The 284,258-nt window shown below is 37.5% G+C and overlaps 13 protein-coding genes and 1 long non-coding RNA gene across 25 annotated transcripts; 10 read left to right on the top strand and 4 right to left on the bottom strand.

Annotated features, from left to right (window-relative positions):
- Positions 1-3,048: 3,048 nt before the first annotated feature.
- LOC107222784 lies at positions 3,049-16,927 on the top strand. Its single transcript, XM_015662290.2, has 14 exons — positions 3,049-3,069; positions 5,705-6,152; positions 7,150-7,438; positions 7,526-7,625; positions 7,720-7,830; positions 7,904-8,059; positions 8,136-8,182; positions 13,184-13,256; positions 13,486-13,930; positions 14,570-14,855; positions 14,964-15,063; positions 15,974-16,084; positions 16,180-16,335; positions 16,451-16,927. The coding sequence occupies exons 1-14, from the start codon at positions 3,064-3,066 to the stop codon at positions 16,499-16,501; spliced, it is 2,379 nt and encodes a 792-aa protein (XP_015517776.2). The 5' UTR covers positions 3,049-3,063; the 3' UTR covers positions 16,502-16,927.
- A 5,645-nt stretch (positions 16,928-22,572) lies between these two features.
- Positions 22,573-27,799, top strand: LOC124293509 (odorant receptor 49a-like). The gene is made up of 7 exons (XM_046734549.1): positions 22,573-22,662; positions 22,888-23,332; positions 24,332-24,449; positions 24,576-24,675; positions 24,778-24,888; positions 25,024-25,179; positions 27,483-27,799. The coding sequence occupies exons 2-7, from the start codon at positions 22,888-22,890 to the stop codon at positions 27,531-27,533; spliced, it is 981 nt and encodes a 326-aa protein (XP_046590505.1). The 5' UTR covers positions 22,573-22,662; the 3' UTR covers positions 27,534-27,799.
- A 12,848-nt stretch (positions 27,800-40,647) lies between these two features.
- Positions 40,648-41,457, bottom strand: LOC124293452 (growth factor receptor-bound protein 10-like). The gene is made up of 3 exons (XM_046734316.1): positions 41,229-41,457; positions 41,164-41,185; positions 40,648-41,014 (listed from the first exon to the last, which is right to left on the bottom strand). Exons 1-3 carry the CDS (start codon positions 41,455-41,457, stop codon positions 40,648-40,650), a joined length of 618 nt encoding a protein of 205 aa, XP_046590272.1.
- Positions 41,458-41,945: 488 nt separating this feature from the next.
- Positions 41,946-42,755, top strand: LOC124293451 (growth factor receptor-bound protein 10-like). The gene is made up of 3 exons (XM_046734315.1): positions 41,946-42,174; positions 42,218-42,239; positions 42,389-42,755. The coding sequence occupies exons 1-3, from the start codon at positions 41,946-41,948 to the stop codon at positions 42,753-42,755; spliced, it is 618 nt and encodes a 205-aa protein (XP_046590271.1).
- A 4,193-nt stretch (positions 42,756-46,948) lies between these two features.
- LOC124293506 (odorant receptor 4-like) lies at positions 46,949-50,482 on the top strand. Its single transcript, XM_046734541.1, has 7 exons — positions 46,949-46,970; positions 47,189-47,633; positions 47,871-48,156; positions 48,283-48,382; positions 48,485-48,595; positions 48,731-48,886; positions 50,149-50,482. The coding sequence occupies exons 2-7, from the start codon at positions 47,189-47,191 to the stop codon at positions 50,197-50,199; spliced, it is 1,149 nt and encodes a 382-aa protein (XP_046590497.1). The 5' UTR covers positions 46,949-46,970; the 3' UTR covers positions 50,200-50,482.
- Positions 50,483-54,586: 4,104 nt separating this feature from the next.
- On the top strand, positions 54,587-64,537 carry LOC107222786 (odorant receptor 4-like). 2 transcript variants are annotated; one of them, XM_046734539.1, is made up of 7 exons: positions 54,591-54,824; positions 57,457-57,901; positions 58,664-58,949; positions 59,556-59,655; positions 61,125-61,235; positions 63,518-63,673; positions 64,355-64,537. In XM_046734539.1, the coding sequence occupies exons 1-7, from the start codon at positions 54,798-54,800 to the stop codon at positions 64,403-64,405; spliced, it is 1,176 nt and encodes a 391-aa protein (XP_046590495.1). In that variant the 5' UTR covers positions 54,591-54,797; the 3' UTR covers positions 64,406-64,537. The 2 variants fall into 2 exon arrangements, with proteins under 2 accessions (XP_046590496.1, XP_046590495.1); XM_046734540.1 differs by lacking the exon at positions 61,125-61,235 and having other exon boundaries at positions 54,587-54,824.
- A 12,601-nt stretch (positions 64,538-77,138) lies between these two features.
- LOC107225582 (S-phase kinase-associated protein 1-like) lies at positions 77,139-77,492 on the bottom strand (the record flags this gene model as incomplete). Its single annotated transcript, XM_046734543.1, has 1 exon — positions 77,139-77,492. A coding segment is annotated over one exon (354 nt), but the record flags the coding sequence as incomplete, so codon positions are not given.
- Positions 77,493-78,466: 974 nt separating this feature from the next.
- On the top strand, positions 78,467-88,462 carry LOC124293507 (odorant receptor 4-like). Its single transcript, XM_046734542.1, has 8 exons — positions 78,467-78,505; positions 79,899-80,039; positions 80,853-81,138; positions 81,256-81,355; positions 82,598-82,708; positions 84,197-84,352; positions 87,561-87,638; positions 87,800-88,462. Exons 2-7 carry the CDS (start codon positions 79,946-79,948, stop codon positions 87,609-87,611), a joined length of 798 nt encoding a protein of 265 aa, XP_046590498.1. The 5' UTR covers positions 78,467-78,505; positions 79,899-79,945; the 3' UTR covers positions 87,612-87,638; positions 87,800-88,462.
- A 2,853-nt stretch (positions 88,463-91,315) lies between these two features.
- LOC107225581 (protein expanded-like) lies at positions 91,316-233,821 on the bottom strand. 3 transcript variants are annotated; one of them, XM_046733780.1, is made up of 13 exons: positions 233,193-233,821; positions 187,349-187,402; positions 159,342-159,498; positions 147,249-147,348; positions 121,732-121,811; positions 108,417-108,496; positions 104,727-104,967; positions 103,060-103,335; positions 101,355-101,520; positions 100,320-100,619; positions 99,907-100,188; positions 97,673-99,498; positions 91,316-96,253 (listed from the first exon to the last, which is right to left on the bottom strand). In XM_046733780.1, the coding sequence occupies exons 3-13, from the start codon at positions 159,453-159,455 to the stop codon at positions 95,777-95,779; spliced, it is 3,942 nt and encodes a 1,313-aa protein (XP_046589736.1). In that variant the 5' UTR covers positions 159,456-159,498; positions 187,349-187,402; positions 233,193-233,821; the 3' UTR covers positions 91,316-95,776. The 3 variants fall into 3 exon arrangements, with proteins under 3 accessions (XP_046589736.1, XP_046589738.1, XP_046589739.1); XM_046733782.1 differs by lacking the exon at positions 233,193-233,821 and adding an exon at positions 188,172-188,578; XM_046733783.1 differs by lacking the exons at positions 159,342-159,498; positions 187,349-187,402 and having other exon boundaries at positions 233,193-233,531.
- Positions 104,885-172,199, top strand: LOC107223743 (putative sodium-dependent multivitamin transporter). Of its 9 annotated transcripts, none has more exons than XM_046733786.1 (10): positions 104,885-105,062; positions 105,450-105,602; positions 105,850-105,913; positions 132,751-133,090; positions 168,924-169,145; positions 169,241-169,581; positions 169,705-169,824; positions 169,912-170,226; positions 170,292-170,648; positions 170,830-172,199. In XM_046733786.1, exons 3-10 carry the CDS (start codon positions 105,897-105,899, stop codon positions 171,077-171,079), a joined length of 1,962 nt encoding a protein of 653 aa, XP_046589742.1. In that variant the 5' UTR covers positions 104,885-105,062; positions 105,450-105,602; positions 105,850-105,896; the 3' UTR covers positions 171,080-172,199. The 9 variants fall into 9 exon arrangements, with proteins under 9 accessions (XP_046589742.1, XP_046589740.1, XP_046589741.1 ...); XM_046733784.1 differs by having other exon boundaries at positions 104,885-105,094; XM_046733785.1 differs by having other exon boundaries at positions 104,885-105,222.
- Positions 180,500-200,096, bottom strand: LOC124293327. The gene is made up of 3 exons (XR_006903259.1): positions 200,041-200,096; positions 186,596-186,602; positions 180,500-180,521 (listed from the first exon to the last, which is right to left on the bottom strand). It is a non-coding gene; the product is annotated as an uncharacterized LOC124293327 (long non-coding RNA).
- Positions 233,822-240,859: 7,038 nt separating the features above from the next.
- Positions 240,860-255,257, top strand: LOC107218399 (WD repeat-containing protein 26). The gene is made up of 11 exons (XM_046733560.1): positions 240,860-241,289; positions 242,178-242,414; positions 244,849-245,008; positions 245,111-245,281; positions 245,386-245,559; positions 245,821-246,006; positions 248,662-248,928; positions 249,105-249,250; positions 249,501-249,709; positions 249,997-250,191; positions 251,408-255,257. Exons 1-11 carry the CDS (start codon positions 241,276-241,278, stop codon positions 251,461-251,463), a joined length of 1,815 nt encoding a protein of 604 aa, XP_046589516.1. The 5' UTR covers positions 240,860-241,275; the 3' UTR covers positions 251,464-255,257.
- A 9,599-nt stretch (positions 255,258-264,856) lies between these two features.
- Positions 264,857-268,826, top strand: LOC107218420 (tubulin-specific chaperone C). The gene is made up of 3 exons (XM_015656292.2): positions 264,857-265,132; positions 266,267-266,518; positions 267,470-268,826. The coding sequence occupies exon 3, from the start codon at positions 267,645-267,647 to the stop codon at positions 268,671-268,673; it is 1,029 nt and encodes a 342-aa protein (XP_015511778.1). The 5' UTR covers positions 264,857-265,132; positions 266,267-266,518; positions 267,470-267,644; the 3' UTR covers positions 268,674-268,826.
- A 772-nt stretch (positions 268,827-269,598) lies between these two features.
- LOC107218391 (ATP synthase subunit g, mitochondrial) lies at positions 269,599-270,953 on the top strand. The gene is made up of 2 exons (XM_015656249.2): positions 269,599-269,749; positions 270,599-270,953. The coding sequence occupies exons 1-2, from the start codon at positions 269,707-269,709 to the stop codon at positions 270,856-270,858; spliced, it is 303 nt and encodes a 100-aa protein (XP_015511735.1). The 5' UTR covers positions 269,599-269,706; the 3' UTR covers positions 270,859-270,953.
- The last annotated feature ends 13,305 nt before the right edge of the window (positions 270,954-284,258 follow it).

Here is a 284,258-nt window from a genome sequence, read left to right as displayed (position 1 = left end):
CAACACTACTCCACACACATCATGCGTCTATTTATTCAAATAACTTCGTACTCCATTATTTTTAGAATTTATTGTTATATTATATTGTTAGATTTGAAAACTACTTTATAATACGGATATACAAAGCAAATTTTCAACTTCCGTATGCTGTGTGTTAATATTACCGAAGATTTGTGTATTGATTTTACTACTTATGAAAAATTAAATATAGTTTACAGGCTTATTAATTTCAACAAACTTAATTCGACCAAAGTTGCCTATGTTTGCCTCTGAATAAATATATACTATCTACAATGTGTCTATTTTCTTTTTTACCCGATTGGTTACCACAAAATTGAACACCGGCGTTATTAGACATGAAAAAATTTGAAAGCTGATCTGAGCACGATATTAATTAGGCACAACCCGACTGAATACCGCAGTGACTTATCTGCACTGACGATATTTGGAATTGGTAAAAATTTGAAAAGTAGGTTTTCATAAAATAAAAGGTTTCTTAGAAGAAGTATGCAACCCAGCCAACAAATAAAGTTCTCCAATATCAAATAAACTTCCTAATAAAATCATAGGAATAACAAAAAGTTTTATAGTAGTTACAGGGAAATTGTTTAGAAGTGCACGGAGCTTTATTATTACTTCATGCCCAACGTTCCCCGACATGAAGATTCGATAAATCTAGAGTTTGTACACCTGTTGTATCGTGTCGGTAATACATCTGATTAACATATCCATTATATTGTACAAACATCGAAATGTTAAAAGTATAGTGACAGTACTGTGTGACGTCAATTGTATTTGAAAATTGTACACTTCTGGATGCATAACACTGCGGTCTGTGCTTTACGCAATGGTTACATCGAACTCGTGTAAAGCCGAAAGACAGTGCGTGACGTCAATTTCACGTATCAATTGTGGCCCCTTAATTACATAACGCCGTGATATCTGTGTTATATTTTTATAGCTACAATCGGTATAGATTTGTGCATGTCAAGTGATGTTACAATGTTCCAGAAGAACTATAACGCTAGTATGATAACCCTTTCAGTCGCGCAATTCAGTTTGTTTTTTTTTTTGACCCGGAAGTGCAATTACAAGTTACCTATGTATTTTTCGACACTGAATGCGAATCTGATGTCAGCATTTTCATGAAACTAAAAATAATCCCTAAAATAGGGTGAAAACGGGCCGTATTGTCAATATTGTTCTAGACAGATTTCTCGAATGAGATTTATATGAATATTTATTTTGAGACTGTGCGATTTTAGGCGGAGAATATGTGCAACCCCCAATACTATCTAGACGTACTCCTAAGGAAGGTGAAAACTGCTCCTTTGCATTCAATTTTTTAAATCTAACGGGCATTATGAGATCTCTGTTTGTCAACCGATGAATTCCAAGCATTTTTCGTGTGCGTTTATTATCAAAGAACCCCGCAATAATCTTGTGGGAATTGAGTTTCAGTGAAATCATCTGGATTTTATGTGTGTTGTGGTTAGTGGTATTCTGAAAAAAAGGCTTCATGGGTACGATCCTCCGCTATGAATAGTTTGGGCGCTAAAAACATTTTCGTCCTGTATCCAGTATTCCTTGATGCAAGAAAAACTAAAAAAAAAGTTATTATTTCCACTAAATAAAACACAGGCAGGTAACGGAATATGGCCACTTTAAGTTTATAGACTCACCTCCTCTTCCAACCTCAATGATCTTACCTGTAGATAACGATACCTGGTGGTACTTGGTGCAAATACATATTTTTAGTTCTTCGATGGAAAAATGGACATGAGGAAGTATAAAAAACGTCACCGAGTTTCAAATAAAACATTCGTCAATTTATTTGTAACGCGGTAACGTTTCTTTTTGTACATATTCATTTATAACAACTATAAACAGTTATGGATTCAGAAAAAACTCCTAATCATTCCAAAGTTTAAGTATTTTTTTACCTGAAAATGCAAAAAATTCAGGATTTTGTATGGAATATATAAAAAAAAAAAAAAAAAAAAAAATGACCAAAATAAGAAAAGAAAAAAGGGCCTTCTGTGACCGAAAGAGTTAAGAAACCAGTGAACTGCCAGTGCTGCAAAGAAGTCGCACGAAAGTTGAAATGTACTATAGTGATGTCACAGTATGATGTCACAGTCGTACAAATGTGTCAAGAATGTTTACTGGGGAGTACGAAAAAAGTGAAGTTTCAAGCACTAGATTTGTACAAAAAATTTACGAAAAACAATAAAAATTTTTCAAAAGCTAAGAGTATTGTGCGTTTAATGATTCATTGTTTGTTACCGATCTTTTTTTTACCAGTCGTAGTTGACCTTCAAGATATTTTTCCTCTATTATTTCTGCTCACGTATCGCTTCCATGAAACTTTACGCTGTAAAAAATCCTACATTTGCAATCTTGGCCAATCCCAAAAATCCACAAACCCGAATACCTGACTAATGATGAAAATTAACCAATCAGCGAGGTTCAAAACTCCTGTCTTTCAAATTTCGTTCTATCTATCAAATTCGGCAATTGACAAAAAATCAGTCTACCGTATCGTTTTAAAATCGAAATGTCAACTGGCCCCTCAAGCAAAAAACTCAAACTAAATTAATTCGTGAACTTTGAATATTCTCCCCAACAAAACTGAAGGTATCTGTTCTAAGACTCTTTGAATTCGACATCATATTTGAATTGAACCCTATCGCGAATCCAAAACATTAAAATCATTCTATAGAAAAACTTGTACCTAGTATTTAGTGATGTTAGAATATAGAGGGTAGTTTCATTGAATGTTCTCAAAGAAGTGCAGATAATTTGTTTTTAAAAATAATTTCGCTCGAACTATAGTCACATAAAGACGGTGCCCATGTGTGTGACGCTACGTATGATATGGAGGGTTTAATGTCCTCATGAATTCGAAAAAAGACGAATCGGATTGTCTTCGTGTGCTCTATGATTGGGTTGCTTTCTGTGCCAATCGCCAATCAGAATAGAGAGAGACAACTGTTCTCGGTTTCGCAACGTTTCAACTTGCAGTTCATCAAGAACCTTCGACTGCGACAAATCGACTCTACCATGCTGGTGAGGGATCGAGTTTCACTTTTTCAACACACGATTATTAGTTGAAAATAGTCTCATTATTTCGCCGTGAATAAAAAATAGAACATAAAAATTATTCATTTCTTTATTATACGCATTACATAAAAGAGTATGTAAATAATATCTAGTTTGTTCCACGTAAATAAAAAAATCATTTAAACATCAGGTGTCTGTGAAAATATACACGGTCTTTGTGTATTTAAATTTTTCTGATGTGCAGTTTTTAATTATCAAATGATCACGAAGTATTAACATGTACTCGGTGAAGTTTAACTCGTTCTTTTTTTCGACTGAATCGCAATACGCTTAATCAATTACGGTTTTTAACCATCTTGCGCAAAAGACCCTAAAGTATTGTGAAGAAATAATCGAGTCCGCACATCAGTTGCTCAATTTCCTGTGAAATAAAGAACGTCGTTTATCAAATCATTACCCTATGGGCACGTAATATCAGCAAAAATATTTATATATTCAGCGTATAGCCTACTGCTTTTTTTGGAAGGAAACTTTGGTATTTTGTAATGTGTGCAATTTGACGGTCGCCGCGTTTATTTTGAGATGGCTCAGTCAATCGTTTACTAGGGGAAGATCACCGGTTGTGGCCATAGTTTGCCTTTTCAGCCATAACTTTTGACCAAAGAATATTTATGCAGACATATATGTATACATCAATGGAAAGCTAGAGACCTTAGGTAACTTCTGGTGAGAGAAGATATTTGATTTTTCCAAAAACAAAATAGTTATTTAAATTTTTGTCAAGTAGTCATTTTCGACCATCGAAAATTTTTTCACCCGCTGTGGCCACCCCTGGAAAATATCCTAAAAATGGAAAAAATATGAAATGAAACTCCACTAAATTTCAAGAAAAGGAAATTTTATTCATTTTCAAAGCTTTCAGTTGCAAAAAATAATAACAAGAAGTAGCGATTAAGCCGTCATAAAATAATAACATAAAAAAAAAAAAAAAAAAGAAAATGTAGGAATATGAAAATGGCAAATAAATGGAAATTAAATTATTCATCTTCCACATCGGTTTCGCAATGTTTGCAGGTGTAATAGCCGGCATGCATGTCAGCGCCTGCAATCGCACGAGGCTTAAGAACGTGTGAAGTGATTTTTCAATACCGTGCTTTATTTAATGAAGCCGTTAAAGTGAATTTAAAGTCGCCAAATCGAATGAATTTTTTTTTTCGTTCTTCTGACGGTTTAAATTTTTTTACAATTACGTGCGGACAATTGGCCAACTTCATTTTTTAGAATTCAGGTTATTCAAAAAACAGCATGAACAAAAATTTTACAAAATTGTTCTCCCCTCCCTCCCCCCGGTTGAGGTTCAGCTCCCTTACATACATACATATATACATACATCGAGATAACCTCCCCGATACCCTCATGGGGGTTATGTTAACATAAATAACGATATTAAACAGTTTTTTAGACAAATACGTCCCTTGAAGTGATGAAAAAGTGGGTGGCTACAACCGGTGACATTTTTGTGGCTACTACTGGAAAAAGCGGGGCTGTCGAAAAAAAAAAACCAGCATATTTTCTGGTGCGAACTTTTTGCTTCAACCGATACACAATTACGTAATATATTGTTTTCCATTTCCAAACACGATGTTACTTACCTGTTTGCAGTGACCGAGTGTAATTTGTCGCACTCTTAACACGATAAATATTTACATCAGCGTTGACTGACACGCACGAAACAATGTTACTGACCATAGCTAACTTATCGTACGGATGTTTTGACTTCGGTGTCAGCACGAAATCATCGTGCTTACATTGGGCACAAACGACAATTGTCATATCGACTGTATCTGCACCCTGTCGAAAATTATCCAAAGGTGGCAACCAGTGATCTTCCCCTGTTGAATTAAACTGACGAATCGTATGGCATTAACTATATTGAATGAAAAAAAAATTCGATTTGGTAAGTGTGTAAAAAATGTTATTTTGAACAAATTCATTCATTGAGTCATCGTTGAGTGAAATCCAATAAATGAATGAGATTTGTTGTCATTTTGAATGGATTGGATGCAAAAGATAGATATCCAAGCTGTTGTTCGTAATTATTGTATTAATTGTTTTTATTATTCTCACGGCAATTATCGTGGCTTATGAAAAATACAGTGGAACTTCATTTATATCTTTGGGACTTGAACGTTTTTTTTTGTTTGCCATACCATTCGGAAATATATAATTCATGTTTTACTGTAAATTAACTTGATCAATACTCAATGTGCAATTGACTCGCGATAAAACTAATAATGAGTACGAGCGGGTAGATTTGATTGTCGATTAGGGTGATGGAAAGTTTTGATTTTTGGTGGTTGAATTTGTGTTAACAAAGCAACTGTTAAAATCCAAGATATTGATCTGTCTTTCATTTCATGCAAATCTATTGATAGGACTGATTCAAGATGCTCAGACTCAAGTGCAGATCAGTCAAGTTGAAATGAACTGCTCAACCTTATCCGAAGTACAAAACTTGAGAAATTTGTTAATTGTGGTTGAAAGTTTCGACGTTTGAAAAATTTGACACCGCTTTGAAAATTATTTCTAACGTCGATCGTGTGTAGATATTACCGTCACTTCCACCACCTTTTTCCAACAGGGGCATGAATTCACAGAAACAACCGATTTGCGAGCCGTTACCGAGCGCCTCTTGACCATGGTCGGCATTTGGCCGAAGAGTAAAACTAACTTTCGGTTTATTCTCAGTCTCGCTTACATGTTTATTCACGTGGCTATGCAGTGGGCATACTTTGTAAGTCACATGGACGACCTTCAAGAAGTTACGGACATGTTGGCTGACGCCATTGTTTGCACGATGGTTGTCATAAAGCTACTGGTTTTTCACAAAAATCGAATATTGAGTGAGATGATCGATGCGATGAGCGAAGACTGTGAAAATAACAAGACTCGCTTAAGTCCAAGCGAGCAAAAAATATACGAATCGTGCAATTCGAAGGCAAAAACGTTTGTCAAAATTTTGGCATATGTGATCGGTTTCGGGGTTGTTGCTTGGTACGTCAGACCACTTCCGACAATGGCATTTGCAGGTAAGATTACCTTGCCGCGCTCAAGGGAAAATAATAATTTATTGTTTCATTTCGGACAAAACTAGCTGCACGGAGTGATTTGATGAATTTTATAAATCACATCGTTTCAAAATATTTCGTTATCTGATGAGCATTTGATGTGGACACTCGGTATCCCCGAGATATTGCACTTTTTCAACATTGATGTACATATTATTGTTGTTTGAAAATACAACTGAACAATTGAAATCAGTGTTGAGGAAACGGGGTGGCTAAAATCGATACCTTCACCGATATTGTTACAAGAGTGTCGTAGATTGAGTGTTAATCAAATTATTATCTTAGTGACTTGAGAAGATCTCTTCGATAATTCCGAAATAAGACGTAATGGGTTGATTGAAAAGAAATATAAATCTCGAAGCTGTATTTCAAACCGCAAACTTTCTAAACGTTTGAAAAGCTAGTAAATTCGTTCAATTTCACATTCAATTTCACCGCACAATGACTTATTGCAATCAGAAAACTATTTCTTACAATTTTCCTGGAATTCTTTTCTCTGCGATGCTGGCACATAAAACGTTTAATTTTACAACATTGCACCGATATTGATTATTATTGTTATCCACAAATGGCAATATTGAATGTGACTACTGGGCAAAAAGAAAATCTGATTCAGTGACTTTTCGGAAAATGGTTTTGTGAATGGACTAAACCACTGCAGGGTGAAATCGGACTAATCTTTTAGAGTTTCAACCATTTTGTTACGATTTGTAATTAACCATTTATATCTAAGTTTTTGTTGATAATTCCAGCATTTTCTAATTTTGTATATTTAGACAGATCTTCGTAGCTTACGAATACAATAATTTGATAAGTACCTAATGTACGACAAATCAGGAATAAAATTAATAAAACCGTCCATTTTTGCCAGCTAACCACCGCGAGAAATAAATTTCTAAGATATCGATTCCGATCAAGAAATACGCACATTCAAAGGTAAAGAATGTCTCTCTTTCAGGGAATAGAAACGGTTCTACATCCCTGCTGTTACCGTTTCGTAATTATTTTTCTTTTGAAAGAACGGAAGTCTACATGTACGCTTTCGCGTATGTGTATCAAGTAGGGGCATCATGCCAGATATTTATTGGATTCGTGGGAACCCACGCGTTGCTTGTGTGTCTGATCATGCACATATGCGGGGAACTATCGGTTTTATCAGACAAAATAATGAATCTGAAAAAGGACATGGAAAATGACCACGATCGTCGAATTCGAAAGATAATGATGCGACATGTACGTTTGATGTGGTAAGTTGGGATGATTCCATCATTATTCGAGTAAAGGAGGTGGTTATGGTCGATCGTGACTGTATGATCATGAGGCAAAAATTTCAGGATGGCAAAGGAAATGGACACCTCGTTCAGCTTTGTTTTTTTAACTCAAGTGTTATGCTCTTCCATAATGATAGCTATCGCTGGATTCAACGTGATTATGGTAAGTTGAAGGCGCTGGTTGTTTTTTACTTCAAACGAGAAGTAATTTTTTTAAGTACGTGGCAAATGACGACGGGATCTCATTTTTTCTGCAGAATTCCGAAAGCAATCAAAAGACCGCTTTGGCAACTTTTGTTTTCTTCGAGGCTTCGGTACTGGTTGATTTGTACGGTTATTGCTTCGTCGGCGAATTTTTGATAATTGAGGTGAGGCTACTTGAGCTTTCATCGAAAGAAATCTGAATTGAATAAATGCCGGTAACAAGGAATTCATTTCTAGAGCGAACGCGTTTCCGGTGCCGTTTATCATTGTGGTTGGTACGAGCTGCCGCCATCCCAGGCGAGAGACTTGATCTTAGTCATGGCCAGAGCTCAAAAGCCACTTCATCTCACCGTCGGGAAGTTTTTTGTCTTCTCTTCAGCAAACTTTGCCGAAGTAAGTGGATTGTATGTTCAAGCACATGATGTTCCACATGTAACCCATGATTGTCAACGTGACGAATGCCTTGCAGATAGTCAAGACATCAATGGCATATTTATCATTGCTCCGAGCCCTAGCGTGAGCGAGTTTCTTCAATGAATCACAGAATAACCAGTTCACGTTTGAATTTGTCTTCAACACTTGACGCATGAACTCGTTTGATCGCGTTCCGTTGGAAGTGGAACTTTCATTGGGATCGAGCACGGAGAGTATGCCAGTAATAAGGATCACTCGCTTATGTCACTATACTGTATCTTATTTTAATTACAAGCGATATTGATTCGATGTAATGAAACCAAATGATTCGTCACAATTTGTAACTTGACAAGCGATGTATTGATATCTTCCGCAGTACCATAAATTACACTATAATTAAATCTTGACAATCGTGTGTTCTTTGTCATAATACCTACTCTGTATGAGGGTGTTCCGTTTAGTAGCAACATTTTTCCCCGTCACTGAAAAACTTGTTGCATGTACCAAGAATAGAATCATCCAATTTTAAACGGTCGCTCTTGGATCTCGAAGTTTTCCCATTCGATTAACACGAGGAAGATTTTGTTACGGGCTGGATTGACGCTAACTATTATTTATTTAAGACAAAACCAACTCGCCATAATATCTTGAGGCTCGTACTAAGACAAAGTTCTTGGACACGGTTTACCTTGGATGAATGCGGAGTTTTCCTCTTTAGCTCGTATCGAGAGCAGATGAGCTTGTGAAATAAAAGTTGTCGCTTACCTTCAGTCGATTTTGATTATTCGGGCTGTGGGCGGATCTGCGTGCTCGACGATGACCGTTTATGATATGAATTAACACTGTTTATGTACGATTACTTTAGTTACGGCAGCTCAAGGTTTTTGTGAAAGTGTTTTCAAGAGAAAGAAGGATATTTTACCAATGCCAAACGGGCGCCGGTGAATATATTAAAATGGATATGGAGATAGTTTAATAGATTTGCCAGGTAGATCTACGCACGTTGAAAGGTTGTTAATTAAATTGAGTTACAATTAAACGCAATTATTAGGCCAAACTCAGTTTTGACTAAATTGAAACTATAACGTCTGAATGTCGTTATGAAAATAATACTGTTCAATCGTATTAGATAATTGTTATGGAAAAATAATATTACTCAATGGTATTCGAAGCACGGAATTTGTTTAGAGTTTTCAATTCGTCAAGATCTTGGAATTTCCGTCAACTACTCTGATCGAAAGTCGAAGAAGAACTTTTTCGTTCAAGAGATGATTTCGAACTATCTTGTTAAGAGATTTTTTATGAACTGCTCTATTCAGAAGATTTTTTGTTAAACTGTTCTAGTTTTTGTTTATATCGCACTTCCTGATTGATTTCTTTCATTTTTACGGAAGTTAGGCCAATGAGAAGGTTTCAAGTATACAATGTATGGATAATACTTTTCTCCTTCATTATTATTAAAATTATTTTGTTCTGTAAGAGAAAAGATAAAAGAAGACCAGCCGCGCAAGCGGTTGAAGAAAATGAAACAAAATCGCGTAATATCAAGAATAGGTATGAAATAATTTGGAATGCACCTAATATCTAGGGACAGAGAGCATCGAGGATGTGATAATGTCAGTCTTTTTAAATTGTCACGACACATCGTCACCGAAATTAAATTTTTTATGAATACCTCGTTTGAGTTTTTGTTGCGAAGTCAATAGTCGACCAACTGCAAAATTTTCAGTTAAAGAACGAGAGATTCGTAATACGTAGATACCTGTCTTAGATGGTTTTACGTAGAATTTTTTCTCACATGAAATGATTGTCATTAATATAGGCACATAGGAAATCAAATTCATGTTTCTTTAAATTTTGCACCCTTATGAAATTTCTATAATGGATTTTTTTTCTACAAATACCAGACCGACACAGCTGAGGATATTAAGGTGAAGAAAATCTAGATACGAAATCAAAAACATTCATGTAGAGATAAATGCTCGTAGCAGCAAGACAGCAAGTGGCGATCGATCATCATACTCCTATGGATATTATTTTACCATATGATCAAGGGTGGTACCTCGACGTAATTTAGCAATTTACTATGCACCCTAATACGCGGCGAAGGTATCATGCTCATAACGAATTTGTTCATTAATTCGATAGTAAAATCGAGCAAACTTTCCGTCATTCGATTGCTTCACATTCCGTATCGGTTGATAATTCCAACATGCCGAATCGAGGTGCAAGATATCCAATTTGAGGTAACGCACTATTGCGTATGAAATTACTGCTATCAAGGGTGGTAAAAACAATTCGACCCATCGTGCGACAAACGCCGGATGTCGACGTCGTTTTATACACGTGACTCGTGACACATTATTTTGCAAATTGAAATATCGAGATTGTGCAAAACGTTCATAAAATGCAATACAATACGCTTGGAAATTCTTTTGAAATTTATTTCGCACGCGCATTTCAAGTGTTTCTTCTACTTAATTTGAGCTTCGGAACTAAAACTTATTGGATCAGACGCGGACTGCTTATTTTACGAACAATATTATAACGCAATAAATACTTTAGAAAAATAACGATTTTCTTTTTAACGCTTTGAATTCACCGTTGCTCTACAAAGTTCCATTGAGATTCTGTGAAGTCTGAATTCGGTGAAATCTTTCAGAGTATTTTAGAGAATTCGCGAGTTTCACAGGGTATTGCAAATTAAATTCCAGTTGTTCTCATCGTATTCCAGCAAAAAATGTAGACCCTCAGGCAACGAAAGTGGGAACCACGAACAAAAATTTACTCTGCAATTTAGAAACCAAAAAAATGACAATGTATTTTCGAGTAAGTACCAGCAACAATATCCTTGCAAAAAAAAAAAAAAAAAAAACACTGAAATAAAAATCCTTACTGCTTAGTATATATTTTTTTCGCTAAAATAAGCTTATCTTATTGCCAAATTTTCTTTCGTATAAAACATAAATCATAAATTTTTTATACGCACGTTTCAGAGCGCGTTCCAATGCTTTATTATTGATTATCACGATTATTTCAACAGTGTAGAACTTCATAACCTGAAAATGGAAGCATCGTTGTTAAAAAAATTTTTACACCGCGAGATTTATGCATCGCAGATGAAAATTCATGTGAATTATGTTGAGCGATTAATGATAATTTCTTACTTTTAAAAAATATTCAACACAGGCTGTAATTTTCTTCCCGTCCGTTCATTCGTATCACGTATCACGCAGCTGACGAATTATTTACGAATTTCAATCATATGCATACCCATAAAATTATGGCGCCCTCTGTGTACCGTGCTGACACCGTTACAAAAGAAATAGATGAATATAAATAATGTTTATTTATGCCTCAATCTGATCCCAAGTCTTGAGGCAAGAGAGAGAGAGAGAGATAGAGAAGAATAGTTAGGGTCGTTCCCTCTCATTCAAATACCCTAATTATATTCCGCTCTAATGTCATAAAAGTCATACCCCGGTTGCCTTGATCGGCATGATCGGCGACCGCATGACCACGTTATCGATCAAATATAGGAAGGATCGACGTGCGTTTTGGTTCCTGTCTCCGTAAACTTCTTACCGTTCTATAATACAGAACGGTGCCTCTCTGTGTTATCTTTATAGTCGTACAACTTTCGAGCGTATGTTATCCATCTAATCTCAAAGCCAGACGAGACTCACATTTTAAATAAGACTCTGGGATGTTGCAGTTAATCGAGAAAGGGAAGGGCTTCTCTTCGTGGTAAAGAGACTGCATCAGCTCACGTGTAATATTTTTTATTCATCTTCTTTTCTCAATATCCTTGGTGCGAGACTAACCGCGTCTCTCAATTTCTAATCCTTAAAAACCTTCTTGAACACCTAGATTTATACCTGGGCATTCAGCAGTTTTAATGAAACTTTGTTGGTAAGTTCGGGGTACTTCTTGGCAAATCTTTAACTGCACTATTCTTCGTCAACTCTTGGCTTTTAGATCGTGTTAACGCAACACTAATCATATTGACCAACTGATTCAAGGAAGAACGAGAACCATGCCTTACTTAGCGATCTTTAAAGGCTGGTATACCTTCTGATGTCCTCTCACAATCCGTAGAATTGTAATCCACGTCCGGTTATCGTATCGTATTATTTTATTGCAATTTAATTGGTACCGATGGTCAAGTTCTCTTGTACTAGAACCAAATTATACCCAGCCGCTCCCTATCGTTAATACGACCTTACCAGTGATCATCTGGGGTTTGGTAAACGCGACACACTGACAACAAGAGATCTTTGAGATTACAATCGGCAACCACACCGTTACAATTCAGAGAGATTGTTTGTTCGATTTGACATCTCAGATTTGAACACGGTACAGAACTTGATAATTGGCATCGTCGATACCTCACCAGTGATCCACGGGACATTGTTACTACAATAACAACTAATTCCAAAACGCACGCGAATCTTGATGCAAGGGGTGTCCGTTTTTGATTGGTCAGTATTTCGTGTGATTCCGCGTATAATTTCATACAATTTGGTTTAAAATCAGAAACTTATTCTTACTGATAATTGAAAATCATCCACATTTTTTTCAAATTTATCGCTTCCCGTATGGATGTAGTCTTTGTTTTTCTCCGTTCGAGAAAAATTCATGCAATCTTCAGTTGTTTGCAGTAGAACTTTAACGAACTCGTATGGATTTGAAAATACATTTGGAAATATCCAATTGAATTACTACGTGCTTACTGTTGGATCTCTTGTATCTAAAGTATGCAAGCTCTTCGAGTTATCTTTGAGACTATAAGATTTTTGATATTCTTCAATGGTGTTCTTAAACCAATTCGACAAAAGTTTTTCTCCCTGGAATATCAAGATACGAGTGTAAAGGCAAATGCAAAAACGCGTACCAGTTTTTTTAGCCGTGAATTAATTATACGTTGATCACAACGGATGGTCAAACAGACCATGGTAATAAGTATGCACACTGGATGGTCGAGGTATCGTAAGCATCTGTAATATGTCCATTAATTTGAAAATACCGTATCGATTAAAACTTTCCATTGTGATTGGCTCACGCCGGCCAATCAGAGCATTGCCAATGTTTACTACGGAGCAGAAGGCACTCCCTTCATCAGTTCATTGTGAGTCTTGGACCGTACATCATGGATCCAGCTACCTCGATGAATCAGGTTAAAACCGATTATTAGAACTTTGAAATTATACGTGAATCGTGAAAGATTCGATCAAAACGTTCCATTGATGTGTACTGTGGATGAACTTCCAATTTCTTCCAGAATCTTGTATACGGTTGCATAAAATTTGAAGTATCTGAAAAAGTTTTGGTCAATCTTGACGGACACAATTTCCTCCTGTCGTGAATCTTTCGGAGATTACTGTTTTCTTTTCATCCATTTCTAGGTGGGAATAGCAAAAGCTGTTCAACTCCTTGACTGGAACAACAGAATCTTAACGCTACTAGGGATCTGGCCTAGCGATCCAAACAACCTAAGATTTACCCTGAGTTTCGGTTATATGGCAATCCAGTTGGCTTTGGAATACGCGGATCTTTTCCAATCCACCAACACGTTTGAGCATATCGTTGCGAATCTCACGCAAAACATTACGTTCACAACAATTGTGTTCCAAGTAATGTTACTACGTTTGAACTGTCGACAACTCAAAGAAGTGATCGTTACGGTGCGCGAGGACTTTCACGAGGAAAATTATGAAAGTTGCGAAGAAAGAAAAGTATTCTTAGCTTACTACAAACAGTCCAGGATATTTTTTCTAACAGCAGTCCCAATGGTACTTTCTACCGCCATCACTACGTACTTGGCACCACTCGCTAGTGTACCGGGCATGAGTAAGTTTTGTTAAATGTATTTCTCACCGATCCATGATCGACAAATACTCGTGATCCACATTTTCTTTTCTTTTCTTTTTTTTATCAAGAGTACAAAATTCAACGGTAGAGCGATTTCCAGAGTTCCTTATAAAAATAATTCTCTTCGTTAACCTCATTCATAAATGTTCAAGACAATATTTTCGTGCTAATGTATCAGAGGTGACATGAGATGTTTATTGCAAACGTTACAGCAATTTGATGCAACGACTTCTGATCAATCAGTACGCAACGAAGAGTAAAACTCGTCGTAAAAAATTGTCGAACATCATCATTTTTCGTAGTAATTCGTACTCTTCGACGATAATTATCCGAGTTTAAATTCGATATTTTTGGGTAGATAATTACAGATAACTAGAATTTTGCCATATATTTATTAGAACAACGATATCCTACGAAAGAGATCGATTTTTCAAATGCTTTTCTAGTTTACCGTTTATTCGTGGTATTATTATTGATAGGAGTCTGACAGTGAAAAAAATTTCAACTTACCGTTCAGAATTTGTTCGAACCTTCTGAAAATCCGTTCGGTTCGAAAAGTTTTATAAAACGTGTAATTACTTTCCGTTCATGTTATCTAGAATAACAATTGTTTCACAGAGAATAGAAACGAGACCGTGAAATGGAATTTGCCGTATCACATGCGGATGTTTCACGACGTGTCGCAACTTCACTCTTACGCACTGACGTACGCCGCTCAGCTTCCATTTGTTTTCATCGCGTCCTTTGGGCACACTGGTCCCGATTGTTTAATCGTAACCTTGATGCTTCACGTTTGTGGCCAATTGGCAGTCCTGGGGGAACGCATCGGCAACATGAGCACTGATTATCAAGAATGCGGCCTAGCGATTGAAAAGTGCGTCCGGAAGCACGTCAGACTGATACGGTGAGTATTTTCAACGCCATTCGCGACGGAATATCAACTCAGTTTGGAAATTCAATTTGTCTCTGATAAAGATTGTCCGAGAAATATTTTACAAATAATGATATTCAGGATGGCGAAAGATTTGGAGGAGTCCTACAACGTTATCTTGTTGGTACAACTCATCGGAGGAACGGTTCTCATTTGCATCCTGACTTACAATGTCTTGGCGGTAAAGTATCTGGGGCATTCCACGCCAAATCGACCACTTTTCAAAGTTTCTTTTTTTTTATCCTTTTCTAGCCTATGAAAAACATTTTTCAGAATTTTTTCAAATTCTTTTTTACCCAACCAAAGGAAAGTCGTGATTTTTTGAAAAAAATGGCTTGTTTTTTTAAATAGCTAAAACTTTTTCAAAATTTGACTTATCGGGACGTTTGTTTTTTGAAAATTTTTGTTTTTCGATGTACTTCTTGAAAAAAAAAAAAAAATACAAAAAATACAAAAAAATTATTCAAACCCATCTTCATCGTTTTTTGTCAGATTTTTTGAAAATATCTAAAATTTCTCGATGAATTCCATTTTTGATTTTTATTTTCTTTTTGAAAAAAAAACGGAAAATATGCACATCGTGAAAATGACATATTTTATGGGAAAAACTCTCAGCTTTTAGAAAAAATATAAAATTTGAAGTAACACGCGCCGCACAGTGAGAAAGATCAGTTTTTTCACTTTAATTGGATTTTGAAGGGTCTTCTGTTGCGTACGCCAAAAAATCAACATTCCCATTGAAAAGCTGAGAACTTTTCCTACAAAGAACTATCTTCTTTCAATTTTGATAAAAAAGTTTTCTGCGTCATAAAATTTAATAAAAAAGTGGGTAAATTTTTTTTTTCTTCAAAAATTCAAATAATCACAACATCAAAATGGCTGCATAATAAGCGTCTAAGCTTTCGGAAAATTTTTTTTACACCGTAGAGAATATATTTTCGAAGTTCGAAAAAATTCCGCGGCGGTCGCCCCGCAAAAATGATTTTATTTGGCGGAGTGACACATACGCGTTACGTGTTCGTGTTGAAATCTGCGGCTTCAAGATATGACGGAAGTAAAATTTAAACCCTGTAAAAATATTTTTTACACAGAATACTGGAAGAGGACAAAAAGCTCACTTCCTTACTTTCTCGTTGTACGTCCTCAGCGTCTTGCTTTTGATCTACGTCTACTGTTTCGTCGGCGAGAGCCTTATTCAAGAGGTGAGTCTAACCATACTTGGAAAAAACACTTGGTACAATAACAATTCATATATACGCCGATCGGCGAGTTTGATTTAATTTAACGCTACTTTCAGAGTACGAAAGTACATCGTGCCCTCACTCAGTGTGCTTGGCACGAGATGCCACTGAAATATGAGAAAATGATCATCATTTGCATGGGGAGAGCTCAGCAGCCGCTCATACTGACGGCTGGAAAATTCTACATATTTTCTATGAAGAACTTTACCGCTGTGAGTTTACATGATTACTTTTTAGCTGTTGCATAATCTACAGCAGATTATGCTATCGAAAATATAAATGGTAATTTCTTGGACGAATTACATTTTTTTTTTTTTTTATTTACAGATATTAAGAACTTCCATGGCTTACCTTTCGGTGTTGAGAAGTCTTTTGTGATCACTAATGAGCGTATACCCGACGATTCGAAGTGACTCCAGCTTAGGATATAACGCTTGGTTTGAGAAACGCAATGGAACCGAGGAAATATCTATTGAACAATGATTACCGATATCTAGAATTTTTTAACGATAGACTGAATTGAGAATCGGATGAAAGATCACTTTGGACGACTCACTAGTTCGAATCTAACGCGGTGCTGCGACGCAAAATTTCGTTTACAAGACGTGCTCGCAATGTTTAAACTATTATTACAACAAAGCTGGGCATCCGTTTTAGCAAAATTGATTAGTAAATCACGAAGTATTTTACAGAATACTGATAATGCGCGCACAGAATCTTGTGAATAATAATTATAGGTCTGTATTAGGAAACTTCAAATAAATTACATGTTAGATGGAAGATACTGAGAAAAAAAAATAAATAGAACTGTACTTCTACGCGATTTTGATGTTTCTGATCCTATTCCCTCGTTTATACGTGCGCGATAAAAGGACTTTCTAAACGGATGTTTAAAACGCAAATCGGTGAGATTGTCACGTCCTCGGCGGCCTCTTCCCGTAGATATCAAGCATTCTAGATCATTTCATGTATTTTTTTTATCATGCAATTTTATTCTATTTCCATCAACCGCTTGCGCGGTTCGTTCTTTTCTTTCCTCTTTCTGTTGTGAAACCCAGAATGTTTTCTCTGTTTGAACCCTCAGTGTTACATTTTAAATTCCTACATTAAACCAAGTTCTTTAATTGACCTTTTGTTATCGTGGATTTAGTTCAAACGCATTCATTCAATAAACGTTACTCATCGATGCGTTTACCTTAATCCGACTGGATAAATAATTCGTCCAACCAACTATAAAACCCTAATAAATAAATAAGCAAAAGACAACGAAAGGTAAGTGACACCTTTTCGCTTCTAAACTTACAATTAGCTTTCCCCACAGATAATCGTCTAACATATTATTCTCTATCCAATAAATCTATGTGCTGAGTTTAGGCTTTCGTGCGTAATTAACGGTCAGACTGAATCCGTCCTATAACACTGGTAACAGCGTTGTTGATCGAATTTAGCTAAAAAGTGGAATTTTTTATTTTTTTTTTATTAATATACTATCGATTGCGATTTCAACTTTTCCTTTTTCATTTTATGAGTGTTAAAACTCATTGGTGACGGCAAGCCTATCACGCGAAAGAGAAAAGACAATGAACACGGAAAGGTTACTCCTCTTAAAGAGGCAGAATTGTTAACATATGCAGGGAAATTAAATAAAGCAAAACAGTTACCAGATTTGGAAGGCGAACAAATAGCAAAAATATCAAGACAATTCAATGAAACGGAAGCTGCATACGCCGATCAAATTACCGCCCTGCAAAATAGGGTACGAAAAGCTGAAGCAGTAGACTCACGGTAGGCAGAATTAGCTGAAAAACAGGAAGACCAAATTGGGAAACGAGAAAAATTAGAACAAGAATTTTTATCTAAACAAGTAGAAATGCAACAACAGTTAGAAAAAGAATCGGAGGACCGTGTTGAAACACAAAAACAGTTAAAAGAATCGCAGGAAGATGAAAAAATTACTAGAAAAACAAACAGAATCGGAAATTAGGGTAGAAATAGGTACGTCTGAACAGACTGAAGAATTGGTGACACATATTACTGATACTACGTTAACGCAAAATACCGAACGAAGTAAAGAAACAATGAATACGCGAGTAGAATCAGGTGTGAACCCAAGTTCTAGCGGTTTCATTCAATATTCGGAAACACTTGAAGATCCTCAAATATTATTAGAAGAATGCGAAAAAGAATTCTTAAAAGAACAGGCTGAAATTCGAAAACAGATGGAAGAACTTGAAAATAGGAAATCGAAAAGAAAAACTACAGACCCTCAAATGTTGTCATTAGCAGAACGGGAAAAAGAATCAATCGAAAGAAAATGTGTGGATCTACATTCGTGACCGTACGAAATACAAGAAACATAAGAAAAACATATTGTCAAAGTTCAGGTTGGAAATAAAATAAAAATAATTGACACGAACAGATCGAAAATCTTAAAGGAATAACTGCTGATTATATTCATCTATAACTAGATAAGGACGATTGTAATCAAGCAGGCCATTTTATTCAATCGTGTTGATTTCAAAGTAGAACTAAAATCCTAGTGAAACCATCGATAAATCTAAATCAGTCAAATATAAATGCATTGTTCTAGAATGAAGATGTCACCTGTACACCCGCCCATCCAGGTATCATTTGCAGCAATCCCAAGGATAGGTGATTTTGAGATGAAGATCAGCGAAAACGCAGAAGAAAAAATCGTGGTAAAGCTTCAATTCGGAAAAGCTTCGGAAAAGCTTCAATTGTCGAATCAATCTGGGAAAGAATGTTAATATCTAGAACCTATTATATGGTATTATATTTCGAAGCATCCGTTACGGAAGTAATTAAGACTCACTTGTGATCCATTGTGAAAATGACTATCTTCACGAAAATCATCACGGATTAGGGAGTGTGTTCTGTCCCGTTCTCTTATTATTTAAGCGGTACGGGAATCGGAAAGTGACGAATAAATGTTTGGTATTATTGAACTGTCAACCTTTATTGGAGCTGGTCAAGACAATACTGGCTCTGTGCCGCCTGAGTAGTGTTGCATTGAATGTATGTATCGTGTGTGTATTTACCTACTCGTAGCATATACAACAGAGGGTAAAAGGCGCATTGTGTACTCGAACGTAACCAAACTTTAACCGGAGTCACGATAGATTCTGATACGGAGGCAGAAAGATAAAATGCATGTATATTTGACATCTTCTGAATCAATAATTTACTTTTTCTTGTCAAATTACCAGCGGAGCACTCTGTTCCAGAGAAGGGGACGAATAATGAGTGAAATCAGTCCATCGTCAATTGTGTTATGGATGCCCGGCTTAACTTGGGCCTTGGCGTGTTACGACTGTGGAGGAACTCGAAGGAATACCTCATCGTCAGGCATTGACGCCGCTGGCATCGGGAAACGAAACCGCGAATATTCCGCCAACTTCTAAAACTTTCCATTTTTGCAGTCACTGTGGGTGGAGTTACCGTGTGTAAGTGGTAAGGAAAAGGTCAGTCATTGGTAGGCATTGTCTGTAGGGTTGGGTCTTCAGGCACTGATCAGTCTGTATAAGCTGCGACGTTGAGAATTTGCTGATTGTGGTTCGAAGCTCACTTTGTGAAAGTCGTTTCAAGTTTTAAAGAAGAAGAAAGACGCAAATTATGTCTCTAACCATCCGGGACCTTAGGGTAAGAGTTAGATATTTCTCTGTTCGTCGTCGTTACGCGTACATGGATAATTCCTACCAATGTTTAAAAATTTATACGCCAGTTTCTCGTTCCAATTTTGATGATATTGTTTTCCACGGTGTTTATCAATCGGTTTTTGAGTGTATAATCTCAGTTAAAATTCCGTCTTTGTTCCGCAGGAACTTATTTTCCCCAAAGACAAAATTTATGTCGGGCAGGGAGACGAAGGGATTGATTTTTTTGGAATCAGGTGGCTACTTGAAGGAAGATGGGACTAGGAGTCCCCTGTCCAGGATTGGTCCCACCCCGCGTGGCACTCTCCAAGGGGGCTGTGGGAGGTTTACGAAGAGGGGTATATTAATCTGTAACCCCGTTCAACGGAAAACGAAAATAAATCATCGTTCTCCGTTCAATTGTACCTTGTTTCGTGCGTTAGAATTCATTTTCCTTCCCATAAAGTAGTCTGTAAGTTAGTTTCTAAGTTATTCTCAGGTTTTGGTACCAATTTAGTAGTATCCTCTGTCGATCGAGCTACTTGGTTTTGCTGAAGTTTGTTCCGCAGTCCCGTCTACGTTCTGTGCTTCGTGATTTTTCTGAGAGTGTGCGAATAACGTTTCGATTTTCATAGATTAGTTAGTAAGTATATAAGTATAAGTATATGGGACATTTCGCAAAGAAACTACCAAGTCAAACCGATGGGGTAGGAAATTTGAGTAATATCTTTTTTTTTTCTAAAAGGTTCTGAGTTTGGAAATATACTTCTAAAGGGATTTTTTAATTGCCGCCTTCGTTTGGACAGGATCACTCTCGGTCAATTTGAAAAATTTCATATTCAAGGCTAATTGTAAGTTTCTGATGGAAGAAATGGATATTTCAGAAAAACATTAGGAGCAAAAAGGTATTGATTTTGAACGTAGTTTCAAGGGAAAATTATGCCGTATCATAAAAACCAGCAGAAACGAAAATAATATATTTTCGCCTCATGAAAATACGCCATCTTTTATTTGGAAAAATCAAATCTTAAATCAATGTTTGTCAAATTATGAACGTTTCAAGCCATCGTACACCATGGAATAACTATTTTCCAATTTTTTACCTAATATTTGAGAAAAAAAAAAAAATCTGAAAAAGTATTGCTACGAAAAAAATTTTTACTGACCATGTTTTTCATGATTAATGCGTCAGAATGTACAATCATGAATATGTAATAAATAAAAAATTAATTATAATAAAAATATATGAAGAAAAATAAAAGTTTTTTCGTAGTAATATTTTTTCAGATTTTTGTTTTCTCAAATGGTGTGTAAAAAATTGGAAAATCGCTATTACATGGTGTAGATCAATTTAAGATTTGCTTTTTCTGAAGAAAAATGGCGTATTTTCAAGAGGCGAAAAAATGTTGTTTATTTTCGTTTCTGCTGGCTTTTATCATACTGCATATTTTCTCCTTGAATTGGCTTATCGGCATTTCAAAGTTATTCTATTTCCTGCGATTTGCCTAGTCTTTTGGAAAATACGTGCGTATTTAATCGATTTCACCGCAAAAAACTGAGAAGAACCCACCATAATATGTAAGTGTGTATCTACTTGTCAAATTTATGTTTTATCGCTACCCAGGACGACAAAAATTTTATACCCTCAAATCGGACCTAATTTATTGTTATTGAAATACCGTGTCTGACGTTACGTAGGTAAGTTTTGATTTTGAAGCTGCCGCCGTTAATTGACGTTGAATCCGATGTAAGTTCAATACAGTTAAGAATGCGATACGCGATAAAAAGCCGTAGCTGGATGATACATGACTTAGCTGTCCAAACTTATATTTTCTTCGTTTTTTTAGGATATATTATACCGAATGATAAAATATAACTCCACAAATCCCAACCATTGTTGTTTGCTAGTTTTTGAGTGAAAATTTCTTTTTAAAAATGCAAATAAAATGTATACTTTTCGATTTCCTGAACGGATCAACTTGATTTTTTCACATTGTGATATCCAGCCGATATTGTGCTTCAGCACAAACGATACCAGGAAACATGATCGATGACCCGACGCACGGCTTGACAAACAGAAACAGCTAATTGGACAGGGAAAAAATTGAATAGGAGTTTCATTCAATCTTTCATTAATTTAAATTCGTTCACTAGAAGGACAATCAGCTCACAGTAGCGCGGCTGCCGGAGCCAAGGCTCTGAAAAAACCGTGAACGTAACAACACGTGTGAGAAAAACTTCATTTGTTAAAGAAACTAGAAAAATTCAGTAAAACAGGTATCGTTAGAGAAACTGTTCGAATATTGTTGGAATTACGATAAACTAGGTACGCGTAACCATTTTGCACTATGGTCGATCCTTTTTTGGTAATCACAACGCAAAATCAGTTTGTAACGACTCATCTCATAAAAAATATTTGGCTGTTTTACGCCACGAGATTGCAGCGTTCGTGCTCGCAAAATTGCTAAAGTTATTACGCGGCTTGAGGTGTGTATTACAATGTGACAGATTTGCAATTTTTTCGACGAGATGAGTCAGTTATTGAGCATGTCTAGGCGTAAATGCAGATGCCAACAAATACAAAAGCTGCTCGAGTTCTTGCAGCCATGAATTAAATATGGGCTATTTCCGAGGGTGAGCGAATGAAAGCGGTACAATAGCTATGTACGAAACTTGCTGTGCACGTAGTCAAGGCATCACGCGCATCTATGATACGTTCATTAATTCGGAAATGCCGTATCGATTAGAATCTCACTGTTTGATTCGCTCGCATCGACCTATCAGGGCTTTGCAATTGTTTACCTCTGAGGCGCAGCGTACTTGTTTTGTCAGTTCATTGCTGTTCTCAGAGGAGTAACAATAAATCAAGCCGATTCTGTGATTAAGGTAAGCATTCGATTAACGCAACACGCATTAGACGATCCTCGGATAGTTGTGGTGCTTTATTTTTTTGGAAATCAAAGATTTTAATTTAATTCTAGGCACAGGCGTAAAAACAATGGTACAAGATTTTTTTCAGTTTCATTGTAACGAAGGATGTTTTTTTTTGAGAAATTGACGAGTGTCATTTTTCACGTTTCTTTTGTCGATGGCTCTCTCTTTTCTCTCTAGATGGAAATGTCGTCTGCGGTTCAACTTCTAGAATGGAACGAAAAACTTCTATCCTTGCTGGGTATTTGGCCACTCAGTAATAACGACACGCGGTTTACCCTCGGCCTAATTTGTTTACTGATTCATGTGACTTTAGAATACGTAGACCTTTACAAACTCGGCAAAAATTTTGAACACGTCGTGGCGAATCTATCCGAAAATATAACGTACACGACGATCCTGATTCAAGTGATTCTTCTACGTGTTAACAGCCGGCAACTAGGACAAGTAATCCGGGCGGTTAACGAAGATTTTGTCGAGATAAATTATAAAACAACTCTGGAAAAAAAAGTCCTTCTAGACAACTATAAGAAGGTCCGGATTTTCGTTGCAGTAGCAGTAGCGATGACACTCTCTACGGCAGTTAGTTATTACCTGGCACCTCTCGTTGGTCTGCTAGGAACCAGTAAGTCACTTTCTCAACGCATCTTTCTCTGAGAAAAATTTCATTTGTTATAGTAACTAGAAAAATTCAGTAGAACACGTATCGTTAGAAAAACTGTTTGAATATTGTTGAAATTACGAAAAACGAGGTACGCCTAACCATTTTGCGCTATTGTCGATCCTTTCTTGGTAATCACAACGCAAAATCAGTTTGTTCGGTTTACTCTAGTTTTTCAGCTAAGCAAGGCTTTAACGTCAGTTTATTGTTGCACAAGCATTAAATTTTCGCAACAGTTGCAAGAAAATATAGTAACAGTGATCGTAATGAGAAAGAATAGTAACGGATACTAGACTTTCCGGTAACAGCTGGATAACTAATTTTTATTTTGTACCTAGAACTATATTTTTCGATTGTGGTAAAAAATGAAAATAGTTAAGGACTGAGCGGTAACCGGAACTAAACATTTCTCTCAGTGTGTAACTTATATTGGCATAGACACGTCAAAATCCTTGGATAGTCGTGATCAAAATGAATAAGAGAACAACTTTAACTATTTCGATAGATATACGCGTGTTACATAGAGAATTTCGAGCTAAAGTTTGGGTACAGTTTTTGACAATAAAGTTCGAATCCCCGTACCGGTATGGAGGAAAGGAGTTTTCGCAGCGGCAGGGATAAATTAGTGGTCAAAGCAGTCGTCCGGAAAGCGAAAGGTCCCGGGTTCGAATCCCGGTCAAGTCCGTGCCGTGAAACATTTTTCCCAGACCCGCCGGAAATGCACGTCACAGCACATTTCTCTGAATTATGCCCTAGATTTATACCGCAGAGGGTAAAATGCAATTGCTGTCTCAGTGAAAGGAAATTCAACAATGGAGTTAAAATTGCCATACCACACGTATATATTCTATGACGTGTCAAACATTGAATCTTACGCACTGACATACGCCGCTCAGCTTCCGTTCGTCTTTTTCGCGTCTTTCGGATACGTTGGCCCCAATTGTCTTATCGTCACTTTGACAGTCCACGTGTTTGGACAACTGTCCGTCCTTGCGGAACGAATCAACGATATAAATACCAATGGTCAAGAGTGTGGTCTGGCAATAAAAACGCTTGTCAAAAACCACGTGCGACTGATACGGTGAGTTCTTGGACCGTGAATCCAAAATATTAGTCACATAATTTTAATTACTAATAATAATGATAAAACTGTTGACAAGCCTACAGATAAAACTAAGTACGTAAATAAACAATTAATAAACTCTAGGATGACACAGACTCTGGAGGAGGTGTACAATGTTATTTTAATGGGTCAACTTCTTGGAGGAATGATTCTCATATGTATCCTGTCCTACTACGTTTTAGCGGTAATACGGTGCTCATCTACTGGGTTTCTGTTCAAGCATTAAAGCTTGATACAAATTTATTTAAAAAAATGTGCCACATCATATGTCTAATTTGATTTATAGCACGCTGAGGGAGAACAAAATTCAGATTTCTTCAGCGTTACCTTGTACATCCTAAGTGTGATACTTAACATCTTCGTTTATTGCTTCGTAGGTGAACGTCTTGTCCAAGAGGTATTCGAAAAATATTAAGTAGTCAACTATAAAGCATCGAGTGGATACGTTGAAATGCACTTGTTCAATTTACGTTAATTTAATCATGGAAACGTTATTTACTGGCAAATGTTATTCGATTATTGTTGATTCTAGAGTACTAAAGTACATGACGCATTAAGCGCATGTCGATGGTACGACATGTCATCGGTTCACGCCAAAATGCTCATCGTATGCATGGCCAGGTCTCAGAAGCCGCTCGTACTGACGGCTGGAAAATTCTACATATTTTCTATGGGCAGTTTTGCAAATGTGAGTTCGCTGGATGTTTTTAATTCTTGACGTATGGTCTGTGCGATTTAGTAGTAAGACTTTATTTCATATAAAGCTCACGATCGGATAATTGTTTGCCTCGATACATAACTTTCTAGCGTAACTGAATGCGCTTCTCATCAATTGCTGCTCTGATAAACTGAATCCTGGTTAATTTTATAGCGACGATTCGCAAATTTCAACTGGTAGACTTTTGGAATCAGAATCTATTGTATATTGTGAAACGTATTTGAAATGTCCAAACGAGTTCTTAAGCTAGTCAGTCTAGTCGGTTGCTTATACTGATAACACATTACCAATTCGACACACTACCAAACGATCTAGTCAAAAACGACGCTGACCAATAATTACTAAATAGATAAGACTGGATTTAAACTATTTAGGTGTAAATACAAGAAGTAGACCCGGGTACATCGAATAAAATTAGCAAATTGGATTAAGAAAGCGTGAGAAAGCAGCGTAATATAAAATAAGCCGAGATTATTGAGAGAGCTAAATTTGCGCAAACGATCAGAAAAAAAAAATTACAGATACTGGCACATTCGGAGCTAAAATAGCATGCGACAAAGAAAGGGACGCCGCTTAGCAAGTATAAATGAACGCCGGTGCTTCAACCAAGATCGTTAATTCCACGTTCTTCTTCAGAAGCGTTAATCCGGTCGTACCAAACAATCGGCTAAGTCTTATTAGCTGATTCGGTTTCGCAGCTATTCAAATTCTCGTATTCGAATATTTATGAGCCTTTGCAAAATAATTTTTCCAACGATATCTCTGACAGCCTGACTTGCACGACAAATCTCTAGAAACATTATTCACTCGTGAACTCATTAAATCATTCAAGTAAAACCCAATTAACGAATATCTGAATTAAATCACTCCGACAGTTGGCGCCGACATTAGGCCATCGCATTTTATTTTATTTTTCTTCATAATTAGGATCGTTATATTCTCAACCCTTGTTTAAATTATTTATTTTTTCATATTTTTGCAGAACATTTTCCTTCGAATTGTGATGTGCACTCTTTAAGCGGCCTAGCATCGCAGACAAATGTTTTTTGTTATTATTTGTTTAAAAAAAACGAGCATTACTAAGGAATACACTCACCAACAACCAGGATTGCTGAGCGTGTCGGCTGGTGCATTTATGCAATGGCGATTGTTTTCACCCAAGATCATATCACCTCAGATAATGCTCAGGCGCTTACACGCACGCACACACACGCACACACACTCAATTTGACTAGATTCAGTCTTATTATAAACTTTTGGAAGCCTTCGTTCCAACACGTTCAATCGTTTACTAAATTATGTCCTATACGTAATTCGAGTTACATGTGATTGAGCAGGATGCAAATAAAACTAGCCGACAAGAATGATCTTTCTGAAGAATGATTCACATTTAACCGAAACGGTAATATCGATGTTATTTTAACGTTAATTAGTGTAGCAGTTTTTTTTTTTTTTTTACGTTTTGAGTTGATATGTAGTGGCTAGTAAATAAACAAATAGGTTATCGATTATTGATACTGCAAAATATGATCCGTTCGTTCGGTTGTTGATGAATTGATTTTCAATTTTCCAATTAATTCGGCTTTTTCTTAACTTTAAGGACAATTTTTGGTGGTACGAACTCGATTACGATTCATGGTTTCTTTGTGGTCCGTTCAATAAGAACTAATTCGATTAATAATACATGTTTTGTATATTTAACCATAATATCAGGGGCAAAGTCACTTTTGCGAAGTTATGTATGGGGTTATCCTCACAGATGTCAGGTTAGCGAATCATATGGTAAAACGGTGACATGTATTTTTTTACATCCTGTACATCAACGCGAAAGGATTTATTTATAATGTATAGTCTATAGATGGACTTTACTGGACATGGCGGTCAAATTTCGAGGAAATATTTTATTCATGCAAAGAAATATCATTCGGTACAACTAAAAATGGTTACAACAACAATTTGTGTTATATTTGAGTATATTTATTTGAATTTCATTCATAAGAAGTTCAACAGTTGATTGCACTATTTGTGTTTACTGTACCTAAATTTGACAGATACTATAATTTCTGACCCATAAAAGCAGTCTCATCCCTGCCCTATATACTAAAACGAAGCATCAAGCGTGTCGAATATTTGCTAAATATTAAAATACCATAAACGAAGGTATAGTGTTAACGGTAAATTGACATTCTTTCGTTCTCCATTATACTACATGTTATAGTTTAAGCTGACAATTTTATTATCGTGCCGAACCGACAATTTGTTTGTTCTTACAGGTAATGAAAACCTCGATGGCGTACCTGTCGGTGTTGAGAAGTCTCCTTTAATGCAACTAATACGAAATGGTCTCAATTTTGAAATCCTCATGAGATACATGAATTAATATAGGTAATGATGTACAGGAACGAGTACAATTATAGATTCAAAAATTTGGTAGGAATATTGAAAGTACGAAAAGCAGCATACACTGAACGATTTTTCCAATGTTTTCCTGATGAGCACAAGATACGTGCATTAATTCTTGTAGCATATTTTCCCCAAATATTGATCACTGATGAATTATTTTCATGCAATATCACGTATGTTTCCTCAGTCAAGGTTTTACATTTAAAAAAAATTGCTATTTATATAAGTATTGAAAAAATAAAGATTACTTTCACTCAAGAATCTTTCTTCATTTATCGTCAGTATCAAGTATATTTTGATGACAAACAATAATCCTTATGAGTCAGAAATTTTATCGAGTTTAGAATGCAAATGGTACTCGCTACTCAAAACCAGACAAGATACCGAAGTTGGATTATTTATTTTTATTTTTTTTTTTTATATCACAATCTACCCGAAATTGAAGCGAACCTATTTTTCGAAATTTCAATTTCAATTTGCACTTCGATGAGAAATTTAAAAAATATATCCCATTACAATTTTTGAAATACATACAAGTCGAGAAGGAAATCAGATATTGATTAAATTCAAAACAAGCTTCTTTGTCGTGTCCCGTCCTCCAGACCTCAGATTCTTTTCCCCATATCTATTACAATCAATTAATTATATAATGAAACATTCAACCCTCCCCATTTCCCGCATTCAGAGTAGTGGCACGTGAGTGCATAATTGACGTGTACAAAATGAATCGACTAACAAGAGACTTTGGTCAAATACATATTAACCCTTGGAATCACGGATTTTGCGAAACTGAACGAAGTATCACGGTTGGAGACGTTTCATCCTTTGAAGAAGCTTGCAGATCTTGAAGCCTACTTTGATGATAGAGTAAGCGGAATTCGTCGAGTTAAGACGAAGTTTGGGGATAAAATCGTGACGGATCTGGAGGACACGCTTACGGTTTTCATCCCGAATCGATTAGTGAAAGCCTGACAAGAAGACGATGAGTTGTCCAAGAGGACGGTGACGACTAGCAACGTCAGTCGGTTGCACCTGCGCTATCCGGGTGGACCAAACAATTAAGTTGAATTCGTTTGCGTGTGAAAAAATTTGGAAAACCCTTAGCAAAGACGAAGGTTGTCAAGCTGCGTTTGAACCTCGTAATTGTAACGTGAACTCTACGATGACTCATAAGGGGTCCCCCAAACATGCTAATAACGGATTTTAATGGGTGTCAGGTAATTGAAAGGAGGAGCCTTCCGAATACTAGGGTCATGGCATTTTATCCACTGATTGTGAGCCTTAGTTTAGGTGAAAATTGCCTCGGTAGATCCTTTCCCGCACGTTCGTTATGTACGTCCGGTCATAAAGGACCCTAGAGAATAAAGACATATCGAACAATGACTAAATAAGCGAAGAGTCAGTAATACGAGACTTTCAGCGTCGGTTTATTACTTCCTAATTACCCCGGGTCTGACCCATTTACAACACTCAATTGGCTGCCTGGACTTTAGGTACGATAAGGTGCGGAAGCGTCACGTATTGTTCAATTAAGTTGACATACCTGCGTGCTCCCACTTTCCTCCTACATAAAAGATTTCCACTCCCATAGCCAACACTTCGGGTAAAAGTTCTTGACCAATCCAAAATTTCCACGCCCCAAAATAATTGACCAATACGAAAAATCAGCCAATCAACAAGCTCCTGCCCCCTTCACATTTCCGTAAATCTTCCAAATACCTTCTTCGATCATTACCTGAGAAGTCAGTTGCCGTTGAGACGTCAAACTGTACAGTCAGTACGTGTCAAGTCCTCAAGTCAATTACTTGTTAATCCGTCTAACAGACAACTATTTAGATCTCTGACAAATTCAACATATCAACATCACTGCAATAACGATTTAAATGTAAAAACTACTACGAATAATACAACTTGTGATCTTGTAACCAAATATTTTGTATTCAACGTGTAAAGAAATAGTTTGGTTTTACAAAAATCGTTTCAACGAATAATCCCCGATTAAAATCCTTACTCCACTAAAGTGTCGTGCCGAAAAATACGTTGTGGTCCTTCGAGCCGGATAAAATCCGAACTCTAGTATCAATTAACGAAATCAATTCAGTGAAAAAGTGTCAATTAATGCACAAGTGTTAAATCAATTAAGTTCTGTGAAGTTGTACATCAAGATCAGCACAACAATCAAGGTGATCAAGGCAACGAAAGTGACGAGAAACGAGGAGTGTGAGACGTCTCTTCAAAGAAGGCATCTGAACGGTAAGCTCGTGTTGTTAATCGCCAATTCCTTTCATACTTCCCTTCCATTTCGTTCCAAAACAAATAATCTACCATGCCGAAAGACACCTTGGTCACTCGTAAACGCAAACGTGCAGATAGTAAGAAGCGAGTCACGCGTCGCAAAACGGTCATCGTAGAACAGGTAAATTCGTCAGAGTTGAATCGGCTTCAAGTACAGGCCGAAACCCGTTGTGAGCAGTACAAAAGAATCAACGAAATACATGTGCAGTCGATGGAAAGGGATTTATACGAACTGCACGCACTATCCGACGATGTAAAAGCCTTGAGGGAACGTCATTGCACTGTCATAGCAGAAATGCGTCAATTGATTCGAGAAATGGAAGAGTGTCTGGCAGCAAGCTGAAATTGAAATGTTGTCCGTTCTGTCACGCCGGCTTCCGACTCTCATCAGGCTGCGTCAACGACGCCGTAAATTTTACGGGAATATTCAAAAAAGACACAGTCAAAATCAATTAATCACACTTGGAGTAATGAAATTTCATCAACGCCAGCGGCTACTTCTTCGGTAACGCCATTTGTCAGGATCTATCCGTGTCCGATGTGTCGGGAAATGCATTCGGTGTACGAACGTAAGACTTTTCTCTCGGCAACAATGGAACAGCGGTGTCAATTGGCTAATATAGTATCCCTATGTGGAAACTGTCTCGGCAAGGATCACTTACCGAAGGATTGCAAGGGAGGTACCTGCCGGATCTGTGGTCAGAAACATCACTCGTTCCTTCACTGACGATGTCATTCCTGTTGCTCTACTCTACATACAAAATCGAAACAAATCGAACGTTCCCTGTCGTGCGATCATCGACACAGGTTCCACAGCAAACTTCGTCACTGAAGCACTTGCAAAGGTATTAGGGCTACCGAGAAGAGGTTGCCATATTCCAATCGGGGCTCTGAACGAACTTACAACGGTAGCCAAGCATTGGATTACCGCAAATATCAAATCTACTAACAACTCCAATCAAAAAACTATCAACATTCTCATCGTCCCAAGGATTACATCAATCCCTCCAGATCAATAAATCATCCGTCAATCACTGACTGTTTTATCGAATATTCGACTAGCCGGCCCAGAATTTCAAAAGCCAGCGCCTATGTGGGTACTATTAGGCGCGGGAATGCTTCTGTCCATTTTCTGTGTCGGTCAAATCAAATTATCAACCGTACAACAATCCAGCCTATACTTGCATAAGACAGTCATCGGTTGGGTAATCGGCGGAAACATATCTCCATTGCCAAATAAAAAGAATATGAAACGTTATCTCACAAGTCGGAATAATGACACCAGCAGATTATGGGATATTGAAGAAACCAATGTCACAAAACACTTATCAAACGAAGAGGCCGCGTGTCAAGATCACTTCAAGAAACATGTAACACATGGTCAAAGTCAACGGGGAATCGACAGACGGACTCTATTTACCTCATCACGCCGCGCCGTCATAAATGAATCTAATCTCACCGGACGCGTTCGGGTTCAGCTGTTTTGTGCAAAATCAAGGGTTGCACCAATAAAAACCCGGCAAACAATTCTACGGTTAGAGTTGTGCGCAGCGGTGCTTCTGGCTGATCTATGTTCAACGGTAAAATCAACCATAAGTGTCGAAATAGATCGAACAATTTTTTGGTCGAATTCTACGATCACCTTGCATTGGGTCAATACATCTCTTCGTCTCCTTGAGACCTTTGTTACCAGTTTGGCACTTCATCCCTCCTAGGTTGCCACACGTCGGTGGTTTCTGGGAAGCAGCGGTGAAATCATTTAAACATCATCTAAAACGAGTAGTCGGCTCAGAGCTGTTTACCTTTGAACAATTGGATACTCTAGTCGTTGAAATGAAGGCGATTCTAAATCCAAGACCGTTGACTCCACTATCATCCGAACCCAATAACCTAACTGCACTCGCTTCCTCTCATTACCTAATTGGCGATTCACTTGCGAGTTTACCTAATCAGGACCGTCCAGCTACTACGAATAATCGTTTGTTTACGTGGCAAACATATCCAGAAGGTCAAACAAGACTTTCGCACCAGGTGGCACAAGGAGTAGGACTGTGCGGGTCAAGACATCAACTGGTCGACTAGACAAAAATGTCAAGAGACTAGCTCTGCTACTCATAGATAGTGAACAGTGTAACGTTTCGACTACACCCGCTAAATGGTCAAAACAAGGGCTGATGAGAGTTCGACCCACGGAGTTGGACACGTGGTGTGTTTCTTCACCGGTTTCATCTATCTTCATAAGAAGCGGGTCTCTCGGTCAACAATTCTCTTGGAGAAACAAGGTAACGAGTTTATAATCTCTCAGTGACGGAACATCAGATACCGAGGATCGTCACTAACGCGTTATTGGAAGTAAAGTTACCATCGAGATAGACATTTCAAACCCAGAAAATGAAAACTCCAAAAACGACATCAAAATTAAAGAGAGACTATTTAAAAGGAAAAACCAAAATAAATGAACTTAAATCCGAGAGTCAAGAGTATCGATGAAAAGACAATTATTTACAATTTTAACAATGCGCCGCTCTGTTCAAAGAATTTACACCTCGAATGAATGAATGATGGAATGGATGAACGAATGAATCTTAAACTTATGGACGGCTCGGTTCTTATATTTATATACAAAGACAAGAAAAAAAGAAATCGTGTTACGTTTGGCATACCTCATAAAATAGGTACATAGTTCACTCGCAATTTAATAAAATAAATTCGAAAAATTCTTATAATTTTCCGTCCAACGCGAAGGCTCTAAAGCTAGCAAAAGTGTGAATGATTAGAGATGTAGGTAGAATTAAGTATTTTAAATTAAATCAAATTGATCGACAAGAATTGGCTAATCAATAAGAAGAAGGAAGGTTAGTAGGAAGATTGATAAACCACCTGCAATCATTTCAAATAGAGATAAAAGTACCTAAATTTTCTGGAGAAGATAAGACGAATCCTAGAGAATTTTTAAATGACTTAGAAAGATATTTTGATCTAAAACATGTACCAGATGAATAAAAAATATTAGTTATTCACGACGCATTGAATGGTAGAGCTAAAATTTGGTTTGATGAAAATAAAAGTAGGTTGAACGATTACGAATGTTTTAAAACAGAATTTTTGAAAGAATTTTATTCCGTAGCTGTAAGAATCAGGGCAAAGAATAGTTGGTCTGTGCGTAAATTCAAATGGAGTGAAAATAATTTGCAAATTTATTTTTTACAACAAACTAAAGAAGCTCAGTATTTTGAACCCAAGTTATCGGACTACGAAATAAATTATAGTATTGTTCAACAAATGCCGATTAAATTGAGGGAATCGTTAGTTGCAATTGATTTTTCGGATAATAATAAGGTTGGAACCCTGTTCGCTCAGTTAAATTTAACCTGTGAAGAGAGAGAACGTGAAAAATCTCGAAATTCCCAGTCTTATAGCAACAATTCGTACAATGTCAGCGAAATCAATAAACAAGGTCATATTAACGACTAATCGAAATATTAACAGATCAGTCTATACAACGGGGTATTTAAAAATGCAAATTTTCAAAGTACTGTACCAACAGCTGTTAATGTTTCTTTGCCAAACACAAATTTTCCGCCACCTAAGTACTTTGGACAAATTCAAAGGTCTAATGGCTATAATTAACAAACAACGAATCATAATAATAATAATAATAATTAACGACAAAAATTAAACTGACTATCGGCGCGTTCAATCAAGGTCCAATAACGTGTCGTGACATTTTTGGTTATATTAAGGAAAAACTTTCAATCATAAATACGAATCACAATCTTATTCATGATCTGACTTTGGATCAAACTTTGACCAGAGATTTCAAGAATATAAAGAAATTACAAGAGGAAAATATCTAAAACACTAAATAATATGTCAAAAGATTTGCTGATGAACATTTGAAACTTCACAATGAAATATTATTTCAACATCACGTCGAAAATAACCAATGGCGAATAGTAGTACCGTGTTTTTTTAATTACAAAACTAATCCAACATACTCACGCTAAAATGGGTCATCCCGGTTAATATCAGACTTTTCAATATCTAAAACAAAATTATTTATTGGAAAGGTATGTTAAAAGATATCAAGAAATGTGTAAACACGTGCGATTTGTGTCAGAGAGTTAAAGTTTTATCGAAAACCATGGAAGGAGAATGTGAAATGATTAAATCTGATAGACGAGGAGAATCAGTAACTATCGATTATTATGGACCATTACCGCAATCTGTAGGAGGCGTGCAGTTTAGATAATTTCTGAAAATACATATCCGAATTTATATGCAGTGACAAAAGCTACAACTCGTATTAGTTTAAAGAAAATTTTAGAATCATACGTACCGAAAATTTGAAGACGTATACGAATTCTGTCAAACTATGGGACACAATTCACTTCACACAGTTGGAAAAAAACTTTAAACGACGCAGGTATACGAACGTGTTTTCAAAGTATCAGACATCCTGAATCTAATCCAACGGAAAAAGTTATGAGAGAATTAGGGAGGCTTTTTGGAACCTTATGTTCAGAACAACATACTAAATGGGCAAACTACATCTCAAACATCTACGATTTGTTAAACATAACGACCCATTCGAGTACGGGATATAGCCCTTCAGAACTTCATTTTGGTAAAACAACCTGTTCATAAAATTCAAAAGATTACATCATTTCCAAACAATATTGAGGCGAATCATGAACCTAAAATTATCATAGCTATGGATAGGTTGTTAAAGAACTTTCGTAATCGACAAAAGCAACAAAAAGCGAAAGCAAAGGTTATACTCTTGATATGAATGATCTAGTTTTATTAAAGGCACCACTACCATCTAATGCAGCTGATAGAGTAACTCGTAAGTTTTTCCACATACATCAAGGACCATATAAAATTACAAAGGTGGTTGGAAAAAATGCATTCGTCTTATGTGATCCAGAAAATTTAAATGGTATCAAAAGTACATATAGTAGTTTACATTTACGCAGGTATCAAATTTCCTAGTCTCCTGAATCAATTTCAACTGCAATTTATATAAATTATATTATATTTGTGAGAAAAAAAAAAACAGGACAAACAAAAAAAAAAAAAAAACGAATAAACAAACAAAAAAAAAAACAAATAAACAAACAAAAAAAAAAACAAATAAACAAACAAAAAAAAGTACATTCAACTAGTACTACTCAATGAAATTCACCTTATCATCTACTTTGAACTCGACGTAGAACGTAATGACAAGCATATTTTGTCATACTTTGTGAATTGGATTTAATATTTTTATTAAGTTGACAAAATTGTTATAATCAAAATAACGGATAACCAAAGGATTGTTAACTAGTTTATACGAATGGATGTATGAGTATGGAAGGATGGGTGTGACAAACTTTCTGGTGCTAATAATTCAAAAGGGTGATGAAATTTAAAGTATGTGCAGCAAACAATGGCTATGGAATAGCTTTCGATAATTAATTATACGACCATTAATTATACGAGAACCTCAACTCATCCCATAGATGTATCCGAAAGAGAGCGATACGTTAGACGGTTACCTGAGTTGAACGCTAAATTTAAATGGAACGTTACTTACCTTACGATGGTTTTGGTTGTTTGGGCTGTGAGCGGCTCTGCGTGCTCAGCGGGAGATTGAATAGTGTCTTTTGTTTACTAATTTATAAGGTTTTAGTGGTTTATTGAATGAATTTTATTCAAGCCAGATTTAAGGTAGCACAAAAAATGAAAAAAATAATGCTTATTAAATGGACGTGATTAGTTTATATGAACGATAACAAAAGTTAAAATCGGAGAATTCATTTAAATGTAAGTTTACCATGTATGCAAAATGACAAAAGATAAATCAAAGAATTTAGTTAATTGTAAGTTTCGAAAATTTATAAACAAGGACGAGAGACGTTCATGGAATTGAACCAGTCAAGGCAAAACTGAAATGTACCATGTAAACGCAAAACTTGAAGTGGTCTCGTTGAATTCAAGATCTGAAGTTTTGTCTTGTTGAACGTAAGACCTAAAGTTGTAATCTGTTGAACGGGGTTCTCTGCCAGAATTTAGAAACTAACCGGAAGAAACCCCTGATTGGTTCCCTAGTAGTTCAGAAGGACATGTAACAATGGCATGTTCTATTTTCCTTACAGTTACCACGACAGGAACGCACTTGGTGAGTCGAATCGTTTCTCATGCACGAACAACCATGTAACCCGGTCCCTACATAACATTAAAAGCAAATTCGTCCGGCGTGTGAATGGCGAGTGTGAGAGTAATTCGTAGTACCTGTTCTTCCAGCGCACATTTCTGTTTCACGATGTCGTTCAGCAGCAATCTTACCGTGTTCTTTGATTGGACTAGCAGATTCTATTTCGACGATGAAATGTTCAGGATGTTCCGTACGAATAATTCTGTATCCACAAATTTTAAATTCCTTTGTTTTCGTTAGAGCGAAGGTGGTTTTTTCACTAGAGTAGGTGTAAATGTCTGATGCAAATCCATCTTCTTGGGGTTCTTTAATTTTCAATGTTGGTCCAGTGTAAAGAACGTCATAACGGTCTAATTTGCAGTCATCCGTTGGTGAATTTACCCGAAAAGCATATGACCCATCCTTGAGTAATAATTCCTTTTTATCAAATTTAACCACAGCAGCGGGAATCCATAATATAATTGTTAATAGAGTGATTTAACTCATTATTCCCCTTTTCTGGAACAAATTGTTCAATTTATAATTTGGGAAGAAAATAAAATTATTGATTTAAATTGCCGATTTTAATAGGTGTTAAATATATATGCATTCATCGGTCTGCCTCCATACCAGAATCGATCGGGACTCTAATTATAGTTCGGTTGCTTTCAAGTACATGATGTGTCTTGTACACTCTCCAATCTGTAATGATTTTTTGATTTTTGTGCAAATGAAGTTTTTTCACAGTGGATCATGAGAAGTGAGTTTTATGAATTTTCGATTGTTTCGAATAAAGGAACTACTTCTGTAACGTCAATTTCGAAATAGAATATCACGCGATAGAGCCGAGAGATTGAAATTCCTTGTCGGACCAATTCGACATTTAAATGGTCCTCTAAAGTGCCGACTGGGTAGGGGGCTTTCACTATTTTTTCCTCTGCATTTCCACTACTTTTCATCGTTAAGTCGTCTATCATTGGGTTTACTGCAAACGAAACTTCAGAGGGCGGGTGTACAGGCGGTATCCTCATTCTAGAACAAAGCGCATATATTTGGCTGGTTTATATTCTGCAATTGTTCCATCAGGATCTTAGTTCTATTTGAAAACTAATATAATTAAATCGAATGGCCTGCTTAAATACAATTATCGTTACCTGATTATAAATAACTGCAACGGTCAATTATCCCTTTAAAATTTTCAATCTGTCCATATAAGTGTGGTCTGAAGTAGTTTACCGTATAAACTATAGCCAATAATTCCTTTTCGATTGTTGAATAATTTCTTTCTGCCTTCTTTAGTAATCTAGACGTCATATGCTATTGGCCAATCATTTCCTACTGTACCCTGATTTAATACACCTCCTATGGGGATTCCTGATGCATCTGTTGTTACAATAAAGTGTTTGGTAAAATCAGGATGTTGAAGTATTGGATTTTCGAACAGTTTATCTCGTAATTGGCTAAATGCGTCTTCTTGTGCGTCTTTCCAAAGGAATTTTACATCTTTTTTCAATAGTTCTGACAAAGGTTTTGCTATTTTGAAGAAATTTGGTATGAAGCGTCGATAATTACCGATTAAACCTAAAAATTGTTTTATGTTATTCTTATTCTTTACTTGGCTCAGCTAAACAAAAACTACAGAGCTCAACATTACGCGAAACTCAACTAAACAAATTCTTAAACGCAATCATAATCCAGACGCAACCAAAACTCAATAACACGAACTTCTCATTTCAATCTCTACCAAAATAGACACAACGAAAACGCAACCTCAACTATAGGCAATCTCAACTAAACACAATTTCAATTTAACACAAACTTAACCAAACGCAATCTCAACTAAACCTAGACTCAACTAACCGCAATCTCAACGCATTTGAACTCGAAACTTTCTCAAAGTCCTCAAAAACGATATTCGCTAATTCGAGTACTCCATTTCGGCAATTCGCGACTCGACACTGTACAGCGGAATTCGGTACTGCACGTAAATTGAAAAACGAGAAAGACTCGACTCAAAACCGTGACTCCACTCAACATTCTCAACTACTCAAGATTTACTCAACTCCATAACGGGAAACTCAGGCTACGGTCTGCGGTCACCAGGCAAAAGAATCGGCAAACGAATTTCGAGTACATGTTCGACAACGCAGATTCAAAATGGCTATCCGTTACTCGGCAAGACTTTACTCAATTTTTCTCAAAATTCTGTCGCGAGGATATTAGAAACACTTACCGTTCCATATCCACGCCACGAATTCTCCAACCCCCTCGTGATTTTTCGGTGGTGCTATTTTTCGCAAGACTACAAAAAGCGAACTCGTTAACGAAACTTTATGATTTCGCGATTATCTCGCACGATCGCCAGAACTAGAGTGATTTCAAAATCGAAGACCGGCCGCAACACCGATCTCGGTACGGTATGCCGTACGTGACGTCATACCCACAAGAATACCCAATAATCGATCCGTCATCGATTTCGTAGATTGCGCAACTCGACGCGCACCTGTCGGAGCATCGCGCCGCAGAACTTGACGTTAGATCGCAGTTTCGCCCTTTGCGTAGCTTCGAGATGCTTCGTTGTGAGCGGTGTGGTGCTCCCCACTGAATTATAAGTATACTGGAAGGGGCACTGGACTCTCGGTTCTGTGCGAGAGAGAAAGAAATTCGTGAGGCCACCTGTCCTTGTCATACGGTCTGATCAAAAACTTACGTAAAATCGCTCAGTGGAATAATAACATTCCCTGAAACAACGATTGCGCACCATTTTCACTCTATAAATTCACACAAGTGTAATAAAAAAATTTCATCGATTCTCCTCAAGTCCCGCGATTGATTTTGAAAAGTTATCATTTCACAATTTATCATTTTATTCGCAATAAGTCCTGGACAAAATCACAAAAAGTCACGCCAAACACTCAGGGCAGAGAGGACTAACTATTGAGTTAGGTTATCTACCGCATGGTTTAATCGGCAGAGCGCATGCGCAGAGAAATAAAAAGGGACAGGTGGCCTCACGTCAGCAGTCTATCTCACAAATACGTCCGGGTGTATATAATTCATTCGCAAATTGATTAGGAAAATTTTTAAAATTCTTATAACAGAACAATTAAAATGACAAAACGAGACTATCAGGAGTGACATGATACATACATCATTAGTATTACACGTAGCTTTAGACTCTATCTATATTTGTGTTTCATATTAAGATATCTCTAGTTCTTACTCATCTATAAATTAGGATAAAACAAATTTCTTTCGTTACTTGTTGATCGCACGTCTCTCAACCGGAGGAGTATTTTGTGTATCGACACAATTTCTTCAATATAAATAGTATCAACTTAATCTATATATCCTTTTTCGGTTGGTACTTCCACGGAAGGTAAATCACAAGTTAGCTGGTCAAGCCATTTAGAAAAGGCAAAAGTCACACATCTCGCAAGGTAATGCTGCGCTAAAGGAACTACGACCTTGAACATTCGACGACCAAATAGTCTTGTTGGTCCGCACGTGCACGTAATCTGTTAATATTCGTACTGCCGATAATATTATTTAATTATAAAGTTAAGATAAAAAAAAATAGCTGTTCCTAGAAACGATTCGAAGATGAAAGAAACCGTATGCGTGCAATGCATACGGAAATTTGAAGTAAAATAAAAGAATGACTTGAAACGAAATTATAAAGGTTACAAGTACGCGAAAAGAATATATCCATCCATGGAATTGAATAGGTGATGTAAAATAAAGCTAATATTCAGGGGCGTTGGACATCAAAGATGCGACACCATATTTGGCAAGGTAATGCTACGCTGAAGGAACTACTACCCTAGACAATGAAGAATTATCGAAAAATGACTAAACAATCGAAGAGTCAGTCGTACGAGACTTCCAGCGTAGGTCTTTCACTTCTCAATTATCCACGGGTTTTACTTATTTACAACTCTCAGTTGGCTGTCAGATGTGGACGCTGGCCTGCCTGAAACTTAAGTACGTAAAGGTGCGAAAGAGTCGCGTATTGTTCAAGTATAAGACATGTTTTCAGTTCACTCCTACGTAAAAGATTTCCAATCCTATAACCAACACTTTCGGTACAATTTCTTGACCAATCCAAAATTCCCACCACGCACAATCATCGACCAATACGAAAAAATCAACCACCCAACAAGCTCCTGCACCCTTCACATATCCGAAAATCTTCCAGATTCCTTCTTCGATCATCGCCTAAAAAGTCAGTTCCCGTCAAGACCTGAAAACAAAAAGTTAATACACGCGGAGTACTCAAGTCAACACAAACCACCTAACAATTTCAAGTCTTGACCGAATATCTCAACCTAACTAACCATCAAGTCAACTACTTATTAATCCGTCTAACAAACAACTATTTCGATCTCCGGCAAATTCAACGGATCAACCAATAGATAATATTAACATCATTGCAATAACGATTTAAATTTATAAACTACTGCGAATAATACAACTTGCAATCTTGTAACCAAATATCGTAGCTTCGACGTGTAAATAAATAGTTAGGTTTCACAAAAATCGATTCAACGAATAATCCCCAATTAAATAGCCTCGCTCCACCAAAGTGTCGCGAGGGACAATAAATTATAGTTGTATTTCTTGGAACTGACCGTCGGCTCGCATTGTTTGTTTTTGAACGCCCTGTAGTTCTCCCTCAGCTGCTTGCGGTACTTGGCGAAACGCATGGCTATGATCCAGCAGACGCGCGTCTTCTCGTTATCAAAAGCGATGCACCGGAAGTCATTCCCGGCCGTTTCTTCAGTCTCCGCGTTGGCGGTCGGTCTCAAACAGATGCCCAACTCGGTAGGGGCACAAAATTGTTTCTTGGCGTTCAGGGTCCAGTAGACGTGGTAGTCCGTAAGATGGGCCAACACCTCGAGCTGTTCCAGACTGGATGCGAGGGAACGTCTGGGAGTTCCGCCGGAACCGTATCAGAGGGAACGTTTGGGAGTTGCGCCAGCACCGAATGACCGGAAGCGCTTGGTAGTTGAGGTGGAACTCCCTGACGGAGAATCTGCATGTCGCCATTGTCGTATCACACGGCTGACTAAATGTACCTTCGGCGAGCAGTAAGGCTTGCTGTAACGAAGCACCATGTAAATCTTGGTCCACACGTTCTTACCTGCACCTCGAATCCAGGCCGTGCTGAATATGGAAGGACACTTCCAAGTAGTAGTAAGCAGGTTCAGCATCACCGCGTGCCTATTCGCAGAAGGTCCTCCGAACTCGCGACTTTCGAAGTGAACCATATCGTCGGGAAAGAATTGCTTAGGATCGTGGTAGAATTCATACTTCCGGGTATCCTGTCGGAATAGAAATCGGTTTAGGGTATTCGGAGCGTAGATTTCCATGTCTCCGTGAACGCTGAGGACATCTTCGTGATCTTCCAAACTCCTTTCCAATCCAAGTTCAAACCAGGCTCACAAGTCGTACGATTTTATCAGAGATGTGCGATCAACAAGTAAAGAAAGAAATTTGTTTCATCCTAGTTTATAGATGAGTAAGACCTAGAGATATCTTAAGTAGACGCAGATATAGATAGAGTCTAAATCTATGTGTAATACTAATGATGTATGTATCATGTAACTCCTGATAGTGTCGTTTTGTTATGTTAATTGTTCCGTTATAAGAATTTTTTGAATTTGCTTAATTCATTTGCGAATGAACTATACACCTATTTCATAAGAAATGACGAACATAGCACGTTTTCTTTTATGCTTGTCTTCATATACGTATATGTATGTAACAAATTCAACAGATCAACTTGTAATCCTGGTGTGACCTTGGATTGGAGAGGAGTTTGGAAGATCACGAAGATGTCCTCAACGTTCACGGAGACATGGAAATCTACGCTCCGAATACCCTAAACCAATTTCTATTCCGACAGGATACCCGGAAGTATGAATTCTACCACGATCCTAAGCAATTCTTTCCCGACGATATGGTTCACTTCGAAAGTCGCGAGTTCGGAGGACCTTCTGCGAATAGGCACGCGGTGATGCTGAACCTGCTTACTACTACTTGGAAGTGTCCTTCCATATTCAGCACGGCCTGGATTCGAGATGCAGGTAAGAACGTGTGGACCAAGATTTACATGTCGCTTCGTTACAGCAAGCCTCACTGCTCGCCGAAGGTACATTTAGTCAGCCGTGTGATACGACAATGGCGACATGCAGATTCTTCGTCAGGGAGTTCCACCTCAACTACCAAGCGCTTCCGGTCATCCGGTGCTGGCGCAACTCCCAAACGTTCCCTCTGATACGGTTCCGGCGGAACTCCCAGATGTTCCCTCGCATCCAGTCTGGAACAGCTCGAGGTGTTGGCCCATCTTACGGACTACCACGTCTACTGGACCTTGAACGCCAAGAAACAATTTTGCGCCCCTACCGAGTTGGGCATCTGTTTGAGACCGACCGCCAACGCGGAGACTGAAGAAACGGCCGGGAATGACTTCCGGTGCATCGCTTTTGATAACGAGAAGACGCGCGTCTGCTGGATCATAGCCATGCGTCTCGCCAAGTACCGCAAGCAGCTGAGGGAGAACTACAGGGTGTTCAAAAACAAACAATGCGAGCCGACGGTCAGTCCCAAGAAATACAACTATAATTTATTGTCCCTCGCGACACTTTGGTGGAGCGAGGCTATTTAATTGGGGATTATTCGTTGAATCGATTTTTGTGAAACCTAACTATTTATTTACACGTCGAAGCTACGATATTTAGTTACAAGATTGCAAGTTGTATTATTCGCAGTAGTTTATAAATTTAAATCGTTATTGCAATGACGTTAATATTATCTATTGGTTGATCCGTTGAATTTGCCGGAGATCGAAATAGTTGTTTGTTAGACGGATTAATAAGTAGTTGACTTGATGGTTAGTTAGGTTGAGATATTCGGTCAAGACTTGAAATTGTTAGGTGGTTCGTGTTGACTTGAGTACTCCGCGTGTATTAACTTTTTGTTTTCAGGTCTTGACGGGAACTGACTTTTTAGGTGACGACCGAAGAAGGAATCTGGAAGATTTTCGGATATGTGAAGGGTGCAGGAGCTTGTTGGGTGGTTGATTTTTCGTATTGGTCGATGATTGTGCGTGATGGGAATTTCGGATTGGTCAAGAACTTGTACCGAAAGTGTTGGTTATAGGATTGGAAATCTTTTACGTAGGAGTGAACTGAAAACATGCAGGTAGGTATGTCTTATACTTGAACAATACGCGACTCTTTCGCACCTTTACGTACTTAAATTTCAGGCAGGCCAGCGTCCACATCTGACAGCCAACTGAGAGTTGTAAATGAGTAAAACCCGTGGATAATTGAGAAGTGAAAGACCTACGCTGGAAGTCTCGTACGACTGACTCTTCGATTGTTTAGTTATTTTTCGATAATTCTTCATTGTCTAGGGTAGTAGTTCCTTCAGCGTAGCATTACCTTGCTAAATATGGTGTCGCATCTTTGATGCCCAACGCCCCTGAATATCAACTTCGTCTTACATCACCTATTCAATTCCATGGATTGATATATTATTTTCGCATACTTGTAACCTTTATAATTTCGTTCTAAGTCATTCTTATATTTTACTTCAAATTTCCGTATGCATTGCATGCATACGGTTTCTTTTATCTTCGAATCGTTTATGGAAATAGTTATTTTTGTTTATGTTAACCTTATAGTCAAATAATATTAACGGCAGTCCGAATCCAAACAGACGCCGTGCACGTGCGTACCAAAAGGACCACACCAGAGAACGAGTGGCATCCTTTAAATATCACAAGCTAACGGTCAAAGCATTTTCTCTTTTACAATGGCTTTTATGGCTTCGATTATTCATCTCATCAACACTTCAGCAAAACGTGTTCAGCGCCAAACAACAGTTTGTTAGGACAAACCAGATGCCCGAAAATCACCTTTACGATATTTTCGGACATGCAGGAACCGGCGTGCACGCGCAGCGTAATGAAGCCTTTTTCAAGTGGTGTCTGTTTGGAAAATGACGACCGAAGGCCAGAATAAGTTATCTTTGTATGTCTGATGCAAGTACGGAAATTCTTACCTGCACCCGTGGGAATGGCCGGAGTGGGTGTAACTAACCCACTACGCTGGACCCAGAGGTTAGGGGTAGTTAGGGCGAATAAAAAGGCCCAAAATATCATCTCAGCGTACGTAAGTCTTCCGTATTGATCTTCTTCCCATAAAAATGGAAGCAACCAATTAGGAAGCACGTTAGAAAACTGCACGCTAAGGAATAAGAGCGTGCAATATGCAGAATCAGCGCAGTTGAACCATGTTCTTTTGATAGAGTAGTTCTAAAATGTTATCCATCTAGAGCAGTTCTTCAAATTCCTTTAATCGAGGCGATTTGACTAAATGCTTTTCTTAACGAGTATACTTTTTCGTGAACCTATAGTCAGAATAGTTAATAAAATCTTTTAGAATTAAGGCTAGAAAATTAATTCTAACGAAATTCCGTGCTTGTCGTCTTATTTGAATAACATCGTTTTCATTGTAATAATCAATCATTGTAATTTCGACTCAACTAAAATTGAATAAATCTTGTCATCGTGTTGAATCTATATTGTGAGTTGACAAAATTTATTACCTTTAATGTGACTAAGTCAAACTGGCAAATTTACTCAACTATCTCCGTACCCATTTTAGTATATCCACCGGCGCCCTATTTGGCCTTGATGAATTATCCTTTTCTCATTTGAAAAAGCTTGCAAAAAATCCCACTATAGATGCCAAAAAGGAAGATTTCTAAACAGCTAAGAAAAGGAAGTAGTGCAGGCAGAAGGGTTAAATTTCGTAAACTCTGAGCAATTGAATGGGAAGCTCATTTTAGAGAATTTTATTCTGCAGGAACAGAATCCATTCAAGTCAAAGTCAAAACAGAACGCAATAAGGTACAAGAACCATTCAAAAGTGCGGAGAATGATGACCTATTCCGAAGGGCTGGTAAACAATCAATAGAAAACATTTGATTCAATCAGCCAGAGACGATAATTCAGTTGCCACCGCCAGAGCAATCGTGCGCGAATAGTGTCACGCAATTTTTAAACTGCGTGCTTTTAGAAAAGAGAGAAACAATTTCGCAAATTATCCCTGATCCAGTCTCCGCTGGATACGCAAAGCCGCCCACACAGTCCGAGACGATGCAGATCGACTTAAGGTAAGTGACAAGTTTTATTTGAAAAGCTCAACCAAGAGAAGAAAAGTCTGTGTTCATAGAAGGTAAATCGTGTTTAGGAATTCTGTCCGTGTACGAGCGTTGATTCATTGTGGCGAATTTTGGTTTTCCGTGAACAAATAATAACTAATCAAAATATTTTCCTACCGCATCAGCGAAATGCTCCCTCTACTCCTGAACTGCAACTAGCCAGTCCCAAGACTCACTCTCAAATCATGTTTCATTTGGCCATTATCTAAATTCACCTCTCTCCCCTTTTGCTTCCTCCACATCTTCTCACCGTATTCTTCACATCTTTGACAATAAATCGTTTACATGCTTGAACATTCAACTCCGAGTCAGAGCAGATCTGTTTGTACTTGGGTTATTCAGATTGTTTCTTTATACCCTTTTTGCAGTTAGACAGCGCTTGTAATACGATAGTTCTCAAGCCTGTTTTATTCTGTAAGAAGTGTTTATTTCCGAGCACTTTAGGGTGTACCTAGGTCTCCCTATCTGTCTCCTTCAATCAAGTGTATATGTAGCGATATTTCCAAAATATATCGGGTTCGTAAATGAACAGAGAATTATTAGCCAAGAAGGAAATAGGATTTTGATTTCGTTAATCGCAGGCAGATAAATAATAAACATCTAATCAACCTCAATACAAAAGGAAATTGAGGGTTTAATTATATTATCTTTTTATTTACAAGAGCCCTGAATTCTACATAATATTAAATATCCCACAGTTCTGCAATTTCGCCTGTGTTTCGTCTTAGACAAATGTTCTGCATAATATCAGCCCTGTAAAACTGGTTTTTGTAGAATCAATCCTCCTTCTCCGAAACAAATCTAGAGAAACGAATTTGTCGGATCCCCGTTTGAACGAACAAACTTGTAGAACTGTTAACTTATAGGACTGATTCATATAGAAATGGTCCTCCCATAGTTTTTCTAATAAAAAACATGTTCACAAGAATATAGCCACTATCGTATTTCATACCAACTGTTCATAACATATCCTATGAATTTATAAAAATGATTTCTAAAAAAAAAAACCGTCATTCTCTGTGAAAACGCGACTTTTCAATCATGAGGCCTCGTTTCACGAGTCTGCGTATTTCAAGTATTTTTTATCGTACAGCGCGTTCTGATAGGAAAAGTTCGACATTTCAACTTTGACGGTCCGATTTGATGTTTACAAGATGTACCTTCGTGTAGTTGAGTCAACATACTATACCCGATCAGGGGTCATGTAACAGGCTCGTAATTTTCTCTGTCCTCTTCTTCTTTATTCTGTTCTCTTATCTTTTTCCTTCCTGTATTGTTGACGATCGAGCGTAGATTGTATTGAGCTTGTTACGCAGGCTTATGCGGTATGCCAGCATATGAAAAAATCGTATTCCAGTTTTTGCAATCGTGAATTAAATATGGGCCAATTCCGAAGCTTATTGTTGGCGAATGAGGTTGGTATGATAAGTCTGCATACAGATTTGCTTCACCGGTGGTTATGGTATCATGCGCATCTACGATTCGTTCAATTATTCGGAAATGCCGTACGACTGGATTCTCAGTTTCATTGGCTCGCATCAACCAATCGGATCTTTGCAATTGTTTACCTTGTGGCGAAGAGTACTTGTTAGGCCAGTTCATTGCTGCTCTCAGACGAGGCACAACAAATCTTGCGACTTCTCTGATTAAGGTAAGCATTGGGTTAATCTAAAAGACATCAGATGATCCTGGAACAGTTATGTTCCTTTATTTTTTTGGAAATTAAACATTTCAATTTAATTTTAGGCATTAGCGCAAAAACAACAATACAGGATTATTTTCGATTCATTGAAATGAAAGACGTTTGTGTCCACCCTCAATCAATCGGACATGTATCAATTTTATTCCTCGCGTTATTTTTGTTTTTAGATGGAAGTGTCATCTACGGTTAAACTTCTAGAATGGAACGAAATTCTCCTGTCCTTGGTGGGTCTTTGGCCACTCAGTCATAACGATACGCGGTTTACCCTCGGTCTAAGTTGTTTACTGATTCATGTAACTTTAGAACACGTAGACCTTTACAAAAACGGCAAAAATTTTGAACACGTCGTGGCGAATCTATCGGAAAACATAATGTTCACGACGATCCTGATTGAAGTGACTCTTCTACGTGTTAACAGCCGGAAACTGGGGAAAATAATCCGGGCGGTTTACGAGGATTTTGTCGAGGAGAATTATAAAACATCTACGGAAAAAAAAATTCTTTTAGACAACTTTGAGAAGACCCGGATATTCGTTGTATCATCTGTAATGCTGATACTTCCTGCGGCAGTTAGTTATTACCTAACTCCTTTCATTAATCTGCTCAGAACCAGTAAGTCGCTTTCTGAATGCATCATGTAACTTAAAGTCAAAATCCGTGGGCAGTCGTGATCAAAATGAACGAGAGAATAACTTGCAACTATTTCTATGAATATATTCGTTTTATATGGAGCATTTCGAGCTAAAGTCCGGGTATAATGTTTGGCAATAAAGTTCGAAATCTTGTACCGCATAATTACATTACCCTAGAAATTATACTCCAGATGATAAAATGCAATTTTTGTCTCAGTGAACGGAAATTCAACAGTGCAGTTAGAATTGCCATACCACACGTATATATTCTATGACGTGTCAAAAATTTCATCTTACGCAATGACATACGCCGCTCAGCTTCCGTTCGTCTTTTTCTCGGCTTTTGGATCCATCGCCTCCATTTGTTTAGTCATCAGTTTGACGCTCCACGTGTGTGGACAACTGTCCGTCCTTGCGGAACGAATCAACGATGTAAATACCGATGGTCAAGAGTGTGGTCTGGCAATAAAAACGTTTGTCAAAAACCACGTGCGACTGATACGGTGAGTTCTTTGACCGTGAATCCAAAATATTAGTCTCATCATTTTAATTACTAATAATAATGATAAAACTGTTGACAAGCCTACAGATAAAACTAAGTACGTAAATAAACAATTAATAAACTCTAGAATGACACAGACTCTGGAGGAGGTGTACAATGTTATGTTATTGGGTCAACTCCTTGGAGGAATGATTCTCATATGTATCCTGTCCTACTACGTTTTAGCGGTAATACGGTGCTCGTCTACCGAGTTTCTGTTCGACGATTAAAGCTTGATCCGAATTTGATAGAAAGAATGCGATACGGCTTGTGTCTAATTTGTTTTACAGAACACTGAGGGAGAACAGAACACTGATTTCGTCAGTTTCACGTTGTACGTCCTTAGCGTGATACATCACATCTTCGTTTACTGTTACGTGGGTGAACGTCTTGTTCAAGAGGTATTAAAAAAATGTCAAGTAATCAACTATAAAGCATCCAGTGGATACGTTGAAATGCACTTGTTCAATTTACTTTAATTTAATCATGGAAACGTTATTTACTGGCAAATGTTATTCGATTATTGTTGATTCTAGAGTACTAAAGTACATGACGCATTGAGCGCATGTCGATGGTACGACATGTCATCGGTTCACGCCAAAATGCTCGTCGTATGCATGGCCAGGTCTCAGAAGCCGCTCGTACTGACGGCTGGAAAATTCTGCACATTCTCTATGGGCAGTTTTGCAAATGTGAGTTCGCTGGATGTTTTTAATTCTTGTCGTACGGTCTGCGCGATTCAATAGTAAGACTTTATTTCACCTAAGATTGACAACCAGATAATTGTCTTCCTGTAAGCCACATCATTTTCTGGCGTAACTGAACGTTCCTCTTATAAATTGCTGCTGTAATACGCCGACTTTTCCCCACATACTCACATACGGCAAGATACCGCCTATGTACACGGTGTTGTAACAGCCCACTCGCCGGTTAGATCATACTATAATTTTGTTGCGAGGAACCGTACTTTATTTCTGAGGCCTCCAGGTACTGACGATTCGCAAGCTTCAATTGTTAGACTTTGGGAATCAGTGTGTAAAGTTTTCTTGCGTTTGGGGGTTAGTTATTTTGATTAGTACCGATAGCCTACGAATCACCGCTACAGTCATATTAAAAATTACATTTAACGATACATCCTGAACGCAATAAAAAAGACATCAGTTGACTAGGAATACTGCAGTGTGAGATTTGTCGAGAAGTATCCTCAGATGACCAGCAGCGTTGCATTTACGCCAATAAATGACCAGATATAAATCAAGCGTTCATGATGCAGCTATCAATACTATTGACCTTGCAACGGAATGACGTAGTAACTAGCCGTATTAAAAGGATAGTTTTGATTTTATCAAAACAAGTCTATTATCATAAAGAATTGCGATTCACTCATTGTTATTCCGCAATGTATTTGAAATGTCCAAATGTGTAACAAGTTCTGGGGGTACTCTAGTCGATTTCGACGTTCACGTATGTATTTCCAAGTATTGAAGTCCACGTATCTCAAACGCAAAAAATGGCTCAACAGCCCCATTCTATACGCAATTCTGACCAGTAATACTCTAATGAATTTTCACTTACCGGAGAAAGAAAGAAATTGCAAGGATTCTACGAAGTCGCAACAATAAATTCGTAGAACTCACGCCATTTCTTTATGTTTGCGTCAAATGAAAATATATTTCAAGTATTTTTGTCCAGAAGTGCGTATAAAATTGGTCTGTCAAGCCCTTTTTCGCATTTGAGATACGTGGACTTTCATATTTGTAGATTTACACGTCGACGTCGAAATTGACCAAGTCACCTAGCGTTTCGATCAGTTGCTAAATATTAAAATACCATAATCGAAGGTATAATATCGACGGTAAATTGACATTCTTTCCTTCTCCATTATACTACATGTTATGGTCTAAGCTGAGAATTTTATAATCGCGCCGAATCGACAATTTGTTTGTTCTTACAGGTAATGAAAACCTCGATGGCGTACCTGTCGGTGTTGAAAAGTCTCCTTTAATGCAACTAATTCGAAATGGTCTCAATTTTGAAATCGTCATGAGATACGTGAATTAATATAGGTAATGATATACAGGAACAAGTACAATTAGAGATCCAAAAATTTGGTAGGAATATTGAAAGTATGAAAAGCAGTACTGAACCTTTTTTCCAATGTCGTCCTGCTTAGCACAAGATACGTGCATTAATTCTTGTAGCATTTTTTCCCCAAATATTGATCACTGATGAATTAGTTTCATGCAATATCACGTATGTTTCTTCAGTCAAAGCTTAAGATTTAGAAAAAATTGCAAATTATATAAGTATTGAAAGAATAAAAATTATTTTCACTGAAAAATCTTTTTTCATTTATCGCAAGTACCCAAGTATATTTTAATGACAAACATTGATCCGTATGAGTCGGAAATTTTTTTTAAGTTTCTTTACTTCTTGAAATCCGACAAGATACTGAAGTTGGATTTATTATTTGAATTTTTTTTCATTACAATCTACCCGTCAAACGAAGCGCTCCTGTTTTTTCAACATTCGACTTCCATGTGAAAATATCCTGAAAAATATTTTTCATGAATTTTGAGCCAAGTACCGTTATGGGCCGACCACCCTTTATATTTTTATTATTGACTTTATTTTCATTTCGTTGAATCACTTTCAAACAGGTTTATTTTTCATCTAATTACGAATTAATTACTTATGTTAAAGTTAGTAACGTTAACGTAAGAAAATATTGAGAAGAAAATCAATATTTTATAATTTCAAAACGACTTGTAGCTCAGGTTTTCAAAATATAGACGATTTCCTTAGTTACAGTTAACTGAATTTGAAAGAATCACGAGTCGCGAAATTATGACATTTCCAAAACATGCTTCATCACAGTAACATTACTAACTTTAATCTTTTATTAATTTCAGGGAATTTGTAGATCATACTGTCCGAGACAACTTTGTTTCTCAAATGAAAAATTAATTTGTGCCGTGACTCGGTCAACTACGACTTTTCATGGCACGAATTTACAATTCGGCAGTAACCAAACCTTGTTTGAAAGAAACTTGACGGAATTAATATTTGATATAATAATAATGTAACAAGTGGTCAACCCATAATGATACTTGGCTCAAACTTAAAGAAAAAAAAAAAAAAATGTTCAGGATATTTTTTACAATAAAATAAAACGTGACCATCAAGTCGTAGTCCGAATGACTTTGTCTAAAATTTAAAAAGTTAGTGATTTTCAGGAGAATAATTTCTTTCAATTCTTTCTGTGAATCTATGATTCAAAACTAAAAAATCTGTCCAGTATTTGGTCAGTATATCTTTCCGTTCTTCAATTATATCCATTTGGGAAAGTTGAAACAGGAATTTTCTTGCAAAATTTGTCATTCATGTAGAAATTGAAACAAGAGTTTTAAAATCAATTAGAAGGTTCCTCATCGATTAATCGAATAGTACTAGCTGTATGTAAAGTACCTGTCGTCGGGAGTCTGAGAACATCTTCCGAATCCGTCTCTTCTACGTTCGGTTCTCGTAGCGTTACGACATATTTTCGACAGGCCGAACCTTTATCTTTCCGCCGTTGGCGCACTGAAATAATTTTTTTATTTTTAATATCGTCTGGCAAGAGTGTCGTTACATCTTTGATCAGGGTGTCTAGAGCCAATGACATATCAAATTCCCTGACAATTACCGGTTTTTCAGATTATACCATGCGTTCCCTTTTTGAATTCCGAATTATCGAGTCCAGTTACTATGCTGCAATAAGATAAAACGTGCATTTTATTCGTGAAGAGTTAATCCTTGTCGTATTATTGCTAATGTTAACTGTTGCCTACGTGTGGTTTCTATGAATTTCCTTGCTTAGCTTTGATCTTTTTTTTTTATTGTATTGAGTCGCTTGATTGAATCAATGTGAAATATGTGATTCGTTGTTAAAATTCGCGCCTTTAATCGTTGTACTAGTGTCTTGAAATGTTTTATCAAAATATCGTTGCAAATTTTCAATTTAAATTGTCCAAGGTTTGAATACACGAGTTAATACCTACTGAAGAAAATAATGTGTTGTCTAATTCTGTGGTAAACCTCGCCACTCTGTCATAACGTATCGTCACTCTGTTAACCGAAGCCAACCGTCATGAATTTTCTGGGATGGCCTTTTTTCTTTTCACTTTGTATCATTGACGAATACTGCATCTGGCACCCAAAAATTCAGCAGCTTACCTTACGAAAAATTCAGTTCTCCGGAACTAGTGTCGCGAGGCAACGCAAAAGTACTCTTATCGTTAGCTACTCTGATCATGTTCCTAGCATTATTTGTTTCGAAGTACTTTCGAAAGGGTTCAGATTTCGTGCGTCGCATAATTGCTGTCTGGAATAAAATGGTGTTGCGCTTAAAGACTTTAGAGAATCAGAAATTCTTCAACGAAATCTGCGTAACTTTCTCGAGCACTTTCGATCGTCACCATGTCTAGAGCTCGACTGAAAATCTGAAACCGAATGCGCTCCGTTTCTGCCCGATTGCAGCGCCCGAATCTAATGGCTAATCCAAAAAACTTTTGACTGACAATACAGGGTCCGTTACTCTTACACACCTCCCACATAATTCAACTCAAATCTCTATCTATAGGTACCGTAATGAAAATATTTGTATTTTCTGATTTTAACCAAACACCTCCTCCTCTGTATTGACATGAACGTAAACATGAATTTTTATATTTTTCTTGTCCCTAATGAGGTTGTACTTTAATTGGTTGGTCAAGTGATCGCGTCCGCTGTGTTGAACAAATGCGTCTACGTTCAGGCTAGACTGCCACATTTTGAATTTACCCGAGACTTGCTTCCCATTACAGGTGTTACAAAAATCAAAGAATCATGTGCAATAAGGAGGCAACGGTATTTTCGCCTCACGTAAAATTTTAAGTTATAATATAATAATTAAACTTAAGATCGGTTTGAAAAAATCGAGTTTGCCTCCGTGTTACACAATACACTATTTAACGACTAACCTTATTTGCACAAGACACACGTATAAATTCTTTTTGCGTTTATTCACAAATTTTGGATAAATGATGGATTATTTTCGTGTAATAACACATGCTTTTCTTCAATAGATACACGTAATATTACCGTACCTGATTTCCGCAGTAAATTTCCGCAATAAATTTCCGACACAACCATGAGTTGCGCGTATTATAATGACTTTTTGTTGAAGAGTTATAAAAATCATAAAAGAAAAGACATCTATCTTAAAATGATCAAACTTTAACCTTCAATAACTTCTGAACAGTGAGGTATACAAAAAAATTGTAACAGACCTTTTTGTAGAGAATTCAATTTCCTACAAAAATATGATACGAGTTTTTTTTTATAAATAGTAGATACCGAGATATGTGTTTTTCTTTCTCACCATAAGAAAAAAATAGAAAACTGCGAGGCGGAGGCCCTTCTTATTAAAATTAAGTGCTCATACTTGGAGAGAATGTTTTTGAGGTCTCTACCAACCAAGTTTTCGGAGTATAAAGTGTAAAAATAAATAGTCGATTTTTGTAGTCCACCCTAATATACATGGCCAGATTTTAGAAGCCGCTAGTCCCGAAAGCTTGAAAATTTTACACATATTATATGGCCAGTAACTTTGCAATCATGCAACCCTCCCTCTCTGGTTCCTCCTTCCTTTCCATCCCTATATGAACCGTTCGTGTTATAGAGCTATAATATTTTTTATTTTTTCTTCCAGGTTTGCGTTCTGAAAAATTCAACTGATCGTTCCCAAGACTTTTTGTTTTTTTTGAAATTGAATGACGTAAGAGAATCGTATACGATCCTCACGGTTGTTTTTGTGAAATAGAATTTCTAACAGCAAGAATTGAGTATTTTTAATTTATTTTTCCGTATCTTGCATTTGCATGATTCTTCCCAGAAATATTCATAATTTTCATTTGAAGCGAACTTAGTAATTTTACAATTTTCTGAAATCTTTAAATCCAACCGTCATGGATCGTATCTTAAATCAATAAAATGCTGAAGGTCTGAATTAAAAAAAAGTGCGATCACATTCATGACGCATGAAACTTCGGTAATTGTTTGGTAATAATTCCCAAATTTCTTCTGCTCGGAGGCCAAATTAATTGAAAAAAGTCTCCAGGATAAGCGTCCAGAGACACGTGTTGTAGATGATCCATTTTCTGCATCTAACGATGGCTTCATCCTACTTTTTAATTCTCTAATATTTTTTAATTATTATTTTTTCATTTCTTGACAACAGGAGACAGCGGTGTGAAGATTATTCAACTCTTGAAACATCGGCATAAAAGAAATTGTGGAATCGTTATTCGTTTTCCTGGAAGTATGTGAATTAAATATATGCCTCGACTCCGAGGAAATAGCAAACGTCGTCGGCATAATAATTGTGAATACTGATATTAGCCTTAGACGCGGTCAGGGAATCACGAGAATGTATATTATTTGCATTCATTTGAAAAAGCTGTATCGATTAGGAGACTGAATCTCGATTGGTCCGTGTCGTCCAACCAGAGCTCTACAAATGTGCACCTTGAGGCGGAAGACGTTTTGTTTCCCCAGTTTGTTGCAGCTCTTGGTCTGAGCACAATGGATCAAGTTACCTCACCGGCAAAGGTAAAGATTCATCATTTCTTTGAAAGCTTAGAACAGAAGGACTTGCATCGTGTTTCTCAAATTGTAAATCGTGCTTAGGAATTGAGATTCTACGAGTTTCCTCTTTTAATTTTTAGGGAAGAATTATTTGAAAGTTTTCTGGCCATATCTCCATTTTTTTTTAAACCTCTGTTTCTTGCGATCATACGTATTTTTGATTTCTCGTTACAACTTGTAAAAGTTTCGCCATTCATGGGTATTTTTTAAACTTAATTAATTATCATGGAGAAATAAATGTATATCAGCATATTCACAAACAATTGTCGTTCTTCTTTGCTGTCTTTATTTTGTGAACTCAACATTACTCTGCAGTTCTGTGCTCACTAAATCACATTTGATACTTGGAAGTATAGAATTAAATCGTATATATCGTACGAATGAAAATTTCATCCACGCATTGCGAAACTCGACTTTATTTGTATTTCGGGAAAAAGTGAAAAAAGAAAATCATTTTCCAAGCTGAGAAGAATACAATGTGTGAGTCGCACATTTTTTGGTACTGTTATTATAATAAAAAGTAAGAGAAACAGACGGATCAGACAGATAATAAAAACGGATCATAGTTGAGACAAGAAATTTGCATAAAATTGTTGTAATCAAGAGAAAAAAAAAAAAACAATTCAGACGCAAGATGATGAACAAATATTAAAGTCTGACTGAACATTAATTTTACTCGGAACTAAATCAATGTCTAAGAGCTGTAATATACACAACAATTCAAAGATTAATAGGCTTGAATCAATGATTATGAAGAGAGAAAAAACCGTTAAAAATGAACTTTAGTGTCACTTGCGCCAATGATAGTGACGGCGAATAAAACAATATCCTTCCTTACTAGGCAATGTGAATGAATCCGATAAACTTCGAACATCATAAGCTAAGATATTCAGGCTTACCAGAAACAGTTTTATAATTAGAAGGTTAAAAACTCTGAAACTCTAGCATTTTTTATGCAACCCCAATGTTTTGCGCTATTTTCATTAGCTGACTAGATCCCCGTAAGCTGCCTGAAAAACAGTCAAAAAAACCTACATTATAAAGTGTAACGTGTAATCGTTGAACATTTGCAGTATCGTACTTATAATAGTTTTCATCCACTCTGAATATAACTATTTGTAACAATGTTTTCGGGCAATATCTGGAGATCTCTATGGTGAACAAAATAAGATGTTAATGTCGAAAGAAAAACTCCGGGTTTTAATCATTTCAATCGTTTTAATTTGGAAACCTGTTCTTGTATTATTGATATTTTTTTATCGCATTATTGGAATATTGTTTAATTCCTCTTCACCATTAATCGTGCAAATAAAATTGCTGGAGTTTTTTTGAATTGTATTATAGCTTCTTCTCTTGCTCAAACATTTACTATGTAACAGTTACAGACGTAAAATGATCGCTGTACTCAATCGAACCAATTAAGATTTTATCAACTTGACATATTCAATAACTATTGTGTTCCAACGGGCCTCCCGAAATTCATTCCATTTCTCGTTCTCAATCACATCGTGTCCAATATAAGTTGTTTGATTAGCCTTCCAAGTCCGACGTCCACTTAAATTGAAGCTCAAATTTTGTTTCACTAGAAAAATATTTCGCTGCATCGAACATACGGTAAGTGAGAGTTTTGAAAAAATCAATTCCTCAATTTTCGTAGCTGATTAAATGAACTCAATAACAAATTTATGGTTTCAAAAGTTTCTTCACCATCCCCAAGAGCATTTCAAAATTTTCGATTCGACTCAAACTGATAACTTGAAACTGATCATTCAAAATGTTATAGAGGGCACAAAATGAGAGCAATCCCAAGAATATTATAAGCATGTTTTGTCCCATTTTGATAAGCATTATTTGTCTTTGGTACTGTAAAAAATGAATATATAATCACGGAAACGTAAAATCGTTTCCGAAAAATTAAATTATCGACATCAACAACAGTTTAAATTTGACAACTTTTTATCATTTCCTATTTTTATATGTACATACATGCCGTATAAGATACGGTTGAATAACAAGAAACCGTAACTTGTTTTTTGAAGAAATGAATCTTCACCTTTCGGAAACTGCATCTATAATAACGATAATAATACCAAATGAATATCATTTTAACAGCTTTGAATGATTGAATATTATGTATTATATTTTCTTTTAACTAAAAATTGTAATAATAATGTGGCACATTGAAGCGATAAATTTTTATGTCTGAAAATGACATAAATCATTCAACAACACATGCTTATGAATCCTGCGACCCCTCAAAACGAACCGACTTCAATGAAACCTCATGGAATCGCTCTCATTCTGCAGCGTAATCTATAAGATATTGAATGAGCAGTTTTGAATTCGACAACTAGAATTTTTTTGCACAGTCTAATTAGCATATTTAAAAAACTCGCCGTTCCTTCAACGTGCAAAATATGCCACACCGGATGATAAAGGCTTACAATTGTTAGACAATTTTGCACCCGGCATTGCTTGCATCCAGTTAACTACCGTGAAATCGATCCATTCTCATCTATTCCAGACGTTGTTCAAACACGATGTGAAAAAAATTTTCAACGCGCAGAACTTGAATGAAAATATTTTCATCACTTAGATGGAAGCGTCCCGAGCCGTTCAACTTCTCGGCTGGATGAAAACTATACTGTCAGTGGTGGGCCTTTGGCCGCTTGAAATCAACGATAGGCGGTTTGCCTTCAGCATGATCTGCATGGTTGTTCACATAAGTTCGGAATACGCCGACTTGTTCCATTTCATCGGCAGCCTTGAACACGTCGTTTCGAACCTCACGGAGACGATAACATACATGGTGGCCACGTCTCAACTGGCACTTCTACGTATAAACAGTCGGCAATTCAGAGAAGTGATTTACGAGGTTCAAGACAACTTTCAGAGGGAGAGTCACCTGACCTCTGAAGAGAGAAGAATTTTTTCGAAATACTACAGTAAGACTAGGCTGATCATTCAGCTGACGGTACTGGGGGAACTTACAACCGCTTTCATCTACTACTTCGCACCCATCACTAACATTTTGGTCACAAGTAAGTCACACTTTTAATATGCAGTTGTCAAAGATTCTACGTATCGACAGAAAAAAAAGTATCTTGCGATTACGTCTAACTGCACATTTTTAAATATCTATCGGGAGTAAGGTGTATGCGGAAGAAAAGAGTGCGCAAAAATGACAAAACGAAATGATAAACTTGTTCGAGAGTTACATAATTAAGGAGGTTATTTTACCAAGGATCGATACTTTTTACTAAATTCATTAAGAAATTGTCGTATAACGTTGAACATTTATTTTATTATTATATTCGTAAGCTATGAAGATCTCGTCAAAGATACAAAAAGTTCAGTTAGCGATTCATCGTTTAAGATCATTAATATTCTTTAAATTCTACACCGAAAAATTACAGTTGGATTTACTACTTTGCTGGCAAAATGAGAGGCTGACGAATTTTTTTGTTGAAATTACTTATACTTCTCTGTTTAAGTTACTGCAGAAATGATCCGAGTTGCCAGATCGACAGTCCTATTTACCAGGAAGAAAAATTGTAGTGCCAAAAATTTTAGCGACGTCAGCAACAAAAGTGCGCCAACTACCAAAGTAGTAAATGCAACGGTAATTTTTTTATAATGATAATAAATTTGGTCATTTCAATTGACGGTAGCTCGTTGTAAACAGAACATTTTGCTAAAAAATGAATGTTCAACGACGCCAACGTGATGAAACAAGCCATAAAAATAGTATGTTTCGAGATGCTTTTCATCAATTCACAAACCAACTCAACGGTATCGCACAGTAAATAGGAATGGTACAACGGAATTGGACCTGCCGTATCACTCGCGTACATTCTACGACCTGTCGAACATCCATTTATACGTGTTGACGTATGCTGCTCAGCTTCCCTTCACCGTTGTCATGTCTGTGGGGCTGATCGGTCCCGACTGTCTGATCGTATTCCTGACGCTCCATGTCTGCGCCCGCTTGTCAAGCTTGGTGGAACGCATCAACAACATTCGTACGAACCGTCAAGTATGTTGTCAGGAAATAAAGGAGTTTGTCAGGGGGCACATTCGACTGATATGGTAAGTCCCGGGCTAAAATATGAAAGTCCTATATGTAAGACAAGAATAAAAGTTGATTATTCCCTTGGTACGTAATGTGCTATCATTTTCTCCGCATTAAATTAACTTGTTACATCTTCCTTTAGTTGCATATGGTGCTACGATCTTTTATATCGTCGTTTTCGTTTCGGTTTGCTATCGTTCCACTGATTTGAAAACAAATTAATAGAATGGATAAAGAAGCAAAAAGGTACCACCGTATCGAAATTCCTGAAATTTACTACATTTTCCCAAGTTGACAAGACCTGTGAAAATGTATAAAACGCAAACAATGAAAGTTTCAAAGTTTCGTACTACTTTCAATTCTTCCGGCACGTCGTTTACGTAATTTAATATTCAACTCAATTGATTTAGGCTGTTCATCGTTTCGAAAACAAAAGCTCACGTACTGAGTTACACGAAAATTCATTAGAAATCGTAATAATTATATAAAATTCCGGAAAACAGAATATTCCTGCAATTTTTTGACAAAAGAAGTCAACGTTACCGTTCTAGCTCATTTTTAAAAGTTTAAAACACACGGAATTACGATGTATAGTATGAATATTTATCATTTATGGAATGCAGGATGGCGAAGACTTTGGGGAAGGCCTCCAGCGTTCTCTTATTGACACAACTCTTCGGAGGAATGCTTCTCATATGTATCCTGTCCTACCACGTTTTATTGGTAACAGCACTAGTTACATGCATGACTGTCTCAAATTAAGGCAATACATGTATGGGGCATTCCACGCTAAACCAACGGGTCATCGGCCCGACCCCCTGGGATTCTGATGCCCATGAATTTTTTGGTTTGTTTCAGTCAAAAATGATATCTCTAGTTTTTGAAATTTTTTCCGCTATTTTGTAAAAGTGTGGTGACCTGAAATATCCTTGGCATGAAGATAGATATTTTTAAAATCGATGAAGCACTTATGTAAAATCAGCTACTCGAAAACAAATCTTTTCGTCATGATTTGAAAATGGGATGGAAATGCTGAATTTTTTTTTTTCGAAGTTTTCTTTTGGTCTCGGAATTTATTTTCAATGATGATTTCTTGTAGTAAAAAATAGAACAAGTAGAAACTTCAATTTAGTACAATTCTATTTTCTTTTCAATTCAAGAATGAAATGAAGAAATTGAATTTTTTTTTTAATTAAACATCGTTTCCTTCGTTTCGCTCTTAAAAAAAAGTAAATCGAGGTGAAGAAAATCATGTTCAAAAGTAAATAGAATTTAACCATAACAGAGTTTTGTTTTTTATTTTGTTTTATACCGCAAGATACCATCGTTAAAAATAAAATCGATAAAAAAAAATTTCCAAAAAATATATACCTATGACATTTTCATCCCATTTTCGAATCATGTCGAAAAGATGTGTTTTCGAGTCCCCGATTTTACCAAAAAGCTTCATCTATTTTAAAAATGTCCATCTTCATCATATCAAGGATATTTCGGGTCGACGCGCTTCTACAAAATGGCAGAGAAATTTCGAAAAATGAAAGATATAATTATTGACCGAGAAAACCAAATAATCCATCGGACATCAGAATCCTACGCGATCAGGTCGATGTCCCATTGGTTTGACGTCGAACGCCCCATATACATGTTTTTTACCGAAACGATGTCTAAACACTAATTTATGCCGTAGAAAAAATTTTCCCGAGTTATAGAATTTTTAACTCAAATCGGAGAGTTACATTTAAATAAAATGGAAAGAACATTCGGATTTCAGATTCTTGGCGGATTTTTCCATAATAATAATCAATACGACCTAAACCTAAATAAAATATTGTAGGTGGTAAAATTGTTTTAAAAAATGATGATAACTTTTCTTTTGACATTGGATCGTGAAGCCAGTCTGAAAATCGGAAAATGCGATACCATTATTTTGTGAATTCCAGGCAGCAACTGTAATGTGGATAGTTTTTTACAGTTTCATTAAAATCGAAAAAGGTCACATCGAATGTCGCATCTCTCAGAGTTAAGCTAAAAATCCTATAGTTCGAAAGGACATTCAGATCATTTATTACACTAACATAAAAAATTATAATAAAATGAATACAATTCAGCCTAATTTACGTATTGGATCATACTGATCATAATCGAGAATTCTTGAAACGGAATATGCACCAAATAATCACAAATTTACGCAGAGTGCCGAGGAAGGACAAAAATCAAATTTTGTCACTTTTACGCTGTACGTAGTGAGTGTGACTTTCTTCATATTGATCAACTGCTACGTCGGCGAGAGTCTTATTCAAGAGGTAATTGTGATGTACATTTGGACCATCACTAAATTGTATAGAAACAATAAGGTTAAGGATATAAGGATAAGGATAATAATGATAAGGATGTTGAGGATAAGAATAACAATAATAACTACGACCTAGCTCACTTATAAAATCATATCTATTTTTAGAAGTTTTTTTTTTCGAAGAAACTGCAAATACTTAAACCAATTTGAGTTTGAGGGCTTTATTATTTATAGTTTCGAGAACATTTCAGAATTTTTTCATTCGAATTAATAACAACATGACGCATGTAAGTAGAGAACGATTCCGAACTTTTGCGGTGGGCTTTTACGGTGGCGCATCTCCTGACATTATTATCCAACTTGTAACATAGAAAAACTGTTTAGAGTTAAAAACAATTTTTCGGGTTAGAACTCGTAGCCCAAATGTTGAGGAAATTTTTTTTTCAATTATATACGAATAGGAACAAAAAATGTAATTTTCGACCAAAAAATTGTTAAAAAAACCTGGATAAAAAATTGTTGGAATTGAAATTCAAAAATGTAGCCACAAGCTCTAATCGACAAACAAGTTTTAAAGATTGTGTCATAATTTCCGGTTGATCGTATGCAAATTGACCTAGGAATCTGTATGCTACTTGTATGCACCATGCGGCTATTTTGTTATTAATTTCAATAAAAAATTTCTAAAAGTTCTTGAAACTATAAATAATAAAGCCCTGAAACTCAAATTGCTCTAAGTATGTTCATTTTCTTTAAAAAAAAAAACTCCTCAAAATAGGTATGCTTTTAGACCGTTGTGGCGACGCATACCAATACATAGACAGAAAACAACAGCTGAAACTAGTGCTTTATGACCTATAATTTCGTAATCGGCCATTGCCACAGACCATTATTGCCCCGTGTGATTATTGAGTTATAATCCGATATTTAACGCGATCTCAACCTGAGAATGTGTAAAAAATTAAGAAGTGTACTCAATAGCACTACAGTTTGGACGATCATTATTCGAAACCATATGTAATAACAGAGAGGTATGATAAGGCGAGGGGGTGAACGACCGCTATAGATCAGCTAGAGATTAGTAAAGGGACAGAATGTATTATAATACTACGGTGATGTGTGAATGAATCCAAGTACGCTAATCTCACGCACACTGCGGCGAGTGGTCAACAAGACAATACAGTCCAAAGTTCTCAAAATCCCCGCGAGAGCGAGCGAGAGGAGAATACGGAGAAGAATCCAAAACCAGATCAGTATTAGTCGAAACTCGGAAGAGAAAACACGTGAGTCTTGCTGACAGTAGCTCGTTATGTGTGCGAGAGTGATACAGTGAACTGTGTGAACGCGGGGATATCAACTCGACGAATCGGGGCTCGTAATGATCGATTTGATTATTAAATGACGTTGGATCGTGTTTCTAATGTACCAGTGATCGAGTAATTAGATGCGAGAGCAGAACTGGGTAGAGCCGGTTGGGGATTCTCGTGCCGGCCTTCCCGGGGCCTCATGATTGAGGTTTCGACCCAGGGTGGTTGACACGTTGGAAAACCAACGTGATTGTTACAGTTCGCGGATCAAGAACGTTTGAAAATAAATAACAAATCACACAAAATTGGTGGAGCCGCGTGGGCTGGCCTTGCCGGAGTAGCTAACAATAAGCTAAGCTACCCCGGGGTGGTTTCCGTGTCGGGAAACCAGCGCGATTTGCACGGTTAAAATAGTACAGGTACTGACCGATGATTTCGGGTGAGATGGTACCTGTACTCGTCATCCTGGGGCCTACTCCGGTTCTGCTCGCGACGAGACACGTGTTCAACGGATAACCGCTAGAAAGTTACCCAAGTTGACACAAGCGTTGAATAATTACTGATTGAATGAATGTAAAGCGCGTCCAATAAGTCCTGAAGTACAGTTTCATACCTGGTGGCCATATTATTAATCGTTAAATTCACCCCGAACCCATCATTATTGTTTTGAGTCTATCGAGACGGGTGACTGTCAAACCTATAGCTAGTACAAATGGAAATTTGGGTTCGTGTAGTATCCGGCTGTGAGGTCTGTCACTAACACGTATGAAATGCATGTTCACATGAGAAGACGCGTATAAGTTTCTTTTTTGAAAAGTAATTTTGTTTTTCAAGGTAAACTAGAAACTCCTTGACATACACGTTAAAAATACATCATTTATTTCATCCACAATAAAGCCAATTTGTTTCAATTCTATTCCTTGGTTGTAATCTTTGGTAACGTGATTTGTTGTCACATATCATTTAACGAGAAATTTTCCTCCAGAGTGACAGAGTACATGAATCGCTCAGCGAGTGTCGATGGTACGAAATGTCAACCGAGCATGCCAAATGGATGGTAATATGCATGGCCAGAGCACAGCAGCCACTTGTAATGACAGCTGGGAAATTTTACACATTCTCTTTGGGCAGTTTTACCGAAGTAAGTTAACGAATAATACTGCGTGATAGAAAAAAGTAAAATGAATTTTTTAGAACGCTTCACTTCGGTAATTTTTCACAAAATGTTATCATATTATCCATTGTTCTTACTTGTTTATTTTTGATTTGCGGTTGAAATAAAACATCACAGTAACTTTTGCTATTTCGGATACTATTTAAATGTTTAAAAACAAATCGTTAACTGATTTTAAAAGTAATCACCCTATGGAAAAAGACGATGTAATGAATCGTAAAATATTTTGAAAGCAATAAGCGTGTAATATATCATACGATTCATCTTGTAAATTCGATAACATATATGTATATCAACTCATATCATAAATTACAAAAATACGAATCATCAGATATGCTAGATCAAAAGTCATATAGTCAACTATACAGTTTATATTGTGATTTTTGATCTAATATATTTTATGATTCGTGTTGTTGCAATATATGATCCGAATATATTATGTGGGTGTTGATATATTTTATCGGATGTACAAGATAAATCATGTGATAAGGTACACGCTGAATTCTTTCAAAACATATTTTTCAGTAGGGTCACCTGTCTTGTGGTATAGAATCATACAAGTATCACGAGGTGTGTTGGTAGTCTATTACCATACCAAATGTTATACTAATTGAACTAATTTCTGTCTTGTATGTTTTTTTCTTGTAGATAATCAAAACATCAATGGCATATCTGTCAGTGTTGAGGAATCTCATCTGATGTCACTCAGTCGACACATTGTTGACTTTTATGTTATATAATTGTTGTAGTACAGGGATATACCGATGATTGACAATATAGAAACAGTAATCAGCTGTTGATTTTTTAAATACGATGTCTAAATTATTACATAAAACATACATAAAATAAATTAAATTAAAACGAAACTATGTTGATTTTTTAAATACAAAAAGATGGATGGTTGAGATCCTAAAAACCCGTATTCAATACACCGAGAGTAAACGGTGAAACTTGATAGGCTCAGTGATCGACTGCGCATGCGCAAACCAATTGAACTCTGTTGGTCGGTAAGGTCGGATCGTGGCAATATTTTCGATTACAAGACGGGGAAGCCGACTGACTCGGAATGGGATATGAGATGTCAAACTCTCCCACGTCAAGCGGTGAACTGAAGATATGTTGTTACCACGATTCGTAGCAGCTGTCATCAGTTAGTCAATAATATAAAGTTTGCCATACTGACTCGATCACTGTAAGCATCAACTATGCGAGACCTGCTAAAAGCATAAACTTAGGTCTTAAGGTGTTTTGAATGTGCTATCCGAACTCGTAAAAACGTTTGAACGACTCGGCTCCGAACTATAGTTGCTGACATCAGTGGTGGAGTACTCAACCTCCTGAAAATATTTCGAATGTTTGCAGAAAATGGTGGCGTCAGCGTAAGTGTTAAATGTTCTCCAAAATGCTTCGGTTACTGCTGAAATTCTCTATATAATTTCGGTAATTTACAGAAAATGATATAAAACTCGTAGAAAAGTCATTTTTGTAGAATAATAAATTCCAATGCCCCGCCATTTGGGCGGCACTGGTGCTTTAGCGTAATTTGTAAAGTTTAGTAGCGTTGATGACGAGCGAAAAAATTGGCAACTACGACCATACGACCATGCTTGCATATGTTTATGCCAAGGCGATTACGTGAGGGAGACGTTTGGAAATTTAAGCAGATCGTCAGTGACTCGGAATAAATGCAGATCATCGATAACGTCGGGTTATACACTGCGGTGGTTTCGCACGGAGGGTAAATTGTATGGAAAATTTGGAAAATGATGTTATTGTCGCTCGCGTCTGTGTGCCACCAACGTGTTAGCAGGGTTGCAAATTTTTTAATGAAAAAGTGATGCATTAACCATTACTTTTTCAATTCATAATGGAAATAATTTAATGTTTTGATGGGAATAATTTCCATTAAAAAATTAAATTTAATGATTTAATGGAAATAATTTCCATTGAAACATTAACTTTAATCTTTTAACGAAAACACTAATGCAATTATAAGAGTTAATGCATTATTTGCAACCTTGCGATGCATACGAAATGATAAAAAAAATGTCCTCTTCACATACAAATTAATTGTTGTAAATCAATATGAAGTTTTCGTGTACTGAATTACAAATTATAAATTTCCAAAAAAATTATTCTATTTGACAATTGTAAGGAAAAGAAAAACATTCGTAGCGGTTTCACACTAAAGGAATATCACGATTTCAAAATTTTACTATTCAGTTCAATCGACTGAAAAGAATATCTTATTTTTCTCATTTGACCTTAGAAGCTTTCGTTTTTAAGGCCACGTGTTTGTTTCTTTTTTCTTCGCTTCGAAAACGAGTCAAGAATTTTTCATTCCTCATACAAAAGAGCCGATTCGAATTCAACTTGGCACTGCTGGAAAAGCTTTATCGAAGTAAATAGCTCTTACATGGCAACAAAAAAAAAACAACATCTTGGTAAAATGCCCTCGCAGTTTCCTTCAACATTTCCCCTCTTTTTTCTTCCTTTTATTTCTATGTTATTAATTTAATGGAAATATTTTCCATTAAATATAATGATGTAGTTGTAATGATTCAAATATAACCGCGCAATGAACACGGCACAAGTGGATTAGGTTAGACCCAGGGAGTGGGGAACCTGGTTACAAATTTAAGAAGGAGGTGGCTTGGTCTACGTCTCTCCAGGAGGAAGGAGGAAGGAGGTGTTCCTCTCTGAAAAGAACTCGTAATCGATCCAAAATCGACCATTTAAAAATAATAAAGTAAATCTAAACTACGAGAACATACCTATTAAATTAAAAATTAAACATTCCAAACCCAAGCCCAAATTTAAAAACAGACGATATAGAACGAGAAATAATAAAAGTGCAATAAACAAATATGGTGCCTTGACGAAAAACGGTTATTGACAATTATTTATAATTTCAAGCATATCCACCAGTTTTAACCATATACACTGTTTTAAACCATGATGCACCTGGAATGAATGAATTGTGAAATGGATGAATGAATGAATTTTAAACCTAATGACGGCTCATGTGTGGATATATTTATAAATGAATTAAAATTTTCACTCTACTACTTATAGTTTGTAAAAGATTTTTAATATTGATTTCGAATAATTTTTAATTTTCAAATAATCTTATATCGTGGATAAAATTTCCATTAAAACATTAAATCTAATAATTGAATGGAAACAATTTCCATTAAACCATTAAATTTATTGATTCAATGGAAATAATTTAATTTAATTAAAACATTGAATTTAATGTTTTAATGAAAACACTATTGCAATTAAAAAAGTAATGCATTATTTGCAACCCTGCATGTTAGTTACGGCAGGATTCTGCAAATTTGTATAAATAAATTTAGCATCAATTAAATATGCACGCTTTAGTTTTTTAGACACGAAAGCATTGTATAGAATGATTAAAGACAAAATTACAGAGCAACGCGAAAATAATCTCTGATTTCATAGAGACGTCGTCTTCCGACTAACAATAATAGTCCAGGAGCCAACCGCACCATATCTTTCCTCATCGTACATACGGCCAAAATGCATATGAATCGATGGGGAATATAGTGCTCAATAGCGTGCCAGACTTTATAGAGAATGGATCCTGTCCGGAGTGTCAAAAAAAATGTCACTTTCGGTCAGTTTTTTCAAGGTTATCTTCCCTCATCGAACATACGATTGAAACTAGTACCAATCGATAGGGGAGGTCGAGTACTTGAAGAAAAAACCGGGGTGCCAACCCCCACCCTGTCCGGGGGGGCGGCAGCCACCCCTAAGTGTAGTCGTAAGTAAAGTCGTTCGACTTTTGGGGGTGGCTGCCACCCCCCCGGACAGGGTGGGTGTTGGCAGCCCAGTTTTTTCTTCAAGTATTCGACCTCCCCTATCGGTTGGTACTAGTTTCAATCATATGTTCGATGAGGGAAGATAACCTCGAAACAACTGACCGGAAGTGACATTCTGGCACCCGATTGACCACCATATTCCCCATCGACTCATATGCATTTTGGCCGTATGTTCGATGAGGGAAGATATGGTGCGGTCGGTCCCCCGACTATAAATATTATTGGTGATCGAGAGACAAGCAGCGCTGCACGGTCGGTAAAATAGGCACCGTGCTCGAAACTGAAGGAAAAAAATTCGCTTCACCTACATAACCTGTATCGGCCGTGTTCCACTACTGAAGCACGGAGCAACATGTATGGCGGACCTGCATCCACATGAGAAACCGCCATTTGAGGCGGAAATGTGCGGCTACCAGGGTTTTCTACACAGTTCTGGGCACTCCGTCTCTGAAACCGTGACGGAAGTGACGCCGACATTGTGAACTTTTGCCGCTACCGCTAGTGAGGAGGAGGCCATTGAACTTGCAGTGGTCGGCGTTCTTATTATTACGTGAACTTGCAGTAATCGGCGCCCTACAGTGGGTCTAGACCACGGTGTAAGAATAAGAGGTGCTCCGACTGCCCTATACTCCCTGTGTTAAACTCTGTGATTATTATGTCTTAGTACGACGGAAATCTGCCAAGGACCTCATGCGTCGGCTAGGTTGAGGTAAACAATAATGGCGGCGATCTGGCAGACAGTATTCACGAGAGTTTGACGTTTGCATGTGGAAAATCGTATCTGCTGCTGAAGATTAAATGGGTACATTAATGTTTCGACAAAAGAAAATAATTGTACGATGAATGTATGTGACTATAGCGACAATATATTAATAAAAATGCAATGCATGATGAATCGAAAAACCAAAGATTAAATAAAATTCCATCGGCACGCTTTTTGATAAAAAGAAAACGGTAATCACACTGAATCAATTATGCAAATACAATAATAAATATGTGGGGTAATAATAAAATATTTACGCATTATATATAATATTATTATTATTATATTAAAATATATTTCAAAAATTTAACGTTACTTTTTTTATGTACAGTATAGTTTGGCTTGCTTCTTTTTTACCCTACTAGTCTTTACCATTTCCCGACTTTTTGTTTTAGTTGACTGACGCATTCTTATAACTGTAGAGTAATGTAGACAGTATACAATGAGTTCTTCCTTATGCAAATCACATGGAAACAAGAACTTACAATTTATTAGAGCATCATCGACTGTCACCTGATATAAATTAGGCACGCCACTTTCGCCAAAACTGCAGAGGGGTTAGCCTTACTTTTTCTTCATTTTTCGACCGAAAACTTGTGGACTTAGATTCGGTTTGTATGACCCCATCCTGACTGATTGGACCCCCAGGAACTCGGAAAACGCAGCGAAAGAGCGTGGGATCAACAGGGGAGAAGATACGAAGGGAAAAGCACTTTCTGAAAAATGTGGAAAACAAAGGTTTTCGTTTTCTGGCTGTAACTTCAGACGCGTTGATCGCAGCATATTGGGACCACGCCCAATCGATTTCTCTCGTAAAACTACGTCGAAATAGCGCTACAATTAATTAATTCAAGCTCTTTTCAGAATCGCGAAAATTTCGCCAAAAATGCAAAGGAGTTAGCCTTACTTTTTCATCATTTTTCCACCGAAAATTTTTAGTCTCAGAATCGGTTTGTATGACTCTATTCTGACTAATTGGACCCCCGGGAACGCAGAAAACGCAGCGAAATAAGCGTGGGATCAACAGGAGAGAAGAAACGAAGAAAAAAGTACCTGCTGAGAAATGTGGAAAACACCGGTACTGGTTTTCTGGCTGTAACTTCAGATGCGTTGATCGCAGCATATTGTGACTGCGCCCGATCGATTTCTCTCGCCAAATTACGTCAGAATAGTGCGTCAAAGAATTTTTTCCAGCACTTTCGAAAATCGCGAAAATTTCGCCAAAAATGCAAAGGGGTTAACCTTACTTTTTTTTCATTTTCGGGGCAAAAAATTTTTCGTCTCAGATTCGATTTGTATGACCCTTTCCTGACTAATTGGACCGTCAGTAACTCAGAAAATGCAGCGAAAAGAGCGTAGGATCAACAAGAGAAAAGATACGAAGGAAAAAGCACTTTCTGAAAAATGTGAAAAACACAGGTTTTCGTTTTCTGGCTGCAACTTCAGATGCGTTGATCGCAGCGTATTATGACTGCGCCCAATCGATTTCTCTCGCGAAATTACGTCTGAATAGTACATGAACGAAGTTATTCCAGCACTTTTCAAAATTGCGAAAATTTTCGACAAAAATGCGAAGGGGTTAGCCTTACTTTTTCTTCATTTTTTGAGCAGGAAATTTTCGGTGTCGGATTCGATTTAAACGACACTTACCTGACTAATTGAACCCTCAGGAACTCAGAAATCGCAGCGAAAAGAGCGTGGGACCAACAGGGGAGATATGGTGAGCAAGAAAGCACCCGCTGAAAAATGGCGAAAACTCGGGTTCTCGCTTTTTGGCTGTAACTTTTGATTCTTCAATGGCAGCGTATTGGGACTGCGCCCAATCGATTTCTCTCGCAAAATTACGTCGGAATAGTGCCACAAATGATTCATTCAAGCACTTTTCAGAATCGCAAAAATTTCGCGAAAAATTCAAATTGAACGGAAAATTTTTTGTTTCGGATTCGATTCAAATGACCCGTACCTGACTAATTGGACCCTTAGGAACTCAGAAAATGCAGCGAAAACAGCGTAGTGGTTTGAAGACCTAAAGAGGTGGTACAGAGAGAAAGAACGAAGCCTCTTAAAACTTCTAGTACATTTTAACACACATTTAAGAAGTACGAGCAAAATTTTTTATCATCCAATTGTTGCAGAACGGCAGCCTTATCAGTTGACCGTTAACTGAAGAATATATCTTTAGTTAACATCTGACTATCGAAGGGCCTGGCCGCTTGAGTCTGGAATCGACAGCAAAGATGAAGTTCGTATTTCTTGTATGTAATGTGAGATCTGCAATCATTATACATCATGTATCATTGTACATCATACATCATACATCATACATCATCATACATAGTATCAAAGTTCGAATCCATAGTTTGGATGTCGGATGTTCAGAAAGTGACGTCACCAATTCAAAATCAGCTAGCCGAATTCCTCAGTCTGGAAACAACCGCGCAGTAGAGCGGACGGATGAGACTCGCGCTCCGCAAATTTCGAGTACCGAGTTCTCAACCTCACGCATCCCGCGCTTCGGTCCGCTACGTATTTCAAGTACCGGGTTCTCAACCTCCCGGATCCCGCGCTTCGGGTCCGCTACGCGGTGACACTCGACGTCCAGGATAAGCGCTCCGTGGTTCCTGGTTCATGTTTACAATAAATTATTTCAATTCGTTTTTCGCGCAACCCCAAATTCGGTAGCTGTCAGTCCGCTAATAAAATTTCTCGACTTCCAGGATAAGCGCTCCGTGGTTCCTGGTTCATGTTTACAATAAATTATTTCAATTCGTTTTTCGCGCAACCCCAAATTCGGTAGCTGTCAGTCCGCTAATAAAATTTCTCGACTTTCAGGATAAGCGCTCCGTGGTTCCTGGTTCATGTTTACAATAAATTATTTCAATTCGTTTTTCGCGCAACCCCAAATTCGGTAGCTGTCAGTCCGCTAATAAAATTTCTCGACTTCCAGGATAAGCGCTCCGTGGTTCCTGGTTCATGTTTACAATAAATTATTTCAATTCGTTTTTCGCGCAACCCCAAATTCGGTAGCTGTCGGTCCGCTAATAAAATTTCTCGACTTCCAGGATAAGCGCTCCGTGGTTCCTGGTTCATGTTTACAATAAATTATTTCAATTCGTTTTTCGCGCAACCCCAAATTCGGTAGCTGTCAGTCCGCTAATAAAATTTCTCGACTTCCAGGATAAGCGCTCCGTGGTTCCTGGTTCATGTTTACAATAAATTATTTCAATTCGTTTTTCGCGCAATCCCAAATTCAGTAGCTGTCGGTGCGCTAATAAAATTTCTATAACTTTACAATCTTCTCATAATCTTTTTGGTAAAATATGTCGATGAAAAAATTATATCAAACCTTACACATTATTTTTGATTTGTTCTCACGCTGAAAATATTTATTAGTATTCGAGGTATAACTCGAGATGGTTGGCGGTTTTCGTTGGAGGTGGTTAGGGGTGGTTGCGGGTAATCTCGGTGATTCAGGAGGAGGGGGACGAGGATTTGTGCTCGGTGAGTAAAACACTTTTATAATATTTGATGGCAATTATAATTATATTTTATCTAAAATATTTCAAACTAGTCATGTTTACATTAAATTATTTCAATTCATTTTTCGCGCAAGCACATATTCAGTAGCTATGAGTAAGCTTATACAATTTATTATATTATTAATTAATTAATTAATCAATTACTCAATTATATTAAACCTTACACAATATTTTCGATGTCTTCTTATACTGAAAATATTTATTACTATTCAAGGTGTAACCTGAGGTGGTTATCGATGGTTGTTCGAGGTGGTTGAAGGTGGTCGGAGGTGGACGAGGAGGAGGACGAGGAGGACGAGGATTTGTGCTGGGTGAGTAAAACACTTTTATAATATTTGATGGCAATTGTAATTATATTTCATCTGAAATATTACAAACTTGTCGCGTTTACAATAAATTATTTCAATTCACTTTCGTTCAAGCACATATTCAGTAGCTATGAATAATATTATACAATTTATTATATTATTAATTAATTAATTAATATTCTTATAATATTTGATGGCAATTGTAATTATATTTCACCTGAAATATTACAAACTTGTCACGTTTACAATAAATTATTTCAATTCATTTTTTGTGCAAGCACATATTCAGTAGCTATGAATAATCTTATACAATTTATTATACTATTGATTAATTAATTAACATTCTTATAATATTTGATGGCAATTGCAATTATATTTCATCTGAAATATTACAAACTTGTCACGTTTACGATAAATTATTTCAATTCATTTTTCGTGCAAGCACATATTCAGTAGCTATGAATGATCTTGTACAATTTATTATATTATTAATTAATTGATTAATTACAATAATCCTTACACAATATTTTTAATGTGTTCCTATACTAAAAATATTCATTACTATTCCAGGTATTACCCGAGGTGGTCGGAGGTGGACGAGGAGGAGGACGAGCTGGACGAGGAGGAGGACCAGGTGGACGAGGAGGTGGACGAGGAGGAGGTGGACGAGGAGGCGGCGGGGTGGGTCGCGGGAGGGAAGGGGGTGGGGGAGGGGCAGGGAAGGGGGAGAGGTGGGCGGGGTGGGGGAAGGGATGGGAAGGGAAGGGGCGGGGGAGGGGGCGGGGACGGGGAGGGGTAGGAGGGCGGGAGGGTGGGAGGGAGGGAGGGAGCGGGAAGGGGTGGGCGGGCGGGCGTGTGGGGGGGGGGGGGGTGTTCTGCTCTATTGACTCTAACAGGCTCGTATCAACATCCGTCCTCCACTCTCTCCCTCCCTCCCTCCCTCCCGCCCGCCCTCCCTCCCTCCCTCCCTCCCTTCCTCCCGCCCGCCCGCCCGCCCGCCCGCCCGTCCCACCCCCCCAAACCCTCCCCTCACTCCCTCCCCCTCTCCACCCCGCCCCTCCACTTCCCCCTCCCCGCCCACCTCTCCCCCTTCCCTGCCCCCCCCCCTTCCCTCCCACGACCAACCCCGCCTCCTCCTCGTCCACCTCGTCCTCCTCCTCGTCCAGCTCGTCCTCCTCCTCGTCCACCTCCGACCACCTCGGGTAATACCTGGAATAGTAATGAATATTTTTAGTATAGGAACACATTAAAAATATTGTGTAAGGATTATTGTAATTAATCAATTAATTAATAATATAATAAATTGTACAAGATCATTCATAGCTACTGAATATGTGCTTGCACGAAAAATGAATTGAAATAATTTATCGTAAACGTGACAAGTTTGTAATATTTCAGATGAAATATAATTACAATTGCCATCAAATATTATAAGAATGTTAATTAATTAATCAATAGTATAATAAATTGTATAAGATTATTCATAGCTACTGAATATGTGCTTGCACAAAAAATGAATTGAAATAATTTATTGTAAACGTGACAAGTTTGTAATATTTCAGGTGAAATATAATTACAATTGCCATCAAATATTATAAGAATGTTAATTAATTAATCAATAGTATAATAAATTGTATAAGATTATTCATAGCTACTGAATATGTGCTTGAACGAAAGTGAATTGAAATAATTTATTGTAAACGCGACAAGTTTGTAATATTTCAGATGAAATATAATTACAATTGCCATCAAATATTATAAAAGTGTTTTACTCACCCAGCACAAATCCTCGTCCTCCTCGTCCTCCTCCTCGTCCACCTCCGACCACCTTCAACCACCTCGAACAACCATCGATAACCACCTCAGGTTACACCTTGAATAGTAATAAATATTTTCAGTATAAGAAGACATCGAAAATATTGTGTAAGGTTTAATATAATTGAGTAATTGATTAATTAATTAATTAATAATATAATAAATTGTATAAGCTTACTCATAGCTACTGAATATGTGCTTGCGCGAAAAATGAATTGAAATAATTTAATGTAAACATGACTAGTTTGAAATATTTTAGATAAAATATAATTATAATTGCCATCAAATATTATAAAAGTGTTTTACTCACCGAGCACAAATCCTCGTCCCCCTCCTCCTGAATCACCGAGATTACCCGCAACCACCCCTAACCACCTCCAACGAAAACCGCCAACCATCTCGAGTTATACCTCGAATACTAATAAATATTTTCAGCGTGAGAACAAATCAAAAATAATGTGTAAGGTTTGATATAATTTTTTCATCGACATATTTTACCAAAAAGATTATGAGAAGATTGTAAAGTTATAGAAATTTTATTAGCGCACCGACAGCTACTGAATTTGGGATTGCGCGAAAAACGAATTGAAATAATTTATTGTAAACATGAACCAGGAACCACGGAGCGCTTATCCTGGAAGTCGAGAAATTTTATTAGCGGACTGACAGCTACCGAATTTGGGGTTGCGCGAAAAACGAATTGAAATAATTTATTGTAAACATGAACCAGGAACCACGGAGCGCTTATCCTGGAAGTCGAGAAATTTTATTAGCGGACCGACAGCTACCGAATTTGGGGTTGCGCGAAAAACGAATTGAAATAATTTATTGTAAACATGAACCAGGAACCACGGAGCGCTTATCCTGGAAGTCGAGAAATTTTATTAGCGGACTGACAGCTACCGAATTTGGGGTTGCGCGAAAAACGAATTGAAATAATTTATTGTAAACATGAACCAGGAACCACGGAGCGCTTATCCTGAAAGTCGAGAAATTTTATTAGCGGACTGACAGCTACCGAATTTGGGGTTGCGCGAAAAACGAATTGAAATAATTTATTGTAAACATGAACCAGGAACCACGGAGCGCTTATCCTGGAAGTCGAGAAATTTTATTAGCGGACTGACAGCTACCGAATTTGGGGTTGCGCGAAAAACGAATTGAAATAATTTATTGTAAACATGAACCAGGAACCACGGAGCGCTTATCCTGGACGTCGAGTGTCACCGCGTAGCGGACCCGAAGCGCGGGATCCGGGAGGTTGAGAACCCGGTACTTGAAATACGTAGCGGACCGAAGCGCGGGATGCGTGAGGTTGAGAACCCGGTACTCGAAATTTGCGGAGCGCGAGTCTCATCCGTCCGCTCTACTGCGCGGTTGTTTCCAGACTGAGGAATTCGGCTAGCTGATTTTGAATTGGTGACGTCACTTTCTGAACATCCGACATCCAAACTATGGATTCGAACTTTGATACTATGTATGATGATGTATGATGTATGATGTATGATGTACAATGATACATGATGTATAATGATTGCAGATCTCACATTACATACAAGAAATACGAACTTCATCTTTGCTGTCGATTCCAGACTCAAGCGGCCAGGCCCTTCGATAGTCAGATGTTAACTAAAGATATATTCTTCAGTTAACGGTCAACTGATAAGGCTGCCGTTCTGCAACAATTGGATGATAAAAAATTTTGCTCGTACTTCTTAAATGTGTATTAAAATGTACTAGAAGTTTTAAGAGGCTTCGTTCTTTTTTCTCCCTATGAAAAAAAGAAAACAATCGTCGACACACACTTTTTAGGCTTCTAATCAGGACACTGCGTTAAATACCGTCTCATATACGAAGCATCCATTTCATCATGATCAAAATCAGCGCATCCGTGATGTATTACACTTACCCTGAATTTTTTGCCATACGAACACTTTTCGAAAAACAACTCTGCTTCTCTACCCAACGTAGATACTTCACTAGCGACTAGCTAAAACCGCGTTTCGATTCTATGCCTAGGAAAATTTAAGATCGAGAGAGCAAATGAAAAGTTGTGAGAATAATCATGAATATTAATGTTACAGAATACATAACGGAGCAGGGGGACGAAAAGGACGAAGGTGGTCGGAGGTGATCGGAGATGGTAGGAGGTGGCAGGACCTGATAAGTGGTGGTTTGAGGTGGTACGGGGTTTTGGGAGACGGCAGGAGGTGACAAGGGGTGGTAGGAGTTGTACGGAAATGATAGGAGGTGGTAGCAGGTGGTAGGGACTGGTAGGAGGTGGCAGGAGGTGTTTGGTGGTGGTTGGAGGGGGTAGGAAGTGTTTGTCGGCGGTTGGAAGTCATCGGCGGTGGTCGAGGAGGACGAGGACAACGAGGGGATGGAGGAGGACGAATGTGGCCGGAAGTGGGAGGAGGTGGTTGCTGGTGATTAGAGGTGCTCGGTGGTTGTTGCGACGGTTGGCGGTGGACGCGGTTACGCGTCTTCTCACGGGGATGATTGGGCTGATCAACATTTCGAAGTCACAGTCGACAAGTAGTCTTACGTAATCACTTTGTACCGACTCAATCTCAAGCTTTCATACCGACACTACTTTGGCTGCTACGAATTTCGGTGCGTGCTCTTTATGTAGAGTCGATAAAGCAGAACTCTCCTACGCTCCAAGGCCCACCTGGGCCCACTTGCCCGCTGAAAACTGGTCACAAAAATTTACCCAGGGGTATCCGTGCTTATATCCTTCAGTCAACGGCTCTACGTTTCGGCGGAATGAATTCCTTACCATATGAAACCATCTTTATGCGAATGTTTCTTAATAAACCTTTTAAAAATTAATCCAGAGCCTCATTTTTATACACTTCAGTGTAAAATTTTATTAAATACATAATAAATATTGAATAACGGGTATACATATTGTGAATTTTATTGAAAAATTTCCAGTGACTATGTACAGTAAACTGTAGATAGACGTACAGAAATTAAGTTGTGTACAATTATGATATAAAATGTAAACTATAAATATGCGATTACTTACATATATAAAAACTTGTTTATATATAAATCTCAATTATAAAAAATATTGTAAAATAGTCGACACAGTGCCATTGAATACATGTTGATTAAAAATAAATTAATTTAAAAAGAAATACTAAAAGAAAATTTCTTCTATTTCTTTATTTCATCTGGTGTTTTTCCCTTTATCATGTTTACCACAGTCATGCACGATACATCTAGAAGTTTTTTGATGTCCAAGTAATGTGCTGTCGAAATCAGTTCGAACAAGGTTCCTTGATGAACCTTCAAAAAATCAGCATTCCAAGAGCTGATGTCGTCAGTTCGCTTCTCCTTGTTTTCATCATCTTCAGGTGGTGGAGGATCATCTTTGTGATGCGTGACCCATTGAATGACCTTTCTCAGGATAGCAGAGTTAACATTTGGTAGGGGAACAATTGCATCCTCATCTTCATCCAATCCCAACTCCTCCAGCATGGTTTTTATCGTGACTGAACAGTTCGCAATTTCAAGTACCAAAAAAGAATCGACAATAGCGCAAAATGGTTACGTGTTCCTCGTTTTTCGTAATTCCAACAATATTCAAACAGTTTTTTCAACGATACCTGTTCAACTGAATTTTTCTAGTTACTATAACATGTGAAATTTTTCTCAGTGTACATAATATACTATTTTGACACTCTGCGAACGATGTAACCATTTGTCCAACATATCAAAAGAAAAAAAAAATCAACCAATACAACTTATTTGTCTTTTCAGAGAAATGTTGTTACATTCGATTATTTACGTTTCTGCAGAAAAATTTTGTTGACAAAGAACTAAAGATTGTAAATGCAATGTGGAAAAAGAACCTGCGAGTTGATCGTCTCTCTCTCCATCGCAAAAAATAATTTTTTTAACAAGCAGGAGATAATAATTTCAAAAGAAAACTGACATTACAGAATGATTCTAGAAATCAATTCCAGTATTTATTATTTCTATATTTTTACTGCAGCTTGTGCAAAATATTCATCGAATTTATAAAATACGAGAAGATGGACGGAAAGGCGAAGCTTCTTCGACCCCTTATTCAATACTATATGAGACATACACGATACGTATCAGATATTCACAATTTCCAGGACTTCAGGAACGTAAATACCTACCGGAGTGTTCTTGCAGTGCAATGAATAATTTGTCCACGATGTCACGTACGCCAATTTAAGCTTTCAAGTTATATTCAATAATATATAACTATGCATCCGTTTGGCAAACATTTCCTATGCTGTACGCTTCAGCCCAGATTGCAGTGATGTGATCTACATAAGTAATTCACGTCGCACATGCGATATCTGAGAATCTAGAACTCGAACGGTCGAGAAATCTTACGCGCATGTCCAATACGTTTATCAATTTGGAAATAAAATCGATGCAATTATTGATAGAGCAAAAGATACCAGTTCTTCTCTCAGGAGGCGCGAATTTTTGCAGTTCGCGTCAGTCTTTCGACGGGAAGACTTGCGTTTCCTTCTACAATGCACGTAAGAATTTTTCATGCCTATTTCACAGTAACTGTCTAGTTTAGTCATTATTGTGCCGAAATCGAAAAATCCTCACCGTTCGTGGAAGATTTTAGCATAGAGAAACATTTTAGATCTAACAAAATGCGATGCACACGAAAATTGGAAAAATGGTAGAAGAATTTGGGAACAAAATAGCATTCCATCCCAGTGGGGAATTATGCGGTTGTCGAAGACATTGAAAAATCTGTATAGAAATAGATATGGGGCATTCCATATCAATTCGACTAGGGTTTGACCCGCTTGGATTTGGTTCGCGAGTTTTTAAATTGTTGTTCCGACTCTGTATAGTGTTCTAAATTTGTTTTCACAATTATCCTACCCTCCCCGGCGCGCCCAACTCCTTCAATGATGATGTTTAGACAATGACTGCGACATTTTAAAAAATGATGACAAAAATTACATAAATTCTGTGACCAAAATTCAAAACATTTCAACTGAAATTAGAATGGATTGCCAAAATGGTAAATTTAAATTAATTACTTGACTAATTAAAATTTTTTTTCAATCATTTCGATTTCTTTTCTGCAGATTAAGGGTTCAACAAAAATCTGTAATGATTTCAATTAAATTTTTAAAAATTCAAATTTGTATGTATTTTTTGTAGTTATTTCGATTTTTCAATTTCGATTTATGTAACAACTTCCAAATTGTTGTATTAGCAAAGATAAGTTCAATAAAATATTAATAAAAAATTATCGTTGCCCATTTCAATTTTGGTTGCAATATTTGTGGTTTTGGTCCCAAAATTAATACAAGTTCTTTCATATATTTCAAGAATTTTGTAATCATTGTCAAAATATTATCATCCAAGCTATGTGGACACCAGCGAAGGTATGACGGGGTAAGAAAAATCTGAAAAAAATGGGAATGATTTTCAGAGTTGGAACAATAGTATAATAAATCGTAGATCAAATCCAAGAAGACGAAGGCCAGACCGTGGTCGAATTGACGTGGAATGCCACGTATATAATCCTGTAATTATAAACAGTCTAACGTACAAGCTGTCCAGAGTTTTCCGACAGTAGAATTTTCTGTCAATTGCAGTTGAATCTCGCCTCAGCAGTGGACGTGATCAGCTGGAATCGGCGAGTACTTGGTATTCTGGGTACTTGGCCGGATGAGAATTCAAAAAGCCTTCGCTTCTCGCTTTTCATAAGCTATCTATTGATCCACATTACTCTCGAGTACACGTACCTTTTTTATAACATTCGCAAGTTGGAAACCGTGGTAGTTAGTATGACAGAAATTATCCCCTTCACGGTGGTAATGCTTAAGGCAATCATGATGCGTAAGAATAACAAAATTCTGTGTAACATCGTCAACAATGTAAAAGAAAATTTCTCTCTCCAAGATTACGGAAATCAGGAAGAGATCGAGATTTTTCTCAGGTACAACGCAATGGCAAAGAACTTCATTCGCGTTGCTGTACCTCTTGTCTTTTCCTCATCACTCGTGTACTTCGCAAAGCCTCTGTGCGTCCACTTGACATCAAGTAAGAAAATCCGAAAATATTTTCCTCGAAACTCGAATGACACGATAACTTAGATGTCATCGTATTATATACTCAAGAATAACCCCAACTGATGAAAAAAGAATTGAAGAAAGAAATAGAAATTAGTGATAAACATACGCGTTACAGAAATATAGAAAAAAGAATTATTACGAGTTACGTGTAGAATCAATTGTACGAGTAAAGTGAGAAGGAAATATTTCAACTTCACAACTCCTTGTGAAATTGCACGAAAAAGAGATATTGCACAAATAAATTTAAACTGTTATATGTATAGAATGTAATGATGAATATTGAGGAAACTTTTCTGCTACTTTTGAATTCTTCAAAATCGGTTCTTCTTATTCATTTGGGACTAACTGTGATGCGGATAATTTGAATAATTTCCTTAACAGAGTTTAGACAAAATATGTGCGTGTCAAATTGACAGCCTCTTGCTAACAATTAATAAGTAGTGATGTCGTCTGTAACTCAGTTCTGAAGACTTCGTAAAAACCTTTGTTAAGATTTGAAACCACACTCAGAGCAAAGCTTACTTGAGTTCAATAAAATTTCGTAAAATTTACCAAATTTTCTGTGTTACCATACAATTGAACAGATTCTTATTTAATTTCCTAGAATCAAACTAGATATCGATTGCTTTGAACACAATTTAACTTCAGATTAGAGGGATGAATTTGAAAAAATATTATGCTGCAACAAATTTCTTCTCCAAGTGTACCCGAGTAAATCACACAAGTTCGATTCCCACGAATCCCAAAGATGTACATAAAATTCTGACATCTGCTTTTCAAGTTCAAGAAAATGACACGATTATTTTCAACCTGCCCTACCGAGTTCACTTGTTCCACAACATCTCGAACGTAGCCGTCTACTCACTGATCTACACTCTTCAAGCTCCATTAGTCTTGATTGCCACCTTTGGCTACACGGGCTCCGATTGCCTTATGGTGACGCTTACGCTTCATGTTTGTGGCGAACTATCCGTTCTTGCCAATCGGGTGGAAAACTTGAACTGCGATACTCAAGGATGTAAGGAAAACATAAGAGCTGTTGTCAGCAAGCACGTTCACTTAATTAGGTATGTAAACTTGACTGACTCAATCATTCTTACAATAATTATCAGTAGCTGTGGAAGTTCGATGAATATTCGGCTTGATCGCGCGATGAAATTTTTTTGTATTGGTCACTTTAACAGGATGGCAAGGTCGCTGGAAGACGCCTTCAATACCGTTCTTCTAGGGCAACTGTTTGGTGGCACCTTTCTGATATGCTTTCTTGGATACAGCGTACTCGCGGTAACAATTTCAATCATCTCAACTTTGTCTCCACCAATATCACTTGATAAGCTATTCATAGCGAGGAACGAACGGTACTGATTTTTAATTTTTCGATTGTTTTTGAACGAAGTTGGCCGGTCGAAAATCGACACTTTTCATTCATTTTATTACGAGATAGTTGTAAATTGAGTATTTGCCAAATTATTATGTTCGTAGTCTGCGAAGATCTCTTTGAAATTGCGAAAATATTAAATACTTGAATTATAAACAAAATCTTGGATATCGATGCTTCCTTCAAAATCGCTTGACAATGGTGAATAATATAATCGATCAGATCGATTTTATTCTACGATATTTGAGAAAATTTTGACTTTTTTTGCATCGAAAACACTTTCAGATCGTGTACCTCTTATAACGTGGCATAACATTTGAATATGGAAGATATATTGAGAATTTTATTCGGGATTGCTGAATGACAAGTGGTGGATTAAACTACTTATTTTCACGCGATATATTACTTAAATATCTGGATTTTCGTATGAAAAAGAATAATACCAATTTCAGTGGATTTGACAAATTAGCATCGAAAAAGTGTGATTCTTTTTGTGGGATGAGCGATTTACGGATCAAACATCAGACCATTCCGGCGGGTTTTTAAAAATACCTTGAGAATATCGGAAAATGTGGATAATTTTAATATTTACGTAAATTGAAAGATTCGCTAATTTGGTCGTTATAAGAGAATGTCAGGGCGGTTAGGGGAATAGGATTCCAAAAAATTCGTTGCCGGAGCGTTCTCTCTGTGAACGTGTTTAATCAGTAGAATGGTAGAACCTATAAAACTCGCTCAAGCAGAATGAAGGGGAAATTCTCTTGTAACGAGATTGTACTGTAATTCCCAACTCAGAGTTGTGCAAGAAACGTTATCCCAAAGGTAAGCTTCGTCATTAAGTTCATCACAAATTTATTGAGCAGTTGATCACGTGCAGTCGTATGGTTACAATAAAAATGCAGAGTTTTGTTTGAAGTACTATGTACGACCAAAATCGATATAATAGAAGGGTCATACATAACAGCCCGAGTACTGCCGACGTGCAGTACAAAACACAATCTCCGTCTTACACAACACCGAGGAAATGATAATTATGTCTCAAGAGCTAATTGCAACAGTGGTAAAATGTTATACCTGTACCAGCATCACTGGTACGGAAAAATAGTCTTAAGCCCCGGTATAGAAACTCTACGTTAACCTATTTTCAGAACACAACCGAAGGCCAGGAGACGGACTTACTTAATTTTTCACTTTACGGCTTCTCGGTGGTCGTATTACTCTTCGTTTATTGTTACATCGGCGATTGTCTCACGAACGAGGTGAGTCGGGAGTGTGTAAAATACACGGGCCTGCGAAATAAAACTTTTAATTTTTGTGAAAAAAATATCCAACGAATACAAAACTGAATGCTTATGTATAAAATGAACGGCATTAGTTTTAAACAAGACTTAAAAGAAGTAGACAAATCGAAAAGACTTACGATATCTTTTTCTAATTTTTTCAAAACTTCTGTTCAATCTTTTTTCTCTTTTACTTGCGTTGCTCTAAATATGCTTAAAATCACCCCAAACAACTACTACAATAGTGAGGGTACATGGATATGGGGCAGTCCATACGAAACCGACCAACCCGTGAACCCGACCATTAAGAGCACTGTCAGGCAATGAAACTTGATTTGACAAACCGTTTCACAACAATGCTAGGCCGATTCCAGCAATACGAAAAATTCACTTCGCCATCCCTTAAAATAACGACAATGTAGAAATAAAAAGGTACTCTAGTGCAAACGATTCAAATATCCCCAACGTATTACATAAAAAAAATTCTAAGCTTCAAATCAGTAAAATATGAACCGGAAACGAACACTAATATTCACGCAAAAATGTAAATGTGTACAAACCACTTCAATAAATTGAAAAAGAATAATATGGAATCAAATCATTCTATTTGCAATGTTAATTAAAGAAGGAAACATGATTCCTTGGTTCACACGCGGTAGAAAATAGTAAAAAGTACAAGTTATGAATATCACAAGCTACGAATTTTTCAGTACTTGTAAAAATATCTCGTGAAAAGTGGTCAATTTTTACAAAAAATCAAAATGGTCCAAGTTCAAAAAATATATATATATATATTATGGGTCTGGAGGTGAAAGAAACGTATGAAAATGAATTTCAATTTCTTTTCGTACTTACTTTACGGAACTACAGTTCAAAACGAGAAAAAAAAAACATAGCATTTGATATTGATATATGTTTTTGAAAAAGCTATGAGCAATTAAAAAAAATTTATTGTGTCTAGACGGGTTGAAACAAAAATCTAAAAAAAACTCCGAAAGACTGCTTTCAGTAAGGAAAAAAAATTACAAATTCTCAACAAAATCAAAAATGGTCGGGGTCACGGTTTTGTATGGTCTACGCCATATTTAAATATCAACAGTACCATTAATACATATGTGCAACACAGAAATTGAGAAGTTAACTCTAGGAGTACTAAGAATACAGAACAATAAATTCTCAGAAAATTTACGTGACAGAATTTTTTCAATATTTATTTTATAGATTCGTACCCAATACCTACCGAAATTACTACTCAGTTTTGTAGGAGAAAACCATCGCAGGCCTGCTTAATCTATTATTAAATAATTTCCAAGATTTACCGCCGACACAAACATACGATACCATTATCTATGATTATTGACATACTCCGTTTATCGCCACTTTGCCGTTCTCCAGTCGTTGAGTAAATTTGCAAAGTCATTTATCAAATTACCCGACGTTATTTTTACACCTGATTCTCATTTTCAGAACGTTAAATTACGGAATGCATTTTTCAACTGCCGGTGGTACAACCTACCGACAAAAGAGTCGATGATGTTTGTTACATGCATCATTCAGTCCCAAAAGCCGCTCCACCTAACCGCTGGAAAATTCTACGTGTTTTCCTTGTCAAGATTTTCCGACGTACGTGTAAATTTTGTCAAATTATCGTAACATCGTAGCACAATTTGCTAGATTCTCTTTTTCCGAAACACTGAAGATTTCATCGAAATGTGTAACCTACGCTTTGAAACTAAAATGCTTGAAAAACTTGACGAAAACTTGACCTCGAAATAATGAAAATACATTCAAATTTGTGAGGCAGGTACACGTGCAGAGAGAAAGGAAGATTATACGTTTGTATAGGTATTTAAGCACTATCATGTGCACAATTTTATACACATGTCCGTATATTATATATCATATAGAGAGTGGTTTTTTTTATTTACCGTTGATATCAGCAATTACTGGACCAATTTTCATCAAATTTTGACAAAAGTGACCGTACAATTTTTAAAGTGGCATAAGAAGACATAAACTACAGTTGTCTTAATCAGGTGTTTTTAGTGCTAGGTCACGTGTCCAATTACAGAGTATTTACGACAATTCATTCCATTTTTTCATAAAATATCGGTTTTTTAATAACTTGAAATCTTTTATGGTGTAGTCGCTTTTATGTTGGGAAATGAGCTCTGGTCAGTTAGAACCGATGAATTATCATATGGACGGATGATCGAATAATTTGCAAAATATAACCACAAAACTCGTCTCGGAGTGAAATAAATGGATCAAAAATCTATACGATATTTATTTAGCACTAAGCGCACTTTCTGACAATATTAAAAACATTTTACGGAAAACTCCAAATCGAATCCAAGTTTTGGTACAAAATTATCCCGATTCGCGTAAATAACCTTACACAGGTCACGTGACAACCATGCTCAAAGGGTTTCGGGGAGTCGAGAAAAAAGAGATTAAAGTAATTTCCAATGACGTAGGAACGATGACGGCGTTTGTTGACGCAGAAAGAAATATTTCTATGCTGGTAACGTAAGTCAGCGCGAGTGTCAACAGGGTTTAAATTATAGCTACCGTTTATCCATTCAATTGTTTACCGTCTTGCAAGACTATTCACTTCCTACATCTATGTATGTACATGACATTAATTTTAGAAGTCGAGACTATTTACCTCAAATATTTTGTATGACAAGACAATTTCAGAAATATTGTTTCATAAATTGCCAAGCAATAAATCGACCCTAAACTCGCGATAGGAAAGGAGAGTAGTTTTGCAAAATGAACAGGATATATATAAAATATGTTGAGTAAATATTGAAAGCCACAACAGGCGTAAGAGAGTTTGATGTAGCACTTACATGTATGATTGACGTTATGTCGACTACCGTATAATTAAGGATATACCGCGATTAACATTCTAAACAAAGATTGTTTAAAAAAAAAAAATTATGCAATGGAGATTCGGAAGCTGTAGCTAAAGTTTATTAAGGTGGATTTGATTTAAAGAATCATTCTTCTCAATGACAAAATTTGTAATATATCCTATGTAAATTTTAACGAAAGGAGTCTAATTCTTTAAAATCATTTTAGACCAGTTGGATTCTTTTATTATTGTGTAATCATTTTTAGCGCTGAAAACCAGCCTGTTGTTGTATTTTAATGAATTATAGCTTATTTTGCTTGGGAATGAATTTGGTACAAGTCACCTAAGATTAAATGTATTGTAACGTTCTTAGACATATAAATATGGATCCGTGAGTTTGATTATCAAGCCAAAATCAAAGGCGTAAATAAAATGTCGTGAAAAAGCTTTAATTTCAAGATATGTGTTTCTCGTTTTAAGTCTGAAACAAGATTGTTTTTACAATAATGTTGGTTGACGCAGCAACCTTATTCTTTTTGAAGACACAAGAGGTTTATAAACGTCTTTTATCTATGATGACTACTAGATCATTAAAAGGGGGCAAAACGGGTGATTTCACCCTTTGTAACAGTATTTCTCAACGCATGAGTTAATCCGAAAATTCTTCTCGGAGTTAAACAAATGGCTCAAAAATCAAAATACGGTAAAATCATCCACAGTTGTACTAAATATGCAGATGCGTTATGGAAAAATATGTTGAATTTTCGGCTTCTGATTTTTTTCATCTCGACGAAGAGAGCGTATTTGGAGTCAATAGTTGACTGCATGACTTGTGGTTATCAAGAAATAGTCAGGCGAAACTTAAAAATCTTCAGATTCACCAAATTTTCAAATGCTATTACATTCGCCGTAGAGTCGAAAAACTTTCCAACATGGAAGGCTTCCGTGATTCTATAGTAAAAAAATAACGATCGGAGGATGAGATTTGGGCCGAAATAAAGTAATCAAAACACTCGATTGAGCCAAGAAAATTATTGCAATTTATTGACTCGCAGGGGAAAAGCCGCTGAGGCAAAAAAATCCCTTATTATATGGTAAATAAAGTCGTGTCAGGAGTGTATGAGGTGTGATTTGTACTATCAATGGTTTTGTCTCGCATGCGGAGAGCCGCCGTGAGATTCAGAGGCCTGAAGGCGTGAACTTTTACTTGGAGAGGAGATGAACAGAGACTCAATTGAGAGGATGGGAAAATGAGAATACCTAAGACGATCCGCGGCAATGTTATCGTTACCGTAGACTCGATCAGACTGAGACTCCGAGTCTCAATTCCCGGTTATTTATGGCTATTCATCCAGCGATCAGCGCCATCTTTCGCGATCAAATGACGACTAAACTTGCCGCGGCTTGCTGGTAGCGTTAGAGTTTCCGGGTATCAGACGGGGTAGAAAGCGCGCGCGGAAATGAGAAAGGAAAGGATAAGTTCGGTCTAACATTTGCTATGGCGAGTTCTATGCCATATCTTACTTTTGTTTTAGCTTTGTCTTTATTTTTACATTTTTCAGGACATTCGTTCACACATGGTTAGCACACCTGTGATTTTCAGCTTATTGATAGTCATTACCAAATCCGAAACTAAAACTAGATGTTTTGCAGAATTTCTGACACCTCTGAGTCAAGTTTTTCATCTGCCGTCAGTTTGATGGCTTTAATTTGTCAAATGATATACGATTGGTGGACTTTAATGTAATAATATCGTAAACAAAATAAGTTACACTGCTATAGTTTGCGGCGTATGAAAAGTAAATTATTTTAAGCTTCGATAAATCTTTCGTCACATCCCCAATCTATTCTTCATTAACCATAAAATCGAGTCCCTGAAAATTGACTACAGCAGCCAGGCGATTCCGGCGACTAAATGACTCCTACGCCGTATCATCGTGCATATTTCAAAATGAATGTACATATTTACAGGTAATAAGAAGTTCGGTGGCTTACCTGTCGGTGTTACGGAATCTCATGTGAGCTTACTCAGCCAACGATTGTAGCTACGTGAGTAAATATTGATAAGCTGTACGGTGTTTGCGAACTTTGGTATAATGCACTCTGTAAATACACGGTACTGTTTGTCCTTGTATGTTATCCGCATAAGCTCATATTTAATCAAAATCACCACTGATGAGCTTCATCTTACGAAACATGTCAAAATATAGTGCAACACTTCACCAGCAACGAGGATATACTGATTAGCTATCTAAAATACGTGTGTCATCCCTTCAACGAAGACTAGATAAACGTATCGCACACTGAGGAAAAAAATGCAATATCTACAACAAAACGTGACAGCCAGATTACTTTTTCTGGAGAAAATAGAAGATACAAAATACCGATAACACAAGTCTGCAACAAAATCCTCCTTCAAATGAAATATTACAGATATAAAGGTTTTAATTTGCCGAATCTATATGTGTTTTCCATTTTTTTGCTGTGACGTATAAATTACGTTATATGATTTTTTTATTGTACGAAATGCAGAATTCGTTGTGTTTTGTTTTTGCATTTACACTGCATTCACCTATTTAAATAGTGTCTGTATGTAAGTGCATGCAAAACCATGATAGAAATAGAAAGAAAGATATCGTCTTAACGCTGTTTTCACACCTCTGAAATGTATGTAGAGCCAATGTATGCGATTGCGCAGTTCTGGTTGTGACTTCGTGAAAAGAAAAAAAACTACGTAATAACTAGAATTAGACTAGTAGATATATTTTCTGACGATTTTAATGTTTAAACTTTTCAACTTCACAACTTTTTTTTTCATAAATATCGTTGCTATCATTAGTGTTTTATTATACTTTGTGAGCAAATATAGCATTTTGTTGCAAAAAACATTACGTTAAAAGTATACGTCGTACATATTTTTTATTACTATATTTCGATACAAGAGCATCAAATTTATTATAATTATATACAATAATAATAAGGAGAATCAGAAGTTTTTTTTTTTTTTTTTTTGTAGACCAGTGTAACATCTCCGAATCGAATACAAACTTAGTTGACAGTGATTCAACTGAATTATTTCCTTCGTAATCGAATATTGCAATGATTTTACCATAACTTATATATAGCTACCTACTTCCAGTCTATCAAACGATTTTTGGCAATATAATTTGCAACATTGCACTTCATCAATGCATGTTAAGAACCGCCACGATGAAAAGTCAAGGCTCGCAATATGGTTGAATTTAGATTTTTAAAGAATGTTTTTTACTTTGTTATTTTGTATTTCTCCTACGTCCCGTTCAACCTAATTTTCCCACGAGCGATCTGCGAAAAGACAGCGTCGAGAAAGAAAATGAGAGGTTAAGACGCTGATGCTGCCTGGATAATACAATTCTACCTCTGCATCAATATTGAGCTCACTAAGATGATGCACAACAGTCATCGTCATCGTCATCACATTCCTGGCAGGTGCTTTAACACTGTTCAACAATTTAGCGGGAATACTTGTGGCACCCGGCAGGAAAGAGTTTTGACCATGAAAAAATGTTGGTAAAAGTTTTATTATTTCAAACGCTTCATTTCGATATAATTAACAAGATTCCAAGTGTTCCCCCTCAGCCTGTGATAGGGGAAAGGTACAAAATCATTCTATAATTTACATACGGATCACCAGTGTTTTGGATAAAGTGTGAAGCATTTCTTAAGATATATCTGCAGATACTTGTCGCAATGATTGTATATTGCAAATACTGCAAGCATATTGTTGAGTATTTTAATCAGTCTAGGTATTAGTTTATAATTCATTTTTCGTCACAGTAGGCGTAAAGCGGGATTTTACGCACACTTTTATTCGCACGACCTGCCCGCGAGTAAGACAGAGTTCGTGGGTGGGTGAGGAGCGAGTCAGCGATACGAAAATGTCGAGTTGGTAGTGTCTTTATTAGGGGAGAGCTTCCTTGTGCGCAGTACAAAGTGTGAACCAAAACTGAGCTGACATTGCCGCTGCTGCTGCTGGCCTCAGGCTTCTTCCCCCTCTTCTTTCTCCCGGTCGCTCGCCCATCGTCGGCGCATGCGCTCTGCTGTCCTCGGCGCATGCGTTTAGTTGTCTGGTCCCGCTACTATCCAAACGTTTGCCAAGCGAGCCCACCTTTACAATCCGCCTCATGCCACGGGGCTATGCCACCGCCTCTGCAACAGTTTATTATCTTCCTCATGTGCTTACGTGGCGGACGACCCTTAAGTCCCCAATGTCAGTCGCTTGCCACCACTCTACGCGGTGGATGCTCTCCTCAAGGGACCTTTGTATAAACAAAACTAGTTTTCTGACCATTAACTAATAATCAAAACAAGGCGTCTCTATATGGACGTAAACAACGACTAAAATCGTCCTCGAGCTGGTTTTGTCCGTAACACACACGAAACGAACCGGTAAATACCGTTTACGCCTACATGAGACGAAAAATATTGTTCGCACCACGGGCGTAATACTTTACGCCCTAGGTAAGAAAATGACTATTGTTGGAATTATTCAACTTTATGTCAGATTTTAAGTATGATTATTTGATAACTCCTAATCCATTAAAACTTGAAGAATCCATGATAATGAGTACGCCTCTAATTTTGAACCGGGCCGACAAGGGAAAAAAAAGTTTGCATAATGGGCTAGTTCGGAGGGTGAGCTGGTGAGTAAAGGGTAAGTAGAGGGTGGGTAGATCGAAAGTCGCAGAAGGATGTTGATCAAAACTGTCTTGCTAAATGCCTCTTGGCATATATTACACGTCAATTCTACAACAGACACATAATTTAAATAAATTTTTCTTAACTTTCGCAAGGATAGCTGAATGGATGGGCCCCCCCACCCTCCTGGGGCTTACATGCGTATTGCACAGGACATTGAATTAATAGAAAAAACACTTAATTGAAAGGCCAAATAATCGGGAAATGCTTATTAAATGGAAATGCTTCAATTCAGTTAATTGAAAATTAATCGGTACTCCTGAGTAATCGATTGATAGGAAAAATGTGTGGTCGATTAATAACTGTCTACGATTAGACAAAATTTCGATTTTTTAGTTTAGGAGGTTGGTGAGGAAAATTAGAATGTAGTCTCGCGATTCAAGTTTTTGCATAATATCGAAGAATAAAAAATGTAGGAATCTCAATGAAAAACTATGTAAATGGTAAAAAGTATGAAGTATGATCTTTGTCTGTATCGTTTTCGAATAACAGTAAAAAATACTAAGTGTTTTGCACGATTTTTTACCCATAATCATCGAGCGAATGCTCATAAAATACTTTTCCGGAATTATATGATATAATAGCGAAATACAATTCAGTTGATTTGGCAAAAGTGATGAAATGACAGACGATGCATACCGCATTAGTAAGCTGCCAAAAACCTTTACTTTGAAGTTTTTTTTTTTTAATTTTATTAGTTGAGAACGACGTTGAGGACCATCGGTTGGGCCTGTGTATAAGAATAGGCTTACCCCTCTCACCGCCTTCCCCTGAGAAGTGCTCACCAATCTCCTTAATCTCGATCCTTTCCTAATATTATATCTTGTAAGTGTATGCAGAATCTGGTTAATTTTTCCGTTTCATCTCTCTCAAGAAGTAACTTTCTTAATTTGTCACTGACAATGAGAATAGGATGTAATACTTCATACCAAATAAAACTCCGAATAGTTTTCAACTCTGATTCACTGGAATTTATTACTATTTACCGATGTGTAATCCTTCCATTGCAAAAGCGTCATAAACATTCATTAACGTCAGACAAACCAGCAAATACATGTATTCAAATAATGAAATAATTATGTACGACGAATTGCTAAATCAGGTGAAAAATATGCGAATGGACTATAGCGATAAACGTTGAAAATAGAGAATTGGGTTTTATTAAAAAAAATTTATTATTCATAGGTGAGGTGGCGTGTGGTACATAAGGTTTTCATCTGTAGCAAGTCCAATGGATTTACGTATTCTATGTACAAGAATGGATTGTATGCTATTATTTTTAATATTCAATATTAATTAATAAATGTAATTATACATATAATTACCGTTATACAGTATTGTAACATACGTACTAGAATTACAAATAAGTATTACTTCGTAATTCATAAACTAATAATATAAGATTATCTTGCAAGCCTGTAATCTTACAGGTGGAATAGCCCGATACTATATGTCGTATAGTATCTGCTAGATTAAATTTGCAGATCTACTTTGTAGTATATTTTTTAGGATCAGGTAAATTTTGTGCATATCCGAAATACTTGCAAAAATATTACGCGCAAAAGTTTATTATTTATATTTATTGTGAATAATCGAAACAGCTGGCATTTGAATTTTCGGCAGACCCTGACACTATGACAAAAAATTGTAAATCTAGTTAGAACACAGCTGTTTATTTTATTTAACGAGATACCACAGAGCAGATGCGTATAATGAACGAAAGTAAAACAAATTTCAAAAATAAATATTACATTCAACATGTTTGTATAGTAACACTAAATTTGTCTAAATTAACAGTATATCACTATACCTAAACGTAATTCTTAGGGCCTCACGCTAAGTTGTGAGTTACAAGTAGCTATAAGTATGTATTTATCTCTACAACTGTGTATAATAAGACTTATATATATAATTTTCTGCCACACGTTATGAATTAACACAATTGAGCAAACAATAAAATACGTAAATTGTAGTAAGAATGTGGAAAGTAGTAAAAAAAAAAAAAAAAATACATTCATTTTTATATTGTATCTGATTCTATTTCGGCAAACAATAGAGAGCAGCCTAATCTCGGGGTTTTGAACCTCACTATTTTCAATTTTGGATGAAAATTTCACTTGTAAGAGGAGAACCTACGTTTTATTTATTTATTTATTTTTCTTTAATTCAATCGTCTCTGAGTTGTGAAAGTTGCAGCTTTTATCTGGGTCGTCTATTTTTGAACCTCTTGAAAGATTCTAAAAATTCGAATTTTTTATAGTGATCATTTGGAATCACTATGAAGGGTTCAATTTTTATTTCATCGTTTTGATTTTTTAAAACTTTTTATCGCAATTCACAAATTAAAAAAAATTAAACGCTTGAAGAATCTCAGTGTTTGCAAACATGAGAAAGTAACCGACTCCACCATGAGGTCGACCTTAAAATAAGCATAGGACTGGTCTTGCAGATGAAATCGATATCAAAAATACAATGTTTTATAATTTTCTGAAAATTACAAAAACGGTCCAAGTATGCAATGAAAAGTTTTTAATATTCATAACTGGAATACGATTGCCTGAAAAGATGCAGAGAAAATGGAACGTAGTCTGAAAAAGTTTTAACCAAATTAGTAATAGTGGGATTAAAATCTCGGCGATTTGGCATGGAATGCCCCATTTCTATTCGAAATGTTAGATGCGTTTCAATGAATAATTTCATTTGATGGGATGAAGAAGAATGAAGTAAAATAATCGAATCAACTGGTGCACGAAAATGTTACGACGTGTTGACTGACCAGAGCGCTTTCAAAAGAGAAATTTTAGTGCATAAATAATCAATGCGAAAATTATGTCTTCCAATTCAAACCTTAACGGAAGAGAAAATTTCAATTTATTGCATTTTAAAACATTATTATATACGGTATTTTGCAAATAAAAAGTACAGTACATATTTTACTAGAGGATTATTATACATTGTATGTTTACCTACTATATTCATGCTGTATAACATACTTTGAGATATACTGAACCAATCAGAATAAAAGAATTTGTGAATATAATCACCAATGAACCCCTGACATTCACATTGCTTGTGACAAGCCTTGTACCATAATACGCAATGAAGCCTTCAGGTATATTTACGGTTCTCACAATACATTGAAAGTCGTGATGAAATTAAAAAATTATACAATGAAAAATGGCACCCTGAGATGAAGAAGCACGGACTATGAAAATTATTTGAAATTACATATTTGATCAATAGTATAATTGACTAAATAGCTAGGTATTTCATTCAACGTCCGCTCTCTATCAAATGTATTAAAATGATTTCTGGCAATCATTTTCATTACTATAAATCGTATCTCAATAATTTCTCATTGTCATCGTGATAGAGATATAGACAAAAAAAAGTCATTATTTTGGCACTGTAATCCTTCGAAACGTGCTTAAAGCGCCGCTGAACTGGCTTCTCATATTTCGAGACGGCATAAGCGCTATGACAGTTTGTATGGACATTCAACGTGGAACTAAAAGAGTCGACACCGAGTGATTTAGTTGGTCAGATCTACCGGAATAGGCCAATAAAATGACTTAGTATCGTGCTGTACCAGAAAATTGACGTAAAAGGAAAGCGAAAATCATGAACGAGCTCCTGTTACCTGAAAATTTCCTCGTTCAAGTGAGCCATATTTACGGAAAGCTAACTAAATTTTCGGCATGCACTTTAACGAAGAAGTTTCCCCGCTTATAACATCACGAAATATTATATATATGACAAGCCAGTTCAGCGGCATCTTAACAAGAGAAAGCCGTTAACGAAATTACAAAATTTAGCAGTTTGTTTCGCGGGTTTAACCAACTAAGCTCTATAATTGTGTAAAAATGTTGAGCATGCAGGATCATCCTCATCCTGAAATGGATGAACATGAATGCGATTCCCAAAGAAAAATAAAAAAAAAAATAAAAAAAAAAAATACTTATTCTATTGAACGAATCCTCTACAATAAACAATTTTTACCTCGCAACGAATTCTTCATTGGTGTGCAATGCTTCGGAAATACATTCAATTAAATGTTAGATAATTCTGTAACGTAGCTCTCTTTTTCAATAATCTTTAATGTGTTCAATCGAAAAACTGAATTATTAATGTCACGGACTTTGCATGGCATGCTCTTTACAAGTTTCATTTATTGTTTAAAAAAAAAAACATTTATTTCATTGATTGCATAATATGCAATATACATTAAAAATATTGTGTACAATTATATAATAATTACAAAGATTGAGAATAAAAAAGCTACTTGCTTACATTTTTCATATGTTCATCTCACTAGTGACATAAACTGATATGTATAGATGCGTAGTATGTATAGGTATACCAGTGAATGACGTTAAGACGTGACATGTAGAGAAATATGTATGTGTTCGCTCTGTTTCAATTTTAAGCAACGTTGAAGCTACAACTTATCTCTCAGTTTGAAAAACGTTTGAAACAGAATATTTGAAATCTTTCATAAATATTTCAATTCTGAAAGGACGTATCAGTTGAAATCTTTCAAGTGGAAAATATTTAATTTGAATTGTTTCTGAAGAATTCGGTGCTCAAGTGGGGAACTTATTACTCCGATCGGTGACGAAATAACAACATTCTCGCTAAAATTATAGACTAAATACGATGATTTGCATTCAATTAAAGCTTTGACATCACTGAATTGATTCGAGTGTAATTTCAATTGATAAATTCATCAAACGCATTTTCAGGATACTAATTATTTTCGAATGCAGCTCAAAGTATTCAAAGTCTGCAATACTGTTGAATAATGTTTTTTTCAGCAAGTAAACAGTTCAGACATTCAAATAGAATGTTCTCAGGCCTTATTTACACACTTTCACGTTGATCTATTCACATACAACTTCTTTGATTAAGAATAGGGAAATAACCCTGATGGATAAATATTCCCATTTGTTCCGAAAAAAAAATAAAAATAAATTAATTAATGCTGGAAGAACCAAATTCTGAAAAAGTCTCACAAACTCTGAATTTTTTTATAAAATATTTGTCAACCGTTATTATCATGTATCAAAATTGTCAGTTGATTTTTAAAAATCTCGAATGAAAAAATTTCAATTTCCATTGTCACCACAAAATGTACTTAAAATCACGAACTTTGAAGACATCTAAAAACTATTTATCAAATATAATGCGGCACAAAAGTAGTTCAGAAATTTTTGTGTCGAGAGCAAAGATCGGCAACCAGCACATTTGCTGCACTTGTTGCATTGGCCAGGTCTGTAAGTCCAATGGGTCGTTCTATCCGAGTTACTATAACAGGTGATTCTAATCCAAACACTCGCCACTGAGTCTTACCTCTGGCAGTTCGTAGCCTTAATCAGCGGCCAGATAAGAACAGTCAAATTTCTGCAGATCTCAAACCATGTTCTATAGATAGAAATCACTGCTTTGCTGAACTATGAATGCGACGCTCTTGTGGGATCCTTTTTGGCCGGCGATGGCCCAGAAGCGGCCAGTAATCTATGAGCATTTCCTTTAGCTTCTCCGGGATGCCTGTGAGTACTTGTGGAGGGTTTCCTAGGGGGCTTGGAAATTTGTGTTGTGGATAAACCGCTCACTGGGTACTTGTTTCTACTCGAAGTCCCGCTACTGCTCCTCGAGCTCGATTTCGAAGATGAAACAACGTTGCCTTCGGTAGGGTGCTTGGGTAGGACAAAGGCGTTCGTTTGTTTCAGAAGGTACCGATCATTGCAGAGCGCCGATATTAGTGGCAAGTCTAAATTTCGACTTTTTTCACGTAAAGTTCGTATGTCCAACATCCCGTCATCCTTACCATCGTCCCTTTCCGGCATTCCCATGGACGAACTATTCAACTTTGTCGTATTTATCGACGATGAGGAGGTCGATGGAAGAGGTTGACTCTTTTCCAAAGTCTGTAACAAATACGCCAATTCGTTCAGTTACATTTCATCAGACTAAGAGTTATATTTCTCCTTGTTGAAGTCATTTATAATTTAACTGAAAGAGTTAGTACAATTTAAGTACAACATCAAGAACAAGAACGAATGTGATAAATGACCCAGCAATCGGAAAAGAATAGAAACGGAACGATTAGCAGAATTATGAATCCCATCTCTTTAAGTTTCCGAATTAAGCATGAGTTATTCCAATGAGACACTATTCGTTTTAATTCTTAAATGTTTATTCGTTACTATTCGATTTTGCCTGTTCTTTCCTATCCCTTCATATTCGCGACAATGCTACTTCTGATAGCTTGTTCGTTTCAATTATTTATTTAGAATAAGGGATGGCAATTATCAATCCGATTCAATTCTTTCTATCCGAATTAATTCTTTTCAAAGAATACGAAACATCCATTTGGATAAAGAAATCGGAATAGATCGTATTGAAATTCTCAATCCGTTTCTATTCTTTTCCGATCGTTGGGGAAGAACCTACGAAAGACTGACGAATCTGAAATCGTATAGAATATTTATACTTTTTTCTGCTCTAAAATTCATCCAGCAGACATCCATTTCCTTGTTCAACTAGAGATACTTTTCTTCAATTCGCGTCGCTCTAAATAATACGACTACGTTCGAACGATAATGTTATCTTTTCAAGCTCCATGAAAATCAAACACCACATATATACATACTATATGTATGTACAGAATGATTTGCTAACCATTGCATGGTCCGTCATCTGTTGAAATTTATTGCGCACGCGCTACAATCCAAGAGCGGTCATTTGCCAAGGCAACCAACCGTATCTAACCTCAAAATTTTTGACAGTCAAGAATTGAGCACAATTACCAACGACAACTGTAAAATTTTTGAGGTTGCATTGGTTACATCCATCGCGGTGAACTGTCGTCTAAATTTAAAATGGTTGGTCGCCCTGATAAACAACTCCCCTCGGATCGTAGCGCGTGCGCATTCAATTTCAGCAGACAACAAACCATGCAATCGTTAGGAATTCACTCTGTATACAAGAAGATGGCAGAAAAAAAAGACGAATTTTGGGAATGCACATTTTGACTGCCAACTATGAATTTCAATTGGGGTTTAATTCATGGAAAATGATATAGATCGAGGTACATTTGCATATTTTTCATTAAAATCTATCAATAGAAATCATTATTATTGACAATAACATCTAGCATTTCGTTTGGTGACGTTTTGCAGTTTCTACGATATTTCTAACACGGCCGAACCGATTTGGAGACAGTATTCTTGAAGACATGCTCTTCAGACGTTAAAATATGGAGCTGTATTCAAATATCGGTTAAATATCATTTTGAGAAGCAAATATTTTATGTCAAGATCCAATCTAATTAAATCTGATCTTACCTGAATCTTATAAGGAGGTGGGGGTGGCGGCGGTGGTAACCGTCGATGTTTCGGCTGCAACAAAGACGAAACCCTAGTGTTGAGCGACAAGTCAAAACTTTTAAGTATATTGTCGTCGCTTTTAGTCCTTGAAAATCCATGTAGAGTATGAGGATGCGTAGGAGCAGGTGGTTCTCTTCGAAGACTATGGCTTCCTCCAGATGAGCAGGTTGCTCCGCTGTACAAAGAGCTCGTGCTCGCCGCGTAGTGGCTGCTTACATTGCTTTGCGGCAAGTAATTACCACCTGAAGAATCGCCGGCGATACTCAAGTTTTGGTTAGAAGCGTATTTGGACGGTGAAGAGAACGAAGAACCCGGCAGATAAGGCGTGCTGCGATAAACGACCGACGATTTATTGTTAAAAGTAGGGTAAGGCGGTGGAGGGTAAGCCGCCATTGCTGCAATCAGCGATCCTTGTTTAGCGTCGATGTACTCCTGCTTAGAAACGGCCGGATCCTTCAGTGGGAACATGACGAAGTCGACGTCGGAGTACAATTGTTGCTTGTACTGTTCGATCTGCGATCTCGCTACCTGACTTGTGTAGACGGTAGCTAAGCTGGGTGGCGGCGGAGGCGGTTGTCTGGAATGCGTCGTAGGCGGAGGAGCCGGTGAGAGGTAAGGAAGAAGCAGCGATCCACCCCGCGAAGCGTGGACGTCCAAATAGTTATTAGGCCCAACGACGAGTGCGGCGACTGGAGCGTGAACCGGAGTGGGTTTCATTTTGTCCCCAGGATAGGTCGGCGGTTGAATTCTAGGCGGTGGTTTCGGTGCTGCGGTCTGAACTACGTTCGTTACGATCCCCGAAGAGAAATTTGACGAAGATGTCGAAACAGCGTTGCTTCTATTCAGACTGCCGTAGGACTTACCAGCCGTAACTTTGGCACCATTTTCCTCATCGCCCTTATCGTACAGCGTCGAAACCGCCTCCTGATGATCTGGAATTTCAGGGTACGGCGGCGGTGGTGGAGGCTCCCTTGGAGTGACTGCGTCGTTCCTCGGAGGGGTCGGCGGAGGGATCTGAATCCTTTCTCTCGGTGCCGTGTAGGGGGGAGGCGGCGGAGGATCGGACCTTCGTGGAGGCAGAGGAACGAAATCCCCTCGAACAGCGTTGTATGGAGGCGGTGGCGGTGGTTCCCGTTCGATGGAAGCTTCGCTCATGGGCGATTTAATCGTCGCGTAATCTCCGCTCACTGGATACGGTGGCGGAAGAGGGAGCTGCCTTTCACTGTCAGTTCTAGGAGGTGGTGGCGGAGGCGGAAGGCTTACGTAGTCGCAGTCCGAGTCCATGGAATTGCTGATCGTCTTGCGAGGCGGATATCTCCCAACGATTAAATCGGAGAGTTCGTCTGCGGAGAGAAGAGGTCCTACGTCCGATGGGTCACTCCCATCTCCCCTGAAACTGCCAGCGCTCAAAATGCTGTTGCTTCTCGACCTCGAGTCTTCGAGCTCCTGTTCAAGAAGCGCTTCGTCCATTCCCGAATTCCTGTTTTCAACCTGATCACCGTCTTTGCAAATACTATATATCGGCTCCTGATCTTCTGTGTTTACGTCTTCGGTGTAGACACCACTAGTCTCTGATCTCAGGCCGCTGTGAATTGTGTAGAAGCCGGAAGTCACTGAGGCTTCGTCTGTTGTTGAGGGAACCGAACTCATAGCGCAAACGTCACTCGCAGCTGAAGATGCATTCGCGATTCCTGTTGGTGAGTACACATCTGTGTTACGTTCGTCTTGCATTTCACTACTCCTCAGAGTATAAACGCCACTTGTTTCACTAGCGATGTCAGTGCCTGAAAAAAATGCAGAAAGGATATTTCGTTAATTTATCAAATGGTTTTCGTATCTTCATTTGATGCGATAGATGGAATTATTAATTGGTATCGCAGCTGCATACTTATACCATAAAATTTGTGTTTCGAAACACGTTTCTATTATGCTTAGTTAAAAGAAACATCAATTAATTACCACATTACCTTATTCAAAAGAAGTTAAATTCTCGTTCAGCACGTAAAGAATATCGTTTTGACAAGTTAATTACAAATTTATACTACCTATCGGCATTATATAAAAGCACAGTTGAAATTTTATACCTTGGAAATAATTCCTAAAATTTTCGGAGCCTCGAGTTTTCGCAATCTTTGCATATCAAGGAAACTCGCATTTGCAGAATATAAAGACGAATGTAACCTGGAACTCACCGGCATATTTTCCAGTTTTTCTACACCTATCGTAAATCGCACCAGGAAAACTCGCAGTCTCTGAAGAAACAGCTGAATTTTGGGCCGTATGCGAGTAGCCTAATTCGAGACTTGACGTTGCAGATGCTCTTCGTATTTGTGGAGGAGGACCATCGGGAACATTAACAATAACCACTGTACTGCAATTACTGCTGCACTGCGAGCCTTCCGCTGTTACCCCTGCGGTCGAGACGAGGCGTTGCTGTGCTACAGATGACGGCGCAGCTTCGATGTTGTCAACTTCTGTACAGAAGTTGTTACAAGTGTTGAAAGAAAATCCATTTCCATCAAATTTCAGCACACAAATAGAGCAAGTTTATTTTTTTAAAAAAGGTAAGTTGGAAGGATGTGATTCTTAATTTTTTTATTCTCACCATCCACCGTAGAAGCAGGAGACGACGGCCTGGAATGCTCGTCACCGTTAGTGCCGTTGACGATTTGCGATGGCTGCGTGTGGTTTGGATACTCTGTGAGCCGAGGTAGACACTCTGTTGAAGCTGGTGCAGTATCAGGTTCATCTTCACTGTGAACTCGATCGCTCACTATGCCCGACGTTGTGTTGGAAGAAGTACTTGAAATAACAGAGATGCGTTGGTCACTCCGAGCGCCTCGTGCAGCTAAGCTTAATTTGCACCTCGCTGGGTACATGTAGCAGTCTCGCAGCACCTTCCGCTCTGCAAAAACGAATTATACAGTGTGATGTGGTTCTTTTCATCAACCGCGTAGATTTGCTGTGTGGGTTGAACGTAACTTAGCTTATCCCAGGTTTATAATTGGATTATGAGATAAATTGTATTAGTTTGGTTTATTACTTGCAATGTCCTAATTAACATGTCATATAGCAAGGAATTGACCACCCTTCAAATCTTATGTATACATGCGGAAGTGGATTCTGAAACGGAAACTGTGTCTAGGGTACTGATTCAGGTTGGTATCGCAATACGGACCAGTAGGGGATTGCAGGCAGAGGGCGCTATTGGTTCTTACAGCGATACCAACTTAAATCAGTATCCTAGTTACTGGTTCCATTTCATCATCAACCTACGCCGATGTACACTACTGACGCACAATCCTACATAACGACATGTGAAACAATCCCAAATATCTCAAATCTTAGAAATGAAATTGAATTTTTAAGATCCTACGGACACTTTCAAAATTTTCCGAAATTCTGTTAAACCTTGTCTAATCATCTGAAATCTTTGAGATGACATATAATCACTAAAACTATGAAGTTTCTTGAAATTCTTGGAGATCGTCTGAAATCTTTCAAATCTATCAAATCAGATGTACTGCTTTAAATCCTTTGAAATTCCAAAAAAATCTGCGAAATCATATGAAATGCAAACACAAACTGATAAGTGGTTAAACGCTCGGCATATATCTATTAACGTAATAATATATCTCACCTTCTTCTTCGCGACGTCTCGCCTCGCTCAGTCGTGGTGCTATAGCCATGGAAAATTGATGGGTGTCTCGACAGAGTCCCAACAATAATTTACTTTTGTCATCGCACCCACTGTACAAGGTGAGTTTGTCCGGTTGGTCAACTGCCCGAATTTCAAACTTTTTACGCTGCAAATTAAAGACAGAAAATCAGAATCACTTAGAATTTTGAAAATTTAATGTAATTTCAGATTAAGAGTCAAATATATCCGATTTTTTTTTTTTTTTTTTGGGCATTGCAATTGAATGGTATTTATTAAATACTTAAGGGGGCGTAGAGAGCTGTCGATTTATTTTCGAGCTATGTTTCTCTATAGAAATAACTACCTGAAACGGGAATTCAATTCGGTCATTTTTAGGCTGATTGCAAAATGTTATTTTTGAAAAAATGCCGATATCAAAAATGCAGTATGATTAATTGTTCCAAACCGTCTTCTGAACAGGTGAAAAAATCGGTGTCTCTTAATCTTCAAAATTGTGGGAAGGGATGAATTGGGAGGAAATTTTGATATTGAAAAAGCTGTTATAATTATGGGTTGCATAACTGTGTCGTTAATTTAAGACACTTTTACTTTACGTTAAACTAAGACACATGCAGCTTCAGAAAAATGTGAAATAAATACAAATTGCTATAGACGAAATTTCACGTGATCTATACACACGGGGGCAGTGATTCAAACACGACTAATTTTTCGGCCATGCTGATTACGTTGGCAACGCAAAATCAACGCGTAATCAACTCACAGCGCCACCACCGGCCGACCGCGAAACAAACGCAGTTTTCCTAAACCACGGTCTTGTATGTAAGACCGTGTCCTAAACACAACCGAAACCAACAACATAAAATTCAAACGGGTTTACGGCTGGCCGCTGATGGCGCTGTCGGTTGATTCTGCGTTGCCAACATAATCGACTTGGCCAAAAAATTATCCGTTCACGAATCACTCTGCCCCTGTGTGTAAGCCGAGAACTGTGAATACTGTGATAGAATGAATGATGTTTAACTGTATCATGCGCGCTTCCAGCTTGTGCGAAATACTATATTTCAGTCTTTCAGCGTGAGCGTTAAATAACGCAATAATCGTTGAGAGTTAGACTGTTGATATTGTATATTTTTGAAGTCAGGTAACCTGTGTAACGTCGATATATAATAAAAAAGTAAAATAATAACAGTTGATAGAGAAAAAATTTCTTGAAAAAGTTCATCTCCTCTCACAATTTTCAAGATTAAGAGTTGCCGATGTTTTCACGTGTTCAGAAAACGGTTTTGAATAATGAATCGTATTGCACTTTCGATATCTTTACTTTTTTTTTAAATAAACATTTTACAAACAGCTTAAAAATAATTGAATTAATTTTCCGTTCAAGATGATTATTTCGATCAAGAAACGGAGTCAAAAAACGAATCTGCAGCTCTCTACGTTCAATATCAGGCAGGGTCAATTTTAATTAAAGTGCATCCCCCCCCCCCCCCCCCCCCCCGTAGGAAAAATTATTTCTTCAGTAAAATTATGTAGCGTTAAGTGTATCCGACAATTTTAGATTCGCATTATGGGGGTTATTCACGACGAATATAATTGTACGTATGTGCAAATGTATGTATTGCAAGAATAAACGGGTACGCGATTATCTCTTGAAGAGTTCCGCAGATTGAGCGAAAGTACTTACATCAAAGCAGAGTTTGCCGATGTTGTTCCAGGCAAATACTCGAGGCGTCTCTTCCTCGGCGTATACGCGGACTCCACGAGCGCAAATCGCGAGAAGGATCCGTCCAGGGCCGGCTTCATTTTTGCTCCTACGAAGCCGGTAGAGGTGCGCGTTGAGCGGCGCTTCCAGGAGCACCGCCTCCCGGATATATTGGAGCTCCGCTTCCTCTCGTGACAATCCGCGATTATCTCGATGCTGGGCGCTAAGAATACTAAGTATATTCTTTTCGATACACATCTGGGAAATGTGCACAAAAAAAAAAAAAAGAAAAGTGTAAATTAGATTTTTATTGCCACATACGAGGGTATTTCACGTCAATGTCTCATAGGCTTTAATCTCATGGGGTTAAGCTATCTGCATTTATATGCAATTTATATTAAATTCCCCCTGAAGTCCACCTGCATTTATTCAATCCAGTATACGCTTCACCGGAATCCATCTGCATTTATGTAATTCAGCGTAAAATTTTTGCCTGCACTTATGCATTTCAGAGTAGGTTAGTAAAAACCGCCCTGCATTTATATAATTTAAAGTACATTTTAGTCGATTCATATTTGTATTATGGTCTTCTGCTTTGGACGAACCCCCCAAAATATGTAGGCAAAATAAATTTTTTCCTTTAATATTGAGATATTGGAGGTTCGTTTAATAGGTGTTGAATTGAAGTATGCAACATTCCTTTGAGACACAGCTATTTTAAAAACTATATTTGAGATAAAGGCCATTTGCTCCGGAGTATACATTTTTTTTGTCATACATATTGATAGATAATATAATCAATGATTTATTCAATACAAATAGAATTAAAGGATACAGTTATTTAGAAGAAAAAAAAATGTGTCGAATTTTTTGAGAGGGCTCGCGGCCCGGAGTTTTGCTGTTTTTTTTTGTTTTCACTCATCGAAAAATACCGATGAACCTGTTCGAGATACATCGAAACAACTTGTAGCCGGTGCTCAAGAACCACAAAAAATAATTAGCGGTTTAAGGGGTCCGTCGTGCCTCCGTCTCTTCTACTACCATCCGGAGTTTAAAAACGTTAGAATGAAATCAAAAATACCACAATTCAATAATTTTGAATGTTTCAATTATAGAATCATTACTCGAATATTTCTAATATTTTTGTTTCTACCACAATTCATTGACGTAAATAACAGTGTTGGAATATTTTACAACTGGTTTTACTTTTTGACTAATTTTTGTTTCACGGATAAAGCCCACATTCACCCTTAAACAAAGCTGTGAAAACTGAACTTGTCCAAACCACGAAGTAATAGTAAAAGATGTTTCACACTTGTGTACTCAGAGGGCAGCACCTGCCGGTCGTTACTCATTGTCAGTTATCTTCTCCACAGAGTCGGTAACTTTCGCAGCTGATTCACCGACTGAGCCAACCGTTGTAACTCGTTGTCCGGCTGTACACCTCATTCATTACAGTCGACGTAGTGCGGAAAATAGAATAAAAACGCGAGCTTTTTTTTATTCAACACGCGTGCGTGTCACAAACATGCGATAAACATAATCATCACACGATTCCCAAAAGTGAGCAATAACTTTTCAACCCTTCACCATCACCCCCATTAGGAAATATCCCGTGGTTGATGGAAATCGTAAGAGTAATGACTCACGTGGGGTGGAAGGTAGTCGGTAGACTTGCAGTAACCGACCGAACCGGCGTGAGGTCGATGACGCTCCTCGGAATAGTCGCCGAGGTCGGCCTGAAGAGCGAGCCCTGCAAGCGCGAGCAAGGGCGCAACCACCCCCGGTTTGTGCAAGGGGTGGTGGGGGTGGAGGCTTTCCACCCCGCCGCCATGTCGGACGACGTTGTCGCGCAGCTGGAGATAGTAATGGTGCCGGGTCGTCTCATCGCTGGAAAGTAAAGAAACGGTTTTATGAGGCTGAGGCGAGAAAAGATTGACGGTGAAAATTTTTGAAAACGGTGGAATTTCAGGCCGAATCACGAGGTCCGAATTATCAGGGCGAGATCGACCTTCTTGTAATATTTCAAAAAACTACGCATATAGTGAATATCGTTGTGACCCATTTAAATGGACCAGTAAAACTGATCGATTCAGATTGTTACTTGGGATGATTAATCGCAGCAAGAAAAATTATCATCGCAAAGTAACTAGCGTCGATGCGTTCAAGTTTTCAATTTATGGAGATCTTTTTAGTAATTGATCGTTTTCGGCTGATGATGATGCCGCGATTGCATTTATCTTCGTTGTCTTCTTCATCATCTTGTTGTAAATTGTGTTCGACGAGTCTATGTATCTACTCACGTTGGCAAATTTTACATCATAAACTTAATTTGTGTTTCCGAAAACTTATGCAATTTAAATTGTTTTCAGGTGGAGTCGAAAATGTTCAAAGTTGAAACCGCGACCAAAATATTCACGAAGAATATTAAAGTAAGAAACGCTCGATAGTTGATACGAATTTTCATTTCCTTGTGTTCACCAGTTAAAGAGAGATTTGGTATTAATGCTTTCTACTTACGAAAGGTGAGTTAATAAAATTTCAACTGGCATAACGCGTATACTCTATTTTCATTTCGTAAAATAATGGAACGGTGCTATTTCTGTACTGATTTTAATGAAACACAAATAGTTGTCACGTACATATAGTACGTAAGATATAATGTTATAATTAAACTCTTGAAACAATTTGCCATCTCCAAGTATAATGAGATTTTTGAAAAATATAAATGAACGATGAAAGATCAGTTTCATTGAGAATTTTTGATTACAGTTATGTGCAAAATGGAAGTGAATTGCTAAGTGAGAGAGCCAGACAACATGCAACAACGATTGAGGTAATGTAAAATGGTCAATGGTTAACTCAGTAATAAATCGATTTAGAAAGAGAATATAAAACAGGTAATTGTAATTTATAAAAAAGTGAAACAATATTCAATCGAGAATTTTTCAGCACCTGAAATGATAAAGTTTAGCTATTGTGGAGCTTCAGTTCCGAAAATTATATCGTTAAAAACCTCTAAAAGCTTCGTTGCAAACCTACTACCGTACCTACGTCAAAAATTGACCCAGTATCATTGTCATAAAAATAGCTCGTATTTTAATTCTAACAGACATGCATTTTTATGATTTACAAAAAAGAAAAAATGAATTTGCAAAAACCGCAATGCAATTCGAGGTGTGTACGTATGTATTACAGAGCACATGCCGTTGCTTAATAGCGGTAATTGAATCGCGAATGAAGATAGATGAATTGTGCAATGAAAAACAATGTCTGCAGGACACATTTATAATCTAATAATTTATTTATTGATTTGATAAAAAAAAGTTCCAACTACCGGAATACTTTCCAACATACGATTTTCGTCGTTCATGTGTTCATGTTTATATATTCAAGTAACTTTTTCGGTGTAAATAAGTAAAAAAAGATACGACCTCCGTATAACCACCGCAATATTTATCAATAGGATATGTGATTTTCTGTAAATCCAAAACCAATAACAATGATTCCATTAAATTTCCACGGAAAATAATTTACTTCAATGACCAGCAAATGTTCTGTACTCTTCAATTGACAGATCAATTTCTTAAAAAACTGCCGATTTTGCAATTGAAACGATTTTTACGTCCAGCTACGAATTTTTTAAAACATATCGTACCAGGAATTTGAGTAAACAGCTTACGATTTAAAATAACACGAAGAGAAAAGAAAGCGAGTTCTTCTTAATGCCAAAGGGAATTTTATGCAACAATACAGTTCCATTAAACACCAAAGAATATGTTTTGAACATAAATTACTGGCCAGTGTAGATAAAAATATTTTGTCATATCTTCGATAAGATTCCGGCTCATGCGATGATCTTAAATTACGAGAAGTGCAGTCGACAAAGACCGTTGTTTCCTTATTGCACACGATTCTTCATATATCAAAAGTTTACAAGAGTACGTTACGCGTTTTTTCACGAATCACGAAATTGAGGTTAGGGTCGCGTAATGTCAGATTTGTTTGCGAGAGCGCATGCGCGCAGTAAAGAGACGACCATTTTCAACTCTTAGGACTCAAAAGTGGTCTTTACAGTACTCTGCGCAGGCGCATTCGCAGACTCACTCGACCGTCATAGAAAAAGGCCCTTTGTGTATGGAAAACACGCATGGAGAAACACGTAAAACATGCTCGCGTTGTATAAAATGTATTTCCAAAAGCAGCAGACCAATTTTCTTCGTTAAATTCGAATCTATGCAAATGTCATTAAAGTTTGTGTCAACCGATATGAAGTCTAGAAAAATTTGACTTCTTTCCAACAGTATTTCAACACATTTATAATTGAGAATATCCGAACACTTTCAACGTCGTATAACCGTCAAAACGCATTACGTAGGTATTCAGAAAAATTCAGAAACTGAAATCACAGTCTATGTTTTTGTCCGTCGGTAATCCTAAAACGATTTTTAATTACCGAGCAGAATAGTTTATTATTTAGCGCAGACAGAGGACTATTTATCACAGAGCAGGTAATAATTTCTAATTATCAGAGCATCGGTCAAACACTTGTACACGTTGTTCGGCTACTGGAGTGGCATGGTGGAAAATAAACGCCGGTATCTCTGGACTACCGGCTGCTACTTCTAATCGGTACATGCCGCTCTCTTTGTGGGATAAAAAAGAACGACAGCGACGAAAAAGAGACGAAGAAAATTCAAACTGAGAAAAAGAACAGCGTGTTTATAGCTGTAAATAAAGCAGGGGTTTCGTAAGGTAACAAATCGCCCACAGTGGCACCGAGGAGTATTTCAACCGGCAATTGATTGGTTCAATTAACCAAACGGTCCAAGATGCCGTAGGGATCCAGGTACCACGATACCAAACCAAGCATTCGTTGCAACAGAGAGAAGGAGACGACTAAAAAAAAAAAAAACGAGGAAGAAAGAAAGGCTATTGAAATTTCTGCCTAGCGCCACGCCAAAGAGCGATAACGCGGCGGGTTCATCCTTTTTAGAGTGAAAATTTCGATCGGTTTCCAATTTGACTGCAGTTATTATTACAATAATAATGTTACAGCGTAAACTATGATGCGAAAATCTTCCAATTGCTAAGCCAAACAGTAAAGTGTTTATGAGGAACACGTTGAACAATTTTATCTCCTTTTCGAATTGAAACTTTGCCTTAGAGATGTGATGAATGCAAAATTCATTTTCGCGTCGATCCTCAGTAATAGAATGCTACTTACCCGTGGACTAACTAACCAAATAAATAAATTAAAACAGAATAAATATTTTGGCTGCAATATCCGGTTCATGGTGACACGAAATGAATCTAAATCGAGTGGAAAAAGTACTTACCTCAAGAGTAACGGGGTGTCCACGTAGTACTGAACCCGGAAATAGAGCACAAATGCTGGTCTTCCGCTGCTATCAAGACCCTGAAATCGAAAGAATGAACAATGTGAGAATGAGTCCGTGAAATAAGATAAGTTGAATTATGCTTCATTTAACACAATTTTTCAGATATTGAATACATCGTATCATTTTTCCCACTCTTATTTCAGAGATCAAAATTCATGAACATAAGAAATGAAAATGTAGACAACTTCATTAAAATTGAATTTTAATCGTGTTCGGATAAAAATGGGAAAAACGTCCAGATCAATGTTTTTTTTTTTTTTTATTTTTTTTTTTCGAGTAATCTATAATATAATTCTTGATGAGGTGATTCGTTCTGGTTTCATTTTTAAAAATTTGGGTGGAAAACAATGAATGTAACATTTCTTTGCATGATTATAAGTACTCACATAACAAAATATCAATTTTGCGAATCTAATCAATGACTGGAACAAAATAGACTTGATGGTTTACGCAAACAAATCTCTGTTCAACGTGAATATGAAGGAATATTATTTTTCCAAGTAATCTATAGATTTGAAACGATAACAAAATTAGTTTTATATAATGCAGTTGTGCAATTGATCGTAACTAGCGTTGACAATACCTTTAATTGCTGGTTAATGTTAACATTAATATAAAGTTGACGACGTGAAAAGTTCTTACTTCATATTTTCTGTCGATTGAACCATTCCATTTATTGCATTCAATAATACATCAATTTGATCTTATTAATTTACTCATAGACAAAAACGCGTGATGATGTAACAAAATGTATGAAGGACTCGGTGGTTTTTTGTCAGCTTAGTTGAACATCGTAGTTAATTGTAACAACTATTTTCGTCGCCAAAATTGTTGACTTTTACTACTGTAGCCACGCTGCTTATTCCACTTCGTTGTTACTTCACTAAAATACCGGATGCTTAACACAAATGAAATTAAGAACAGGTTGGTCGGCCAAGGATTTATACTTTGTATTAATTTTATTAAGAGATAGTTGTGCATTGAGTCACTATTAATTTCTCATATTTGCAAGCTATTGAGATTTATTTGCAAAGACAAAAATAAAAAACACTACAATCATCAAGAGAAATCTTGAACATCAATATTTTTATTCAAATGTTTTCAAAATGGTTGAAAATCTAATAGATTCGTTCGATTTAACTTTGCAATGACTCATTTTGATCAGGAGATAAAGTCACTGAAATAGGTTTTTTTTTTTTTTTATTTTCTCAGTAGTCAATTCGGTATTGTCATTTGTTATTTATAACAGACATTCCCGCAATGTTGTAAAATTATATATTTAAAGATACCAAAATGATTTTGAAAATAACTGTTTCAGTGAATTTGTTCAAGCTTTATTCCACTGCATAAAATGAAATGACTCGTAAAGTAGCATCAAACAAATATACTATAGACTTTCAAGGATTTTCATAACATCTAAGCTTCTGTTTATAATTCTATTATCTTCCGGTAAGTATATTTTTAAATAAATCTTCATAGCTTGCGAATACGTATAATAATTTGACAAATACTCAATGTATCACTCTCTTGTAGTAAAATTGATAAACGGTATCGATTGTTTGTTAACTAACATCATTAACAAATCCGTTCCGTCCCCCGTGCGTCGACTCGAAGACGGATCGATCCGAAGGAAGGAATGATAATTTTGCAGAAACAGCATGACGCCCAGAGAAGCTTCAACGGCGAAAGAAGAGCCATTACCTACCTTCACCGTAAGAAGGCTACCTGAAGCCTACCTTGGCGATATGCCGCCTGCACAAAGTGTCGGACTCGTTTAATTACACGGTGGATCGTTTCACGTACACACATGGAATATCACTCCGAAACAGCTTCCAACCTCACTCCCTCCATCCCGAGCTGGTCATGCCTCTCGCCATTTTTAATTAAATTTAGAATAATCACGTGCTACAGTGTTTTGGATGAAAAATCTCTGCCAATTGTTAGATCAACGAAATTATTGTTCCTCAATTTTAATGAAATATTCACAGCGCATTAGGTGAATGTCCTAATGGTCGGACACCATGTCGTTGCTCACTATTAAACCAATAGTTTAACACAGTTATTTTATCGCAAAAATTAATGACTTGATCGTTCGTTGAAATGGTAATTTCGTCATCGCCATGAAAAGGAAAGAGTCTGTCGGTCTCCGTCCGACAAACTTTCGTGATGATCTCGCAAACGGACGAATGACAAATCTGAAATTAATCGGACTTAGCAACCGAATGAAAAAGTTTTGAAAGAAGAATTAGGAGAAAAACAATTTAAGCCGAGAAAAACATAATCGTTTATTTGAATGAATTATATGTTTGTCGGTATAACGTTGAAAATCGATTTATTTCCGGTAAACCCGGAAGTTCGAATTGAACGGGACATGGCAATTTATCGTCACCGTCTTGTGAGTGTAAAATCCTGGAAGTTTCAAATTTTTTCATCGTGCCGTTTCCGAGATTATAGCGGGAATTTGTCGGACAGACCGACAGACCGAAATCCAAACCACCATTTTTGTAAAAACCTGTTTATTCAGGTTTGAGAGGTTCGAAAACGCGAAGATTCGTAGAAATTAGAAAAAGTGATTTTCACATCACAAAAGGTGAGGAGAAGTAAACAATTACTCATAAAGGTGATGAATTTGGATGAAATGTAAAACTTTCCGGATAATTAGCGAGTTTCATGTTTGCAAAAGTGTACGCTAAATTTCAATAGGAGGTAAAAAAAAGCAGCCGATCACCCTTCTTCGTGTAAAACCACAATTTTTATTTCAGAGTAAAGATTGCCTTTAACTTGCCCGTAATTTGGGAGATACAAATAAATTAGCTTTAAAAAATGACACAAATTCGATTCATTAAGGCGAGAGGGTAATCAAAGGTCAGCAGAGGTTAAGGAGTTAAACGGTCAGCAAAAGAAGAAAAAACACCAGCGTAGAACTTGAAATTCATGTTCAAATCCCGATCGTGTATTTCTTCCTGCTAATCTTTTTGTTTCTTTTCTGATTCTTAGTGTTTAGTATTTTTAATCACTTGTTCATACATATTCCGAACTCAATGTACCCCCCATTCTAGCTCCGGGCGCCACATTTTTTTTTTTCACAAAAAATGTAGGTTTATATCAAAATTGAGTGTGGCTATAAGAGTGATTTCGAAAATTGACGGTATTTCAGTACACAAAAAATATGACAAAAAAATCAATGTTATGATTTCAAGATTTCGCGCGCGTTCAGTGATTTCTTGAAATTTCAGCAGTCGTAATGCCACACGGAAAAAAATCATTTCATGAAATTTCAAATATTCTGTGAGATATTGCAAGATTTCGTGTTTATTAGAGGAATTTTACGACATTCCGCAAGATGTTGTCAACCCCTCGGTATTCATTTTGCTTCAAATATCCACAGCTTTGAAAGCAAACTCGGTAGTATTGTTGAAAAAATTTAAACCGAAAGAATTTCGAACGAACGACTTCAAGTCTACAAGCATGTAGATCTGCTGTTTAAGTAATTGTAATTTCGGGTCAGCTGTAAGAATTATAAAATATAAATTCTATACGTTGAAGCGTTGAAAATCACGCTACGAAGTTAAATTAAGCTCTTGAGCTGTGTAAAATAATCGACTAATGCTGTCGAGGGACTCGGATCGTTTGGAATTTTATTCTTATTTTCACCTTCCTCGTTCTTCGTTTCGTTTATTTATTTTTTTATTTTTCTTCCTTTACCCCTCGATCCCTCGATTTCCCAACCGATTCCGGGTAACCAATTTCCATTAATCCCCCCCATCCATTCGGTGATCCAAGCGCGTTAGTATTTAAGCCCATTTGAATAATGGCCCTCAATATGTATACCGCAGGAGTATTACGGTGGATAGAAATTGCTGGCTAAGTCTTTCGAGACATTCTTTCAGGCTCCGCAGCTCCGTGAAGAGCTTGCGCTGCGCGTTCCGACGAAATTAATTGCCGCATAAAAAATGCATCCCCGGTAACTTTGGTACGATTAACCAATTACATTCGCTCTATTCTCAAGTTACAAGCCTCGTTGTCAATCATTCGGTGTCAATATTAAATCTCTGTGTCGAAATCGCTACGAATTAAAAAAAATGATTCCAAGTTTCGTTTGCTGTTTTATCTGCTTTTAAAGATTTTATTTTCAACCATAGGATATATTCAAACAATTATTTTCAATTATAACTTTGACTTTATTCAAATTGAGTTTTTGTTCAACACACTATTCGGTCGTCGAAATAGATCGTAAAACGAGTCATCATTAAAATAAAACTAAATGAACTAAGTGTATCAGTTACTGACTCTGTCCAAATTATTAACTTTTTTTTCGTTTGATTGTTCGTTCTAACATTTACCGAAAAATAAGTTTGTAGTGTCTAACCGTCTAGCAATTGGTTTTAGTCATCGTGAAATTTACAATTTCTGACACCAATTTATATTTTTGGAAAATAGAAGGGTCAATAATTGGTTCTAAGCGTGTAAACTTACCTCATTCCGGGCAATTCGTGATTGAATTCACGTTTTTTACTTTTCATTTTTTTTTTCATTCATACTACGTTTTTCACATATATACACATACACCTACATAATTTTCTTTCAAGAAATATTAAATTCGAGGGACTTGACGCGTCGAGATTCGAAAAAAAAATTCTTGACATGATCACGTTTTTAAGCAAACGATAAATTAATCGCTTGGTAATAATAATAAAATACCGCGCCAACTTGTTTTACATTTTATGACCACGGTTTACGGATGCGATGACCGTCTTTGAGGAATCTAGATAGTTTCACATTTGTAAAACGTAATTATCTTCCAATTGTCTCCTTCGACAAGGTTTCATCTTCAAACTTGATTTGAAATTGTTTTTTGTACACGCGTGTTGAAAACTTTTTTGGTTCATTTACATGGCGGATGTTGTTTTCACCGCGTTTTTATGAACTGTGCATAATTTGCTTCTAAATATACACACTTTAATTTATATAGTCAAAATTATTTTCAATCAAGTTTTCGACCGAACTTTTGCGGATAGTCTGAGAGTGAGTGAGTAATCCCATAGATAAGTTTAAACGATTTTGGAAATTTTACGTTGAGTGCGAATACCTGATGCAAAACTAAGCAGAAACTTTCCTTCTTCTGTTTTGAAAATTTTTTTTTTTTTTTTTACTGTTATATCTACTGGCTCACGTGTAATATAGAATTTATATAAATAGGTGGAAAAAGAAACAGAGTTCGAGATAAAAATAAAAACCAGTTTGATTTATAAACTTAAGTTTACCCTTTCAGTGCCGTAACAGCGCGAGATTCTCAATTTCAGCTGGCTATGTATAAGAATTTACGTCAACGTTTTACGTTAATACCGCATAATCCTTGGAGAATTATCACGCGCTCATCTAGTCGTTAATGATTTGAAATTACTTTTTCACAACATACAAAACATCCCGCATGAACTCAACATTTTTTTTCCATCCTTATCGATGCTTGCGATAATTGGCCAGATGGTAATACTACGTAATAGAGCTTTCCGCAATTCTCTTGGAAATTTTAGATCCACACAATTCGAAGTTGTATTTTTTTTTCTCAATATCTATAGAACTAAACGGACTTAGGCTGCGCAATTAAAAATTTACTCAAAACAGTTTTACGTTTGCGAAGCCTTAAGTAGAACAGGGCAACCTAAATGTCGATTTCAGTGAAAAAGAAAACTAAATTGATAATTTTCGTTTAAGGTCATACAACAGTCCTACCTTTACCGACCGAGCAAATTCACCGTATGTTAAATAAACAAATGAATGGAAAGGGTTAAAATGTCGACGGTGCATCCATCTTTTCTAGCAAAATTCAAGAAAGTTACTGAAATCCGGAAAATCGTCAAAAAAAATGGGTGGTTTTATTTGACACGTGTTACCGTTTCCACATTTCCCGCACTTTGGATCCAAAAAGTGCATAGTTGAGATACTTTTCGCAATTCCGCAAAAAATTTGGAGTAAAATAATCCTTTGTGAGATTATTTTCATGCAGTATTGAGGTCGCTGAACGAAAACTAGGAATTACAATAATTTCGGTATAAGTAAGTTCCTGAAATCCACTACGAAAGAACGATGCACCGTCGGAATTTGAACCTTTTCCCTTCATTTGTATATTTAATAGACGAAGAAAAAGTGTGAGTTTACTCGGTCGGTAAGGGTAGGAATGCTACATAACCTTAATACGGATCGTTTTGTTTTTCTGTAAATCTTACATAATATAAAGACACGTGTATGAGGCCTATGAAAAAACTTTGATACTTTAGTAATGAAACGCTTCACACGAGGAATCGAATTCAGTTGAAATATATTCAAACGTCAATGTATAACAGTATTATTGATATATTGCGCAAAGATAATATGCTTTCAAAAACATTATATTATACTTGAATAAAAGTAATTAATATAAAAAATATTTCAGTCAAGTGAGATTTCATATAAAATAATCTTCATAAAAGGTAAGAAAACTTTTTTACGAAGCAATTTTTTTTTTTAGTTTACTCCTTAAGAAACGATTTGAGGTATAGGGCCCGGTACGGAAATTATATGAGGAGTAAAATCAAGTGTAACACGAAAACTTGAGGCGTTATAGAAAGAGACAAACACATATATTGAAGATGCAAAAGAATGAGATGGAATACATTACACAGCGTATCCTGTACTCGGGGTCTCCTCTTTGTGCGGTGCTTCGTAGTCTCACTGTATAGTTCACTACCTCCGGTCTGAGAGTTGAATGTGTAAGTATGTTTGTACGTGTGTGTTGTGTGCCTGCGTATGAATTTATAAGACGTGACGTTATCACGTCAAAATATTTGAAAATATGGAAGAAATTGATTTAGATTATAATGAAGAAGAATTCGAAAAACAAATGGTTGCGGTTGATTGATAAGCTTATCGTTTACATTTATGAATAATATACATTTCAATTACGAACAGCTAGATCTTTTATTTAGTGTTTTTATTATTTTTGATTAATTTATTTAATATATTTTATATTTATATAATATTTTATATTACTTATATTAACCCTTAGCGGGCACACATTTTTCCTTACTTGCTATCGACTTGAATTTTGTATTCGAGGGTTTTTGGGGTCGCTGATTACGAATCTGCACTCAAAATTTGAAAATTCAAGATGGCGGACCAAACGTGCAAAAACTCGTTTGACGAGAGCGAAAGTTGGTACTCGGGGGTTTTCGGGGTCGCTAATTACGAATCCGCACTCAAAAGTTAAAAATTAAATATGGCGGATCCAATATGGCGGACCGAAAATGTAAAAAATCGTTTGACGGGAACAAAAGTTGGTACTCAGGGGTTTTTGCGGTTACTCATTACGGATATGCACTCAAAATTTGGAAATTTTTGAAGTAATATAAATAATTCGAATAATTACAGATATGTCTTTGTTTCTCTTATCATTTTGGAAGATGCGTTTATTTACCCTCTTTTTCTATTCGATATATATCATAATTATCGTTCGTAGGGAGTAAACTCCAGTCGTGCGTCGGAGCTGACACACACACCTTTTTTTTTTTCTATATAACTAGATATTTTTATAGATCTGTAGATGTATCTAAAAAAAAAATGCAATTCCGAAATGGTTGAGGTATAAATAAAAAACATTTCAACACAAAACGTACTCACAAGCAATACATAAATTTGACCAACTGTTAGAAGTATTGACGATCAGCTGTAGGATGGAAAGAGCAATGGCTGATTTCATGGAGGATTCCTGGTATTGGCTAATGCAAGTATATTATCACTGAAGGTATAATGATAAACAAAATTATGGTCCCTCGCGTATGCACCTCTTTCAGGAATGAAAAAATTCGTGTCAAAAATTAATTCCAGGAATCTGAATCATTGCGCGAATGTGTAATATGTTGATTCTGCTTTCTCGCTGATCGGTTTACGCTCCGAAGGGTCGCATCGGGATCAGAAATACCTAGAAAATGTACGAACTGAGATGATTGATCCCGCTGAAATCGACGAGTGAAGCTTTGCGGTAGCACCGAGCGGCAGGTGTTCGGAGAAAATTGGTGATATAAAAGTGGCGAATTGGAACGATGTGGTCCGTGGTGTTTGCATCGAGATATTTCATACGTGAGAGCGTAATTTCAAAAGAATGTTTTTTTTTTTAATTTATTTCTTTATTACTATTTATTTTATTACCCCGTTTCTCAGAATCGAGGCTTCGTGGATCAAGCGGCTGAATATATCGGTGTAAAGCCGCAAACTAATTTCAGTTTGATTGAGCAAAAGGAGGCTGAAGTCGGACGTGCCAGCCTGCACAGCACAAATGCCTCGGGCTAGATAACCGGAGGAAGTATTTCTAGCTGAATGCCGAGGACCAGAGTTAGATAGGCATTAAAATCAACGAAACTGCTATTACCCCGGGGTAAAATAACGATTATATATATATATATATATATATGTAGGTATACGCGTTCTATGTATGAGTAAATAAAAACGAACGAAAGGAGGAGGAGGGGTGGACAGTTTCTATGAGAATATTCAAGGTAATAAAAGAGTCATGAAAAATACGGTAGAGGCATGTGGACAATAATTAAGACAAAGGTACAAGATTAGGTTGCCTTTGGCACTAATGTCAGGAATTAAGGTATAAAAGCTTTGCTCTCAGTAGGCGGGAGAAAATTTTATTTGTTACAATTGCTGGCAAGTTCCAGTAAAATGTGGTGCAAGTAGCGATTTCGTGTGATTATAGTTGTCTAGTTTGGCTAGTTATCTAGTGCTATATTGAATCTGTTTGGTTGACTATATTTTTTCAAGCAAAAATGGCATTAAAAAAATGGATAATGGACAAGAAAATATAGTACGAGTAAAAATAATCGAGAAGAATAGTTACGCGTATACTAGATTTTTTGATTACAGTTACAAAAGTCATTTTCATTTAGTAGCCAGAACTATATTTTTCAGCGCGATCAAAAATGGAAGTAAACTTGAAAACTGTATAATAGTAAACACAACTAAAAATTATGAGAAGATCGTATTCAATACGATGTCTAAAAAAAAAAATGCCAAAATGATTGAACCTTCTCTTTTGGCAATATTATAAGCAAGAAAACGAAAAAACTTTCGTATTGGTTATTATTCTGTGTAATTCTGACGGACAAAAAAAATTTTTAAAGATAATTATTTTCTACTTCATTGTTTGGTGCGATTACTTTACGATTAGAAATATGAAGAAATTGTTTTTGTTTTACCTATTTTTTGAGCACTTAAAAAATTTGAAAAAAAAAAGTAAATAATAATCCGTGTTCAACGTTTTGAAAACGTCGAAAAAGTTCCAAAACACTTTCCACTCTTGAACCCACGTCAAAGTTATGTAGAAGGTGGAACTAGTTTTTTAGAACTTTTCCATAATATTGAAGTGGTATGTGCTAAAATAATTCTAATCGTTAACTACCGATGTACTGTAAGAAAGTGAATAAATAGATGATGAAATCCATCAGAAGATTTATTGCAAATTAATCGAAATAGAGAATATACAAAGTTTTTATCTTAATAAAAGATTTTATAAAACTTTAATAATGTTTCTGAATAACAAGATTTTTCAAGTAAATAAGAATTGTTGCCTGGTAGGAACAATCTTAAAGTGAAATATACGAGAATTTTTCTAGAATTTGAAAAAAGTCGAACCCTCAAGAACGTTTGACTTACCTAGACTTGTAACTCAGAAGCGATGCCACGAAAAGATTAATTTCAAATAAATTGTCGCTAGGTACACGGTAGACACTGAAACTCCTCAAAAATGGCAGAAGTCAGAGAACACGCGAAGTTCCCAATCACAGAAAGGTAAACTAAAAAATAACCCAAAGTAATTTACGATCGAGGAGCCGAAGGATAATTGTAGTGAACTCGGGTATATGTAGTGTTGCGTTTAGGATGTGTTACAGAGACTGTATGGGAGGATTCTTCACATTGGATACTGTCGTAAAAAGAAATGAGAGGACCGAATGGAATGGGTATACAGTTGGAATACAAGGATGGTGGAACAGGCGGCGCGGCGGGATAAAAGTTATTGACTGTACACCGTAAACACGGTGGACCGAGCCTGGACTCCGTTTGCGCACAGTAAAATCCAGGTGTAAAATGAACCGCCGCCTGTGCCTCGTTAAATTCGATTCCCGTTTAAGCCGAATTCCGGAATCCGAAACTGTACCAGCCGTAACGGAAAATCCAAAGTTGTTGTGATGCGGGGTTTCCAGTCATAGTGATTTTTTTTTTTTTTTTATACGACAAAAAAAAAGAAGAAATCCTAACCGAAGGATATTCTGGAATCCAATTTTGAAGGTTGCTTTGTGAATTGGAAGTTTTTCCATTTGAATAACGTGAAAACATATCATTTTGACTTGATCCTGAAAGCATTTTACAGAGTCTAAGATTCTCTGATAAAGTCTTAATAATTCAGCAAAATCCGTAGCTTAAGAAGTTCAAAAATTTCAAAGCAGTAAATGTCGTGTATAAATTTATCTCTAAACGTCTTCAGTGGCTGAATTATTCAGGTTGAAATCAATATTCAAACGACAAGTTTGTAGAGGATTATAATTTTTTATAATAAAAATGTCTTGAGAGCAAAGTCTGTAGCTTCAACGGTTCTCCACAAGTTATGACTGTTGAAAATCAATTTTATGTAAAAGTTCATCTCGAAACCTCTTCAGTGGCTAAGCTATTGATTGACCTTGTGGGAAAGATTCAGCGGCACTGAATTCATTAAAAAATACTTCCGCGATTGAATTTTACAAACCATGAAAAACGCGGCTGAATGGCGAAAGTTTGTTTGAAATATTACCGTTCACCAAATGTTATTTAAATGGTAAAAGGAAGTACGCCGTGGTCCACCATTTAAAATTTTACGTTGAGAGGTATCCTTCTGCGAGTATTATTTTCTGCCATGTTATTAACAAGTTTTTCAAGTGGTAGTGAGAGAAAGAAAAAAAAACAAAATATATCCTTTCCAAACGAAACACCATAGCGCAGTCAGTGCAGTACCAGTCAGGTTGTTGCTGCGCCAAGAGGCATTTTGCTACCCACTCAAAAGTACGTCTTGATCTTTCATTACCATAAATTAGATCCTCTACTCCGAAGGCAAGGATTAAAGTGCCCGATTCATCATCTCCGGAGGCAGCCAGCTAAGATCGCTCGGCGTAGAACGCGCCCGACTCTGTGTAACGAACAGGGAATACACTGACGGTGTGGCCCACAAACCGGAGGCTGATTCCTGCATGCTGGCCAGGACGAGGCCGCCGGAAATTCGGTAGCTGAAGATTAAAGCATCGTAACTTCCAACGATTCGGTCTAGCCTCTGCTATCGGTGGGCCAGTTATAACGAACGTCCGTTACGCCTGGGCCGTGTTTTATTTAACTCAAGAATCAAATTGCTCCTCGAAGATTATAAAAATCATGATATATGAACAGAGACAGCGTGATAATTACTTGTACTAATCTGTTACGATCGTTACACCGTTTCGATTCGAGTCAATTTGATGGCCTCTGACGGATTCATGCGAATATTCTTCCGGTACTCGGTGATTATCGCTACTGAATTTCACAAGAGTTATTCAAATTATAAGACTACTTTCCTTCTTTCGTCATGCCTTTCATCAACGATCCCGAGCGTAGAAGTTGATTAAGGATGTATGGACGTAGAGTCGGGTTGAAAACTGTGATGAAAACAGAAACGTGATAAAACAAAAACTCGGAAAGTCTCATTTAAGCTGATCTAGTTACATTGTGTATTAAAACAGTTCCCGTGGCAGTGAAAAAAATTTTGAATCGTTAAATTTTCAATATAGACCCATCGTTATGTTTACAATTTGAAAAAGATAACATCATTTTTGACGGAAAAATCCACATTGTCTCGATCAGAACCTGATTAACAACTGAATAAAATTTTGAGTAACAATAATAAGTTTATCTTCTGTAAATTATGACGATTCTAAGAGTAAAAAAAAAAAAATACCGATACAAATGACGGTATGAACTAACACCATTATGTAACTACGATAAAAAGTTTCTCATCAATTTTTGCATCATTTCCGTCCAAGAGGCTGAGCTTCGTGTGATCAATGCCTGTTTTGTTGCACATTAAGCAGGTAGACAGGAAACCGTAACTAATCTACGAAGGTTGATTTGTGCCAGACATACCTATAAACAAATCAAACATAGCCGTCGAGCCTCCAGCAGCAATACCGACAAATACAGTACCACAAATGAGTGCGTGATAAAAAAAAAAAACAAAAAAAAAAAACAAAAAGACAAAAATAAATAAATAATAATGAAGACCGGAGGAGCGAGCGAAGGTGAGAAGCGTAGCGATGGTACTTTATTAGAATACTGTGGGGGAAAATCTTGGGTGAAGATGTTTCAACGAGATAAGAACGTAGCGCGGTAGCCTGTGTTACCGAGCGAGTATTTATTGGTTATTGGTGGGCCATCATTAGTGCCTGGCTGGCTCGCTGGCTGATGCAGGGCAGATTCGGAGATAGCCAGTATGAATGTGTTGCTGGTTGATGCCACGATGCAGTGTATCTGCCTCCAGAGTCGACGAGGATGCTGTAGGAGAGCATGGATGCTACCGAGTTAAGTGGACGTAAAACAGGGATCGCGGATGCCGAGGAGGGGCTTTTTTTTAACGGGCTGACGGGCAGCCATTGCACCCGTAAGAAGAAATGCTAATTTTAACGGGCCCGTACTTTCAATTTTTTCACTTTGGTCTTCCGAATATTCATATCTCTTTTCCCTATTTTTCTAGCATTTTTTTTTCCCTAGTTCTATCGCGTTGTTTGGAAACAAAACATGTTCTTATATTGTTCGTTTTGAAACATGTCAGTAACAAGGAACCGGTCATATTTTTGACGTTGAAATGAAAGTGAAACATGAAAATCAAAGATTGATGAAAACAAAATAGTCACGATAACTGTGCATAGAATCTGATTAAACATATCAAACCTGATTTAATGCCGCTATATCAATTAAGTCACAAAATCGTAGGATTCTTATTCGCAGGTTAAAACTGTCGAATGGATACTGTAAAAAAAGGTTTGCTCACTTCGTCGGCGTACCGACATCTCCTTAAGATAACGTAAAATTATAGTTAATTCGTCGAAAAGGATTAAAAAATAGTTAATTAGTCGACTCGAAATTGCATGAGGATTGCACGCTAGTTACAGGTGCATTCGCTGAAAATTGTCAAGTTAAATAATGAAAATATACTCACGTATGTATGAGAACTTCGCCAATTTTTGGGTGCGTATTTGCTCAGCTTACTATCAGGGTCCACGAAGAGATACTCGCCGTCTACAACATACCACGAAAGCAAAGTATAAGAGAAACGAAATTTCCATCAGTTTTCAAACAGCGCCTGTATGATTATTTACGAATACACGCAGTATGTATCGAAGTAAATATACAGTGAAACTTTTCTTAACAAACACCTCCCAACAACGGATTCCTCTTTACAACGGACAATCTTAGTAATCTCCTGAAGCACAATTTACACGTTAATATTGTTCCGAATAGCGGACACTCTTCAATAACGGACAATATTTTTAGTTCCGAAAATGTCCGCTATTGAGAAGTTTCACTGTACTCATAGAGTGATTATCTATCTACAGAATCGTCTGTCATCTGCTATGGTTTAATGCGCATGCGCTACAATCAGAGAGCAGTTGTTCGCCAGGGTGACCAACCGTCATGGACGTAACCTAAAAAATTGTGACAATTGTCACTGGCAGTTGCGTTCAACATCGACAGCTGTCATCATTTTTGAGGTTACATACGTAGTGTTCTCGAATTTTAGCGCATGCGCATTAAACTAAAACAGACGACGGACTATTCTGTCGATAGATAATCACTCTGTATGTATATCGTATACATACACGCATCGTACACTTGGGGACAATGAATCTGAGACGGCTAATTTTTTACACTAGACAGTTACGTTGGCTACGCAGAGAAACCTACAGCGCCATAATCGGCCGAGCGCGAAAGAAACTCAACCTCAATAAATTTAACATAACCCATGACAGTCGGATCTAACCTTAGAAAAACCGCGGAGATTACTTGTTAGACTGACACGTGTTCTAAGGTTAGATTCGACGGTCATGGCTTATGTTATGTTTGTTGACATTGAGTTTGTTTCGCGCTCGGCCCGCTATGGCGCTGTAGGTTTCTCAGTGTTGCCAACATAACTATCTAGTGTAAAAAATAAGCCGTCTCAGATTCATTGTCCCCAAGTGTACATGTTTACTGGAAAAATTAATCGTTGTCTGTGGTACCGGAAACAGTTGCTCGCGGCTATTAATTTCCGATGTACGTACCACCGATTGGCTGGCGAGTGAGAAGTGAAGAAAAAGTGTGCTAGCAGAGTCGGTGCAGAGCTGAGCTAAGGGTACGAGGAGGAGGCCTTTCACTCTCAAAGCCCAGTACCCAATATGAAATGCTAAACGCTTCCATTAAATAACCTTTAATTGAAAAATTGCTGCGGCACAATCAAGAAATACCGGAGGAGCCTGCATTTCCCACAAATTGTTATGACTGCGGGTTCGTTCGCTGATTCAGAATTCCCTGAGTTCGTTCTACGGCGGCGCCGTCTTTACTCAAGAATGAACGGAACGCGCCACCTCGTTACAATACTTGTACATTAAGTTTCAGGCGAACTGAGCCCCCGTAGAGGTACATACCTATGATCGCACAAAAAAGTACAAAAATTTCACAGTCTGTCTCGGAAGCTGTTCCATTGCCCACTCGATGTCGCCTGTGGCAAAAAGGTTAGGTTAGGTTGGATTTAGCGTCGTTATTTGAGATCAAAAGTACACCACGTTCAAGGCAGTGCACACAAATGAGTATGTAATTTACGGTATGTTTCATTATCAATTTACGATAGTGATGTGCAAATCAAAAATGACAACTTTTTAGTAACGCCGCATAACTGTTGCGCAGGAGGGCCTGATAACAAAGTGATAGTTGATCAAATATAAATGATAAGAGGATCACCGGAAAAGTTTTCCATAAAATTTTAATCAAACAAAGCGTATCTGTTCAACCGAATTAAACCAACATAGCTTTATAAAGGAGAGTAGGTTTACACTGCATAATTAAAATCGGTAAAACGTCGAACGACCTTGAACGTTTAGGAATGACTTGAAAATTAGTGAACGTCCAGCAACCTCTCAATATGGTGAATTACTTGAAAATCAATGATACCTTTCAACAATTAGGAATCGTTTGGAAACCAGTGGAAGTCAAGCTACTTATGAATATTAGGAATCATTGACGGACGATTTCCAAGTGATTTCCAGGCGGACAGCCCCTCGATGAAAGAAGACATTTCACCGTAGACAATCAAGCTTCGGAATGAGTACCTCGTCGGCAGGGCGTATGGAATGATGGAATCTATTTTTAGACACTGAGACCAGACGTTAAGGTTCGCTTAAATCCAAGACATTCACGTGCGCCGGATCACCGAGCACCGACTGTTTCTGGAGGTTCTTTCGAATTGCCTTCGTTCCCCGTCCGATACGAGAGGATCGGAGTCGAGATGGGGGAGAGACTGGTCTCGGGTTTAAGCAACCGGCACGGCAGCGGGATGTACAGTGCCCTTCATTCTTCGTGTACTCGACTTTTTGCACGCCCGACTGATGGGCCCAAATACCGATACCCCTAAATGACCAAGAAACAATGAAAGAGACGTGGACGCGCGCGTGCGCCCGAGGGTTCCTGCAGCTCTTGAATGAGAGGGCCTAAAACCTGTCCTGCCCACACGAGTCCTACTTGGGCAAACCCTACGACACGTACGACAAGGCGACGTGTTCTGAACTGGAACTGGGCGTTACCATACAGGGAATCGATCGGATCGACGGTCTGACTCGCCGTAATTGTAGGCATTGCAGTCTCCTAAACAGTGCGAGACTCGGAGCAGCTCGAGTATGAATTGAACGAAATTGGACCTCCTTTACCAAGGGAGCTCATGAATAGGCAGGCTTGAGACTGTAGGAATTCAGTATATTCTTGTCGACGGTTGAAATCAAGCTGTCGAACTAACAATGAGTCATTGTGACCATCCGACCTTGAGTTGTAATATTTTCTCTCACAAGCTTGTCGTTTTTTGATGAACAACTCGAGGATCCATATATATGATTAGATCCATTGCACCTAGAAAAAATGCAGAACGGATTTCCGCAGGTGGTTGCAGCCATAAGATCAATCGGCATTTGTCGTGAGCACTCTTTAGTATTCAGGCCTTTGGTCTTGAATTTCTCGGAAGGGACACATCGATCGTGTGCCAACGTGGTAAAATAAAATTTACTTTTTAAAATGCTGAAAAACAGGAATAAATGAATGAACAACAGGTATATGAGGAATGGAACTCGGGAGCACTGTAGTCTCCTGGAGAATTAAATGAAAACGGGCGGTAAAGATTAGCGTTGACAATAGAGATAATTGAGGTGTCTACTCAGCGGCCAGACGACACTATCGTCGAATTGGACACACGACGAAGATACCAGTTTACCACCAGACGACAGAACATGATGAATTAAACGGAGCTATCGACGCTAGACAAATTGAGTTTACATTCATTAGACCATATTAAATTCACCTGTCAAGATATAATTTAAGCCTGACGGATGGGAAGGGAAGGAAGGCGAACATCGTTCCTTATACAAATCACAGATTGTACACGTCACCAATATAACTGACGTGAATTGTCAGGCCCGAAGGTGCAACTTATTCTTCAACTTTCCTTAATGGATCTTATCCAGACAGTAGGTTATGCTAGTTTAATCGACGCTGGATTACGTTCAGTATACCAACTGCCTAGAGGACAGCGATATTTGATTAATACGGTTACATCAGTCACAATTATGTGAACGTTGTAAATTGCTGATGACCATTGGTTTTGGTGGAGACAAGTGGCCCAAGGAAATTGAGAACACCTCGTATTTGGTCACTGGGAAACTTGAACGCCTATTCTAAAGAGGTGTGAAAAGTATGTATTATGAAATTTACGATATACTTTCCGTTAGGAAAATGAATTCAACGTGTCAAAGAACAAAGATGATGTACCACTCTTGAAATAAGTAGCATCGTCTACCTCAAAATCCAAAGGATTCAGACTCGTTAATATCCTCATCAATGTGCGGTAAAGTTACGAGAAGAATATTATACACCGAACATTCGGATAAGGCATGGTAACAGATGGATTTTCTATGCCCGTACAACGATTCTTCCAATTCTCAAACACTGTTCGTTCTAAAACTGTATCGCATGTTCCACGTACATACAGTATAACATTAATCCACTTACCGCAACGACAAACCCATCTGATTACAGTATGATACGTGCATTTTTAGTATACTATTTTCACCGTGCGACGTTACACCGCTTCTTCTAAATTTCTAAAGACAAAATGGCGTGTTATCGAGGGAGAATGACGTATTAACTACGAGACAAGGAATAAGTGCGAAATGGATTTGGCGCATACATTTCGATCGGCAGGTAGATCTACGGCGTCGAATGTCTAAGTTGACGGCGCGGCGGACCGCATTCCTTAGAGGGAAGGGATGAGGAAGGGACGAAGGTATCTGAGCAGGTTGAGCCCGAGAAGAGAGGAGACTGAGAGAGACAGACGCGGGTCCATCGCCTCAGCCTCTTCCAAGGAGAGGGTGAATTCGGGCATCCTCCTATCTGCCAGCTGCCCGATCCTACCGTCAGCTCGCACTAGAAAAGAAGAATAGCCAATTTGGAAGCTATTTGTACACCGCAGCGGCGGCGGATAGCTACCAGGGTTTGAATTGATTCCATTCTATTAAGACCCCACGAATACCGAGATCAAGATTATCGGACTTTTATAAGGCGACAGGGAAAGGGAGCAGGTGAAAAAAATCAAAGAAAAGTATGGAGTAAAAATTTCATCATCGGCGGTGAAACTTTAACGGTCTTCTTTTATTTCTAATTGAGAAAGAAGGAAGGAAGTGACTCTTTGATTCGAAATAGGATGGCGCCAATGGATTGTGAGGTTAATCGAATTGAATTTAGCTAAAGCAACGTTTTCTCAACCTACGAAAAATGGGGATGTAGCAAATTTCAATTACGATGGCCCAACCATTGTGCTAATAGCTTCAAAGAGGTCGTATGATAGAATCATTATTTTGAGTTAAAAAAAAAAGAGTATGGTTTAACTAATTTCGATTTGTAAATAGATTCTAAATGAATCATCTGAGTCGGGTCATTTAGAGAACTTCTCTGTTTAGATATCGCCGGCTAGCTAATTGATCGTTTTCTAAAATAGTAATTCTTCGTTATTTATGTTTGAGCAGCCAAAAACCGCATCTTAGAAAAATGGCGGACCAGCCAGCCTTCTGAGGTCGACCAAAACAAGTATGTTTTTATTTATATTAGAACGATGTCGGTCCAAATGACAAACCGTATTGCACGATGATTTTAGAAAACTTCGCAAAGAAACTGGAAAAGCGTGTTATATTTTACACATTTTTTCAACGGGATTTAATGGAATGACGTACCTCTTAGACTCGAGTTGAAAGTTCTGTACTTCAAGAGGGTTTTCAATGGAGCAAAAACTAATCCACCGTATTCGAGCAAAATAAAAAATCAAATAGAAATTGCCTTAATCTGAAACAGTACAATAAATACTATACATACGAGTAATAACCGTGAATAATTTGACTTTCGTTTTGTCGCAGGGCGACTTTATATTATAACGTAGTTATTCGACAAATATAAACGCGTGAACTACAACCACCCACAAGTCCTGCTACACAATCGGTTAATTTGAATCAACGAAATATTTCACAACAGACGACGTTCGTTTGCTTTAACCGTGTCTGTAAACAGCGTACAAGTACAGAAAATATTATGGGATGTTTGCTCGCGCGGTAGCGAGAGGTAGAAACGAAATCAAGGTACGCTATTCTCCACACGGTTTTTTCACCCTTGACTAGGTTCTGTCAACATTCGCTTTCACACCCTTGTTATACTTGGTTATACATAGATTGACTTATATTTCTTAGATGTATAATATGGCTCCGATACTGATACAGAAATTACAGTGTGTCGAATTTTTATACACGGAATGCTGTGTTCTTGGAATTGAGTGAAAAAAATAATGAGGACAAAAAAGAAGTGGTAATAAGTATCGAATAAATAAAAAAAAGGGGATGATTCGTTTTTTTACATTGAAAATTATCCACTTGTTTTCAATGTGATATTGAATCAGATTTTCAAATTTATTGTGCCTAGTTTAAATTAGCCAATAATTCAATTTAAATTAAACAATTCAGACCAGTTGCACCTAAGCTGCATTTATTTTGGTAATATTACTGTGAAGAAATGGTAATAAGAGAGCTTTTTCTGCATTTGATAATAATTTCAGGCATCTGGTTTTTGTATTTGCTCCTTCTCTTTTCTGGAATGAAAATTTTAAAGCAGAGATTTTTGGTGGTAGTATTTGATTTTACTTCAACTACGCATTATGGGTGTTACCACTTTCATAACTTTTTTTTGATTGGATTTTATCACCTGCACTAGTAACATTTTCATTTTCCTAATAATTACAATATTAAGTAAATAAATAGCCACATTAATAACCGAATGAATGGATCACCGGAAAGTTTTGATCATCATATCTTTTTGAATGCGTATAGACCTCAGATTTACAATAAATAAACGAATCCAAATGTTAGATAATGTTTGGGGATGTTCTGAATATATTTGCCTAGGAGAATTCTTTTTTTAGAAATTGAAAGTTTTACATATTTCAACCTTGTAAATTGTAAAACTGTAACAAGTGAAAAAGAAGAACGAATATTCGCTGATATTGCAAATACCTTATAAATATAATTCTCCATTATAAATCGTTGCCTACTATTATTTTATGATGTCATAAGCATGCAAAAACTGTAGTTAGATTTCGTTGCGAGTACAGAAGTGAAACTTTTTCAATAATATCCCTATTCCGTATTCACTTACCGCGTTGTCATTTCTATCTTATTAATTTCTATTCTTAGTAATAACTGAAGCAGTGCTCATTTAAGAAAAAAATCTAGCACTGGATATCTGATTCGACGTATGGTGCGATTCTATCCGATTGAAAACTCATCTGAATATCAGGGATAAACGATACAATTGTAATAAAACTGGAAAACAAGTTCAAAGCAGTATTGGAAGCCACCCGTAATTACAGTTTGTAATTAATGACATTTGAATGGCAAATTACATTTATATTTTGTAATTCAGGCGTAATTTATACATATATTGTATTTAAAATGAAACAAACAATACAAATTACGTTTGTAATCGGTAATAGATTTTGATTTAACTACAATTTTTTCCAGAAACTAAATCTGCATTCAGGTTGATAAAAATTTTCAAATATAATCGATATCTTCATTCGATCCGGCTGCAAATTTTGAACATAATCGATCACTGCATTGAACATAAAGTTTCTTGCAAGTACGCGGATATTTACGGAAATTTACGAACACTTAGGAACGTATGTGAGTATTATTGTACGAACGAAATATGTTCACATATAAATAAAAATATGACTTGTATTCTACCTTATCCTGATCACAAAATATAAATACAATTCGAATTTTATTGTTTTTTCAAATTAAAGAATACGATTTTCAATCTACATTTGACTGCCAAGTGCCATGGACTAATTATATTTGCTATTTGTAATTTATGATTGACGAATGATGATATCGCCCATCACCGTTTCAGAATGCGATGCCGCCCAAATATACAGGGACAATCTCTTAAAACATGAAAATCAACTGCGCGTGGGTACAGGCTGGCCATCCCGAGTTTTCAGCTGTCAAACTGTGTCTGGCGGCGATGCAGTTGATACGAATTTTTTAGGTTAGAATCTCAAATAATCGAGACAGTGACTCGGAAAGTTTTGCGAAGCATTTGTTACCGGGTCGGAAAGTTGATTCTTCAAAGAACGGTCGGAATTTAATGCTTATACTCGTTGAAAATTCAAACGTACATATTTTGCGTACGTTGGCTCCCCTGCATCGCGGAAAAAAATATCGCTGCGGGAATATTTCGCCGACCAATGAGATTGAATTATTTTGCGCATGCGCGGTTGATTTTCAAGTCTCGTGAGACTGTCCCGGTATACGAGACTTGATCGCTCGCGCGCGCGTTTCGACTCCGTTACTATTTCAACCCAGAATTACGCGTCCGCCCGTTTCGTCCGCGGCGGGAAGCACCTGTGTTACCCGAGGTAGAACCCAACCATTACCCGGGAATGTTGCCCGCAGGCTGCGAACCCCGCGACCCCCCGTCCCTCAGGCTGCCGCTCCTTCACGTAGGTTCCTCCGGACGCACACAGGTGCGTGCCTGTAACTCGCTTACCTGCCTTATACCTCCGTAGGTCCGTAGGTGTGGGACAGGATAGGATGGGATAGGATAGGATAAAATAGGAAAGGACAGGATAAGTGCGCGTATGCCTCGTACAACACGTTATTTTTGTTCGTACTTACTGTACTATTTTCGCTATTGGTCATAACCGAAAAATATTTTAGTTTTAGGAATACGATTAAAATGGGTTTTGTGGCGGTACGAATGGAGCAATTGGGTATTTGGCGTGAAAAAATTAGGTCAGATTTTTTCGTTTTCGAACGAGAGAAAGAAAATGTGACCGGATTATTCTGAGCTTCTTTGTCTTTGTATATAGTTGAATGTTAGATTTTTTTTTTTCTTAAGTAACGAGTCAGTTGGATATGTTACGATCACGTAAAGTCGGCGGTTTAATATTTCGGTTACCCTATTGCAAAAGTAACGTCGATGACATGTCAAATTTTCTGACATTGTCTGAGTTTAAAAGAGAGATTGTGATTTTTTCGAGACACCCACAAGTTAACCTACAATGTCTAACGATTTGAAATTTCTACACGTTTTCATTCGGTGCATGGTTACTATATTATAAACATTCCTAAATTCAAATAATGGTCAGTGGTAATTGATCTACACATTTCTAGATGAAAAAATCTTGTTTTCCAGCTTCTAAGACTTCTCTGATAGACAGATGCTCTGCAAAACAACGTTAAGAAAGTTCATCACTCGTGAAATACGTTTGCTCTTATGTCTCAATGAATCCAAGCATGCTGGAAGATGTCTCCGACCAAGGAGTTGACATTTTTCAGTCAAAACAATCAATTCAACAACATGAATAATTGCCCGATGAAAGACATTACTAACAAATTGGAAGTCGTCGAGAAAATCGCGACAAGTATAACGAGAATTACCAAATTATTGCAAAATTTTCAAAGGGTTCAAGAAGCTTGTGTCGAAGTTATCAAACTTTTAAAATGATATGTGATTCTTCAATGGGGAGCTTCTTAGACTGCGGCTCAGTGAGTTTTAAATTGAATTAACTCGTAAACAAACTTCCTGAAATTCGTGAAACTTTAACATCGATTTATTCTTATTAAAATTAACAAAAGTTAAGAATATTTTGAAAACCTTTACATTATCTCTAGTAAAGTTGTGGTTCCTTCTTAAATCATGATTTTCAAGAACGTTGAATGTTACGGATAATTTCAAAAATTTAAACAGAGCCCGAATCACTGGAATACCACACACTACACGGATTGTGGAGTGCGTATCAAAATTTCAACCATTGCCACGCCCTGTGGAGAGCACACATTTGCACCTACCGACACCATGCTGAATGATCTTACACGCAATGAATTTAAAAAAATTTCAAAACCATGACAATAGAAAATTTTCATAGTTTTTTCATTTTATTTGCCGTATATTTTAGTATCTTAGGGAAGAATAACTTGATCATGAGTATTCTCCTCTTGTTAGAGAGAAAGCAAATTAAAGCAAATTATCAACAGACTTGATAAAGGTACCCATGTGAAGTCACAGATGCCAAAGTACACGTATTATATACCTATAGGTACATAATAAAAACAGTGAAATTCGTGTTCATAAAATTTTTAAGGGAATAAAAACAATTCATAAAGAACTTGAAACCAAAGTAAACTTCTTATTACAGTGCTACCTCGTTATGAGAGAGTGTCAGGGCGGTTAGGGGAATAGGATTCCAAGAAATTCGTTGCCGTAACGTTTCCCCACTACTACCTGGAGAGATCGAAAATCGCACGTGTGTGATCGTGTCGATGATTATCGTCATTCCTCGTCATAAGAGAATCACTGTTACGTATATGAATTCGGTGTCTAAACACGTATGATTGAACGCAATCGCTTATAAGAAGTCCGCGCCAAAATTGGGGGACCTCAGGTAGACAGATATAAGTGATGAAAACTACAAAACTCGCGCAAGCGGGACGAAAATAAGAATAATATTTTCAATACTTGGATTACCATACATATGTCTGGGCAAAGATTGAGGGGCGTGTCAACGTGTTGAATTCCAGAGAAAAACTCGTTGTAGTTATTTCCTAACGCCCTTAAAAGAAAGGGTTCGGCATGTAGATATAGAGGCTGAAAGAAAGGATCACGGCAAGGTCCGAGTGTCTGGTTGTATAAGAGCGTCGAGGTTGTTAGAGTAAAATTATTTTGTCCCGGTGACGAGGGAGGGACCTTGAAAGGACCTCAGAAGACCTCGGCCGGTTGAGATTTTGTCTCGCGCGTCTGGCTAAGTTTTTGCCTTTTTCCATTCTCTCTCAACCGTCGCGGTTGCAGCGGTTCCTTGCGATGCCCGTGCCGTCTCCCGTTTTACTTCTCCGTTTGTTTCATCCGATTTTTTCGAACTTCACTACTATTGTTCAGAAATCTTTCAACCTTCCCCCAAAAATTTGGTCATAATTTTCCTTCTCTTCTCTCCGGACTTCGATTCCATCCAGCCCGCACCGTTTCTCGTCCAAGGAGCCAGCGGCACACGTAACGAGGCGACGTGACCACGTGGTAGTCGACGCAGCACATCCGCTCACGTGTCTACCGCAAGGGCCCGATGCCCCAAACCCTCGCCTCCAAGGCCCCGAGTCACCTTCGAAGGTCCCTCGGGAAACTCCAGGCTCCGAACGACGTACCATAAGCATACCTATACGTAACCATGCGCGGCATGCGGACCATCGGTATTCGCTCGGCATGAACGCTGCACACTGTGCAGTATGTGCGGAGAGAGTTGGGTCTGCTGCCGGACCCCGAGACAGCCAACGACCGGCGGCGTTGCAGGGCTGCACCGCGCCGGTTCGTAGGCAATTCACTTTTGTTCATCTCGCTCTTTTTTACGTAGGTCGTCGGGCCCAACCGACGCGATACACGGCTGGACCGCTCAGACGGTCGGAGTGCTCGACGACGGTCGGCCGGACGGACACACCTGCCTGCCTGCCTGTCGCAGGGCCTCGCGGGGGAAACGTGGGGAAGGGTGGCACCAGCTACCGGGCTTGCCACAGTCCTGTGCCAGCCCTAACATTAGAACTTTCGAGAGGAGAGGAGAGAAAGAGAGAGAAAGAGAGGGGGAAGAGATTGGGAGCAAACCTTGCAACGAGTTCTTCGGAGTAAAGCCGTGCGGCCAGCGATGGGTACGAGTCGCGAACAATCGGGTCCAAGCTCTTCGGTACTGTGGGATATCGGTAAGTAGGTATGTTGGATCACCAGGTAAATGAGACGGCTCTGTAATCTGGCCCGATATACCCTGCTTTTTACCCTGTGATGTTGAAAAATGCAGAGGGATTCTCGATCTTCTATTGTAAAGTTTCCAAAATGTGCATGCGTGTAAACTACGACGTACGATCAAGTAGGGAAACGTTTATTTTAGCAATTTTGGTACTGTACGTTTTAAAGTACAGACGCTTTATCGCCATATAGAAGCCTTCTGTCGCGAAGCAGGAACGTGTGAAATTCATCGCAGGTAGATGTATGTATATACAGAGCCTTAGATTGATTCTGACACATTCAATGCCACCGACGACGGCATTACTGACTTCACAGATAAACGTCATCCGCAATAACGATGGATCCGATCAATGAAGCTGATTGTAACAACCAAAATTAGCAGTCATGTGCACGAATATTGTCACGGACAACTCAACAAGGTCTTACGCCGGCAATTCTCTAAAAGTATCAAATATACAAAATTGGATAGCAATTTCATCACTGGACCTGATGCATTGTTGGAAGAAAAACTTTCAAGTTCATTGTCAATCAAGGTTGCGAACTGTCCGGCACCTATGAAGCAACGCCAAGCATAAGTTGTCAATGGTACGGTCTACCGTACCATTTCACCTTCATGTATCAAGCCACTTCCGTTTGCATAAGTGTACGATGAAAGAGTGTGGAGGTAGGCGAAGCATACTCGTGGTATGGTAAAAAGTATGCCGGTACGATCGTAATATCCATAACTTGGTAGTATTATCGAGGGGGAGAAGGAGTAGGGTATAGGGTAGCTCTCCACAGGTATCTCTCGGAGTTATTTCGTCATGTCGTTTTGTTCTTTATAAACCGACACGATATTTCGTGACAAAAACTATGAGAAGAAGAATAAGACGGAGGTAAAGTTTCTTGTTTCTCAGAAGGAAACAATGCAGCGTAACTATAATTAGACCCATAATCTTCCCTGATTGCTGCCTCCAGTGAAACTAGCTGTCCGTGGCTTTATTTAAGAACCCGCCCTTTTACGAACACAGCTATATAATACCCAACCATTATATGCAGCCTGGTAGGTACAGACGCTTACCTTTGCACGTGTGTTCTCTGCTGTGTTCTATATACATGCAATTTGAACACGCACTCGCACCTCTGTGTACATACCATGGACGCATGTTTCCACAATCCACGTACAACAAACGCCTACCGCGTTTTACCACCTTCAAAGGTGGGCAGGTAATCGTTTCGTCAGATGTATGAGAAATCCTAGAAATTGAAATAATTATGATTTCCATTTGACCTCTGTCCTTCAACGTTCATCATCGTATACGCACATTCTTCCAGCAGGGTAGAACTAAATAGGAATGTATCTATAGGAAGGGTGAGAATGGCTTGCTCCCCTCGACGATACCTCAACCAATGAACAGAACAAAAAGTAACAAGTTAGAACTTTTGAGCTTACCAGGAACGTGTCAAAATGATTTACTGTCAGGCTTAAAACATAAGGGAAAAAGATTGCAGTACGAAAAATATAGAATAGGATATATCATTCTCCGATCCGAATGTCAGAATTCTTGGAAAAGTTCCACCAAGGACCAGAAGCAATTTTACAACGCAAGTCAAAGAAATTTGAGTATCTTATTATTGTGTCCCGAATTCTCAAGACATGATCACTTTTATTATACACTACGGCAGCACACGGCAGTGTGAACAATTGTGAAAAACGTAGAATCTCGCTGATAATTGTGACCATTAACATTGCCATTTTATTGAGGAGCTTAACAAGTACCACGATTACTGTCAACGATCTATTTCATCATTCATGGAAAGCAGTTTTAGATGATGTCCGATACCTACATTGCTTGCGTATTTCGACGTTGAGCGAAACATTGTTGCAAAGGATGCGGAATTATCTAGTCGCTAGAGGGTTAATCCCTTTTACGACGGTAGCTAACTCCGGTGAACGCAACCATCGCCATGACGCCCCGAGGGTCTCCCGTCTCAGAAACGTAGCGAATTAACGACGTCTAAGAGTCGGCAGTGCGCAAAAATTTATAACATGATTTAACCTCTGCGATGAACCAGATTTGCGATAACGCAGAGAATAGACCCTGTACCCTGTTATCAAGATATGTTGTCCGGGGACCAGTGACCTCCGAAATTTATAAACGTAATGTGAGTTGTTACGAGACCAAAGATAAATCGTCCATCCCGTTGCTGATCAAAGAAAGATAGATCGGTACCCGCACCCTGACGTCACCCCGTGTAAAAGCTTAAGATGCGTTCAACGATTCATCTCGTAGACTGTTGCAGCGCAATCACAGGCATCGTATCCGATTGCGATGGATACAAAAATACGCAACGGAAACATTGAGGTAGATAAATGGAGTGTCTCGCCCGAATCATGTCATCATTTGTAGAAATGGTAACTCATGGGTTGTCCACCGGATGTGTTGTTCAATGTCAAAGATCGAAGGTCCTCAATCTGACCCGGTATAGATCACCCTGAGCTCTTTGTAAAGAGACTTCGGGATTGACTCCAAAACCTCCGACGCTCCTTCGGTGAATTCTCTGGACGTGACGCTACCACGAGGAATCCCAAATGAGAATATACAACAAGGATCGCTGTAATGTGCGTACCTGATTAAATCAAAAGCATGCAATCGTTGCTGGGTCGATGGGTTGTTATCCATAACTTGTGGCGTTCGATGTAATAAATAAAGTGTCTACAGCAATAAAACTCAGTCCAAAGCGTAGAATATACTTTTATATTCCCTTATGATAAAGATTCTGGGATTTTCTATTCAAGAGTCCGGATTCTCCTTCGCGGAATTCTCTGGTATTGGAAGGAGAGAATGAATAAATTCGACGTGATTCTGGCGCTGGTTCTAGTCCTTCTCCTGGTCCGGGTGATCAGAGAACGTAATCCTACACCACCTGCGGCGAGTGGATAGGACCCAGGCCTCACGTGGGCCTTCAAGCACGTGAGCCAACCTACAGGGACTCATGGCGGTTGAAAAGAGCGAGTGAGCGCACCCACGTCTTCTGATGGAATGCGACTCCATCGCGGAGATGACGCGCCCGTAGACCCAAAGTGCTGGAGGCACTCGTTGACCACAACGAATGAGGAATGCTACCACAACTGACCATTAGCCACCGAGCCCAAAGCCGTCGTCGTCGACGCACGCAAGGAGCAAATCTACGCCCAGCTATACGCCTGAACCTATTTCTTAACTTGAAATAGTGGTAAACCGGAGCCCTCATTATTTTCCATACTCGAACCAGTGTGTCGTTTGAATCGTATAGCGTATCTGGAGGGGCGTTGCGCCCTGAGTATGAAGATAGGTGAAGATGTAATAGATTATAGACTGTGGCTCCCTATACATTTCTGTCAAGTCTTGACCGTGACCAGACGGCCGTTGGTAGTAGGTAATAAAATACCAAAGACCTTACAGTGGGTACCTAACGAGATCAGTGCGGATTAACGAAACATGATCTGCGCGACGTTGCACGACGCTTTACGTACAAATTTGTCATGCTTTTTTTCCATTTATCGATAACTGTGCTCCTGAGTTCACGAAAAATTAAAATTAATAACGAATATTTCTGTACGACAAATCGGCACATTACACATCTTCAATATATCCATCAATTGTGTATGCATAAACATTAATTTATTAATATATTATTACATTGATATCTATGCATTTTTTTGACAAATTCATTTATTCCACGGATCAAATACGTAGCATGTGACTTTCTTTACTTGTGAGGAATTGAGCTGCTGCATTCGATTAAACTTTGACCAAAATCATTTCCAATTTTACAAGTCTGTAGTAACACAGAGATCACAGTGCGCATAATATGATTAATTAGTTAGTTTCTGTTAGCCCAGTTCACGTCAGGTAAAAAAAACTTGCACAACATGAAGGCGTGAGTGATTCAATGTGACGAGGTGAAATATGTTCGGAAAGATTTTCATCTTATTACTCGCGATAAATCGATGTAACCTTCTTTGAATCCCATTAAAAAAAAAGAATCTTAAACCGCAAATTTTATTGCAAGATGAGTATTATTTAAGAAAATAGTCGCCTGGTTATCCCGCAATTTGAGAATAAAACCAATGTCCATATTGGATCACCTCTTCAATGCTGCGATGCATACGTGACTTTACAGCATACGGTGATAACTACCACAATCGTAATTCCAACACCTTTCCATTACATAATCGATGAGAATTGGATTGGATAATTTTTCCAGTAACAATACAAATTGCGCTCGTACGCTCAAGGTTCGAGTTACCGAACCGAACGTATCGCGTTTGCGTCGTAACCTCGGTTAGTTCGAAATGAATAATAGCCAAATTATCACCTGGAGTTAAAGCACATACAATCGATCGTTCGACTCAATCATGAACGAGGAAGGGTGAAAACGTCCGTAGGTAAGGTACGAAGTTATACCGCATACCAAATCTCTCTCTCTCTCTCTCTCTTTCTCTCTCTCGTTCTCTTCGCAGCAGTATCGGGAAAAGAAGAACGAACGCTGGATCGGGAGATATACGAGGTCGTTTCAACTCCAGCGAGACTGCCGCCAGGAGCAGTGCAAGCAACAGCAACGCTCACGGAGAGGCGCGCACCTGAATATTCATTGTGTATCAAGAGGTACAACATACATGCGTTACTTATAGACTGCCTTACGTTGCATTACAAAGAAGATAGATGGAGTTCTGGGCACTACGGCTGAGTGGGGGCGGGAGGGGGTTGGGAAAGAGAAGGGAGATTTTACCACGCTCATCCCTCTTCCTACATCCTTCTGGTGCTTCGAGGGGCGGCAAGGGGTAAAACGCGATTCCCCTTTCCCTCCCGCCCCCTCGGGGGGCCTTTATCCGGAGCTCATCGCATATTTCATCCCGATCAAATTGTTCCAAGAAACAAAACACGTTATATACATCAGCGCGGCGGCGCGGCGAAGTCGTTGAGGCCGCCCTGCAGACGCGGGTTGCAGGGCTGCCAGCCGTTGGCCGCCAGCTGTTGCTGCTGCTGCTGCTGCTGCCTGGGCCCGATACATTGGTACCCTATCCTCACTTTATCACATCCCCGCATCTGTATCATGTCCATGTTAGTCCGTGTTCGTCTCGGTATGGTCCGGTCCGAACCTCGACGCATCTGCGCACCTTCATTAGCGATCGCGTATTATAAATCAACCCGGACCAAGATCGCGTTTTAGTTTACAAAACGCCGTTTTATCCAACCCTTATTATGGTACGCCTGAATGAATCATTGACATTCGTTCAATGCCCAGTTCCTCGGTGTTTGATTAATTGCGTCTTATTGTTAGCGGTTAAGCATCTTCTACGAATTCGTGTCCAGTAACAACAGCTGGTTTGAAATTAAACCTTTGACAGATTGGAAATACCGTGCCCATATTCGCATTCTCAGGTGACGGATGTATTATGCTATATACGCGTGTGTTTTTCTTCGTTTCCTAAGTCTTCTATGTATCCGTGTGAAAAACTGAATACCCAAATGCGTTTGCGCAAACCCCGTATGCACAAAACTTTCGAGGTTACGTTGACTTACATGCAGATCCGTCACGTTTTAGCCATCTCAAATTCTGAACGCTAGCGTTGGATGACAATCGAGTTGATCAACCTGGCAAAGAGACCGAAAATTCGACGCGACTTGGTCGAATATACGAATCGAATCACATGATTTAGCGCATGCGTATTTGGATGACCGACGGGGTATAAAGTCTTATAATATTGGTAATTCATTGTGGTTTCGCTTTTTTATTTCGGTTGAATGAATGGGACTTTTGTGAAAGACCACCTTACTTGATAAATTATACGACTTGTATGGTTGGCTGGTGGTCTCAAATTTCCTCGGATTATTACAAAAAAAAATCTACTTTGTTTCGAAACATACCCGAGTATTTTAAATTGTACACGTTTCAATTTAGCATTTATTTCATCAATTTCCATTCGTCCTCAATTACACGGTTATGTAACAGTCAGGTGGTGTATCACAATTGTATGATATATTCAAACTCAAAACTGAAGAAAACAAAAAATCGTTTTCGTCTAAACGTGCTTTGTATAAGCTCTTCGATGTAAGTGGTCAAAGGGAAATTCACCGTGGAAAAAACTTGAAGTATAGAATTTATACAGGGGCGACTGTTACGTCAAGTTTTTAATATAGGTTAAATTTAATTTTCCACCAGGAAGAGTTGGTTGCAGAAAACTGCGTAGAATCAAGCTTTTGCACGGTAAACCATGACGAAATTAATTGTTAACAGTTATTACGGTCTTGTTGGAAACCGTGCGCCTTACTGATGAACTTTGACACCGTCTTATGCACGGTTAAGCAAAGTCATGCACTAAACGTGCGCATAATTTAACGACTTTCGCCGCAAGACGACGTCGTTGCTTATCCTATAATAGCTTTTACTGAGTCGAATACGGTAACTGTGTTTTGAATAATTAAAGGGTATGAAGCTTCTGTACGAAACGATCTAGATTCGCGCCAACTCCTAGCGTAATTATAAAGTTAATTAATTTACCCCAACAGATAGGTTTTTTGGTTAGGTATTATGCATATTTGCAACTTTCATTATCCGGCTACAACGCTGTCTTTGCACTGCGGATAGATATTAACGAGGGGAGAAAAATAAGTTGAATAAAAAAAAAAAAAGAAATATTGAAAAAAAAGTCAATCGGCAGCTCAAGTTGTCAAAAAATAATGGCAAAATTAGCAGATTTTCAGTACGGATTAGAGGTTTCATTTCTTTTAAAATGTTACCACCCAGTCACATTTAATAATACAGACTTGATCATGGAAGATCCCGTAATTGAATTCTCTACATAGGTATGATTCTAATTTTTGTTGTCCTAGTCAATAGTTTGGACGCAAAGGAACTTTAAAGATGAATTGACACGAAATTGATTTTGAATACACGACTTGTGAACCGTTGTATTAACATACTGATCTACAGACATTCTTATAGGTAGGTACAGAATACAATTTCTTCAATTCTTTGCCTTTTGAAATTTGGATTTAACAGATATCCTCTAACAAAGAATTTTCTATTCGTTTCTATATTCAATTGAATTTAACTATTTTCCTTTTCTCTACTATATAAAACAAGTTTCGAACAAGAAGAGTTGAAGAGAAAAAAAAAAAAAAAATGTTACAACGAACGGAAACACCCTGATATACAAGAGGTGAGCTGTAAATGAGAAGGTGATCGCAGGTGTGAGCGGAAGTCAAGCACCGATGAGCACGCTTCCAATAACGCTCACCGTAAATAAAAATTCCGTAAATTATGCAAGTTTTTCACTCCAACACATCCAAGGAGCCATGGTAATTTAGTCCAGATAGATATAAGGGGCCTTGGGGAATACGTCGAGCGCTAAGGCGCGTCTCCTCCTTCTCCTCCTCCTCCTCCTTCTCCTCCTCCTCTTCCTCTCTTTTCCTCATCCCATTCCTCTCTTCTCCCATCCGTTCACCATCCCCGGGCCGGTCGGCGGGGTCCGTTGGAATAGCTAAACGAAAGAGAGATCCCATCCCGGTTGCTTCCCTACCGTGCAGCGTGGCTCCGTCGGGGCATCCGCTGAACCTGCCGGGCCCCCCCCCCCCCCCCCCCAATCCAGCCGAGTAACCCTTCCCCGCATTCCTGGGCCCGAAGCTGCGGCAATGAGGGCCCGGACGGGACGGAGAGCGAGGGGCCGAAGGGGCTTATACAAATCACCGGGCTACCGTCTTACCCGTGGGCTTTCTCTGCCCGTTTCTTTCTCTGTCGAGCCCTTATCTGCCTCTGTCATCTCACTCTCTCTGTCACATGTTCAAACGCCCGTTCAATCTCTCCCCCTCCAGCACCGCTGCGTCCTCGTCCTCGTCCTCGTCCTCATCCACGGCCCCTTCTTCTGCTTCTCTTCTTCTTCTTCTTCTTCTTCTTCTTCTTCTTAGTCTTCTTTTTTTATTTTTCATTTCATCTCACTTTACTTTACGCGGCACGGGGCGAGTCCCCTCAACAACCGGCAGCAGGGCCATAAGCGTGCGTTTCATGTTATCGCCACCGAAGATTTGACATTTAATATAAACTACATCCGACTTGCGTATATGTAACGTATCCCTGATCGCACCGTTCTCCGATATTTCTAATATCGATCAACCGTCCTTGTTAAATCCTATCGCAGAAATTTGGATTTTTATTTGTTACAATGTTGGTATCCTCATCGGCTAAGGGATAGCGAAAATTTTTTCCATATCATAAGGCGGCTCATAATCTCTGGATTAAATCGACTTTTTCAACCACTAATACGCACGTTGCCACTGAAATCAAAAATTACTTTTTCAGTTACTACGTGATGAATGTCAGTATTCCCAAGCCACCTCGTATATCACCGGTCAACACGAATTTTGAGTCCGGGTTCTAGATATCAAATTTTGATTTATTCCGAGTAACTAATAAAATAGAAAATAGTTTTATTAGATACAGTTTGCTTTTTATTTCAAGGTGCTTATTTATCAAGATAAAAGAGATAAAAGAGAACTTTATAAGTAATGAATGAAGATTATGGTTATCATTCGATGTAAAGAATCAAAATTTATTCATTTAAGTATAAACTCAAATAAAAGAACCTTTTTCTTTTTGCTGACCTGTGTAATCAACTATATAATATATAATATTAGGTTGACGTTAAATTATAATAAATACATCATGATCGAGCGAAACTCATAAATAAAAATATTCTATGACATAACCAGAATATTAGAGACCCTAGGGGAAGATACGATCCATACATCTGTAAATAAAATTAAATCAATAAACATATCTAAAAATGAAAATGTTAAATTATAAGCACTTGCAATGTATTTCCTTGTATCCGCGGTAATATGTGTAGTATGGAAATATATTTACACACCCACAAAAGAAATGTTGCGGCCATATTTCAACGAGATTGAACCCTACACTGACAATGAAGAAATACATTATCAACCTGACTTATGTGAAAAAAATACTACTGACTTGGAGTAAAAAAATAATATTGTGGATTATTGAAAACTAGACTAATTTCGATTATCCTAGCCGGTATTTAATTGGCGCTACGAATCGTTTTTCTCGTAAGTAGATTATTAGATAATGTACGTAGTATAACCGACTACATTTACAATAAATGGTCGTCTGCACTATATTCCTCAATCATTTCAAGTATTAAATTACTAAGCAACGTCAACACCGATTTATTTCGGTGTACTATTATGTAAAATGCTCCCTTTTTGTGAGATGATAATTTAAAAAATTCAAAATGCATGAACGTAACGTTAGAGTGTTACTTAATTTGGTCTTCGAGAAATTTTTTTTGAGACACCCCCATACCTGTCCCGTATAATTAAAGAGCTAGTATACAAAGTTTCGAGGTTTAGAAGAAGAAAAGTTACAGAAGTTTCAAAAACGTTTCTTCAAAAATGCTGATATTCTACAGTTGAAGACATTTTTCTTACCGTTGCACTCTATAACGGAAATTGATGAAGTCTAACAAGAAGAAAAAATTAATTGAGTTTCACGTTGTTAGAATTTTTTTTTCTGAACTTATAAAATTGAAGCTTGTTGCTGCCCCATATACATATATTTACACAACATAAGGGCTCAAACCTAACCTTAAGGGGACGCCCTGACAGACATCGATATTGACGTATGTATCTCCAAAAATTTGAGTTCAGGTTAGTCAAGTCTGTTATAGAATCGTACATTATTACCTACCGTTTGAGCCTTATAAAAATTTCACCGGTGAATATACGAGAATATTAAGTTATGAAATTGATTTTTGCTCGTGTCATTATTATCGAGTGACTGCAGAGTGTATAAAAAAAACAAGACAGTAATAGAAACTGAAGAAAAATCAAATAAGCGAACCAGTGTGTAAAAAAAAAAAAAAACAACTGCACCGACGACAATAACAATCGAGAAATAACGATTAAAGGATTAAAGGGAAAGATATGAAAAGCTTCGAGAACGTGCAAGAGGAAAAGAGGAGGAGAGAAAGAGGTATCAAAAACGAGAAACGGAAAAAGGGAAAGAGAAAATAATGAAATGAAATTTTTATTTTTTTTTCTTTTCAATGAGCAAGAGATTAATAACAGCAGCACCGGCGACGTTTGCAGGGGGTGTGAGAGCTGCTTTTTGTACTTGTTCTGATTTTTTCTGCTATAGTATTTCTTTTTGTCTTCCTCCTTCGCTGCCCTCTACTTACTTCTCTCTCTCTCTCGACCGGTCGTTTTTCTTTCCCTCTCTTTCCTCATTTTTCTTTTCCTTTTTAAACTCTTTTCCCGGTCGCGCCATGCCTCGCGCGCCTCAAAACCCGCCAGCCCAGCCGGGGCCCGTGATGGGGCCCTCTGGAATGTGGGAGGGGGTCCGGAGGCCCAACGGCTCATGGCGAAGAGGAGGAGGAAATGGGGGAGGAGGAGGAGGAGGAGGAGGAGGAGGAGGAGGAGGAGGAGGAGGAGGAGGAGGAGGAGGAGGAGGAGGAGGAGGAGGAGGAGGAGGAGGAGGAGGAGGAGGAGGAGGAGGAGGAGGAGGAGGAGGAGGAGGAGGAGGAGGAGGAGGAGGAGGAGGAGGAGGAGGAGGAGGAGGAGGAGGAGGAGGAGGAGGACCAGTCGGACCGGCTCCGGCAACGTCCCAAAGGGGGGTGGAGAACGGCGGGAAGGGGGGCAGGGGGGTAGGGGCAGGGGAAACCGCAAAGGGAGGCGCGGTGCGCCCCAACGGTATGCAGAAGAGACCTCAAGATTAGTCAAGAGTTTCAAACTTGTTTAACGTTTATGCAACTCTGACCGCCCTTGCCCTCCACCTCCGTTTCCAACCCCTGCCAACCGCCGCGATTCCCGTGCAAGACGACGAAGACGGCTCCAAGAGTGCCACTTTATTGCCGGATTTTGGCTGAAGGTTAACAAACCGCGGAACAATATTGCATAGCTTAATGAAGAATGAATCCCTCCAAATTTGTCTAAAATCAAGGGAAATAAAACTTTTGAAATATACCCAGCAATGTTATTTGTGACAATGGAAGTGGATACGAATACAGCAAAGATCTCTTTTATGATTTAAAAATGAATCCAAGTAGCTGTAATTAACGCAAACTCTGGTGTTTTTCATTCGGTTCTGATGGTCTTTAGTTACCATAAATTAAACGACTGGGTGAAAGAAGTTGCCAAGGGAATTAGACGGTCTGTCTTTTTTACAAATTAGTGGAATAAAATCGTTGTGAATAATTTTGATGCGATAGATTCAGATTGGAAAAACGAGTGGTATTTGAAGAAAGACGATTTCATAAGTTTGTTTCCTCGTTTTAAGATCTCGTAATACGTCTTCTCAAAATCGTTACCGGAGTTAGTTAAGTACAGCTATAAGAGACGTTCCTTCCCTTAGCGATTATAAATTTCAACGACATAGACGCTTCTGGTAATATAGTGAACGGGGTAATAAAACTGTGTGATTTGAAAATACATTCGAGGAAAAGTCGGATCGTAAAAAAAACCTTCTTCAAAGCACAACCCCTTCGTTCGGCCGTTTGACTTAGCGACCACAGCGATAAATAGTATTGCGCTTGGGGGTTTTGGAATTTGAATTCCTTACCGTCCGACAACATATACCCCCGGTTGCCTCGAGAAACCGATATCTCTAGGTATATACGGGGCATTCCACGCCAATTCAATCTGGGTTTTACCCTTGACCTCTCAGATTTGGCGCGCGATTTTTTCTATGATTGTTCTCACTTCGCGGAAAATTGAAATTGAGTCGAAAAAAAAACAGAGTACCTCTCAAAGTGAGAACAATCATGGAAAAAATCACGCGCCAAATCTGAGAGGTCAAGGGCAAAACCCAGGTCGAATTGGCGTGGAATGCCCCATACGTACCTCTCAAGCAGAAGATTCTCCTGCAAAAAACAACACGAACAACAAACCGCTCAAATAAAATTAGGGGACACGCGTTATAGACTTTTTCGAAGTAATATTTACACCTGTATACATTACAATATGCTTCTTCAGTTACCAAGATAATGACAGGGCTAAATTTTCCTACAATACCACATAAACTTTTTTCATAAATACAGCGTTAGAACGGTAGTTTCATTGAACTACTCGGTAACAGAAAGTTAAGTGAGAACATGAAGTGGTTAAAATTTATAGTAAAAATTTGCAGATTTAGTAAATGTCGGTGTTCACGCTGGAATCGCTCTAACCTATAATCCGTCGTGACTTGTAAAACTGACAGAATTGATCGATACCGTGAAGCGAAGATTTCATGGCAGTAAATTCTACTTCGGTATAGAATTTTGTAAAGTTTCCGACAGATGGGTGAAGATCCACAGATATTGAAGTAAACGAAAAAACAGTGACCTCTGAATCATTGCTATCGAAGCTGAGAATAATTCTTTTAATGCACAGTGTGATAAGTTCTTGAAAAAGTGCCTCATAATCATTTATACGCTAGAACAGCAATCTTTATCGACTGTGAATAGAAAATGAGCCAAAGGCAACCAACCAGTGAATGACTATTTCGATATAACGATTGAACACTTTTTTTTTTTTAATTTACTGACTGGCTTGTTTCTTCTATTGCTTACAAACATGTAAAGTACAAAATGATAGTTATAATACTAGTAACGTAGGAAAGTATTTGGTTGGCAAAACCAGATCGACCGTCACTTTTGATACAATTGTAAAAAGTAATTTCGTACGCAGTGACGATACCAATAGCAACAATTCATTTTCAACTTTGTATAAAAATCCCAATAATGGTTTTATAGTTGAAAATAGTGGATGCACCAACAATTCATGAAATGTTTTGACAGGTCCTTCTGTTCGAAGGGTTGTTCATAACCCCATCAATGTAGCCAATGATACCATTGCCACGCACAGATCACTACACAGATATAATTCGAAGCGAAGCATTGTTTTGAAGAAACGCTGACTAATCTGCGGATACTTTTCTAATACATAGTAAAAACGTTCGCATAACTTACCACCGATCTGGTCCCTCGCGACAGTAATTCGTTTCGCGAAATAGTCATCACCGCCCGGAATTCGACGATTATCATTTCCGGCGATGAATCAACGCAGCCGACTGTTTAACGGTACGGCATATGTACGTACGATGTACCCCATTAGACGAATGAATATTCATTTATGAAGCTGTTATCGCCGAGAGGGAATTGAGTCGTGGTTGGCAATCTTTAAATCCGTCAAGTGTGAGAAAGACAGGCGGAACAACACCGCCAACTCTTGTTTCATGACGGCATCTGACTCGATGACTAAGGTACCCTCTTTGAATACAAACACTGTAGACTTTGCCCGGTTATACCGCCATAATTCATCTGACCGATGTTCTATTTACACCTAAAAGCTGGCCTAGCAAAGCACATTTATGATTTACTGTTCACCAAGAACTGCTTGAACAAAAAACAATAAAGTTTCTTTTTTCAATAACCCTCAGTTGGGACAGACAATTCACAGGTCAACTTTGCTCGATATGCGTAACGAGCTGTGCGAGCTTGAGTAATTCGATACACGAGAAAAGTCACACCGTAACACGATACGAATTCATTCAGGGCTGTTCCTACGTCGGTTGTCCGTTCAGTCGTCAACTTTGTGCTTCCAAGAATTGAACTTACGAAGTGTCTGCCAGCTAAAATTTAGTCCTCGTTCATCCTCGAATCGTTTCTTCAACGACGAGGGTCAAACAAACTGAGGGGAAGTGAAGTATGCGGCGAACTCGAAGAGTAGGATTCTTTCTGTGTTCAGTCGAAATCGAGACGAGACGGTGAGTGAACGTTTAAAAGCTTTGCGCGTTGAGTTCCAGATAAAGATGAGTAGCATCTCGCCTTGTTCCAGTTAGCAATCTTCAAACACCGTGAAGACTCGGAACTCGTGCCTTTCTTTATCTGGGTGTACTGCTCATTTAGCACCAAGTGTGGTTTGCACTGGTTGAACAGCACGGAAAGTGGACCGGTGATGACTATACCAGAGCGAGCGAATGCAGCCAAGGCAAAACGCCCCAGGTGACTTTGTCTTGAAGAAGAATAACTCCAGGCTTCCAAGAAACTCGGGAGCGTAAAACGAAGAAAAGTAAGAAGGAAAGCTAACTCACCAGACAGAATTGCTAGGCCAAACAATTCGCAGTCTAACATGCCCTGTTGGCCCAGCAGGACGCATGTTTGGGCGTAGACCTCCTTCACCCTCGACTTGGCCTGAAAATAGAAATTGAAAATGGAGTTTAGCGCAAGCGTGATTTATACGGAAAAATAAGCATTGAATACATAGAAAGTGAATATAATATCTCTGAGGCAGCATTAATTCTTCCAAGTGTGGTAAACCGCCTTGTATAATTAACACGTGCTACAACACCACTGAAATTTTTATTTCCGGTTACCGCTCAGTCCTTAACTATTTTCATTTTTTACCACGACCGAAAAATATAGTTCTAGGTACAAAATAAAAATTAGTTTTCTAGCTGTTACCAGAAAGTCTAGTATCCGTTACTATTCTTACTCATCACGATCACTGTTGCCATATTTTCTTGTGACTTTTGCGAAAATTTAATGCTTGTGCAAAAATAAATTGACGTTAAAGCCTTGTTTAACTAAAAAAAGTAGAGTAAACCTCAAAAACTGATTTTGCGTTGCAATTACCAAAAAAGGATCTACAACAGCGCAAAATGGTTACGCGTACCTCGTTTTTCGTAATACCAACAATATTCAAACATTTTTTTTTTTAACGATACTTGTCGCACCGCATGCACATGACACGCATAAGTTACAGCTACAACTCACTCAATTCGTGAGGGTATATCGCTATTGTACCGTGGACTGTAGCACGAAGTAAGCGCGAATAGTTAGCACCAGTTGTAATGAGTTCAGACATCCATCCGCCTACCACTCTGCAAGATTATTTAGACCTTTTTTTCGGCGATGCCCTAAACCAACGAACATAACCTGTCGTAACACGGTTTTGTGTGCATCAAGCTTTGGGCAATACTGGCGATTAGATAAACGCTCGAAAATAGCTTCTCAATTAATAATTTCCACACACCTGGTACGTTTGGTGCTCTCACAAACATGAAGATTAGGTTCTTCTTCTGAACGTAACATGGCGGCTTGAATGGCACGGATTTTGGAAATACCTCACTAAGCATAATTTTGAAGCTCATTGGATTACCGTGAAGATATAACGACAAATGCGCAACACTATAATAGTGTCGCTTCGGTGCTTCGCGAATTGTGAAGTCTGTCCCAACCATGATCTCGGAAAATGGTTCTGTTGACATTTGCATATTTCAATATTTGCCAAAATATACACGCCTGCTCCTAGTTAATACGCAAAATTCTTGCCCTCGGAAAGAAGTATGATGCAAAATAGCAAAGGTGCTTGTTGGAAAAGTTAGAGACTTGTGATAATTATTGAAATCAGACCATCATCGATCAACTCTCAACCTTGCGAAATTTTACTCGGTTACTCTAACTCAATCTAAGTCTTTTTACAGGTGAGTGATAATTTGTTCATAACTCTGTACAACTGTGCCTAATCATTTTCTGGTTATATGCCACGCGTGAGTTTTATAAACCTTGACCCTCTTCTCGAAACGTAATTTCTCTAAATTAGGACATATCATATCTCAATCTACGCGTTCGCCAATTGTCTAAATTAAAATCCGTACTTAACCTTTCAATTGTACTCCATGATCTTAAGTGAACTGTTAGAACAGCAAGTTTACCAAAAACAATAACAGCCGTCGCTGTTCGTGACTGTTCTAGCAAAACGACGACTTCTAAATTAGTGTTTTGCTCGTACGTTGAACCACAAGGATTTTGAATGCTCGACTCTCGGCGTCCGTGCGGCACGCTTCTTGTGTTACTGTAAGTAATAATTGATCGAATTCACGTTACTAACTCATAGTAGAAGCAACGTACATAATGAGAAATTTGATCTATAATAAAACCGATGACTCAACCGAATGATTCGAAATAACCATTTCGGTTATATCATATCAAACTAAAATAAAACAAGTGACGACAGAAAATTGTGTCAATACCATGACACGATACTTGAAACGTGTAATTATGTTTTAAAAATAATCCACTGCAGGTTGTACAGTTCATTGGTTTCGGTTGAGTATCTATTTATCACACCGCGCCAATTAACTCCAGACATATGTTGTGTATGTCCGGTTTTTACTCTTTTCTTTTTATAACGCGATGCTTGTACGCATCGTAATCAAAGTTTTTAATAGGGATTGAAGATACGGTGACGACCGAAAAGATTTGAAAGTGAAAGATTCCGTGGGTCACTTCATTAGAGAATACACGTCTGAGCTAGATAAGAGAACTATATCGGTGTACGATACCATTATTTGCCCCGTGGACAAGGACGCGAGTACCTTGAGGGCAGTGCAAAAAAATTTAGAAAACGAAAAGCAGGAACATTAATTTACAAGCGTTTCTCGAATTTTTCACATCCCATACTGTCGTGGTGATGTGTCTAACTCTACATGTTCTACAAATACTCGTTCGTTCTGCATTGGTATGCAACGTCAAATTCAGCGAACCGTTCGAATGCAATTGATTTTCTTTAATATGCACCACTACAGGATGGCCAACTGATGGCGACAACTGTGAATTTCCGACGCAACTCGAAAGAGTTACCAATCAAATGGATTGGGTACCAGTTTCATGTAACAGGCCTCAACGACCCAGATGACCTTCTGAATTAGGTACAAGAATTGATCTGGCTAAGTTTAGATTCTAATACCATGAGACATAATCTTTGAAACAAATTAGTCAAATATTCCCTACATTATACCAGACTGACTGATTTTATATTACATTTGAAAATAGGCGTGTTGTTGTTCCAAATTTTATTATTACTTGTATAACATGGCAATAATCGAAACAGAAAAGTTAGTCGGAAGTAAAGGCGAAGAGTTTACAATAGAATACATATATCCTGACCCTGAGGCCATAAGAATAATCTGATCAAATAGAGTCATATAAATTTTCTGTAGTCTGGGTGTAGTGGCAGGAATCGGTAGAATTCCTCGTGAATACGTGACTCGGAATAATCACACGGTTTGTAAAATTATCGAACAATCAACCAACTGCGCACGCAGCTATGGTGAGCATATTTGCGATGCAACGCACGTTTCAACTATTAGGCATGTATAGCAATACAGGTGTACCAGTTGGTGTGCGATAGAGTAACGCGGACTCGAGCAAATCAAAACGGATCCAAGCGAGCCACCGCCAGCAGTAGCTGTTAATTAATTCGTCTGCACTGAAGACCATACGCTATTCGCTTGGTCATACTTTATCTACGATTAGCGTTGATTGAACTAGCTGCTGATATATCGTAAGAGCAACTTCATAATTTGCATATTCCTACCGACGTTTAAAGCTTATTAAAATTAGCAGACGATTTAGGACTTTATTCTTGATATGTGAATGTTAGGTACATACAATTGTTGTTTCGATCAGTACTTTGATGAAAGTCGATGAATGTGGTCGACGAAAATGGTAATGGAATGGTATCTACGCGTACCTTAAAGTTTTCCAAAGAAAGGAAATTGTAATATTCGCATGACAGTCTCATCGTGACAATTGGTTATGGTCTTTCGATAATTTACCTTATTTAAGTTTAAGTTGTGTACGTGAATAACTTTGAGGCTCCTGTTGGTTCAGAAACGTTACGACTATCGAACGAGTGTATGATGGTTTAGGCTGCTTATTCACCATTAAGGTACCTACTGAAACAAGCCTTATTTCAGAACTTTTAGCTGATCTTCGAGTACATTCATACGCAGTAATGCGCATATTATGAAGTGAAAATTGTATCTATAATGATTGTATGATCCAGTTTTTCAAGCAATGCTTCGTTAGCGGTCTTCCTGGTAAGACGTAAAACAATTTGTAAATCAAGCGTTTGTATAAATGGTCGACAGTTAATATTATAAGAGTTAATATCAAAGCTACACTCTAAATTCTAGATGTCTCCTATGATTCTTGTACTCTCTAGAAGTGTCCAAATAATGGAAAATTCTACGGCTGCCCTGCTTCCCAATTTTGCTGCCAGCCTGATGAAATTTTCGACACCGTACCTAAAAGATGAAGAGATCTAGCTTTTATTTGTTTTTAATTTTTTTTTTTATAACAATCAATGTATATCATTCAAGTCGTAACTTTTAAATGATTACATTTAAACACATGGAACTGATGACGAGTTATCGGATAATGCTAGACATGCCACATATACATATAGGAATACCCTGAAGTTCAAAGGGTAAATCTAACTCAAGTGACCAATGTGTTTTATAAAAAATCGATTAATAAGTACTGGTGCCTGCGTAAAAGTACAAAATTTTTAATCGAATAGAGTGTAGACGCGTTGTGTGAAGTCTGAGACTATAAAGAGTTAACCATTGGTTTTGTAACATTCTTACAGCGTTACCTTTGAAAATCTTCCAGATCATATTTATCGTCCGTCGTTAAAGGTTTTCCTAGTTTCTCGAAAGAACTACATTCCATTGGAAATTGTTCCAACTAAATTCTGAGGGACTATAAAATCTCCATCTAAAGAGCCTCTAATTTAATTTAAGATTTATACGCTGACCCGTCTCTACGAAATTCCTCTTGGTTTTTACTAATTTATCCGCTCTTCATCTTTCGTCGTGTCTAATTTATCCTCTATATCTTTACACCCACCTTACAGTACCCGTACAAGTTTCACGTGTATGGAGCAGCGAGACACCCTAAAGAACCTTGCACACTTGCCGAGTATCGCCTCCTAGTATCTTTTTCATTACACTGAACCAGAAGTACATTGTCCATAACGGTATACGAACAAAACAGTACAACGCGATTGGTGGGGATGTTTTTTTTTTTTTTTTTTTTTTTTTTATCCTTACACCGAGTATTTCCCGATCCTGTTTCGCGATTTTTTATTTCAGTAATTATTCAGCCCAGTAAGATATTCGACCGGTACGCAGCACACGTGCACTTTACATTCGTGTAACTTGAACATCGAGCATAATATTCGTTAACCACTGTAATTACCAGTCGTATAAATGTTGGAAGAAAAGAAATTGAAAATTAAAAAAATGAAATGACAGAACAAGCCGAACCGTAGAAAGGGACGCGTAATTACGACAGTCACGCTTAAGGGAATTAAATATGCATTTTCGCAGCAGCAGGGGGATCGGAGGGAAGTTGGTTCTTCCCGAGGTGATGTAAACGGAGAGGCCTGGAATTTAAAAAAAATACTTTGCCACCGTGTGGAGGAGACCTTAAAGGTAGTGGCAAACGAATTTCCTTGACGGGGTAGAATCCAGATTTGTCGGTACAAATGAGCCTCTGTATAATTAGGTAGATCGTATCGTGTGAGAAGGTAGGATACACCGTCGTCATACCTTATTCTTCTCTCGACCTACCAGCCGTGGCTGCAGCGGCAGGACGGGCTCTGATATTTCCTCCCATATAATGACGTACCTATACTGCAGCTGAAGAACCGAGAATTCCAGGCTTGTTTCTTTTTTCTTAATTTTCTTTTTTTTTTATCGTTTTTTAAACATGCACTCGTGAAACCTTGGCAGTGAAATATCCATACATCGTGAATGTGATTCCGTTCATATCGCAAGTTGCAAGCAATCCTATCTGACCTGCGATCCCTAGATCTTGGATGAAGTATATCAGTTTTTTTTTTAATCAACTTTGAAATTGTCTCGAGTTATTCAAACTTTTCTACTCTACGCTTTTATACTGTAGTATTCATCGGTGTTACCATCATCTTCAAGTCTGAGACGTATTAGGATGAGGATTAAACGGCTTCCATCTTGAGAATCCCTCTTACTCGGTCTATTCGATGCTTGTTAGTTGGATTGTTTTTGTATTCTTTTTCGTATGTTTGAAATTCTAAATAACACATGTTTTATGACGATGCATACCGTGAAATAGCTTGGTTAAAGATTTTCGGTTACACTCGAGGTACTTCAACTAAAGCCCTGTTACTCGTGTGTTAATTTTAATATCTTCCTTCCAATTTTCATACCGCAAAACGTATCAGCATTAGATTAGCTTCGCGATTGCGCTCCGCGTATGTTAATTATCGATTGATTCAGTAAATTTTTAATCATCTTTTACCTTTTCCAATCCATAATAATTCAAAATTCGTCTTCCAAGTTTACCGATCAACGAACTCATAACCGATGATTGGTAACTGGATTTTTACATTGCAACGAAAAATTTATTTTTATAAAAAATTTCACAAATGAGAATGTACGGAAAAATTGATCCACCGCTTAAACGATGAAACCTGTTGCTTTGTCGTTGTAAGGAAACGTCGTTGTAACAAACTCTGTATGGAATTTTTCGCTTCTACACTTTACTCGCAGCAAAATTTACACCGCGTGTCTGGGTTGTTTCGATCTTGCGTGTCATGAACTTCACGGTCACGGCAGGATGGGTAGATTGTGCGTGGGCGTGCGCGCGCGTGTTTATGCGTGAGTATACATAGTTAACTTTTGTCTAGGATTGAACATCCGGTGCGTCATGGGAAATTCAGAGACGAAGAAAAAAACTAACGAACGGAACGAGCGTATACGCAAGAGAAAAAACATCTACAGGTTAGCCGGGAATATTTCAAATTTCAAGTGGATTACGCATTTGACTTCCCGAATAGACAATTACAATAAGAAGCAAAGAACGATGCTTCGAAGACCATAAACTAGTGAATAAGGTATTGCAGTACCGTAAAATGACATACGTTTAATGTAATTGACGAAAAAGGAGGAATTGAAATGGATTCTATTCGTTGATGAAATGGCAATTGTTGCAGAAGTCGACGAAAAATTTCAAGAAAAAAAAAAAAAAAAAACCTTGCCTGCTATATCAGTAAAACACTGAGAAACGGTTGTATTTTTAAAAAAATCAATTTCTCGACGTGGAAAACGATCTTACGTTTGCAAGGCACGGACAAAATTTGTTTTCTATCGGACTCTTTCAAATCTCCAATCCTTTAGTAAATCGTATAACCGTCAGCGAGACGTATTTTCTCAGAGTGTTATAGAAACGGGTAAACTAACGAACGAACGATACACTCTTTAACGTGAATAGTTAAACGACCCGAGCGATTGCTCTTCGTATCATCAAAGGCTCTCACCGTTCTAGAGCAAAGCAATTTCCGCTTATTACACACCAGAGTAGCGATCCTTGTTAACGAGCTCATTACGCGTGTTATTAGAAATTCCAGGCTCTTATCCGGGGCACTTACTAAAGGAATTAAATTGACCCCCTGCGCGCGTATCCACAACCAGCTAAAGTGTGCAAATTCATACCTGCTGTTTCCTCTCATCGCTTTTTCAAACTGTTTTCCGCATATTCCAGACGCGAATCTGCTTACGATCATTCTCGGCATGCAGTCTTAGACAGAGAGAAATAATACCAACGGAGTTGGAGTTGATGGAATTAAGGTGATACAACGTTGAGAGAAAAACACTCTAGCAAGTTTTGCGTTATATTACAGTTTACTCATATTTAAAAGATCCCAGAATTGCGAATTAACGATTTTTACAAAAATCTACTCGAGGCATCGTTAAGTTAACGTTGCGAATTTCAATCTTATGAATATCAACAACAATCTCCGTAACGGACGGGATGTAAGAAACGTGATGTCATTAGAAAAAAAAATTAGAAGTTGTTTGGACGGAATTTAAAAAAAAAAAAAACTCATCAGCTTTAATTTTCGACGTTCTTAATTTAGCCAGTAATATATTCTGACGAAATGAGCAGAATGTAGAACACTTTTATTATTGCGTCAGTTGAAAGTCTTTTTGGTAATGGGAAGTTAAAGGTGAATCATAAATCCGTGATTCATAAATCTCGTATGCCAAACTTCACGCAACAATTCGTGAGTACGAGAAAATTAACTAAGACAATTTTGTATCCGTCAGGCATTGATTTACAAAGATTTTCACAGAGATATTGGATCGGATTAACGATATGCGTAAATCAGACTTATAAAAAATCATAATTAAACCTACAAATGATTTTGAACAACGGTCGGAATTCTTTCATGTTTTTCAACGATCGCGTATCTTCGAAAGATATCAGATGTCTTGAAAGTCCCGTTACTGGCGCTTTCATTAACATTAAGCTTACAAAAACTGAATAAATAATAAATCAATAAATATCGTAGAAAAACCAATTTATAAGGACGCACAAGATTAGACACACGCATATTTTCCGCACATATTGTTGCTTACAACCGTCGGAGAGAAGTTTATTATCGTAGTTACTGTACGGTCCATAACTATTTTCATCTCTTACGATAACCAAAAAATACATTTCCGGATACAGAACAAAATTGAGTTTTGTAGCGGTAACCAGATAATCTGGTACCATTTTCTTCTTTTTTATACATTACAGCTACTCGAGGCCTTGTTTAAGTGAAAAAAGATTAGTAACCTGATCAAACAAAGAGATTTACTGTTTCGATAATAGAAAAAAAAAAAAAACAATATAGCAATGACAACTATAAATAAATTAAACAGTTACTTGTACCAAATTGTCTAGTAATATCAACAATATTTCAAACGTTATTGTAACGAGATAGCAATATTTTACTAAAGAATTTCTACAGGTAACTTTGACAAAAGATTTTCTCTCACAGTGTTTGCATGTCAGCTGGACTGATGAATTATCCTTAACGTGTAAGTACCATAGACAATAACTCGACCTGTTCCGTATTCCTCTCCTAGCGTCTATTATACATTACACATGCATACGTAAACGTGTGTAGCGCTGAACGGTGTGAATTTTTTTTCACGGTACGTACGCGTTATTTCCAGGCATACGTACGCAATTATCCGTGCAGTTGTCAAAGCGCGCGTGGGAGTGTAACGTGAATTGTTGATCCGAAAGAAACTTTTTTTTTCCGACGTTTACAAAGCCATCTGAACGCTTGCCGCTTTGATGGGCTTCGGCTGACGGACATGAGACACATAGACGGGGTTTTTATTTTTATTTTATTTATGTGTTTTTTTTTTATTTATTTTTTTTTCCCCACTCTAAATTCTGTTCCCTTTCTTTTTTTCCTCCACACTGCGGAGACACCTTTGACTCCGGAGTTCTAAACGCGTAGGAAGATACCGAAAGGTACTGCTGAAGCATTATTACCGAGAAACTCGAGACGGCCGCGGCGTAAGGTTGAATATTAATGGCAATTCGTGAGAATTTCGTTGACTGAAATTCCGTGTCAAATCGCGCAAGCAGGATCGATGGATCTTCGATATATCGTCGTCGTCGCGCAACGCCTCCTCGTAAAAGAAAAAAAGAAAAAGAAGAAGACGAAGAGGAAGATGAAAAAGGAAGAGCGTGTGATTATTTCTACTACGTTCAGGATGCGTTGGACGATCTGCCGGTGGTCAGAGATTGACGGAGGAAGCCGACGTGACACGGCACGCATGATTTATAAACGTCAGATTGGCAGTGCGTGGCGGCGTTCACCGGCGCATAGATTCCTCTGCGTAGCGCGTGAAACGCCTGACACGATGACATATTTATGGGGTATTCCGTGTCGGGCGAGCCCACATTTTGGGGCGACTCTTTTTAATTTTTTCAAAACTTAAGTATGTTGTGGCAAACCCACGGAGAGAGAGAGAGAGAGAGAGAGAGAGAAAGAGAGAGAGAGAGAGAGAATGAGAGAGAGAGAGAGAGAGAGTTTAGATGTTTACTTATGTCCTAGTTAAACTATGAAGCAAGGAAGATTGTTTCACGAAATACATTAAACAACATACAGAACCTTAAAAACTAAACTACAAACTATCTTAAAAAGAAATAGAGTACAACAAATCACAATCCATGTTGAAGATGATATGTGACTTAAAAAAGAAATTTTTAGATCAAAACGTTGGCAATCTACATCGTCTCGACAATAACGAACCCAGATAGGGGGAGTGGTGGTAGTAGTGGCTCCTTATCAGTTAAATATAGTGTGACAACAGATCTTTTTTAGATACAGGCGATGATGGGAAGAAGTAAGTGACGAAGGTAATGAATTCCATAAATAGATGGTCGACAGATGGAACGAGTTGCGATATGTTACTGTGCGGTGAGATGGAATGAAGTATTGTGAGTTAGGAGCTTCAATACGCGGAGGATGGCGAATAACTGATGCTAAAAAGTTGTTAACAACATAAGAAGCGATATGAAGGTAACGTGTTTTGAACACAAAACAAGTGAGAAAATAAAGTCGTTGATTTTTTACCGATAGCCATTGGAGTTGGTGCCAATAATGTGATAATATATGTATGCTCATCTCTCCTAAGATCGAATATAAAGCTAACGCAACAATTTACGAGCCGTTATGACTTGTTGTTCAACTCATCAGTCACATCATGATGTATGTACCAGACAACAGTAGTCTATGATGGGAAAAATAAGAGCAGTAACTAGCTTACACCTAAGTTGAGTAGGGAGTGAACTTTTGTGATATTTTAGTCTGCAGAGAGCAGAATCGACTCTTATCGAGATCAGTGAGACTTGATTACTCCGTGACAGCTGTGCAGTAACAAACACTCTCAACATTTAACGCTATTTACAACTAAAGGAGGAAGTGAGTCTCGTTTCGAACCGGCATTTCACTTTTTCGGGTCTTCTTCGGTTTATTTGTTGTAAACAATTGACATAAATAATTCGGGAGGCCGGAACTCTTCGCCTCGTAGTTGGAAAAAGCGAGTACTACGATGATATCGTCCGTTCTTTCTTCTTGGGTTGAAATACGAACCAGCATTTCACTTTTTCGATGAAAGATGACACGAATTTTCGAACATAGGTTGATTCGAAATAAGTGTGTAAAAGATTACAATTTAAGTCGCCCGTAAAAATGATGTTCTCGTATAAGTGCACGTGGGAGTTTAGCTTTACAAGAAAATCATCAAAGAAGTAGAGCCCTTTTGGACGTCGATAAATAGAGGCAAACAATAAAACTTCGGAGCTTCTGGCACGTAGTTCAAGTATAATAAACTCAGGTTTACTGTCAAATTCACTCGGAGAGTTAGCGATGATTTTCGTGGTGAGCGACTTATGAATGTAGCAAGCCACTCCACCTCCCATTTTCCCGTCTCTATCATTACGTGTAAGAAAAGAATCCTGAATGCGAACAAGATCGTCAGAGATGTGCAAATGTATCCACGTGTCGGATGCTGATTTGAAGTGATATGAAACTTTGCTCTCTCGAACAGTAAGCGGACAAAGTCGATATGTCCGAATAAAGAGTTTGCGTTGAATTGAGCAATTCGTAATTCTGTTGATGATGTGGAGACATGTTTGTTCAATTTAATGACCAGCGGTGAGCTAGTCGGCGACCCTGGTCATAAGAATTTTTCGAGATCATGATCCGAAAAAACAAGAGAGAAAGAGAGAGAGATCTTGAACTATAACGTAGCCGCTAAGGTATGTTCGATCCGATATTTTCCAATTCAGGAAGAAATTTTCCAATTATAATGAAAACAAACGAAACATTTTTACGATGTAATTCCAATAAGTCAGTAAGAAATAAGAAAATTCGAAAAACACAAGCTAAGGTATTAACGATTTGATAAAAGGTTTTATAGTGAATTAGAACGTTCGAAATGGTTCGCCGAATTCTCGTTAGTAAAATTTGTTCGGGAATAAAAACTGTCATTGAACGAATACATGCAATTAGTCAGGTTTTAGCTAACGTGAAAGCAATTACGAACTTGGCCAATTCTTCCATCAATTTCAGTCACCGGTTCAACTTTCATGAGCATATTGATGGGATTTTGCAACTGAGCTCGCTAAATCCTGCATTTTTCAAATGCAACAGAATATACATTTGGTTACCTGTTTTTGTACTCTTTAAACTACCTTTGCTTTACGGGAAAAAAAAATTTGGTTATCCGTGGTTCGGTCTTAGGTAAATTCGATTCGGCAAGATTTCTGTTAATAATTTTTTTTTAAATGTACAGTACTTGACGTCTGTAAAAAAACACCCAAAATTTTGATTTTTTTTTTTTTTTTTTCCTCTAAAGGCCTGAAACTCGAGCAAACATTTCAAAACCCATATATTTCACAGTTTCCTCAATATTGCTCACGGATGTGCTCATGCCCATTTTGCTGTTCAACCATATCTTCACCTCTTCGATACGCGATCATTTTTATTTTCCAACCTTACTCACCTCGACGACAAAGTAGAGAGGGTCACCTGGGAGGGCATGTACGGCAAGGTATCGGCTGGCGGACACCAGAGGTTGAAGGCAGGACCGCGCAGCTGTGACACCGCTACCGCGCATGCTGCATGCTTCATGTCGCCGCCGCTACGCTCTAGCGTCCTGACTGAAACATTGTTAAAGCACTTCTGTCAATTATCATTCGACAAGACGAGAATAAGTAGGACTCAGGAGAGAGAGAGAAATATATAGAGAGACAGAAAGGATTGCACGACTGGTGCTTTTTTGGACAAACGTATATCGCACACCGTCAAAGATAATTTGCGAGAGTGTACGAGTGAAAAGTTCTTTAAAATAAAAAGAAACGGTACAGATATTTTTGTGTTAAAAAATAAAACACTAATTGTAACGTTGATTTTTAGTTTTTTGGAAAGCTTCTCTCATATGGACATCCGAAAACATATTATAGATTCCAATAGCGCGCTCAGAGAAATTTTTAGTTCCGGATAACCATTTTCATTTTTTACCACAATCGAAAAATATTGTTCTAGGTAGAAAATGAAAATTAGTTTTATAGCCGTTACCGGAAAGTCTAGTATCCGTTACTATTCTTTCACATTACGATCACTCTTACTATATTTTCTTGCAACTGTTGCGAAAATTTAATGCTTGTGCAGCAATAAATTGACGTTAAAGCCTTGTTTAACTAAAAAAGTATAGTAAACCGAACATCTGATTTTGCGTTGCAATTACCAAAAAAGGATCGACCATAGCGCAAAATGGTTACGTGTAGATACCTCGTTTTTCGTAATTCCAACAATATTCGAAGAGTTTTTTTAACGATACCTGTTTTACCGAATTTTTCTAATTACTCTAGCAAATGAAATTTTTCGCAGTGTGCGTAAAGAATCCGACCTTCGCTGAAAGGTAATAAAATCTGTGAGTGTATGGTATACGATGGAAAACGATGGTGGTCTCTCGAATTCTAGAAAACATTCATGCCGATGATACCTGAAAATTTTTTTATATCTCTACAAATATTTCTAGCCAGACAGCTGCGCGCAAGCTTCACTTTGTTGTTGTACCTTCCTTCTCGAAACCAATTATCATTCTACGGAAGATCCTGGAATGGTTTTTTGCTCGGCGGAGGATTGTACAGAACTTGCCGGATTGCAGTGCTGCACTAGCCTCAAGAAATCGCTAATAAATTCTGCCATTTCATTCGTATGCAATAAATATCTTGTACAAAACTTCCACCATTGCATGATTTCATATTTTTCACTCCGGCATCGGTAAAATATATACTGCCTACGTATTATGAAACGAGTCGCCAATCGTTCCTGATCATTGTCATTCAATTTCTGTATCATCCCGCGTCTTTTCTGACTCTCTACAATCTTGGAAAAAATACTACTATTACGAGTAAACAAACGTCAGAACCACCAATGAAATGTTTTTTCAATGTGTACCGCGTGGAAAGAAACGAAAACGAAAAAGCAGAGAAAGTTATTCAGCTTTTATGGTTTGCTTCACCTTCGTCACAGAGCTGGATAATATTTAATCCTACCATCATCTGCTTTCTATCTTATCCCAAACATTGTAAGAGCCAATTTTTTTTTTTAGTACTCCTAGTAAATTTGTTATCAATCATTCATTATTATGCAAATGTTTGTCATACATATTCACCTACTCAATAAATTTTCATTCGACATTTTGAGAGCTAAATTCAGACTACAACGACGCATTTGGAAGCTTGAAACAACCAATTTTTCTTTTTCGAAACTGCTCGTCTCAATTACCAACGATGATGAATAAAATGAATTGAATTTCAAACTAGCGTAACTCTGAAATTCAAGTTTTACGAAAGATGTGATAGAATGATTGTATCGTTACATTCGTCATTTGTCAATAGTTCAATTATGCCGGCACCCCTTGAATGAATCTTCCAGCAACGTGTACAATAATTTTCATTAACCTTTCCCAGTGGCTTACTATTTTCTTGGATTCAAAACTGAAACGAGTCTTTTTCCTATAGAAAGTTTATGTGTCTATGATCAACGTATCGTTTGTTCCTCCTGTCACTTGCGCCGCGAGTCATTGGCACACATAAAATTTGCTTAGAAAGAAAGCTCGTTCCAGTTTTCATTCCAAAAAAATAATGAACATTACCGTACAAGCCTCAATAGCAATTTCACCGGCGGCTAAACAAATAATTTTCACGCAATGTCCTGCCGTCCGGAGAAATAAAAGATTTTGTTTCATTACTCGAGTTGAATTGGCTTATTAAAAAGAGAAGCTAACAAAGTGAGAATGATCCAACAAGCTCGTATAGACGCGTGTACTCGCATCTGTCTGGACAGTAACGTGCAAGATGCGGTTACAATGATTCCTCTTTGGCTCCTCGGGAGTATTTGCACATGTGATGGACACCGGAAGAGGTGTATGAGACCTTCTAAAAATCACATGACGTATAACGGCAGGCAAGAGATCATTCCCTCGTTACAATAACATAACATTTGAAATAAGAATAAACGGCTGTATGCAAATTACGAGTCAGGACACCGGGCACACAAATCATATTGCTGTTTTAGAGGATTCGCGGAAGAGTGGGTTAGGAACGCGAGTATCGCCGCGCAGCTTCTGTCCACAGTAAATCACGAACCCTGGTGATCGGACTAGCGATTCCATTTCCATGTTTTGGACCACGATGATAAACCTTCGGCGCGCGCGCCTGCCTCGGTTTAACGGTAAACGGTTTATTGGCCCGTGAAAACGAAAACCATAAATTTACATACCTGACATGTATTATCTACCCAATAATGAAATGAAACGTTGTCAAGAACGAGAATACATTGTAGGAGTTTGTTTTCGTTCTTTTCACAGCTTGAAACTTCGAGAATGGCAATTTGAACAAAGCAACTCAATCAGTGTCTGGCTTTTTAACAATTCGATCATTCGGACTAGAGTTAAGTGGCAGTGGCATTAGCTATTGGATTCGAAATTGGTAATTAAGATATGGCACTCGGTCATCAAAATGTTCATCACGTTCCATTTCACATTCGTGCATTCGGAACGAAAGATCGTGCCACTCGGATAAATGGAACCATTGAAACATATCGAGCAGCATCTACATTAGGGTGATCATTATTTGGGGGTGGAAAAATGTTCATCGCACTGCCCTCCAGATCTGTTCTAAATTATTCCAGAAAGCGAATAATTAACAGGATTTCAGTCCACCTTGGTGTAAGCACTCGACAAATTCCCAATTGCATCCCTTTCCACGAAGGTTCGCAGCATTGGAAGGTTCCCGGTGAATGATCTTTCCTCAATTCAGATCTGATAAAGCAAAATTTTCAAACTACCAGGACTCTGATGAATCCTTCACGTCCTTCTAATCCTTCCAATCTTCCCCTAGGCCATGTTCGTCAGTAAGAACGGCACCAAGGAGCTGAAAGGTACGCGTCTGTCGACGGGTAGAAGCCGCGGTCATTAGAAGTGGAACGGACGGAATGTGGGGACTATGAGCTGCGAGTTGGCTTGTGCCTCCCGGAGTGTAGAGAAGCCAGAATAGCTATCGTAGAGGGTATCGTAATTAAAATTGAACAGCGAGTGAGATGGCTTGTCCTCGCGCACGTCCGAGGCCTCGGCTCCTAGAAACGCGTGCATTAAACCTCAACCGCGACGAATCGCTAACCTCAGGATAATCGACGCCAAGAACACACTTTCTACTGTCCACGTATTAACTCGACTTGCGTAACACGCGCTAACCAAGATGCTTCTGTGCGTACCTATAATCCCTAACCTAGCCATCTTTCATTTCCTGTACCCAGAACCGTGTCGACTCTTCGCTCCTGTGATTGATGGGCGTTGTTTACATTCCAAGCATCCCCGAGGATGCTAGTTTCAACGCGCCACATCGTCGTTCGGTATCCATCTCCCTTCCAAGATCAGTTGCACGCCGGTATCGAAGGGTGATTCAAGAACCGTGATGTAAAAGGCCAAGCGGAAGGTAAATGAAGAACATCGTTGACATTTTGGATCCCTTGCAATGATTTTGTAACTTTAACTGCTCGTAGACGAATAATATTAAACGATACGAAAGTCTCCGAGTTGGAAGTCGTGATGTAACTATATAAGATTTTATGACTGCTCCGGAATCATAGTTCTCGATCGATCGAGCTTACTCAGCAACTCAAGCTCTCAGTAACGCTGAATTCGGATGATGAATTCCTGCAGAATGAATTATGAAACCTAGTCAACTATGTGGCAGTTGTATGAAATGGTAAAATGATTGCTAAATGTAGCATTTATCTATTTGCTTATTATAGAGATTTTTTATGATAGATCGATCTTGATAGAAAATTAAAATTGTCACTAATACCTAGTTCGTATTTAATGGACAAATATGATTTAGTGCAATTGTACAACCATTTTTTAGACATTTCAGTAAAATATTCAAACCATCCGTTTTTGTTAAGTAATTTTCTATTCGCTGCAGACATATTCGAAGAATGTATCGGAAAAGATCTGCGATGAAAATCTGAACCCTGTACAGAACCTAATCTAAAAGAAACAACATCGGATAAAATAAGATAAGATTATCATTGGCGAACCAAAATGCGAGTAAGATTTATTAAAAAAATATCGATAGTATGAATAAGATCTTGGTCAGTCATAAATAGTCCGTTATCATATTAATCTGAAAATAGCAGTCGTTATTTGCAGCCAAAAACGCTAACGTCGATTAAAATAAGGTAGAAGTACCCGACAATCTGCTGTTTGCGTCAAGTTTTACGGAGGTGATATTTTTATCTGATCATAGGCGTAAGATGTTATATCCGCTAATGCCGAACGTGAATTAATCAACATCCATACCTGCTATGAACTTCCGTGGTGTGCAATAGAAATGAATCTGAACCAATTCACTTAACAGAAGATACCAACGATTTGAGAGATGGTTACAAGTAAGAAATTTCAAACTTATTAATCTCTTGTGTTTTTGACTCAGTTTCAATAGTTTTCGATTTAATTTGTTCACTATGGATAGCCTGAAAATATTTGCCAAATAGTTGTTTCCAGACAGGCTGAGTATAAATTTGTGTAAGTACAGTATGGTACAACAAATGTTCGTTAACAATTTCATTTAAGACATTACAAGTATACTGTAATGTGAAATTTCTCGAATATTATTTAGACGGTGAACAGGCAATTTTATACAATTTACAGGTATCCAGTCAGCGATAAAAATGCGCTCAAAAACATGAAAATTTCTTCAAAAACACCAGAGTTTAATCATCTAGATTTACTGATTCTAAAACAATTTCAGATATTGTCGATACGAGTATCTTAGCTCGTGTTATTTCAATTTGCTCATCTCCAAGTCTAATTAATAGAACTGATCTTGTTTAATTCGTGTTCACCGTCCCGGGCTGGAATGACATTCTTGGATATGTTTAAAGAATCTCTTCTCTTTTCCTATCTTTCGATTCGTACGCTTCATCCTGAAACGATCTTAGGCTCGTCTTAAAGGCAAAATCCTCAGCGTACATTTACGCCTGATCAAAGAAGGTCTGACTTTAGCACAGCCCGCATATACCTATATTCCCATTGGGTATCGATGTGATCCGAATGGTCGAGAGTATACGCGACACCAAGTCCGCATGCATAATGCAAAAGCTCGGCTTGCAGCCAGCCACCTCTTCGTAAGTTAGGAGGCGTTAACGTGCCTCCGTTTATACGTGATTCTGGAAGTTGGCTTTTAATATTTGTGGAACGTAATTTTCGAAAGTGTGCAAGTTAGGGCAGAAACACGCTTACGTTATATGAATCGAAACTAACGACTGGCCTCACCTGTTAAAGGTAAAAGAATGAGGACCGAATTTCCATTCGCTACTCGACTCTTCGGATTCCCGGATGTTCGTTTTGCCGAATACCGGAAATGTGACGTGATTATTGAGTCTGTAACAGTATGAATGAGCGAACGCCGCGAGAAATAAACTCGCCTGATCGGTTATCCGTTCATTTTCACTGCATTCCCATGATACTCATATCACCGCACTACCCGTAATTTCCATAGCAATAACTCCTCGTATTGTTATGTTTATGTTAATGCTAAGTTACGCTAACTGCCTGCTGCTCGATAATGCGATGCCAACTTAGCATTAGGAGATCTCCGTGCTCTCTATCCGTAACCGTTTCTTTACGCTGCTCGTTTGCAGAGTGCAACTCTTGTACGTGTCGAGATGTACTTATGCTGCTATAACTACGGTATGTATTGGTACACCTGGAATACGAACCGCAACGGCGATGCGGGCGTGAAGAAAGGTGCGACAAACGCGCCATGCATATTGCCTAACGTCGTACTTCGTGATTTCAATTTTTTAAATAATCCACGATTATATCCATAAAATTAGCTATTTCATAGTTGTGATTAAAATGCTAGTCATATTCATTGATATGGATAATTTTAAATACGCAAAAAGACTATCAAGGACTTGAGGTTCGAGATTTACAACACCAGTGAAAATCATAGAACAGATAATTTTTTAGATGGAATTCTTACGTTCCGGTTATATAAATAATTCAAAAATTAGATTTAAGGGGAGGTCCAGTCTGATTGAAAGAAGCAAAAGGTCATCCTGCGTAAGAAAACTATGTACGATATTTTCTACAACTTATCTAATTATACAATATTATACAACTATGAGAATTCGAACCGTGCACTTTGCAAAATTCATTATTTTATTGGTTTTGAATAATCCTGTACTCCAATTAGTTGGAAAATTTGCAGTTCCGTAAAAATTGCTTCTGGTCAGGCGAGAAAGAACTGTTACATGACAAACGTGTGTTGGAATAGTACAGTAAATAGTATCACCCATCCTTACGAAAGACACATTCTACGTTTCCCAATAAACGTGTGATAAAATGTTCGATTTGAGAAGCAACGGAGGCGCGACTAACAGGTCATCAAATTGGGGTTAAGTAACTTACGCTCAATGACATGGTGCGTCAAACTGAATTATTCGAAAGTACGCATGTAAAATAAAAAACCCTAGGGTGTAAAATGGAGCATTTCAGTTGCGCGCATGCGCTAACATCGTTTTACCGCACTGTTAGGGAATTGAATATTTCACGCATGCTCCATAGGCTTCGAAAATCGAACTTTGGAAATAAGAATTTTCAAAACTGCATGTAGATCAGATATCTCTGTAGTGGTTTTTGAGGTCATTGAATCCGATCTTATGTTCTATTTTCAAATGATATCAAAATGGTAGATCTAATGGGGTGGACTAAAATGGATAAAGTCATTCCATTTGAATTAAAATCGTCCTCCCATCTTCTTGGCGGCAGGAATCACTTTTTTCCGAGGATCTAGACCGGCATTACTCGGAAAATCAACGACCAAATATACCTTAAACAAAGTTCGCACTAAATCCTTGATCAACTATTTTTTGCTAATAACAACACTTGAATATCATATTTGAAAATTTTAAATTCATTCCAATCCATGTAAAACATTGTATACCTACATTCAAAACTGATCGTAAACTTTTCGTACATCATTTAAAATACATGTAGACAGTAACTGTGATCCGTACGTCTGTATGCATTTGCAAATTTCATTCAAATCTGATGTGAAAAAAATTGCATAAAATTAATGCAACGTGTAACATACCGGACTGCATCGATATCGGCAAAAATCAAGGTGTCTTACGATAAACACTGAAATTCCGTCTGTTATCTGTCGAAACTCGACGCTGTAGCCACAACGTGGCGTCGCGTGATTTACACACCGAGCACGTTGTACGTGGCAATTATAATAAAAGCAGGTATCGCACCGGCGAATTGAGCAATTAATTCGCTCGGAGATAATGTTTAAATCTGTAGATAAACACAGTGAATGATACCGATTTCAATTGACTAATAAATTGGGAGGAGGGGATACCGCCACATACAGAGATCTGCAATCAGATGAGAGATACATGTGTACACAGATCGCGAATGGATCGGTAGCACCATGTGTAGGCGGTTATCTCCCACGATCACATTCCTTAATGTTCGTAGCATGGGAACTAATCTTTGCTTCTATGCTGTTCACAATTACGATTCGATGCCAATAATGTTGAATACCTTTTTCTATCAATAGCTATGCTAGAGGGGCTAGCCTCGTGAGTGAAACAGACGTGATATTCAAAGATACATAGTTTCGTGAGCTCAGAACTAAAACATTTCAAATCCAATCTGGATTTAAGCGTCGTTATAAAATGTCGATGATAAAATGTAATGCCATTACTGCATAATCGTCTAAAATCTAGTCATGGAAATTAATGTTTCGGTGTTGACGGAAGTCTACGAAAATATTGTAGTTAATTTTTGTTACCAGCCTGAGGTCTGAACTTGATTGTCTTGACGATTAACTCGATTTTTATCAGCATTGCATGAAAATTACAACTTTACGACTATGAGTAAATATGAAGTACCTTCGTAACTCGATCTACCAGATACGCATCAAAACTGCAATAAATGGATTCACGCTGATAAAACGTCCCCAGTCTATCACGCGCTCTTCGCTAGTGATTACGGGCTTGTCGAAGTCCCCAGAAGACCAGGGGGAAGAGGTTTAACCAACCTTTTCTAATCTTAGACAACGTGGCTCGGCGTAGCGTGGCATGAAATATCGGGGTGGATAGGTAGGTGAGTCTGGAACATCTGTTATATTAAAAAACTCGGACTTGAGGTAGTATGAATGAAGTGTATTAAAAGGTGATATATCTTGAACAAGTGAAAAACCTTCTACAAATTCTTCCGTAAAAACTTTCCTCACCACGTGGACAGTGGTTGGTTCGATACGAAGACCAACAAAGGTAAAATGTTACAGAAAACAAAATCCATAAGTGATTTACCCTAAAGCTAAAATAAGCATTCGAAGAGGATCGCTAAGTGTAATTCAAATGAAATACAAGTGTCTGCATTTCGAGGAAAAAATCACGACTGCTTACGATTTCTAAACAGAATCTTCAAACGTTATTCGATATTTCGAAATACAACGAAAATTCCGGAAAGATTTAAAAGCAGCAAAAGATGGCGACAGAGACTCTGCAAGTGTGGGACTACGTTGTGATAATACTAATGCTTATTATCAGTACGAGCATCGGTGTTTATTACAGATTTACCGGAGGCAGACAGAAGACTTCCGAGGTAAGCAAAGACAAGGTCATGACCAACGGTTTTTTCTCACCTTGCGTTAATTTTTATAAACCAAACAACGCACGAAGCGTGAATTAGCCATTTGTTTGGAACAGATTCCGATGCAAGACTTTCGTGCAAGACTGTACGAATTCACTTGAAATTGTTCAATCACTTGACATTGCACAATGACATGTGAGATCGATTGAATTGAAGTCATGATTAAAACAATGTGAAATAACTTTCAAGTCTTGTGAACTTCTTTAGAATTCATGTATTCACTTTAAGCCAGTTGATCGCTACTTCACAGAATTGACTGCCCCTCGCCTTATTCTAAGGTGCATATCCGTAATTTTGAAAAAGTTGTACCTGTACACAAAAAATGAAGTAACCTCTACTTTTCAGGAATACTACACAGCAAATCGTTCGATGAGTGCAGCACCGGTAGCGATAGGTTTGATGGTATCTTTTCTCTCAGCTGTCAGTCTTCTGGGTGCCAGTGCCGAAAATTACGTATACGGGACTATGTACGTGGTGGTTAATCTCGGCTACGTTATAGCCACGCCAGTTGTAGCATACCTTTACTTGCCCGTATTCTTTAAACTCCAAGCAACGAGTGCTTTCGAGGTAAGAAGCAATGTTAAAGTTTCTCCTTGATGAGCTTCGTAAGGAGTAAGCAAATAGAAAGCTCAACAATGTTACTAACCACTCTGCATTTTCAGTACCTCGAGAAACGCTTCGGGACCGTTGCAAGAACAATCACTAGCAGTGCTATCTCGCTTCAGCTACTACTTTACACAGGGATTGTTCTTTACGCTCCCGCATTAGCTGTTGAAGCTACAACTGGTCTTTCGAAAACTGCGAGCATAATAGTAATCGGATTAGTTTGTACATGCTATTCCAGCCTTGGTGGTATCAAAGCGGTTCTCATCACTGACATATTCCAAGCACTTCTAATGTTAGTTGCTGTCCTCACGGTAGGAATAACCGCCGCCGTTGAAGTCGGAGGTATCGATGAGATATGGAAAATCGCCGTAGCTGGAGACCGTATTGAATTCGACAGGTAAATTACCATCCCGTGAGCAGTTCCATCATGTCGACGTAATCCCAAAGAAACTGCTCGAATCGAAGTTAAAGTAACAGTCTCTATTTTTCGACTTATAATCAATTTTCTTCTCTGTTGAAGCATATCTGCCGATCCAACGGTTCGCCACACCTGGTGGAGTCTGACATTTGGCGGATTCTTCACCTACCTTTCCCTGTACGGAGTCAATCAAGTCCAAGTTCAAAGATTACTGACTATCAAGTGAGTTCCCGGTAGTTGGATTACCTGCATCTCTGCCTTTCAAGTGTTTAATGATCGCCAGTAAAATTTGTATTTGTTAAATCCTAGTGACTTGAAATCAGCCCAAGCATCACTCTGGTGGAGCTTACCAATCGCCGTGATAATGTCGGTGATAACATGCTTCTCTGGACTGGCGATATACTCGAAATATCAAAACTGCGACCCTCTGACAACTGGAAGAATTTCATCCACCGATCAGTTAATGCCTCTGTACGTGATGGACACACTGTCGGTGTTTCCTGGACTTTCCGGACTCTTCATCGCCGGTATTTTCAGCGCCGGTCTCAGTACCGTATCCGCCGCTCTTAACTCCCTATCAGCAGTGATTCTTGAGGATTACGTGAAGCCGCTGTATATATGGAGGTAATAGAATCAGAAATAGAGTAAATACGCACTATACATGAGGGTTTATCAACGTCTCCTTTCAGGAACATAGAGTTTCCAGTGAACAAATTCGCATACATTGGAAAAGCATTGGCTTTTCTAGTGGGTCTGCTTTGCATAGCGATCGCTTTTCTGGCACAGTATCTTGGCGGTGTTCTCCAAGCTGCACTGACGATATTTGGCGTAGTTGGAGGGCCAGTTTTGGGGTTATTTACCTTAGGCATGTTTACCGAATCTGCCACTCAGCGAGGTGCCGTCACCGGACTTCTAATAAGTCTTGTTTTCGGTCTTTGGGTCGGGTTTGGCCAGCCGAAACCATCGGCACCAACTTTGGCCGTATCCATAGCGGGCTGCAACACAACCTCTGATATAACCAGATTGTCAAGTTTTACCAGAGCTGAGTGAGTAATTGATTTGGTTGTAAAAATGAATCGAGTTTCTGGTTTTTTCTTTTGCTCCAAATGTCAAGAACTATTTGCTCATTGTCAATCCGTGAAGAGTTCATATCGAATTATACCACACAAAGCCTTCGCCGAAATTCGGATCTCAGCTAGTCTAACTCCCATAATCGTTTATTTGCAGAAGCACGGGTGACAGTTCATACTTTTATCTGTACCGAATCTCCTACATGTGGTACTGTCCCATGGGCTGCGTGGTATCGATGATTTGCGGCTACATAGCAAGTCATGTTTTACGTCTCTTCTTCAAAGAAGAATCTACGGAATTGAATCCTGATCTCCTGGTTCCAGGACTGTCTTCAAGGCTGAGAAGAAAGCAAGCGAATGCACGAGACAATAAAAACACGGAGGTTCAATCGAAACAGAATTTTTAAAGGCTGAAAAATTACGTTTGTGGGTTCGTCGATAGGTTGCTGAACTGGATTCCTTACTAAGGCAATCGACTTTACTTGAAACCAGCATAAGTAGCTTCTTTCTCTCACGCAAGGTCAAATTTTCAACAATCGATGAACGACCCTGTTTACGAAGTAATATAAAAACATTATACAGACTCCATGCTAATAAATCAAAAATTTAACACACCGATCAGAAACCAGAAATCTTGACATTTCCTCTGGTTACCTTATTGATCCAGCGTCTTATTACTTGAGGGCGTACTACGCAGGTAGTATGTAGTGAAATTAACTTAGTCCTGGCTACATGAAGTTAAAAGACTTCGAATAAAGTCACTGGACTTTCAGTGACTTCGCAAGACCTAGTGTGACCAATGGCTTCAAAGAAATTCAAACGACTTTGGGTGAGTTCACGTGCATGGCATTAAGTACCATTACAAGGCTTGTTGTGATTTAACTGTGAGTTCAACTAGTTAAAAAAAAACATCGAGTAATTGCATAGGACTTTGCTCGTAACACATTGGTTTCACGAAAAATACATTATATATTATATAGTCAAATTTCAGAAAGATCCTTCCACCAACCATAGAATTCACGATTTTGCCGTAAGTTTTACTCTATACTTCGTTTATGTACAATTTCACCGTTCAGTTTGAAGATTAAGCGACCGTGAAGTGCCTGATCGTAACGCGCCACATTCTTGAAAAGCGTTGACTGTAACGTATATCCCCAATGGCAACTACTGAGAGAGTGTGGTTGGCGATATTCTTAGGGATCGTTGCTTGTCAGCAGCAAGTCGTAAGAATTTATCGGAACGATAAACTTGAATGGAGATTCTGGACCCGGTCGCGTGGACACAGCGGACACCGAAGGCACTGAATGCATGTACCTTTACGATCACTGGTTGGTGTACCTACTCGGAATAAACATTCGGACCGCCCACGCCTCCGCAAAACCGTCGACTCGAGTCCGAAGTTTACCAAAACGTACGCAAACCACCGCGGAATGTGGTTCAGCTGGTGTTTCACACCGAGTATGACGTATGAGAACGTAGAGGCACGTCAGCAGGCGTGCGAACTTACGCAACTAAAGCGACATGATATAAAGTGAAAACAACCGAGCACGTGAGAGTGTTGTAAAACTTATTTTGAAAAATACATACGTGGAGGTAAATAGCCATGAAGTTTGATTATGATTTTTTAGAAACTAGTCCTTTTAGAATCACGATCACGCTTGTTTCTGTTCGCCTTTTCACAATATTACTTAAATGGTATTCGCCACGATTGATCGAACAAACCACGGGGCGCAATTTAAATGGTTGCTATTGCTGAAAATGGTATTCACTTCTGCATGAATTTAATTACACCGTTACAAAATACTTTTACGAATTTAAAAGCCGAAGATTTTCAGTGATGAACGAATCTTTCATGTGATACTTGGACTGCATTCAAATATTGAAGGCAACGTCTATAAGTTTGTTAATTTTTACCTGATCATACCTACTCCAAAAGACTGCAATTAGTAGACTGATGTGACAAAAAATGCTTTGATTATGCCGGTAAGGTTCAAGACCATTTCACATGGCACTATCATTTCTCATCGTTCCCAACCAAAGCAACGTAACCCTATCTACAGTTTAGTTTGATGGCGACACATGGTCTTTGTATAGTTACATCCATGCGAAACGAATTTACTTGACGACGTAATAGTTTTCTAATTCGTGTATTACATTCTGATGCATTGTTGTAATTATTTCGCCAATGATCTTGACACGTTTTATAGATATGTGTGTGCATATATACAATATATATATTGTTACAATGGTTGGCCGCGGAATGATGAATGTATTCCTGTCGTAAGTTGAAGTATCTGATAATTAATTGAACGACTTGACTGACAATGACTTTTATCGGTGTTAAATCGCATGTTGAATACATGGCGAACAAAAAAATGAGTTGCTGATATAACAACCGATTAGGATTAGGTATTGCGTTGACGCACGCGATTACAGCTTGTGTTTGATTCCGATTTACCTGCTTTCTAATCTCTTCCAGTCTTCGCGCAAGTGTTTTAATGCAACAAATTGGCAAGACTTGTTAAAATAGCAAAAACGCCACCGAGTACATGTAGGAAGACACAGAGACATACTTACGTAAGTTTATACCGTATGCATGTGTAAACAAGGAAAAATACAAGCAGTTGGATACACGAAGTGTGGCCAATAACGTTAATCGACGGCCGACCGTTATCCTCGGATCGCGGGTAACGATGACCCGCTTTTTCGGAAGCTGGATCAATTTGCTGAGATATTTACAAGATAATTATACAATCTAAGTGTACTAATTCTCAGAATTCCTTCACGGTCCTGTTGCAAATAAATTCGACCTAAGAATAACCTGGTCGAAATGATGTTGACAGCGATTTACGTGGCTGGCTTACATCGGTACACGAGTCGCGGGATTATTCAAATTTTCATCACCACCGGAATTCATCAACGAGATACACTAGACAACGTGCTGATAATTTACATCGCCCGCCGGCTGAGACGCGACGTGTATTCTAATGAATTTCAAGAATGTCGTGACGTTGGGAGATTATCCAGTCCGATGATTATCTACAGAGTTTGATACACCATTGCACAATGTTAAGAAATAAAATACTCCGATATAGTCAAGGGTTAGCTTTTTGATACATGAGTTTTGGTTAAGAAGTCAATGACCAGGATATTTTTACATTTATAAATAGCGAAACTAGATAAAAACATTGCGGATATGCTTGCAAGGCCCAAAATTTTTTTTTCAGAATTCCCGTATCACTTTGAAAATTCTCGCCAACTCTTCTACTGAACAATTCATCAAACTGTCTCAAGGAAGCTTTGAAAGTCGCTTTACATGACTCAAAAACCAGTTTCTTACTCGATGCTAAAATTACCCTGCATATATTATACAATTTTATAACTGCAAGAAACTTGCAGTGCAGTTTTAAGGGGATAACGATCTCCGTCAAATACGGCAAGTCGTATTTTAAACCTCCAACTTTCTCTAAGTAATCAAATATCTTCAAACTTTGGCAAACGATAGGACTGATAACTGTGGACGTGGGTTGGTTAAGAAAAGTTTGGTAGATTGATGATAAAATGCATAAAAATATCTGACTCAGCTGCAGTAGCGTACCATAACCTCCTTCCATAGGTCCCCCGTGAATCACTCATTTTTCATCTTTTCTCAATAAGCGCGTGACATTTTTTTCATAAAACGAATTGGACATTACGCGTTATGATCAAAAGATAATATGCTCAGTGTTTTTGCCGTCCGTGATTGCATCTCTTATTTCGAAGAAGGTCAACTTCAGGAGTGCTTCTTATCACTTAAATGTCTGAATTAGCGAGTAAAAAAATACGTGTCTAATACTTTTCGATGTACCTACTACAGCATATCACAGAATGAAATTTTTGAACTTCTCAAGAGGTCTTTGAACGTTGAGAAGCTTGATCAGCCGTGCAATACGTCTGCTCTAGTAATTTGGTTGGTTTATAAGGAAAATTCAATCTAAGTACGCCAAACGATACCTCCAACCAAGAAGTCAGTACTTTTTAAATGAGAAAATCAAGTCAACTAATAAACTAGTGATAAAAACTAAATACCAACAAACAGTGTCAAATTCTCAAAAAAGGCACAGAGAGTGTACTAAACATCACACAATTGCTGCGAGAATTTCAAAAAATGTGGGAGGTGTTGTCAAATTTATGAAATTCTCAAAATACTTTGTGTATTCTTGTAGGTTAGAAGCTTCTTCGACTGTGGCTAGATAAGCTCGTAAAATAAATCCATAACATCAATGAAACATTGACATCAACTTGCTCTTATCAAAATTGATCAAGAGGGGTTTTTTCGTGAATTTTATACAGCTCATGTCAGTCAGTGTAATACATATCGCGCCGCCAGATGTCACGGCGATCCGTTTTTATCCCTAATGATCGTTATGTGTACTATGGAGTGTATAAAAGGAGGACAGTCTCTAATGGACGGTTCGTTCAAAATGTGGTAATATTCTTTAGGCAAATAAGGGTACTCGTACATATAATAACCGACGTGACACTGATTAATACAAACTGAATGTTGAAGTTAGTTACACAGTTACACTTAAACTAACTTCAGATAAGTAACTTACTTTTAAAAGCACCACCCTTATTTGCACCCAAAATCAGCTAACTTTTTATCAACCCTAACGAATCCCTCCTTCTATTATACACTCCACGGTGTGCACGATGATAGAAAAGTATCTTCCGTTGAAACTGCGGCGCCATCAGTGGGAAGTGATTGGTACTAAATTTTTATACCGAGTAAGAGGCGGGAAATACAAATTTTCCAGCGGAGCGACCGCATTCTTCGTAAATTGAAATTCATTCGCGTAGCCAAGCGATTCCAGACTATCGTCCGCTTTATATTACCCTTTACTTTCCTCGAAAATAACCAATGCCGTTGAGATAGCCAAGAATAAAGTACTGAATTCATGGCTGCTCGCGCCGCGTACGCAAGACTTCCTCCACGTCCAGCCACGCAAAGCCATGAAAGGAATTTTTGAGCCCGTTTACGAGAATTACGAGACGATGCATACGGAACGCGATAGAATTATCCACGGCGCAGCCGTAAAACTAAAACGATCGGCATTAGGATAGGCACACGGTGCTTCCAGACCGTAAGCCTAGATATTTCCTCTTTATGCCCTCATAAATCTGAGCCACCAGTCACGTTATTCTTTATTCAACGAATTCTGGACCGAAAGAAGGAATTATTTACTACCAGGTCACGCAATGTAAGTCCCATTCTTATTTTTCTCTCTCTCCGATCTTCGTTAGATATATTTACTTCCCGTTTTCTATACTCCATATACTATAGACATGCATTTTTGGGGTTTAAGTCTGTCCTCCGTCTTACTTTTGCGATTTTTACCACCAACGTCAGAACCAATATTTTCACATTTTCAGCACATTTTTATTATTTTCATTTTTTTTTTTTTTTTTGTATAATTCACGCAAGACTATAGTTACTCAGGTACGAGTAGTTACAGATTCGTAAGAGGTATATAGCTAAGAAACACGCAATGTTCATTAAATATTACGCAAGAATTTTGTGCTCAGGTTATTCCCATTGCCTCGGGGGAATCGCAAAGCGTAATTATAGCCACAAATTATTCGATCAAAATATATTGAAAGAACGGAATAGTAATTTCTAGGCAATTTGTTAGCGTATACATCATCAAAAATCCATTCGGAAATTCCTATACCCCTTTTTTTGTCGCTTCGCCAATTACACAATGCCGTAAGGAATCTCGGAGCAACATGATTTCAATTAACAATTTCTGATCGACCTCCTAATTAGAGTAGAGGAACGAAAGCACTCGTGATATCATCGTACAGACGAGGAATTTTTAAAGTTTAATTACTTCAACCCAAATTCCCTACTATATTTTTCTTTTCATTTTCGCACTGATTTTGTGACACTCATACACTTATTGCGATTTGTTGAAAATTTTACTACGATTTTTTAGTAATTACTTTTGTTTCGTCAACCTGTAAGTTGAATTAACTCTCTCGAATAAAAAATGTCGACTCTTTGATTGTAGACAAATAACGGCGTGCTTGGATTGAATTTTTCTCGTAAATCGAAATGAACAAATATGACATATAACATAAATAACCCGCTTGTCATACGGTTCTAAATTAAAAGTCAGTCCCGATTTAATTGTTAGAATTTCCGAGAAAAACCTTAAATATTTAGAAAAAATAATGACTGCACGGTTCATTTTACGAAAAAAAAAAAAAAAAAAAAAATTGAATAAGAATTTCTTTCGATTCGAATCGAAACCTCAGAATGACCGGACAGATTTCAACACGTCGAAAATTAATTAACGAACGTTCGAATTATAAAACTTTCTTATAAATTGATGATATTTTAGCTTATGTATTTCGAACTTCCTCGAATTCATTCCTATTATCATAGTAGGAATAGTGATGTCGCTTAATTCGTTTTCACTATCGTTCGCTCGAATAACATTACTTAAGATTTTTCAGACGTATTTCTTTTTTTTTCCTCCTTCTCTAATTTTTGATTCACAAGTTATCAACTGTTCGTCCTTAACCTAACACCAGAAACATCTCGATGTCTTAACAGTCTACATTAAAACAGACTTCAAACGACCGTATCTCCAAATCCAGCATCACGAACTCCACATCGCGATAACGTAATATCAACGCTAGAGAAATCCCCTTTTCGCCAACCGTCTGAGAGTCCAACTATCAACCAGAAAGATGTGAAAAAAATTCGAACATTCTCCTTGAAAATAAGTCAAGGTCGCATTTTGTCAGGTGAATCCTATCAAGGGTAATCTGAAAAATCGGCACGGATGCGTCGCGCGTTAAATTGACAAGTGCAAGGCGTCTAGCGATATTAACGCAAAATAGAAGATGAAAAAGTAAAATAGAAAGAAAAATGAATAAAAAAAAAAAAAAAAACAGACTTCTTTCGAAACGATAATCTCCGCTTTCGCCGAGCACGCACGCTCTCTTGTTCAGTAATGACACTCGAAATATTCGGATAAAGATCTAGCCTCAAGACAGGTCATTGACTCCCTCTCGTTGCATAACCGTATGATCAACGCGTATACATCTATAAAGGCCCACTGCTTACGTGTATTCGCCTTGAATCGTGTATACAGGTGCGCAGCACGCCATGGCGTGGGTAACTAGGTTATACGGTAATCGCCAGGAATTTAATCTCCCAATACGAGCCAAGCTTCGTGTCTGTGCAATCCGGTGTAAAGGTTTGTAATTTTACGTATCGTCGACGCGACGAAAATTATTTCTCTGTACGTAAACGAAGAATCTATTATTATGGGGTGGAATTTATTTTTCATTCCTATACCTGTAATTGCGATAATAAATAAGTTGGCGTTGTACGATTTATTGAAGTGAAAAATTTCGCCGACTGGAGAGACATATTTTAATGTTGTAACAACCGGAACTTTTGTGATTTTTCTTTTTTTTTTTCGATAACTGTAATCACGCTGTCATCTCTTCGAACGAGAAAATATAATTTTTTCGGTCGAACTTCGCGTAGGGTAAGTTCGTTCGATCGAACAAGTGTTTGTCTGTACAGATCGGAAAAATGACTAATTGTTGGAGAAATAAATGAGCAATGGAAAGATCACCATCGGATGCCCGAAGCTCCTCAGCTTCGTGATTAATCATCGCGATCGTTGGATTAATGAATCCAACACTTTACCGCTCGCATGATTTTAAACGTCATTAAAATTCATCGGGATTCTACTTATCTACGGTCAAGTTCATTCAATGACAAACTAAATTCACCAGATTCTGTGTGAAAATTAGATTGCTGCATTTTTTCTCTCCAGATTTCTGCACGGCTTGAAGATATCGGATAAATTTTATTTCAAATATAAGGGCTAATCGAAGATCAGTTCCCTGGTAAAGTTTATTAAAAACTTATGGACTGCAATTCACGCATAGACCAGTTGGAAAAAAAATAAATAAAAATTTCAGTGTCTATGTTGAAAATGGTCAGTTGAATAAAATGAGCCTTTACGGAGTGAAATCGAACGATTGTGCTAGATTTTTAACCGTTTAAAAGCAACTTGAGAATAAAGCATCGAACGTCTATCACTTCTCATTTCTAATTCTGGTATTTTGCATTTTCCTATATTTCAAAGAAATCTTGGCAGCTTGTGAATATAAAATTTTACCTAACGTCCAAGTTATTTTTATAACTCGTAGATCTCGTTATCCGACAGAAAATCCGATATAAGAGTCACGACTGCCGCCGCTCCGGGACTCAAAGTAAGAACCGGAAGCCCTCATTGAGCCGTTAGATCGCTGATTACGAGTCTTGGCTCTTATACCGCCTACTAGAATCATGATGCATTATGGGTATTACAGGGCAAGGATACGCGGTGGACTCACAATAAGATACAGATAATTATACGCTCTACTCTCACGATCGCGAATGCGAAAAACTTTCAAAGTGCATACGTAGAGATCCGCGTATTCAACATACCGGAAATAATACGGATACTCGTATAAGCGGATAGATGTATATACCATACTAGTAGTAAATAAGGTACGCAAGTTCACCGTAAAATTAAATTAACATCGCTGAAACCCGGCGCAGCAGTAATTGACGGTGTATCTCTTTAGATTTGCATTCGTTATAATACCGCGGATTCTTTTGTACGTAAAATTATCTGAATTCGTGGCTAAATTGAATAGTCTGCAAAAATGTAGCGCGATTATCGGTTAATTCAATCGAGATGCAGAATTGAACGGTACATTGGACAAGGAATGTATTCAAAAAATTCAACATCGCTGAAATAATCATCCCGATTTAATTATATGATCCTATTTCCATCCCGGTCTGAAAATCTCAGGATATTCTCCCAAATTTCTACTTTTTCGAATGAAAAAATTAACACAATTCGTTTTCATCCCTCATGCACAGATAGGGATGAAAATGTCGATGAAAACGTATTTACGGGTGATTTTTGAGGATCTGACGAAAATGAATTTCATGTTCGGAAAGATCAGAATTTTTTACACGTAAAATTGATGAATTTCTTTTTCGTAAACAATAAGGCATAAAAGCATAAGAAATGGAGGATTTTTATAACTTCGTTACCGAACACTAGCACGCATTGAAATTGTAGTCGGGTGGAAATTTTTAACCACAAAAATTGTGTCAAAAATTCGTAGATGAAGTAACTACGTAAAAACAAAAAAAAATCCCCGTCATTTTCAGGCTTCGCAAATATTTGTCGTTGTTTTGTTTTCTTTTTGTTTCGATAATTTTCCGACGTAGTCTCCGCGGCGAAAATGAAAAACTTTCGTCTTGCAAAGACCAAAAATCACGTCGGATCAGGCATCATTTTAAGACACAGAGAGCGGTGTGCGGCATACACTTTACTTCTCCAATGTAAGATCCTCGAGGAATGCCGAAGACAACAGAACAAAGACCCGCCACGTCTAAGATTAATTAAGTCGCCATTGGTCGTGATTACGCCAGGTTAGGATAGGATGCACAATTAAAGCAATTGTAAATATATGACCGTTATGCGATAATTAACAGACTGCATTGTCCGAGCACGATGTTATAGGAGCACGGTAACTTCCCACGAAAAATTAAGCCGTTTTTTCTGTAATGACTTCATTTTAAATACATTCTTGATTGTTCGAATGACACTGAGAGAAATTTTTAGTTCCGGTTGCCGCTCAGTCCTTAACTATTTTAGTTTTTCACCACAATAGAAAAATATAGTTCTAGGTAAAAAATGAAAATTAGTTTTCCAGCTGTTACCGGAAAGTCTAGTATCCGTTACTATTCTTTATCGTTACGATCACTGTTACTAGATTTTCCTTGCAACTGTTGCGAAAATTTAATGCTCGTGCAACAATGAATTGACGTTAAAGCCTTGTTTAACTAAAAAAGTAGAGCAAACCTCACAAACTGATTTTGCGTTGCAACTACCAAAAAAGGATCGACAATAGCGAAAAATGGTTACGTGTACCTCGTTTTTCATAATTGCGACAATATTTGAACAGTTTATTTAACGATACCTGTTTTACTTAATTTTTCTAATTACTGTAAAAAATTAAATATTTCTCAGTGCAGCCACCAGTTTGCAAAAACGCTAAAGAGAGTGATTGGTGAACAAAATAAAGTGTTATTTAGAGTAAACCTTCGTTCCAACGTAATTATTTTCACAGCACAAGTGCAAAGAATTTCATCTCACAAGGAGAAAAAATAGTATCTACCACAACAAATTTTTAAAGAATTTCAAAGACATTTAAGTTACATTTTCTACGAAGTACCGTGACAGGAAACTTTTTTTATTTTCGTCACAATTATTTTCGGTATTTTGAAATGACCGAACGCTGCGTAACGTATTCAATTAAGAACAATTTCTCCCACTTCCAGGTGCATCGACGAAACTTGTAGGCAAAGAGGAAAATATCGCATTATATCATACCGAATCCAGAATACTTCATCCCCACCAGCGTGGATAGTAAATCAACCAGCCAAAGTTTTGCCGCCGACAATGAGTCAGTCTACAAACATGTTATTCTCGCACAATACTGGTAATAACGAATATTATCATTTCCGCGATATTTTTATGAAGCAATAATACGTTTACTCATCAACAAACATCGAAGAGATATAAAACGCAATAAGAAATTGTGCCAGCCGACATGTTTCTCTTGTACAAGTATTAACGAAAGTATAAAACTCAAAGCTCGAATTTTCAAAATTCGACCAAAGTTTGAAAACAATCGATTCGGCTGCGTTATCAATTTTTCTAAATAACGAAAAATAGTGGAAACTTACAGAACTGATTCGTTCGTTAAAATTGAACTCTGGTAGGATTAAAATGACGTACGTCACGTACGAACTTTAGACGTTGTTATCACGTTGAAAGAAATGTTCAACAGTTCATTACGAAAGAGAAAGAACGTGTTTACAATAATGATTTTTAACGACAACTGCGGCTTATCCAGTTTAAAATTTTATTTATGCCGTCTTGGAACATGAATCAAGGGAAGTGGATTAAGTGTTCAAAATTATTGGACACTAATGACTGGAAGGACAAGGAATGGAAACTTGAAGTTCGCGAAAAACTACGTAAAAACTTTGAATGCCATCGGGTACGTCGAGGGTAAGGTTTCAAAGATACAAGGGTGGGTAAAAGAGGAAGGAAACTCGTGAAAATATTATAAATATTGAAAGAAAAAGTTTACGGTGAATGAGCCCTACCGTGTGATCCAAAATTATAAAAAGTAATAAAAAAAAAAAAAAAACTGTTTGAAAAACGGCGAAAATTACATAGCTCAAGATACCCATTTGAGACGGGTTTTTTATTTTTTTCAACTTTTGATTTAGACGGCCCGGCGAGTTCATGCATAGATAAATAATTGCTCATTATAGGCACACCTGCTGAATACAGCCATGCGTAATCGAAAAGATTGATATACAAGGTTTAAAATCATGAAGCTGAAGCCAGCAGCCAAACGTGTTAAAGTTTTTGTAAATGAAAAAAATGCAGCTCACTTATATCCTCATAATTCTATAAAAATATTAGCAATTCACGATGTTTCACAAAATTTTGATTTTTGGACTTTACTACATTATTCGAACGAACATTAGAATGGTTCGGCTGCCAGTTTCAGCCTCGTGTAAAATCTTAGTAGGCGCGATTGTAGGTGTTTCGTTTTATTTGCTAGTGACCGCACACACGTGGCCTTGAAATTCCACGGGATCGACGGTCTCTTCTTCGCAGGTGATTGAGGACGCGTGTTTCCGTGGATGGCCTTTGCCCACCGGGTCATGGGTCGAACCCGGCTTTGATGTACTTTTGCCCCGGGCGAGAATAAAAAATTATTTAATCCGACAAATCTTTCCATTCAAATTATATCGCTGCGTAATGGTTTCATCTAACTATTTACACTCGCATATACCGTACGCACCTTGTTTTCTGAACACGGAGTGACTCCGTTTTTTGTGTTTTTTTTTTCTTTCCTCAACAATAACGATTGATACCTGCGCCTATAATTGATTTGGTAAAATTCTTTACAAGTTGACCCGAATTAGAGAGGATCAAGCAATACTGTATATCTTTTCACTGTTACAAGCATTGCCGAATTGCTCACTTTCAATTTGATTCCCAATGTCGAAGTTGGCCATCGCATAATTCTTGTAGATAAAAAAAGTAATTAGTGTATGCCGACTGGGAGCTGAAATAAAAGATATCGAAAGCTGCGTATGGAGTGTCTTTGCCAATGGCGTTATTTGATATTAAATCTTGTCATGCTGTTCATTTTAAACATCATGATTCAATAGGTCCGCTACTGGGCTTCATCCCGCGCATCTTGTCGAGCATCGTCAAAATTGCCGATCTGATATTTCCCTAACTATTTTCCAAATAAACGCACTGGCGCTATCGGAACCTGCTTTTCCTAACCAAGTCCAAGTCTTAGTTCAACGATACGGACGAAGAAATACAATTCTGTTGCCCGTGACTTTGTGCCTCGTCAAGGTTTGATAGTAAAGACGAGATTGGATTGCTACTCAACATCAGAATTACTGCGTACCAAGCAAAGTTTGTCGGTCGTTTTCACAGGAAGATCGCTCAAGACGGATGGAACTGCATTAATCGCGGTTTTCGTTAAAAATCGTACTATTTTCCACTTGTTCCATGACTCGAAGTGTAAGATCAACGGAGTGAAAATTGACCGGAACAAAAATATCTTCGACATATCAGGTAGAATCACTCTACTTTCGTCATTTTCACATCTGAATGCAGTGATGCATAGACTCCTATAATATACAGTCGTAATAAGCGACACTTTACTCGGTCGGTAAAGGCAGACTCCTCGAATCCTCTTAAACACGTATTAGATTATTATACGGAAATATGCAGTAGATACTCGAGGCTCGGTTATCCTCGATTGAATGGTACGTGTTTATGTTAATATTCCAGCTTCGTGACAGGAATTTCAGTTAGGCTTTACCTCGCCACGTCTCGCGTTGTTTCTTCTCTCCTCTTGTTAGCTTCCCTTGATTTCTTCTAGCGCCCAGTCGGCATAAGCAAAAAGCACTTTGTGAGTCTGGTACATATCGCTGTTTTACTCCGGATCTGAGGTGCAGGATAGGCAAGTAGGGACGGCAAACCCGGATAAGTGCAAAATAGTTTATAGTTTATGACGCAATATTTCCCGTTTCTTCTTACAAACTGGGCAGACTGCTGCAGAGCTAACAAGAAGTACAGCCCGTAACATCATTATAATAAACTTCCCCACTCCTAGTTACTATTTATCTAACCTATTTGAACTTAACATTGCACGTTTTATATATACCATCGTGCACATTCATAACCGGGCACAACGTACGTACAGCTAATTAAACCCGTGCACTTGACGCATGTATCGAGACAATCTCTTGAAACTTGAAAATCAGCTGCGCATGCGCGAGTTTTATCGGCTGTTCGTGCAGGCTTTCCATCCCGAATTTCAGCTGTCGAACTGTTTCTGGCGGCGATGCAGTTGATACGAATTTTCGAGGTTAGAATCTCAAATAATTGAGGGAGTGACTCGGAAAGGTTTGGGAAGCAATTTTTTATTGGGTCGGAAAGTTGATTCTTCAAAGAACGGTCGGAATTTAATGCTTATGCTCTTTCAAAATTCAAACGTACACATTTTGCGTACGTTGGCCCGCCTGCATCGCAGACAAAAATATCGCGGCGGGAAGATTTCTCCAGCCAATGAGATTGAATTATTTGGCGCATGCGCGGATGATTTTCAAGTCTCAAGAGAGTGTCTCTGTATTTCGCTCGAGTCAAAAGGGTTCGAAATTTCGGATCTCAGGTTTCGTTAGAGAATTGTTTCACTTAAGTTACATTTTCCAACGTAAAGCTACACCGCAAAAAGTCTTTTTTCACACTAGTTAATATCCAGTAATTTGTTTTTGAAAATTTTGAAGAACTGCATTTGGACAAATTGCGACATTTTTGTTTGTTAACAAACCGCTTGTTTCTGGGATGAAAATTGCTACGGCATTAATGTTAATTTTCTTTCAAACTATTTCAGAAAAAATATTTCCGACTTCCGTTGCGTAACGATTATGACAGCTTATGCCGAGGTAATGCCAATTTTTACTTCAATGATTCGATAATGAAAACAATTTTTTTAAAGACGAAAGTTTAAATCCCGGTTCGAAGTGTGATGAGATTTTGCATTTGATCGTGAATTTTTCAGTTTATGATATTCCAAAAACAAACTTACTTCCGACGCAAATTTTAAATTCTGTAAATTAGTCCACAAATCGCAAAATATGAATGTCGAGATCATCAGCAGTTGTACCTAAGGTCTTCGAATTTCCAAACAGTTCTCAAAAGGAAGAGTTATCCGATAAACAGGACTATAATTATTTCCAGTTCAAATTTTTGAGGCCTGACTCGAGCCTTATAATAATTTTGCAGGTGGGCCGTAATAATAAGAGAGACTGTGTTCCGCTAATTTGCGTTGTCCGGCAGCAAGCACCGCTAAGATGAACGCATATACCATAAAATGCATGACAGGAGTGTGATTTAAACTTGAGGCCCCCCGGTGATGGGTGAGTAAAAAATAACCAACGACACCCGGGAATGAGAATCCACACACGCGCACACACATACACAGCCTGAATTCTTTTGAATCAGCAGAAGGAGGTAGGTGGCCCTCTTTTTGCTAATTTTTTAACGAAATCTTGACTAATAACATTTGTTATTACATGCCCGGTACAAATTGCATCATAAAAAGTCAGAATATGCCAATATTAAACAATTTCAGAGGTTCTGTAATTGTAAAAAGTCCACATATACCTGCGCGGAAAGAAAATTCATATTGGTAAAATTACTAGACAATTATAGTAAAATGTATGTTGTTACAATAACGGTTGAAATATTGTTGGCATCACCCAAGAATGTGGTACAATCAAACTTTTGGTGTAATTACATTTTTCAATACTACAGTATCTGGTTGTTGCAACATTGAATCTGTATTTATAATTTAAATAAGGCCTTAACATCACTTTGTTGCTGAACCAACATAAAATTATTGCAATATTTACAAGAAAACATACTTACATTGGCCATAATCAAAAAAGAAACACGCACATATATACTAGACTTCTGGTGACAGATACAAGACTAATTTTCGGTTATGGAAAAAAAAATTAGTAAACGATTGCATATTGACCACAACTAGACAACCCCTGTGTATACTTGCGTTATGTCGGTATGATAACAATGTGATGATATTCCGACCACCTGACAAACAACCCGAAAAGTCCATTAAAAGTAAAATAAAAATTACACAAACTCCGCAAAAAAAAGTAATTTCAAATTACAGACATCTACTCAGCTTCGCGATAATTGTAGAACCTTCTATACTCAATCCCTGTCTCCGTATAGATGATGCACGAAGGGCGTATAAATACACTGCAAGGATATACTACATACATACACGCAAGGAACACACGCTGTGCTCGATAATTGAATCCTAGAGTTATGCTGATGAGGCTCCAGCCTCAAAGCATTCATCCCGCAAGTCCGCATGGCTGTGTGTAAAATTTCGAACTGCAGTATGTGAAGGCAGTAGTCCTTCGATACCGATTTCCACTGCGTCTGGATCCCCCTTCTTCTGCGGGAAGAGATGCAGCCAGCAAAAGAAGGTGCCGTCTGTTCCAGCTATTAGTTTCTGAACAGAATGACCAGTAAAGTGGGTAATTCGAGAAATTAGATTTTCGGTCTTACCCCCTGAAATGTTAGCGTCGGATAGAAAAAGATCCTCTCAAAAGATCAGCCCTCTAGTTAAAGTCTAAAGGGTCACTAATTTGATTCTCATTTCCCATTCATTGAGCATGGAAAAATTTCGATATTCGATATAAGTTAAAATACTCGTAAACTGTTCAATATTTTCTCAATTCATGCTTAGATTTTTGAAGCTCATTCTTCGACCTTTCCAAACCATAAAATCCATTTGTAGGGCTCAAAAAACCCTACAATTTGAAAAGAAGATTGTTTTTCTAGCATAAAAATTGAACGAGATATCGTCAAAACACTGAAAATCACAAAATTGGGCCTTTTCAGACCCCATAAGGGTTTAGGGGTCTGATACTCTAGGAATCGGTGTTTTTTTTTTATGCCGAACACAATGGTTTTAATCACTTTTCCAGGTGACACTAAGGCCGATTTGACTATTTTATCCGGCTAGACCCTTTCGGACATTGCTAAGGATCCTGAGTAACGATTTTTCCTAAACATGCATCTTCGTCTTCAGTATGAAAAGACGTTCTGCCGAGTCGGACCTTGAGCATTACATCTGCTCTATTTCCATACCTTCACTGTCGTTAAATTCCAGACTTTATTTGCTGTTATTTGTGAATATTATTGTTCAGTTTCCTGAACAATGTATTCGAGAACGTATTCGAATTTGTATTCAAAATGGATGCAGTCGGTGATTCGAAACGCTAATTATTAATTGTTATATTCGCATCAACTTGTTTCGACTCTTTCAATTCAAAGCCCACACGGCGTGTCTTATAAAAATATAAAGTATCTTTCTCAAATTACATGTAGAAAACAGACTTTCTCTATATAGACGATTTCAACCCTTTAATGGTTACCTAAAAACTAATCTTACGTTCTTACCTATATACCCCTGTCCGCTGGGTCCCCCTGGTCCCGATATCACGGTTGGTCAGTCTGGAAATAATCAAAGAAGAAACGGGTTGGATAATTACAACGTTGAAATAGAAACGCAAAATATAATACATCGCTAAAGTATCAATAATGTCCCCGTGAAGACCGGAAGTGGGAATGCCTTGAAGAGCTTTATTGGGACATTAATTATCTCAATTCGAACAATATTACACGGTTCAAATTTCTTTCAAATCGATACAGCGGTTCATCTGTAATCCTGTCTACGAAAAACTCGTATACCAATCCATGCAGTGGTATGTTATGAACAAATGCTTGAACTCGTGGATCGATGAGATGAAGTTCCGTTTCAAAGTTCAATGAATCATTGCGAAAACTGTAGAATTGATAAACTTTTCAAGAGTATGAACGTGCATCGTTTGAAAACCGGGCATGGAAAACATGTGACAAAGTTATTGTAACATGGTCTAAATGTACCTAAACCATTTTCCCTCCAAATTTCAGCGAAATCGGTCGAGTGGTTTGTTTGGTATCGTATTCATTGATATCTGAATCGCACACACGAGCGCATCCATCGTTTTCCGAAAACATTTGTAAGCAATTTTTCCAGTGTCAAAATATGTTCCCAACAACGTGGTTTCGTCATTTTCTCTCAATACAACATACTTTTGCAAACGAGTGACGTGTGAGATATTCCGTTCACGAAAATCCTACGTGAAGAATGGTACCTTATATGTTTGGATTAAAAGTCCGTGGTAGTCGCGAAGAAATTTAAGGGACCCGGTGACTTTGTCCCAGTGGGAATAAAGCTGACCTTTTATAACGGATGAATCGTGAAAGGGAAGCATCGGTGACCTTGGACATGGACAAAACTGAGGTTCATCGTCGGTACTGCTGACTGATAAAAAAAAAAATAATCGTAGGAGCAAAGTAGATACTCCTCCCACGAAACCTCCAGTCCTCGTCCAGCGGTTCTTACAACCCTGCAGTTGTTAATGCACAGGTTCCGATCTGAACGCGGCTTAAGACAAAGTAAGGTAAGGTAAGGGCATGGAAGGACAAGGAAAAATTAAGGTACGTCCCACTCGCTGCGCCCTAGCTCCGTTCCTTATATTACCAGGTTGCAGTGTGGAATGCAGTCGTCCTTCGAGTGATCCGAGGTGGTAAGATGGTGCCGCTGGTGAGACGCACCAGTCAGGATGCTGCCCGCATCCCTGGGATTCAATATTTCAACTTAACAAGGAAGCCTCGTTTGGTAGCAGTTTGCTACAAATTAGCCATAGCTCGGTTTTAGGTTTAAGCTACAGTAATCACCCGGAAGATATTTATACTGCAGAGAAGTTAACCCCGTGGCAAAAGTCGCGAACATCCGTGAACCGTGAGAATATCGAATTGCGAAGTTAACGTTCACACCAAACTGTTTCAGATGAAGGTGGTGTTTTTTTTCTTGCTAAAACAAAACTTAAGCGTCAGTTTTTAACCCAACTGAATGTCCGCCTAAAGTATAAGATTATTGGTTCGAGTCTAAGATATGCCTCATTCCGTGTCGTACTGTCTTGTCCGTCTTAAGTAAGGTGTGAAAAGTCATGAATTGAATTGGCTCCATGTTAAAATAAGTAAATAATGAAATATTCGTTTACGAAAACCTTGGTCGGTCGGTTTCGGTTCGCAAATTTCGACAAAAAAATATGAAAACTCCTGGTTTTGCTAATTTCTAATTTCTTATTGCTGCTACGTGAAAAAGGACCTACTATCATTTTTGAAGATAATTCAATTGTCTACAATATTGTATTCATACAGGGTCGTGCATACGATAATTTTATAAAATTCCACGTAGCAAGTGGAGTAATTTTGTTTCTTCACACATTCTTTGAATGGAAAAAAGTCGCATGCTAGGCTCTGAGACAGTTCTTACAATTGAACTCGAGTTAAAAATCCCAAATCTTGGAAGGTGTAAGCTTAGATTAGATTAAACGTTATTCCAGAAAAAAAATATCACCCTAACTTAAGACAGTCTAGTTTCATTACAAAATGATATATTCGATTTCACACCTCATATACAGTGTGGTAATCTGAAATTCAAATTCTGTCCACAAATTCGGAACCAGTTGCTCCTAACGCAACAATACAGGTATTAATAAGTATAAAAAAAATTATACAAAGTATCAAAACTTCACCCCATTTTGATGTGCAAACTTAGATTCAGCATTCTGGATTCCATTATCGACACATCGAAAAACAAAAATTCAACTTTTCATTTTCGGATTGTTTACAATAACTTCTTTTCATCTCTGAAAACAGAGAAACGGGAAATTGAAAATCTCTGGATGACAAATGTCTTCAAAAATTATTAGATTCTTTTTGATCCGTCCAAAAATCGACATCAAGTGTGTTGTGCTGTTCAAGTATAACCGATCTGGATTATATTATAAGTATTATAACCAATATTAGATTGAACAGATTTTGTTCTACACAGAGGCAGATATAAATATATTTATCAGTGTGTTTTAAAATATACAAATGCAGTGGACATTTCTGAACTTTGACAAGAGTTCTGTTTTTTCTTCCTCCCAAGGCTTTGTCCCGAGCCAGATACTTCATCGAATTTTCAATATTTGCCACTATTTAACCTTTATCTTCTTCTCTTTTGAACTCTACATGCCTGTGATGTTTACTTTCAAATTGGACCGCGTCGGGCAATTAAATTCCCATTAAGGTATCAACCTGTGAGTCGAACGCGTCTCGAATATACTCAAGTCTCACAAATGAGGCAATGGTATTCTCTCGATGCATACCCACAGATGCTTGTACAATACGGCATCGGTTTGGTTGTATCCTCGCGGTCCTTTCTCCGAAGAACATTTGATACCTACTCCAGTTTCGAGTCTAAGACATTAGAGACCCGTTTAGGTGCAAGGCAGAAAAATCATGCAACCATAATCTTATACCGGCAGTTGTTGAGAAAAAGAAAATATGAGAAATTGTCATCTGTCCTCCGCTGCAGTGCACAAGAGTTTTAATATTTATGAGGGCATATTCTAAGATCAACAGTCGAGTTGCCTAAGGATTCATTAGACCTGACGACTGGGTTCTTGATACAGAATCGTGTAGAATTGAAGATCTGTGGGACGTCGCGTCTCATATTAGTTATCATGTAGTCACACGAAAAGTGGTTGTCATGAGGTATACCGTCAAGCGTTATTTAAATTTGGAATACAGACTAATCTCTGAGCGTTCAAAAGAGATGCCTCGATCAGATAAACCCTGAACGTTCTCTGATATTGGATTCCACGTGAATGCGTTGCTAGTCGGAAGAAAAAATGTTCATAAACGCGTAGATACGATCGCTAAGAATTCCTCGACCTCGTTTTTGCAGTTACCCTTGATCAGCAATTCGGTAACTTACAGAAATACGATATATTGTTCATTGGCCATTATTCGTCGAAAATAGTCTAAAAGTCCGGAAACCACGATCAGTTGTCTGTAAAATTATCGTCTCAATTCAATCATTTGGGAATACAATGCCTAAGGGAATTTAAAGAAGAGAAAATTAACTAGGTATAAGTGTAATTCATGGAGTCAACAGGAAATAATAAATCTTATAAGGTGCTCTTTGCGAAATTCATATTATTCAATAACGTTCTCTGAATGATGAGCGGTTTACTTCAGTTTTGAACTATCAAATGGTCAGATTAGGATCAAATTAAACCAGTTGTAGGGAATCCGATAATTTGGAGCTCAGATTTCAGATCCAACACGCTCAATACCTGCTGAGAAAGGCTCCGGAAGTCTGTTGACCGCTGAAAATGAATCTTCTTTTGGGGCCTTTGACGTACCAAACATATCGTGAATTTCTGATATAGATCACGGATCGTAATACGCAACGAGTATAAACAAATCTGGTATAACTGTTGTACCGACTAATCAATATCATGTCATGCTCCTAAATCCGTGCAAAGCGATAGTTTTCACAAGGATACCTGTTCAACAATCGATTTACACCCGCATTATTCCATCGCTGTGTTACGTTGATTGAAAATGTTTTGCAGAACAGGCTCATAACGATTAGCAAGCACTGAGTAATTGTGGTTGAACGAAATTCGATATGTCTACTACAAGGAATCGCTCTTGCATGAAATTATTTTAATCAATTTTTATCCCATGTATGGATAATGCTCTGAGGCTCAGACGCAAAAAGGGCTAGAATGTGCAGTGCCGCCTCATGCAAGAACGAAGCATCGAGTACGAAGGCTACTCATTGTGCACGTTTAATTACCGGTATTACCAAAGTTACGACGGTGTTGATTAACTTTCCAAAAAGTTGTTCAAAAACCAAATACACTTCAATCGAAATTCTTTTTCAACAGTGACATCGAATCGAGGAAGTGGAAAATTCAAAACGTTTCAAATCAGTTACCTATTTTAACGATTTTCTTGTTGACCAGATCTCTCTGATACTCTTGTTTGTCCATTATCGAACACAATTTTATGTTGACGGTACTTTGTTGAAATCATATTACGTGTCTATAAAATTTTAATGGTCAGAACTGTTTTAGATTGAATATTGATGAAATTGGAATTGTTCCTCATTTAAAAAAAAAACATCATGCCATTGTAGAAAAAATTGTGTAAACCTGTTTAAGTTACGTCCCAAAATCAACCGCTGAAAAAAAATTGGAACTGGTCAACTTCGTACATCGAACTACAGCTGCGCAAGAAGTGTTAACGAGTGTATTATTCCTGCTTCTATAATCGGTATTTCAAACAGGATCAAACGTTGTTGAATATTCCCTGTGCAGTTAAAGTGAAAATTCCGGATAAGCGGCTGCTGATTCGTACAAGAATTGTAAAAATTCAAGTGTCGTCATGCAGAAAAATGACACGCAGATCCTCCGATAAAACACGAGAGGGAGCGGAGCGAAGGAAAGTATTTCACATCTGGTATTTTACCCAAGGTATAAAAGGTACGTATTCAAAGGGGATCTTGCATGCAACGCGAACAGCCTCCGCAGTGCGGTATAACATCCCTCGTAAATAACGAATCTCGCGGCCTCCGGGACGTTAAGAGAGGGACATTCCATGGCGATATAATCATAACAGTCCTGGTAACAATCTGAACCATCTCCCGAGGCTGGAATGCGATGCAGCCCAGAGACGGACGGGCGAACAGACGTGTACCATGGGGTTTACCCCCATCCCCTGCCCACCGATTCGGTCTCCTACACACGCTCCTCGACGCACCAGAGTGCACAACATTTTTTTGGTCGAGGCTCATTATACGACCCGTAATTCAATCCTTACGGAGCTTATATAAGTACGAGTGATGCGAAAGGGGCAGCTTGCTTGCTTGCTTCAAAGACAACTATGAAACGTTTTCGTGCCAATCGAGTGGGCAAAAGTGACGACTATGAGTAAGTGCGGATATCGTGCGAACTCAGAATCGTCATTGACCGCGGGTTGCACACGGTATATTTCACGAGAACAATGTAAAATTAGGCGATTCTGAAACCTGATAAACACGAACGAAAGACGATATTTTCTAATGAATGACGTTCGCGCTCGGAAATAGCGAACCATTTCTCCACTAGTGGGGAAAAACTGTTTTTTCCTCAAATGGTAGGTACGTCATTTTCTAACGCACACGTCAATCGTAGGGAAATATTGTGTTTTGTTCGTTCACAACAGGCGGTCCAAATCTCCTATATTTTTACGTTCGAGTTGCGAAAAAATATTATCGCGATCTGAATTACGCGGATCACCGAAACATAATTGATGCAGATGGGTGAGAATACTATTCAATTTGATATCGTAATACTATAGGATACTTGAAACCCAAGTGCGTATGCGCGAGGTTGTGTTTCGTCTGTCCAAAAAGACTGGCCATTGGCCAACAGTGTCTAGCTGAGTCCTAGCGCAAACTGATAATACTCGTAAGAGTCTTGAAGTTATATTAACCTCAATGCAACCCGTTCGCATTTTGACCAACTCAAATTCTGATCGCAACATAACCTAGAAACGCCTGCGAATTACGACAGCTAGCATTTAACCGCAACTCAGTTGGCCAAACTGACAAGAAGACGAAAAATTCGGCGCGGATTACTTGAATCTACCAATGAAATCACATGGTTTTGGCGCGTGCGCGTTTCATGTTTCACTTTCTTGAAACTGACAGGATACATCCGGTTATTTCATGGAAAAATGACAAGGGGAGTTTGACACGCGGTAAATCCATCCGCATTTCAGCGTTTTAGGATATGTTTTAACGGAATCCACCTACACTTTGGCAATTGATAGTATGTTTTCCGGAATGACATTTTTCACATTTTTCACAATCGGCCGATTACTCACTTTCTCCAATATAGGGCTATAAGACAAACGTTGATCGTTAAATATACAAGTAAAATGCACAGATACCTTAACCTTCCGGCTAACGTGTTTACGATTCGGAGCAAAGTGTGAGTGCAATTTTGTAACATTGATTCGTTATTTGTTTGCAGCCAACGTGCATCTCATTCTCTCACGTCAGCTGCTTCGCCAGTCATCGTCGCATAATTCCTATAAAATTGAACTCGCATTTTGTTTCGGACCGAAACAAGTTAGTCAAAGGGTTAAGGTATTTATGTATGTTACTGTACCTTGAATTGAATACATGAAGGTGGATTTACGCCGTGTCGAAGTGCCCGTGAAATATTTTCATGAAATAATCGGGTATGCACTCAAGCGACAATAATAACGAAGAAAAATTAAAAATCTTGAACTAAACGGTTCCTTTGCTGTTGTTGAATATATTAATCAACAGCGATCTAAAATCTTAAAAACTGAGTTCTTTAAATTATTATTATTGATATCTAGTTATTTTACGGAAATATTCTATTCTAGACAAGATCTATACCGGAGTGAAAACCTGTCTGAAAGTATCAGCCCTAACCTGAAGGACCTCCGTAAAAAAATGTAACATTACATACGGCGCAAAACTTCACACATATCAGGACAATCTCTTGAATCTTGAAAATCAACTGCGCATGCGCAAGTTTTATCGGCTGTTCGCGCAGGCTGGCCATCCCGAGTTTCAGCTGTCAAACTGTTTTTGGCGGCGGTACAGTTGATAGGAATTTTCTAGGTTAGAATCTCAAATAATTGAGCTAGTGACTCGGAAAGGTTTGGGAAGCATTTGTTATTGGGTCGGAAAGTTGATTCTTCGAAGAACGGTCGGAATTTAATGCTTATACTCTTTCAAAATTCAATCGTACACATTTTGTTTACGTTGGCCCGCCTGCATCGCGGAAAAAAATATCGCTGCGGGAAGATTTCGCCGACCAATGAGATTGAATTATTTGGTTGATTTTCAAGTCTCAAGAGATTGTCCCGGTATACGTAGATCTTCAACCGTTGTTTTATGCAAAGCCGATTAGCTCTGTATCAAAAATATGTGAAGTAAAAATTTTTAAACCAAAATTAATAAAATCATAATCACACGGAATATCTGAAAAATTCACATTCCAATGTTGTTCCGTAGAGTTGATATCCCGTGTCAAAAAAGGTTTCAAAATTCTCGACGCTCAGAGCACGCTACTCGCTTCAACGCTATTGGAAGACTTGGCGTATGGAAATGAAAATATTTTGACTGCACGCTAGTCTAAATATCACTATATATTCACAGCCACCTTCATATCGACATAAAATTTTGAATAGTGACGAGTAGTATCTATAATGCCCAGATTTCAACCTTCACCACCACAAATACCCAAATAGAATAATCTATCAACAGCTGCATATCATCATCTTTCTAACGCGTGTACCGTCGATCCGAGAGAATTCTATTTGAATCTTGTAATATCTATCATCGTGCCACTGCATGCTTAATGCCCCAAGAGTAATACAAGAGAAAAACTTTCAGGCTAACTTTCAAGCTCTGCGACTCACTCTACCCAGCAAGTGGGTAGCAAACCTATGAGTTAGAGGTTCTTCCTTGAATATGACAAGATAAACTGGCAAATGATTATCATAAGATGTACTTCGTGTTTACGTATGGAGAGCTGCGTCAACAGCTGGTCACGTTGATCTTTGAAGTTCTATTTATAATGGAATCATCTGTACACATCGTTATTGCAATCATCAACTCGGGTCCGTTCACCGTTAAAGTGCTAGACCATAAGATAACCGAACTTTTTACAATCTTCGTGTGCAAAGAGAAGCTGGAGTATTGCTGGATTGCTCAAGCGCTGTCTCACGTTGTACTATCCTCGATATGAAAGCACCTTTGGAAGAGTCGATAAGCAGGGACTTACTCTAACGTACCGGTGAAATCGATTGCGTGTTTTTCATCCCGATCCCGGACACGATTCGTTGTATTTTGGAACTCAGGTCTCGTGGCAGGAAATGAGAAGACGTTTGAAGGACTTTTGTAAGATTCGTGGACATCAATTATGTCCTGGTATCAATTAAATGATATTGAGATAAAACGAATGTCGTTACAGTACCGCAGCTAAGAACCTAACTGAACACGAGTAGATAAATAAATGATTCAACGTTTCGCATCGCTGTAATTTCATTTTCGTAATAATTCTCAATCACTCTGGAATTTATTGGTTCGATGTACCGCACGTACTTCTACTTGATTATTTAAAAACTGTAATTTTATTTCGTTAGCTTTTCAAGTTAACATGTTTAAATTTGATCCACAATTACTTGTCGAAATTCCAAAAGTACCGAAGAAACCGAAGATTAATCAAAGAGGTTATACAGCAATTAAAATTCAGAACTTGACACAGTGATTTCTGATTTTATTCCGAAACTGTTGAAACCGTTCCCAACGTAACACGTATTCTTGTAAAGATCTTTCAACATATTCCTTCATCATCTTTCAAATAGCCGGAGAACGTTATCGATGCATAAACTCTGTTCCTATGACTCGGGTTCAATGAAGGACCTCATCCTTTGTAATTGGAATTAAGCCTGGCTGCCTTCAACATCATTCTTTGGGACTTACCGAATCGTACTATTCGAAAAAGATGAATATTTTTTCTCATTAAAAAAGAAAAAGAAAAAGAACAGTTACCATCGCCAAAGGGGTTCTCTTTCTGAACAATTGCGCATGCACGTATACGCATCCACACCCAAATACGTGCAATACTCACGCATCATGCTACGCTGCGAGTTAGGCAAGCGTACCTACATCGTACGCATGTAGTATAATAATCTGTGGCTGGCCGGTTAGGGTGGTCCCCTGATGAGATTATAATATGAATATAATGGCGAGCTACCGTGCTACGTTCTCCGAGCCAGGCATCGGGCCTTTTATTCATATTCTTTTTCATTTTCGAAACCTCCAGAGGTCGATCATCAAGTTAGTTTTAGACGGTTCGGTTCTCATACTGAAGACAAACACCGAAAAGATCTCTGGGCTGCAAGAAGGCGCCTGCCTTGCCTAGCTGTTCTTTCGTTTTCTTCTTTCAATTACCTTTTTTTCTTTCTCATTTGTCTCTTCAACGATCAAAAAGTAATCACTGGTACAATCCGAGGAGGAAAAAAGACAGTCCGAACGCCGTTTTTACATTACAGCAATGATTCAATTTCTGCTGTGTGATAGAGAAAAATAAAATAAAACGACATGTATTGTCGGTTAATCCCATAACGAGCGATAGCTATATTTCCTCTTCAATTGAAAAGTACAATTTGTAGCCACACCGATATGCACGCTCGATCTTTCAGACCGGCGGTATGTTCGCTTTGCGATATTGTGCTGATTACCGTTAACAGAAACGATTTCCTACCAGCTGTGTGAGGTAGTTAATGAGACGTTCGATCGTTATCTCAGAACCAGGACGTGCATCATCAAAATAATCGATCCGCGTTCAGATTGATTCAATCCTGTATCAGAATTATAAGTCAGCCACTGCAACATCCGGCCGATAAAAAAAAATCAGATAAACGAATTCGACGTATTTTTGGCTACATGGAGAAAAATTACTGTACAACCGACGAAAGAGAATGTTCAATATTGAATACTTCGAAGAGACATTTTGTCGAATTATTAGACATGATTTTTAATCAGGCATGAAGATTGGAGCTTGTTTAATTAAAAAATAAAACTGCACTGAGAAAAATTTCATTTGTTACAGTAACTAGAAAATTCAGTAAAACAGGTATCGTTAAAAAAAACTGTTTGAATATTGTTGAAATTACAAAAAACGAGGTACGCCTAACCATTTTGCGCTATCGTCGATCCTTTTTTGTTAATTGCAACGCAAAATCAGTTTGTTGGGTTTACTCTAGTTTTTTAGTTAAACGAGGCTTCAACGTCAATTTATTGTTGGACATGCATTAAATTTTCGCAACAGTTGCAAAAAAATATAGCAACAGTGATCGTAACGATAAAGAATAGTAACGGATACTAGACTTTCTAGTAACAGCTAGAAAACTAATTTTCATTTTCTACCTAGAACTATATTTTTCGAGGTGGTAAAAAATGAAAATAGTTAATAACTGAGTGGCAACAGAAACTAAAAAGTTCTCTCGTTGTATCGTCGGTTTTTTTGCCGCTTTTTGGTTTTCATTCTTCGAGTTGAAGATCCTTCTTCATGCATCACCGATTACTCAAACTCGGGGTTTTCTTAGATCGATTTATCACGATGTACTAATCACGGGACGTGTTCATAATCTGGGATGATTTTTCAACCGTTTGAGCGGGTGATTTTGCGCATTTGTAATCCAAGTCAAGTCGACTAAGCGTCTTTCTAGCGCCGATGATGTCACGACGCCGCTGGCGCCACGACACGACCACTTGTATATACCCTGGATCTCTAGTGACAGATTAAAGGACTACAGATATTTTCATTCCTTTTTTCATTCCAATTCTATGCGATGAGTAAAAATCGTTTTTCGGCTACTGCAACATCTGTTTTGATTTCTTTTTGTTTTTTATAAATCAAATAGAGTAGGTTGCAGATTGAGACGTTTAAATAAAACTGTTTTAGATAGGTATTACAATTAGACTTAATTTCATCGTACACAAAATAAATAAGTATAAGGTTTAAGGTTGCGACGAGGGAATATTTATATAAAGGTAAAAACGTAGACACGTTTTTATATTCCATGAGATATCGTGAAAACATATAAGGTTTCGAGTAACCGTCGTATACTTCTTCCAATGAAACCATGATCGATATGATAATCACTGTTTCCTGTTATCGGTACAAAAACAATCCAATGAACTATGGAATTAATTTATAGATATAAAGTCTCTAAAATTTTCATTCAAAATTCTTGTAAGCATTGTTTTTTTACGATTAAAGTACGTGAAACACTGACAGAAGTGTCAGAACCGTTGGAACGCCGTTGATTTTAGTGGTTTCGCCATGAAAACCAGCCCTTTGAATCTTGAACCATGACATAAACACAATAATTGCGTGATTGACTACATCTTTTGCGGTATTTCTTCTTTTACACATATAGGTCCGCTAAATGTAATTTTCCTACTTTACTTTGAAATTTATACCTGGGATCCTTCACATGTATGCCAACAGCATGATTACAAAATTTCCTATCAATCAAACATTCCGATTAACTCGGTAATGTAAGGCTTGCATTTGAACGGTCTTTGTCGAAGAATGTGACATTTTCACAGCTAGATAATACTTGAAGAAATCGTGAGAGAAAATTTGTTTCAGGTATTCTCCATTTTACCCTATTGTTTGAGCAAATTGATTTGGGACGATGAGTGGAAGTGAGAACACATTGCAGTCCTGACTACGGTGCAGGTGCATATATACGTGCCTGTGTCTATGGTTGAAACGTTTTCTTAGTTCCGTTGCACGTTTTTTTTTTTTTTTCAATTCAAAGTCGTTATAAGGTAATTAATGCTAATTGGACACAGCCTTGACGCCTTGGCAGTAAACGATTCCTGAGTAGGTGTACAGTCAGATTGGAATTCCTCGATTCACCACCGCTCATAAGTACAAAACGTCGACTCGGGAGAGGGTCATGTACTCCCAGAGCGCTCGCGGATATTTCCGTTGAATAGCTTGCAGACGAGGTATATGTGCTCGGTTGATGAGGAACGACGACGGCCGGTAACGAGGGAGAAAATCCACATTATGACTCACATTCCGTGCACGGTGCGGATCGATTATCGCGGCACTCTCAATCACTGAAGAAAATTTCATTATTATTATTTTTTTTTTTTTTTTGTTATCGATAGAAAATTCTAGTAACATATAGCGATCGTTAGAACAACGGTTCAAATATCATTGGAATAACAAAAATATATCGCGGTAACTATTCAGAGTAATTATAATTGTCTATAGGTACTATATTTTGTGGTTATTGCGACATTGAATGTGTTTGTTTAGTTTAATACATGTTCCGTGTTAAATGCGGCCTTTATACCAAATTATTTTGCATCAAAATCAAAAAGAATAGTAACATGTAATTAAATTTTTTAGTTACCGCTGCTAATTTTTACCTGTTACCAAATTTTTCGATTATGCTAAGAAAGTGAAAATAGTTACGGACTCTACCGTGAAACACACGCCAGAGAGAAATTTTTAGTTTCGTTTACCGCTCAGTCCTTGAATATTTTCATCTTTTTACCGCAATCGAAAAATACAGTACTAGGTAGAAAATGAAAACTAGTTTTCTAACTGTTTCCAGAAAGTCTAGTATCCGTTACGTTTTTTTGCAACTGTTGCGAAAATTTAACGCTTGGCACAACAATACATCGATGTTAAAGCCTTTTTTAACTAAAAAAGTAACCTCGTACTCCGTAATTCCAACAATATTAAAAAAGTTTTTTCAACGATACCTGTTTTACTCAATTTTTCTAGTTACCATAACAAATGAAATTTTTCTCAGTGTAAAAACGAAAAATGGATAAATGAGAAGCCAATGGCGCTGGCAGTGAAACGGTTGGTTGCGCCATGTGGTGACTTGGTCCGCTTCATTATGATGCTTGATTAAACTCCATCCATCCGCCTAAGGTTATACTATCACCCATTCCCATCTAATTTAACTTCAGCTATACATACTTAAACTTGGTACCGTACTTAAGCCATCCTAACCTAGGAACACGCAGGTACCTACATGCACATGATGCTGGTAAACGAAACCCAGACGTAGAGACTGGACTTTAGGTTCCATGGTCAAAGAGCGAATCGTTACAAGCCTCGAATGCAATGCAATGCGATACGATACGATACGATACGATACGATACGAAACAGTGTGAGATGGTGCCGAGTGATCGTGCCACACATGGATGTGCACGTCCGTATATCAATGCGTATGTGGGTACATGCAGACAAAAAGGTGGTGCATATGGGTGAAAGATATGCGACATATGTTTATGATATTACGTAAAACGTATACACGCACGCACGGAACCCGGAGCATGAAGACGGGCACGCTAAAAATAACCCAATGGTAAGAGAAATGACGTGGCGTAAAAAGTGAATATAATCGAACGGACATGAATGGCGCACATCCATCGAGGTGAGCTTTCTCCAATTTATCGAGTTCGTTCACCTTGGATACTGTGTATGTGCAGTATGTAGCCCGTACGAAATTCGAGGATGCGAGCCTGGTCGTTGTGATAACTGGTTGTGGACCGAACGCTTCTTCTTCGCCATACAACGATCGTAGTACGTTTCTATGCTCTTCGATTCGGAACAATTTTGTTTTTTTTTTGGATTTAACAATCGCGCACGAGATTCTTGATTCGTTATTTTTGGCTGAAAAACAAAACCCAGGCACGATCAACTACGGAGTTACGTTTTACAATTATAGCAAGCTGACATTTGAATTTCAAAAAACTTGATGACCTTTACTCAAAATGTTCGACCTTTCCAAACCAATTCCGAACAAAAGCCGGTACTTTGACCAGCGATACGTTATCACGAAATTGATTGCGTGATGCACACCATCGCATCAAGTATGTCAAAATACGAATCACCAATTTCCCAAATTTCGAGATCACCTTCGACATTGAATTTTAATCCTATAAATTTTTATAAGCTAATAGATACTGCATCAAGATTTCGATCCTATTCCACGTGGCGTGATTGTAACTTGACTCACGTATTTGAAATCCTTATCGATCAAACTAGATCGAAATATCGAGTTGACACTAATGTCGAATTCTAATAATACATTTTTTACCAGCTACTTTACAGTACGAGACGGTGAATTTATAGCTCAATATTGCATTCATTTATTTGTTCGTCGTGACAATTTCTTTCAACCAAGTCTGATCGATCGAAACTACAAGTGATTTCCCTTTTTCACCGACGATGGCACACTTTTCTCAAAGCAAATGACACAGGTTCGTGTCAGGCGAGTGGATTTCATTTTTCCAAATAACTGCAACCCCTTGTTTCACCATTCGTGGAATCATAATTCACAACGTGCAAACACGAAAATCTTTAATTACTTAAAAGAAGCTTCATTCTTTGCAGCACAAGAAATTGTGCTCAGCGAAAGGTGTTTCAACACTGTAGATGCTAAGCCTTCGGTCGATGCGCGGCTTATCTATACCAGCAATGCGTACAAATACACATTTTTATCCGACCAGCCTGCTTACCGAGAGTTCGTGTAATAGGAGTAACGTGACGTATGCGTGGCGTAAGAAGATGACAGGGTGACAGGTAGCAGCACCTTCGGCATGTTACTGTCATTCCATCCGAAGAATGGATCGCTCCTGAACATTGGGTTTATAAATTATCTAGCCATATTTTTTTAATCCTCAGCTCCAGTAAAACGACTTAGAGCCGATCCTATACGGCACAATCCAATCTTCTTGTGCCAACATAACACATGGCCGTAAGTGTCGAGGAAGCTGACTTACAAGTATTACATGGGACAACTGAAACGTAGGATCCTCCCACAAGTCAGTTATTTCAACTCTTATAACTGGACTGAATTGGACGTAATTAACATGGTGCGAGACAATACGTCGCTTATTTGAAATACGAGTGATGGTGCACAACTATCGATGTAATGCGTTTGATCGTCCTTGACATTTATTGTAGTATTATTATGGGTAATTACTTTAACACACATGCAACAGAAAGAAACAGATACAGGGCTGATGACAGTCAAGTCATCTGAAAAAAGTGCGAAACGTGACTTGCAGACCTAAGTGACTCAAAAGTGATTGATCAGAATTGATTATTGCACGGTAATTGAACGAAGAGTGCTGCTACACTATTATTCATCTCGTCGCAAATAAATCTATTTTCAATTACGTCAGTGTTTTCCTTGTTTTTCCTCATTACAAAGATGGATCACTGTACACGATATTTAGTAAATGAACACTGAGAAAAATTTCATTTGTTACATTAACTTACGAATTTATTGTCCTTTCCAGCGAAACATTTCGATACAGAAACAACGAGCAATGTGATCGCAGTTGATTTTTCGAAGTCAAGCTGAAGCTGATTATTTCGTTGAAAATACTTTAATTCACGACAAACAAAACCTTGTCTAATGGATATCGCGTGGGAAAAAATGGTGAAACCCAATTTATTTATACATGAATCTCAACTACTACCGAAAAAGTGACTCAAGCGATCATTTCTTGAAAAAAGTAACAAAAAGTGACTTCGTTGAAAAAAGTGTCTAATAGTCGAAAAGGTAACTGACTACCAGCCCTGATAAGATAGAATCTCGAATCAAATTTGAAATTTAGCTCCACTATATTAGATCTGCCATGTAGAAATTTTGAAATTTGTTCTCAGGTTTCAGATTCGGGATCGACGTCCCAAAAAACGATAAAATACTACCTTGTTATAAAAGTTGACTCAGCACAATAACGTGCGACTCAAAGGGTTGAGGATAACAGGAAATCGCACGTACCAAGAGTACTAGAACGGAGTATAAGTGAGGGATTCTCCGTCAACTCGGCCACTTTTTTTTCGACCATATCAGATCTGCCCCATAATTGGTTGTATCAAAGTACTACTAAAAGGTACTCTACGTGAATTTTCTCAGCTTTTTTAATTCATTATTTGAGAAACTGCCGTTTTTTTCTCAAACGAATATATCTCGGAAACTTGAAGTAACTGAAAAAAAATGACTCTACATAAAAGTTGTAGTTTTTTGTTAGCTTTCGAGAGAAATTTTTGAAAAAAATTTTACGTTCCGGTAACGCTGATTTTTTACCAAAAAAGGAAGAAATTATTTTTTTTTATTCAAAAAGGACCCTTTTTCTGCTGAAAAAATTACAGAGTCTTCCAATATGTGTGGCAATATCGCCAAAAAATCGCCAGAGTGGCACGGATCGAGGTTCTAGGGTAAAAAAAATTAAGCCACACAAATTCGGTCGAGGTTCCGGTATAAAAAAATTAATTTGTTCAAAAAATTTTTTCAAAAATTCCTCTCGAAAGCTAACAAAAAACTACAACTTTTATGCAGAGTCATTTTTTTCAGTTACTTCAAGTTTCCGAGATATATTCGTTTGAAAAAAAACACGGCAATTTCTCAAATAATGAATTAAAAAACCTTAAAAATTCACATAGAGTACCTTTTAGTAGTACTTTGATACAACCAATTATGGGGCATATCTGATATGGTCGAAAAAAAAGTGGCCGAGTTGACGGAGAATCCCTCAAGTATAGCAAACTAAACCGTGCCGTTGCACCGTAATACTGAAAATACAAAAGATGCGGTGAAGAAGGTGGGGGCACGAAGAGAAGTACCGTCTTCTGTACATGCGAGGCAAGGTCATAAGGTCCAGGAATCCCGTGTGCAAAGGATTGGATAGCGATTCAAAGAAAACGTTACGATGCTAAGTGGCAGGATACATCCGACATCGATCGTTGTGTCGGAAAAAAACACTCCAAGCACTTCATCAGCCGTAACTCGTATACCCAAATGCAAATGCGTACGATCGTCACAGAGTATTTCCGTACGAGCACACGCTACGTGTATCCCCATGGAAAATAAGGTACGGCGGCAAGAAGAGCCCTATAGATATACAACGAAGATCACCGGTCACGGGTAACCTCTGTTGCATCTCATGACTGCAGGCTCGTGCTGAGCAATTCTTATTTTCGGTTGGTTGTTGGACGATTCTCCCACACGAGAATCCTGCATGCGGCAGGACTCCGATGCCCCGGGGCTTAAGCTAAAAATAAGGATCCCGAGTGCGGGGTATTCGATGAAAACGATATACCGACCCGAAAAGGTGTGCGAAGCATTGCGACAACTTATACCTACCGCCTTTCGTTAATCAGCTTTACGCACCGAGCGGAAAAGATTTCTTTCCTTGTCAAGGCTAGAATAATTCACCTCGTTCGTTTCATTTCGGTGTTTTAATGGTGCACGTTGAACATTGTTTTTAAAAATTAACACGTAAGATCCTTGCTTCATTCGCGTTGTATTGTAAAATAAAAAATAACAACAAATTAAAAAATATAACTCGACACCGTTACCTCGTGAATTATACAGAGAAATAACGTACCAAGTTTGAAAAGGATCGGTGCGATAGATTTTAAACTACAGCCGCCACAGACTTTGAAAACGTGAAGCGCGGGAAATTCGCTCTAAAGTTTTGTACGTTCAAAAATTCCAATTTTTTTCTTCATTTCACTGTATACTTAGACAGAATCATCGATGCCAGGCCCGTACAGTGAACGGCTATCATTCAGCATATCACTCTTGAGATGTTGTACATTCATAAAATTTAATTAAAAAAAAAAATGGAAAAAAAAAATAAAATTGTTGTAAACTCAAGGACAGTATTTTCAATTCAAAAAAATGGGAATAATTTTTTCTCAAAACTTCGGTTCAACGAAAACAAATTTATCTACGCGGCTACGAATTGAACTACGGAAAAAAATATAGTAATCAGATATTTTGAGAAATATTTCTTAGCCAAGAACGAAAGTAATTTTTTCTTTTTTCGTTTGCCTTTTTCCCCCTATTACGTTCAAATTTTTAGGAGAGACGGTCGGAGGGTTTGTTGTTCGTTCGATTCTGTCGCTACACGTTCAACGTTGGCGTGCTCGATCCGAGTATCGAGTGAGTGGTCTCATATTCCTTCGAAAAGATATTACGAAAGACATCGCCGTCCGTACGCGTACATGATACAGCACAAAACAATCCTGGCCTGAAACTGATTCGAAGGTATTTCGCGTTCGATATTACCTCGGATCATGCGATCGTGTACGACATTACAAGTAATGTAACGTAACTACATTTACAAACAGCTATGCGGGAGGAATGAAAAAAAAAAAAAAATGTTAACGTAAAAAGACGGAGAGAAGATTTGAGAAAAATTCCCATAACTTCGTTCGAACGTCGGCAAACGTGAAAACAAAAATAATACCGCAATATGGACAAAGGCGATAGAGGAATCGGAAGAGTCAGTGAACACGCGGTTTTTGAGTTATTGAACCGATTAATCGTCAAATTGACAGACTTCCTGGTATTTTCAACTATCTGCAACGCTTCTTTATCACTGTTATACATGTATAAGTTTATCAAAATGGAATAATGTTGAAACGCCTGCATCTGGGAATTTACTAATGATATTGTTAAGCTGTGAGAGCGATTCAAATATTTTACCGTGGAAATAATCGGTGTATTTAAATTATTGGAATTCTACCACAACGCCGTATTAATATATATACCTATAAGAATCTGAAACGAAATTTTAATAACGTAAAGGTGTTTTTTCTAAACAGTATTTGAGTAATTATAAATTCCAAGAATTTTGCATTCGTCATTTTCATAATTAAAATTACTTACCTAGCAATAAGACGTTGAAGGTTACCGTCAACTATTTGTGGAAAATTCATTTGTTCATGAACGCAACATGCTGCAGTTAATAAAACTTCAATCACTACAACTTTAGTATCAAAATGAAATATAATTGTTCCAAATAAATCATTATTCAGACCTTTATACGGTAATTACTGAATTTCGAAATCTTCTCTAACATGTTAAGAACAGATAGGATAGAAGTTGTTCTGATCAAATTCACCTCAATTAACATAATTAGCATATTCGATTGTTTCGTTAGAGCTACGAAACTAATCTTCGTTTTGCACCCAAAAAATGAAAATAGTCAAGAAGTAAACAGTGACCACAACTATTTAGTGTATTGTATTTTGAAGTATCGCTTTCCAACAATGTCAAGGAAATGAAATTCCGAAATGTAACCAAGACCAGAGGGAATAGCCTTCCGCCTGGTATGATATTGAGAAAACTTGAGCCACAATGTAACGATCAACTTTACAATTAACGAGAAATGTTTAACCCTTTAACTCTACAGACGAGTACCCCTAACCCCACATAATTTTTACGGCCTAAACTGAGAGAAATTTTTAGTTACGGTTACCGCTCGGTCTTAACTATTTTCATTTTTTATCACAATCGAAAAATATAGTTCTAGGTACAAAATGAAAATTAGTTTTGTATCTGTTGCCAGAAAATCCAGTATCCGTTACTATTCTTTCTCGTTACGATCACCGTTACTATATTTTCTTGTAACTGTTACGAAAATTTAATACTTGTGCAAAGATAAATTAATGTTAAAGCAATTACCAAAAAAGGATCGACGATAGCGCAAAATGGTTACGTATACCTCGTTTTCCGTAATTCCAACAATATTCAAACAATTTGTTTCAACGATACCTGTTTTACTGAATTTTTCGAGTTACTATAACAAATGAAATTTTTCTCGGTATGCTAAAATCATTTTTCTCGCATATACTATTATCATTTTCTATTATATTTTATTATCGCTTATTATATTCTATTCTTCAATCTTTCGGCTTACGAATGAAAGAAACAAAACTCTTCTACGACAAAGAGCCCGTTAGCAGCGTTAACTTGAAGTTCTGGAGTGCGCGAAAACCCCTGTGTAGGTTATTTGTTTCGTACAGAAGTGTAGGGTCCTAGGGTTAATTTCATAACCCACAACCATGACATATTTCAGACGAAAGAAATTCCCTGAATAAGTAAAGAAAGTCGAAAACCGAGATGGACAATAAATAGAGGAGAGTGCAGGAGTGCCGTAGAATGTCGGTAACTGTTGGAGAGAAAGTGACTAGTGCAGATACTACATGCAGTTAGGCATTATACGAAAGACGAAATACCAGCGACGAGAGACGAGAGAAAAATGCGGTACGGTGCAACATGCCGCTGCATTGTGTCATCCGTCACGTTGCGTAAAGATAACGCGAGGTCAGTGACGGCTAAGAACGAGAAGATTCGGTATCAAGCCGATCAAACGTTCGAGAGTTCTTCAACGTTCCGCGGCTTGGTGGTAGCAAAATCCTGGCGGTGAAAGAGTGAACCGAAGAATTCCCGACATCAAACGCTTGAAACTTGCTTTGGTTTATTCACGCCGTCAGGTATTCATAAATAAACAAATCGCTTTTTCTTAACATAGTTACTTTGTGTGATTCGAGTGCAATTTATGAGGCGGTAGATTTGCACTCAATTTTTGTAATACTAAATATGTAACTTTTCGAGAATAAACGCCGCGATCGCGTACAAGCCGAAAGTTAATACTTCGATAAGCTCGAGGGAGCATTCACTTGTTGAAATCGCAAACCACGTCGGAAAATAGCCACTTTAAAGTCGCTTGAAATCACTTGAAATTACTCGAAATCACGTGTAATTTCGTGAATTTGTTTGAAATCACGTGAAATCACTTGAAAATACGTGAAATCACTTGAAATTACGTGAAATCGCTTGAAATCACACGTGCATTCACTTGTTGAAATCAAAAACCCCTTTGGAAAGCAGCCGCTTTAAAATCGCTTGAAATTACTCGAAATCACGGGTAATTTCGTGAATTTGTGTGAAATCACTTGAAATTACATGAAATCGCTTGAAATCACACGTGTATTCACTTGTTGAAATCGAAAACCCCTTTGGAAAGCAGCCGCTTTGAAATCGCTTGAAATCATTTGAATTCACTCGAAATTAGGTGTAATTTCGTGAATTCGCGTGAAATCATTTGAAATCACGTGAAATCGATTCTAATCACAGGTGTAATTCACTTATTGAACTCGTACGTCAGTTTGGAAAACAGTAGCTTTAAAATCGCTTGAAATCACTTAAAATCACTTAAAATCACTTAAAATCGCATGAAATCGTACGAAATCCCTTAACTTCGCTTGAATTCGCGTGAAATTGTATGAAATCGCTTGAAATCGCACGTGTATTCACTTGTTGAACTCGCAAACCACTTTGGAAACCAGTCACTTCAAAATCGTTGAAATCATAGCAATCGCTTATCACCCGATCGATAATATAAACTCTCTTCCGTTTCAGCATTTTCGTTCCATAAAGAGATTGAAATCACTTTGTCAACGATTTGTTGAAATTGAAACAGTAACCCACAATAATTACAAGTCCCCATAACGAAACGTATTTGCTTCGATACGCGTTTATATATTTCGCTAGTATATTACAAAAAATGTAGAGGAATGCATTCACAGCAACATGGTGATTAACCATTATCTCAGCGCCATGTATTGTATAGTAGAAAGTTGAATGTATAGTAGGCGCACTATAAACGGCACGTCAAAGAACGGCGATGCAGGCTGGCAGGCCTAATGAATGACTACAATTCATGCAGTTCTCCATTGAGAGGAAAATTGCGCGCAACTCGATACACAGGTAGGTGTACCCATATAAACGTATTTACGACCCGTCGATTCAATCCAATTGCAAATTGGGTATCTGCGCTTTTTACTCCGCGTTAATTAACCTCCACGAAATTAACAAGAATTTACCAACCTGTGTAAAGAATATGTCGTACGTTAAGTTAACTCGATGTCGAAGTCTCTGTGTACATCTTTTCGTAGAATCTTTTCCACGCATAACGTCATTTATGTAAAGCGAATGACTTTTATTCAAGTTAAATAACTCAGTTTTTGATGAAGAATAATTCATTTTTTTTTTTTTTGTTTCTTTCTTTTTTTTTAGTAAGTGAATTTCCAGCCCGAGCAAAATTTCATACACAATTTAAAAATACAAAATATGAAGCGAATGTACGCAATTCGTACTATATGAAGTACAAAAAACAAAATCCATATCAAATAGTAACGAATAAGAGCCTTGTATCGGCATAATAATGATCAATGAAATCTGCAATGTCGGTTCATAAATAGTATCACTTACTAAATTATTTATAATATATGGAGAATCTAAGTGCAAGAGAAGAACCAACTCGGTCCGTTGTACCAAATATACTCGTATGATAAAATTTTAACAACCAATTTATCTATATATTTCTGTCTTAGCTCGACAAAAACTACGGTTGAGACCTTGTTTCAGCTTTAAAAAAATATTTTCCGAATCTGAGATAATCCAATATATTATCCATATTCTGACTCCCCGTATTCTTGATTTTTTTAAAGCTGTGATAGCATCTATGAAACCTGCATTTTTTTTTTAATCAACGCTTATGAAATCATTTTTAAGTTACTTACAGATATTCCAATCTTTCAAGCTTCACGTTTTTCGAGCACAATGAAAAATTTTGACTTGAGAAAAATCAATGTTTAACGTTTTCAAAATATCAAAGACACTCTGCCAAAAGCTTTTTAAAAGTTTAATGTATAGAGGTTTAAATTATTCTTTTTGGGGAATTTTCATGAATTTTTGAAAAGGTATAAGTTGAACTCAACTTTGAACGATAGAAATTGCCGAAGAGCTTGAAAAAATTGAAAAATAAGTCATTAATTCTATCGCAAGGATAGTTCCTTCAAACCGAAATTTTTGAGACGTAAGATTTTCATTCTTATCGGTTGAATTTTTCTAATTTTTCTTTTAACTACTGAAAAAAGTGCACCAAAAATCGCACCATCCTGGCGCTAGTCTTGAAATGATCATAACAAAAAATAAGATTTTCGATACATATAGGTATTATACATGTATTTTAGGGTGGTCTTTTTTTTCAAGTTTTTGTTTCACACGTACCCTTCGAAAAGTTAGTTTTCAGCCTGAAACGACGCCTCGTGAAACCGGAACTAAAAGATGTCACATCCGGTTTGAATTTTTCAAACACTCTGACAGAAATATCTTGAAAACTATAAAAGTTGGGAAGCTGTTTTCTTGTTTCATTTTGTAGATAATCAAATTTTTTATAAAAAAACAAAAAAAGGTCGAGACTACTATACACCTAAATATTCGTCTTGTATTCAATACGGACGTTTAAAATTGAGTGCACTGTATAAATAAAGATGCTTATTACCTTGTAACTTTTATCTCACCCGTGTTCTAACCTGATACAAATAACGCCACGTAGTAGTCACGATATTTTTTAAAGCACATTTGACTATCTACAAAATGAAACCAAGTACAGCTTCCTAACTTGTATAGTTTTCGAGATATTTCGGGTATAGAGTGTTTGAAAAATCAAACCGGATGAGCCACCTTTTTAAAATTTTCTACCGAGGCTTCGTTTGAGGATAAAAACTAATTTTTCGAAGGATACGTGAGAATTAAAAAAAAAAAAAAAAGGAGGTAGACACAAAACTACCCTAATGTATATTGTATGTGTATATATATATATATATATATATATATATATATACATACATATATATATATATATATATATTCATAGACTACTTACAAATATTCTGAAAGAAGATCATAAAATCAGTCAACCGCAGGGGTAGTCATGTGTAAACGCCTCGAGGCGCAAGTAAATAAGTGAGTAGTAAGCGAGTGAGTGAGTTATCTCAACGTCTATACGGTACCATAATAAGGTATTGATTGTAGGACGTGCGCCGCTTTAGGTTGAAGGTAATGCGAGGTGATTGAATTTAAAATATTGCAGTTTAACGAGAACGCGGAAGAAATTTGTTGTCTATAGCAGTGAAAACTAGTCAAAAGACAGTAGTTACTCTCTGCTTTGACGAACATTTACCATATTTTCTTATAATCATACCGTCTCCAAGCACCCGAGAGTTGCAAACTATCTCGTATAATGAGCCACAACTCGAATGATAATCGCCATAGACAGTGTGCGGTCATCAATTTTATGGGAACGCGCTGCATACCCAGTAATTTCAAAACGCGTTGTATCGCAGCAAAGTATTTGTTTGAACTCGGAAAAAAAATAAGTGACATACGAGACATTCCATGGCAAATCGAACCAAATTCTACCATCGCTGTTTGCGATTTTGTTGATACTTTCTTAGGTGATGAACACCGAGCCCATTACCCTCGATTTATTTATTTTGTCGATTCTTTTATGGAATCACTTCCGAGTTACCAATAAACTTTGTTAAAGTTCCAATTAGTTAAAAATTTACAAAAAAATTTTGAAGGTATAATTTTTTATTGTAATCATTTCAAGACTGGCTTCATGACGGTGCGACTTTCGGTCCACTTTTTCAACAGTCGTAAAAAATTTTAATCGACAAGAATGAAAATTTTACGTCGCGAAAATTCCGGCTTGAACAAACGAACCTTGAGATAGAACTAATGAGTTGTTTTTCAATTTTATCGACTGGATTACTGGCAGCACTTTTAGGTACTTTTTGCGATAACCAAGACCCAGTAATCACGATTTTAAGATAAAAAGAATAGGAAATCCAAAATTAATAGTCCAATATGGTGGCCTTATTTGAAATTTGGGGAGTGTGCGAATAATGTACGACTTTTGCTATCCAATTTCAGACAAGAATGCAACTACATTCAACAAAGTATTTTTGTTACTAAAAATCGATCATCTCAAGTTTTTTGAAATCAACCAAATTCACAGAGTTTTCAATAATAATTGAATATAATACATCAAATATCACTTCCAACTATTGTTTAAAAACCTCTAGTCTTTAAATCATACACAAGACAGATGCGCAAAGTCCTTAGACAGAGACCAAGGAACCTTGAAGGGTATAACATCAACATTGCCAGATTGGCATGCGTCCAATACTATCCTTGTCGCTCTACTAGGCTTCTCGTCAAGACAGCAATGCGCTTAAACGCCTACTTCGGAGATTTCATAATTTTTTACATCGAATCCAGGCTCGTCAAACCTAGGAATAAATTGTTCACCTTCCTGACCTCGGAAAGAGTTGAGCGTGTGTATAAAAAATGATAGTATAACCTCTTTTCTATTACTCTTCCTTTTTAACTCCGATTTTGTTTTTCGTCACTTTTACTTTTCTCACACTTTCTCTTTTTCTGGTATTCGTTGTATACATAGTAAATATACCTGTTCACTGTACACATATGTTATATCAACGACGTGGATATTTAATATAAGTCTTGTTCTAATAGTCTGTCGTGAAAGGAGAAAGCGTATATTACATTTTCTTCGGATCGAGACAAAAAATTCGTTCAAACCCATTTGAATTTTAAAATATATAGTTGAGAAAATGGCGAAGTTTTTTACCAGATCATATCGTGAATCAAATATTAAATTTTTTATACACCATTGACATGTGAAATATTACACTTTAATTTTCAACGCTAATCACTGCACAGAGAAAAATTTCTTCTTGTGATTACTGTACGGGACTTTGCTATTTCCATTATTTACCACGAACAAAAATTACAGTTCTGAGTACAAAATGAAAATGAGTATGGTACTAGCTAAAACCAGAAAGTTTAGTATCTGCAAAACTATTCTTCATTCTAATTGTAATTCTTCTCGTAATTTGAGGTTGGACGTAGGATTGACAACTCCATACATCATCATCACGATAAATAGTTTCATGTTCTACATTCCCTTGTGATTCCAACAATATTCAGACCGTTATTATAACAATACCTCATTTGACTAGAATTTGTAAGTAACTATATATAATGCAAGTAACTATATAGTAAATTAAATTTTTCTCACAATCAATGCGTGTGCCAGGTTCCTACCCAACGAAGTAAGCCACAGTTACAGTCAAGGAGTTGGGACAATCTAAACCGGCTACCAAGTTAATTCCTACAGTACAACGATCGTCATCGCAATACTGTGACCTTAATTACACATTGAATAATACCGGTGTGTAACGCTGTTGCTAAACCGGGTGTAGTATCGGTATGTCATGTGCGTACACTTATGGCTTACGAAAAGGAAAATTCTATGCATAACGCGTGGCATATCTGACCTGCGATATTCGTGCATTCAATGAATCTCATTTTACGTAACCTCGCGATCACTCGTATTATACGTGCAGGATTGCAATAACATGTTCTCTTTTCTTCAATGAGTACGACTTGGATAATTTGTTGTTATTTTTATCGTGTGCAACATTGGAAATGTTTAGGCAGAGGTACTCTGCAAAATTTGTCACGTTACAGGTCACGAACAGTTATGGTACTTATATCGATTGGGTGCAAATCACCAAATTCAAGAAGGCGGAGATGACGCATGTAATTTGTATTCAAAATGGCGGCAGTGACGAATGCGGTTTGTATTCAAGATGGCGGAAATGAAGAATGCGATTTGTATTCAAAATGGTGGAGATGACGCATGCGATTTGTATTTAAGATGACGGGGGTGATAAATACTATTTGTATTGAAGATGGCGGCGGTGATAAATACAATTTGTATACAAGATGGCGACAGTTACGCATACGATTTGTAATTAGTGTGTTGGCGGTGAGGAATGTGATTTGTATGTATATATATGAGGTATTCCATGCCAACTGAGAGGACATTTTCCCTGACCCCCGCCAATTTGCTTCATTATTTTTTATATGATTCTACAACTTAAAAAAAGCACTCACCATTTTTGTCAAATTTTTCGTTCCAACCATTCTTTTTTAAAAAATGTTACAAAAATAACATATGTTTTGTATACGTACAAAATGAGAAAAATTATTCCTCTAAAAAAATATTTAAAAAATACAAAAAATCAATTCTCCACTCTGAACTATGGCATAAAATGTTTGTTTTGGGACCCAGAAGTTATGTGAATTTTTGTGAAAAAAAATTAAAAATGGCGTTTTTTTTAGGACCAGAAAAGGGTTTGTAACATTTTTTAAAAAAGAATGGTTAGGACGAAAAATCTGAAAAAAATGGTGAGTGCTTTTTTTAGGTTTTAGAATCATATAAGAAATAATGAAGCAAATTGGCGGGGGTCAGGGAAAATGTCCTCTCAGTTGGCATGGAATACCTCATATATATGTCAATGTATCATTAAAAAATTCCAATTAAATAACTCACGAGTTACTATGAATATGAAAATTGCATTTCCAAGGTCCCCGACGTTGCGATTTCTGTAAATGACGCAAATTTTTTCATTTGATCCGTGACGTGTGTAAGAAACGAAAATTGAGTTGCGGAAGTTGAATTTATTTTTCCTCGCGTACGAAAGTTTTAGTAAAATTATACAGAATTAAAAAATAAAATTGCGAAACCAGAAATAAGATTGGAAAGTTTTGAATATTCCAAAATTCAGCGATATTAAAAAGGGCCTCAGTTTCACACCGAGCATTCCTTTTGAAATATGTTTCAAATGAGTGTAAGCGGGCTGGTTGGTCACTTTAATTCTCAATGTTTTCGTTAGGAATCTATTTTGAATTAAAATCATGATAATTATATAAAAATACACAAGTATCATGAAGATCAAACAAAAATGATATTCCGTAAAGTTTTCTTGAAAAATATATTACGCTCAATTTCGCCGCATAACAACGCAGCGTGAAATATGCAATAAGTTGGGAAAAGATGAAGCATTTGTGATAGGAAAACAGATAGCAAAAAGTGGCAAAGGCATGATTTCTTCAAGAAGGTAAAGAAGTAGGGAGACAGTCTGCTAGTCGTGACGTTGAGATTTCAATTTATAACAGCACCTCGTTCCCAGCTCGTTGCTAATTAAACGCTACCGAGTAATTAACAAAATCAGTCACGTACGGAGGTATCTAACGCTTAAGGTTACCCCAATGGTTGGTTGGTAGGTACAGAAACAAGGTGATGACTCAATATTGTCACAGTCAACTTAGTGAATCCCGCGTTCAGACACTTGTAAACTTCTTCAAATATAAGTATGTACAATGAATACGCGATACGCTCGATGGAATTTACAAAAATACATATGTAGACGTATAAATATTGCTGCACATGTGGCTTGACGGTGTATGCACAATTTTACAGAACAATTTTTCACGCCGTGTTTACTATATATTTTCGTTTTTATTGTAATTAATTCTTTCCGTTTTATGTCCGTCAATAATACGTTGTACAACATTTATGTATGTACTTGACTTCATCCGGACCAGCAGAATGACGCTGACAAGGCAATTGGAGTGTCAGAAACAATTCGGACGAATGCGAAATTTAATGCGTTAAAACTCAAACTTTTTTTCAATTTGCTTCAGATTTTGTAATTATGACAATGACCTCCAATCTGCGAAGAGAGAGATTTCAAAAAAAAATTATGAAATTTCAACACAATACTATTACAATGTAATGTTTACAAATTCAAAAATATCAGTTATCCATTCGTTTACTTGTAGAGCATGGAATATCGGTTATTAAGGTACCACGGATGGCCGACAGACGGCGTAGAACTCTCGGCGATGCTTTGGCGGTAAAAGTAATACGAAAAGCATAGCAGGTCTGGTAACAGATGACTCAGAGCGACCGGCTTTATTAAAATACATCCATAAATTCAGCGCCTAACCGGTGCAAAAATATCATTTGCACATTGCAAATATTACCAACTATCAATAAATTGCAAACAACGTAATCGTTGTCATTATGAAAAGATTCATTCTATTCAATGCACAAAAAATAATAATCAAAATTTTTTGTTAAGAAAGAAAACTGTTGAATTCGAGTACAAAATTATCTGTAGAATAAGAAAGCCTCGTATGAAAGTTAATACGTGCAAATTGATACGAAAGAATGAGAAGGTTGACAACGCGACATTCAATTACGCCGTAGCAATTATCATCCAATTGGTTGAATACCTGTAATAAATACGACTGGACTACATCTGTGTAAATATAACTGCGGTGTATCGGTACATCTCGAATCAATTTATAATTGACTTTAACAACGACTCAATGCTATAATTACACCACGCAGTTACGGCGGAACAACATATTGACGTACATTGTTAAAACGCGAAATAGCCGGACATGAAATTTTTGTTAATACGATGTTTGTGTTCCTTCTTTTCTCTGATATATGCTTTTAACATATTGTTTTTTATTACTCTTATTATTTTTTACAACTGTAACCACAATAACCTGAAAAAATAGGATGTTCACAATATTCTTTTCTGTCACCTTTAATCAGGCAAGTCAAATTTCATTAGTACCAACGCTTCGACGATGAAGAAAAAAATGTTTTAGCAGCATATTAACCGATATTATTGCAAAAGAAAAAAGCGACCAATCGTCAGAAATTTAGACAACAGTTCGCTTCGACGTACATAACCTAAAAAATTCCGATAGTTGGTGCCGAGCACAACTACTAGCGACAACTGTCAACATTTTTTAGATTACATTTACGACAGTTTGTCGCCCTGGCAAACAGCCACTCTCAAATCGTAGCGCAGGTACACTAAATTTGATCAGACGACGGAACGTACAGTCGCTAGGAATGCACTCACTATGTGAATTCCTGTAAATGATTTTGGTTCCACGAATACGGAGCTACGAATTAGAGAAATCCTGGACATATGATTATCCTCCGACCGAAAAATGGCCTCAGAAAAAAAGAAGCAAAACGAGGAACCGCCGATGACTTCAGACTTGTGGTATTCGCTATTGGCTATACGTCGAGAGGTTAGGAGGTTTACTTGTATCGTATGTACTCGTTAGTTTATGGCACGCGCGGCAATTCGCACACGTCACATTTCGGCTCCATTCATGTTTTGTTTTCCATTAACCGCAATGAGATTTTATTTTTCCTTTCAAATTATTCTACACTGGTTCTTACGATAAAGAAACACGATTAAATATCCGGTCGGTTCCCTGTTTGAAGATTTTACAGTAATTTTATTCCATTTCGGATTAAATGTTATTGTTGCGAATATCTTCCATATTTTGTTATATAATAGACGTCACATCGTGTCACGTTTCCGTCATGTTTCTGTTCGACGAATTGTAATTACATCTCGCATTACCAATGTTAGAATTACTGCTTACGTTTCCGCATTTCGTTTCGTTCACGTTGTAGATTAATGGAGTCGTTACATCCTTTGATTGACCGCGTTAAACTCGTTCGTTACAAAAGTTGCAGGTGGTTCTTTGACAGTTATGAGCCGATGCCGCTGAGTTTAAGATTCAAACTCGGTAATTTAATGTAATGGTAATATTGGTTGCCTCACGTGACTTATGGGTATAGACCGTATAATCCTCGTAAGCACAGAGAATTCATCTGCAAAATTCTAGCGATTACGTAATGCCTTCGGTACCCGCCGCAGAATGTATTATAATAATCGGTGAGTATGAAGGAAAGACCCGTAATTCCCATAATTCGAATAATTACTGACCCGTAAGAATGTCCAGCGATATATTCGTTCATCTTCATTTCTTGCATTTTATAAAATAAATAGACAAAAAAAATCGGACGCAAATTTCGACTAACCAAACACCTCGCAATTATACTTACGTAGGTAGAACGCGGAAGATTAAAAAAAGAATCAAACCTCATCAAATCCGCTAATAATGAACGTGGTTAGTATCAATAATCTCGCGATGTGTATATACACCGTGACGCAAAAACACCAACTTGGAAAATTTTGTGTTTTGAACAAATCAGAAAAATACGTAATAGTTGAATTATGAAATATTCCAATTAACTTGCATCTCGAAGTGAAGTCAAAGTGAATTTTTTAACTACAAAATTAATAAATCTTAATCGAATCTTGAGCGTACGATTTTGAATATTTCATTGTACAACTTGTCATTTTAATCCAACAATAAGTTAAGCAGTTGAAAACAATACTTTCGCTGATTGCAAAGCAGATATACAATTAGATGTTAAAAACATACACTCAAACTATCGCATAATTTTTCATCGGGACTCGAACTCGGACCGCGAAATTACCACGCTGAAAATTTCTCTTGTCTTTTTACTTTGCGATCTTTTTACCCTTTTCAATGTTTCGAATCGAACTGCTTCACGTCTCTTAATTGCTTTGCAATAAGAACCGTATCCTCCAAACGAAATGCGCCTACCGATTACTTATAAGGAAAGTCATTTCATGAATAACATAAAATTTTGCAATTCGTTACTTTCTTTTGTGATGTCTCACGGCATCTCAAGTGGACGACGAAATTAAAAATAACGAGGTTCATGCCCGGGATAAATTAGCCAGGAACGCCCCATATCTACGGATGTACGTAGAAATGCTTTATACAGGCATATGCGGGTAATTTACCAGCGTTTCATATTTATGCGTATACTAAACTTGGTCGAGGAGATGGCCAGCAATATATATGGGCATGGGTATGGGTACGGTTGTACGGGCATATTATAGTCGTACTGCACAAGGGTCCGCACGACGGTACGTTCGGGTACGTTGTAAATCGTAATTTGCATGCGAGGAGTGTTTGAATCCTTATTCCGTTGCCTTGTCCCCGATTTCTGTTCATCCAGTTGCATTACCGATCTCTTACGTCATGCCGATCTCGAATGCAAAGCACCATGGCCTGTTTCTCATGTCTTCATTCATTACCCGGGGTTCCTCCGATACCGATTGCTTATACAGGTAGGTACTCGTACCTTCGCAACCGAACCTCGTCGTGCCGTATATACACACGTAACGCTTGTCCCCGTAATCGACGGATTTCCGTGTTAAACAAGCTTCGCTGCACGCTCCGATGTGACACTAGATAACATTGCTATGGCTATACCAACACTATAGATCGCGTGATCGTCGTAAGGTGAGCCAGAAGTTAGAATGTCTGGGCTTATTTGAGGTTGACTCTTCACTTTTCACCCATTGCCCGTCAAACGACAGGTACTCTACCACGGCATGAAACTGGAAGAGGAATCAACAGGCATCTTCAAGTTCACACGTCATCGTCATGCCCAACTTAATTTTTTTAGTTTTAAAACGTTGACGTTGAATGGTTCATTGAACGGGAGGTCGTAAGTAGTTGTAACCAAACGAACAGTGAAAACATTTCATGTTAAAATTGGCCGGTACGTACTACTGCAGAACAATTTTTGAGGTCGATTTGGAAGCTTGTTATAAGAAGGTGCCAAATTGACGCCAAATTATAGACTATCGAAATCAGTACAAGAAATGTTCTCGCCGTGAACGAATGACTGTCACGGACGGTATGGTGGTTTTAGTTTGCCTAAAGGTGGCACCACAGGTTTACGGTACAAATATGATTCGATCTTCACGGTAACGGGCTAGGGTTCGCAAAATCTGCGGTCCATTGAAACATCACTGGAAAGTCTAGCGATGCTCAATCTTGTGCAAGTAAAATACGAACCAGCACGGGCTTGTGCAAACAAGTTCAGACCAAATTCACGCACACCTGTTACTATAGATACAGAGAAACATTCTGGGTGAGGAGGAAACCTAACTTGAAAACAGTGTCCGGCTGCCAAGGTAAATGAAATTAAGTTGGAACACTCGCTACGAATTCCTGAATAAATAACGTGAAATAATTGAAAAATTTTGGAATACCGATCACCTACGAAAAACAAACTTTTCTGATAATTTTACGTGAGCCGAGCAGTTGTTATTTGACATTCCTTAGCGTTCCACGTATCTGACATTCCAATCGCTTGTCATTACAGACTTTTATCATATGACATAGTTTGAAAAAGCGTGCGCCACCGAAGTAACATTTTTACCTGTAACCGAAATTTTATCGCAACGCGGTGTGCGCTGCAAACACAGCTGTATGTCTCCAAAGTCATTACCGGTATATAACTTCATCTCATGCAGCTTATTTCCAGGATTTTTATACTTAAAATGCAAAATGATACGTAGAATTTTAAACATGCCTTTGAGAGAAAACCTGAATTTCTGAAACATGTCCAAAACATCTCAAAGTCGTTCAAAAAGTGTTTCCTTACTCAAATAGAGGCATTTGGAGTTGTTACTTTTAAATTATACTAGTTAATGATGCCATCAGAAACGCCTAAACTATCGACATCATTACCCTTCGCACTAATAAACTTCAAAATCACACCAACTGTACTTAGCTATGAGCGTGAAAATCAATTTAATCCTGTTTCCAAAGACTTTTTTCGAACTTTTATTCTAAATTATACAATTTCACCTTACACGACTTCTCCATCAATTGAAGCAGTGAAAAGCAAAAGTTGTAACGTTTCTGCTAAATAGTTTAAGGGGGGTAAAACCACGATTAGAATACCGCGGAGATAATGACTTGTTAGATTGACACGTATTATAAGGCTAGATTCGACGGTCATGGGTTATGTTAAGTTTATTGAGATTGAATTTGTTTCGCGCTCGGCCGACTATGGCGCTGTAGGTTTCTCTGCGTTGCCAACATAAATGTCTAGTGTAAAAAATTAGCAGTCTCAGATTCATTGTCCCCAAGTGTACCTTGACAGTCTCAGGAAACTGGACGCTTATTGGAACGTGCGCCAAGTTTTTCTTCTTCTTCGACAGGCTAGCAAACTCCATCTAGTTGGACACAAGTGCGAAATCTCAATACACGCAAGCGTTTTGAGGTTATGTGAACTCAATTGCAAAACCATCACATTTTAAATGCTTAAAATTCTCAACGCAACATAATCTCAAGATGCCTATTAATTTTGATAGCTAGCGTCTGGAGGAAAGTGATATGATTTGGCGTTGACTGATGATTGTTAAAGATAACCAATCGAATGGCAAAGTTTTAAGGTCGGAGCAGCATACGGGCAAGGTAGGGTACAGAGAGTTTTTATACAAACATTTCCTGCCGTTACCGACTCGATTAACATTGCAATTGCGCGCCCTCGAAACCCCTTCGCTTGTTTCAAAGTAATACCCATAGTTGGCTGTCTTATAGCATACTTCAGTCAACGGAGTTAACTAATATGACAAGCAGACGAAAGACTCTAGAGCACATTATTTGAAACTACAGTGTAAGAACTATAGGTGGTTCAAAACACATGCTACAGTACAACGTTAAGTTACCATTTTTACAACTCATTTGACAGCTTGCACAGGTTGTCATGGAATTATGTTCGAAACGTTTACGCCAGGATCGTAACATTGGAGGACGCCATATTCCATTTGCTTGGATTGCTGTTCGTGAGACATCTGGTGCAGACTGATGAACTGAACTAAAATGCGGTCACTCAACAAATGCAAGTTGAACCCCCTACATATCTTACACCGCGATTGAATCTACCAACAAAATTACACGATTTAGCGCATGCGCATTTGCGTGTTCATCTGTCACGATATAGGGCAACATAGTTGTGTAACAGGGTTACGACTCGATTCTAGATAGCGATAGAAACATACAATATCCGGCGAAACCCTCACGGAAAAAATGGAGAATGATAACGTTGAGGACGCAAACTCAAATAAATCGTTTCTTTGAAAAAGTGGAAGAAAAAAAACACTTCTACAGAGACACACAGTCAACGATCAACATCTGTAGGCCGAATCTTGCAGATACGAATCTCGGGTTGCGGTGGAAGAACACCCGTATATACCCACTCCACTCTTCGTCCCAACGTAGCACATTGAAGGCGCATGGCATAGGCAGACAGAATTTGTGAACTTTTCGTGCGGCAACGGAAAGACTGCCATGCCGATGTCGCCGCCTACGTAGTGGAAGAATGAAGTGCTGCCGAGAACTCGATGGTCGGGTTGACAAGATAGCGCTACAGAAGGATCGAGGGGGGAGGCTTTGTCTTAGCCGCCCTTCTGGCTGGCATTCCACACTTGAAAGATACCTATTTCAGTCCAAGAATTATAATCACTCCGTCGCCTGAGGCAAACCGAATATTTAGCCGCCGCCCCCCTCCCTACCTTTCTCTCTCTCTCTCTCTCTCTCTCTAGCGTAGAATTTCTTCACAATAGAGTCAAGAAAGAGGCTAAAACGGAAACCTGAAAACTTCAGAGGGTAAGATTTAGGCTGATCACCGTCAGAAACTTGACATTACCTCCGAGTTACATGGAGTAGCTTTTGACATTTTTTTTTTTATCCGTGCGCAAAGTTTAATCACTTGCATCCGAAGTGTTGCACGTATGATTAGTTTCTTTTCGTGGCAAAAATATACATATCGTTTTCTTAATACCTTCAAGGAGTTGCTGTTCAAGTTTTACGTGATAATATTAAAGATGATCATTTACAGCGCATTTCGGGCATAACCGAACGAATAAGTGGCAAATTTTTGTTTTATTCGTTAGCGGTATTTATCGCGTGAGTTATATATTATAGGTACATAGGTATGTGAAACTCGCAAGGAATCGTGGAAATAGTAGCAGCGCTATTTTGAACAAAGAATTGAATCAGAGAAGTAACGGTAATCAAGTTTTAAAAAATTTTGAATAGCACGATAAATATATTCACCAATGGGATACGCATTTAAAAAAAATTTATAGCATATATTATAGCATAACTTCGTAAAATCTGCAAATCATTGAACAAGTATCTCTGTATTCATTTTTTTTTTTTCTTTTTGATTTCCAAATTGATGTAGCATCTAGAGTTTTGTACATACACCGATACAATTTTTTGCAATGATTACAGAATAGTTAACGGACGGAATCAAGGACAAGCTCCAACAAGAAAACAGCCATAACCTAACGATGCCGCGAGTGTCACGTGCGAAAAAGACAACCCCCCCCCCCCAAAGAAAAAAACCATGCGAAAGACTTAAGTAAATAACTATCTGGAAGAAACGTGAGGAGATGAAGAACCCTGAGGGCTCGAAGGAGATGAGACCAACTATAAATGCGTACAACGGACTCGCGAGTATCGCGCATTCTATCGCTCGGAGCCTGGAATGCACGTAGAGAGAACACGATGAGGCTACGTGACCTCGATTCAAGATCTGGCCGGTCCAGAACGCGAGAGGCGACCGACCCGGCCAGGACATGATCCTGTCAAAGGAACGTCAACGTCATTGTAGCCACCATAACCGACCAACAAACCCAACTTGGTAAACCGTGATCGGCAATAACGACGGAGGCCGAAGTACACTTAGACTCGCTTCCATGATGCCGAGGTAGATAAGTACACATCCACATAACCATGCCGATCATAACTGGGAGGAAAAAGCATATGCGTGACCGCATAATACCAACTCTGGGTGAAAAAAAGAACGATCATGGATAGAAACGTTCATCCCAGGTGCTTTTTCTGACAACATTTTACACCGTAATCATCTGTAGGTATGCCAGTTGGTGCAGTACAAAGATCCTACATGCATGGATGTCGGATTTTTATTGCACGGGTCAAATATCTCGGCAAATATATCGAATTTTGTAGAAACTGATACCGATCGAGTCGAGGTCTGGTTTCAATCGCTGTTTTTGATAATTTATGCATGGCGTTTGGACCAGACCTGATCGAAGATCTTCAGGCTACCTGCAAAAATGTAATTATGGATTTGCATACTTCTTACCGCATATATTTACTGCTTTCTAATTCTTAATTATTACTAGCAACTACCTTGATCAGCATTATTATATTAAGATTTACATTTCCCGAGATGTTTGCCCAATTCACTCGAAAAGGGACAGCCAAGTGTAAGATATACTGTTTTTCAACTTTAATCTTACAGGTATACCTCATTCAGGGAAGACGCACAATATTAAACAATTAAGATAACACGTTTCATTACATTTTGTAGTTGAAACGAATTTTCCAGGTTAGAATTTCAAATAATTGAGGCAGTGACTCGGAAAGGTTTGGAAAGCATTTGTTATTGGGTGGGAAAGTTGATTCTTCAAAGAACGGTCCGAATTTAATGCTTATGCTATTTGAAAATTCAAACGTACACATTTTGTATACGTTGGCCCGCCTGCATCGCAGACAAAAATATCGCTGCGGGAAAATTTCGCTGACCAATGAGATTGAACTGTTTGGCACATGCGCAGTTGATTTTCAAGTTTAGACTGTTGAGCAAATTTCAAACTCTAATACCTACGAATAGTAAATATATACACAATCACGGATTTCCATTATAATTCCCCGCTTTACCCGAATCTCCCCTTATGATCTCCCAGGGATGTTTTCAGCTTCAAAGGCTCACGGATATTACAGCCTAGCTCTTCTACAAGATCACCGCCAGATGCTCATCTTGAGGTATTCCTTGCGTGGAATGCAATATTTTTTCGGGGCATATAAGTAGGACCCCTTCCCAATCATTCGTAAATACATAACACAAACGTGCATGGGTTTTTGTGACATATTTTTTCCCAAAATTGTTACCACACACTTCCACACAAATAATGAACAATATTTCTCAGCAATCCGCACTCCATATACTAAAAATTTGAGTCAAGTCCGAAGAACAGGCATCAAAATATTGTAGAACAATCAAATTTAAATCAATGAAAACTTGTGAACTTGAACTCATTCGTAAGTTAGACTGGCGCTTAATAAAAATGAGTTATAATTAATTATTACACCTAACGACAAGCTGGAATCGAAAATTTGTTATGAATTGTATTACTAAACATAACCCCTAAAAAGTCGGAGTTAAGAAAATTCTTCTGATTGTGGCATTTCTCGAACTTTTATTATTATTATTATTTTCTTAAACATTCGGTGACGCTCCGTTTTTGTCGTCGTAACGGATATTTTTACAAGAGTAGGATAGTTTGTATCAGCCATCTAGAATTATTCGGCATATATAAATTATTAAACAAAAATGTGACGAGCATATCATCTCCATAAAGTGATGTATAAATTTAACGATTTTTAAAGTCGTAATTTCTGAATAAATTTTCGGTAACTTGGCTTTAAATTTTTCTAGTTCAATAATATGTATTCATACTTTATTGTATACAAAAATCAGTAAATTGTCAAATATTCGGGTTCGTGCAAGGAATACTTTACTGAGAGTGATTCTTGCTAACCTTGTTTTTTGTGGTAAAATAGTCTCGAACCCAACCGTCGTTTTTGTTTTTTTTTTTTTCATCTTGGCAAACATTCCGACCGCTCTTACCTTGCTTCAGTCTGCCGGTAAAATAACATTCAGATTCAGAGTGTGTTTCCTTATGAAAGTAATCTAAATCATGGCTTCGTTCCCTCCGCAACATGCTCGCAGAGCTGGAAACACTACGCGTGTAGATAAGCTAAGAAGTTGATGCAAGGCTTAGATGCGTTAACTCGTCCTCCTCGTTTTGCAATGCTTCTTGTACCTGCATCCTTGATGCAGAACTTGTCGCATACCGCACAAAAAAAAACTCAGTGTTTGTGCAGAGGCTTCAGCGTGACGGCTTCGCCGGTACCACACAACAGGTTATGAAGATATCAGCAGAGTAAAGGAGAGAGGGAAGCGGAGGTGACACAAATTTTTTCGTTTGGTTCCAAAACTGGTGACTTCGGGCAGTGTTGCCAATTCAGTGATTCCGTAGCTAAATCTCAAGTTTTTGAACATTGAATTGAAATTCTTTTCTCCGCTTTACGACACGTCTCGACCACGGTGATCTTTTAAGAAAATTGGTGAATTCTAGAGATTTTTAATAACCGATGTTTTTGTTTCACTGTACGACGAGGCCGATGTCCCATTATCCGGAATCAACTTGCGAAGGAGCATCGGATAACCAAAGCCTAACGATTTTCCGTCCGATCAGTAGACCAAGTTTTAATAATGTCCGAAAAAGTTAGATTATACTTTTTGTTACCGACCGTCGGTACTTTACATAACCACAAGTATTTTCACTGATGTGTTCTCGCAATCTAACTATTGTGTGGATTGTTCGTTTTTTGGCGAATGCTGGAGATTTCTGAGGTTTTAATATCTAAAGTAGGCTGTATAAAAAAATGGACTATTTTTTTTCCAAAATTCAAGTCGAAAATGTTCTTTCAAATGAAGAGGATAGAATATTGTCCAAGTTTAAGCTCTTAACATTAATATTCAGAGGTGTATCATCGTGACTTTCTATTTCCCATTTGAACAACATGGGACATTTTTTTTTAGCTTTGGATTTTCATAACTCACGAATACGTTAGAGTGCTGATAAAACCAGAACGTATTGTTGTAAGGAATTGAACGCTCTACAAAATAGGTCTGTTATCATTTTATGATAAATCTACACTTTCAAGAGTTATTAAAATTCCTTTGTTGACCTTTGACTTTTGCAAGTTATTTAAGGCTCTTTGTCGACCTTTGATCTCAAATAACTTTTGAAAGAGTTAGATTTATCATAAAATGATAAGAGACCTTTTTTATAAAACGTTCAATTCGTTGAAGGGAAATAGAAATTCGCGATGTTGTACCTCTAAATATTGCTAGGAAGAGCACAAACTTGGACAGCATTCTTTTTTCGTCATTTGGAAAAATATTTTCGACTCGAATTTCGAAAAAAAACCAGTCGATTTTTTTGATATTGTCCAATCTAGAGATTTCTAGAGATTTTTGGATACTGATATAGCGATATGTTTTACTCGACGTTTGGCAACACCGACTGCAAGTATCGCACATCGAAAGGGATGGTACTATATTGTAATCTTAAAAAATGAGATTTGAAGTATATGCAGGATAAATTCTACCGCACGTGAAAGGATCATCGTTAAAATCTAATGCGCACGACTCGTAAAATCTTGTGAAATTATTTGAAATTTCTGAACGGCTACTAAAAAAATACTAAATCTTTTAGAGATGATATGTCTTATGACTTGACTGATCAACAATCTTCTTATCCTTTCTCTCGACTAGGGATAAGTTTTCGCCTGTAAATATATACGAAACTGAAATGATCATTTGAAAACAAGAGTGAGCTGAATCACAGCCTGAACCTAAAGCGGGCATCCTATTTGAACTAGGTTTCTACACGATATTTCTTACGAATCTTCCCGAGAATTTGATTGTACTTAAAATTTTATCAGCTTTTTTCTGGCATAGGGTTTTATTGTCTTCGATATTTTCATGCCATTCTGCGCTCCCGCAGAATAAAAGCAATCAAATAATAATATAAATTTTCACATCTATTTTTCATTTATTTAATTTTTTACTTCATCCGAAGCCATGAGAACTGTCAATCCGCAATTTTTTTATTGGTTATTCGCAAAACTATTTTTTCCTCCCACGGTCTGAGTATTACTCTATTTTTAATAATTAGAAGGCTAAAGAACGGGTTTAAAAAAATATATATATATATTTCCGAGTATATTTCCGAAACGAGGAAATTAAAAAATTTGAAAAAATTCACGGAGTGCCTTTAATTAAGTACTACTAATTTATGACCAATTATGAAACAGATCCAAGAAGAGAAAAAAAAAGTGGCTGAGTCGGTAGTGAACGCCTCGTATGTAGTTTTAAGTATAGAAATACGTGTAAGATTCTGTAAACAAAGAATCAACGGGGGCTGCAAATATTTGAATAAATAAATCACCAAGAAAACGAGAGAAAGCTTGTTTAGAGGTAACAGGCATGGACACATAAGTATAATACCACCAAGTACAAGTAAATATGCAACGGATAAACGAAAATGGGGATGAATATTCATCTACAATATACATGTACACGGCATTCCATGCCAAATCGAACACCTTCGATCCGCACCATTTTTTATTTGGTTAAAACTTTTAAGGAGGCGATAAGCCACATCTTCAAAATTCCCGTATTACGTAAGCATTTCTCTTTTTTATAGAATCACTTTTGAGTTATAAATATTTAAATCTTCCCCAAGTTCCACTATGTTTGAAATTCTCAAAAACCTCGAAATATTCGTGTTTTATTATAATTATTTTAAGATTGACACTATGATGTAGACATTTTTTCTACATCCTTGAGGATTTGGAAAAACTTGGACTCGATAAGATCAATGTTGAACGTGTGTTGAAAATTTCATCTAAAAGAAAACGAACCTCATGACAAAATTATGATACAATTGTTTAGTTTTTCAAGCATTTCAGCAATTTACATCGATTCAAATTTAATTTAGCTTACACCTCTTCAAAGTTTTGATGCAATCAAAAAAAAATTAGCATCACGTGATACATAATTTTATTAACATGCTTTTAATGCGGTGGAAAAGCTTTCAGGGCATTGTCGATTTGTTCAAAACTTTCAAAATTGATTTTTGTCAATCTGAAACACTCAGAGTGCTCAAGGGATAATAAAAATTATTCCTCGAACAAGTTTGTATGTATGTGTCTCAAAAGCGGCTCAATAAACATAATTTTTTTTTTTCATAAATTGGGGATTTTGAACATACCACTACCATTTGGAAAAAAAAAATTCAACAAAATCAAAGATAGTGACGGTCATAATCGATCGATTTGACATGGAATGCCCGCGTGTAGTTACACGTAAAAAAAACATCCGTTATACCCACACACTTGTAAATTCCTCTAGAATGTTCTACACTTCTTGCGTTCGGCCGTGGGTATAATAAATAAAAATAAGATATAACGTATATCCAAACGTCTTGGCATATACATAGTTTTGGCCGATCGATGACCCGCATAAGATTTCGTCAAACTGTCAATCACTTCACACGAACAGGTCCCCAATAACTAAATGCATACATAAGTCATAGATATGGAGATCGTGCAGGTCCAACTATTCCGAACCCGCACAACGTACGGATTCCGCTAAATGCACGCTGACTCCTGTGTCTCTTTCTGTACGCGAATACCGCCAAATCCCCCTAGGGGAGGGGGGCAATAGAATGAATAAACGATGACACATCGCAAGAACACCGAACAGCTATGTTCCGCAAAGCGATGAAAATGAACGAAAAAAGATTCAGCGATCACCGTACGCACGATAAATTGATTGGATCGCAACTTTTTGCCGTAAAAAATTAGGGACTAAGTACAACGAACGGTTCATTTTAAGGGGTTTTGCCGTTTCAAAATATCGATCTGTTTCCCGCAGACTGTTATTTGTTATCACTATAATACGCGCGTCGCAACTTTTCCAACTTCCTCGTAGAGTGTGGAAAAGTTACGAAATTACAATGCTTTGATATTTCAAGATGTTGCATATTCGAAAGCGAAATTCATTGCATGAGAAGAACGCGCAATTTTACAACGGTTACTCATTATACCCTTAGACTCGTGAGAAACGTGCAAATTACACCTCAAAAATAAATATTCAGTAAAAAAAAAGAAAAAAAAAAAAGAACATATACTCGCCAAAAATTTCCCAATGTCCCAGAACGTAAAATTTTCCTACTATCGCGTTTTCCTTGGACATACATACGGAACGTAGAGTCCGAAGCAAGGAACTTGACTTTACAAATGAATGAGATAAAATTTTTTTACAAATTTTTTGAGGAACAAAACCGTCTGATCTTTTATAGTAATTTTTTTTGATATCGGATGAAATCTCTCGATATCGGTTCGACAAATAGAGTAAGAAACATGTGTATTTCAAAAAACATCTGAAAATAATTACTTACCATGTTGTTTCCCCACAGAATATTCGAGATTTTATGTCAAATTACAAAAGTGGGTACAAAATTTGTTCCTTGAAAAAAATTAGAAGTAAGCAGTAACCAAAAAAAAAAAATTCTGAAAAAAAACACGAGTACATTTTGTAGCCAACGGCACCGCGACGTAAAAGAAATATCCTGGATACATAGAACCAAACGTTGGACAAATTATTATGAAATGCCGGATATGTTGTACAGATACGCAATGACTTATTATACAATTTCCAACACACTTGGAGACGCTCCGCAACTGTGCGAAAAAGGTTTGTAAAGTATCGTAACCATACAAATGCTTACCGCATACCTCTTCACTCGAGGACCAAATAAAAGCCTAACTCCGTCCATTAATATTCAACTCAGACTTGACTCCGAAGCTAAGACCGCGAAACCGTTCTGCGCCTACAATCAGGCATTTCTGTACTGTTATACCTGGGATATCACCATATTACGTTTAATCACAGGGACTAAGTTACGCGGATTATACATGTATGAAGGTTGCATCCCAAATTCAGAACCAACTGTACCGAGAGAAATTTTTAGTTCCGTTTACCGCTCAGTCCTAAACTATTTTCATTTTTTACCACAATCGAAAAATATAGTAGCAAAACTTTGCAGGATCACAAAACAGCAAACAATCAACGAGCTGGACTCAGTGAATCAAAAGTTGGTAAGCGTAAAAAAAAAATATCCAACAATATTAATGAATCCGAGCAATTTCCAATATAGCAAAGCAAAATTAGCTGTTTGAGAAAAGGTTTCATAACGTTAACGTTCAAACTGATTCAACTCTGGTATTTTTTATCCGATTTTAATAGTTCCGGGCTAAATTTTTCAATCATAGCGATGTCCAAAAATCACCTAAAATCAAAAAACAAAATACTTATCTCCAAACTGGATGAAAATAAATTTGTACAAACTGTATATTCCGACAGATGTTTGTCAACTATTACATTTACCCGTACAACATGTTACAATGCAATATTTGTCCAAAAAATTTCAGACAATTCGTGATGTCTTCCAGTGAAATGAGTCCGAAAACGCTAGAATCGAATCAACAACAGGAAAACTCGTTAGTTCGCGCCTTCAGGAATGTCTTGAATTTAGTAAACTACGATAAACATAACACTTATTTTGAAAAGCCGACTCCTTGAGACTCGTTCTAAAATTCCGCAATAATGACTTTTTCCCGGATGTTCCGTTACATTAACGTTGCTAACTTCAGTCTCATTGTTCGAATTCGCTTATATTCATTTCTATTGCATAAGAGGGTTGTTGTTTCATTCGTCATCATTATCAGTGGCGCAAATAACATTACTGAACATTTTTTAAGCGGTTCTCTTCTCCCTGAACTTTCAGACTCTTAATTGCTAATACGTAACAAACAACAAAAAAAGAAACCAACAGAATTAAGCAGCTGGTCTAATTTTCGCTTCAAACAATTACTGTCACGAAACTGCATGGTCGTATATCTTTGCGAGAGACAAAGAAGGACGAAACACGCAAGCAGGTCGGCTATGCGAGTAAATATACGTACAAATAATTCTCAGAACACGATCTAGGACAGTGAGCATTTAGTAAAAGAATCCGTTTAGGAATTCCGTGGAATATGTAAATAATTAAAATGATTATGCAATTTTACTCCGCAGTATTGGAAATGTTTCTGAACACGATTTATATACCAGTAAAAATAACACATGAAATTGAACCACGCAAGGTTAACGCGTGAAGAAATATTTAACAGGATAAAATCGCTTTTGAGGCCTTCCCAATAAAAACATTTATTCCGAACGAAAAGTTGACAAATTTTCCGTAAGGATCCTAAATTTTCAAATACATATAACCGTACCACAGAATCATGTTTGATCTAATGTCACGCATAACAAGATCTAAGCAAGATGAGGCAAAAGTTATCAGGACAATCACGTGTATGATGAAATGGTTTTCGTTTAGTTCCGCAGCTGTGAAGAAGGAGGAGGAGGAGGGCAAGGAGAGAAGTTACATCGACCTTTCACGCCTCGTCACAGTTCACGTTACGCGAAGGTGAATAAATGATTTTAATTAAATGTAACGACATCTGAAAGCGTGCATGCTTCTTGCTCGACGATTATTATCACGAACACCATTCATGATTCAGTGTCGTACGCTGCAAGTACCTATTGTACTGATTCCGAATGACAATGTCGAAGCTCGACGTGAAAAGACAGAGGATTGTGCGTATTTATTATTAAGGCGATACTACACTTGGGTATTACGCTTGAACGGAACACGGTTGAATAGAATTTATTTTTACCATCCAACAATTTGTATAAGACAGATTGTTAAAGTCAGACATTTAAAGCTCGCTGCAGCTTGTCGAACGACGAGTGGCGAGCTTCGGTACAGAAGCTTCCTACCATTACCGACTCGATCAACATTTTCATCCTGTAAACGAGTCGGTAGGTGTAGGACACTGTTATTACCTCCGCGCCATTTCGCCTACTTCAAAATAAATACTCATAACTCGCAGTCTCCATCGATCTTTATTCTTTATCTTTATCTTTAGACATTGAAGGTGAATGAACAGTTGTAGGAAAAAGAGATAAAGTCATCCGAAGAATCTTCAGGAACGTTATTTGCACGGATGACAGAGAACAAAAACGATACGACATCCCTACTATATGAGGGAAATGAATCTGAACACATGAATAGCGCAAGCCAAGATACCATCAATTGGAGAAAAGGATTTATCAATATGATTCTTATGTTTTTAAGTTTATTTTATTCATCTTCAGAGCTCGCTTGGATGAAATTTTACAAATAGTTACCTCCAAAGTGGTTAAAATTGAATTATCAGCACGGTATAACAGATATGTATTCGAAAACAATAATATTTTGTCGTTATGACTATGATACAATGTGAAATTTATGAAAAAAGTCTTCAGAGTCAAAAAATATTGGAAAGGGATTTGAAAAAAAAAAAAAAAACACCATAATTCAATTATTTTGAAACCTTTTCGTGCCCACTTTCAGGTATTGGCGAAAAATAAGACTGCCGGTGATTTTTCAAACTGTTCTTTTTCTCTTCCCAACTTTTGATTCAGACAATCTAGTCGAATGATCGTTGAGCGAGCCGCCGTCAAGGCGACTCCGATACGAGTCGGTGGAATCTGATAATCCAACTAAACGGCGTAATGCTGACGCGGTGCGTTGAGCTGCCGGGATTCTCTCGGAAAGGAGAAAGACTCTGAAGCGCACGCGGCCTATGCTGCAACCGCCGCGTGGAGGGAGAAGAATAACAAGTATTTTCGATTTGGAAATTAACACGTGAGCGACCGGCGAACCAATATCCGACTGACTGACTGACTGACTGACTAATTGACAAACTCACCTCTCCGCCGGGGGCCGAGACGTTCATCCAGCCAGAGGCGGCATCCCAAATGCCATCGGTTTTGAGTAATCCAACTGTACACAACAATAATCGTGCATACGCGTACCGGTCGGTACGCGCGCGACAGATGATCGCGGCGGTAAACTCAACACTCGTGCGTTTCTTACGTACACACAGCACACCGCGGGAAACGAGAAAGAAAGAGAGCGAGAGAGAGAGAGAGAAAGAGAGAGAGAGAGAAGGAAAGAGAGAGAGAGAGGGGGATAGAGAAAGAGAGAGAGATAGAAAGATAGAAAAAGTGAGAGAAACTCGTAAACGACGTCTATCTCGAGTATCTATCTATCTATCTATCTATCTTATCGACTGTGCTCGTAGAATCGCGGGCACTCACTCGACTTCCGATGCACTTACGGGCAGAACACGCTTCCGCGACTATAATTTGCCGCCGAAATAATTGTTCACATTCTGGGATACGCATTCACCATTCTCACTGCACCACCTCGAGCACCAGTTTATCACCAACCCCGTTTAGCGGCTCGCTGACGAATGCCAAGTGCAAAGACGCCGCAAGCGTGCACAGAGATCGCTGCTCTGAACTGACTTGCGACAAAAACCGACCAGCGGTACCGGCAGTCGGCGGGTGACTGTTGGCATTCGGCACACGCCGATTCCTCCAGGTTCGGGCTCGCCAGTCGCCGCGAGGTGCGCGCCTAACTAACCTAACCTCGGCGGTCAAGCGCCCCCTTCGTCAGCGCCGCCGCGCGACCGATCCGCCAACTAATTTCATTCTCCCATGCATACCTGTTAGGCATTCTCTTCGCATCGAGAGGAACCACGGTATCGTGCTACACGATATTGAGGGAAAAAAAAAAATTAACAAGCGGTGGAAACTAGGAGTAAGCGAACAAGTCAAAATCATTGATCGAATATTTTGAATTCTACGTGCGATTCGAATTTTTCGAATTATTTAGGTCAATTTGAATCATTCGATTTTCATTTCGTACTGGGTACCTTAACTAATGATGGAAGAATAGCGATTGACCTACTCCTGCTAGCTATTGTCGAGTATAGTGTGAAATGGCACTAACAATAAGCCGTACCTAAGGGCACTAAATTGTCAAACTACCGAATAATTTGAACTATTATTCTAGTTGTTCGAATATTTGGATTCGATTGTCATCTCTTTGACCACTATTCGGACACTCCTGTGATAAAAACAGTGTTTTTCATTAATTTTTTTTTTTTTTTCACGAGGCAACAATTCGATCAGGTACTGGGTACTAGGTACTATTCGATTAGGTAAGTAACAGTTTATCTGTTAATTTAGTCGGACTCTGCGTCCCAGAAATTGAAATCAACGAAAATAAATCCGTGTCACAAAATGTTGAATTAATTGTTATTCATTATTCGAGTCTAACAAGAGATGAGTCGAATGTTTTCAGCGTGATATTTGAAACTTGAAATTACCCAAAAACTTGTACGAAGGGTGCGACAAGACTAATTGACAAACTGTACAATCAAGTACACACGTTAAATACCATCAAGCATATGGTTTGTTTTATTTGGTTTAGTAGCTAATAAATCCCATACTTTTAAATAAAAAGGGCATAGCCGGATAAGCAGGTCGAATCGGCCCCCGCTGAATTTTTTATCGGTACTTCAGGGATCAATTTGGACCCAAATGAAAATAATTCAGTGAAAATTTCAGCTATTAATCTTAAATTTTTTTTTTAATAGTAAAATTAAAAATTTTTTTTTGCTGATTTTTTTTTAAATACTTACGAGTAAAAGCTGTGAAAAAATTTTTTTTCTGATTTCTAGACTAATAGCCGATTTTTAAACTAAAAAACAAAATTACAATTATTTTTTTTTATGCCTATTTTAAAACATGCAATCACCAAATTTGGACAGAATACGTCTTTTATACCCCTCTGTACTCAGGAATTTTTTTAATTTTTTCGTCGCATTTTCAATAATACCGGGCGCTGTGTAGTTATTAATGAAGACAGTGATGAAGATTGACGAAAATATTAACAAATATTTTGATGACCACTTACGTTTTTGATGAATATTTTTATGAATAAATACATTTTATAATTAGTTGTAAGTAGTGTTCTAAGCAGTTGAAATATAAAATAATTAACAAAAAATTGGTTTTTAATTTTTTTCATGACGTTGCACCAAACCAAAAAAATTTTTAAAATTCCTGAGTACAGAGGGGTATAAAAGACGTATTCTGTCCAAATTTGGTGATTGCATGTTTTAAAATAGGCATAAAAAAAAATAATTGTAATTTTGTTTTTTAGTTTAAAAATCGGCTATTAGTCTAGAAATCAGAAAAAAAAATTTTTTCACAGCTTTTACTCGTAAGTATTTAAAAAAAAATCAGCAAAAAAAAATTTTTAATTTTACTATTAAAAAAAAAATAAATACTAAAAAATAGGTTTTTTTTCAATTACTCGGAAACCGTTTAAGATTAATAGCTGAAATTTTCACTGAATTATTTTCATTTGGGTCCAAATTGATCCCTGAAGTACCGACAAAAAATTCAGCGGGGGCCGATTCGACCTGCTTATCCGGCTATGCCCTTTATTTCCTACACGACTTCACCTTCGGTGATGTTATAGGGTGCAACTAAACCACATATACATATCGAATCCTCTTGTCATTAAACTTCCGTTTCTTCGTGAAAATAATGATCTTCTCGTTCCTCAGCTTAATGTTTAATCGTTTTCTTATATCACCATCATACGAGGTGATGAAAAATAAACACAGTGAACAATAACAATGATGCAAGAATTTTGTTTGGATACGCACCTGCATGATGGAGAATTCCGACAACAGTTTCGTGTTTTACGAAACTTTGTCATGACAGAAGCAACCAAGTTTTTCTTGTGGTATCAGCACAATTTTTGCTGGCCGGAATATTTTTCCGAATTACCGTAGTTACATCAGTGTTTTTGATTAAAAAAATCCAGATTCTCTCTGATTTATCGTAACTGCTGTAGATGCGTCATGAAATTTGATCGAAAATAGAATACACTATTGATTGTAAAAAGATTTCTGAAAGAATAATTTGAAAATCCGGAAACAGAGGCTTTTGACCCCTCTTAACCAGAGATACCATTTCGTAGCAAAATCACAGCAACTCGTTATGAATGTTCTCATACAAACAACATTGTAAACAGGCGTCTATTCCAAACTTATCTACAAACAGTACTAAAATGGCGCGGATATTGACTCGTTAAAAACGCAAGTCTTTTTTGATTGCAATTGCTTGGAAGCCACTTATAATTGGTTCGAAATTATTTTCAAACCGTCAAGTTTGTAATCATTTTGAAACCACTTGAAATCGCTTAAAATCTCTTAGACGTCGTTAGAAACTCCTTGAAGTTAGGTTGAAACAAGTTCGAAACAAATTCGAATTATGATTAAACTGCTTGAAAAGTTAAGAATCGCTTTCACTACTTTCAAAATCGGTCTTCACTTGATACGTCACTCTAATCGAATGACCCGTCGGGCAAAATATTTTTACAGAAATTGATCGCAATTTTCAAGCAAGACTTGAGAGGGATACACCTTCGTCTGCTTCAATTACAATCGTAGTAAAGTAATTGTATGCGAATGTGGGAAAAACCATTTGTTATCAATTCACTGCATTCAATAAAATCGTTGTACATTATTGCTATTCTCTTTGCAGTGGAGACAGCTACTACCAAGTTTACCGTTTCTTGTAGCTTTATTAACATTGAAAATGTTATTACCAATATTGAATTCTATTAGTATCTAAACACGAACTGTAATCAACGACCATTTTGCACATTAGATGTTGATAATATTACAATTTAAAATACGAAACAAGCGTATCCAGCGAACTCATCGTAGTTGAATAAATATCATACGATTTTCACAGGCAACGTGTAGAAAATACTCATACATGACTTTGTTCAAAGTTACATCTTCATCACGAGATAATCAAAAATATTTCTATGCATATTGTGATACAATGAAAAAATTTGTACGATCGATTGCGACATTGATTGTAGCACAATTAAAAACGAGTTCTTTACGCACAGTGATCTCGAACAAGCGCAGTATAATATACTTATACTTGCATGTACAAAATACATACATATATACATACCTGTGTCATTACGCAGTATTATTTATCGTTATCACATTCATTAATCAAACCTTCAACCTGACCATCGATATTGTATGATTAATTATTTATTCCCTCTTCGTGTTCCCATACCTTCCAACACACGTACAGTATTACACAATAGCATACAATAGGTGCAACTCGGTCAGAGACTAAAAAGTAAAAAAGCACCTCTGATACGGAACTGCGAGAACACTTCACGGTTGTAGTAATTAATCTTTCATCTAGCTTGGTTTTTTATTACTAAAATGAGGCAAAATTAGGGTAAGAAGAATTTGGTGTAAGTTTCGTGCACTATATATCAGTTGCGGAAATAAAACGCTACCGAAAAAAACATAACAATTAGAGCACTGCAGTGAACTGTTGTCGTACGCATGCAGAGCGGTTGTATATTTAAATATGAGAATTATTCAAATGAATATGTTAGTTAACACGATAATTTTCCTGATTTACGAAAAACTATTGATTTTTAATTCATGAACATCCTTAGTGGTAAAACGCACAAATTTAACCCAACTATTTCCTTGTATTACCCGAAGAATTATTAAATGTAGTGGTAAATAGACAAGACGGTAACAATTAGCCGCCAGATGCAAACCAAACTGACATTTGCAACCCCAGTAATAATCTGAGTAAGGACATTCACATGGCTTGAAGAAATTCATCAGATTTTTAGAACCAGCGGCAGATTACTACGATCAGTGCAAAAAAATTGTTCGGAAAATAGCCGTCTCATTGGAATAAACTTTTTGTTTTTATCGATTTTTACATACAGCTTGATTTACCAGTGCGATACAAAATCTAAATGTTTTACGCGCTCTCAGTAGCACCCTCGTTGCTTCTCAAATGAAACTTTCCTTCACAGGTGTTGGGAAAAACAGCGTGTATCACAGGTGCGAATGGGCGATATCTGACTCGCGCGATTAGGGCGCTCGCCTTGGCTTATGCAGTGTTCACACTAATACTCGAGCAATTGCAGCACCAGCGTTCGTACGAATGCAGTACTTGCCTTTGTGGCTCACGCTGCAAACTTCACAATCATCGGAAATCTTCCGTTTTCCGCACTCGTGGCATAATAGTATGTTGGCAATCATGGGAGCAAATACAATTTTTGAACGCCGAACGTAAGTTTGCGATATGAGTCGTAGGCGAGCGCGGGCGCGAGCTGAAAACGAATAAATGCAAATACGTGAGGGGTAGAAGGATCGTATCTCCGTGGCGCACGCGGTAGTTTTATATGAGAAAAGCATTTTACGCGCTTTCGATTTGTCAGCGAATGCGCATGCGCGTAGTGTAGCAACGGGTACTTTATGTACCGAAAACACGCATGCAAAAACGCGTAAAATATACTTGCGTTACATAATATACCTACTATTTTATAATTTCCCGTATCTTTTTTTAACGACAAAAGTAATTAGGGAAGTTCTTACGATCACCCCGAAAATGAAAAGTTGAGTTTCCATGAACGCCTGGATGTTTATGTGTAGGCGCGTGTTTTTTGTAAGACGATATCTGGACGACGAATCAACGGTTGCGGATGATTTTGGTCTCAATCTTTAATTATGAACTCTCTAAGTTTTGGACTTTATCGACCATGAACAGACGTATTTCAGGGGGCCGGATAAAACGGATGTATTTTGTTAGGAAACTAGAACAAACGTATTTGAAAAAATGCTACAGCATGCGTGTATAAAGCTGTATACACAACTTGTCGGATCTTTTGAGATACGTGCGTAATATACAACGCGCCGAAATACGTCTGTTTTTATAGAACCCGTCAATTTGTTAATATCTTATGGGCCCGAAACGCATCGGGAAGTTCTTATGCTGGCTCTAGAATGAAGGTCAGTTAAATGAATCATTTGTTTTAACTTCTTCCACACCGGATCGACAGGAAATCCGGTGCGGATCGCGGGAAACTTTCAGATTTTGTTTTTGATATGAAAAGAAAAAAAATAAATGAAATGGGATTAATATCAATAAACTAAGTATACATTTTTCTGGGCTCAATCAACTGTGTCCTTATGTGAATGTGAATCTGACAGCAAATTCTGTAATACAAGATGTTGTGTTGAAAAACTTCAGCAGATATTTCCTAGTTTTCCAACTAGACAGCATATAATATGAAAAACCTGCAGGTATGAGACTGCAATAAATTTTTTTTCAGGAATTACTGCAGAAGTTGTTTAGATTGGTACAAAATTATGTTTCTTTATACAATCTGCTGGCAACGACAACTAGAAAATGATTTCGGAGTATCTGTAGTACTCGAGTCTTGAGTTGCTATGAAAAAAGATTCTTTATAGAAAATCTCCGTTGAAGATTTACAAAAGAAATTGTTGCCAAGTAAATCATTAAGTCAAAATATCAATATATTGTTCAATCACTGGCACAAGAAAATACATTTTCTGAATTTCTAGATATCCTTGAATTTAACAGGTTATTGAGTGCAAGAAATTCCTGACAAGTTTCAGAAAAATGTAGACTTCTTACTTTGCAAGAAATGGTTTACTTTTAGTTTACGATACATTTTCGCCGCTTAAACGTTATTATTTCCAATTCCCACGGGAATCAAGGCCCATGATGAGTTTGCTAACAAACACCCAATCGATAATAAAATAACGCCATCAACTCTTGGTCTACACACGCGGTCATTTTGACCCCAAAGTTTTCTCTGTACTATAGTGCTGAGCGGTACTATCAACTTCAAGCACGTTTTCCAATAGCAAAATTTTTTATTTTTGAAAATGTGAATGCATAAACTTAAAGTTTAATCAATTTACTACAAAAAATATCTCTAAATTTTGTTAAGAAAAGTTCGAATTACCGAGATATTCAAAGCCGAATATTGTGTGCGGTCAGATTGATCCAATGCACAGTGGACAGGTCGTGGTGGAGGTGTGCAGACGACGGGTTAAGAAAATTCCATACTTAGTCCTTACCGACCGAGGACAACGTCACGACATATGACTTATCTTGTCAAAGCCCATAGCACTGACGTGAACATACCGCGTTCAGCGCAATTCTACCCGCGATGCTGAACAAAAACGTCCAAAAACTTCTGTTCCATACGAAAAGAAAACTGGGAAATGTATTCCTGCAATAATTGGTAATTCAATTATAGGAACACATTTCTTTGGCGTCATTGTTGCGTTACACAAAACTTTTTCTGGATATTTGTATTCGGCATTGCACGTAGGATTGCGCTGGCCGTGGTGTTTTCGCATCAGGGATGCGTAGACGTCGATTATAGCCGAAATAAGTGACATTTCACTCAATCGGTAAGGACTGACTGATCAGAATCCTGACCAACTGAATCCAAATTAAAAAGAATACCACATTCTCTCAAGGGATAAGAAAGTGGGTACGAACCAGCGCTACGATCCGTTTCACCCACCTTTTCTTGTACCTTATCAGCGTCATCTAGCGGCACGAATATTCGTCAAACAAGCAGCAGGCAGACCACGAAGCTCGCTCTGCTGCGAAATATGGAAGCTCGAACAGCTAGCGGGGCCACCTAACCGCCTCCCAGAACGACTGTCGAGTAGGAGAGTGACGTGAACGACGATCTAAACAAGTATCAGCTGGTGGCAGTCATTGTTCGTAACTTCGTGTCCGTTTTGGCAGGCGTACAAGAATCCTAATTCTTCTTTTTTTCCCATCGCTGTACAGCCCCGCTGGTGCAGCATCGCGCAGGAAAGGGGGCAAATTGCAATTTTCGTACAATCGTGGCTCCGTGCTTTGCCCCACCAACGGAACGAGCGATAATAATTGTGTGAAAAACGGGGTGGTACGTGAACAAGCCTGGCCTCGAGCGGCGAGTCGGACGACGGTGGACTCGCTCCGCCACCGCGCAAAAGGTCCCGTAGTTCTCTCTCGGCTACCGTAAGACCAGCGGACGAGCTCCACTCCAGCCTAGAGATGGAAAATTTTCGGTAATCGTCGTCGCCTCGCCGACTGCCCCGCTCGTTCATCGTCCATTAATTTTCGTTTCAAGTTTCATCCCTGTTCGCTCACTACTACTCTCCACGTAATATTATCAGTATTAAACTTTTGACAAGTAACCTACTTTTTTTTATGACATGGCACAAAATTTCTTACCCTACAGTTTTCACTCCCATCAATCCTACTCCGCAAGCTTGGCCTATAAATCGGTTTCTATTCTTCATATACAATGACCAAAGATATGCACTCTCCGACTACCGTTAACAGGGTCTAACCTGTGCAGTTGTCATTCTGTCCGATGAGAAGTCTTTGTCGTTCGATACCCACTAATTTCAAATGTAAACCTCCAAGTTATCTTCGCAAACTTGTCAATGCCTGAAATGATTCATGGAAATTGCGACACTTCACGCTGTGAAAACGAAAAATGATACCCCACATATTTCTCCTAACTTTTTTTTCTATTTGAAGTTGCTGTAGCATCATTGCATTACAACATTGCATTGAATTTGTTAACTAACATTCAACAATCGACAGTCAGACGTCTGTAATAAATTACGTGTTACTTGAAGACAAAGAAAATATGTATGATCCAAGTCTCTTTGTTTCGTGGTGGAAGTTTACAATTGGATAATAAAAGCTGTATCATTCTGCGAAAACTTGTCTGCGATATGCGCAAATTAACATTCATTTAAAATCATGTTGACTAATTAATTTCGCAAAATAATTTGTGGCCATATCAAAATCGCGATGCTTACAAATTGTGCCTATTAAATTACTTAATTTGTAGATCTTAAAATCTGGTCAAAAGAAACTTGACCATTGGAGATATAGCAAAAGACCTTTTGCATGGTAAATACTATTTCATGTTAATTTTGCAGCACCATGCAGCAGGCATCTAATGGTCTATCTGCACCGCCCGGGCCTCAGCAAAACGGAGCTTCCGCAGACTCTGGAGGCCCACATAGTAACGGCAACATAACACTAGGACCTGACAGTGATCTAAATAGTATGAATAGAGAGGCAAACAGAGCTTCGGAGACGCCAAAAGTTATGGACAAAACAAATCAAGACATTGTACGACTGATTGGTCAACATCTGAAGACAGTTGGACTTGAGTATGTTCATTTTTTCATGATAGTTTTGTCTTGTTTGAAAAGCAGTTTACAAGATCATCATTTGCCCTGCTGATTTAATCCTAAATATCTGGACACAAAGAATACTTATTATAAAGTATATAATGCTTATTCAGACTAGACGTTTCTGCACTAATTCCAATGATTCTGATATTCTTAGAGAATTTACTTTCCTAATCATAAAACTTAAGGAACCCCTTGAATTTGCGTTTATTAGTAATTCTATAATTTTATGAAACAATAGACAAGTTGAATTCACAATTATTCTGGCAATAGTGCAAAGTAGCCAAGATAGTTGAAAACAAAACTAATCATCTTCAACGTCATATAGAAACCATGTAATATTGGCAATACAGCAATTTCGTGAATATTCGAATTAAATTTATATTTATTCATTTCAGTTCAAAGCTGTTATTTCTATCTATTGCATCATCCTGAAACCTAAAATTGAAAGTTATTTAATCTGCCTGTATAGAATATTATCTATCGATTGATTACTTAATAATTGGCTTGCATTCTAAACATTGTAAGGTACTTAAAAAACCATAAGATTGACGTCGTAACATTAACACAACAAAATATCTACATTAATTTCAGTTGCTTTAACTGTTTAAGGTTAAAAGGATGGCTAAAAAGAATGATTCACTCAAATAATAATTGTATGCTCATGATTTTTCACCATCCAGTGTACCTTCAATGGTTGCAGTGACGGAATTTCTTTCACCTATTCTACTTGTTATATTAACACTAGAAGCTTCAACTTCGTAGAACACCAGACGCACTAAAATTGGTACAGAAACAGTTGGTGTAATAAAATATTATTTACCCTTTATTGTCCCCACTGTATATCGTTATTGCTCGTATTAATCAAATATTGTTTGCTGTCAGTTATCAAACAAAAACAAACAAGTTTGATAATAGTCAACACTGCATGATATTATTTCTGCTAATACCACTTGAAATAATATAGTATTTTTTCATATGTAGATTCATAAAGATTCTAGTTTTGCTAATTGCAATGCATCGCAAAATATTTGCTTGGATTCTAGAGTGTAGTATTAACAAATTTCAAGACAACTTGCCAGTTGTTAAAACAAAACAATTTTTCTGATCAGTATATAGTACTTTACTTTATCCATTGCATTATGTTTTGTAGATAAGTTTGAGATTTTGGTGAGAATCCAGAGTAAGAAACCATACAAATTTTTAATTATATGACACGTGTTTCCTTTAGCTAAAAACTTTTTGATCTATTTTGTAAATGAATGTTAGTAAGGTTGTATAAAAATAGAACATTTTCTGTCTGACAAAAAATGATAATGTAGTGTGTTTTATTATTTGCACTGAAATATATTGGACAAAAGTAATTAACTACTGATTCAACAGACTCAGGTATGAATGTTTCTCTGCAACTGGACCATCAGCCTTTTTTGGTATTTAATCTTCACCAAACTTCTTCTTCCAAATTAAAACAAAACTGCACCAGATTTAAAAGTTTTGAACTTCTTCCATTTGTTATCAAAATGATTCTGCAATTTTGTTTTCACCAATATTCAGTGGGAAATGTAGTATGTATTTATAGTCATCATCAATTGCTCACCATCTATCAGAACAATAAGGCCACTTCTTGAATAACATTGTCAATGAAGAAAAAACATGTTTGTTCCGTATTATAGAAACTTATCAATATTGAAGGACATGTTTCCTCAGATTCTTCTTCCGACTTGTCTGTATTTACACCAAGAAGTGTTCTGCTGCAGACATATCTGTATTGCATTTTATTATTAGATGGAAGAAGGTTAATTATAGTATCAAGTCTATAGTGAATACCCTTCTGTTATACATAGATTATAACATCAAGACGATTTCAATGTGTGAATTGGACTATATATACCAATGATAAATTTTAATTCAATGTTACATGGTTCTTTGTGTTATTCTTAACCAAATTTCAACTTTCACAAGTGACGATTTAACAACAACAGACTGGTTTCCCCACTCATCATTGCTTGCAGTTATTTTGTACATTTACAAGCAGTTTTATTGAAATGGAATGTCAAGTTTCAATATTTAGACATCCACTAGTCTTGCTGTAAAGCAATGTTACATCTTACGATATATATACTTACTGATTTTCAAATGATGCAACAAAATGAAAAATTATTTATGAATTAGCTATCAATCTCGTCATACATGATCAAAATCATAAATATAATCCTAATTAAAGTAGAATTATTTGTTAGATACACCTTTTTTAAACATGCACTGATTGATTCCCAATAGCCATTTTCAGTCCTTTCTTTTTCTAAAAAAAAAAAAAAAATATGAAATGTTTCCAATGCTTGCCAGAATCAGTTGTAACGCACAATTATATTCGTTTCTGTAAGCTTTAATATTGTCGCATAATCGTTTTTAGTCGTACAGCCGATCTGCTCATGCAAGAGTCCGGATGTCGCCTTGATCATCCTTCTGCAGCAAAATTCAGGCAACATGTAATGGATGGTGATTGGAATAAAGCAGATCATGACCTTAATGAACTGAAGTCGTTTCTACATGGATCCAGTCAGAGTCTTGTGGTGGGAACATTGCTATTTAATGACGTAGTAAAAACCTAATCTTGTCAATTTACTCAATCTACAAGTGCATAATATACTGAATTCTACCTTAATTTTATTTAGGAAATGAAGTTTTTGCTGCTAGAACAAAAATACCTCGAATATTTGGAGGAGGGTTTGGTTTTAGAAGCTTTACAAGTTCTACGTAACGAACTCACTCCTCTTGGACATAATACTGGGCGTGTTCATCAGCTCTCAGCTTTTATGATGTGCAGTGGACGCGATGAACTACAGGTAAAAATATAAAACACGTTGAACAAAGTACAAATCTAAGAACACTAATGTTGTCTTTGCCGTATACTATTCTCAGGCTCTTTTCTGTATGTGTTTTGTTACAGACACGGGCTGGTTGGGACGGTAAAGGTCCAGCCTCCAGAGCTGCCTTAATGGACCGACTGCAAAGGTATCTACCACCTTCTGTCATGCTTCCGCCACGTCGCTTGCACTCGCTGCTCTGCCAAGCTGTGGAAATGCAGAATCAACAATGTACATACCACATTACTCAGACACAGGTAATTAACATAACTAAAATAGAATTTATTTCAAAAGTTACTGAATGTGTAAAATAAGACTTTGAATACAATGCGATCGTCAAATTTACGTGAATCACAACAAAAATCCAGACATTTGTAAGTATATATTGAAAGAATCAATGTTAATTGGCCTTTGGACAAGTGTTAAAAAATAATTTACATATTTTTCTGGCACATCTTCAAACTCAAAGACCAAAAATCGTGTGTTAACGAGCTATCATCGTGACTTATTTCGTTTAGACAAATTTAGAGAGTGTGTCTCTACTGGTGGACCACAACTGCAGTAAGGAACAATTCCCATGTCACACAACTCAGGTACTTAATGACCACTGTGACGAAGTATGGTACTGCAAGTTCTCCCCAGATGGTCTTAAGCTTGCCACTGGTTCCAAAGACACAACCGTCAATGTATGGGATGTTTGTCCTGTAAGTAAAACAAAGATTTTCACGGCACTTGGGTATATCCGAATGCATATAGAGATTGAATCATATTACACAGTATATTTAACCCGTCATCTGATTAATAACAGCGTTTGGTGGGTTGAGTTTACTTGACTAGATTTTAAACAAACTTATAATACCACCAAACCAGTAATAGATATTACTTTTAAGGAGGTACATCCGATGAGATTTTGTTTTAAAGATTTTTTACTTGAAGTTCAAAGTGTTAAGAGTACTGTATTTAATTTTATGTTGCAATGTGACTAATTCTGAAAGTTATGAGTAAGTTACTAAAGCAGTACGTTTTTCATCAGGTGGGAGTACAATTTCAGACCACTTGTTCTTAAAATTTCATTTAAAGATTGTACCATTTGTTTGAAAAGGAACACGTAACTCAGTTTGTCATCCACTGTGCAGCAGTGAACGTGACTCGTGATTTTGTGTGATGTGATAATTTGAAAGACTCGAATGAAATTATGGATTGTTGATAAAAAGAATTATCCTGAAGTACAAAATTCCGAGAGAATTACAATGTCAACAGAAATTTGGAATAGCCAATCAGCAACAAAAATTGACATAAAATAACTGCGAAATGCATGTGATTTTGAAACAAGCATGAACCACAATATTAAATACATTCTGCTATATTTCATAGCAGTTTTCTTATTTATTAGTCAACACATGAAATTAACAGAAGTTAAAATTCCGTATCCGTCGTGTGAGGTCAAAAGCGTACCGACATTTCTTAACGTATGAAGCTCAAATGAAATACACACAAAATTTATTTTTGCTATATGATTGATGGGCATTGGATTGAGAAAAAATTTTGTGGACTCTGAGATCTAACAATACCAATGTTTCAGTCAACCGATGATGTAATTGACAAACACATATTAGCTGCTTTTGAGTGAATACGTGATGTGACTTCATCGACAAGTGCGCAGGAAGAAAAAAAAATATCAGCAGAGGCAATAAGTCATATAAATAAACGGATTAGCTGTACTTAAAAATGGCACATGGTGTAAACGAAGAGTTACACAGAATTGTCAAAAAACAGTGTGTTGGACGCAGCTGAAAGCGCAGCGGTATGAAGCTTACAATTTACAAAAAGAAACCAACAAGACTTGGAGTACACGGAAAATTAACATAGAAATGTATCGACACAAATACTATGTAATACAATTTCACAATAAGATGAAAAAGTGATTCTGTGCAAAAGATGAAAGCTTTTTTGTGGTTATCTTTTTTTACATGACTTCGGAGAGCGTTTCGTGGTATTTACAGCGGCAATCAAAGACTGCAGATACATTGAAAAGCTATCGCAATAAATTTACTCTTCATCTAAATTTTGCTGAAGTTTTTCCAGTGATTCTATGAATTTATCACAATGCTGCATTGGACGACATACTCAAAATACAAATAAGACCTTCAACTACAACAATTGGTGGATAGCACACAAAACAGATCATATGTGCAAATATCGTCAACTTTGACACTAACATTGCAGCACATTTGTTAGACTTGGAAACCAAATGCTATCTTCAAGTTGTGAACACCTCGGGTATCAATGTTCAGTGGAACTCTGAACGGTACTGCGAGGTGAAGGATGCAAAATGCATTTGTGAAGTTGACTTTGGAGCGCAGGACGTGTCGTGTAACCAAGTTGCTCAGCACAAACAATCAATTTACTACTGAAAATGCTGCGAGCCTAGCCGAGGAATGATTTTGTAACCTTGGAATCGCTGACTAAGGTAAGGTAAGGTAAGGTAAAAAAATGGCTTAATTTTCTTACACATCAATGTTTGTCAAACTTTTGATTTTTTGAACATGTAGTTTTCAAAACTAGTGACTATGTTATCCTGACGGCTTAATCTTTACTACAAATTAAAGACAATGTTTTTCGACAGTCGATGTTATTACCAATGATCCTAAAGATTCTTGCAATTTAATGAAAATTTGAAAATTTTTGACCAAATATCGAACCCAAAATACAACTAGTTGTCAATTTTTTGAAATTTTAATTTATAGAAAAGGAAGAATGCTGACTGTATAATTTTTTAATTCGGATTTTGTGTTTCAGATCAGCTAACAATGAGGAATAATTGTTACCGCAGACTATGAGAGACGATTAGCCTTGACTGGCAAAAAAAACAATTCTTTTTGTAAACAAAATTTGTAAACGTACCTTGATGCACCTACATTTTAATACAAAAAATTAAAAACTAATTCTACACATTGTATTAAATGAATAGTTGTAGAGTAAATATTCCCAAAATTAACCCATTTATTATCAGATATCTGCTCGGATCTACCTCCTTAGATGAACGCATTTGTTTGTTACATATGTTACACTGCATATTATGAACTTAATACACGTACTAGAGCTCATTGTAATGAACTGAAAATGAATATCGTTATTATGGCTGACTATATAACACGAGTTATGAAGAGCCACTGAGTTACATCTAATCTATGAAAACTTTCGCCGCTACATTCACTTCATTATATTTCAAAGTATCAATGCTCGGTATGAATAAAACTGTAATCGAATTACACCACAACAATTCGAATTGTGGAATTTTTGTCAGAAAATTATAAAGGATTGAACTTTTCTATGTATAAAATATTACTATATTATAGGACACCTTAACTGTGACGCATAGAAAGACTCTGGAAGGACACTCTTACGGAGTGGCACTAATTGCGTGGAGCCCCGACAGCAGTCATTTAATTGCTTGCGGACCTGAAGATTGCCCTGAACTTTGGCTTTGGAGTGTCGAAACACCTGACTGTGAACTTCGAGTGAAGTTAACTCAAAGCCCAGAGGATTCCTTGACTGCATGCGCCTGGCATCGTGATGCCAATAAATTTGTTACTGGAGGGCTGCGAGGTCAATTTTATCAATGTGTAAGTTTCAACATTCTTTTAATTTGCTCACAAATTTAAAAAATCGGAATAAGATTTTTAACATGCATCATGAGAGTTCTTAACTACCTGTTCACTTTGGTCGTGCCTGTGTTTGTTATATCTTTCAAACTGCAATGCACTATTGTATTTATCATAACTTCTACGTTTGTTTACAGGATATGGAAGGCAATGTTATCGACTCATGGGAAGGTGTTCGAGTAAAGTGTTTATGGTGCAAAAGTGATGGAAAAACTGTTCTAGCAGCTGATTCACATTACCGCATACGTGGCTATAACTTCGACGATCTGTGCGACTTCACAGTGTAAGTATCATCATAAGTATCCGTCCAATTGGAATTTAACAACTCTTTATTGGCACAATACTTGATCAGCATACTAATTTATTGCACTTGTTATACTTACCATTTATTTCTTGCGTTAAACTTTACCTCAGTTTCTAAAAAATGAACGATCATGACCATCTTCGGTGGTTTTTCTTTCTTAGAAATATGCTTACACATTGCTTAATGACCAATATTGGTATCCAAGTAAGAAATAAAAACATCCTTATAGACTGCAAGAAGACCATCCAGTAATGTCCTTCAGTGTGAATAAGTCTGACCGACTTGCTCTACTGAATGTAGCGAACCAAGGCGTTCATCTCTGGGATCTGCAAGATCGTTGCCTTGTAAGGAGGTTCCAAGGTGTCACGCAAGGACATTTTACAATACACAGCTGCTTTGGTGGTATTAATCAAGATTTTGTTGCCTCTGGAAGCGAAGGTTTGTTGATGGTGAATTAAAAATCACAAAATTGTGCAAATCGAGAAAAAATTACAATTCGGGAAAATCACGAATAACGATGCCAAGGGTTTTGCAAAATGTTCAGATTTCAATTTCATATTAAATTTACATTTATTAGTATGTAGAATTAATGTGCAAATATGATTTATTATCAATGAAAGTAACACCTTTCAAGTGCAATAATTCGTACAAATATTTTCGAAATTCAGACAAAAATTATAATTAGCCTATTGAAACATTTATTTACTGTCAACTAATGATTGTAGATAACAAAGTCTACGTTTGGCACATAAAGAGAGAATCACCTATAGCTACACTGGTAGGCCATAGTAGAACCGTTAACTGCGTATCTTGGAATCCTGTCTATCATCAAATGATGGCTTCTGTTTCCGATGACTGTACGGTACGGATATGGGGGCCCCGACCCTCTACCCCAGAAAGGTCAGATAGTGTGAAGACTGGTGAGTCCAGATGAGCTTGAGGAACTTTTCTAATTACTTTCTAATTAAGTAGTCATTAGCGTATCTGAGAAAAGTACGAAGCACAAGCTCGTTTATCCATGTATCGTATATCTGCTTTGTAAATAATCTGTGCTTCCTGACGAAAAGAAAAGAAAGAGTCGAAGTACATAATCAACCTGAGAACTAATTCTGATTGAATTCGAAGTGTCTGTAATAGCTGGCCCTAAAAACGGGTCACGGTGAATTTTAAACAGGCCAGTTTCTAAATCGGCTTTGAATGAATTTAGTAAAAATAATCTGTACCTGCGTAGTCAACATTTAAAAAATTCGCAAATCATATGAATCCAAGCTGTATTATCAATACCAGCTGATGAAACTTTTGGAGGTGCCTGCAACAATGAGTCAATGCCTGAAAAAGTGGGCGATTTTAGGAATTTATAACTCGACAATCTAATATACAATTCGATCAGAGTTTATTTCAATTAAAAGTTTGCCCACCGAGCTCCATCAACATTTTTTTTATTAGAATAAATTAATAGGTAGTATTGGTGTCAACAATTACGTCAACCATTTTGTTTGGTGAGACTTTTTGTGGTACCCACGCTATCTCAAAAACAGCTTAACCGATGTACCCCACTCGAACTAAGTAATTGGTTTTCGATGTAAAAATTCGCAAAATGCACCCACTCTTTCAGCTATCTACTCGTCGTACCTCCTCAATTAAATGAAAATCAAAGGTATAGTCATATCAAATATTGCATCAGGAGTCACTGAAATTTTTTTCAACCGGTATCTATTGACAATATACATTAGATGCATGTAAATTTTAGATTCTTCTAACGCTAACTGAAGTCGGAGAAAAAGAATGACTCAAAAAAACCAACAAATCAGTGTTATTCAGATAAGAAACAACTTGTGCTTACAGATGCCAATTTCTAATTTGAATACAGAGTTGCTCTCTGGCACAGATTTTCATTTATCAGTTTGAAGCCAATTTGGACAATTTTCTCGGATAAAATTCAGACAAGCTCATTTTAAGGACCAACAAAATATATCCATATCTTCTAAGTTAGCTTTTGATTAACGTCACAACTCGAGCAGCAAATATGTACGAGATCATTGCTCCGTTAAATTGCGTGGATATACAGTTGGTTTTCATCTAGTGATGCTTTCACGTGATTCGTCAATTAATATCGTGACCCATTTGATTTTTTAGCAGCGCCGGAAAGTAGTTCATCAAATGGCAGTGGATGGCACGAGATGGTGTCGTAGCGGTTCAATGTAGACTGTGATTCCCATAACCCTGTGGTGTTCAAAAGACTGCCCTGTTGACCCTATACCTTGAAAATGAATAATTCGATAATCTGCTCTACTATATCCTGATCTATCACAGCTCTGGAGACAACCGCGGGCCTGATATAAACAGCGCTTAACGCTCAATTGATTTGCATAAGCCAGTATCCTCAAACGGGTAATAATCATGTAACATTTCGCATAATTAGTGCATTCAAGTATACGCACTCTATAGTCCAGCCATACTACATTTCGCAATTATTTCGGCAAAAAGCACTTTCAACGCCTATTGATTTGCCGAATTTTCGCGTCATGTTAACTCACACCGAAATGCCACTAAGCTCGTAATAGCAAACGCTCATTTATATAAGTACTGTTACGTTCAACACGATCTACAAATAAAGTGTTTTGTGCCTGGCCATTGGATGTACTGTATTGGTTAGTGGGTACAAATTTTAATTCATAGACATTGATATCCATTCAACTGATGTAATAAATTTTTTCATTAAATTATCTTGAGTCGTGAGAAACATTAGTTTACCTCCATTTTGGCATTAAATTATCTACTAATTCCTTGAAAATTTGATTGCTCATCTACGTCGCTGCCGAATATTGAACATCAACTTGCGAGAAATCCAAACATCATGTCTTACAATTAGATACTGGTCTTCTAAATTTGACTTAAAAAGAAGTGTATATTCAAATTTTTAGAGATGGGGAACTGTCAGTCTGGCTGCAAAAAGCATTATCTATCTGGAGCGTATTGATAAAGACAATCCGTTGATAATGCTGTGCCAAATTAATTTGATTAAACGATAATGAATTCTTAATAATTAGTGATGATGATGATGTATAAGTGAAAATAGGGGCATGTGTGATAATAATTTTTCAATACAAACAAAGCGTATTACGTCATCTTAACTTTTGTAGATTATAGAAGTAATGCAAAATCTCAAAATCCACCCTAACTGATTGCACTAGATGCAATTGTGGAAGAAAAATGTTCCCACTGACCTGAAATATACATACTTCATTGATTTACATTTCATGAAGTTATTTCACATGATGATCACAACATGCAAGTTCAATGTTGGGCAAACTCTTAAACCAAATATGATCTCATCAAATGTCACCAACAGCAAATTGAAAATAAGATGTGATATACATTTTGAGTTTGCTTGATTTCATAAAGACTCAGATTACTTTAACTCTTGTGTTTCCAAGTTATACAACAATCCACGTGTAAGGTACTAGATAATTTTGTTTACATTTCCTTCAAGTACCCTCGTATAAAATGTTTTCAATTATCGATATATACACATATGTCTAATATATGTACATACATGTATATAAACATATATCTAATAGATGTACATGTGTACTGTGTAATAAATACCTTGGAATTCTCAATCCGTTTTCGATGCAAAGTACAAAATGTTGCCAAGTAGAACAATCTCCCCGTCAACATCTATGTACAACCATTCTGATGAAAATGCAAATTTATCATATCAGAAAATGATGTAATTTTTCGAGTTGTTTATCACGAATACCAAAAAAAAAACATTGAACAGCAAATACTTGTTTCTGTGAAGAAATTTGAGGATACAAAACTTGTGGCTATTGATGAGATTATGTGTGGTAAAATTTTCAATACATTAGTTATCATTCGGAGTGATAATAACTCGTGAATGAAATTATTTATACATACGTATATGTATAGGTGTGCTTTAATATCAATGAAAAATACAATAAAAAATTGAGCCCAACTTGACACGTTTTTACTAAATTTTATCTAAAAAAAATGTATCGAACCAGCATGACACCTGTTTTTTTGCACTGAAAATGTACCCTACCTGCAACCCTGACTCGCGGCTATCCACGTCACATTTTGACCTACTAATTTTCATGGCCTAATCCAATGATTCTAAAAATTCTACAAATGGTTGTTGCCTGTAGTGTACGATGTCGCAGCAAGCCTGAATAATTTTGGTATCCACATAATCTAAGAGCATTGGAATTGAGAGATGCACTTAAGCCTTAGGGTAAGACTCAGAGAAAAAGAAAAAGAAATAATTATACACATGTACATATATATATACACACATATGTAAGTATATGTATACATATGTATGTATATACATTAGGGTGTTATAAAAAAAAAAAAAAATTTTATCTTCGTAATAGGTTCAAAAGTTTTGTTCAGGCATAAATATATGCCTGTTGAAATTTGAGGTCTTAATATTAACATTAAGAGGATTTCTATTTTCCATAAGAATAACACTGGATAAATGGTTTTTGCTCCTTCTGATTTTTATAACTAGCTAACGATGTGTCGTACAGGAAATTCACAGACACGTTTTTGTAAAGAATTGAACACTCTACAAGAAGGGTCCGTTAGCATTTTATGATAAATTTAGTCTTTTAAAAGTTATTTGAGGTCAAAAATTATTTTAGGTGTGTAATAATTTTTGAAAGAGTAGATTTATCATAAAATGACGACAGACCCTTTTTATAGAGGATTCAATTCTTTACAAAAATATGTCTGTGAATTTCCTGTATGTCACATCATTAGCTAGTTATAAAAATCAGAAGGAGCAAAAACCATTTATACCGTGTTATTCTTATAGAAAATAAAAAAAGTGCGATGCGCAACCTCTTATTGTTAATATTAAGTGTTCAAATTTTAACGGACATATTTTTATACCTACACGAAACTATTGAACCTGTTTCGAAGTAAAAAAGAGTTTTTTTTTTTTAAACACCCCAATATGCATATAGGTATAATAAATGTATAATATTTAACGGAATAGATCGAGCATAACACATTGTAGTAAATAATAAAAATCGTCAACTCTCGAACATCTTTGGCGAGAAACAATTGGAATGGATGTCTGTAAGTACACCTTCGATTAAACTGACGCCCTTAGTTCATTTATATCACAATGCAAGTAAGGCGATTACAATCTTAAAGCGGAGTCTTATATGTCAGTGTATGTGAATATCACCGGATAAGAGCATATGAAAAATTATTCCACATTAGAAATATAAACACTATACCTATATTCTAAAATGCGTCAACAGAAAATATCAAACGATCAGTTGAAATAAATTATTGGTTTTAACTGGTCATTTTGAACTGTCAAATCTATCGTATTTATAATGATAGTCGATATTTGATAATAATATTGATAGATAGTTGCAGGTGTCATTATTTTTGCCATCCAACAATTTGTATAAATTGAAAAAAATATTGTATGTAGATAAAACGTGGTGGCCAAACCTACGAATTTTAATGCGACATTTATTATATACTAGACCAAAACCACGTCTCGTCACATTTTTTAATAGATGTTTATTGAATAAATTATAACGTCTAGAGAATTTGACACTGGTTCAACCCTGCGAATCAAATGATTAAAGTAAGAGAAGAAACAATAACTGAACATCTGATCCACAACATTGTTTTAGGATTAGTAAAAATAACATATGTACACACACATACACACACACACACACACACACACACACATATATATATATACACGTTTAAGAAGAGTGAGAATCTAATGTTGTGTTATATTTTCGACATGTTTTTGTGATGTCCATAACGGCACGTACTATTTTTATTCTTTTTAAAACCGATATTTAATCAGAAGAAACTTTTTTAATCTTTATTATATTAAGATGTGTCAAAAATAAATTTTTCTGGCCAGCTAATATTTCCTGCTGTAACAAGTAACTTAAAAGAATAAACTTCAACTATTAATCCCAAATCGAAAAGTGTGTTGATATTCTTTTAATAAATTAGCAACAGTATCTATGGTACTTTAGGCTAGAAATCGAAAGTTTGTGAACTTGATTTGTTTCTGTTGATATTATCATCGGTGATGACAGTATTGTTATAATAGCTATTACCGAAATCATTGCAGTTACTATCGATATGTATTAAAGTGGCGTTGTGAGTGGGTTTGCGATAAAAAAAATGTAGACAAATAAAAAATGTTAGATGATACTGCATGTTAAAAATCAGGTATTTACAAATTCAGACACACTTGTATGTGGGGCATTCCATGTCAACTCAACCAATGATAATCCTTCGCCATTTTTGATTTGCTCCAGAATTTTTCGTATGGTTCTCTGGTCACAAAAAAGGACTTCTTATTTTTTACAAAGTTTATTTTTTTACGATTACTCAAAACTATCTAAAAATTGACATTTTTTTTAAAACCTCAATAAATTCTCAAAAATCTTATATTCTGACATCCGTTCCATGATGGGATTATTTTTTGTTCTATTTTTTTCTAGCACTTTAAACATTTTGACTAAACAAAACACCATGTTTCAATATTCCGAAAATCTTCAAGAATTACAAAAAATTCTGCCTTCTTGCAGCAAAAGAATCAAAATTGGAAACGAAAATTTTGGTAATTATTTGAGAATTTTCGGAATGTGGAAACATGGTGTCTTGTGTGTTCAAAATGTTTAAAGCACTAGAAAAAATTGGACGAAAAAATTACCCCATTATGGAACGGGTGTCAAAATGATCGAAACGAAAAATAAGACTTTCGAGAATTTGTTGAGACTTTTAAAAAATGACAACTTTTAGATAGGTTTGAATAATCATAAAAAATTAAAAAGCGCTTTTTCGTGACCGGAGAACTATATGAAAAATCCTGAAGTAAATAAAAAATGGTGAGGGAAAATCGTTAGTCGAGTTGACGTGGAATGCCTCATATGTATACATATTCTGTATTCACTAAGCAATAAGGTATATTATCACATCACATAACTAAGAATAGAAATGCTTCTGTGTGAACAAAAAGCAGTAAGCTGTCCAATACTACCAATACTAACTTAAATGGTAAGATAAACATATTCATTACAGATGAACCAGTGCTATAACTTCAATTCTTGTCTACCTTGTGGTGCATCTTGGTCATCTTAGTAGTAATTTGTAAACTAATAATCTTGATAGAAATTTCCAAAAACTATTTTGTACAGAAGTGTATTATTCTCTTTAATACTCCCATCTAAATATTATCCATTGTATATTTTACTGCTAATGCTTGTAGTATCTGTACTAAATATAAGTATCGCATAAGTACACCAAATGTCGTCTTACCAAACTAAAATTATGCCTTAAGCAAGTACATGAAAACGTCCCCTGGTTGAGAGAGAGGAAGAAAAAGATGTTTCATAATTACAATACTCCGTAATGTGGAGGACGAAAGAAATAACGCTCGGAATTTGGAATTCATTTAATATTTATTACCATATATTTGTTGCTTGTAAATTGAGTACTCGTAAATGAATCTGTGATTACAGATTACTCCTTAAACGATGTTTATAGCAGCAACTAATGTTAATGGACATGTAATGCTGACATGAAAACATTAGAATTATAGAAATTATCGACTTGTGCAATACGTCTACTCAGGAATAACATAATGAATGTAATCATCATCAGTAATATGTTAAACATCAGAGAAATATTACGAATTTCAAGAATAAGAAGAACTTTATTAAAGTGTATGGTCTTGCTTTGTCAAAAACTGTTTGTTAGAGGCTTATGGAATCAAACGCATATGCCAGTGCGTGTATTGGAAATTATCGGTTCAGTCGAAAGAGATCAGAATTTTAAGTCTTAGGTTGCACTATAAAATTTGCATCATGAATTTTTGTTACAAACAAAAATATAAAAATAATTCTAATACAGTTAAATTTACGAATTCGTTGTAATTCCAATCTTCATTTTCAATTTCCTTTGAACTTAGTGTAGCTAATTACAATTAAAACCATCATAAATTAATTTAATCAAAGTATTTAGAAATTTTCCGTTTCAGAAAATGACTTACACAGGCTTAGTTTACAAGAGCCTAATTAAAGAATTTACAATTCATTGAAAAAAAAAATTGATCTCATTTTCGATCAGGGCTCCAAATTTTCGTTACTTTGTCTGGATTTTTGTAAAGAAAAATTATGAAAATAAAAAGTGGCGTATTTTGAGAATCTTGAATTTCTTTTAATTGAATTTAAATTGTGTTTACATTGAAAAATTTCCCACCGCCGTTCAGTGATTCAAAAAATTTGAGTGAAAACGAATGTCTCAAGTCTTAGTCGTTTTATTTCCAGAGCAACCAGTCATGAGAAAAAAAAGTATCATAACTTCTCAGATGATAATTCTTAAAAGATTTTGTTAATTACTTATTCAAAATCAAAGACTGCCAAAAACACTTTGGGGAAGTCTTACATTGAAAAATGTTACGCAAAACAAAATTTTCAGTGGAATGTGAGATTTGAAATTTTACAACCTTTTAACATAATGGAAAATTATCTGTATACTCTATTGAACAAAATGCTTTGAATATTTACATAGAATATAGTACGTCAAGGAATTAATAATTTCTTAGACGTTTGCCAGTGGATGGTTCCTGGAAAGTTAAATTATTCTACCAAATGATTCCGCAAATATTGTGGAGTTTCTCAAGGTATTTAAAATCAAATTATTTGGTTGACAAAATTGTTGTATCTGTTGTTAGCGAAGTTAAACCAGAAGTTTTTCTTTCTATGTCTCGAAAGCAAGGCAAGAAACTTTGAAATCTTTTCGTAAAAAACCTCACTCCATGTGGACTGCTGGCGTATATACAAGATAAAACAATAACCCAAGAAAAAAACTGATGTATTTCACGTGGAATGTTCTGTAGCTAACATCTAAATATCACATAATGTTGGTTGTTTAGATAGTCCTTACAAGACATTATTATAGAATCAATAAGATACAATAAATATATTTCGGTTTTAAATCCTTCATCAGAGCTGGTAGGACAAGTTCAATGAAGTGCTTTAGGCTTAAGATTGAGAATTAAATTGAGTTTTTTGTAGAATTAAACGTCGCCTTTTTATTCCAAGCAATGTTTTCAAGCAATTTCATATCTTTCAGGTGTAACTTGAAATTATAAAACAGCTAACAAGACTGGAAGAAAGATTCTGTAATTAAATCTTTTAAAAATCAATAAATGTCTAATGCACCATTTTATCAATTTCCTATTTAAGTTACAAGTTCTACATCAATACTGAAACCATTTCATTTATTCACACTAATTAATACATTTAAATGAAGAATTGATCGTGTAGATTAAAATATTTCACTTTTTTATGTGAACCTGATTTGTAAATATTGTAAAATAAGAAAGAAAAGGTATGTTCAATTGTAACAGTAATATTTCGAATATTCTTATATTTAGGGAATGAGTGCAATCAGTTATAATACAAATTCTGACCATTTTTTTCAGTTCGTATACGTTTAAGTATATGCACATATTTCTAGACACTTCTAGAATTTATTTGTCTGTTAATTTGCAAGTTGAGATATCGTGACCATGGTGTGGCAATATCTGCAACCGATTAAGTTATTATTATTTGCGTTTAAGTAGAAGTTCAGACACTTTCGTAGTTTTGGCATTGAATTTTTAGTAAATTATCGTATTTCTCTTGAAATATTGTACTTTTCGTAGATCATCGTCGCTTTTAATACATAAGTGTACCCTGGTGAAAATTTCTACTACTACGAATTTTTACAGAAATTGATCCATTTGTGTTGTTTAGTACAAAATTGTAAATGTGCATAGTTTTTCATGAGAAATTATTAATTTTCTTGCAAAATTGTAAGGGATTGTTTACTGAAAATATAAATCGTCATGAAAATTTAGATAAAATTTTTATGACAAAGTGTGCATATGTACAATTTATAAAAATTCTATTTTTTTTTATAAAAAATTGTACGAAATGTCCCAGTTTCTTTAGATATTTGTCGGAAATCGTAAAAATCATTATCGCCAGGGTAGAATGGCTCGCATTTACGCGATGGTTTTTCTTACGTCAAATGTTTAGTGAAATAATAAATAATAGTTTCTTCGTACGAATCACCTATTGTGACACGGTGAGTTCAAATATGAAGAACAGATTCTCTACATCTATCTATACTCATACCCAGAAGATGAGAAGACCAATTTTCGGCTGTAGACCCAAATTCTGCTAGATACAGGGTGGCCACAAATTTTTGGGAACAAAATCCCATGACATTTCCAGGTGTTCCAGGACCTAAAACTTGTCTTGAAATGTCTTCTCTGACATTTTTCCATTTCTAGTATGTTACTCAAACTTGAATCGTTCAATTTATTAACTCGATATTCAGTTGATATTCAATTCGAATTGAAGAAAAATATAGTATACAAAAATGTCAGTTCAAGCCAATTTGTTTTCTCGACGGAAAAAGTAAACTTGTTACCTCGAAAAATCATTTCTAATTACCATGACAAAATTAAAAACCCCCTGACACTTGCAGGTTTTCCAGTTGCGTTGACTGGTATACCTATATCCTCAGTCAACGCAGCACGCCGTAAGTTGGAGAATTCATACTTTGGCTAACGTCGCATGTTACAGTAATCCCGTAAACATTACATAGATTGCATTGCGCGTAGCTTACGTGGTGTTTTCACCCGGTCGTTGGGACCACAGAGCTACAGAAAATAGAGCGTAAACAACGGCGTAAACATCCCGTGAACCGTTGATTGGAGTATATTCTTCAGTCACACGTCAACGGATTTGAATCGGTTCTCTGAAGGACAGAAGATAATAATTCTCTTGCCCTCTCTGTCGCTCTACCCATGGAGTAGGGGCCACAAGAGGGGAAGAACAGCTAGGCAGGCGCGTGCACTTACCCCCACTCTATAGGAAGAGCGACAGAGAGGGCGGGAGAATTATTATCTTCTGTCCTTCAAAGAACTGAGTTAAATCTCTTCTCAGCGCCGTACGGCATCAGTCGTTTCCGAACAATCAAAGTGAAATCATGGTGCTTTCAGTATCGGTTCGATATTCAGACCGCGTTGTACAAGTTGTGTCACGTTTTTCGATCAGTGTATTTCCACCATACTCATCTATGAATAATACACAAGGAGCAGCGTACAACCTGAAGAAAAACCGAATTACTGAAATTAAAACAGCCTGCGAACGTTGAAGGTAAATTTCGTGTCCCGGGTTTTCATTGTTTTGTGTAACCTCAGATTTCAGTGATGTCAATTTTTGTCTCTGTACGTCGAGTGTCAATTTTATTAATTTTTTGGATGATTTGTGATAGCACAAAAAGTGAGTGTAGAATCGAGTGTTATTGCGGTGCCGATTTTTGGATTATGAGAAATTAGTGATGATCTGAATTATGTGAAAAGTGCGGCGCTTCACCAATAAACCTGAGATTCTACAAAAACTAACACACGTAAAAGTGTGAAGCAGCCCAGAGACTCGAGGTAATAATACCTATTTTATTTATGCATTGATAATTCAGGGTGGTACATTTGAAGCCGAACTTTTGTTCTCGCATAACATGCAACGCATAAATATGAAACTAGACAACAGTAATAATTAATTTGCCAACTGAAAAGCCAATTTGTTAATTTAATTCAACTATTCTGTTTTGTATTTTACAGATTTAAGCAGAGACTTCCGAGTAACTTTTCCATTTCTCGGCAACGTTGGTGAGTTTGCATGTGTTAGGTTATGGGTATTTCCCTGGGATTCCTCTGTCACGTGGCGTGGCGGTAACAATTGTTACACAAATCTTCGATTTCTTAGCTGCATGGATAGGCTCATTCACGATCGCAACGTGCTTGACTTTCAGTCGAATCATTATTTTTCGCAATGCAACTTAGCGTAGCTTACTTCAAGTTAGAAATTTTACACGTTGCTAAAAGTGGAATGAGCATCGCGACAGGTAACCATCGCTTACTCGGCACTCGCGAGATCGAATTGTGTTTCGTAACTGATGTAATAATCTACGATGGAATTTACTGATGATGCCGTTTAAGTGGTGGGTTCACCTGAGGTTTGAACATATTCAATTATTCACGTTATGGTTAAATTGATGAAATTCCAAAGTCTGGCATAACGTAACGTAATCAAATTGCATTTTACATTATATATCATTTTCAATCTTTTAACAGCCAACAAGTATTGATCAACTGCAGGCTTAGCTCGCTTAGAAAAATGCTAATTGGCATTCAGGATGTTTTTAATCACTTTTACAAAAGGTTAATGTACCGATAGTCTGCCAACATTTACTAAAATAAAAAATGCAATATTAGAGTTGGCGGGATACAACCGCGATACTGTATTCCGAGAAGGCAGACTACGATACAAAAACATTTTGCTCCCAACAGGTAACCAACGAAAATGTAAGTCAGTGACCACGGCGCAAATGATGAAGAATGATGTGTGTTGGAAAATATGGAGAATCGTTTAGATCGAATATAGGTAACCGGGTAGGTAGGTGGACGTTTTGGGATCCGTCGCGGGATTTATGCATGTGTGCGTGTGTGAATCTTTCTTTTCCATTGGGTGGTTCCGTTGGGAAACAGGCAAGGGTAGGAAGGTCGCGATGTGCCGTGATGTTATAACTTTAGTAATCACAGCGTCAAACGATCACAGAAATTTTTTTCCCAGAAGACTTCGTATTCGAGTCTCGCGACCGTTTGTAAGCATTTGAATATTAACGAGATTGAATTTTCTATTTATTGTCACTCTGCAACCATTTTTTAATCGTTATTCAAATACCGATCACTATGCCATTCAATTGATCTCTGTGATCGTCTGAATTGGCAAAACGCATCTCTGGACCATCTATCGCGTTCCGTGGTACGCTAGATGGGGAGAGATGTTGAGCTCGAAGACTTCGCGTCGAAGAGGACCGCCGACCGTCACGCCACACAATAATGCATGCCCATCAACCTCCCTCCTCATTTTAATTCGATTTGTAATCTGAGAACAACAATCAGCATAGCAATGTGTCTGATTCAAAAAGATGCAGATGTGGATTGTATTTCTACAGAATTCTTGGGACAAGTCCCAGATAATACAAATTTTTTGACTGTTTAATCTATCACGCCTTGTTGCGCGCAGATTAATCACGAGAATTGGACGTAGCTTCATGCGCGTAAATTAATAACGGGAAACGGACACGTTTTTTTGCGTGTCGATTTTGCAAACAGTAGATAAGAGTTACGCACTCTCGACGTGCTGATTTTCCAGCTCTTCGGTGAATTTTTTGATGAATAATAAAATTCTCAAATTCCACGATGCCTTTTGTGCGTGGACTTGATACCTTTCTGTCATGAGAAAACGCGGCGTTTGAAAACCAGTGCTTAACGCGCAGGAACAAAAGTCTTGGTAGTGTATACTGATAGTGGAAAATCTTGGCGTAAGTATTTATGAAATATGTCTGAAATGTACAGAAATACTCGTTTAACTGATCGTATTATTTTCTGTATCAGGGTGGCAAAACCAATTTTTTAACAAATGCACTGAGAACTACAGAATGTTCAGTCGAAAAAGATATTCACTTTAATAACTTAATAAGCAGAAAGAGATGTCGATTCAAAAAATTTAGAAAGTTTTTCATTCATTAATTCAATAGATAATTGTAGCAACAAATATTAAAACGAATATCATGCTGCACTCGAGCCATTTTTATTCAGTGTATGAACTTATGTGATTGTGCTAACCATACCTTCGTCTTTTTCAGCTGATAAAACTTTCTATTTTCCGATAATCTCTTCTTTGTTCGATCCAGCTGATCGAACCTTTATCTGTTTCAGCTAAAGGTCGTACCGAGTAAGATAATTCATAATACGCGTATGCAATAAATATTTTTCTTACGCCCCGCAGATAGTTACGGAGGAAGTTGTAAAGGCCGGACTTAAAGGATACATTCATAAAATGCGGAAAAAATTATGCACCAATAACTTAACGTTTTACGCATAAGTCAGCTGCCTCGCCACCAATTTCAGAGACCAGTACAGGCGTTATTGTATACTTAGCGATCTTCGCAGGAAGAGTATCGCTTGGAATTTATCGAATGTATGTATATTTCTCCAAAGCGAACAATCAGTCCACCACCGGAACCCGATGCCGTTTCAATAACTCATGCATATTTTTTGAACGAGTACCAAGCAATTACATGAATTTCTAACAAGTTCCTTCTAATTTTAACATACAGAATGTAACTCACTAACGTTCTACCAATGTCACCTCTTCACTTCGTGAAATTATTCTTCTACCTAAGTCTGCAAAATTTGTAAATTCTCTTCGCAAAAATCGGGTTACCGGAAAAATACTGAAATTCCGGATAAAATAGTATCGACTTTGACGGAAATAGATATTCTCATACTTGAAATTCATAATAATCAGCTCGGGTAATGCTATAAATGTATAATAAAGTGGACAGATAAAAGTAATTATAATCTGGGCCACTTAATAATTTTCTGAACAATTTTGTGTTTGGGAGTCAGCGGACAAAGTCGCAAACTAACCAGGTAATATGAGTAGAAGTTGAAAAAAGGAACCTTGAACATCTTTAAATTTTTTTTTTTTTCATCACTTTTGTGATAATGGTTCCTGAGGTTCATCGGGGTTTGTTACAGCATCGACTCAAACATTAGTAACAACCGGCTCTTACTTAATTTCCAAAAAATATTTACAAGCCATATTTTAGTGTATAAAGGTCTGGATTTTCCGCTGCAAATAAACTGTATTTTTAAAAAACCACGGAAATCTAAGGTCAGTCAAGAAATTATTTTTATATATCAGCTGCACCTTTTGGAATGTAGATATGAGCGATGACTGGAGATACATATTATTATCCTCAGTTAACGGTACGAGTTAAGTATTAACTAATCATATGTACAGAAATTACGTAAGGTACATACATATCGGAACAACTATATATCTTCATCCTTCAACTTCTTCGACTATGTCTCCCATACTTTGCATGAAGAAAAGGTTTCTAACTCTGTTTACAGCTATGTGCATGTTTACTGTGCATCTGTTTAGATAACATCATTTTTATCGATCCGATGGAGTTAGATTGACATTGCGGAATTTAGTCTAAATGAATTTGCGTAGTTGAAAAGTATACGGCGTCCATATGGGGTTACATGAAAATTTCAGTCTATTTCCGTTCATCATTCCATATGCATAATAATATTCGACTCTGCATTATCTGAGCACACGCGATGAGCGATGGTAACATCAATTCTTGTCGTCTTTACGTACCGACCGCTTGCCGAATTGAGTTGCGCGTGCAAGGTAAAACGCAGAGAACGCCGCTTGATGATGAATTTATCTCGTCCATTTACGATTACGAAAAGTCTCATTGGTTATCAGTCCTTATATATCTCCAGTCAACGGTTCAGTCTGGGTACATGAATCAACAGCGAAATATAAAATTCCCTATTTTTTGTGGAACATGAAAATTACTGAAACCCTAGTTAAAAGTACAATTGCGCCATTTCAGAGTCCCGCTCCGCGGAACGTTACCTTAACCATACCGTGTCTCACACCAATTTATCTCCAACGTAACCCACTTCATCTACTAGTAGTAGTTTATCTAGCGCTGCAAATTCAGTGTTCACTTCACAGGCGCCAGATGATTTCCATTTTAGGAAATCAGCCGTCTGTACCTTCTTTAGTATGCTGTATAAACCAGCCAAATCTCGAATCGGTAAAGGCACAAGAAACGGGATAAAGGCTGTACTCGTAGCCGAGTGTATACTTTTTATCAGCAGCTTCTCAGCGTGGCAATTATTGAGACACTCCAGAGGTGAGCAGCGAATAACATTTGTACCTAAATCTCTGTCGACTTTTAGGTTATCCGTTTCACATCCCAATTCCTCTTCGATCTCGAAACATATTTCTCTTCTTGAGTACAACTCTGATTGATAATACCCGAAAAAGTAATTTTCCAAATACGTTACTTCAACATTTTCCACCCGTAGTTACCAAACACTTTGTCCCCAAAGTATTCATCTGCATACTAATTCACACCTACACGCCCTTTGCCCGAACAAAGATATGTCTACCCACAGTAGCTCATATGAAATTCGGTACTTACTACTTATCTAATGTAGCCAAAACAATTAGTAAGCGGCTGTCAAAAAATTTCATAATCGAAAATTCGGTCATGAATTATTTTTGTCCCCTCATCGCTTGGCATAAACTTGCATGATAATGAATCCTTACCTGGATTATCAATTATTTTTGGTAAGACAGTTGTAAAGTTTCATCGATTACTGCTCTCTACTCTTTTGATCCCACTTTTGTTCTTAAATATCCATATAAATCTTTATAGGGTTCTATGCATTAATCATAAAAGTAAGATTATGTTTCAGTTGACGCTTGAAACTGCAGTAATCTCATTAACTTGATAATTTGAGACTAAGCTGTAGCTAGCAGTCAGAGTCAGCAGTCGAACGTGTTATTTTGATTAAACTAACCTGATGAACGCCGAAAATCAAAGTTTGCTAGATATCTCGTATCCCAAATATTATTACTGGAAATTATGGGCATAAGACTGAACTGCATCATCTTGTTGGAACAAAGTGAAATACGTTTAACTCTTAACACTGGCTGCTTCTTTATCCTAGATTAATTTAAGCTGTGCGATATCTGTAAATTCGTTATTCTGCTTATATGTTGGATATGCCTAAAGATTTAAGTGATCAAGCTTGACCCGGACTACAAATTCGTGCTAATACTGAAAATGGTTCATAACATTATTTAGCCTTAAGTTCGCTATGTTGTGCTCCCGCACAGATTACCAAATTTCACCATATTTATTTATCTTTAGACTTTATCATTGAATCTCAAACACAGCGTCAATCTAGATTTTGAGCAAGCTTGATCGATCAAACCTTTGGGTGCTTATGAATTGGATGTTAAAGTATATTTTTATCAGGTTCCAGATTGTTCTGTCGCGAACACTGTCCCTACATTTTGGACAAATATTATGCATTTGAAGAATACACCAGTCCCGAACTTAAGAGCAAAATAACAGATCAGATGGTCTGGGAGTACAATCAGAAATTAGCCAAATAATCATTCATTTTCCATGGCGTTTGTCAAGGTGTTACTTATGCTGGCTGGTACCTATGGTTTCTCATACGCATTGTTCGAACTTATAACTCCCAAAGATTCCGAAATAGAGAAGGTAAATATCTCGTACGAGTTTCAATTAATCCTTTCTTTATTTGACTAATAAAAAATGATTGCTGACAATTGTAAAATCCACTTTTAAAATAATTTCTTAGTTTACTTTTTACGAGTTTATCGTTGTAACTTTGGAATGATTTGCATTTTCAGAAAATTAACTTTTTACTGTGGAATCAGAGCTGTTGCAAACCTAAAAAGCAGGAAAAGTTGTAGAAATATTATAGAATGTTGTAAAAAATGTGAATGATTATCTTTTGCAAATAATCTTACAGTTTAATGAAATACTAAAATAGATTCAGAAATATTTTCTTCTAGCTGCCCGAAACCAAATTTGATTTGAAATCAGTCTCTCTGGTTTAAAATACTTGTGAAATTGCAAGGGAATAGTACATATTAAAGATCTTCAGTCATCCGCAACAATCGTATGCTATATCTGACTTAACCATTAGACCACTGGTGATTTTAATGTATATTGAAATAACCCACATTTATCTTATTTGACTACAGCTTGGCTAGTATACTGTATACTGTATATAGTATACTGGCCAAGTGTCGGCCTAAATGTTAAGTCAGGATGTTGTAATACTGAAACACTCTGATATTGTACTGAAATATAAAAACTTGATCGGCAATTCTAGGCATATAACTCAAAAAATTATCTCCAAACGAAAATTTTTTGATAAAGAACAATAATGAAATTTGTGATTTAAAAACAAACCTTCGTGATAATTTGAATCATGTTTGTGCATGCCCATTGGGTGTCATAGAAATTGAAGAGACCTGATTTTATTGTTACAACTGTTATATCCACATTGAAATAACCATTTATAATAACTGAATGTTCATGGTGTACTACTTACTTGACAGTTTCTATAGTAACAAACAGAAATTCATGTTTCTAACCGATGGATATTTTACGAGTTTTGAAAATGATAATTACTGATTTCAGCAATTGCGCTTTAGACCTCACCCTAATAACGAGACCCCTTTTCTTGAGTCATTGCGGAAAGCTGCTTTGAAACAGAAATCTATGAACAAAGAGCAGAAGACAGCAGAATCTAGCGGCACTTCGTAGATACGAAACATATATCAAGCGGCGTTGAATAATAGCTCCTGTCACAATAATGGATCCATCTACTCTAATAGAGGGTAGCTTACCTGAACGAATAACCAAAAGAGATCGCGAGCGCAAAAATGTGATCGAGAAACGCAGAGAAGAAAGGCAGCAACTTGCCGTGGAATCCGAACAGTCTAGTTATTTCAAAGATGCTTTCTACGCGTCTTGTAAAACGATTAAAGACTTGCTAGACGATGCTTGTACAGCTTCACCATCCGTGCTTCCTGCCATATTTGACAAAGCAAACAAAGAGATATTGACATTGAAGAACTTTCTTTCCCAATCCAAAATGTATCTAAAGGTTTATGACATTCGCAGAGCACAGGAAAACCTGCAATTACTCGAAATCGAGGCGGATGAGCTGGAGCTGAAATTATTGCCGAAGAAAAAGTTTGGATTCAAAAATCGTAGAGTATTGAAAAAACCGTCGGAAAAATGTCACGATGTCACTGACGGACTGAAGGATCTCAAAATATCAGACAGCATTGTAAACAACGCGACGAACCAAAACAACAAACTTTCAAGCAAATATGGCGACAGTGCCTGTATGATAATGGGAAAGGTGGATGAGAAATTGGTTCTGGATGCGGAAAATGTGAACAAAAATGATATCTTGCTCTCTGACCTGTCAGGGTGTTTCATCAGGATATATGGGGCGCCCAGTACGTTACATATGGTTAATCTACAAAATTGTATAGTCTTAGTTGGGCCAGTTTCCTCGTCTGTATTTGCCGACAGATGCAACGCCTGTTCCCTTGCTTTTGCTTGTCAACAATTTAGACTGCATACTTCAACGAATTGCGACGTTTATTGTCACGTTACAAGTAGAGCTATTATAGAAGACTGTTCGAAAATACAGTTTGCACCCTACAATTGGTCCTATGACGATATTTCTATACATTTCAATTTGGCTGGGCTAGATCAAAAAATTAATAACTGGCAATTGGTGGATGACTTCAATTGGTTGTCGAACGAAAAACACTCGCCTAATTGGTCAGTCTTGGAACCGGAATTGAGAGTTAGGAAGTGGGATTAGTTGGAACACTACAAGTTGAAAGTGAATTCAATTAGTTTTTAGATGGTAGATATTCAATTCCTTTTTAATTAGCAATTGATATACTTACCTCAATAAATTATTTACACGTGTACTTGGCTTTTTCACGAAAATACAATACACTTTATTGCAGAACCCATGTTTGTTGATCTAATCATTATTATCGACATTAATGTATTCCTTTCGTTCCTAGAATTATTCGCTATAGTATTTTGTTATCTGGTAAATAAGTGTTAAGACATCGCTTATTTCAATTTGATGCTATTTACATAAATGAAAGTTGATTCATCCAAGGAGCAAATGAAATTGTGAGATGACCTCCGATTAACAGAGTAAACCGCCAATAGATTATGTAACAATTGCAAATTGAAAATATGTAACAATTCATTAAACCAAGAAGGATAAATGCAATAATGCAAACAGTCTGTAAAAATGAATGGTCAAAGTACGAATGAAGTAGATTTTTATGCTACAAGTTAGAGACAAATGTTATTACGAATGCAAGAGATTACCACCCCAATATTTCCTCGTAATAGCTCCACAATATCAAAACGTCTATAAAGTTGTGGATATGTTATTTAATTTGATGATGTAAGGTCGTCTCCTCGTGATGAAGGCAAACAATCTGTTCAATCCGACATGCAGGGCGACCACGAAGTGGGCGACCATGAAAAAAACTAACCATATTCGTAGATCCAGATAAAATTTTTTTCTTACTTTTATCGCATGGAAGAAAGGAACAATTGTTATTATAGTGTCAATTAGAATATATCTTTAGTCAGCGAACATTAAAATCTTTTATTCTTCCGTCAACATACACGTGTGTACACGTACTAAAGTTAATACCGAAAATTGCGAATCGAATAACCTGCTGTTTCCCGCCATTGAATCAAATCCGTTCTGATCCGTTCCCTGGAATTACGTCACCGTCATTTCTGTATCGAGGAACGGTGGAATTTCAACATCCCGTGTCTTTTCGTGCAGTTTTTTGATTCCTGGACGAAGAAGCACGAAAATGGCAGCGCAACTACCAGCGAAGGCCGTGGGCCTACTTAAAAGTATTTATTCAGAATCATATTGCTTTAGACATAATCTATTCATTATATCAACAAATTGTTTGATGCACAATCAAGCGAACAACGTCGTGCGCGATCAATGCTCACAACCTTACATAACATTGATCTACGTACATGTAGTTTCGCACTGTGAGATTGATTTGACAATTTGTAGAATATTTTATTTGTTCGTATTAAAAAGCGAACATTTGTTGTCATGTCATGATTTATTTGTACAAGAAAGTCATTTATCTCTTGGCTTCAAATGTGCATGATGGTTTCCATTGATTTCCCCAGAGTACGTCAAATGGTATCGCAATTCAAAGCATTTCCTTTTAGACTAAAACTTGTTCAATGTGATTATTACAGTACGAAACTACTTTTTATATATTCAATGGCAACGATAAAATATTTTCATGCAATGCCACCGAAAATAACCATGTTTCAATGTATGGTCAAGAATCGTGCAATGTTTTTGACGGTTGATCGACACATTTCCATGTTAGCTTAACTTTACAACTTCAGGGCATAGTTCCGTCGTTATTTTAAACATGGAACTAGACAGATAAGCGATACTCTGAAAAATGGCATCAAAGAATTGTTTGGTACTTGTACAATGTTTATCACTAGCTGATATAAAAAAAAAACTAAAAGATCCACGACTGATACCAGTATGAAACTACACGTTACGTTTGATGTAACTTACATTCTACAATTTTTCCAATCAAGAACAATTTCGTTTTATTGAATTTAGTTTTGTTACAGGTATGACTTCCATACATTGAAATTAAGTCTTTAGAATTTCACCTTGCATGCTCTAATATAATTCCATTGTTTCTCTTTTTGTGACAGCTGGTATGGTCTTGGCAAAGCCTAAACTGCAGGTTTTCAGGCAATACGCCATGGTCGAGTTGACACCACCAAAACTTTCCGATATTCCTGCTATTCGTTCCGGAATTGCGAAAATTTTATCGAGCGCTAAGAATGGCAGTTACCGTAATCTGACTGTTAGAGAAGCGTGGTTGAACACCCTCGTTGGAATCGAAGTCCTCTGCTGGTTCTATATCGGTGAAGTTATAGGAAAACGTCACCTTGTTGGCTACAAAGTTTAAATCAGACTCCATATCTATCTGCTAGATAATTGTGTATATTTATAAATGTTCTCGGAAGAGCAAGACATTCGCAAATAAAACTTATAGAAATTGAATTGGTCTAGTTCATATTATGTTATGTAAAATTATGCTACATCCCATTTTCATAAAAATAGGAAAGATGAATAAAATTATCACCTCATTTAAAAAATTTATGACAAGTTACAGAACTATTAAAACTAGTGAAATGGTAAATGTGCATCCAGGAGCAAGACAAATAATAAACGCTTTCCATGAAAGTTTGTGTAGCGTAGCTTTATATTTAGTTATAAAAAAATCAAGGCTCCTGCTCTATTCGTATACATACGGAAACACACATTATTTAAAACTTTATGTCAAATAATCTTGATTGTTTCTTTTCTCTTATAATAATGAATGCCACCAGATCGGAAAATTATTATTATTATTAGATTAAATCAGTTGAAAGATTTTCCCGAAGTTCTGACCTTTCAGTTGAACGGAAATTCGAGCAAGTTATATGTACCATGCATGTTGTTTTTTTTTTCTGACGAACTTCTTCAGAAATTGCATTATAAATATCTGTCAATTCGTAGTAGTTTTCACAAAAATAATGTCATTTATAGTAATAAAAATTTATAAAGAACTAGCCTGGTATAAGCCATGAATTAACTAGAAGTGAGTACAGGTAATATAACGAAACGTTGATAAATAAATCACTAGTTTGCAGCTTTAAAACAACTTGGAAAGATTTAAGTTCGCAAAGTGTGAGTAACGAGTACGTTCAAATTTATTCCATATATTGAATTTCAGACATTGTTAAATTTTCAAAGTAACCAATTTTTCTAGAAATGCATGACTACATCAACGTTACAGACTTCGTATTTATTATGTATTGGCTCATTCATATCTCCGTTCGAATAAAAGTTCAAAACTTCAAGAACATAGCGTTTGAAAATTAACCTTGACGGGAATATATATGTGTCAGAAGATAATTTTGTTTTAAATTTCGTATGCATGCCTACGGCTAATAAAACAATTATTATTTCTATTCCTATCATTCGCAGTTTTCAACTTATTTATGCGTTTCATTAGTTCTTAGAGCGTTCCCAAGAAAATATTATAAAGACAATCGGCGGTTACGTCCTTTTGTTTTTTTCTGCCAAATTTTTTTCATAAGATTTCTGAATTTTTGCAGATCTCGATTTGTCTATGCGTTACAATTGTTTCTAGAATGATTGCAGAAACAAAAAAAAAAATGGTGGTTACAACATTCTGTTCTGATCTCTTTTTTCGTCTACATACCTTGTGTAATTTCTACACGTATGTTTAATACTTGACTCGTACCGTTAAACGAAAATAACAATATGTATCTTCAGTCAACGCTCATATCTTCGTTCCGAAAGGAGATGCAGCTGACGTGTAAAAATAATTTTTAAACTGACCTTAAATTTCCGTGGTCTTTTAAAAATAAAGTTTATTTGCAGCGGAAAACCCAGACCTTTCTACGCAAAAATACTACTTGTAAATACTTTTTGGAAACTAGGTAAGACTCGATTGTTGTTAACGTTTGAGTCCATGCTGTAACAAACCCCGATGAACCTCAGGCAATCATTATCACAATAGTAATTTTCAAAAAATTTAAAGATGATCAACGTTCCTTTTCTCAATTTCTACGCATATTACCTGGTTAGATACGCGACTCTGTCCGCTACACAAGTTCCTGCGCAGATCGCCATCCAACAATGCCTGTACTGGTTTTTGGAATTGGTGGCGAGGCAGCCAATTTATGCGTAGAGAGTTTAGTTATTGATGCATCATTTTTTTTTTTTTTTGCGTTTTACGAATTCATCATCTGAAAGTCCGGCCTTCCTTTCTGTCGAAAGTGATATGATTTTTAATTGAATCTAAAATCAAATAATAATATTTTAAAATGCAAGTTATCATATTGGTTGCCTTTTTTATGTATGTGAATGTAATGATTTTTTTGAAAAAAGTGTTCAACAGTAGATTTGTTTGAATAATCTATGAATCGAGCGGGTATACAAATTTGTCTTAAAAGTTTTTAAATAATTTTCTACAATATAGATTCGAGAGGTCAAGCGGGGAAGAAGGATGTTGGAATTGTCATACTCTAAATTGCCAAAGGTATACCTTTCTAGTCAGATGCACCTTGTTGACTTTGATTAAGAAACAAAATTCATCAAAAATAAAAATATATTTACGTGGAATTCATTCTGACCAAAATAGAGAAATCCGAAGGTATACCGAAGGTACGATTCCACGTGCGGTACTCATCATCGAAGCATGAGTTTTATTGACTATGAGTTACATTTACGCCAGAATAAAATTTTTATTTGAAAAACTGTGGTATGTTAGTATTTGACCAGTGAAAATATGCTAACTTATGCTCGTTTCCACACCACCGCAAGCGGTAGAGCACCCGGTGCGTTTTTTTTTTACGTGGTATCCCCAGTAGGCCTACTCCACGGAGAATACTTGCAAGATTGATCTTACTTTCTTCGAAAAATTGCAGATGACTTTTTGTCACATATTAATTATGGTAAATTGTTTTTCCCACTCAATTTGCACTCGCGTATATTCGCAGTTTGTTCGAAATCTTTCAGTTCATATAACCCGCTGACTATTTTTCATCAATGAAAGATGACTGTTTTAATTATGGATGAAAGATGGTTGTTTTAATTTTGGATGAAGGGTGATTGTTTTTATCTTATACCTGAACGCCGTTTGACTTTGGATGTTTGCGCACCGGTCTTTCTTCTGATGAGGTATGAGATAATCACTAAAGTAGAGAACCTGGCGAATACACGAAACAATCAACAACTGAACCAAGATCGAAAACACGAATCGCTGTAAGACGTTGTCATTTACCTATCGAAAGACGATGCAGAAATCTTTGAAGAAATGGAAACAAATTGGAGTATAATGAGCACAACCACAAAAATACGACCGAGCTATATGTATAATGTTACAGTGGAATACAAACCGACACGACCACTGAGCGACTCGAGAACAAAAAAACTCTGACACTAAAACGATTGCAATAAAAGACTGTGAAACCATTGAAAAAAAAACTATAGTTGAATCAATTATACTACATTTTGTGATAGTGATGATTCTGAACTACATCCCTAAATCTATGCATCTGTGAAAACAAGATGACTGACCCTGAACCAGACCCAAGCCGGACCTAAGCCTGAAAAAAAAAACGTTAATTTTTTGGTATGGTCAACAAAACTCAGTTACCTGGAACAGATAATAATGTAATGAGTGACGTATGGTGATGTAGACAAAAATATACTTAGCTTGGATGGGTAAAAAATATAATAAACAAAAAAAGAAACAAATTAATTAGTTGGAACATACAAAAGTTTTGATTGGCTGTAACAGACAAAAGGTTTGATTAGCTGCAACGGACAAAAAGTTCTATTGGCTGTAATAGACGAAGGAATCGATTCGAGGGTACTGTTTCTGAATGATTTTCGAGTCTCTTTGTCACTTTCCTCATCTGTCTGATCGAATAATTTTCCGATCAGAAATATGGATTTTCGTTAACACATCAAACACTTACCCCAATTTCCCGCGCCAAGACTTCGAGTGTGTCGGTCAAGATGAGATGCTGATGTTTCCCACTGAGTTTTGAATCTCTTTTCCATTTTTCTCGATGGCCGTTGTCCGATCGAATGATTTTCCGATCAGAAATATGTATTTTCGTAAACACATAAAACACTTAACACAATTTCCAGCGCCAAGACGTTGAGTGTGTCGTGTCGGGCTGAGATGCTGGTGTTTCCCACTGAGTTTTGAATCACTTTTTCATTTTTCTCGATAGCCGTTGTCCGATCGAATGATTTTCCGATCAGAGACATGTATTTTCGTAAATACGTAAAACACTTAATATAATTTCCGGCGCCAAGACGTTGAGTGTGTCGTGTCGGGCTGAGATGCTGGTGTTTCCCACTGAGTTTTGAATCTCTTTTCCATTTGTCTCGATAGCCGTTGTCCGATCGAATGATTTACCGATCAGAGATATGTATTTTGGTAAACACAATAAAACACTTACCTTAATTTCCGGCGCCAAGACGTTGAGTGTGTCGTGTCGGGCTGAGATGCTGGTGTTTCCCACTGAGTTTTGAATCTCTTCTCCATTTGTCTCGATAGCCGTTGTCCGATCGAATGATTTTCCGGTCAGAAATATATATTCTCGTAAACACATCACACAAGTACACCAATTTCTCAAGTCTCTGTTGCATTTTTCTTGAAAACCGTTGTCCGATCGAATGATTTTCCGATCAGAAATATGTATTTTCGTAAACACATGAAACACTTATCACAATTTCCGGCGCCAAGACGTTGAGTGTGTCGTGTCGGGCTGAGATGCTGGTGTTTCCCACTGAGTTTTGAATCACTTTTCCATTTTTCTCGATAGCCGTTGTCCGATCGAATGATTTACCGATCAGAGATGTGTATTTTGGTAAACACAATAAAACACTTACCTTAATTTCCGGCGCCAAGACGTTGAGTGTGTCGTGTCGGGCTGAGATGCTGGTGTTTCCCACTGAGTTTTGAATCACTTTTTCATTTTTCTCGATAGCCGTTGTCCGATCGAATGATTTTCCGATCAGAGACATGTATTTTCGTAAACACATAAAACACTTAATATAATTTCCGGCGCCAAGACGTTGAGTGTGTCGTGTCGGGCTGAGATGCTGGTGTTTCCCACTGAGTTTTGAATCACTTTTCCATTTTTCTCGGTAGCCGTTGTCCGATCGAATGATTTTCCGATCAGAAACATGTATTTTCGTAAACACATAAAACACTTATCACAATTTCCGGCGCCAAGACGTTGAGTGTGTCGTGTCGGGCTGAGATGCTGGTGTTTCCCACTGAGTTTTGAATCTCTTCTCCATTTGTCTCGATAGCCGTTGTCCGATCGAATGATTTTCCGGTCAGAAATATATATTCTCGTAAACACATCACACAAGTACACCAATTTCTCAAGTCTCTGTTGCATTTTTCTTGAAAACCGTTGTCCGATCGAATGATTTTCCGATCAGAAATATGTATTTTCGTAAACACATGAAACACTTATCACAATTTCCGGCGCCAAGACGTTGAGTGTGTCGTGTCGGGCTGAGATGCTGGTGTTTCCCACTGAGTTTTGAATCACTTTTCCATTTTTCTCGATAGCCGTTGTCCGATCGAATGATTTACCGATCAGAGATATGTATTTTGGTAAACACAATAAAACACTTACCTTAATTTCCGGCGCCAAGACGTTGAGTGTGTCGTGTCGGGCTGAGATGCTGGTGTTTCCCACTGAGTTTTAAATCACTTTTTCATTTTTCTCGATAGCCGTTGTCCGATCGAATGATTTTCCGATCAGAGACATGTATTTTGGTAAACACAATAAAACACTTACCTTAATTTCCGGCGCCAAGACGTTGAGTGTGTCGTGTCGGGCTGAGATGCTGGTGTTTCCCACTGAGTTTTGAATCACTTTTCCATTTTTCTCGGTAGCCGTTGTCCGATCGAATGATTTTCCGATCAGAAACATATATTTTCGTAAACACATAAAACACTTATCACAATTTCCGGCGCCAAGACGTTGAGTGTGTCGTGTCGGGCTGAGATGCTGGTGTTTCCCACTGAGTTTTGAATCTCTTCTCCATTTGTCTCGATAGCCGTTGTCCGATCGAATGATTTTCCGGTCAGAAATATATATTCTCGTAAACACATCACACAAGTACACCAATTTCTCAAGTCTCTGTTGCATTTTTCTTGAAAACCGTTGTCCGATCGAATGATTTTCCGATCAGAAATATGTATTTTCGTAAACACATGAAACACTTATCACAATTTCCGGCGCCAAGACGTTGAGTGTGTCGTGTCGGGCTGAGATGCTGGTGTTTCCCACTGAGTTTTGAATCACTTTTCCATTTTTCTCGATAGCCGTTGTCCGATCGAATGATTTACCGATCAGAGATATGTATTTTGGTAAACACAATAAAACACTTACCTTAATTTCCGGCGCCAAGACGTTGAGTGTGTCGTGTCGGGCTGAGATGCTGGTGTTTCCCACTGAGTTTTGAATCACTTTTTCATTTTTCTCGATAGCCGTTGTCCGATCGAATGATTTTCCGATCAGAGACATGTATTTTCGTAAACACATAAAACACTTAATATAATTTCCGGCGCCAAGACGTTGAGTGTGTCGTGTCGGGCTGAGATGCTGGTGTTTCCCACTGAGTTTTGAATCACTTTTCCATTTTTCTCGGTAGCCGTTGTCCGATCGAATGATTTTCCGATCAGAAACATGTATTTTCGTAAACACATAAAACACTTATCACAATTTCCGGCGCCAAGACGTTGAGTGTGTCGTGTCGGGCTGAGATGCTGGTGTTTCCCACTGAGTTTTGAAACTCTTTTCCATTTTTCTCGATAGCCGTTGTCCGATCGAATGATTTACCGATCAGAGATATGTATTTTGGTAAACACAATAAAACACTTACCTTAATTTCCGGCGCCAAGACGTTGAGTGTGTCGTGTCGGGCTGAGATGCTGGTGTTTCCCACTGAGTTTTGAATCACTTTTCCATTTTTCTCGGTAGCCGTTGTCCGATCGAATGATTTTCCGATCAGAAACATATATTTTCGTAAACACATAAAACACTTATCACAATTTCCGGCGCCAAGACGTTGAGTGTGTCGTGTCGGGCTGAGATGCTGGTGTTTCCCACTGAGTTTTGAATCTCTTCTCCATTTGTCTCGATAGCCGTTGTCCGATCGAATGATTTTCCGGTCAGAAATATATATTCTCGTAAACACATCACACAAGTACACCAATTTCTCAAGTCTCTGTTGCATTTTTCTTGAAAACCGTTGTCCGATCGAATGATTTTCCGATCAGAAATATGTATTTTCGTAAACACATGAAACACTTATCACAATTTCCGGCGCCAAGACGTTGAGTGTGTCGTGTCGGGCTGAGATGCTGGTGTTTCCCACTGAGTTTTGAATCACTTTTCCATTTTTCTCGATAGCCGTTGTCCGATCGAATGATTTACCGATCAGAGATATGTATTTTGGTAAACACAATAAAACACTTACCTTAATTTCCGGCGCCAAGACGTTGAGTGTGTCGTGTCGGGCTGAGATGCTGGTGTTTCCCACTGAGTTTTGAATCACTTTTTCATTTTTCTCGATAGCCGTTGTCCGATCGAATGATTTTCCGATCAGAGACATGTATTTTCGTAAACACATAAAACACTTAATATAATTTCCGGCGCCAAGACGTTGAGTGTGTCGTGTCGGGCTGAGATGCTGGTGTTTCCCACTGAGTTTTGAATCACTTTTCCATTTTTCTCGGTAGCCGTTGTCCGATCGAATGATTTTCCGATCAGAAACATGTATTTTCGTAAACACATAAAACACTTATCACAATTTCCGGCGCCAAGACGTTGAGTGTGTCGTGTCGGGCTGAGATGCTGGTGTTTCCCACTGAGTTTTGAATCTCTTCTCCATTTGTCTCGATAGCCGTTGTCCGATCGAATGATTTTCCGGTCAGAAATATATATTCTCGTAAACACATCACACAAGTACACCAATTTCTCAAGTCTCTGTTGCATTTTTCTTGAAAACCGTTGTCCGATCGAATGATTTTCCGATCAGAAATATGTATTTTCGTAAACACATGAAACACTTATCACAATTTCCGGCGCCAAGACGTTGAGTGTGTCGTGTCGGGCTGAGATGCTGGTGTTTCCCACTGAGTTTTGAATCACTTTTCCATTTTTCTCGATAGCCGTTGTCCGATCGAATGATTTACCGATCAGAGATATGTATTTTGGTAAACACAATAAAACACTTACCTTAATTTCCGGCGCCAAGACGTTGAGTGTGTCGTGTCGGGCTGAGATGCTGGTGTTTCCCACTGAGTTTTAAATCACTTTTTCATTTTTCTCGATAGCCGTTGTCCGATCGAATGATTTTCCGATCAGAGACATGTATTTTCGTAAACACATAAAACACTTAATATAATTTCCGGCGCCAAGACGTTGAGTGTGTCGTGTCGGGCTGAGATGCTGGTGTTTCCCACTGAGTTTTGAATCACTTTTCCATTTTTCTCGGTAGCCGTTGTCCGATCGAATGATTTACCGATCAGAGATATGTATTTTGGTAAACACAATAAAACACTTACCTTAATTTCCGGCGCCAAGACGTTGAGTGTGTCGTGTCGGGCTGAGATGCTGGTGTTTCCCACTGAGTTTTGAATCACTTTTCCATTTTTCTCGGTAGCCGTTGTCCGATCGAATGATTTTCCGATCAGAAACATATATTTTCGTAAACACATAAAACACTTATCACAATTTCCGGCGCCAAGACGTTGAGTGTGTCGTGTCGGGCTGAGATGCTGGTGTTTCCCACTGAGTTTTGAATCTCTTCTCCATTTGTCTCGATAGCCGTTGTCCGATCGAATGATTTTCCGGTCAGAAATATATATTCTCGTAAACACATCACACAAGTACACCAATTTCTCAAGTCTCTGTTGCATTTTTCTTGAAAACCGTTGTCCGATCGAATGATTTTCCGATCAGAAATATGTATTTTCGTAAACACATGAAACACTTATCACAATTTCCGGCGCCAAGACGTTGAGTGTGTCGTGTCGGGCTGAGATGCTGGTGTTTCCCACTGAGTTTTGAATCACTTTTCCATTTTTCTCGATAGCCGTTGTCCGATCGAATGATTTACCGATCAGAGATATGTATTTTGGTAAACACAATAAAACACTTACCTTAATTTCCGGCGCCAAGACGTTGAGTGTGTCGTGTCGGGCTGAGATGCTGGTGTTTCCCACTGAGTTTTGAATCACTTTTTCATTTTTCTCGATAGCCGTTGTCCGATCGAATGATTTTCCGATCAGAGACATGTATTTTCGTAAACACATAAAACACTTAATATAATTTCCGGCGCCAAGACGTTGAGTGTGTCGTGTCGGGCTGAGATGCTGGTGTTTCCCACTGAGTTTTGAATCACTTTTCCATTTTTCTCGGTAGCCGTTGTCCGATCGAATGATTTTCCGATCAGAAACATGTATTTTCGTAAACACATAAAACACTTATCACAATTTCCGGCGCCAAGACGTTGAGTGTGTCGTGTCGGGCTGAGATGCTGGTGTTTCCCACTGAGTTTTGAAACTCTTTTCCATTTTTCTCGATAGCCGTTGTCCGATCGAATGATTTACCGATCAGAGATATGTATTTTGGTAAACACAATAAAACACTTACCTTAATTTCCGGCGCCAAGACGTTGAGTGTGTCGTGTCGGGCTGAGATGCTGGTGTTTCCCACTGAGTTTTGAATCACTTTTCCATTTTTCTCGGTAGCCGTTGTCCGATCGAATGATTTTCCGATCAGAAACATGTATTTTCGTAAACACATAAAACACTTATCACAATTTCCGGCGCCAAGACGTTGAGTGTGTCGTGTCGGGCTGAGATGCTGGTGTTTCCCACTGAGTTTTGAATCTCTTCTCCATTTGTCTCGATAGCCGTTGTCCGATCGAATGATTTTCCGGTCAGAAATATATATTCTCGTAAACACATCACACAAGTACACCAATTTCTCAAGTCTCTGTTGCATTTTTCTTGAAAACCGTTGTCCGATCGAATGATTTTCCGATCAGAAATATGTATTTTCGTAAACACATGAAACACTTATCACAATTTCCGGCGCCAAGACGTTGAGTGTGTCGTGTCGGGCTGAGATGCTGGTGTTTCCCACTGAGTTTTGAATCACTTTTCCATTTTTCTCGATAGCCGTTGTCCGATCGAATGATTTACCGATCAGAGATATGTATTTTGGTATACACAATAAAACACTTACCTTAATTTCCGGCGCCAAGACGTTGAGTGTGTCGTGTCGGGCTGAGATGCTGGTGTTTCCCACTGAGTTTTGAATCACTTTTTCATTTTTCTCGATAGCCGTTGTCCGATCGAATGATTTTCCGATCAGAGACATGTATTTTCGTAAACACATAAAACACTTAATATAATTTCCGGCGCCAAGACGTTGAGTGTGTCGTGTCGGGCTGAGATGCTGGTGTTTCCCACTGAGTTTTGAATCACTTTTCCATTTTTCTCGGTAGCCGTTGTCCGATCGAATGATTTTCCGATCAGAAACATATATTTTCGTAAACACATAAAACACTTATCACAATTTCCGGCGCCAAGACGTTGAGTGTGTCGTGTCGGGCTGAGATGCTGGTGTTTCCCACTGAGTTTTGAATCACTTTTCCATTTTTCTCGGTAGCCGTTGTCCGATCGAATGATTTTCCGATCAGAAACATGTATTTTCGTAAACACATAAAACACTTATCACAATTTCCGGCGCCAAGACGTTGAGTGTGTCGTGTCGGGCTGAGATGCTGGTGTTTCCCACTGAGTTTTGAATCACTTTTCCATTTTTCTCGATAGCCGTTGTCCGATCGAATGATTTACCGATCAGAGATATGTATTTTGGTAAACACAATAAAACACTTACCTTAATTTCCGGCGCCAAGACGTTGAGTGTGTCGTGTCGGGCTGAGATGCTGGTGTTTCCCACTGAGTTTTGAATCACTTTTCCATTTTTCTCGATAGCCGTTGTCCGATCGAATGATTTTCCGATCAGAGACATGTATTTTCGTAAATACGTAAAACACTTAATATAATTTCCGGCGCCAAGACGTTGAGTGTGTCGTGTCGGGCTGAGATGCTGGTGTTTCCCACTGAGTTTTGAATCTCTTTTCCATTTGTCTCGATAGCCGTTGTCCGATCGAATGATTTACCGATCAGAGATATGTATTTTGGTAAACACAATAAAACACTTACCTTAATTTCCGGCGCCAAGACGTTGAGTGTGTCGTGTCGGGCTGAGATGCTGGTGTTTCCCACTGAGTTTTGAATCTCTTCTCCATTTGTCTCGATAGCCGTTGTCCGATCGAATGATTTTCCGGTCAGAAATATATATTCTCGTAAACACATCACACAAGTACACCAATTTCTCAAGTCTCTGTTGCATTTTTCTTGAAAACCGTTGTCCGATCGAATGATTTTCCGATCAGAAATATGTATTTTCGTAAACACATGAAACACTTATCACAATTTCCGGCGCCAAGACGTTGAGTGTGTCGTGTCGGGCTGAGATGCTGGTGTTTCCCACTGAGTTTTGAATCACTTTTCCATTTTTCTCGATAGCCGTTGTCCGATCGAATGATTTACCGATCAGAGATGTGTATTTTGGTAAACACAATAAAACACTTACCTTAATTTCCGGCGCCAAGACGTTGAGTGTGTCGTGTCGGGCTGAGATGCTGGTGTTTCCCACTGAGTTTTGAATCACTTTTTCATTTTTCTCGATAGCCGTTGTCCGATCGAATGATTTTCCGATCAGAGACATGTATTTTCGTAAACACATAAAACACTTAATATAATTTCCGGCGCCAAGACGTTGAGTGTGTCGTGTCGGGCTGAGATGCTGGTGTTTCCCACTGAGTTTTGAATCACTTTTCCATTTTTCTCGGTAGCCGTTGTCCGATCGAATGATTTTCCGATCAGAAACATGTATTTTCGTAAACACATAAAACACTTATCACAATTTCCGGCGCCAAGACGTTGAGTGTGTCGTGTCGGGCTGAGATGCTGGTGTTTCCCACTGAGTTTTGAATCTCTTCTCCATTTGTCTCGATAGCCGTTGTCCGATCGAATGATTTTCCGGTCAGAAATATATATTCTCGTAAACACATCACACAAGTACACCAATTTCTCAAGTCTCTGTTGCATTTTTCTTGAAAACCGTTGTCCGATCGAATGATTTTCCGATCAGAAATATGTATTTTCGTAAACACATGAAACACTTATCACAATTTCCGGCGCCAAGACGTTGAGTGTGTCGTGTCGGGCTGAGATGCTGGTGTTTCCCACTGAGTTTTGAATCACTTTTCCATTTTTCTCGATAGCCGTTGTCCGATCGAATGATTTACCGATCAGAGATATGTATTTTGGTAAACACAATAAAACACTTACCTTAATTTCCGGCGCCAAGACGTTGAGTGTGTCGTGTCGGGCTGAGATGCTGGTGTTTCCCACTGAGTTTTAAATCACTTTTTCATTTTTCTCGATAGCCGTTGTCCGATCGAATGATTTTCCGATCAGAGACATGTATTTTCGTAAACACATAAAACACTTAATATAATTTCCGGCGCCAAGACGTTGAGTGTGTCGTGTCGGGCTGAGATGCTGGTGTTTCCCACTGAGTTTTGAATCACTTTTCCATTTTTCTCGGTAGCCGTTGTCCGATCGAATGATTTACCGATCAGAGATATGTATTTTGGTAAACACAATAAAACACTTACCTTAATTTCCGGCGCCAAGACGTTGAGTGTGTCGTGTCGGGCTGAGATGCTGGTGTTTCCCACTGAGTTTTGAATCACTTTTCCATTTTTCTCGGTAGCCGTTGTCCGATCGAATGATTTTCCGATCAGAAACATATATTTTCGTAAACACATAAAACACTTATCACAATTTCCGGCGCCAAGACGTTGAGTGTGTCGTGTCGGGCTGAGATGCTGGTGTTTCCCACTGAGTTTTGAATCTCTTCTCCATTTGTCTCGATAGCCGTTGTCCGATCGAATGATTTTCCGGTCAGAAATATATATTCTCGTAAACACATCACACAAGTACACCAATTTCTCAAGTCTCTGTTGCATTTTTCTTGAAAACCGTTGTCCGATCGAATGATTTTCCGATCAGAAATATGTATTTTCGTAAACACATGAAACACTTATCACAATTTCCGGCGCCAAGACGTTGAGTGTGTCGTGTCGGGCTGAGATGCTGGTGTTTCCCACTGAGTTTTGAATCACTTTTCCATTTTTCTCGATAGCCGTTGTCCGATCGAATGATTTACCGATCAGAGATATGTATTTTGGTAAACACAATAAAACACTTACCTTAATTTCCGGCGCCAAGACGTTGAGTGTGTCGTGTCGGGCTGAGATGCTGGTGTTTCCCACTGAGTTTTGAATCACTTTTTCATTTTTCTCGATAGCCGTTGTCCGATCGAATGATTTTCCGATCAGAGACATGTATTTTCGTAAACACATAAAACACTTAATATAATTTCCGGCGCCAAGACGTTGAGTGTGTCGTGTCGGGCTGAGATGCTGGTGTTTCCCACTGAGTTTTGAATCACTTTTCCATTTTTCTCGGTAGCCGTTGTCCGATCGAATGATTTTCCGATCAGAAACATGTATTTTCGTAAACACATAAAACACTTATCACAATTTCCGGCGCCAAGACGTTGAGTGTGTCGTGTCGGGCTGAGATGCTGGTGTTTCCCA

Source organism: Neodiprion lecontei, chromosome 3, assembly GCF_021901455.1.
Source record: "Neodiprion lecontei isolate iyNeoLeco1 chromosome 3, iyNeoLeco1.1, whole genome shotgun sequence".
Lineage (NCBI taxonomy): Eukaryota > Metazoa > Arthropoda > Insecta > Hymenoptera > Diprionidae > Neodiprion > Neodiprion lecontei.
This window is presented reverse-complemented; position numbering and strand designations above follow the sequence as displayed.

Coding starts and splice junctions, on each gene's coding strand:
- LOC107222784 (XM_015662290.2), top strand. Junction 7,831..7,903: donor GCGAATTTTTGATAATTGAG/GTGAGGCTACTT, acceptor ATTCATTTCTAG/AGCGAACGCGTTTCCGGTGC. Junction 16,085..16,179: donor GCGAGAGCCTTATTCAAGAG/GTGAGTCTAACC, acceptor CGCTACTTTCAG/AGTACGAAAGTACATCGTGC.
- LOC124293509 (XM_046734549.1), top strand. CDS start 22,888: ATGGAAATGTCGTCTGCGGTTCAACTTCTAGAATGGAACGAAAAACTT. Junction 23,333..24,331: donor CGTTGGTCTGCTAGGAACCA/GTAAGTCACTTT, acceptor TCACTTTGACAG/TCCACGTGTTTGGACAACTG. Junction 24,450..24,575: donor AACCACGTGCGACTGATACG/GTGAGTTCTTGG, acceptor AATAAACTCTAG/GATGACACAGACTCTGGAGG.
- LOC124293452 (XM_046734316.1), bottom strand. CDS start 41,457: ATGGAAATCTACGCTCCGAATACCCTAAACCGATTTCTATTCCGACAG. Junction 41,186..41,228: donor GGCCTGGATTCGAGGTGCAG/GTAAGAACGTGT, acceptor GCTTCGTTACAG/CAAGCCTTACTGCTCGCCGA. Junction 41,015..41,163: donor AGCCTTACTGCTCGCCGAAG/GTACATTTAGTC, acceptor CGGAACTCCCAG/ACGTTCCCTCGCATCCAGTC.
- LOC124293451 (XM_046734315.1), top strand. CDS start 41,946: ATGGAAATCTACGCTCCGAATACCCTAAACCAATTTCTATTCCGACAG. Junction 42,175..42,217: donor GGCCTGGATTCGAGATGCAG/GTAAGAACGTGT, acceptor GCTTCGTTACAG/CAAGCCTCACTGCTCGCCGA. Junction 42,240..42,388: donor AGCCTCACTGCTCGCCGAAG/GTACATTTAGTC, acceptor CGGAACTCCCAG/ATGTTCCCTCGCATCCAGTC.
- LOC124293506 (XM_046734541.1), top strand. CDS start 47,189: ATGGAAGTGTCATCTACGGTTAAACTTCTAGAATGGAACGAAATTCTC. Junction 47,634..47,870: donor CATTAATCTGCTCAGAACCA/GTAAGTCGCTTT, acceptor TTTTTGTCTCAG/TGAACGGAAATTCAACAGTG. Junction 48,887..50,148: donor CTATGGGCAGTTTTGCAAAT/GTGAGTTCGCTG, acceptor TTGTTCTTACAG/GTAATGAAAACCTCGATGGC.
- LOC107222786 (XM_046734539.1), top strand. CDS start 54,798: ATGGATCAAGTTACCTCACCGGCAAAG. Junction 57,902..58,663: donor CACTAACATTTTGGTCACAA/GTAAGTCACACT, acceptor GGTATCGCACAG/TAAATAGGAATGGTACAACG. Junction 58,950..59,555: donor GGGCACATTCGACTGATATG/GTAAGTCCCGGG, acceptor TATGGAATGCAG/GATGGCGAAGACTTTGGGGA.
- LOC124293507 (XM_046734542.1), top strand. CDS start 79,946: ATGGCAAAGAACTTCATTCGCGTTGCTGTACCTCTTGTCTTTTCCTCA. Junction 81,139..81,255: donor AAGCACGTTCACTTAATTAG/GTATGTAAACTT, acceptor TCACTTTAACAG/GATGGCAAGGTCGCTGGAAG. Junction 84,353..87,560: donor CCTTGTCAAGATTTTCCGAC/GTACGTGTAAAT, acceptor ACATATTTACAG/GTAATAAGAAGTTCGGTGGC.
- LOC107223743 (XM_046733786.1), top strand. Junction 169,146..169,240: donor AAGCAACGAGTGCTTTCGAG/GTAAGAAGCAAT, acceptor CTGCATTTTCAG/TACCTCGAGAAACGCTTCGG. Junction 170,649..170,829: donor TCAAGTTTTACCAGAGCTGA/GTGAGTAATTGA, acceptor GTTTATTTGCAG/AAGCACGGGTGACAGTTCAT.
- LOC107225581 (XM_046733780.1), bottom strand. CDS start 159,455: ATGCGCGGTAGCGGTGTCACAGCTGCGCGGTCCTGCCTTCAACCTCTG. Junction 121,812..147,248: donor TGGCCTAGCAATTCTGTCTG/GTGAGTTAGCTT, acceptor GGTATGTTGTAG/ACGGCGAGTATCTCTTCGTG. Junction 99,499..99,906: donor AAAAACTGGAAAATATGCCG/GTGAGTTCCAGG, acceptor CATTTTTTTCAG/GCACTGACATCGCTAGTGAA.
- LOC107218399 (XM_046733560.1), top strand. Junction 248,929..249,104: donor GAGGTCAATTTTATCAATGT/GTAAGTTTCAAC, acceptor GTTTGTTTACAG/GATATGGAAGGCAATGTTAT. Junction 249,251..249,500: donor GATCTGTGCGACTTCACAGT/GTAAGTATCATC, acceptor ACATCCTTATAG/ACTGCAAGAAGACCATCCAG.
- LOC107218420 (XM_015656292.2), top strand. CDS start 267,645: ATGGATCCATCTACTCTAATAGAGGGTAGCTTACCTGAACGAATAACC.
- LOC107218391 (XM_015656249.2), top strand. CDS start 269,707: ATGGCAGCGCAACTACCAGCGAAGGCCGTGGGCCTACTTAAAA. Junction 269,750..270,598: donor GGCCGTGGGCCTACTTAAAA/GTATTTATTCAG, acceptor TTTTTGTGACAG/CTGGTATGGTCTTGGCAAAG.